Genomic DNA, 288,358 nt, shown 5'->3' on the forward strand with positions numbered 1-288,358 from the left:
ACACCAAATTATTATTATAATCTTATTTTATATAAATTAGTCTGTAAACTAAAGTGTAAAAGTAATTTCACAGGGAATTAAAATAATTTAATGCAATACTCAAAAAGAAAAACAACTGCTGTCAGCACAAACGCCTGCAGGTTCAATGAGAGTCACTGAATATTTTTTCCCGTTGTGTCTTTACGAAGGCACTGACCTTGTAAATTAAGTTCAATAAAACTGCCTCGAAAGAAAATAAACAGAAGTTGCATAAAACCATTTATTAAAAATACAGGCACCGAAGCCCCAGACTGTGCCACAAACAGACAGTTTGCATAATGAAATCCACTGTAATATAGCCAGCTCGATCATTTGATATCCCTAAATACATTCAGTGCGCTCATAAAACCTTCATATACATACAATTTCCTTCAGCATTCATATTTTTCTCCTTCATAAAATCCTAAAAATGATGGGACCACTGAACATATTAAATGCATATTAAAATGCATAAAACATCACAGAAAATTCAAATAACATTTCTTAATTTCCCATCAAGAATCTTTTCAACCCTGCAAAAGAATAAACTAAACACTAAAAACATAAATCTTTTTTTAAACAATCTGTTTTCTCCAGTTCACGTAAAAGATTCAATAAAATACTTTGACTTCATATCTTATAATGCAGTAGCACAGCATCATTGGTCCATATCAATTCATTAACGTGCCATCTGCAGAAATATAATTTGCTGCACAATTGCTTCGCCCCACTCTGGATTTAGTGTTCACATTATCCCATACAGGAACAAAAACATAAAAACATACCATAGTGTAACCAAAACATATAAGACATTCAAAAAGCACCTGGGTATTAGTTAATGCTATGATGCCAATGCGTTAGTTCACATAAACCTACTCAATACCTTCAATAATCGCAATATTACACAACTGACATAATGCATAGTGGCTACTCGATTGCAGCCTTGTAGGATTTGCAGTGTTGTTACGATCAACATCTCAGTACATCTGTACATGTAGTATAGCAATATACTGTATTTCTATAAATAATGGAAGTGTAAATAGCTGCATTGTTTGCAGTGGACCCGAATTCTCCCTTGAGAAAACACAGTCAGGGATAAAGTGTGAATGTCATGGGAGTCAGGCTGTCTACACAAACAAGAAGCGAGATTAGTGTTGAGTTATGGCATTCCAGGGAATTTCGAACCCTTCTGCATACCTTCACGTTGACCGAAACTCATTACTGCCATTCCTCCAGCCATCATCACCTTGACAATATCACCACGACCGTGGTAGGATGCCATATTTTCTCCGTTATCTAGAGGTCACTGTGAAATGTGTCTCCAGTACAGGAGGAATTTCTCAGTCAATGCAATAAGGAAGCAGTCCAGACTGCTAGACCCTTAGGTGCATAAAGCTTACTGATCCGAGGTCATTGTGCACTTGGTCATACTGGAGGTGACTATGACGTCTAAGCACAATATTTTGAATTTAAAGTCAGTGATGTGGTCGTAAAACAGTACTAGCATGTAGTAAACTATAATGCTGTGCTTAAAAAAAAAACGGGAAATGCTGTTCACTTTTGAAACAGCAAAGACAGCTTTGGAGGTATTACAGTATAGTATTGACTTTGGTTTCGGTTAATTGAATTTTCGTGTTTTTTTTACTACAGGTCCACAATATAAAGTACAATGCATTAAAGTGATTATGGTACTATGATTAAAAAAATAGTGATTTCATTATATGTATCATTTTATACAAAGTATAATCAGTGGTATTTTTCTATAAAGTAAAAAATATAAGAAATGTACAAAAGGTAAAGCAAGATAAAAAAGACGGATTCAAATAATTTTGAAAGCCTTGAAAACATCCTGATCTCACGAATTTCCGTGAATTACGTGTCAGTTTCACGTAATGGCCACTCAATTGTTTTTCCTATTTTTTTACCATTGTCGTGTGGGTTTGGAACCATTGTTGTTTTTGGCAGCCCTTTTAGTTTTAGTCTTAGTCTTTTGGACAAAAATGCTTTTTAGTGTTAGTCACATTTTAGTCACTTAACTTGATAGTTTTAGTCAATTTTTAGTCAACGAAAACACATAAAGGTTTTAGTCAAGTTTAGTAAAAAAAGTAGTCTTTAACAAATTAATTTAGGTTAAAAAGTGTGGTGTATTTAATACTATTAAAATGTGCATTAAGGTTGTCCCTGAGGGCTTGCCATTGTTTTAGTCATTGTGCCTTCTGCACATGTCGTCATAAAAAAGTTGAGCCTGATATACCCTCATGTTGAGTTTGTGTGTTACACTGTGACCTCGCTTATAAAGTTGAGAAACACGTGCTTTGCCTTGTTATTTAAATACACCACAAAAAGTATTGGAAATGGGCTTAGGTTTGACAAGTAGAGACATGTAAAACCTTAAAGGCGCTCTAAGCGAATTGAAGCGTTTTAGACCATAAAACATTTTTTGTTACATACCGGAAACATCTCACTATCTGCTTGCTGCCTGTCCGCTGATCAAACTGTAAAAAAACGCGATCTCTGTAGACAGCCCAGGCTTCACAAACGGCAATATCAACATAGTGGCCAAACCTAGCATCACAAAACAAAACAAAGTATTCCAGCCAATAAACGACAAAAAGGATTTGGGGGTGGGGGTTGGGCGCGTTCATGAAAGCACGGAAGGGAGGGGGAGGAGTTAGCTACGCTCCGTCTGTTTGAAAACAGTTTCAAACGTCAACAATAACTAACGTCTCGCAGATTCGCTTAGAGAGCCTTTAAGCTTACCATGAAATGTGTCACAAGCCGATTGTCGAGTAAAATTTAATGTATATGATATGTTAACAGCGTGACTTGTTAGTTAACTTTAAAAAAAGATTAGCGTGATGAGCCTTCAGGTGCCGCTTGAGGTTGGTGGTATTCTTTCCACCTAGTTTGTGGCCACATTTACCGTCGTCACCAAATATGCATTCCGTTTTTCTTTCTGATGGATTATACTGAAAGTATGTCCATAAATCATCTCGTCGTTTCCGTTTATTGGCGTCACCGCCAGGGTCCTTCGAACTCGCCACAGCCGCAGGTGTGTTGTTGTTGTGTGAAATCTGGTGCGCTTGCGCGGCATGGTGGCAGCTGGGTGGTGGGCGTACCCAAAACAAGAATAGGAAGCGGCAGCATTGCTGATACTTTTTAGCTAAAACCAGACAGATTTCACGCAAAATAGGCAGAAATTACATGCATTGTGGACGTCAGACTTATAATCATTTTCGTTCCGTCTCGTCTCGTCAACGAAAACTTGAAAGCGTCTCGTCATGTTTTCGTCATCTTAGAGCAATTTTTAGCTAGTCATGGTGGCATTATCGTCAAAAAAAGGTGCGTCAACGAAATCATTTTGTTATCGTCATCGTTGACGAAAACAACACTGGTTAGAACGACTTTCTGTTACATAAAATGATATCCTAACCCAAACCCAACTCTAACCCTAATATCAGGCGACAATTGTTTTAAAAATCTGGAAAAAAATAGTATAAAACAATAGTTAAAGTGACATCCTAACCCAAACCCAACTCTAACCCTAACGTCAGGCAACAATTGTTTTAAAATCTGGGGAAAAATTGTATAAACCAATAGTTAAAGTTACATCCTAACCCAAACCCCAGATCCAAACCCACGCGACAATGGTTTAAAAATAGGAAAAACAATTGAGCAACCAATACGCGAAACTGACACGGAAAAGCAAGTCCGTGGTGACAATGACACGGATAAATGAGCAAAATATTCCATGAATATACCACGCAACTTTGTGAGATCATGTTACTTGAAAATCACCCCGCTGTTTCAACCCATGGTTGCGAAAAAACATTATCTACGTTAACTTAACCCAATGCTTGTCCATATTTTACTCAACCATGGTTTAAAACCACCCAGTGTAAGATGATTCGCTTTAAAAGTGGAGTTTTGAGTAAAAGTAAAAGTTTCGAATGCTTTAAGCTGGTGAGGCTGGGAGACCAGTAGATCAAAAAGCATCAACCAGCTTTAAAAGGCTATGAGACCAAATAAACCAGCAGTCCACTATAGCCTGGTTTAGTTGTTTATAATTATTCAAATGAGAGCAGGTCAGGATGGGATTCTTCATTTTCCAAACTGAGGGTACGGTAATCCACTGCGCCGTTCCCCATCAGTTCCCCCTCACTGACGCTGATTCGGCAGCCCCCTTTTCCCGGACAAGGGGTGGAAGCCATTCTAGTTTCCGAACTGGCCAGTTTCTGTTTCGGGTCCAGATTGTCTTTATGAATGAGATCTGGAACTGAGAGCGATAGCTGTGACTGATCTTCACCTTCAGCAATTTTCTCTCTTAAGTCATCCTTCACCTCAGCCGCCGCCGGCTCATTATTTAGCTCTATACCGGGTTTCTTTTCCATCTGGCTGTCGCTGGGCTCCGAAGGTTTCTCCGGGCTGGACTCATCGGGGCGCAGGTCAGACTTAAGTTGTGCTTTATCTTTGGAGATGAGGGGGGTCTTGTCAGGTGAGGAGATGGAGGAGGACTCTGGAGAGGCTACCACAGGGTCAGAAGATATCATCATGTCCTGGGTGGTCTTGAGGGCACGTGGGAGGCGCTTTTTACCCGTGGGAGGTGGAGGGTCGAGCCGAGGGAAAGTATCCAGGGAGATGTGACTGTATGAAAGCAAACGTTTTTGATGAGTTATATTACAGCTATGACAGAAATGTGAAAAAAGTTTAAATCAAGCAAAACGTGATCAAGACATAGTGAATCATAAGATCAATTGTGCGGCAGAATTGAAAGGCAAAGATGTCAAGTGTATAACTCATAGTCCACCATCTTTTAAAACACTTTGATGGTATTTTCTGCTAAGGAATAGTTAAACGCAATGATGTCACTATGGGGTGTGTACACCAAAGTGTTTAAACACATCTGAATACGGCAGACAGACGCTGACTGTGGCCGCTTTCCAGCGTTTCTTTAGCTAAGCGCTTTGGTTTCTGAGATACTTTTGTTTGGTTTATCAGTTGTTGTACGATGCGTGGTTGGTTGTTGTTGTATTTGTCCCGCCCCTTCTTCACTGTTATTGGAAGTAACACTAGCTGCGTTTCTATTACCTTTTGCGCAAATTGACATTGCGAATTAAAAATGTGACCAATGGAAATTGACGCAATTCGCAATGTCAGTTTGCACAATTTGAAGGGTATCGGAAACACAGCTATTGACGAAATTTTTTATCTCTGGGTTCTCAGTGCTAAATGCGGAATACCGCAAAGAGCAAACAAAACCAGCCAGCGGCATATTTTAAAAGTGTGGCGCTTCCGTTGGAAACAATTGAAAACATATGCCGGTCGCAAGCGTAAAAGCCTTGGTGTACACGCCCCCTATCCCCTGAAATCAAACATCATAGGCCCTGTCCCAAATGACACACTCTGGACTTGTGGACCTCCTTGGAGTCCACACTTTGATGACATCATGTAGTGCAGACCTTAGGGAGCCTTGACGCGAGTCCAAGAGTGGGCAACGGAGTTGTATTTTGGGACAGACTCAAGCGTCACGCTGGAAATAGGAAGAGAAGTTGCCCATCAGTGTGAACTCCTCCCTTCCGTCGTCTGATTGGTCTGATTGCTCTTTCGCAAGGACTTTTGGGTTGGTAAAGTGCGCGAAGCCTGCTGCAGTGCGGGCTTCGCCGAAGACCGCATCAAGGGTGCTAAGGGGGCGCTGATGAGCACACTTCGGAGCGTAAAAATTACAGATGGGACACCCTACAGACTCGTAGACTAAGTAAGCATGCACAATTAAAAGCCACGAGAAGTCCACATTAAGTGCGCCATTTGGGACAGGGCCTATTGAGTGATGCTGAAAACGTAATGAAGAAATTAGAATAAAGTGAACCGTAAGGTCGACATAATAACTGCAGAATTCCCTCAAGAATGTCACATATATGTCTAATGATAATAGCCTTACTTGAGATGATAAGGAGCTGAGCTATTGTAAATGCACTTCATTTATTATTTTATGGCGGTGGAATTTGCACTCGGTCCGCTGAAGATATGAATATTGATGAGAGCCATAAAGAAAAGTGCTGCTAGGTCAGTTTAGTTCTTACACTTTAATGGCCATGTGGAGAAAGAGAGATAGCTGCTGTGCAATTGACTATATTCATAGTATAGTGCAGCTGTACCTTACTGCTTAAGTATCATTTATGTCTGTATCACACAAAATACAGAGTTGTGTGCTGAAGATTAATACACAAGGCTAGGGGTGTATTCAAATCCCTGATTTTAAGTATGAGTGACAATAAGTTACTTATACATGATGTAGCAAGCACCACTTGGCCTTATATCCATAAAATAATAGATAAAAGATGTTATGTAGCATAAATGTACACAATTGGCAACTGTCAGGATTCTGGACACTTTTGACACAAGTTTGCCTGACGTAGGGGTGGGTGATATGGCCAAAATATTATTTCATTATATGATATACTTTTATATCATGATAATGATATATATCACGACAGTTATTTTTGTCTTTCATTAAAGAATTAGTCTATTTTCTTTAAAAAATCCAGATAATTTACTCACTACCATGTCATCCATAATGTTGATGTCTTTCTTTGTTCAGTCGAGAAGAAATTGTTTTTTGAGGAAAACATTCCAGGATTTTTCTCATTTTAATGGACATGAATGGACCCCAATACTTAACAGTTTTAATGCAGTTTAAAATTGCAGTTTCAAAGGACTCTAAACGATCCCAAACGAGGCAGAAGGGTCTTATCTAGTGAAATGATTGTCATTTTTGGCAAGAAAATAATTTCTCGTCTTCCTCCGGCTGTGTGACGCCCCAGTGCGACCTCACGTAATACGTCATGACGTCAAGAGTTCACGGATGACGTATCGAAACTACGCCCCAGTGTTTACAAGTGTGGAGAAAAAGGACCGTTCTGACGTTGTTGTATGTTGAATGATACTAATTAATGTCTTTGTGTCAGTTTATTCTTTGAAATGGTCCGCACATATATAATTATAATTATATATATCACGAAAGTTATTTTTGTCTTTCATTAAAGATTTAGTATATTTTCTTAAAAAAAAATCCAGATAATTTATTCACTACCATGTCATCCATAATATTGATGTCTTTCTTTGTTCAGTCATGTTTTAAAACAGCGGTGCTTATAAATGTCTGCAAAGGTTTTGACTATGCGCAAAGCAACATGACATGAGTGCGTTACCTCGATAGAGACGATAGTCCAAAATCTCTACCGGCTGAAACATTTCTACCAGTTTAATGTACCTACTGGTATATTCCCCACCCCTTTGCACATAGGCGCTCTCTCTCTCTTTCACACATGCACGCACACACACACTCCCTTCAAGGCTTCTAATAATGATAGGAATTGGTGTGCATGGCTGGTGTGCTGTCAGAAAGGGTTTCTTTTGCTCTCAAAGACATGTCAATCAAATCTCAGCGGTAACTCATGGCTTTCACGCACAATAACCGAGTTCAAAGACATTTCTCTTGTCTTCACATTGACTGCTGAGAGGGATGATATGAACTGCCATGTTGAAATATGACCGGCTAGTATAGATGGGCTCTCAGGGGAGTGAACGAATAGATCCATACACATGTACCTGACTTTACCTTTATGTTTCCAATATCATTTTACATTTGTCTGAATAAACAAGTCTGATTATAATTCCAAAAATGATGAAATTGATGAGGAATACCTTACTTGAACGTGCGTGTTCATGGAAACAATTACTGCATGGCTCTTACATGTATCGTATAACAAATTAACTAAAATTTTAAGAATGCAGAGACTAGGCATGGGCAGGTTAGCGGTTTCAAGGTATATCAAGGTTTTAAAGAGTCAAGGTTTCAAAAGCACTAACAATTTCTGTGATACCGCTTCCAAGGATGAGCTGTGTTTACACAAAATGTTTTAAATGATTAAGTCATGTAATTGATTTGATGTTTACATATATATATTTTTTAAAAAGAATATTATAATTTAAAAGCTTTATTTTTATGTGGCATACATGTTGCTTAAAAAAATAAAATGTATTGTGTCCAGGTGAAAAGTTGCATATGCAGACTTTTGAAAATAACACATTTTAGTGATGCAATGGCAATACCGCAACACAGTGGTATTTTTGCTTAAGGTTATCATACCACCAAAGTCTCATACCGTCCCATTCCTAACCACAACCAATATATCCCAATATGCAGCTGTGTGTTTGAGTCGATGTGAAATCTTTACCTGCTTCCTGCTGTATTGTTGCCCATCGCGGCCAGACTGGACCACATTGCCTCTACATTCTTATTGACTTCCGTGACCCCGATGTCTCCAAGGCTGTTTGGATCTTTTCGGCGCAGCAGATCGTTGACCTTTGCCCCCACAGCTTTGCCTAAGTTTTTTAGATGCTGGCTGCCCCCTGTCTTTGACCCCGCCAGGGCAGATGTGTCCGTGGAGGCTGTTGGACTGACAGCGCTGCCCGTTGGACGGGAGTTCTGCTTCGACTGTTCCGAGGCGTTCGAGTTCTCAAACATGCTTTGGTCCACTAAAAAAGAGACAAAGTGAAATTTAACATTTTAAAATCAAATATTCATACTTAATGAACAAAGCATTTGTAAAGGCAACAAATGCAATAGCACATTGTCTTATATTTTTATAGTCTCAGATACATGCAACAAACTTTAGACGTCTTTGCATGACTGCAAAAAATTACTGATTCACTTAACTCTATGAAAAAGTAATATGCATAACATTTTTGTGCAATGTAAATCAAGCATTTTAAAGAGCGAATGATGAACAACGAACACATGCAGACAAAAAGGAAAAAATCACAATGATAATGAAATAAATAAGCATTCCTCAGGTCACGATTCTTACCTCAAAACCATTATTTCATGGGTAGCGTTCAAGTGACAAAGAAAGCATGTTTTATTGTATACATTTACACACATACAGAACCTAAAAGGAACACTCAGCCAAAATAAAACACTCCAAACCTGTGTGACTTTCTTCTAACTGTGTAGAACACAAAAAAAAAACAAGCAATTACAATGAAGTTTTCAAGCTTCAAAACCCATAAAAAACCATGAAAGATCACAAGCGTGTGTCTCCTGAAGCTATACAATAGCTATTGGTGAAGTAATCATTCAGACCAATAATCCAAATCAACTATTTATTGTAAAGATCTGACTTAAAGAATAATTTGATCATCAATCAGACCTAAGTGACACCTTGCCTGTGAAAACCAAGTTAAAGTCACCATTTGTGATTTACATAAAATCATCCATAATGTAAAAGAACATCCTATGAAAATATAACACTGATATCTTTAAAGAGCACCTATTGTCAGATTCACAATTTTACATTTCCTTTGGTGTGTAAGTGTGTATTAGTACATGTTATGTTAACGATATGCAAAAGGTACAAATCCCATGGTAAACGATGACGCGTGTTATCGTTTCCAACGTAAATCTCTTTTATGGGACTACAACAAACACACGGATTGTAGGCAAGATGTGAAACTCTGGCCTCCACAGAGTGCCGCAGGGATGATGTATTTTTGTAGGCCAACCCCAGAAGTTAGCGGGACACTGGTTCTCTCGCCAAAAAGCCCATTCATTTTTTTCTCATAGACTTCTGGACTATCGTAAAAAACAAGCCACGTGTTTAACAATAGTTTATGATATTTACACACTTTGTCCAACAATTTACAGTAATCTTCACAGATGAACACAACTTCCATCACTTTTCAAGTCCAAATGCGTCTACTAAAAAATAAAAAATAAACTAATTCAAACTTAAAAATTAACAAAAGTTGTGTTCAGCTGTGAAGATTATATTGTTGGACAAAATGTGGACAATGTAACTGCGTTCACACCAGCCGCGGAAGAGGCGTCAAAAGCGTGCTATTTGTGCGTAAATTGGACGTTACTCGCTAATTCTAGTTATTTGAGACAAACTTATTCACGCGGAAATTCGCGTCATGAGAAGGGCTTCTGCGACTCTGTAATCATGCCACAACTAGAGCAAGCTCCTGATTGGTTCACGCGGCGCGAATATCCGTCAAAGTTCCGATTTTTTAATTCACACGTTTCCCAATTCGAACCTTCCGCGTTCCGTGCCATTCGCGCATACCGTGCCGCAAAGTGCCTATTTGCGTCTTTGCATTGACTTAAACTTTTGTTAAGTTATTTTTTGTGATAATCCAAAAGTCCATGGGAAAAATTAATAGGCTTTTTACTTGTTGCACTCAAACGTGGACAACCACAGTACACGGCTTCATGTTCAAAGAAAAATACCTGGTTTTTACATTCATTGGTTCTTCCTAACCCAATAGCTGGAAGAAATCTAAAATGCAAGGCAAACCAAAGCTAGAGTCTTAGGAGATAAAACTATAACTTAAATTGTTAAAGGAATAGTATACTCATTTTCAATATTAAAATATGTTATTACCTTAACTAAGAATTGTTGATACATCCCTCTATCATCTGTGTGCGTGCACATAAGCACTGGAGCACGCTGCGACGCTTCGATAGCATTTAGCTTAGCCCCATTCATTAAATGGTACCAATCAGAGATAAAGTTAGAAGTGACCAAACACATCAACGTTTTTCCTATTTGGGACGAGTGGTTGTACGAGCAGGTTTGGTGGTACAAAATAAAACGTAGCGCTTTTTTCTAAGCGGATTCAAAAGAGAAACTATATTTTATGGCGTAATAGCACTTTTGGGAGTACTTCGACTCGCCTGAAAAGTCCGCTCCCCTTCTCCCTCTCATAATGGGAGAGGGAGGGTGTTACTGCGCCGAGTCGAAGCACTCCCAAAAGTGCCACCACGCCACACAACACAGTTCCTCCCCAAAATCGGCTTAGAAAAGCGCTACAGTATAACACTCGCTCACAAAAGAAAAAGATTAATTTGTTTCTAACAAGTTTTTAATGATGACAAACATAGTTTTCCGTGCCCTAAACAAGACCAGAGGCTTTTTAGCACCAACATTTGACAAAGGGAAGTTATTATAATGTTGACAATCTCTTGGCTCAGCATGCTATAGGAAACAGATGAATGAGGCAAATCTGAATGCCAAAAACTGCATCTTGTTGTCATGGTAATCAAACCCTCCCACAACTTACCAATTGTGACTGGTATGCTTTTCTTTTTCAGGCACACCGCTGGGAAACAAGACAGGCGTTACGCATTCACACGATTGATCTTCAACATGTGCGTCATCAGACTGAATTATTATGACTAAATTACTAGACACGTTAAACAAGCACAACACAATGTTATAGCGAATGCTTTAGAGAAAAATGAGAGGGAAGAAAGCTGTCAGTCGTATTGGATAATTGAACATATTGATTTGCAATAGTACTGTATGTCAATACGACCATCACACTGTAGCCAATTTATTATTAACCCCCTAAGACCCAAGCTTTAGTCTGTCTTTTTTCAGACCTCTTCCAGCCATTTGAGGGTTAGGAAGAGCCAACCAACATAACACCCAAATATTTTTCCTTGAACATAAAGCAGTGCAACTATCCACGCTTGTGTACAACAGGTTCCAGTTACACAGAATTAGGTATTAGGATGCAAACAATAAAAAATGCAGGTCTTGGTAGGTTAAAGATCATTGATGCTTCACCGACTGGAAAGTAGCTCAATTGGTAAAGTGTGGCACTAGCAGCATCAAGGTCATGGGTTTGCTTCCCAGGGAATGCTTTGGATGAAAGCATCTGGCAAATGCATAATTATAACCAATTGCTTATGAGTTATTGTAACCAATAACTCATAAACCATTCTTCAACACCCAGATTCACATGTGTGAGTAGTCTCAACTTTAGATGTACTTCCACAGACCACCCACTTTCTGAAGCACATTACACGCACAACTGAAAAGCACTTTCGATTTAAAGCATACCACCATTTAAAAAAGTTTCAGTCAAATTATTTATTTTTTTAGGCATAGGCGGTAAACAAGCAAATATTTAAAAGCACAATTGCATAATAATTTTGCTTTTAAAACTAAATTAATCAATAATTTACTTTTGTATGGACAACATACTGTACATTTGATGACAATTTAAATATAGTTTTGTCTAATTCCTTTGGTGTTTTCTTTACAATGTTTAGTGGAGATGACATATCAAATAGGGGTGTCACGATTCTCCAAATCCTCGATTCGATTACATTTTCGATTCTAAGGTCACTGTTCAATTTGATTCTCGTTTTTTTTGTTGAAAGAACAGGTTGCTATGCCATTTTTAGACTAGACTTTTATGAAATATATCATCTGACCTTGATGCCGGAGATGCCCTGCCATGTTAGTCGTGCTGCTAGTGGAAAAATATGGTACATGCACATACCTGATAAACATCTGTATTTTAAAAACGCACTTTTATTACCATCAGACGATATTGTGAGACTATACCCCAATGAGTAATGTTTAAATGCTGTTTACATAACTCTTAAGCAACTGAAATAAGTTGTTGTGAAACTTAAACAGATCTCGGTTCAGAGAAACGACCGGTCCTGTCACAGACGCCGCTCTGCTGTGCACGCGCGCTTGCTCTGATTTAGTTTAGCTGAAGGCGGAGGCACTTGCTGTTTTTTGTTTCCCATGTAAAAAGCAGCTCACGTGGTGTCTCCTGCATCTGCCATGCTATCTTTTAACTGGCTGTAGCTAGCGAAGTTAGAGGAGGTTGGCTCGCAGCATTCACACGTTTTTTCCACTTGGCAAGCCGACTGGACATGACATGGAAGCATCGACGATTCCATTTTTTAATACGAAGTTCGAGGTTGTGACTTAATTTCGACCGATTTCAATTTAGAATCGAAATCGTGACAGAAACCTTAATATCAAAATTAAGTTTTTCTTCTGGTCTATTATGGAGGTTTCATCAATTTCAGATTATACCATGGGGCTGTTGAATGCTTTATTCTGATTGGTTGAGAAATGTTTACGGGTATGCATACTTTTTTGATAAACGCACACCTGACATGTCAAATGTCTTTTAATAATCACCAGAGCAATGTCTGTGGTAACCGTGGTATAAACGGAATAACTGACTAAGTAATAAAAGTCGACGTGCCATTGAATTAAATGAAAATGACGACATCACGGGAGTGCATTATTTTCAAATAATTCAAAGGACCGTCACATATTCCGCTTATACCACAGTTACCACACACATTGCTCTAGTGGTTATTTTAAGACATTTGACGGTGTGTGTTTATCAAAAAATAATTCATACCTTTGGAACATTTCTAAACCAATCAGAATAAAGCTTTAGTCGGCTCTGTGGTATAATTTAAAATAACGCACTATTAATTTTTTACTACTTTTGTCTATTATTTAAGTCTTGGTCAGACTAAGTTTAAACCAAACCAGACTTTATGCAAGTCGAGAATCCTTATGCAAGTTCTACAAATGAAGATCCATAAGAGACATGCATATCAAATCCAAGTCCCAATTTTAGCCAAAAGCACTGATCATTAATTCTGATCCCTGGGTATTATCAGACATGTAGCTTCAGGCAGAAGTTTAAAATACCTCACTGAGCCTTCATCACAGTAGCAAACGTAAGCAGGGTATCTGACACGGTGCTATTCTGGGCCGGTTTATGAGCTTCTGCTTGATCCTGATGTCTCCCAGCAGACAGAGACCCACTGGATCAAATGGTGTCCAGCCAGCACATGGAGAACTCGCACAATTAAACTTTTTATGGGTAGTAAGATTGTTGGGAGAAAACGTGACTACCAGGCTGAAGTCTCAATCTAATTTTGAGATTAGGAGTTTGATTTCATTCATTCATTTCACTATGATTTCATTCTTTGACATGAACTTAGTCAATACTAAAGACATCAAGGTTATATTTACACAGCATGTTCTTTACATTATGTAGAATGAAAATAAGAGTAAATCACAAATCAATGACTTTGGTTGGGTTTTCACAGGCAGGATTACATATGTGAAGCAATGTATGAGTTTCTGATAAATAAACGAGATATTGAATAATTTAAATAGCAGGATAACTACCTTGACAAACAGCAAAAAAGATTGGTAAAAAGTAAATGGGGTGAAAAAACGTACAACGTGTACATCAGCTATAGACACCTAGTCGACAAATACAAGAGAGAGAAGATATTTATGTGGACTACAACGATAAAAACACAATGGGTAGCTTTAAATGGCACAGGGGAAATAAGTGCATTGATGCTGAACACCATATGATATCCTGTTATCCAGCTCTCCTGACGATATCAAAACAAGCAGGCTACTCTGTTTACAGGTCAATTAATATAACAGCTTCATACAGTACTTTTAGTGGTGAATGCGCTATACTTTTTCAATTTAACACCTTTAACACGTATCTGGGTTTATATCTTTATAGATGACTTTAATTCCCAGACAACACGGGTCGGGCAGATTAAACAATTTATCATGTTAAAACCAATAACAGAATAAAGTGTTAGGGACAATGTTATAGCAGCTCTATTTCAAGAATAGCTCAAAGCATCTTGCAGATCTTTATTGGATTAAACTTGTGAATTAATCTAAAGTCACCTATAGCATGACTATTAAACTGCAGTTCAGGAGGGCGACTGTTTTGTTGAGTTTAGTCATGTTGAATAGTCATGATCAATATATTACTTATTTCAATGGAGGACGAAAGGTTAAAGATTAACTAAGCAATGAATGTGCTGCAGATGCTGTGAAGAATGAATGCAGTTTGCATTTTCATGAGGAGAATTCATAATGGGAATGCTCGAGCAATAATCTATGGGATAATGTGAGTTTTGAAGGTTTTAAAGTGTCATGAATATAATAATTGAATCGTAAATAAGTCATGTTAATTTGGGCCAATAGTAAGGGTGTAAAACAACCCATGCATTGTAATGAAAATGCAATGATTACAGTGTTCAATCATTAAATGTGGTAATATCAAATGTATTATGTGTTCATTCATTATTTAAATCATGTTCTTGACCTATTTTCAGATTTTAAAAGCACTAAATCCAGATTCTCAATATACTTTTTGGAAGCTACGTTATCGGTTGGTCCTCTTTATTTATAATTAAACTATGAATTATAAATTCAGATTTGAAGATCCATTAAATTAAAACAAATCAAATCATTATTAAAGCAAATATTTGCACCCGCAGCCAAGAAAGCACCATATATGGAATACTTTAACAAACTGGATAATAAATAAATAATGAATAGGTAAAAAAATCTTAACCTATTATCTCCAATTCGGTTGACCTAGCAGATGTTCAGGTCAGCAGAAGATAGGTCAAATATCAATATTTCATTTGAACCCTCTTTCTGACATTAATCTTTTAAAGACGAGGGATGGGGGAATGGAAAATGAAGACACAGTAGTGATACATTTAATGAAATTTAGTTGGACTGTATAGAGGGGTGTCTTTAAAAACTAATGCATGTGATAGCTTCCTGCTATTAACCCTCTGGGGTCCGACCATTTTGGGCAAAGGTTGTGACATGATCTTACATTTGGTCTTTTTTCAGTTGCTTTAAAACATAATAATGGCAAGTGTCTCATAACACTGCGTTCAGCACAAACTGGGCTACAATATTATATGAGGTACAAGGCTTCATCCTTTAGCCTTCTAATACAATGTTTCCTAATGAACTGATAAGCATAAGGTTTATCTGAAACATTTATCTCTCTTGAAGAGCGGTGCTGGATCTTCCTAGCTTATGGAGTACTTGAGATTGGGTCGGGACACACCAAAGCTTTTTTAAGCATCTGAAAACGCCCGGCGAACGTTGACTACCAGCTTTCTTTAGCTGTGCGCTTTGGTTGCTGTGATATTTGTCCCGCCCCTCCTTCACTGTGATTGGACGGCAGTGTAAGAACTGAAATTGATGAGCTGAGCTTTTCACCCAAAGTTGCAGCCAGCGTACGTTTTCAATTGTTTCCAATGGAAGTGCAGCGTTTTTCAAATAAGCCAGCAGCTAGCGTTTTTTATTTTTGCTGAAACCTGCCGCTCGGCGGTATTTGGAAGTGGAAAGTTTCAACTTTGGGTGACACGCTCAAGTCAATATCAGTTCTCACACGGTCTTCCAATCACAGTGAAGAAGCGGCGGGACAAATATCAAAACAACCAATCGGCTCACAGCTCACGTATCATAGCTACCAAAGCGCTCAGCTGAAGAAAGCTGGTGCTCAGCTGAAAAAACAGCTGGCATTCGGCGTCCTCCAGGCGTTTTCAGCCTCGTAAAAACGTTTTGGTGTGCACACCCACCTAGTGCATAACCAGGGGAGAAAATTAAAGAAAAACCCACAATAGGAACACTACAGTACCAAATAGCTTGGTAAATAGCAATTCGTTAGCCTGGTCCAACCAGACTCTCGTACATTTATTTCATTTGTACAGAGTCTAGCCACGCTCCATTGCAAAGCGTTACTTCCGTTAAGGAGGGTCCTCTGTTGAAGTTTAAAACTATTGGATCTGCCCAGAGTCACTCTGAATCTGCCATAACCAATCGCTAACGTTTGGTCGTGATGTATATCATGCGCCGAAACCGGCCGGAAACAACAAGTCTGAATGATCAGACTACCAAAACTTAGCAAACATTGTTCTTGCTTTCGGCTTTAACTTCTGTATATTCGGCAGTTTTGCAAAAGCGGACCGAATAGCTTTTCTCACGTCTTTCTGAACTACAACTGCCATTACTGAACTACAACTGAAACTGAATTTCTACGCGGATTGCAAACACTGTGATTGGTCCACTATAACCGCTCCTGTCAGGTAAAAAAATCTGCGTCACATTTCCTTATATGGATTTCTACACAACAAGCTTCTTCTTCTTTTGTGTAATTGCAGGTCGACGCAAACTACAATGCAGAAGTACCGGCGGGTGACTTATGGCCCTGTCCCAAATGGCCCACTTCATGTGGACTTTTGGTCTCGCGGCCTTAAATTGCACGTGCTCGCTTAGTCTAGTAGGGTGATGCGGGCTTCGCGCACTCTACCAACCCAGAAGTCCTTGCAAAAGAGAAATCAGACCAATCAGACGACGGAAGGGAGGAGCTCACACTGATGGGCAACTTCTCTTCTTATGTCCAGCGTGACGCTCGAGTCTGTCCCAAAATACAACTTCAGTGCACCCTCTTGGACTCGCGTCAAGGGTCCCTAGGGTCTGCACTACATGATGTCATCAAAGTGTGGACTCTGAGGAGGTCCACAAGTCCAGAGTGTGCCATTTGGGACAGGGCCCTTGACGTCAGGGCTACACTGTAGGGCCTACGCAGTATACTGAGCACTTAAAAGAGACAACTGTGACAACAAATCTAAATAGCGGAGTACATAACATTACACTGCCATTAGAGAGAAAAATCTGACTTCAACCAACTGAAAATTGCTCAACTCAACTGGAGACAATGGCCTAATTTTTGCCCGACTTTGCATAAATTTTTAATCAAAGACTCCTCAACATTAATATCAAACAAGAACACGTTTGCAACGCATTTGCCTTTACGTTTACTTTTCTCCAATCATGTGTCTTGGAAGAATTCATTGGAACCTGACAAGTTCAACCGTGCATATTAGCATTTCTCCAAAACGTGTCTAATTAATTCATGTTTTTGCGTTTTCAATTTCATGGTGTGAAGCCCTTCTGGGACATAAAGGAGCTTGAATCGATGGAACTCTATTTGACTTTTGAATTGAACGGACCCTTTTTACATTTCCTGGTTCGGATCACCGAAGTACACTTTTAATAGAGGTTAATGGGAGAACGCATCAAAAATAACTTTTGCATTTCCGTTTGCACCAACAAAGAAAGGAAAAATCAATTAATGCGTTCCCATTACTTTTGAAAAGGAGAAAAAGAAAACAAAGAGGGATGGATTAAGGTAATCGGATTACAGTTATGTTTACTCTATCACTGGCAACAGTGTAAACCAGCTTTATCGAATTTAATATAATAGTAATACAAGGCAAAGTAATCTAAATCTTAGTCTACAAAAATTATTAAAAAATGTATTTTGCCTCTGTATTGACAAAAATTTTGTATTCCAATGACTTTACAATTCACTTCTTCTCATATATCATTATTAATGTCTTGTTTTGTTATCTTCACAACTTCTACTAAAGATCCATTCAAACACTTCAAAATCACAAAGTGCCTTGACAACTTCAAGAGAAAGAATTTTGCTCAAAGCGTTGTACTCAAAAGGATATATTTCCAGAGCAAGCGGGTGGGCTTGAGAATAAGCTTTTAATTCAGCTTCCAACAGCTTTTTCAGAAGTGGCAGCTGTACTAAAATGAGATGTGATATCCTTATGCAATTTCAATTACGCTGCAGGCAAAAGCCGTTCAACAGCCGCTTGTTTCCCTGTGTGAGCAGAGATGAGACAGCGAAGCTCCAGAGCATCCTTAAATTTCACAGCGGTCACGTGGTGTTCTTTGTGTTTGCTCTACGCATGTCTAGCGCTAATTTCTGTTTTCTGAAGCAGCCGGATGTGACAATTGGATTTAAAGTGTATTTCTTTCTCATAAAGTGAAGTGAATCAGTAATTGTATTTACATATACACAAGCACACAACTAAACAAGTGTATACTTAGGAGATCAATGCTGGCAACTACAGATGTTTGTGCAATTGTTCGTCACTCAAAAGCACCTTGATCTAGCAATTTAAGTGGCATCTGTCATTGATCAATCATGAGCATCCCCTGTCAAGCAGCACTGACGTCCCCTAGATCAACCATTTGCTCTGATAAGACTTACAAGTGAAAAGTGAGCAAGCAGTGAGAAGTGAAATCGGAAAGCTCTTAAAAATTACAGAACTAATTTTCTCCTTCAAATGATTTTCTCACTTTTCTTATTTTTCCACAAAATGAATCACATATTTGAAAGCCTGCAGTAAGATTTTCAATGAAAAACGTAAGATTTATTGTATTTGACGTCAAAGAAAATTTTATATGGTTGCCAGTTGCTATGTGGTTGCAAGGTCGTTGCTTGATTGTTTTGGGTAGTTGCTTAAGGGTGGTTCACATTTCGCACCTTTTTTGTGTGGAAATGTGTTATTTTGAATGTATACGGTAGGGGTGGAACGGTACACAGAAGTCCCGGTTCGGTTCGTACCTCGATTCGATTCACTTTCGGTACAATGGAGGGAAAAGGAAAACAAAAATGAAGAAGGCATTATTTTAGTACTTAAGATAATCTTAAAAACATAGGTGTCCTTATCAGTGTTATTTTGAGATGTCATGAATATGAACTGAAATGCATTTAACATACTATCTCGTATTTCAAAAATGTATACCACTTTAAGTAATCTTGTACTCATCTTTCATACAAATATGGGTTCAAATGTCAAGTGTTACCTAAATACATTTTAAAATAAAATTTTGGCCTTATTTCATATTAATGTACTAAAGAACAAAAAAAAAAAAGGCTTGTATGATGAATTAATAGGTGTGTACGACTTCACGAGGCGCTGCAAGAAACGACAAGTGGATGACGTCAGAGTAACGCGAGAGCGATTTGAAATCAGCCTCCTCCGCAAGATTTCTTGCGGTACTCTGACGCTGATGGCGCTGCGTAAAGTTGAGCACACTTTAAAAAAGCAGCTGAACTCGACAGTGAACTGCGCCTCGTCCATTAATTGTATATTAGCAGGACAATTTATCTCCTACTTCTCAGCATGAGAAATACAAAGTGTGGCGTGTGAGCGTGTGAACTGACTGAAATGCGTGTGTGTCAAGGTGAATGCGTGAGACTTGAGAGCCCCGATTAGATGTATTTCCACTCACCTACCTAACAACTGCTAAACAACGCCAACGCACAGTCCTCGTCTTTTCCACCACTCTCTCGCCTGTACTATTGTAACTGACTGGAAAACTGAAGTTTTGCCAAACTTGCGATCTTAAAGAGGCTGGCGGAGCGTCTAACTCTTGTGGAACACCACTTGCCATCCTCGCTATCGCTGCTCACTAACTGACTGGACCGGCGTCGACCTGACAAAAAACTGCAGAGTGCCAGAATGTAGACGGGCTCTGATAGAGCACATACATAGGCAGAGCTCGGCTGCATCGGCGCCAATCAGAGCTTCAGAGCTAAAGCGGGGCAACAGATTAGCTGTCCATAAAGAACCCGCGGATCTTCTGTGTTTAAATTCATGCACCGAACCGTGACCCCCGTACCGATTCGGTTCGAAACGAATACATGTACCGTTCCACCCCTAGTATACGGGCAACAAGTGCGCTCAAATTTAGAGCAAGGTGGTTGCGACACGCACGTGGTGCGACACACTCTTTTTTTCCAGGCACTTTAGTACTGCAGCCAATTCAACTTTTCCCATGTCGGAAGGGCGAGGGTCATATTTCGCACCTTTTGTGTGCGCAAATATGTTATTTTGTATCTATACGGTTGGCAACTGTGCTCAAATTGAAAGCGAGGTGGTCACGACATGCACGTGGTGCGACACACTCTTTTTCAGGCACTTTGGTGGCACAACCAATCAACTTTTCAGAATGCAGTGTCAGAAAGCGTGTTGGAAAAAAGGAGAAAAAGCTGTGTTTTTAGACGCAAAATGTGAACTGCTCCTAGGGCTGTCGCACAACGGGTAAGAAGCATCTCGCCGTGTCTACGCCAACTGACAGGTATTGCACACCGGATGCACGCATGGATGTGGGGGTGGGACGTGGACAGTGCTTGAGTGGTGACTGAAGGCGGTGACTACGGTTTTGTGAAAAATCACAGCTACTTCAAGCAGGCTGTGTGAATTTGACTGGAAAATGACTGTTTTGAAACTTAATAGCCCCTAGACCTCAGTAATCATGAAAAAAGCATTTCATGACATTTCAGATTTGACAATATGGGACCTTTAATGCGCTTTTTTCCATTCATTCCAAACAGATCAATGTATCTTGCAACCTAGGGTTTGTACATTGTTCAGTTTGTATATTAACGTTTATTTGGGACAAATATATTATTTAATGTTAAAGGGACACATTACTTTTTTGAAAATATGCTTATTTTCCAGCTCCTCTGGAGTTAAACACTTGATTTTTACAGTTTTGGAATCCATTCAATTGATCTCCAGTTCTGGCAATACCACTTTTAGCATAGCTTAGCCAGCCCTGCTGGTAACTTTCAATAGCAGGGGACTATTTTCGGGCACTGCATAATATCATTGCACCTGCTGCCCTTGATTATTATGCCGGAATGATAGTATAGTTCCTAGCCATATCGGCCTAGAAAATCGCAACCTTTATTTTTCCGTCGATCTTAGTACACGATGTTACTACAGAAGAGTCCAGTTTTAAGGCCAATTCGCAGTTTGAAAGCTCTGTTGGCAGTTGTTGGATCAAAGTAAATGAGACTTTAGAATGTGGGTGTCTGTTGGTGTCTGTTTGTTTCTGTTGGAGTTGGTAGTTGTCTGACCAGTGCAAATTGGCCTTAAAATAGGAAAAATATCAAAACTCTTTGGTTATTTTTGAGCGCAATGCTAATGGTCTAATCAGATTCAATGAATTATGCTAAGCTATGCTTAAAGTGGTACCGCCAGACCTGGAGATCCGCTGAATGGATTGCAAAACAGTAAAAATCAAATGTTTAAAGCCGAAAGTATACTAGGGACGTCCGCGTATGCGCGCCGTCCGCATGACGTCATTTTCGTCATCAAGAGGGTCCGCGGCCGGCCGCGCGGACCGTCCGCGTGCAGCCCAAAATTTGAGACCGCGCGGACAGTGCGCGTACAGTCCGCGTACAACAGCGCATGCGCGTGAAAATATTTAGAAGGGGAACACCACTATAAACAATTATACAAAGGAAATAGACAGCATTTGCACACACACTATCGTTTTTCTTCTTTAACTTGTACTTCTTCCAAGAACAGAAAGCTGTGGAGCATGTTTGTTTGATTTCTGTTCTTTGTTGTCTTATTGTTTGTTCTAAACTGTGTTTGCAATGGTGGATCAGTTACTTTTCTTCACCTATCCTAATGTTTTAATGTACTGTAAATGTCGGCAAATCAGTGCTGCCCTGACTAATAATTTGAATAAGAAATCATTTGTATTGCGTATAGTGTCGAACGTGGCCATCCGCGTGTAGCCGCGGGGACTATACTCGTAAGGCCCGGGTATACTTTTTTTCCGCGTCCGGCTCGCGCGCGCACGCGTCCGCGGAAAAAAGTATACCCGGGCCTTAACTCTAGGGGAGCTGGAAAATTTGCCTATTTTCAAAAAAAGTGTGTCCCTTTAAATTATGTAAGTGGTGCTCAGTGGCTCGTCAGGATTTTAAGCAGCATCCAGAGTCACAGCGGAGCGGCATGGACAGACCCTGAACGACCAACGCAATATCATGACAATTCGTACGTATTTCACGAGGTGACTAATTCATACTAATTTGTTTCTCTACTATTTGCTTTCCCCCCTGTGACGATGGGTTAGAGGTGGAGATTCATTTTTATCGTACGCTTCACTTCGTATGAATTCATACAAAAACGCCATCTCAAAAAATACATGCAAATTCCCGTGAGGTCAGGGCACCACCGGTTTGTGTACAATCATATAAAATAAAGTGATTGGATTGTAAAGATATTGGGCTACGCAACGTGTGGCTGCGCCTCTTATCCAGTGTGCGCCCCCTTTATTGTCCAACCCCTATTTCTCTATGATACATTGGTTGTGTTCTTTCATCTATCCAACAATTTTTATGCCACTGTTATCCACCAGGTGAAAACTCTTACGATCACTTAAGCTAGAAGTATAGTCCCATTTTTACACATACGCGAGGGTCCATGCAGAGTGCACAGGATGCAAATAACATAATCAGAATAGACACATTTTTGTAACCGCTCAGATTTTGTACATGTAGATCGTGCATGCATGTAAAGGAAAATGTATAATGTAGCCCAGGAGATGCCTTGCATTTAAGGACAAGTAAAATAAACTATGTTTTGTAAGGCTGTGTGATCAACCATGTGTGTGTGTTCGCGTACACATAAAAAACAAACTATACTCTGGAATAAAGTTTTTCACTTATAGAGAAAAAAATATCCACACAATTCAAGGTATAACTCATGGTACAAAAACAAGATGAGTTGCATACTTATGTAGTCATGGTAATGCTAATCTTAGCAAGCACCACAAATAAAAAAATGTTCTGTGTCCTTGAAAATGGTGAAGAAAAGAGAAAATGATTTACTGGTCTTCCTGTGTTCTGACATCAACACACTTTGTCTTAAGGGGATTTAGAAACAAAGCAACAAAGCTCACAGCGAGGCCTTGGCCTCAAGACCTGTTGCAAGACAACGACATTGGTCATGAATCCATCGTTAGAAACAACCTAAAAAACGAAGAAGATTTTTTTATAAGTGCCGTGGGAGATTTACTTCATTTCTTTGTTGAAAGAAAAATGGTTTCAGTGCATAAATGGTGGAAAATACAAATGTTTGAGAACAAACCCAAAACAGAGTGCTTTCAAAGTCCTGCGTGGGAAGATTTACTCACCACCCTATTATTACCAGTATAATTGTGGTCACTTGTCTGCTTTGAAATGACCCTGGGCGCACAAGGAGATACAGAGAGCGAGAGGAAAATGGGAAAATAAGAAGAGAGCGTTTAAAGAGGCCAGTAGTTTATCAGAGAGATACAGGACACAGAAATATATCACTTTTCAGAAGCACATAACAGTGAAGGCGAGAAAGCAAAGTGTACAAAACTCCATGTTTGATGTAGTTAGAGGTATTGTAGACACGACAAGCTCTTTCGTGCGTGAAAGGAATAAATAAAAGGTGTGGGTTTAAAAAAACTTTGACATGGCAAACTAATTGGAGTCCTCGTTGGTAAATATCTGACTGGTTAGACGCCTTGTACCCTTAGGGTATAATTAGCTTAGCATCCGCGGCCCAGTCATTCGATTAGAAGTCTTTTCTATCACACATGCTGATAACAAATGTAAGCTAGATCATTTTCTTCATTTGTAGCGCTTCAGATGAAAGGTGATCCGAATGCACATCAGTACGTGCATGCCCTGTACAAAACCGATGCGATAAATACAGAACCACAGGACAATGTATAAAATACTTTTCATTTTCTATAGATGTACTTTATCTTTAGTTAAAAACAATTACTTGCAACTACTTCATATAGTTTTAAAGGGACATTGACACATACAGTGATTTGCAATGACTGAAGAAGTGGTTTAAATAAATATTTTATGATGAGAATAGGGCTGCATAACAACTATTCGCAACTAACAGTTAGCATAATAAGAGGCGGTTCACATTTCGCTGGAAATCTGCGTGGAAAACGCAACCGTCGGTTGGTTCTTGTCACATGACCTGCGGGGTGCGCTTGCGGCATTCTAGATAGTTGAAATGTTTTTAATAGGGCTGTCAATAGATTAAAAAAATTAATCTAGATTAATCGCATGATTTCATGAGTTAACTCGCGATTAATCGCAAATTAATCGCACATTTTTATCTGTTCTAAATTTACCTAAATGTAACACTTTTCAAGTTTTTAATGCTCCAATCAGCATGGATTAGTAAACCATAGTTTTATATATGATTTTCCCTTTAGAAGACCTTGTACTTTCTCCATTCTGTTTGCTGCTGATCATTTGTGACATGCGCTGGCAAATTGAGTTGGGATGAGCAAATAAAAAAAAAATTAGTCATTTATATTTTAACTAGGGCTGTCAAAATAAACGCGTTAATAACGCGTTAACGCAAATTCATTTTAACGGCACTAATTTTATTAACGCACGATTAACCAACGCGCAACTCCCGCCTGACCCACAGCCGGATGAACTGAGACGCAGCAAGCGACCCGCGCCGCCCAGATGAGCCGAAGCTCCTCACAAAAACAAGAACATTAAGCTCTCGTCCAGCGAACCCAACGCTCCAAATGGTCACCAAACATCCAAAATGCACGTTTTCTGCACGTGCAGTTTTCTTTATCTACACGTTTTCTGTGAGGTGTACCGTCCCAAATCCATATAAAGCAAAGATGCGCCTTCTTTCACTTTTTAGTTTCGTTTTAAAAAGCATTCAGAAATTATAGAAAATAGACCGCAGGACTTTCTTGATGTTAAAATAATTATTAAGAGAGATAAAGTTCGGGATCGGATTGATGTTAAAAGAGTTATTAAGAGTGACAAGGCCCAAAAGCGATGTCCGACGCAGACGTCCGAAGCGCACGCACACAAACACGCGAGTGCGTGACCCCGATACATACAGACATCCCACGCAAAACCACCGGTCAAAAATATCCGTTTTGACAAGAATCCACGCAGGTACGACCCACAATCTGCTACATCCGAAGTAAATGCCTGGCCAACTGCTAAGGAAAAGTATCCGTTGTGTCACTACATTAAACCCTTGCATTATCCTACTTAAAGTCTTAAAGTGGTCTGTCTCAATGTCAAAACCAAACAATAAAAGAAAAACATATATGTACATTGATATTGTTTTTGCTCCGCATTAACAGGTATAGTTCTGTCATGCTTTGTCAGATTCCAACAATTGTTCCAATTGTTTTGAAGTTTTTTAATAGAGAATGTTAAAATATAAATGACACATTTTTGAAAATTTGCTCATCCCAACTCAATTTGCCAGCACAGGCCACAAATGATGCAGCAGCAAACAGAAATGGAGAAAGAACAAGGTCTTCTAAAGGAAAAAACATTTATAAAACTATGGCTGATGGTTCTGTTGAAAATGTAAACAGGCTGTTGTAGACATACATTTGCATATAGCATATATATTATCCAAATCCATGCTGATTAGAGCATTAAAAACTTAAAAAGTGTTACATTTAGGTCAATTTAGAACAGATAAAAATATGCGATTAATTTGCGATTAATCGCGAGTTAAATCATGAAATCATGCGATTAATCGCGATTAAATATTTTAATCTATTGACAGCCCTAATTTTAACATTGTCTATTAGATGTCTATATATATCGGGGTCGCGCGTTTGTATGCATGCGTTTCAGACGTCTGCGTCAGACATCGCTTTTGAATCTTGTCACTCTTAATAACTCTCTTAACATCAACAGGTCCCAAACTTTATCTCTCTTAATAATTATTTTAACATCAAGCAAGTCTTGCAGTCTATTTTCTATCATTTCTTAATGCTTTAAAAACTAAACCAAAAAGTAAACGACGACGCATCTTTGCTTTAGATTATGGATTTGGGACGGTACACCTCTCAGGAAACGTGCAGATAAATATCATTTTAGATATTTAATGACCATTTACAGCATTGGATTCTCTAGACAAGAAGAGCTTAATGTTCTTATTTTTATGAAAACCTCCGACTCATCTGGACAGCGCGGATCACTTGCTGCGCCACAATTCATCCAGCTGTGGGACAAACATAAACTATGTGTTGCGTTAATCGTGCGTAAATAAAATTAGTGCCGTTAAAATGAATTTGCGTTAACGCGTTAATTTTGACAGCCATAGTTTTTACCTTTGAAAGTTAAAAGCGACTTCCATTATGAGCGCGCACAATGCGCGCCTACATTTGAAAAAACAAACTTGAGTGCGCAAAAAATGCGAAATGTGAATCGCCTGTAAAAGTTTTTGTTTACGTCATATATGTGTGTGTGTATTGTGTATAATAATTATGTATATATATTAGGGCTGTAAAAAAATTATTACAATTAAGCGCATACAAAAAAAGTTAATTTTTGCATATATATATTTAGATTTTGATATATTCTATGTTATATATACATTTTAAAAAATATACATAAATAACTTAATTTATACATTTTGTATGCGATTAATCTTTTGATACATATATTATAAGTATACTAAGTAATTATATATACATAATTATTATACACAATACACACACATATATGACAATAACAAATCAAAAACTTTCATTCTGCAAACGATAAGTTGCATTTGTTGTTATGCAGCCCTAAATGAGAATGTGATGCGATGGCAACCAACAGGAGGTTCAGCCCATTGTTTCATGTAGTGCTGTAAACTTAAAACATTCTGCCTTATTTTAACCAATGATTGGGTAAAATATAGACAAACTGAACCTTTGCTGGGTTGTTTCGGTCCCTGGTTGAGACAATTATGGATATTTTCTAGGTTAATTTAACCCAATAATGGGGTTAAAGAGAAAAAATTGTGACACACTGAAATGTAAACTACTGTATTATGACATACAATATTTCTACTTTCTATATATTGTTTCTGGCCACTTGCAGATATATAATTAAAATCATGATGAAAAAATAATGTGTGCATTATATCCACTGCTACATGTAATGTGCACTTTCCTTGTCAAATCACAATGACCTCTTATTTGTACCTGCAAGCCATTTGTGATTAATTCTTGATATAGCCACCAATAACGTGCAGCAGGAACCAACGAACAATGAAAAGACAATCTCTGAACCCAGGCAGAAAGCTAAACAGATAAAATCGCTGTATGTGTCAGGGTCCTATTAGAGATCAGACAGCAACAAGCAGAACCTGACATCTGTTGTCCTTATAATTTAACGTTGAGACAAAAGCATTTACCCTGCGCTTTGGGACAGTTAAGATGTAGGAAACAGTGGTGGACAGTTTGACAATTTTGCTTAACTTAAACCTTTAAAGTACGGCATTAAGCATTTGCGTTTTGCTAAGCTGCAAAAAAAAATTCACACTAAACAGCAATTTCGTCCTCCAAGCAGTCAGGAGGTCCGTGCTTGTTCAGCACATTGAACAGGCGCAGGGTGCTCTCGTCTTGCTGTCCCCAGCTTTCATCGCTCTCGTCCGTGTTCGACTCAAACTCTGACTCGATTCCCGACTCACGGAACCTAAGCAGCTCCAGGCTGCCTAGGAGCTCGTCCCGCGATGAAGGCGACGCCTCTTGGGACGAAGGGTCGGGGCTCTGCTCCTGTTGGGGCGGTCCCGGTAGAAAGCGAAAACACTCAAACTTGACCAAGCACTGGTCCCTACCTATAGGACTGCCAAGTGGCAGGGACAGCTGCGTCCCATCGTTGAGCGGAGGAAGGATGCTGTGTTCTGGTCTCGGGGTGGTGGGGTCACACAGGACTGGGGGCACGTTGGCACGGAAGGTGATTTCCAGTAGACTGTCTTGAGATCCCACTGTTGAGAGAGTGGAAAGGACTGAGGATGAAGTACAGCATATAATGACATGGTCAAAAAAGATTTGCATGTGGCAGACACTTTAATCCACTCAGGTTATATATTTTATTAGTATGCTTGTTTCCTGGGAATCGAACCCTTGACCGTTAAGATGCTAATGCAATGCTATACAAACTGAGCTACACAAACAGTGTTTTTTTTTAGACTTTTAAAGAATTTTCACTTAAATACTAAATATCAGTTTAAATATTTTTTAATTGCACTTTTGTTATCTTTTTTATTTTTCTCTGGACATATTTGATAATCTTTGATTTACCCTATAATATATAAAGAGCTTAGATGCAACAGCCGCTAAACGAGATAATGATATTGACTGAATGCCCTTGGCACGTATTATATGCTCATCAAATAGTTCGCTTCAAATCTGCTTAAACCCGGCCTGAAACATTTTAGAAATAGTGCTTTGTTTGAGAATAGGTTAAATGCCACAATGATTTTTCAGCAAAATCCTCTAAGTGCACGGAAGAAGAACTGGATGAATGATGGCACGCATAAACTTTTTTACTCTGTTAAAGGTGGTTTACCAAATATATTAGGGAAACTGACCGAATTTTTGAGTCTTTACTATTATTCAAGTGACTGGAGACTTTCTCAGGAGACAAATCCCGGACGCATTTTCTGTGTATTTTCCGTAATGTCTATGTGAAAAGGGCTTAAGTTTAAGACCCCTGGCTTCACTGACTGAAGGCATGAAAATTGTGAATGTCATGGACGAGAGTTCTTTACAATGTCCTTTATAACTTGAGAGACATGTACAGGTGAGACATGAAAAAAAAAGATTTAAAATGGGCACAAAATGAACTGGAGTGTGATAGTGGCAAAAGCAAAGTGAAATGATATATGCCAGAGACAGACAGAAAAGACAGGAGGGTTTGACAGTGAGGGATGAATAAAAGGGAAATGATGAAACACTTAAGTTTTATTCAGAAATGCAGAGGTTCAGGTGCACTAAGAGTATTTTTATTAATAATGTGATCTAGCAGAACAGAAGAAAAATGAAGCAGAATTTTCATTATCCTGCAACCTGGTAAAATGTGACCCTGGACCACAAAACCAGTCATAAGTCGAACGGGTATATTTCTAGCAATAGCCAACGATGCATTAAATGGGATAAAATTATCATTTTTTCTTTTAGGCCAAAAATATTTAGGATAATAAGTAAAGATCAAATTCCATGAAAATATTTTGTAAATTTCATACCTTAAAAATATAAAAACTTAATTTTTGTGAGTGGATGCAACAAAATCTGTTTAACCCTCTGGGATCTAAGGGGTTTTTAGGGCCCTGGAGAAGACTGACATTTGTGCTTTTTTCAGTAATTCAACATAATAATGACAACAGTTTCAAAACACTGCATTCAGCACAAACTGGGCTACAATATATATATGATCAACATGTATGTACATGTTTGTATTTTTAAGAGAAAAATGTTTATGCGTGGTTTTTGAAAAAGCAAAAATTTTAAGTGACTGATATAAGTCCACAAACTCATTCTTAAAATGTTTTCCAAAGACTTTTCAAAACAGGATCTAGTAGTCTAGAGTTTTTTTTCTTTAAAATGATGTGAAAATCATTCTGCTTACTCATTCACATAAAACAATATATTGATTTACAATTTCAAAGTCACTTTTTGGTTAGGCTGGAAGCTCTTGAATAATCTGTGATTGACAGTTTAGGAAACAAAAGACTTGCATAATGAGCTGCATAATGAGCCTTTAAGCAGGAATGTAAGACGACGCCTTTATTGTTACGTGTTTGTTTGTAAAAGCAACACAAAAGTAATGCCTTCCCATGCGTGATCCTGCGTTAAATAAACTTACTGTGCAGAGATATACGTGAATAAACAAGGTTTTAGATGTGTTTAGATGCGTCTTAATACAAAGTGCGTCAAATATGAGGCATTGTGTGTGTGTTTATGTGTGCGTGTGGCGGTCGATCGCGTCACACTGTCTGACGGAAGCACAAAGAAAACATTAGAATCTGGAGATAACTCTTATTTACAGGCGTGAGTAAACAAGTAGATGTGATGTTTGCAATCGCATCTATTATAAGAATATCACAAAGCGCGTCAAATATGAGGCATCGTGTGTTTGTGTGTACGTTTGGCCATTGATCACGTCACACTGTCTGACGAAGCACACACACACTCGCATCTGGATATAACTTAATTTACAGGCGCGTGTAAACAAGTAGATGTGATGTTTGCAATCGCATCTTTTATAATGATACCACAAATATGAGGCATCGTGTGTTTGTGTGTGCGTTTGGCCGTCGATCGCGTCACACTGTCTGATGAAGCACACACACTTGCATCTGGAGATAACTTTAGTCGACCCCAGAGTGTTAAAGCTTAAAATATTTGCTTTCATTTGTTATTTACTCTCTTCAATGTCATTATAGCAGTAAGCCAGTAAATAGCACTAAACCAAAGCTGTTCTAATGACTTTATTTGCACAGTATTTATGGAGCACACATACTGATAAAACAATTTTTACTTGAATGCACTATAAATCGCTTTGGATAAAAGCATCTGCCAAATGCACAAATGTAAAATTCTACTTTTTTCATGAGAGCCTGCAGATAATATATGGCAGTATAACCATATAAACGGATGATATATATACCAACCTCCAAATAATCCCCAGATATAGCAGAAGTTCACTTTTAGATATCATCTTGTATTAAGATAGGGACTGTGGAATTGATGGTCCCAGAGAAAATCACAAAAAAGAAACAATGTCCTCTACAAAGAGCAAAACTGAAATGCTTTTTCCCGAGGAGCTATGAAGGAGTGGAACCAGAAAATGACATCCAGAGAGAAAAGGATGGGGTGAAGAGGGTAATATACGGCTGAAGAGAAAATCACACTCACTTGAGCCGTGTCCTGCCAGTTTGAGCTCCATCTCCTGAACCTGTTTGACCAGGAGAGAAATATGCTGCAGCAGGTCTTTATTCTGCAACAACAGCTGGTGAACCCGAGCCTGAGCTTCAATCCTCGCCGCAGCCTCTGCAGAAAGCTGATCTTTCAGCAGATGAACCTTAGAGAAACACATACACAGAGAACATTTTACATATAATGAAGCAAAAGCACCCATTAATCTATACATAATTAACTGTAAAATTAGCCTTTATATTAGCATATGTAAGGTTTTATATGAATATGCTGGATTTTCAAGAGTTCAAAGCTATAAAAATATTGAATTTTCCATTGTGGTTATAGAAACCGCAGTGGTAGTTAAGGTTGAACTCTTAAGTGTTTTTATAATTGCCTCATAATGCATGTTCAAAAACAAACATACAAGCTGTGTTCCAATTCAAAGGCTGCAACCTTCCAAGGACGTATTTTAAGACAGATTGCATCAAAGCAGCACGACTTGAGGCTAGTAAGGCCGACCCAATTCAAAGGATGCTTAGAATGAAGCCTCAAAATGCGTCCTTATTTCTCCACGCTGTTAAAGGAATAGTCTACTCATTTTCAATATTAAAATATGTTATTACCTTAACTAAGAATTGTTGATACATCCCTCTATCATCTGTGTGCGTGTACGTAAGCGCTGGAGCGCGCTGCGATGCTTCAATAGCATTTAGCTTAGCCCCATTCATTTTTTCTATTTAAGACGAGTAGTTATACGAGCAAGTTTGGTGGTACAAAATAAAACGTAGCACTTTTCTAAGCGGATTTAAAAGAGGAACTATATTTTATGGCGTAATAGCACTTTTGGGAGTACTTTGACTCGCCTGAAAAGTCCGCTCCCCTTCTCCATCTCATTATGGGAGAGGGAGGGTGTTACTGCGCCGAGTCGAAGTACTCCCATAAGTGCTATTACGCCATAAAATATAGTTCCTCTTTTAAATCCGCTTAGAAAAGTGCTACGTTTTATTTTGTACCACCAAACTTGCTCGTATAACTACTCGTCTTAAATAGGAAAAACGTTGATGTGTTTGGTCACTTCTAACTTTATCTCTAAATGGTACCATTGAATGAATGGGGCTAAGCTAAATGCTATCGAAGCGTCGCAGCGTGCTCCAGCGCTTACGTGCACGCACACAGATGATAGAGGGATGTATCAACAATTCTTAGTTAAGGTAATAACATATTTTAATATTGAAAATGAGTAGACTATTCCTTTAAGGATATAACGAATGTTTCCTTAACAGCCGAGGCTATCCCAAGATTCACCACGCGCCTGCAACGGCTGCATATAACGGCTGAATATTCTTAAATAAACAATAAAAACCTTTATTAAATAAATGTGTATTTATCAGAAAACATTTTTCTTGTCACTGTTTTAGGATTAAAAGTTATGTTTTGTGTAAATATTATTCTGTTTACGTTGCATATATTTTTAAGGTTGATTAATTTGATATACTGAATAGTTAAATCTACATCGACATGTCATATTTTCAATTTTTTTTTTATAATTTTCTGATTCCATATTTATTTTAATAAGTCAGAAACATATGTGTTCTGCTGACAGGTTCAGTGGGTGCATGCAGCAGGTGCCACAAATTATGGGTCCTTCGAAGACCGTCTCATTTCAGTTCTCTTTGCAGACTGCCACCTTGAAAGACCAAGTGCTCGCCTTTTAAGGTTTTATGCTTAGAAGGTCGTAGCCCTTGAATTTGGGTACAGCTGGGTGATTCTCACGAAACCATTGAAACACCACGGCACTAATGATTTTAGCTTTAAAATGTGTAATATAGTAACATTAAAAAGCATCAGAATTAACACTATACTGTGTTCTACCTTGCACAATGTGTGATTTCAACATAAGAATTTATAATTGTAAATTTTATCTAATTTTCTGCTGAAATTCTCATTACCGCAATGTGTCCGGCTGTGTTTGAACATGCGTTATGTTGTAATTTAATCAAATTAACACAAAAATATTAAGAAAAAAAATAAATGGATGTTTTGCTAGACTACTTTAGATGACAGAAAAAATATTTACTGAATATTCATGTATAATAATAATGAAGAAAAATTTGGAAAATTATGAGTCCATGCCTGATGTTCTCATCCTCCGCAACACTTTTTGAGAACAGTTTAAGCACACATACAGAATTTTAATAAAGTTTGATTTTGAGTGACCAAGCACATGGACCAGTTACTTCAAGATGGCTACCAGGTAAGATCATTTTTTTACAGTTAATTTGAAATATTGTCTTGTCAGAATGCTTACACGACATTTTGACTATCATTACCGCAACATATGCTTATTAAATGTTAATTTAATTAATAGAAGCATAATACTTTGATTTTAATCTCCAAATTATGTTCTTTCAGGTTTGTCATGTCATTTTGAAAATATGTCAGTGTTGATGTTTTCTGACTGTTGCGGTAATGAGATTTTTTAGGACTAATTTTTTATATTATGTTACAGTGTTAAAATGATAAGTAAAAGTTTTTAAATGAATGTTCCCATTTACTCCAGACTTTGTTTTTCAATGTCTGTGGGAAAAAAAGTAAATTTAAGGAATTTTTACATTTTCATGCTTGACATTTTTAAAACCAAGTTTTCGTGAGAATCACCCAGCTATAGTATGTATCTTAATCCACTTTCATCCAGAAAGCTTTACAAACAAAGAATCTTTCAGAGTAATGATGAACAGATCCAAAACTAACAACATCAGAATTAAAAATACCATTGATAAGAAAGCAATTACACATTTCAAATCACAGAGAGGCATTAACCTAACATCAATGCAGACAACACACAAAATTACTCAAGATGCTTTGCTTCATCAAATACCCATTCAACTACCCATTCACAGCTTCATGTCCAAGCAATTAAATTTGGTCAAACTAGATAAAAGACCAAAATGCTCTATAAAGCTCAGCACTACAATGTCAGGGTGATCTGGATGGTTGGTTGGATCTTTTTGGTCTCTAGATATTTACCGCATAATAAACATTTTAACAGAATAGCACTGTCTGCAGATAATAAAAATTTATAATTTACTCACAGTCATGCCATCCCAGATGAATATAACATACTGTACGTTCAGACTTGAGCTTCCAAAGTTACTGGAAGTCATTAATTTACAATGGAAGCTGGCTTCTTTCAGCTGCAAGGAGCGTCAAATCTATTGGCGTCACGCTTTAAGCGACCAGAGTGTCAATCAGAAAGTTTAAAAAAGCCCAACTTTATGGTAATGAGCTATGAAGCGGTTCAGCGGCAAAACGCCAGCAACCAATCGGAATATAGCCTAGACGTTCTTCGCTGGCTGATTCCGGAAAAACATACGATGTAAACTTCCCTTCTACCGAAACATTAGTTTCTAAAAAACAGACTTCAGAGCGGTCAAAGCGCGAACAAGCTTCCCTGTACTTTTTGACAAGCGTCCATGACCGGGCGCAAGCTCAAGTCTGCAGCGGTGTGAATGTACAGTTACTTTCTTTAGTTAAAGGTGCCAAAGAATGCATTGAATTAATATGTTAAATTGTTTTCTGATATCTACATGGAAGGTATGTGGTGTTATTAAGTGCAAAAATGATCCAGAGACAGTTGTCCATTTACAACCCTTGGATTTGTCTTTAGAATGAAATGGTGTATTATTACCTTATTTGAAAGGGTCATGAATAATAATGTTGAGCACTTCTCTGATTGGCTGTTTCACAGAGCAGCTACTTTAGTAGTAGCTCTCTGTGTGTGTGTGTAAACAGACCTTATGTTTGAGCCTGAATCAGACGAAGATACGAAATTTGAGGAATAATAAATAGTTTGGAGATTGTTAATGGGGGTTACTGAGTGATAAGTTTGTGGTTTTTTTTCGTATGGACCTGCAAAACGTAACTGTAACTGTAGAGGGTATGCACGTGACGTCACCTTCGGCGAAAATGACTGCGGTTACGCCCACTGAGTGGCAAAAGACAGAGCAGCAGCATTTGTGTGAAATCAGCGAAAACACGGGGAAAACGCGTCTAAATGGAACAGATTAACAAGAATTCGGAGCTATCATTTTACAGACTGCCAAAAACACAGAAAGGAGAAGAAAATAGATAGTTCATGCCAACGTCCACAGACCACAGGTGGGTTGACAAGTTGCTAGGGTCACTATCAAGCAGAGGTTTTACTTTCCACTTAAAATTATTTATAAAGCACAGATGCTTGGAATATGTATGTAACTAAGTATTGTCCACCTCTGGTATCGAGTCCAACTATATTCAATTTAAGCTGATAATAGTCAGTTTTACTGGCATTTTCGCAGCAGCCTCTATGAAAACCAGCCATTTTGTTGAACGTTTGCCACTCAACAGGGCATGCTCCGGCGTGGTCATGTGGAAAAGTGACGTCAATGCATACCCTCTATAGTATAGTATTAACTAGCATATAGCGCTAACTCACCAATCACAACTTTGTTTTGGCATAGCAACATCTCGACTGTAACGTCACAGTTATGTTGAGATTGGCCTGTTTTCCAGCAGTCTTTTGCATTTACAAGGTTTACATTAGAAGGAGGAAACAATCATGTTTGAGGCTCACGCTATGTCATTACCATGTACGCTTAAGATTCATTTATGCCTAGGTTATTCTTTTAACCCAAACCGAAATATAATGATTCATATATAGAGCTCAACATGGCGATGCTCCAAAAATACATTCATCTATCTATCAAGTAATCTAAATCAGTGTTTCTCAACCCTGGTGCTCAAGGACCCCCTTCCAGAATGTTTTAGATGTCTCCTTAATTAACACACCTGATTTAAATTATAAGCTTGTTAGGGAGACATTCTGGAAGGAGTCTGATGAGTTAGTTCAGGTGTTTTAAATGAGGAGACATCTAAAACTTTCTGGAAGGGGGTCCTTAAGGACCAGGGTTGAGAAACACTGATCTAAATGACTTCACTGGGTCAATATGTGTCTTGTGAAACAAAACAGTACATTTGTGAGCAGTGGTGTAGGCCTAACAAAAAAGTGGTGCACTATTAACCCCTCCCCAAATGACCCAAAAAAATCAAAAGTAAAAAAAAATGCATAAGTATGTTTTTCTATTAACATGACGGTTCTTACAGTTAATAATGATAATTTTATTTTAACAAAACTGTCAACATCAAAAAGTATTTCATTTTCAAAATTATAAAGTGGGTCGCACATCGGACGGGAAGTGCCACGCCTCATAGCATCGTGTCTACGACAACTCCGAGGTATCGTACACTGGACGTGCACATTAAATAGCGCAAGCTCAGATAGCATCTACTTCAAAATGCAAAATATACGTTAGCAGCCAATGTTAATCGCTAACGATTTGGGACAAATATGATGTTATTTAATGTTAAACTATGTGAGTGGTGCTCTGTGGCGCGACAGGGATTTGAGCAGCGTCTAGAGCAGGGTTCCCCAAATCTTACCCTGGAGGGCTGGAGCACTGCAGAGTTTAGCTCCAACCTTGATCAAACACACCCGAGCAAGCTAATCAAGGTCTTCATGATCACTAGAAAACCACAGGTGGGTAAGTTTGATTAAGGTTGGACCTAAACTCTGTAGTGCTCTGGCCCTCCAGGGTAAGATTTGGGGAACCCTGCTCTAGAGTCACAGCCGACAGCCGCCATCAGGCAATGTATCCTGTTTTTAGATTCATGGCACTACGTAGCGCTTCTCATCCGGTGTGTGACCCCCTTAAGACCCGAAATGACACTGAAAAACCTGAAAACACACCAAAAAAGATAGTCTGCCGCACACTCTGTTATGAAAAACTACTGGCTATGTCTCTACTGACAAATGACTGGCTACAAAGGTTTCTTAAATGATTAGGATGTCCTTCTGCATCCTTCACAAGAACCCTAAGATACTACCCAGTGATAGGTGAATATATTTCCACCAGTGGCTTATTGTGAACCGTCTGTCTGCTCCTAAAGGCACAGCGGCCTCCCTCCAAGGGTTCCTGGGTGATTTATGACCCAACTTAAACAGCACGCTTTCCCATGCTGCTCGTCCTTATGAACAATGCATTCCCCAACAGAGCCAATGAGCCGTCAGAGACGGGCCGTCAGGGAGCAGAGCAACAATAAATGAAAAAATTACCATACTGTAAATGTGGACTGAAAGCTTAGTTAGGGTTCAGCTGCTTTCCATCAGTTTTTGGGAGTACATGGGATGTGTGTATTTTCAGTCAAAGAGTGATTGTCTCGAGAAGATGAGTTTCCTACACATGACAGAAGATGCTGTTTTCAAACAGATAAAGGATGTAAATGCATACTAGCCTCATATTTCATACTGCCATTGTTTTATATCTCACTCAAGAGTGGGACACATTTGTCTGGTGAGCCCATGATTTTACAATCATTTGTCAAATGGCAAAAATATATTTCTTAATAGTATATACCTTTTGTATGTCAGCAGAAAACCACTAGTAAACAAATAAATCAAGCAAACAACACTTCATATCTTTCCTCTTACTTTTCACTGTACTGTAGTTATTACATGGTATTTGTGAATGTTATTTTCACTGTTGCTACTCTTGGCTCACGAATGCACATAGAAATGAAGGTGAAATCAGGTACTGTAAGATTTTCCTTTAGGCAACCAAATGAAAGCAGGCATGATAAAGTAGATGGAAATCAAACAGTGTTTTAAAGCAAGACACTTGTAAAAGTGATTCTCCTGCTGTTATGTTTGAAGCGGATGTGCATAAACTCTGTTCATGTTTTCTTTTTTCTACAAAGAAAAAATATTAAAATGCAGCAAACATAACAAGACTTCAATATAAGAGAAGTTACATTTGAGAGAAGTGCATGCACTCTCGGCATGCATTATTAGATGCCCGCCTGGCCATAATAACTTTGATTTAAAATGCATTTTTGTTCGACTCCACGGTTCCCACTTTAAGTCAAATGTCAAACTTTTTCCTGAACTTTAATGACTATGACTAAAAAGCAATGATATTCCTGATATTCCATGACTTGGTCAAAAATATGTTAAATTCCCTGTCTTTCAATGTCTGGAAAAGACCTTTTAAAATTCTATGTTATTCCATAAATTCCATGAAACCATGGACTTTCCTTTAAAACATGATGTTATGAGGATCTCACATGAAGGTCAATACATCTGGACATTGCAAAATGTATTTTCCAGATATCTGATTTGGACAATGCTGCCTGGAAATGGCAAGAGCTGTATAAAGCTAAGTATAGTTCAGTTTTTAAAGGAAAACAGCACCGTTTTTATTATTTTACTATGTTCTTACCTCAACTTAGACGAATTAATACATACATATCTATTTTCAATGCATGCACTTTTAATCTTTGTACAGCGCCTCATGAATGTGTTAGCATTTAGCCTAGCCCCATTCATTCCTATGGCTCCGAACAGGGATGAATTTAGAAGCCACCAAACACTTTCATGTTTTCCCTATTTTAAGACTGTTACATGTGTAGTTACGAGTAAGTATGGTGGGACAAAATAAAACTTTTGTTTGGATCCTAAGGAATAAATGGGGCTAGGCTAAATGCAAATACATTCACGAAGCGCTGTACAAAGATTAAAAGTGCACGCATTGAAAAAAGATAGGTATGTATTAACGCATTTCGTCATCAGAATAGTACGCATACACAGTACGTGCACCGCCTGATTTTTGTACGCATTGGACACACATACAGGTCCATTTTCAGGAGAATGTAGTATGTAGCACAGAAGATGCATTGCATTTTGTCGCAATGCGCATGCGTAGAACATCTGTGTACACCGGGTGTGCCTCATAAGTCTTGAAAAGTGAAGCCTCTGGCTCTTTGAAGCCCACTGGTGGCTGGCTGCAGTACAAAACATATACCCCGCCCTCTCCATTCAAACGAATGGGACTTTGCTCGAAATAAAAAAATTATTTACACTTCCAATAAAAGTTTCCGAAAGACGGTTTTGTCCTTTCAGGTTGTTATCACGCTGATATATGTTCAATTGTTCATTTTTGTGATAAGTTTCATTTTAGCTAGTAATTTGATGCTATAGAAACAGGGCGTGTCGTTATGATTGGCGTGGTTAAATTGGTCCCGCAAGGGTTTGGGCGGAAGTTTGATATTGCGGCACCGCCTCGATCTGGCTCCACGGACGATTCCTTCTGCGCATGCCTTGGCTCCAAACTGACGTTTTTACGTAACATGGTGGCGACCATGGTCGGACATTTTTGGCTTCAATTCATTACAATGGAGGGAGGTGACGACGCTTAGTCCATCTTTTTTTACAGTCTATGGTGTACACTTACGAGTGAAATAAACTATGTTTTGCAAGGCTGAGCAGTCGACCGTGCGTGTACGTTGGCCTACTTATAAAAAACAATCTCCGGGCTTAAGGAAAAAACCTTTGGGGTCGTAAAATTCGATTAAGCAAAATCCTAACGCCGTCAATAACAACAACAACAACTTTCTACAATAATATAATTAAAAGAAATGCTGCACAAAAACCTAGATTCTCCCTAAATAACTCACTCCGTCAATCCTAACATCAAAAAGCTTGCATGTCGTTTCATCTGCCGATAATTTTCCCTGAGGAAAAGAGCCACTGCAAAACAAATGAAGAAATGAATTAATAAACCAAGACTGACTTGCTTTTGCTGCTTTGATAGCATTCTTCAAAGCTCTTTTTCACTGACTGGAGACATAACACAGAAGCCACGGCTTGTTTCTCTGTGACGGTGTTGTTTTGCAAATTAGGATCTGTTTTGTGCTGGAAGGCCTTGCTTATCAGGGTACTGACAGCTTTGACCTGCCCGACTCTCCTCAATCTCACCTCAAATGCTTGATCCAACTCATATGCTTGTCCAACAGAGATGTGGATCAAAATATTGAAAAAACGGACAGCACTTGTGACCCCTGAGTAAAATGCTAAGTGCCTTTCAAGCAAAATAACAACATCATCTTATACTTACGAGAATAAGCGAGTCCTCTGGCTAACAGTATGCTTATTTAAAGAGCACCTATTGTCCGATTCACGTTTTTACATTTCCGTTGGTGTGTAAGTGTGTATTAGTACATGTTAACGATATGCAAAAGGTACATACCCCAAAGTAAACGATAACGCGATTTATCGTTTCCAACGTAAATCTCTTTTCTTGGACTACAACAAACACACAGATTGTAGGCAACAGTTTACTTCCTAGGATTGGTGATGTAGACAAGACCGACATTATTATCCTGTTAGCATTGCATTGTGAACGAATCTTTCAAACTTGGTAAGAGTGTCACATTTCCGGCTGACGTCAGAGGTATTCAGGCCAATCACAACAAACAGATTAGCTGGCCAATCAGGCACACAGAGCTTTTAAAATTCGTGTGATTCAGGAAGAGAGTGAAATATGGAGCTACAAAAATGTACGGTATGTGGAAAACAATGTGTTTTCTGAACCATAAACCACGCAAAGACATTTTATTATACCAAATACACAAAATAACCTTGTTTTTAGCAATGAAATATGTGCACTTTGAGAATCTGCTTTCTCTTGCCAAACACTCGGTAAACAACTGTGGCTAAATGTGCTAACAAGTCATGACGCACAAAACCTCTGACTGCATTCAGGCATCCACAAGCAGTTTTAAAGTTTTATGATCATGGGCTCAGATTAAGTTTGTAAGGTCTAGCCTGAGAAAAGACGACATCTAAAAAACATATCTATAAAGTGCTCCAGGAGACATATTATTTAGTTTCTTTAAAAAAAAGCTTTCCTGCACAAAATAGTTAGAACCATAAAACTCATTGACAAAAAATTGATGTGACAGTGTTGAAGTGTCTCCTTACCTTACCCTGACGGTAAGCTCATAATATAAATTTATAAGCTAAGCTGTAGAAAACGATTTTATGGGAAATATGTATCGCAAAATTAATTATGTCACAAGATTTCTCTTGGGGGTGAAATGTTGGTCATTTCTCAAACAAAAGGCTGCATCCTTTGAAGGTCGCATTTGTAGACTGCATACACAAAGACTTATTACAGAATGTTAACAATTATAAAGTTTACTATTATATTTAGTTTAGTAAATTGTTATAATATGCTTATGATTTGCAAATGTAATGCTCAGTTTACAGAAATAAACCAGGTTTAATAACTCAGCAGATTAAACCCTCACTCTGACTTGTTCTTGCTCAGGAATAACAGTGGCTGTATCATTTCTATTGTAAAGAATTGATTTCAAGATTTTGTCTAAAAGTAACCATCTAAAGTGAAAGTAACAGAAGCGGGTCCGTTCGCACCCACTGCAGGAATTTGTTATAATACATAATGCAGTTTTTTACAAAGTCTACATATTACTGTGATGTGTTTACTTGTTTTGATGCTTTATTTAAACCAATTATTATTGCATCGTCATTATTATATAATGTTAAAGATTATTGCTCATTTGGGTCTATTTGTATTAACAAAAAATGTCAAATTACTTAATTATCAAAAGAATTATTAGGGACAGTCCAATTTTCGTAAAAAAAAAAATCCAGATAATTTACTCACCACCATCTCATCCAAAATGTTGATGTCTTTCTTTGTTTAGTCAAGAAGAAATTATGTTTTTTGAGGAAAACATTCCAGGATTTTTCGTCATTTTAATGGACTTTAATGGACCCCAATACTTAACAGTTTTAATGCAGTTTAAAATTGCAGTTTCAGCGCAGCTTCAAAGGACTCTAAACGATCACAAACAAGGCAGCGAAACAAACAATTGTCCTTTTTGGCAATAAAAATAAAAAATATGTACTTATCCCACCCCTACTTTTAACCCACAACTTCTCTTCTTCTTCCGGCTGTGTGACGAGCCAGCGCGACCTCACGTAATTGCATAATGACGTCAAAAGGTCACGTGTTACATATATGAAACACACATTTGCGGACCATTTTAAACAATAAACTGACACAAAGACATTATTTAGTATCATTCCACATACAACAACGTCGGAACGGTCCTCTTTCTCCACACTTGTAAACACTGGAGTGTAGTTTCGATACGTCATCCGTGACCTCTTGACGTGATGACGTATTACGTGAGATCGCGCTGGCGCGTCACAGGACCGGAGGAAGACGAAAAGTTGTGGTTTAAAAGTACATATTTTTTATTTTTCTTTCCAAAAATGACAATCGTTTTGCTACATAAGACCCTTATGCCTCGTTTGAGATCGTTTAGATTCCTTTGAAACTGCGTTGAAACTGCAATTTTAAACTGCATTAAAACTGTTACGTGTTGGGGTCCATTAAAATGAGAAAAATCCTGGAATGTTTTCCCCAGATAACATAATTTCTTCTCAACTGAACAAAGAAAGACATCAAAATTTACATCTAATCCTTTAAAACATTTCAAAATAATGTGATTTCAGTGTCCCATTCATTTATTTTATCATTGAGGATTTCTTAATTTTTAAAAAAATCTTATCTCGTTCTCATGAACCCAATCTCGTGTCTCATCTCATGAATTAAGTGTCTCGTCACACCCCCACAAAATGCATATATTAAAGCCAACTTCAAAGACAACAGAAAAATTCATTATAAGACCAAATGATGCCTACCCACATAGTATTGGTTTATATGCCACATCTTGTGTGCACATTAAACAATGCGTTGTTGGTCCGACCACACAGCACTTCATATACAAACCTGTTTTCCTCAGTCTTCATTATTTATAGTTCCTTTCTTAAATCAAGTAAATAAATCATCCCTGATCCCTTAAAAATGTAATATATTCTCACACGACTCCATGTCAACACTACAACCGCAGCGCATTAATTGCACAACTGCAGGTGCATTAAATATCCATTCGCTCTCACCTGGGCGACGGCCACCTGTGTCTGCTGCTGCTGTTGTGTGAGCTGCTGCTGGAGAAGCTGAAGCTGGTGATGCACAGACAGGGGGGTGCTCGCTGGGAGCTGACTGCCTGAGGGAAGCAGCAGCTTGGGGGAAGCCAGCAGGATGTTGGGCTCCTCAGAGGGCTAGAAAAAGAAGGAGAGAGAAGTTGCTTATAAATAATCTACATATAGATTTATGCATTTGGCACACACTTTTATTCAAAGCATTCAGGGTATTTTTAATTAGTATGCGTGTTATCTAAAAATCGAACCAATTATTCCCTGTTTACCAGTTAAGCTACAGTTACTTTTGTATCAGAATTATGCAACTTATCCATAAGCAACTGTGCTGTATGTAGTTGTAGTGCTGAAGTATATTGGGGTCACATTTATGTGTTGTTTAAAATAAGGTTTTATTTCACCTATGGGAGATTCATGAACCGAACAGTTCCTTATTTCAGTTTAATAGCTTTAGATAAAAGTGTCCGTCTGGAGTAGGGGAGAGCCGGGGCGAAAGTATCATTTTTCAGAAAAATGTAATTTTAAAAGATAATGTTATTTACAGAGATATATTTTTGCTGTGGTCAATAACTCACAAGTGTGGTCCATCAATACAGGGTGAAATTTTGTAAAAATGTAAAACCACATCAGTATAATTTCACTTTAAACATAAGTAGTGAATTGTTACTTTTGACCCCACCTGCAGGGGACGAAAGTAACAAACAGGGTGAGTCAAAAGTAACAGAACAAAACAAGATCGATTTTTGTGTTACACATTTTTTATTAAATATACATGACTATGACCTTTTTAACATGTACACTCTTAAAACGAATGTGTTAAATTAACACATTTTGTGTCTAGTTAAGGACAACACACCTAGTGTGTTGCCCTTAATTTAACACATCTCTGTGTTATTTTTAGAACAACACACTTTGTGTTGTTTTAACACATCTTGTGTTGTCCCTTTTATTTATATGAACTCTTAACACACCCTGGATGTGTTAATTTTAACACATTGCTTTGTGTTAAACTATTTAACACATTATGTGTTGTTTTTAACACATTATGTGTCATTTCGTGCTGATTTAGAGTTCATATAAATAAAAGGGACAACACAAGATGTGTTAATTTAACACATTCGTTTTAAGAGTGTAACTGCAAACATATTTTATAATTTATCTTTGTAAAAAAATTATGAAATTACATTTTCCTTTAAAATTTCAGTTTTAGCAAGTGTTTCCCAAACAACAAACAGTACAAACTTAAATAGTTGAGAATAAAATATTTTTTCAACAGTTTGAACACTATGAAAATAAAATTAGAAAAATAAAAATTTTCAACATATACAACAGTATTAGCAGGGGAAAAAAAGTAACAAATGTCACTTTCGTCCCGACAGGATCTCCTCACATTTTAACACGATTTACTTTTATTTTAAAAAACTCTGTCAAACTTCAGGATGTGTTACAGCACTAAATAACCTGTAGATTGATCAGTATTGTAAGACATGAAACGAGAAACACAACGCGTTATAAGAAAAAAATGGCCGCTTTAGGAATTTACTTATCATGGTTGAAAACACCTTTCTGGATTTACGTGCAGAAAACTGTGAGTAAATAACGCAATATTTGTCAGGTCTGTCAAGGCTTTGTGTGCTAAAGATGCTGTCATAGTCTGGGATGTAGATGTTATCAGTGCTCGGAAAAAAACGCTTTGTTACTTTCGCCCCAATATAATACTGCCACATAAAATGTAAAAAAAATGTTTTTCCCAAAAATGAAAATCCACTGGCCTTGCTAAACCTCATGTTATTTGACATTAGTAATGCAAGATTACTAAAATCAAGTATATTTATATTATTGACATCAAATATTCAAATGTACCAGGGACCCTTATCATTTATAGACTTTTAAAGGGACATTCCACTTTTTCTGAAAATATGGTCATTTTCCAGCTCCCCTAGAGTTAAACATTTGATTTTTACCATTTTGGAATCCATTCAGCTGATCTCTGGGTCTGGCGCTACCACTTTTAGCATAGCTTAGCATAATCCATTGAATCTGATTAGACCATTAGCATCACACTAAAAAATAACCAGAGTTTCAATATTTTTCCTATTTAAAACTTGACTCTTCTGTAGTTACATCGTGTACTAAGACTGACGGAAAATTTAAAGTTGCGATTTTCTAGGCAGATATGGTTAGGACATTCTGGCATAATAATCAAGGACTTTGCTGCCGTAACATGGCTGCAGCAGGCGTAGTGATATTTCACACTGCCCGAAAATAGTCTCCTGCCATTGAAAGTAACCAAGGGGACTATTTTCGGCTACTGCGTAATATCACTACGCCTGCTGCAGCCATGTTACATCAGCAAAGTCCTTGATTATTACACCAGTTTGAGAGTACAGTTCTTAGCCATATCGGCCTAGAAAATCGCAGCTTTTAATTTTCTGTCGGTCTTAGTACACGATGTAACTACAGAAGAGTCAAGTTTTAAATAGGAAAAATACCGAAACTCTTTGGTAATTTTTTAGCGCGATGCTAATGGTCTAATAAGATTCAATGAATTGTGCTAAGCTCCGCTAAAAGTGCTAGCGCCAGACCCGGAGATCAGCTGAATGGATTTCAAAACTGTAAGAATCAAATGTTTAACTCTATTGGAGCTGGAAAATGAGCATATTTTCAAAAAAAGTGGAATGTCCCTTTAACTATTCGTATTAACTTTATTAAGCTTATCTATTCCATTTAATAACCCAAGTATTCACTACTTATTTTGTGAATTTAAAAATGTACAAGTGTTTCAGACAGATAAATAGCTCAATAGTATTTGAATCTTGTGTACCTCATTTAAGCCCTTCATCAAGGGAGTCATATAAAAAACAAACCAGTTTAGCAGTCAACAAAGCATGAAAAACTCTCTCGTGTCATGTTTTATACCTCAAAACATCCGCATTCTCCATGGTAAGCTTGCTATTAGGTTACCGCATGCCAGAGTGAACTCTATGGTCGGATGTGTCTCGTACTGAGACTCAGATATTAATTACAGAAGCGTTTGCAGTCTGTGTAGCTGTGGTGCAAACAAACACAGCACAGAGGGGTGTGAGCAGTCATCAGTGACAAATTGATATTTTTAACCTGAGCCAACTTATTTATATCCCAGCCGGGACGAAAAGATGGTAATGCCAGCTGTCAGATACTGACCTCCCACATAGAGAATTGAGAGAGTAAATATGAAGGCTTCAGCAGCGGTGGTCAGATAAAAAAAAACGATTGGTGCTGTGATTGATGTCCTGTGAATTCTTTCGAAATATTTTTGGCATTGCTTGGTGCCGACTCACTGAATAAAAGGCGAGGGACACAAATCTGGGATTTGAAAGGTAAATGTCATGCTCTATTGTTATAAACTTAAATTCAAGTGTGTCATCTTTCAAAGTTATTTTTTTAAAGTATTTTCTGGTATGCCACTGTAATGTACGACATCTATTACGCCTACAAAGCCAAAGCGCAGTAACTACACATTTGGACAAAGTTTAGTTAAGGCTTGAAATGGGCTTTATGACATCTGTTCTGTCTTATGACAAAGTCTCATGATCAATTTTGTCCCATTTCATAGAAATGATTGTGTCAAAACTGCAGTAAAATGTTTGACTGGCTGGTGTAAAAGCTTATCGATCTGAAAAACGTTGATTGGCCAGCAATTGATTGGACACCTCTGACATCAGCCAGAAATGTGACGCTTCTTACCATGTTTGAAAGATTCGCTCACAGTGCAATGCTAACAGGAGTTAACTGACAGGCTGTGAGTCCAAGTGAGAGGAATTATGATAATGTCGGTCTTGTCTACATCACCAATCCTAGGAAGTAAACTGTTGCCTACAATCCGTGTGTTTGTTGTAGTCCAAGAAAAGAGATTTACGTTGGAAACGTCACGCCATCGTTTACTTTGGGGTTTGTACCTTTTGCATATCGTTAACACGTACTAATACACAACAAAGGAAATGTAAAATCATGAATTCGTAGGTGCTCTTTTAGGGCATTTTTGGCATGTGTTTAAAGTGGGACAACATGGTAATGATGAAAAAAGGTAAAGATGGAAAAATATCTCTAAGGACTGTTTACACTGAAAAAAAATGATTCATTGAATACAATACTTTTTTCAAGGTAAGTGGTTGCAACCAATCCACTTAAGCTACATTCAAACAAAAGTTGTATATTTTATTTTACTTTACTAATCTTTTTTGTTTAAATGTAGCTTAAATAAATTGATTGCAACCACTTACCTAAAACCTTAAAATTTATTAAATTCAATGAATCATTTTTTTTTCAGTGTACACAATGTTTTTAATCATTAACTGGAAAGTTTTATGTGGTTTGGCGGTTCGTATACAAGAAATCTTTTGAGGACGGGTTTCTCCATGTAAATGATGTAACAAATCGGTGATAACTAATCTATGATAACAGTGACATCATGCGCATGTGTTACATCAGTCTATAGACATGGGCTTGTATAACCATAACAACAATAGCAGCCTACATGACTGTGTTGGCGCTGTTCAAGATACAGAGTTTATTAACGCATCTCAAACAAAGTTTACAAAATTCTTCCGCGTTATAGTCCGGGGTCACTTAAACTACTTTCTAATCCCTTTGTCCGTCTGAACAAAACTGCTCAATGCTTTTGCCGTTTTGATTGTTTGTATTTATTGGATACTATTTGCGGAGGCATGTAGTGTTTCTTACATTTCTTTATTGCAGTGTTGTGGTGTGTACGTAAAAGTTTTCAAAAACATAAAAAAAAAGTTTAAGTTTTTTCCTACATGGCTGTCATGTCAGCAGTATAGTTTTTTTTACGTGTACGCGAACATGTACATGTACACAGACTTTTGATGCATGCGCATTGCGACAAAAGGCAATGCATCTCCTGGGCTACATACTACATTCTCCTGTACGCGCATGTGTGCCCTACATGTACAGTGTTTCTCACAGGATTTTGAGAGACTTGTGGCAGTGGTGTCGTTTAATTAGCATATATGTGACGTCATTACGTGTTTGCGTTTGATCGAGTGTTGGGACCTGAAATATGTTTCACTTCTACTCTTTGATCAGTCACATTATATTGCATTTTAATACAACTGAATGCTATTTTTACATATTATCAGATCTGTTGTCAGACATAAAATGAGTAGACTATAAAGTAGTGACTAAACACAACCCAGTAACAGCTAGTTTAATCCAACTGCTGCTAAAATCCTGATTTATAAACGCGACATCGTCTGACAAAATCACCAAACATTTACATTGAGCCTTACTGCTGTTGCTCTTCTTATCAATGTCTTGTTATGAGCCCTTTTTTATTTTAAATGTGAATTTTATTGTCGCGTATAGCGTTGACAATTGGGTGCAAATTTAGAAATATGAGAGAATACACAGTAACTGTTACACAAAGTTACCACAAAACACGGGCGCATGCATACCACATTATAGGGCGCACTCACACTATCCCAACCAAACCGCGCTCGGGCGCGTATGACCCCCTAAGCCTGGTTTTGTTTGACTAGTTTGATCGCTCTGTTCCGCGCCCGGATTGGTTAATCACGCCGCGGCCGGGTTGCAGAGGTGGGCCGGAGCGCGGTTCACTTGGGCTCAGGCGCGGAAGGCTGTGGTGTGAGTGCAATCGTGCCAGAGCACGATTCAAAAGGTGAAGACGTCTGTTGCGCGACCACTCAAAAAACACAGACTTATCATTACGGTGGGTTCCAGTATTAAGAGAGAGCTTTACTTCCTGCTTTTTTCAAAACAATCGCATCTTAATGACGAAAGCGCGCACGGACTCGGATCGATAAAAAAGTACAGTGTGAGTGCGTGCACCTGGAAGAGTAGGTAGGGGTGACAATCGTGCTGGGGCATGGTTTGGTTTGGATAATGTGAGTGCGCCCATAGAGAGGGAGAGAATGTGTGTGTGTGTGTGTGTGTGGGAAACACTAATGCTAACCTTTCGTCAAGTCATGATAAACTTGATCAGCCGTCTTCTCTGTCAGTAAAATCTGTGACTGTTGACGTTTCCGCGAAAAAAAAAAAGAAGTATACGGAGGAGCGGATATTGAAAACACTGCCACCTTTTCACTGTTATGTGAGAGAGAGGCGGGCACGCTTGCACGCAACATTAGAGAAAGAGAGGGGACGCGTTGGGCGCTTGCAACAATGAATTAAGACGTTTTTAAACAGTAAAATATAAATGTAAATGCCAATCATGAAAAATCTATTCGTGGCGGCCAGTGTTGGTTCCGTGGCGGTGCGCCACGAGTAAATCAATGTATGGGAAACACTGATGTACATGTGTGGATACAGTGCACGAGTACTATTCTGATGACAACATCTGTATCATATGCACTGTATGTGGACCCTTGTGAAGGCGTAAAACTGAACTATACTTAATTTGCAAATACATTTGGCTCCATCAGTCGCATAAACACCTCATCTGTATTTATAAAAAAAATCAAAGAATTCTGCATTACACATTCCTAGAAACATCATATCCACACAAGACTTACTTGAGACAAAATTTTGGGCAAATACAGTAAGACTCTGTCAAATGTATTGGATACAAATATTTTCCATCAGCCCACCTTTGCAAATCATAGTTTTCATTTCGTACCCCGTTGGCAAGGCAAACATGGGTGAGTGGTGGTTCGGGTTGGATGAGCGCTGCTTTCTGTGTGTCTACTGACAGCTGTTTATTTGGGCAGTGCTGCAGAATGCCACATTGTAAACAACACCTGCTCTCACAGACGCCTTACAGAGAATCTACTTCTGACATCAGCTGAATTCGTAAGCGAAAAATCTGCATAGTACGTCTAGGGAAAATGTTCTGTGAATTATATTTTGGCCCATTTTCTGATATAAATTGAAAAACTGAAGGTAAGCACGACTCCCCTGATTAAATACTTGCTACCTTTGCGCTCCGTTAATTCAAGGCCACGAGATCAAGATGATAAATCATAGATTAAATCATTTATGCAATAAAGAGAATGTCAAGATCGCACATTGCACACTAAGCAAGTATCCCAAAAACAAGCACCAAAGGAAGCAATTTAACTGCACTTTTGCTAATGAATTAACATATTCTTAATGAATGATTTATAAATGAATATATTTTAGACAAAACGAGTCTAGATCCCCGAAGTGTGATACGGAGAAATAAACAAAAGCTGGACGCTTGTCAACAGAAGAATTTAGAAGTGGCTTGTTGTAAAACTTCGTCAATGAGGAGGGAAAGACCCTTCAGCATTTGTGATTTTTTGTCTAAAGCCACGTTCTAGATCCATTTGATATTATTTACATGATTTCCAGGTTGCACAGCAGCTAGATCCAAACTGCTCAGCTGGGACTGGGAGACAGCCAGCATTCATTTATGCAGGAGAAGTGGGTGATGGATGAACCAGTACAGAATGGAGCAATAAAGAAGTTGTTCAAAAGAAAAACAGAGGCTGACTGCAACACGGTCTGACTTTAAAACAGGTGGTTTGGCCTCTCAAAACCGCCGAGAAGAATGAACTAAAGTGTAACTAAAAGAGACATAGGAAACTACTAAGAAGACCTGCAATCCAAAGCATTAAAGGTTTTATGTCAGAAGCCAATTTGAGAGTGGAGTCCCTATAGACTTAAAGCAAAATCAATAAATGAACAAACATTCAAGGCTGTGACGATTGTCATAACCACCGCACCACTGCAGTGGTGAATTCCGACAAACTATGAAAAATCTAAAGTACAATCTCGCCCAGTGATATGTCTTCAAGTTCGTGTTTACGCAAACGACCAGCAGACTCAGAGTTAATGCCCTATCAACAAGCGATGGCCGGCTGACTTGAGAGCAAAACATTGAGAAATTGGTCGTTTCTCAATCCAAAGGCTGCATCTAAAACCACGTGCTTTCCTCCTCTTTAAACCGTATGGGCGCTCCAGATCATCTTTCACTACTAAGTAACTTAAAGGAATAGTCTACTCATTTTCAATATTAAACTATGTTATTACCTTAACTAAGAAGAGTTGATACATCCCTCTATCATCTGTGTGCGTGCATGTAAGCACTGGAGCGCGCTGCGACACTTCGATAGCATTTAGCTTAGCCCCATTCATTCAATGGTACCATTTAGAGATAAAGTTAGAAGTGACCAAACACAACAACGTTTTTCCTATTTAAGACGAGTAGTTATACGAGCAAGTTTGGTGGTACAAAATAAAACGTAGCGCTTTTCTAAACGGATTTAAAAGAGGAACTATATTTTATAGCGTAATAGCACTTTTGGGAGTAACACCCTCCCTCTCCCATTATGAGAGTGAGAAGGGGAGCGGACTTTTCAGGCGAGTCCAAGTGCTCCCAAAAGTGCTATTACGCCATAAAATATAGTTCCTCTTTTAAACCTGCTTAGAAAAGCGCTACGTTTTATTTTGTACCACCAAACTTGCTCGTTTTATTACTCGTCTTAAATAGGAAAAACGTTGATGTGTTTGGTCACTTCTGACTTTGTCTCTGATTGGTGCCATTGAGTGAATGGGGCTAAGCTAAATGCTATCAAAGTGTCGCAGCGTGCTCCGTCGCTTGCGTGCGCGCGCACGGATGGTGGAGGGATGTGTCAAAGATTCTTGGTTGAGGTAGTTGCATAGTTTAATGTTGAAAATGAGTAGACTATTCCTTTAAGCATTGCTTGATGCTGTGACGAGCACTCACCGCAGAAAAACAATTTGGCAACTTCGAACATGCACGTTTGCTAAGAACTGTATATCTGATCCTCGTTTACATTTTTATATTTCAAAATATATGTATGCATTATATACTGTATAAGACCTATGTGCATCAATGTGCATGCATGCAACCCCTCCACACACACACAATCTATAACCACTGCGGTGAATTGGTGCGTTACCATCACGGTGGTAAAAAAACACTGTCATATGCAACATCAATACAAACAAAATCTTTCAATGACAGACACTACTTAAATCTGTCTTTACTTCATACATCTGAGGAATATTTCTCTTTTCAAGGAAAAAATAACATTTGACACAGGAAATGAGGCACATTTTAGAACATTCAGATTTTTGTGATATCAATGAATTATTAGATTCATATGTGGCAGCACACTCAAATTCCTATTTCCAGGAACTGTATCAGTTATGCAAGGGCATGAACTTATACCATGCCTATGACAAGCAATACAGCTATATGACAAGGTCTTGATTTTGTACCTGAATTTTCATTTCGTTTCCTCATCTCAGTTCTGACAACACCAGTAATAAAAAGGTAAACAAGTCTCAGTGTCATACAATGACAATAGACTCCAGTGCTCGCAGTAAAATAAAAAACTGATTAAAGTTTCCGAAGTCAGAGAAGCAAACACAAGTGCAAAACCCCCCACCCGCCAAAAACATGACATTGCTGAAATATGATATGTATATTGTATTTTAACTCTTTCTCCGCCAGCATTTTTTATGATTTTCACAAAAGTCTCCCAGAAAATGCTCTTCTTTAAATACATAAACAATATTTTTTATAAAATAAAAATACAGTATATTAAATGAAAAAACAGACAGACCCCCTGCTTTCTAACAAAAAAAAAACAGTTCTCTTTTTATCACCTCTCAAATATGGGTAGTTTTCTTCAAAAACACCACATTTTAAGCAAAAAGCAGAGATAATTCAATTTAAAACTTCCTTCCTTATACCCCAAAAAAAACTTATTTGATCTGCATGACTCGGTTAGGTGGCATATTATGGATTTAAATTGAAAAATTGTCATTTAAAGTTAAGTATTAAAAGAATGTTCCATTTTCTTAAAAGAAAAATCCAAATAATTTACTCACCACCATGTCATCCAAAATGTTGATGTCTTTCTTTTTCAGTCGCGAAGAAATTATGTTTTTTGAGGAAAACATTGCAGGATTTTTCTAATTTTAATGGACTTTAATAGAGCCCACATTTAATACTTAAAGGGGCCGTGAATTGGTCGATTTTATTGCTTTATGACGTTGATTGATGTCTACTTATGCATTTCGCGTTGTTTTTACATTCAAAAACATCAAAAGCAATAAGTAATAGGCTATTTTGTAACATGGATTAGTGGCTGTCTTGAGAAATGGTTCGTTTGAAGGGGCGGGCCGCATTGAAGACCTGAACGTAAACACCCACTGCTATGATTGGACAGCTTCATTCCCCGTCATTACATGTAGGGAAATGTTTTAAAAACATTAATGTGATAAAAATAGCAGCCGAACACAAATATGTTTGAGACACAAAAGATTCTGGGTGCTAAACATGATACACATAAATGACAATACGTATATTAAAGTAGAAACAAAACTCGACGTGACTAAATTACCGTATAAAACACAGTAAGCGTGCATCCGAATCTAAACTGCGGCTAATAAATCCTTATCAATAACTTTGTATATTTCTATTGTGCTTGTGAGGTTGCTTTTACATTCACGTAATGTTAAATACCACAGTTATATGATAAAAAATAAGCTTTGTTGAGTGTTTGACCTTTCAAACGCAACATGCCTAAATTACCGTATACAACACAGTAAACGGGCATCAGAATCTAAACTGCGGTTGATAAATCCTTCCTTATAACTAACTTTGTATATTTCTACCTTTAAATTACAGTCATATTGTTAAGTGTTGTACCTTTATTAATCGTTTAATGTTTTTAGTAAATTAAAACAGTCAACAAACGTATTTAGACACGGATGTTACAACAGGACACATTAAGCAATCTCTTTTAACAAAGCAATAGTGAAACGCAGTAACTTAAATAAAGTAAAATGTCTTACTGTGAATTATACTGCTGTGTCATTGTTGTCAGATCCAATATAAGTGGTGCTTCTGACTGAGTCTCTCTGCAAATCCAGCATCGACTTCTTTACAAATGAATCCATGTCCACAACGTTAACAAACGCTCCCCACACGAGCTGGAACTTCTTCAAAAGCAAACTTTATCCAAGCATATTGCTAATGTTAAGTTCCAAGCCTCCGAATTGAAGTATTTAGCTTCTGTGTTGTTCCCATGGTTGTTCCCACGCGGTTCTTTCACAACCGAAAAAGCGTTTCCATGGTATCATAACAGATCACCGCGTCAAAATAAAAGTCTCTCAGAAAAAATGTATTTAAAAAGTCATTTTGGTTAAATTTGTCAATCTTTAAAGACATGTTTACTTACTGAGACACACGTGTCACGCGAAGCTGTGGGCGGGGCTACAAAAGTAGACTTCTCCTTTTGGTTATGGGGAGGTGTTTCAATTCTACTTTGACGTCATAGATTTCCGAATTTTAGACTGGAGTTTTTAGCTGGCTTGGTGCCAAAGACGGTTATATTTCAGTAGCACGGACGTTTTCAGTTCTGAAACTTGCAGGATGTTCATTTAAGTATGATGACCTCTTATATAACAAATTATCAAGTTAAAATTGAGTTTTTGATTCACCGCTCCTTTAACTCAACACTTAACAGTTTTTTTCAACGGAGTTTCAAAGGACTATAAACGATCCCAAACGAGGCATAAGGGTCTTATCTAGCGAAACGATTGTCATTTTTGACAAGAAAAATAAAAAATATCCACTTTTAAAGCACAACTCCTCGTCTAGATCCGGTCTAGCGCGACCTAACGTAAATGCGTAGTGACGTAGGGAGGTCACGTGTTACATATATAAAACGCACATTTGCGGACCATTGTAAACAATAAACTGACACAAAGACATTAATTAGTATCAGTTGACATACAACAACGTAGGAACGGTTCTCTTTTAACACATTTGTAAACACTGGGGCGGAGTTTCGCGTTCGTCCTCTATGACCTCTTGACGTCATTACGTATTGTGTGGGGTCACGCTGGGGCATCACGACCGGATTTAGACGAGAAGTTGTGGTTTAAAAGTGGATATTTTTTATTTTTCTTGTCAAAAATGACAATCGTTTCGCTAGATAAGACCCTTATGCTTCGTTTGGGATCGTTTATAGTCCTTTGAAACTCCGTTGAAAAAAACTGTTAAGTGTTGAGTTAAGTATTAAATGTTGGGCTCTATTAAAGTCCATTAAAATTAGAAAAATCCTCAAAAAACATAATTTCTTCTTGACTGAACAAAGAAAGACATCAACATTTTGGGTGACGTGATGGTGGGTAAATTGTCTGGATTTTTCTTTTAGGAAAATGGAATATTCCGTTAAGTAGCAGCCTCTGGTAAAAAGACTAAATGTGAGAGACTACAATTTCTCATCAAGGAATGGAATAAACTATAGCAATGTAGTGTGCTGTTACATTTAATTGCTATTATGGTACAAATTACATTATATTTTATCATTTTATTGCATTATTTTGCCATCCTACATATATAGGATGAATATATTGAATAGATGACTAAGAAGATACTTATTAAAATGCTTAAAATTACATGTAAAAAGTACTTAAAGTGGATGCAAAAATTATGCACTATAGTTTTAAGTAAATACAGCCTATTATTTTTAGTCCACTGCCTAGTAAAATTTAATGAAGTATATTTACTAAAATAATTCAAGTAGTTTCAACCAAAAAGTACATGGTTAAATCTAGTTGAATTCACTAAATAATGTGTTAATTTAGAATTACCTTGTTGTGTTATTTTTATTAAAATTTGGTTAAAAAACAAGAAAAAATTTTTTTAAATAGAATTTACTCATTTTATTTAATTAAATTTACTAAGCCACAAAATCATTTTTTACAGTGTAAACATGGATACAATTGCTTTTTTTTTTAAATGTCAAAGCCAAGGCATTTAGCAGATTGCAAGTATTTTCAAGTAACAGATTTTTTTTAAACAGCTGTTTTCAGTTCAGCCTATTCAATTTTTAAGACATCAAGGTCGAGAATAAGAAATGAATCAGAAAGGACAAGGTGTACTAAAGAGATCTGTGCCCACGGTCAGCTGAGTCTAATTTATCTGGTATTGAGGAATGTTTGTTTGTTTAATTATTCTTAACGCCATTCCAGCATCAATAGCTGTATTCATGGCGAGAACCAGTTAATCAATACACAAGTTAATTCATGTGCTGAATTGACAAGTTGACTGTTAGGGGCAATTTCGAATCTCCAATTAACCCACCCTGCACTGTGGGAGGAAACCGGAGTACCCCGAGTAAACCTGCAACATGCAAACTCCAGCTGAGGCACTCTGCCACCCCGTTTTGAGGAATGTTAAAGTTCACACAGTCTGACTGGGCATCTGTGAAAAATAATTGAAAACTTAAAATATACCAACCCAAATACCAACCCACTTAGCCATGAAGAATCTATCTGGCTGACATGTAAAGTGGCCAATTTAAATCATTTAATCAACAAAACCACTCACTGTATCAAACCTTTTAAAAAGTTTAAAGGTCAAAATGGCAAATGCTGACTTGTTGCAGAAACAAGCAAAATGGATTTGAACTGCCACGTTTAGGCCAGCTTTAGCCAATTGGTGTGCAACCGATGTAAGACTAGTAATATATCACCTATTATACAACAGTTCTCTCTGGTTCTCGAATCTGATTGGCTAAGAGCTATACGATATTGTACTGATAACGGCACTGTAGCCGCTTCACCTTTCGTATTATTCCGCCACCTAGTGAATGGAGGTCCTAAGCAGGCTCATCTCTGAATGGAAAAACACAGACGCGCTGTGTGAATCACTCTCCGTGTGTGTGTCTCATTAGTTTACTAGCTCATAAATCAGTCTGTGAATCCCCAATCAGAAGTATTATTCCGTCAAAGATCAGCGCTCTTGGATGTTACGTTACAGTTAATGGGAGAAATGTCTTGTCACATCGTGTGGACGCTTAACACTTGGAAAGAGGAATATAAACACTCGTTTTTTTCTGGAGCTATATCTTTTATCAGAACGCGAAAACACCGTGGAACTGCAGGTAAGCCCCGCAGCTTTTAAATGTGGGCATCGATCATTTACTTTATCGTGACGTGACTATTAAAACATGTTATGAGATATCGCCACTGGTATATTTATAAGCAGCATGCAAAAACATCTCTCTGACACTTATAAAAAAACGTTTTGTATAGTACTGACAAGAACAAAGTTTAATAATAATAATCGAGTGCTCGTATTGCGTTAAGAATACATGAGAAAGCAATAGTAACGTTTCACAAGTATAGTTTTATTAACTTTTACCTCGCGCCAAAACAATAACAACACAAAAGACACTAAATATGAATAAAAAAAACAAGTACAAGTTTGATCATGACACCAAATACTGCTGATTTGATCTCATTTTGACGATCATCATAAACAAACAAGGCCAACATGAGAGCCAGGGAATACCTTTCAGAAATGTAGCCCAGAGAGGGCGGTGGTCAGCGGGGCGAGTGAACACTGATGTCCGCTCATGCTTTGGTTCTCATTCGTACCGAATCTCACTAAGCAAACTTTCAAACAGGCGCTATCTTTACTAATCGACTGCAGATTTAAATATAATACAGATACATTCTCGACTGAACTAATCTTAAAACTACACTTTGTGACCAAGAAACAGTAATATAAAGAAACGGCTTTTCCGTCCATTGAGTTGTTATGAGCTTCAAAGCAGCCGAAAGTTTTACCTGTCATTCTGGCCGCCCTCAAATCCGTGGCGGAAGAAGTAGTTCTCAAACAAAAAGGCTTTTAAAATAACTCCGTTGTTGTTTTCTAGTTTTCGTTTTTCAAACGTGTGCCGTCGAACTGTTGTATAAAAGCAATATCGCTCTCGGAGTCGTGTGATATAGCTCTATATCCTCACGGCTGTGATTGCCTCCGGCACTCGGCCAGCGGCCTCGTGCCTCTGGCCTAATCACAGCCGTGATGATATAGAGCTATATCACACTCCTACTCGAGCGATATTGCTTAATTAAAAGTCATCGGAGTGGTTGACGTATTTGAAAAATACATGAAATGCCTATAGAAGCAGATGGGGGGCAAAACATACCATAACTCAACCCCATAGACTCGACTCTCTCCTGGACGTGTGCAACATGTCTGGGGTTCTGAATGCTAGTTTTACCAGAGTAGAGAGCCTTGGGTGCTTGGGGAAACACAAAGAGCAATATTTAGCTCACAGCTGGGCTGGATGAGATATGCTATTGGCCACACAAATGCCTCCATTGCTGTTTTTTTTGTCAGGGCATTCTGCCAAGCAGATGGCTGCCTACTTAAAACTGTTTATTAATTCTGGATGTTTCTCTAATTGTTCTTAACAGTGTTGCAGAGGTATATGAAATGCAAAGACTAATTGTCTGAAATAACATATAACACAGTGCTAGTTATTTTTGAATATTTTGATGCAAAAATCTGACATATTAAAACTTAAAATCAAGAACATGACATTTCACAGCACAAGAGATGAACCATTTTTTTCTCTTCCTCTTAGTTTGATTATACAGCATTTACCATTCATTGTGTGCTGCCATTGTTCACCACACCCACAATAACCCAACCACAAGGGCACAGTTTCCCTATTAACACTCTCTTATAAGCAAGAGGGTCAGAAAATAACAAATGGGTAATATATAGAGAGGTCTGGATAACTGATGAAAGATGAAGTGTAAGCACTGTGTAAACTATTCCTGTATAATAGTGTAGGAGCATGACATTGGGGATCGAAACACAATGGAAAAAGATCTTAACAACAGTAGCATTGAGCATGTAAACCAGCACCGTTTTTATCACTAGTGGGGTGGATTTGAGACAATACCGTCTGAAAAGTCACAATGGAAAAATGACAAAGGTAACACGCTGTTAGTTATGACACTGAAAGTCGCCCGAGGGTGACGGCACGCCCTGTATGCTTCATAAAAGCTCAGACAATAGACATAAGTCTATTGGAGCATGGATTTCCTCTATTGATTTTTCCGGATTCAAAGCGTCGTAGAGGATAATGGAGAGAAAGATCAAACAACTTTCAAGTAACTGCATTTTAAAGAAAAACATGCTTTTCAGTTCATTGCCTTGGAAAATATAAGTTAGCATTAAATTTCTCAAGCTGGCATAGTCAGAACCATTGTCTAATGAAAAGTCAAATCAGGTCTGAGCTATAAAATGTCTTAAGCAATGCGGATATGTTAAAGTTTGACCATAAAACATTTGGCTGATTTATTGACTTCCATGCGTTCACATTAATGTTAAATGTCATTGTAACCTATTAGCATGCGGATTGAAATGAATCAATCAATCGTTCATGCCATTGAAACACGCTTAAATTCTGTATGAATTACAAAGACAAAAGGGCTTTGTCATAATTTCTGAAAGATCACTGAAATGTCAAAGCCTCATCAGATTTTGACAAGACCATGCATCTATAGGTCATGGATTTAAAATTAATTTCAAGTTTGCTATATTTAGGCATCAGTTGTTATCTGACAAAGGTAATTTAACATCTGTCTCAATGGTTTGGTGCTTTCTTGCAGAAAGACCAAAGGTTGCTTTCTGCATGAATAGACAAAAAATAGTTTTGGGCATTCATTTTTCTCTGTTCATTTCTGCTTTCAATTCTTTGGTGTGGTTCATTGGAAAGGCTACTGACTACTTTCCTATTTCATTCTTGACACTGTGGCCTGTTTTCACATCTATTTTTCTTTAAAGAGACCCTAGTACATTGTTAAAAACATTATTTTATGTACCGTACTTTCCAGAATATAAGTCACACTTTTTTCATAGTTTGGCGGGTGCTGGAACTTATAGTCAGGTGCGACTTATACATCAAAATGATTTCATATGAACCAAGAGAAACCATTACCGTCTACAGCCGTGAGAGTCCGCTCTATGCTGCTCCTGTATTTATTTAATTTAATGGATTTAGTCATGTGGAATGACTTCGGGACCTTTTTGAACTTGATTTGGCTTGCCGTGTTAATTTAGCCTTTTCAGCCTCCCAGGTACGCTATTGTGTATCGTGTAAATGACTGTTTATGTTACTTTAACATGTATTGAGATCTATTAAGCCTGCTGTTCTGTGCTATTGTTTAGTTGAATAACTTGCCTTTCCAGATTAAATGTCTGTTCTTCGGCTTCGATTTTGTGAAATCATTTTCTAAATAAAACCAAAGTATAGTCCAGTGTGACTTATATACGTTTTTTCCTCTTCAAAGCGCATTTTTGACTGATGCGACTTATACTCCGGGACTTATAGTCCGAAAAATATGGTATTTGGTGCAACGCAATTTATTTGCGTGGTTTATGGTTAAAAAACATTATTTTCCACATAAAGTACATTATTGTTGCTCGTCTGAAACATGCAGATTTTGTACAAAGCTCACCGTACTAAAAGGTACAGTGTGCTCCGATTGGCCAGCTCTCCAGTGCATTGTTATTGGATTGAATGCTTCTAGCGTTAGCCGGAAACGTGACGCTCCTTACGACTCCGCTTCTCGTCATGCCGCATTACCACATTGGGTGTGCATTATTTTCGAAATAATTCAACGGGCCGTCGTCAATTATTCCTTACGTATCACAGTGAAAATCTAAACATCATATGATCACAATTCACATCCATTTACCATATTTTTGGACTATAAGTCGCAGTTTTTTCATAGTTTGGCTGGTCCTGCGACTTCTAGTCAGGTGCGACTTATATGTCAAAATGTATTCATATGAACCAAGAGACAACATTACTGTCTACAGCCGCAAGACTACGCTCTATGCTGCTCCTGTATTTATGTAATTCAATGGATTCAGTGATGTGGAATGACTTCGGGACCTTTTTGAACTTGATTTGGCTTGCCCTGTTAATTTAGCCTATTCAGCCTGCCAGGTATGTTCGATATGCTATTGTGTTTGGTGAATAAATGATAATGTTACATTAACATGTATGGACACCTATTCAACCTGCTGTTTTGTGCGCCATTGTTTAGTTTAAAAACTTGTCTGTTCTTGGGCTTGGATTTTGTGAAATAATTTTCTAAATAACCACGATGTATAGTCCAGTGCGACTTATATACGTTTTTTCCCTTTTCAAAATGCTTTTTTGACTGATGCAACTTATATTCGGTAGCTAAAATAAAGTTCAATGATTGCTGTTCAATACTGGGCAGTGTGAAAAGCCTCCCTGTAGTTTCTATGTAGGCCATATATAAGATCATCACCCAAAACTACAGTATATGCAAGACAAACACTGGAAATCAGAACCATAAATATTATTCTGGTCCAGGTACATGAGCACAGAAAAAGTAATATCCTGCTGGCTGCTTTAAAGTCTGGTGTAAATAGCAATCCGCCGGGCAGGATTTTCGGAAATTGAGTGCTGGGGCAAAATCCTAGCTACACTCTACACGGATAGAAGGGCTGTACTCAAGTCATCATAAATTACCCAGAGAAACTGCCATTACTTTGAATGACTTTTTGGCTTTGGGCGCCATCTAACATTTCAGGCCTGAAGGCTCTTGAGAGTACCACTATTCCCCAAAATCTCATCTCCAAATTCTTTTCACATGTACATCTTGATCTAGATAGACAAGACAATCCAAAGAAATAGCCTGATTATGTGTCTTAAGGTTAAGTATAAGTCTGTGATGTCCAGCTCTTTGGGGGTATGTCTAATTTTAGAAGTACATTTACTTTTTCCTGCATCCGGGAGATGAACATACCCTATTACTAAAGGTAGTGATTTTTGGGCAGCAACTTGGCTGTTTGCCTGGCGGCCACAGGCCGATAAAGATCAGAGGTGCACGGTAGCTGCACATCTCTATATTTGATATATGAAACTCCCACAGAGCATTGGATGTGCTTGTGTCTTCCTGACTGTGGTTATGAGGCAGGCTGACACTGGGTAAAGTTCAGCATAGTTGATGAGAAGGACTTGATACCCACCTATTATTCAGTTATTCAGTGGCTGTTGTGTGCCGAAACCCACTAAAGCTCTGTGCAGTCTCTCATAAAAATGAGATGCAGCCACTTGAATAAACCTAGAAAGTCCTATGGGCAACCAAAATAGCCAATCAAAATAATAAGGTGGGATAAAACAGAGATTTACAATCTAATAAACTTAAAGGAAAACCTTTAAGTTTTTCAATATTTTACTATGTTCTTACCTCAACTTACATGAATGAATACATACCTATCTTTTTCAATGCGTGCACTTTTAATCTTTGTACAGCGCCTCGTGAATATATAAGCATTTAGCCTATCCCCATAGTTACATACATAGTTACACGAGTAATGCTGCGTTCACACCAGCAGTGGTAGAGGCGTCAAGCGCGAGTGATTTCAATGTTAAGTCAATATAAAGACGCGTTGACATGCGTCTGGAGGTCGCGCGGCGGGAATGAGGCATTTAGCTCAATAGACGCGATTCCGCCTCATTTGCCCTTCTAGTTCGCTCGAATAGCGCAAATTGAGCGTTGCGACGGGAAACACTCGAGTTGAAAAATCTGAACTTTGGAGAAAAAACGCGCCACGTTAACCAATCAGGAGCTTGGTTTAGTAATGACGCGTGAATGTCTCGATGACTAGAATTTCACACGCGAATGAAGCGAGTAAATTCAAAATGTTCAAGCGTCCAACGACGTGCGGTAGATGCGAATTTGACGCCTCAAATGCGTCTGGTGTGAACCCACAGAAAGTATGGTGGCACAAAATAAAACTTTTGTTTGACCCATAGGAATGAATGGAGCTAGGCTAAATGCTAACACATTCAAGAAGTGCTGTACAAAGATTAAGTGCACGCATTGAAAAAGATAGGTATAAAATAATGGCGCAAATTGAGCGTTGCGACGGGAAACGCTTGAGTTGAAAAATCTGAACTTTGGAGAAAAAACACGCCACGTTAACCAATCAGGAGCTTGGTTTAGTAATGACGCGTGAATGTCTCGATGACTAGAATTTCACACGCGAATGAAGCGAGTAAATTCAAAATGTTCAAGCGTCCAACGACGTGCGGTAGATGCGAATTTGACGCCTCAAATGCGTCTGGTGTGAACCCACAGAAAGTATGGTGGCACAAAATAAAACTTTTGATTGACCCATAGGAATGAATGGAGCTAGGCTAAATGCTAACACATTCAAGAAGTGCTGTACAAAGATTAAGTGCACGCATTGAAAAAAGATAGGTATAAAATAATGGCGCAAATTGAGCGTTGCGACGGGAAACGCTTGAGTTGAAAAATCTGAACTTTGGAGAAAAAACGCGCCACGTTAACCAATCAGGAGCTTGGTTTAGTAATGACGCGTGAATGTCTCGATGACTAGAATTTCACACGCGAATGAAGCGAGTAAATTCAAAATGTTCAAGCGTCCAACGACGTGCGGTAGATGCGAATTTGACGCCTCAAACGCGTCTGGTGTGAACCCACAGAAAGTATGGTGGCACAAAATAAAACTTTTGTTTTACCCATAGGAATGAATGGAGCTAGGCTAAATGCTAACACATTCAAGAAGTGCTGTACAAAGATTAAGCGCACGCATTGAAAAAAGATAGGTATAAATTAATTCATCTAAGTTGAGGTAAGAACATAGCAAAATATTGAAAAACGGTGGTGATTTCCTTTAATGGTAGAAATACACAAAAAAATTTCAACTTGGCATAAAAAGTAAAGACACATAGCAAATTTTTTCCTCCAAACATGTTATTTGATTGACAATTTTAATGCACAATGTTAGCCAAATGGCATGGTGTTTAAATATTAAATCATCCTGCATGGTGCGACATAATGGTTTACTTGAAATGTAAAGCAGCATGTCTGCATATGATCTGCATGCATGCGTTTTATTTACGCACATGCAAAAATGTGTATCCTGAGAGTTTTAAATGACCTAAAGGCAAAAATCACGCTTTTTATTAAACTTATTAACAGTCAAACTTTGATTGTAAATTACTAAATAGAAAACACCCTAACCACCCTTACATAAGAAAAACAAATCAAAATAATTAAACAAATAAATCTTATTCCCAAACTAGATGCTGGAATGGCGTTAAGAATAAATACATAAATAAATACTCCCCAAACCATTTTTCTAAAGATTAACAGTGATTTCTAATTCAATCCCTGGACTCTGGTGTGTGGTTCACATGAATTACTAAAAAGCAGAGCACTATCCGATTTTGTTATTAAGAGTTTATTTATTTTCTTCTATTCAGGCAGGGTTGTTCATAACTTCAACTGTGGCTGTATGAATTGTATACAGGGTCAAATAAATCAGCATTCAACTCACTACCTTACATAGTCTCTATTAATGGATGACCTCTATGCGTTTTCTTATATTTGTTTAACTAATCAATTTCATAAATGAATCCCAAACTCAATTCAGGTGAAGGTGCTCTGTAAAGCATCAAGCATGCAGTGTCAGCAACTGTTAAAGAAGAGGTGTGGCCTAATAATTCTTCATTTCATACAATGTAATGCTTCTAGTGTTTCTGTTGTAAGACGCAAGGCACATAGCAATGGGTCACTTTAAGCATCAGACCAAAAAGAACGCTCTGGTCCACTAGCTTAACCAACAGCAGGTTAACAAATAAAACCTCTTGTACCCATCATAAAAACCGCTCCTACACAACCTGTCTATTTCTGCTTCAAAAGACTGCGGAAGAAAAGAAAAGAAAAGAGAGTCCCTGTTCAGTGATGTACAACAATTCAAGATGAACTGCTCATGTGGAGTATAAGAAATCTCTACCTTATACACGTGAAGACATCTGCCCAATGCTAAATTTAATCATGTGACATAAATCTTTTAAGATGTAAAATAAATCTTATGTGAAGTTCTAGCTCAAAATACAATATAGATACTTCATTATAACATGTTAAAATTTCCACTTTGTACTGCAGGTGTGAGCAAAAATGTGCCGTTTGTGTCCATTTAAAAGTGCAGTGTGTACATTTTAGAGCCATCTAGTGGTGAGGTTGTGAATTGCAACCAACGGCTCAGTCCACTGATCACCTCTTGCTTTTGAAACACACAGAGAAGCTACAGTAGCCGCCACCGGACAAAAATATCATCGTTGGAGACAACTTAGTAAAAAAAGTTTGTCTATTAAGGGCTTCTGTAGAAACATGGCTGCACAAAATGGCGGCTTCCATGTAAGGGGCCCCTTTGTGTATGTAGATAAAACGTCTCATTCTAAGGCAATAAACACATAACGGTTCATTATAAAAAGGTCTTTATACACCCCTGATAATATAGTTTTGTATATTATTCTGCATTTCTGTCAAGAGATCCTTCTAAAAATTACACACTGCACCTTTAAAGCAAATGAGCTGATCTCTGCACTAAATGGCAGTGCCGTGGTTGGATAGTGCAGATTAAGGGGCGGCATTATCCCTTCTGACATCACAAGGGAAGCCAAAATTCAATGACCGATCTTTTCACATGCTTGGGTTGTTCTTTTTTACATTTTCTAGGTTGAAACAAGCACTGGGGATCCAATAATAGCATTTAAACAAAGAAAAAGTCAGATTTTCATGATATGTCCTCTTTAAAGGAAAATGTGACCCGAACTAGTCTATTTTTTTTAATTAATACTATAGTATTCCTTGTTAGTTTTAATATTTCACCGATCCATATACCAACTTGCAGCAACAGCCTTTTCAGAGCAAGCTGCTCAAGGATGCGTTATTATCGAATTCTGGAAATGTGGATTGTTCTAAAACTAAAAAAAAATTTTTGCTATCACAAGCAGTATATAGAAGTGGAAGGTCATCGTAGCACATCCACTTTTAATGTTTTACTTTTCTACGAAGATGGATGGTTAACATATGTTAAAATTCCATTTATGTGGTTTAGAATTTGCTGAAAAGAATGGCGTTTAATTCTTTATATTAAATTTTTCTTTTATTAAAAATAAGGGTAACACTTTATTTTACGGTGTCTTTGTTACACATGCTACATGTAATTATTTTAGTAATTACAGTTAATTATGCATAATTACATGTTACTAACCCTAAACCAAACCCTAATCCTAACCCCAACCCTATAGTAAGTACATGTTGTTAATGATTATTACTTAGTACTTAAATGTATAATTACATTGTAACAGTGATACCGTAAAATAAAGTGTGACCAAAATAAGTACTGTAGACATATTTGCACTATGAGAAATACGCATCGTATTCATTAAATATTTCACTATAAGTCTAAAACTCTAAAGCATTACATACTGCCCTGTGCAGGGCTGTGACGGTGGTAGTTTTTTTACCACCACAACAGTAATGCCCCCAAATCACAGCAGTAGTTACAGAATGTGTGTGTGTGTGGGTGAGTATGCATGCATGTGTCTGTGGTGTGGCACGCATGTGTTTATAGGCCTATATTTAATGCATACATATATTTTGAAGTATGGAGATGTAGAGCGGGGATCAGATATTCATTTCTTAATGAACGTGCATGTTAATTATACACTCACCTAAAGGATTATTACGAACACTATACTAATACTGTGTCTGATGCCCTTTGGCCTTCAGAACTGCCTTAATTGTACGTGGCATTGATTCAACAAGGTGCTGAAAGCATTCTTTAGAAATGTTGGCCCATATTGATAGGATAGCATCTTGCAGTTGACGGAGATTTGGGTTCTAATGGGTTGAGATCTGATGACTTTGGGGGCCATTTTAACTCATAGTCATGTTTAAGAAACCAATTTAAAATGATCCGAGCTTTGTGACATGGTGCATTATCCTGCTGCAAGTAGCCATCAGATGATGGGTAAATGGTGGTCATAAAGGGATGGGCATGGCCAGAAACAATGCTCAGGTAGGCTGTGGCATTTAAACGATGCCCAATTGGCTAAAGGGCCTAAAGTGTGCCAAGAAAATATATCCCACACCATTACACCACCACCACCAGCCTGCAAAGTGGTAACAAGGCATGATGGATCCATGTTCTCATTCTGTTTATGCCAAATTCTGACTCTACCATCTGAATGTCTCAACAGAAATCGAGACTCATCAGACCAGGCAACATTTTTCCAGTCTTCAACTGTCCAATTTTGGTGAGGTTGTGTAAATTGTAAACTCTTTTCCTATTTTTAGTGGAGATGAGTGGTACCCAGTAAGGTCTTCTGCTGTTATAGTCCATCCGCCTGAAGGTTGTGCCTTCACAAATGCTTTGCTGCATACCTCGGTTGTAACGAGTGGTTATTTCAGTCAAAGTTGCTCTTCTATCAGCTTGAATCAGTGGGCTCATTCTCCTCTGACCTTTAGCATCAACAAGACATTTTCACTCACAGGACTGCTGCATACTGGATGTTTTTCCCTTTTGACACCATTCTTTGTAAACCCTAGAAATGATTGTGCTCGAAAATCCCAGTAACTGAGCAGATTGTGAAATTCTCAGACCAGCCCGTCTGGCACCAACAACCATGCCATGCTCAACATTGCTTAAAACAGCTTTCTTTCCCATTCTGGCATTCAGTTTGGAGTTCAGGAGATTCTCTTGACCAGGACCACACCCCTAAATGCATTGAAGCAACTGCCATGTGATTGGTTGATTAGATAATTGCATTAATGAGAATAGGAACAGGTGTTCCTAATAATCCTTTAGGTGAGTGTATATGTTAGAGCTGATCTGCACTTAAAATAATACGCTGAACGTATGCTGCTTTTAAATTAACATTTAATTGTTGAACAAAAGTTCTTCTTAGGCCAAATTTTAATACAATTTCTTAATAGCATAAACATAAGCTTTACTCACTTCAAACTTTAACTATAATGTCAGTGTTTCCATCACTGCAACTTCCCAAACACGCACACACATGCACACGAGCACGCGCACACACAATACATACGTTGCATGTTTATTACATACCCTGTAATTCATCTTCGTTCTTTAACCATGTCGCTAAAATGCTCACATGGCGCTGCAGCACCGCAGAGGTGTGGTGGTCACGACACCATCACAACCCCATGTGTGCATTTCTCACTCCTTTCTGAGTTATAGTGAAATGCAGAGATTTCAATTTGGGTCAAAAACTATTTGAAATAAAATGAAACAAGGACATGGTACGGTACCTTTGAGGCTTGCACAAATGCTTTCTGCGCAGCACCTGGCACAGCGCAAAAGACTTTCTGACTGGCTTATAAATCATGGAACAATCATCTGACACAACCCAAACATTTCTGACATTGTAATTTCCTGAGGAGACGAGTGTCTTATCAGTCTCCGACATAATTCCAGCCTCATCACCTCAGACACCCATGCACCAAACCCACAATATTAAGCCTGAGGGAAAGATAAACAGCCTTCGGCGAGGTAAAGCACATAAGTTGTGTGTTTACCATATTAAAAAAAGGGACTTACATTCAATATGCCAAATTCTGATAATGCTTTTTTGGTGGACACAAATCCAAAGTCCAGTTCTTTCAGAATCTGTTATCGTTTAATACTTGACATTTGTCAAATCTAGTGGGGGCAAAATATTCACAGTATAATTATGCATCCAAATTTGACATGGTGAAAACCAAAGCTGATGTGTAGGTGGGTTGCCAAGGTATCATTACAAAAATCTGATGTTGCATCCTAAAAATACAACTCTAATTGTTCGAGCACTTGGCTATTAAATTAAAATCTCTCTGTATGTGTACATAAACCAACATTATAAAACTGTTAAAGGGACACTCCACTCTTCTTGAAAATATGCTCATTTTCGAGCTCCCCGAGTTAAACATTTGATTTTTACCGTTTTGGAATCCATTCAGCTGATCTCTGGGACTGGCGGTACCGTTAGCATAGCTTAGCATAATCCATTCAATCTGATTAGACCACTAGCATCGCGCCAAAAACAACCAGAGTTTCGATATTTTTCCTATCCAAAACTTGACTCTTCTGCAGTTACATCGTGTACTAAGACCGACAAAAAATTAAAAGTTGCGATTTTCTAGGCAGATATGGTTAGGAACTATACTCTCATTCTGACGTAATAATCAAGGACATGGCTGCAGCAGGCGTAGTGATATTACACACTGCCGGAAAATAGTCCCTTTGGTTACTTTCAATAGCTCTTAACTCTTTGGTTACTTTTTAGCGCAATGCTAATTGTCTAATCAGATTCAATGGATTATGCTAAGCTATGCTAAAAGTGGTAGCGCCAGACCCAGAGATGGGCTGAATGGATTCCAAAACGGTGAGAATCACATGTTTAACCCTAGAGGAGCTGGAAAATTAGCATATTTTAAAAAAAAGTGGAGTGTCCCTTTAATAATCTATAGAAGTTTAATAAATACACAGACAGATGTTTAAAACATGTGCACCATAAGTCTTAAAAAAGTTATTCTCTTGACATTTAATGTATATGATTGTAATACAGATGTATTTAGAAACCAACTTTTGTGAGATTGCCAGCATGCTAATAAAACTATGCAATGTCAGTGCAAAAAAACCCTTTCAGTGATGTTGTTTTTCAATTCATCTCCCTTTAAATCACTGCCCAATTACAATCCACTTACTATATCATCAGCCTAAATCAACCCATTATCGACCTATATGCCAGTACCTAATGACATTTGCATTTCATTGGACAAAGTTTTACAATTATTTGCTTTTTCATTTTCTTCCAAATACAAAGCTGTCACTAACACATAACCATTTTCTAAAAGAATGTCTCTGCAAGCCGAGTTCACAGTATCGTTACATAACTCTTTGCAGCACGGCGGCTCAAAGATTGTGCTAATGGATTTATAACCGAATCTTAACCCCGGGCTGAACGTAATACACCCCTAATCTGCAATACAATGAAAACGCGCTGAATAACCTTCCCTCGATTACTAAAGTTAATTGGAAAAAGCAGCGCAGAGGACGCACGTGTAAAAACTGATATGGGGTGAATATGTAAACTGTTTTCGGAGCTAAAATGCTGTCATTGAGTAATTAAATTGATCAGCTTCGGGTGATACCTTTTTGTCCTTTGTTAAATCTTCCTCTTTCTTGGCGGCATCCAGGTCGGTGACCCCACGACTGAACTCGTCCATTGTGCTGTCGGGGAGGGGCAGTTCCTCTGCATCAATGTCCGTTTCCTCTGCGGTTGGCTTTTCGGCCCCTGTCAGTTCCCGCTCTGCAGATAGAAACAACTTGTCTTGCTAAATGAAAATTACACAGTCAGAGTGGATCGAACTTTCATTGATATAGAGCCAGTTATGTAACAAAATTGAACCAGAACCACAACAAGCTATGTGTTTTGGATGAATTGCCCTGCAGCAGGCCTTTGGCATGCTCACACAGGTAAGCAGGAACCCTAGGCATATTCCTTCTAGTGTTTTTAGAGTAGAAATATCCTAAGTTATTGGAAATGTGACCTTAGTTGCTCACTGTCGATAAACTTTAGGTGTCTTAAAGGATTAGTCCATTTTCTTAAAAGCAAAATCCAGATAATTAACTCACCACCATGTTATCCAAAATGTTGATGTCTTTCTTTGTTCAGTCGAGAAGAAATTATGTTTTTTGAGGAAAACATTGCAGGATTTTTCTCATTTTAATGGACTTTAATAGAGCCCAACATTTAATACTTAATTCAACACTTAACAGTTTTTTTCAACGGAGTTTCAAAGGACTATAAACGATCCCAAACGAGGCATAAGGGTCTTATCTAGCAAAACAATTGTCATTTTTGACAATAAAAATAACAAATATGCACTTTTAAAGCACATGTGCGTTTTATATATGTAACACGTGACCTCCCTACGTCACTACGCATTTACATTAGGTCGCGCTGGACCGGACCTAGACGAAAAGTTGTGGTTTAAAAGTACACATTTTTTATTTCTCTTGTCAAAAATGACAATCGTTTGCTAGATAAGACCCTTATGCCTCGTTTGGGATTGTTTGTGGTCCTTTGAAACTCCGTTGAAAAAAAAGCTCTTTAGTGTTGAGTTAAGTATTAAATGTTGGGCTCTACTAAAGTCCATTAAAACTAGAAAAATCGTGCAATGTTTTCCTCAAAAAACATAACTTCCTCCCGACCGAACAAAGAAAGACACCAACATTTTGGATGACATGGTGGTGAGTAAATTATCTGGATTTTTCTTTTAAGAAAATTAACTAATCCTTTAAGGACCACTTCACTGGTACATGTAATGTACATTAACCTCTTGGTTATTACCAATCTTTTTTTTAAAGGTCCTACTCAAACTAAAATAGATACAGTTCATGAAGCCTTTGCTCTAAAAACATAAGTTTGATCTTGAACGTTTATTGTAAAGACAGTAAACTTTACAAAATACATTTTATATATATTTATGATAATATAATTGAAATTGGCCTTAAATAAATCTAGAAATGCACTGCAGCTGAAGCCAGAGGTCAGACCATGTTCTGTTTCAAATCTGAATATCATACCTCTTCATGTGAATTTATTTAGAGAAAACAGCTATTATTTGAGAAATGAGAAATGAGCATGAGAAAACATTGTTTAAATCATTTTTCAATAGATCTGTAAAGTTTTTTTTGGGATCTGACAACATTTTCTTTAAAATCCCACATTCTAAAAAAGGGATGTTTCCTTTTTTGCAGAGTTAAAAAAATGGATGTGTGTCTATGATCTTACACCATACATTTTGCTAATGTTATATGTCAACATAACTTTATCCATAGGCTTACATAGACACGTTTGTCAAAATTGTGAAAATTAAATGTTGCTGTTCCTGGTGTCTGGGAAACATCAGCTAGAAAATGATCTGTTTTGCAGTGCAGACCATGGTTTTCCAGTAAAAGTTATGAACTGGCAAGTTGCATCATTGAATATTCTCAAGACATTATTGTTAAATATGCAAAAATATGTATGTTTATGTATATGTATAATATGCATATCTATATTTTTTCAAATATACAACAGCTTAATAAAAGTACAGATATAATTTTCAAATAGCATATACAAATTTTATGATATCTTAAACATTTATTTTTTTGGTGGCAGGGCCATTTACATGCAGGGTTCCTACGCCTTAGTTAACTTCAAATTCAAGGACCTTTCAAGGACTTTCCAGGTCCAATACCCTCAAATTCAAGGACTAAATGTGCGGACTCATTTCAAGAAAGACCAAGGTTTCATCGTGTTACCTTTAAGCTACATTCTTACAGTTCCCTTTTGAGGGAACTCGTGCTGCGTCACTGCGGTGACACTTTGGGGATGCCTCCAGTGGTAAGTGCGTCTGAATGCACTGTAAAAAGTGTTTCTGTGCCTTAGTAGATTTAAAAAAAATAAATTGAGTAAACTGTATTAAAAAAAAATTAATTCTTGTTTTTTTAATCAAAATATGAGTTAAAATAAAATAAAAATTGGAATAAATTGATTAATTCTAAATGAGCACATTATTGAGTAAATTCAACTTAATTTTATTATCTATAATCGATTTAAATTTGTAAGAAAGAAATTAACTTATTAATTTTGTGTTAAAACCACATGAATTATTTTAGTAAACACAACTAACTAGGCAGTGGACTTGCAGTTCCCAGCATGCTTTGCATGGGACTGCATTTGGAGAGTGAAATTTGAATTGAAACTTTTTTGTTTTGTTTTTAACTAAAAAGAAAGACTTGTTAGTGTTTAATGTTCATTTATCTTCGATATTTGAAAGAGTTTCTGTTTCTTCTTTGAGTTTTGTAGTTACCATTGTTCAGAAGACTGGTGCTTGTGCATAGACTGCATACTGAAGTATGTCGCGCTTTACAGCTGCCCAAAATGAAACTGAGTGGGTGTGTTGTTTGAATAAACGTTCTATTTCATCCCTACTGACCGCCAGAGGCAGTGCTTAAAGGGAAATTCCGCCCTAAAACGGAATTTAGGGTGTTTTTTCGTTGTTAACGAGTCAAACTTTTATTTAAAAGCATATTTATGACTAAAGAGCAACATTTAAGATATTTAAGATGTTCGTTTTCTGGTAAACTGGCCTTTGAATGGGAGTGAATAGGGCATGTCGCATGAGCGCACAAAATCTCTATTTTTACAACACTAAGAAGGCTCGACACAACGTGATACTTTACTCGAAGTATCACGTGGGTCTCTACACATGAACGCGAGCATTGAGAACATTGTTTGTGTACACAGATTTTAGTAAAAGCGAAAAGTTTGGAACAACTTACCGTGCTGTTAAACTGCGTCCCGCCGCCATCTTGCCAGTCATGAGCAATCGATCTCAGAATGCGACATAAGGAGGAAGGAGAGTAAAGATGGATAGCTCCTAAAGCATAGTTCCATATAAATGCACGGATAATTTGTTGTTTTGTCTCAAGTGAAAAACAATATTGACCCTGTAGTTGAAAAAGTAGCGTCCTATGGAGTCCATTCAATCGCATTCTGAAATCGATTGCTCATGACTGGCAATATGGCGGCGGGACGCAGTTTAACAGCACGGTAAGTTGTTCCAAACTTTTCGCTTTTACTAAAATCTGTGTACACAAACAATGTTCTCAATGCTCGCGTTCATGTGTAGAGACTTCGAGTAAAGTATCACGTTGTGTCGAGCCTTCTTGGTGTTGTGGAAGTGGAGACTTTGTGCGCTCATGCGACGTGCCCTATTCACTCCCATTCAAAGGCCAGTTTACCAGAAAACGAACATCTTAAATATCTTAAATGTTGCTCTTTAGTCATAAATATGCTTTTAAATGAAAGTTTGACTCGTTAACAACGAAAAAACACCCTAAATTCCGTTTTAGGGCGGAATTTCCCTTTAAGCACTGAATGATCCATCTCGCGCATGCGCAGGTCGAGTGTTTGTGCCGGCGGAGTCGCCCGTGGCCCCTGATGCCTGCGGAGAGTCTGTGGCTTCCGGTGACATCAGAGGATCTGTTCCTTTTCATCTTCTCGCTTCGCAGGTTGTTTTTTCCACGCTAGCAAAAGACTACTACGATATTGTGTTTCATTCTTTGCTGGTGGCCTTGTGACATTTTATTGTCGGAGCAGCGAGTTGCTCGCCCTCCAAAGGCCGCAACGGAATCCACCTACAGGTGAGTTACAACTTTTTATATAACTGCTCGTTTGGTGCATTTGTTGGTGACGGCTGTGGTTTCCCTCCCTCTCCCGACATTTGTAATCTAACGTTAACAGTAACCTTTATATTATTGATTCATCTGCGATTTATTGTTGTAACACGGACGCGTTTTTTGGTTGATTGTTCAACTGCGCTCGTGTAGTTACTTTGTGCCAACTCGGTTGTGCCGGTTTATTTTGTTAAACGTCTTTTTGCGCTTAACTGCACTTTTTGTATTTAGTACCAACTCGGTTGTGTCGGTTTTTTGTTAAACGTTCGGCGCTTAACTGCGCTTGTGTATTCGTGCCAACTCGGTTGTGCCAGCTTTTTGTTAATCGTTCGGCGCTTTACTGCGCTTTGTGTATTTTGCAACAACTCGGTTGTGCCAGTTTTTTGTTAATCGTTTCGGCGCTTAACGGCGCTTTGTGTATTCGTGCCAACTCGGTTGTGCCGTTTTTTGTTAATAGCGCTTACCCTTAACTGGCTTCACAACGTTTGCGGTGACGGTTGTGCTTTCGCTCCCGGCACCGGTACTGCGTTTAGTGTCTTATTTTTTCGTTACCCTAAGCTGGTGAAGGCAGTGCTTTCGCTCCCGTTCCCAGCATATTTGTACCTCAGTGACTAGATTGGTGGCAGTGTTCCCGCTGAAGCTAATCTTTTTTCTTTTTTGCTACATTTGTTGGTGAAGGTTGTGCTTTCGCTCCCTCTCCCGGCATCTGTACTGCATTCTGTGTCTATTTTTTTGTTGGGATAGTTTACCCTTAGCTGATGAAGGTAGTGTTTTCGCTCCCGCTCCCAGCATAGGTGTGCCCCTGTGACTAATTGGTGGCAGCGTTTCTGCCGAGGCTACCTTTTTTCTCAGTTGCCAGCATGGTTGGCAACCACTCCTGCTCGGCCTGTATGGCTCCTCTGCAGCTTGAGGATGGCCATGATTTATGTCCCTCATGTCTTGGCTTCGAACATTTAAAGGAGGGTCTTTCTGACGACCCCTGCATGAACTGCGGTATCATGCCTCGGGCAGTGAGGGCAGCTAGACTGGCTGAGGTGGAGCAACTGTTGGGCTCTACTTTGTCGATTGGACATTTGACCCCAGCCCAGCGACTGGTTCTAGATCAGTCTGGGCAGTCTAAACGTCAGGCTGCTGAGGCTGCAGGCCCCACTCCTGCAAAAAAGGCTAAGGGACCCCGGCTTGCCTCTAAAGTGGACCAACTAACAGCGGAGCTCAATACTATGAAGTCCCTCTTCCTGGCTTTCCAGTCCGGTACTGGAGCAGAGCCGCCAGATGATTTTGTCCCCTCGGCAGCCTCCTTAGAGTCGGAGGACGATGTGCTTTCCATGGCAGCGTCAGCTGGCCAGTTTAATGAATATGAGCCAGAGGTACTTCCACAGATGGGAGCCTCCCAACCTTCTGGGGCCTGCTCCCGTTCTTCAACCCATAGCTCTACTGGTGGTGTTGAGGACTGCTCTATGGGAGCCATCATTCGTATGGCTCTTGCTCGTCTCCAGTTGGACGTCCCGCAAACTCAGCCGGCTCCGGCCAGTGCTTTTTTCAGGCGTGTCCCAGCCTCCGTCAGCTTTACTGCGCCCCCATCGGAGGAGTATTTGAGGGAGTTGCAGGCATGTTGGAGGGATTCTAGGGCCCTCTCTCATGCAACGTCCGATGGCCGGACCCTGGCAGCCATGCAGGATGCACAGAAGTTCGGATTGGACCGCATGCCAGCAGTTGAGCCGACAATAGCGGCTCTTATCATCTCACCTGATGAGGCTTTGAGGCCGGATGCTAGGTGCCCTCTTCCCCAGTGCCGGGTTACAGATGACCTGCTCTGTAAGGCCTATGATGCAGCGGCCCGCATGGGACGCATCGGTAACTCCATGTCCCACCTGATGCTCGCTTTGTCAACTTCCCTGCAGGAGACTGAGTTGGATGCCTCTGTCCACAATTTTAGCGATGCTTCACTACAGGCATTCGCATTGATGTCTAGGGAATTGGGGCGGTTGATGTCTACTCTTGTGCAGGCTCGCCGCCAGGTATGGTTGGCACAATCTCCTCTCACTGAGGCCTGTAGGAGAACCCTCCGCAGTGTTCCGGTGGAACCAGGGGAGCTGTTTGGTTCCGCAGCTCTGGAAGCGCTTGAGCGCACGGTCCAAGCCGGACGGACTCGACAGCAGCTGTCCGGGCTTCAAAGAAGCGTTCCGCCTCCTAGCAGGCCTAGAGGTCCTCCAGCTGCCCCACAGCGCAGCTCTCGTCCACAGGCTCACCCCAGGGGCTACCTAAGGTCTCTGCGCCCACGTCCACAGCCTGCTCAGCAGCAGGCACCGACCTTTTGGGTGCCTGACCTGCTGCCCTCCTTTCCAACCCGTCGTGCCTCTGGAACCTTTAGAGGCCGGGGACCCCGGCGCTGAAGCCCGGGGGTCGGCCGTCGGCTGTTTTTCCCAGCAGCAGCTCAGCTATTGGGCTGCTTCCATCAGGGACCCATGGGTGCTCTCAACCTTAACCCACGGGTACAAACTTCAGTTCCGACGCCGGCCCCCAGCCCATGGCCGGGTCAAGATGACCATCATAAGCGACCCGGCAAAAGCCCAAGCCCTCACCCAGGAGTTGTCCGCCCTCCTGGAAAAGGGCGCCATCGAGCCAGTAGATCCCCTATTGCACCCCGGGGGGTTCTACTCAACTTACTTTCTGGTAGCAAAGAAAGATGGCGGACTCCGTCCTATCCTCGACCTAAGGGGTCTCAACAGGTTCCTGAAGGTTCTGAGGTTCCACATGCTGACCACTGCAGAGGTTCTACGTACAATTGCCAAAGGAGAGTGGTTTACGTCAGTAGACCTGAAGGATGCCTACTTCCACATCCCTATAGCTCCACACCATCGGCAGTTTCTGCGGTTTGCCTTTCATGGGCGTCATTTCCAGTTCCGAGTGCTCCCATTCGGTCTCTCCCTTTCCCCTCGGGTGTTCACCAGGTGTGTGAGGGCATCCCTCTCGCACTTGCAGTCGCGGGGCATGAAGATTCTCCCAAATCTGGACGACTGGCTCATCTGGGCGCCATCACAGTTTCAGGTGGCACTGGACACGTCGTGTCTTCTCTCTCATGTGGCCCGCCTGGGCCTCCGGGTGAATTTTACAAAGAGTTGCCTGGTTCCATCGCAGGGCACACTTTTTCTCGGGATGACTCTCGATGCAATCACCATGAAGGCTCGCCCATCACCACAGCGGGTGGACGACATCCTCCGCCGCCTCCTCCTGTTTCGGGGGGGGCAGGCAGTTATGCTATGTGGAGTTTTTGTGCCTCCTAGGGAAACTCACAGCTGCCGCTACCGTGATTCCTCTAGGACTGCTGTCGCTGCGTCCCCTCCAGAGGTGGTTGCACGGCTTTCATCTAGATGTCAAGTGGCACCGGCACAGGAAACTCAAGGTGTCACGTCGTTGCCTTCTTGCTCTGGCCCCATGGAGAGTAAGGTCATTTCTCCTGCAGGGCATGCCCTTGGGTTCCATCGCATCTCGTCGGGAAATCCTCACAACAGATGCTTCCCTCTTGGGATGGGGTGCTGTGTGGCAGAATCGAACAGCTCAGGGGCTGTGGTCTGTGCAGGAGCGCTCACAGCACATCAATGTCCTGGAACTGCGGGCTGTGCACAAGGCATTGCAGGTTTTCCTTCCCTTCCTGGGAGGCCGGCATGTGCTTGTGCGATCAGACAATGTCTCGACTGTGTCTCACATAAACCACCAAGGAGGCACCAAGTCTGCACCACTGCTGCAGGCATCCCAGGATCTCCTGCTGTGGGCAGGGCCACACCTGGCCAGCCTGAGGGCGATGTATTTGCCTGGGGAGCAGAATCAGGCGGCAGACTTACTCTCCCGTTGCAAGCCTCTGCCGGGGGAGTGGCGGCTTCATCCGGATGTGGTCCTCAGCATCTGGGACATCTTCGGCAGGGCAGGGGTGGATCTCTTTGCCTCAGAGGAATCGACCCATTGCCCCCTTTGGTTCTCCTGGACGGAGAAGAGCAGCCCTCTGGGCCAGGATGCTCTCGCACACGATTGGCCAGAGGTTCTCCTCTATGCTTTTCCACCAATCCCTCTGATTCTTCCAACACTGCAGAGAGTTCTCCAACACGGTCACAGGCTACTGTTGGTAGCCCCCTTCTGGCCGGGAAGAACATGGTTTCCACTGTTGTACAGTCTCTGCAACGGTTCACCGTGGCGCCTCCCAGACAGGAGGGATCTCCTGTCTCAGTTACGGGGCCAAATCTGGCATCCCGATCCTCACCGCCTGCAGCTGTGGGTCTGGTCACTGCAGGGCCCGACCCGCTGCTGACTGAGTGTTCAGATGGCGTCTGCAATACCATATTGAATGCAAGGGCGCCTTCTACCCGGGCGCAGTATGAGAACAGGTGGCGGCTGTTTACTACATGGTGCTCAGACAGGAATGTGGACCCTGTGCACTGTTCAGTTCCAAAGATTCTAGAGTTTCTCCAGTCACTCTTGGATGGCGGCTGGTCCCCGGCTACCTTGAGGGTATATGTGGCAGCCATTTCCTCTCGACATGCTCGGGTGGACAACGACACGGTGGGGTGTCACAGATTGGTGTCCCTTTTTCTGAAGGGTGCATGGCGGTTACGCCCCCCACGAGCACAACGCGCTCCAGCCTGGGATCTACACTTGGTGCTCGATTCCCTATGTTCACCTCCCTTTGAACCCCTGGCTCAGGCAGAGCTGAAGTGGGTCTCTATTAAGACTGCCTTTCTCCTTGCTATCACGTCAGCGAAACGTGTTGGGGAACTTCATGCGCTCTCTGTGAGTGACTCATGTTTGAGGTGGAACTCCGATGGCTCGGGGGTTACCCTGTGGCCGAATTCAGCTTTTCTTCCGAAGGTTTTGTCATCAACCAACCTTAACCAACCTATCCACCTGGCACAATTTACTCCCCCAGAAGGGGAGGACAGATTACAGCTGCTGTGTCCCGTACGGGCTCTCAGAGCCTACGTTGTCGCGACTGCGAGTATAAGGCAGTCAGACCAGCTCTTCCTCTGCTATGGTGGTCCTAGGAGGGGCTGTGCTCTCTCCAAACAGCGTTTGTCTCATTGGGTGGTGGATGTAATCACCCAGGCATAGAAACGAGGTGGTCACCCCCTGCCATCCGGGGTGAGGTGCCACTCTACCAGGGCAGTCTCAACTTCATGGGCGGCCCTGCGCGGCGTGCCCCTGGAGCGCATCTGTGAGGCGGCATCATGGGCATCCCCGAGTACCTTCTCCAGGTTCTACCGGGTGAATGTCGCAACCCCCCATCCACTGGAGGTGGTCCTGTTGCCAGACTCTGCGCTGTCCTCTCAATAAGGTACGTGCTAAATTCCTCGTGACTTTTCTGGTATGTGTCATCCAGTGCTTAAGCACCGCCTCTGGCGGTCAGTAGGGATGAAATAGAACGAGAGTTACGTATGTAACTACGGTTCTATGAATCCCGGATGACCGCCAGAGCGTTCTGTCACTCAGAATTCCCGTGTACTCGCGAAGTTATAGACTCTCCGTAGGCATCAGGGGTCACGGGTGACTTTGTTGGTATAAACACTCGACCTGCGCATGCGCGAGATGGATCATTCAGTGCTTAAGCACCGCCTCTGGCGGTCATCCGGGATTCATAGAACCGTAGTTACATACTTAACTCTCGTTTCTAGCCCTTATCTGACGGCATAAAAAACAACAACTAACCATAAATATGCTACCTGTACCAAGAAAAGAAGGTTTATCTAACTGAGTAATACTAGCACAATTAGTTAACTCAACTCAATTTTATTGCATTCATATTAAGTAATGTTAGTGTGTTCAATATACTTAAAAAAGTTTGAAAGTTGACTCAACCTAAAACTTCCCATGCAGTCACTTGCCTCACTTTTTATAAGTTAGATCTAGGTATTACTTTTTACAGTGTGTGTATATCAAATTCAACCAATGGTGAGGCTTAACAACAAAGACAGGGTGACGCAGGGGCCAGGAACTATATTGCTATCTGAAATATGGTTTTCAAAGTGCAAGTTTTTGATAAAAATGCCTTAGTTGTCTCTGTGTAAACTACTTAAACGTGAATCTGTAATAACAGTGATGTCATTAGCAATGTGTGAATTCAGTTTATAGACGGTTTCATTGGAAGCACACGCATTGTTGCGGTTACAGGCCTGGGCCAAAGTTAACTTCCAGTCTGTGTTTGTTACAGTGGTTCCCAAACTGGGGGCCGTGGCCACGAAATGGGGCCAGGGGGCCCCAGTTTTATGACATTTTATAAAATATATTAATTTAACATGAATTCTGTGTAATTAAACCTACAACAAATAAGGCTACTAACCAACAGCACTACTTTCTATAATTTACTATGTTTTGTTTAATTACAATGTTACATTTAAGAAAAAAATCATACATTTTCTTTTGGGGGGGGGGGCAGCGATGGAATGCACTGTACACAAGGGGGGCCATTGAGTGGTTCTCAATATTATTTTCTGGGATGTTTCTGATTTGTAAATCTATAACTTGATAAGATTGTTTAATTCAATAACATAATATTAGCCTAGTTTGGGATTATGAGGTGCGCTTTGTGTTTGTTTATTCTTAATTCACGAGTATGTGTGCATATATACAGTGTTTGTTTCATTGCACATTTGGGAGGTGGCAAAGCTGCATTAGTCCAGGGCCCCACAAAGGCTTAACACGGCACTGGCTGGAGCCATTTACTTCCAGTCTTTGTGCTAAGCTAGGCTAGCAGTGGGTGCGTCAGACAGAGTTATGGGATGCATGGAGAAGAAAAGGGTATGTAAGGACTTATCTAACTCTGGGGGATAAGGTGAATAAGCTAAAGTCCCAAAAAGTCGGCGTGTTCCTTTAACATTTTATACATTATTTTTACACAGTTACGTTTGCTCAGTTTAGTAACTAATACCCTTCAGCTATGATTTGAACTATGGTCATTTACTTGTTATTTATTTTGCTTGTAATAGAAATAATCTTCTCTACAGGGACCAACAACCGTTTGCTTTATGTTGTTAATGTTAAAATACTGCTCTATATGCCATTTACTGGCTTAGCAGACGTTAAACAGTAGATTTAGTTGTCTTCTCAACTTTGTTTTTGACAGCATTGTTGTGTGTACATTTATTATAAACGCTTTTAAGGTTTTCAATATATCACTGTTGGGTAAGCATAGCCTAAGAATCTAAATTAATGACTCAAGCAAACAGAAAGCAATGTTTGGACCACTGAAGACTGAAGGAACTACGCTTTTTTTCTAGCATATGCATGGATGCTTACAGATCATTTCAGTTCAGAGGGATATTAAACACATCTTTCTTATCCACCAAGTATGTATACAAATAAAGGTATTATGACTAAACATCAGTGTTTTCTTAGTGAACTGTTGATCCCTGTGAGGAGCTACTGATATGAATCCAGACACATGACATTACTGATTTAGATCAAGAAGACACATTTTTTTAAAAATTGTACAGCAGATCTGTATTTCTGGAAACATCAGCTGACATGTAATGCCAAGCAGTGACAGTGGTATGCTATACCTGACCTATGACTATTTTAAACAACATATTTCTTCTGATTCTTGCATAATTATTAGGCATGCAATTTTTATGTCCACATACCAAGTTGGACTACAGTAGATTATACTGCAAAAATATTAAAGTCAACCATCAAAAACAATTATAAAGTGCTTTAAAAGCATGACACAAATAGCTCTCTATGACATTTTATGAAATATTTTATCAAATATTTCCCAGTGAGACATGCCCCAAATATAATCTTACTGCTCCAATAAATACCCAAATCTCCACCTTTATGTAAATATTTATTTTATAACCGGTTGACTAGCCTTACTGTCACCAATTTGGAAAGCTTATCTTAGGATAGCAATTTGACCCAGATCACAAACACCTGTATGCATAGTACTGAATTACAGGAAGTAAAAACAGGAAGCAGTTCCACTTCATACATGTAATAGGACACTGTCCTTATGACAATCCACAACATCTCTATGGCTGCGTCCGAAAACTCTAAATTGCTGCCTTCTGAGGCAGCTTTCCAAGGCAAGAAAGCATCAAGGCATGTCCGAATTCAATGTTAGGTTTACTTCATGTCTCCTGAGATACCTATGCATGGGCGTACAATAAGAATGTGATTGGTCGAGCCTGGTCGAGTTCGAAAAAATAAAATGGCGGCCAAAGAATCGACTGGAGCACAAATTTAGTGTAAATAAAGGTATATTTTCACTTTTTACACCTTTTAATTGCATTTCTAGCGAGAAATTAGTATTGTAGTTTTCAAATATGTGATTAGTTTTCACAAAGGCGCTCTCACGCTGCCTTTGATGTGTGTCCGAAAGTCTTTCTCTGAGCTGCCTTCATGCCTCCGAAGTCATTTCCTCATGAGGCAGCGAGGCAACATGTCACTGCCTTGAGTTTTCGGACGCAGCCTATAAGTCTCAGTCAAGGTTTGTCAGTGATAAGTCACTTACAACTTCTCTGCACTAACATTGGGCCTGTAATGAAGCTTCTGGGTTAGTTAGTCCTGTCCATGCGACACAGTAGTGATATCCTGCATGGATTATAAGCAGTGCGTGGGCAACCGGGACTCATCTGCATTTAAAAGCAAATCCAATCCAGAGGGAACTAAACGAGTGTAGAAGGAAGATCAGGCTGAACCCTGTGGCCTGTGCACCGTGAGATCTGGCCCGAAGACGGTTGCGATCAAGGGCGTTGTTCCACGCCGCCCATCAAAGACCCGGCATACAAAGACTTCAACTAACTCTTTGTGGCAAATTGAAGGAAATCGCCTCTAACAACTCCACTGATTTATCCTTCATTAAATCAATGCATGGCAAAATCCCGCAGTGACATGACTTATCTATAATTTCATCGCAACCATGTGAGGGGCACAAAGAGATGACCACTAACAGGAGGCTAAAAGACTACATTGAATAGAGACAGGACTTTGTTTCTGTACCTGGTACTTCGGAGTCTGTGCAGGTCTTGTCACCGTCACCATCCTCCTGGCCATCTGCGTTTTGCTGGGTGTGCTGGAGGCTGAGTTTGTGGCAAACCTCAAAAGCCTGACCCACCGTTCTGACTATCCGCATAGCTTGGCTCTAAATAGAAATATATGAAATACAGCTCATATGTAACACAAACAAAGACATTTTGTTGCACCCACTGACTTTTATAGTAGGATAAACAAATACTATGGAAGTCAATGGGTAGGGGAGAGAGGGGCACAACCTAACGCTTTTTGGTTTTGGCTTAATCATTCAAAAAATATTTGAGTTTGATTAATTATATTTTTACACAAGCAACACACACATCTCTGCTACAAATGAACATTTGAAATTTGTTTCTAGTACTTACTATTCTTGGACAATTACACCAAACGTGACAGAAGTGAAAACGTTACAACTTACCCCATAGGTGGGGTTAATTGTAACAGGCAGGGGGTTAGTTGTAACACTTGCTAAAAATTACGTTTTCAAGCAAATAATTTAATACTATTTTGTCTATACTTGAAGTGGATATTGTTTATATATCTATCTATAATAGACAAGTATCCACACTGTATTCATTCATCCAGCCCTTTTCTAACAATAGATCAATTATAAATGGATGCAAATGTCAAAATATGTGAGAAAAAGCAGAACAATTATGACAAAACTTTTTTTATATGTGACCCTGTCTGTAATAACCATACTACAGTTTCAAAAATCTAATTCAGAGATAATGAGCATCAAAGTCTGATTTTAGCCATTAATTTCATTATGATTTCAATCTTTGACGTGACCTTATTTAATCAATATTAAAGATATGAACAAAAATAAATTTGCACATTTCTTTTGTTGGCAGCCAGCAATCATTCTTGCCTATTTAAAACAACGGCAAGAATTACGCTAATGTTAGCTTTCTTCATATCGTAAGTCCTGAGGGGTTTATGGTAACACAGCATTACAATTAACAATTAAAAAATGGCTTGTTCTGGTTCTTCATTCTGATTGTTTGAAACGCGTTCTAAGCCATGATAAAATACCCCAGTAACCCCACGGTTCAGAGCGCTTTACAGAAGTATCACTGCGCCACTGTTGCTACATACTGATTTATGAAAATAAACACCACAGTCTTTAATAATTTTTTAATTTTCTACATTTGCACAATTATGGTAATATCCAGATAAATGTCAATAAATATTGTTGAGTCATTCCGTCAATAAAGAGAAAACGTTCTCTGAGTTGTTTTTGTCTTAAATTTTATGGCTCTTATTTGTGTTTTATTTTATGAAATCCTGCTGTATATGAAGTAACCATTTTATAAAAGCAATAAGTCCCGCGAAGGAGTGGGGTTACAGTGCATTTTATAACAGCTAAGGGGGTTTTTGGCACTCCGCTTCGTGGGTAACAACGCCCCTTAGCTGTTATAAAATGCACTGGTAACCCACTGCTTCTTGAGGCATATTGCTTTATTACATGCCACCAAAACACTCGTTCATCAATAACTCTCTGGAAAAACAATATACTTTTCAATAATTTGCGGGAGATCGTCTTTTGGCAGCGTGAAAAAAACAAAGGAAAAACAAAACGCTCAACCTTGTGCAACAATGTAAACAGTCCGTGTTACAACTAACCTCGCTTTAACCCCTACTGTCAACTGTGTGTTAACATCATTTATTAAACATTTATATTTGTGTGTTTTACAAATAAACTCATACAGGAACAACATGAGGGTGAGTAAATGTTAGCAGAATTTTCATTGTTGGGTAAATATTTCTTTAAAGACAACTGTAATTAAATGATTCCTGCCTGCAGTTTTGCCCATTTTGGCTGTCTGCTTTTGTTGCACGCTGTAGTTCAAATATCTTTGGCCTAATTTTACGATTTTACACTTCAGAACTGACTTAGCACATCAGTATTGCATTTCAAGACCAGCTCTACACCACTAAATCCCCCAAATCAGGAACACTTCAGGAACAAATCCTGTTAAGGTTGTTAGTATGGTAGGTTCAAAAGCAAACCCCCATATTATCAGCACACTGCAGAGATATTCACTTCATTGTGGCATTTAGCTCAGAATGTCAGGTGAGGACCACAGATAATATGTCAGAACCACAGAGGAGGTTTAATGGCTCTGGGTGTCTAGAGGAATTCAGGCTGTTAAACATCATCTTGCCACTTTTTCGCACAATTACTTCACTGCAGTGTTTTTTGGATGGTTTGCAAGGTTGCATATCAATCTGTGTGGCACTTTAGGGGGTTTTAATTAAACAACTCGTTATGGCTTAAAGCCAGAAAAACACAGGAAGCAAAAACAAGGTAAAAAATGTTGTTGGAACTTTATTTAGGTCGTCATAGTCGGAAAACTAAATCAAAGGAAATCAAACAAAGATGTTTTTTTATATGACTCACGCCTGTTCTGTAATGAACAATGACTGTATTTGATTATCTTCCCACTCTCTTAATTTTGAAACATATTTTAGCAAGATAATGGAAAATACAGAGAGGCTTCCAAAGACGTGAGAGACAAAAGGCTTTTTGATATAAAACTAGGGATTTCGGAGTCTAAGACTTTATTACAGTGTGAATTTGTTTACAGATAATGTAAATGCTCAGAAGCTTAAAAGGTCTTGGGTACATTGTAAAAAGATATGTTTCAGTCTACATTCTGCTGGGTTATTTTTAACCCAATGCTTGGTTATTAACTCTGTCCAGCGATTGACGAGTTAAATTGTCAATTAAGAGAAAACGCTTCCCTGCCAATGACAAGTTTTCCGGTAATCTGTATTTCCGCTATTATAAACCAGATGGCGCTCTTACCCAACTTATAAAACCCTTAGGGCAAACAGTTCAAACTCAGTGTATGTTTTGAAGATCGCTCTGAATCTGAATCTGAGCTCTATCAAAATTTATTTCACACAAATGAACTTATTTCAGCTTTTTGCTAAAAATTTTGCATTTTTGAAGAAACCTACCCATATTTGAGAGGTAATAAAAAGAGAACAAATGAAGGTAGGGTGAATTTTTTTTTTTTTGAAAGCAGAGTCTCTTTTTTATGAAAATATATTGTACATTATGTTTATATATTTAAAGAAGAACATTTTCTGGAAGGCATTAAACTTTTGTGAAAATCATAAAAAATGCTGCTGCTGCTGGCAACTTTTTTTTAAATGCTGGCAGGGAAAGAGTTAAATAAACCTAAGCAACCACCTGTGAGTTAAACCATATACTGTAAAAAAAGATGGACGACGCGACGTCGCTTCCATCCATTGTAAAGAATTTAAGCCAAAAATGTCAAGACTATGGGCGCTGCCATGTTACGTAAAATTGTCAGTTTGGAGCCAGTGCATGCGCAGAAGGAATCTGTGGAGCCAGAGCGGTATCAAACTTCCTCCCAAACGCTCGCGTGTCCAATTCAACTGGGCCAATCATAACGACACGCCCTGTTTCTATAGCATCAAATTACTAGCTATAATGAAACTTATCACAAAAATGAACCATTGAACATATATCAGCATGATAACAATTACCTTAAAGCAGTGGTTTTCAATTCCAGTCCTCGGGCCCCCCCCTCCCAGAACATTTTAGATGTCTCCCTATTAGGGGTGGGCGATAAACTGGTAGACATAATTAACCGGTAGAAATTTGTCAACCGGTAGAGATTTTGGACTATCGCTTCTATCGAGGTTACGTGCCCACGTCACGCTCCTGTGCGCGTGGTCGCGAAAACGTAACGTTTGTACACGTATTTAAGCACTGCAGTTTTAAAACAAGTTATTTTAAGCCATTGAAACACAGACAACAGATCTGTATGCGTGCGTTCTTTCTGTGTGTCAGGAGCGGACAAGTCGCGCAGCCGCTGCTTTTTCTGTCTGTGAGGAACGCGCAAGTCGCGCGACTGCTGCTCATTAAGCTCGCGAGCATTTTTCCCGCTTTATTGGCCTTAAATACATATATGCGTCAAAATTCCCGTCTTTGCAAGCATCCTCATAAACACGACCAGTCAGGTCTTAAGAGAAAGTAAACAGCTAAAACAGAAAGCGCATGTGTGACAGTGTATTGGATCTGGACGTTGGTCTTAAAGGGGAAGTTACCTAATTTTGCTCCCGTTGTCACTCGTGTTAATCAAACAGCGTTGAGAGAAAATCTCTCACTGCTCCTGATTAAATCACTTTTCTACCTTAAATAAAAATATGTATAGGCTTATACATACATGCATAATTATTTATTATCATTCTTATATGACTGTTTATCTTCAGAGAGCTTGAGTTTTGTTTGCTTTTTATCTTCTTTCTATGCTTGTATATGTTTTTTTGTGAGAAGTATGAACATTTCTATGGTATTAAAGATTTAAACCTTATTAAAACATAAAAAACCTCCACCGTGATACATATCGTTATCATGATATAAAATTAATCCTATCGTGATAGAAGATTTTGGTCATATCGCCCACCCCTACTCCCTATATAAAAACACCTGATTCCGATCATCAGGTTGTTAGTGTGTTAATTAAGGAGCCGATGAGTGAAATCAGGTGTTTCATATAAGGAGAGATCTAAAACATTCTGGGAGGGGGGGCCCGAGGACTGGAATTGAAAACCACTGCCTTAAAGGACCAAAACCATCTTTCCAGAAAATTTTATTGGAAGTGTAAATATTTTTATTTATTTATTTAGAGACTCGTTCGTTTGCATGGAGAGGGCGGGGTTTATGACTTGTACTGCAGCCAGCCACCAGCTGCTTCACTTTCAAGATGTTTGAGGCACACCCAGTTAAAGGTAGGGTAGGCAGGAATTATCTAAAAAAACTTTTTTACAAATTTGTTTAAACTGTCTTTATATACAAATACATAATTAAAATGTAAGTACTCCGAAAAAGAGAGTATAAAACTCGAGTGTCTGTAGACCTCTCACGACTGTTTTAAACACAGCTAATTATTTCCATTCGGGACGAAATAAATGATTGGCTTGCGCGATTATTACTCTCTCTCGCAACCATGGCACCACCCCTGTTGCTACGGGATCTGCCCACACATGCGCACACTTGATTGATTTGAACGTGCACGAGACACTCTAGGAAGAGCAAAAGTATGGCAGAGAAAGTGCATTCAGAACTCACAGAAAGTGCATATCCAGTCAGCGAAGGCAAACAAGGCAAAAAAAGGAATAAACGAATCAATCAAACGAGAGTAAATATCACATGGCTTTTCCTTGAGTCGATGATGCAGTAGCGGTATTGTCTCCGGAGTGTAGTCCTCATCAGAGTCAACAATGCTTTCATCACGGAAACTCTTCCATGCAAAACACTGGCTTAATAGTGAGTACTAAAAGGCATCCTATCTGTTTATATTCATAGTGATAAAGTTAGGTGTATTATTACATGTGATTGTGACTTGATGTTATTACATGTACTGCGCTCCTTCCTCTCTGCTTGTCTGAGGTAAATCCTTCTCCCAGCAAAGCTGTCGGTGTCGCGCGTTCATGTGTTTTGGGGGCGTGGCTTTAGAAGAAACCCAGAAGGGAGGGGTGGAGTGAATGGAAAAATGAGCTGTGTTTAAAACAGTGGTGAGAGGTCTACAGACACTCGATTTTTATACTCTCTTTTTCAGAGTACTTACATTTGACTTATGTATTGATATATAAAGACAGTTTAAACATATTTGTAAAAAAGTTTTTTTAGATAATTCCTGCCTATCCTGCCTTTAATACAACCCAGCATTGCATTGAAACCGGCCAGTATTGGCGCTTTTCCATTGCATAGTACCCCACGGTTTAGTTTAGTTTGGGTCGGGTCAGCTCACCTCACTTTGGCGTGGTTAGCTTTCCATCTAGTTTAGTATCACTTCAGAGTGGGATGGATTATAGGTGTGTCGTTATATTTGCGCTGCCTACTGCTGTGACATCATACAAAAGAGAGAGTGTTGTTGTTGTATATTCCCATACATTTATTTATTTCTCAGTCCGTCACAAAATTAAAATTGACCACCACAAATAGATGTTGTACATTGTGTTTATCACTACCTCTGTCTCACATGACAGTTTCTGTTCAAACACCCATGGCGTCAGTCGAAGGCGCTCTGCTGAGCCTCATTGAAGTTGCATTTAAGCATATATAATGCTGACGTGCTCGTCGCGATTGTTCCGCTACAAACTGCAAGTCCCTGCAAATCAGAGACTGTGGATGTTTTATATCGCTAAAAGGGAGTTTGGGAACTTACAGCAGAGCACAGATGACAACATGTTTGCTCGCGACAGCGCAAGCTAGCACTATAGGTAAAGCTAATCTTTTACATTATAGCGATGATGCTGGTAGTGACGATTCTCTCAGACCAATCAGTGATCGACAGTGTTTTCGCAATGTTGCAATCATGGAATAAAAGTTAGTACTATGGATGGAATTTAAATTCATTTAATTTAATAGAGTTGCACGTGCTGTTTGTAGTTTCTATGATCACAAATGCAGACACGGTTTTATGTTTAAGTATGGGAAAGTTACTTTTAAAAGTAATGCATTACAATATTAACTTACAAAAAAGTAACTCATTGCGTTACTTAGTTACTTTTCATGAAAAGTAATGCTTACGTTACTTTTTAGTTACCTTTGCATTACTTTTTCTTGGCTGAGGCTTGATCTCTTTCAGGCCTTGCAGGTGTTTTTTATGACTGAAAAGTTCTGCATTCAGAAATTCCATATTTCATCACAAAAATGTTGAGCTCTGGCCTGCCATCTCAGTTTCTGACTCAAAACTGTTCCCACACAGGCGTGTACGCATAGAGTGCATAATGTGACAATGCTTAGTTTAATTCAGTACATAATTTTTTTATCGAATTAATTAAACTAAAAAGTAACTTGCATTACTTTTTTGAAAAAGTAACTTAAATATTAATGTGTACATTTAAAAAGTAATGCGTTACTTAACTAGTTACTTCAGAAAAGTAATATTTTTACGTAATGCGCATTACTTGTAATGCATTACCCCCAACAGTGCTTACTGATACATTTTCTGGGTCAGATTCAGTCTCATATTGATAAGGTAGTAAAGACGATATTATCTCCTTTCAGTAATGCCTTAGGAGCTGATTTTCCACATCAGCATGGTAAGGTGCGTCACATTTCCGTTTACACACTTGAGGTATTCGGCCAATCACAATGCACTGGATAGAAAGCCAACCGGATCACACCGCTCTTTCCCAAAACGATGAGCTTTGTATGAATCGATGCATTACAAAACGCGGGGCATAGAGGAGTTACAATAATGTAAGGTATGTGGAAAATAATGCGTTTTTAAACAATAAACCAAGCAAACACATTACATTACACAAAATAATGTTCTTTTTAGCAAAAGAATATTGGACCTTCAATGAATAATACAAACAAAAAGAAAATAAATCAATCTCTATCTGGTAGTATTTTTCATCTAACATTAATGGAACATATTTTTAGACCCACTGACAGTCACTGCAGGGTTTGGAGTTGTGACCATTCATTACGTCTTTCAATGTCAATCAATGCACATTAAAAACAGCATGCACCCCTGAGGTCTGCCTACTGCCTACTAAACAAGACAAAACAGCAAATGCCACAAAATAATGTAAAGAAAAATGTAACCAGGTTTTCAATGTTTTCAAACCAAAGTAGAAAGAGACGCAAAATATACAAAACTTAATTTTGGATTTAAAGCCTTGTCTATAAGTGTGCACCATATTAATGTATTTGTAAAATTTGTTACAATGCCTACATTGCAATGTCATTTAAATACGACTAAAATTAATTTTACTTGCAGGATTATTTTAGTTCAGGAAAGACAATGAAACATTTAACTTTAGATTATTATCTTCAGTTTTGAAAAAAGCAAATTTTTAGCTAATCTTCCTTTTTGCTCCAACGAAAATTAGTTTAAAATGAAAAAATAATTGGCAGATCTCCTGCTGTACCGTCTCGGCCTCCCAGCGTTAACCCAATTAAATATTTTGACGGATCTTTGTGAAAATAAATCAATGACATCATTATGTCGAATAAAAGGTTTCGGAGGCTGTAGACAGGGGAAGGAAAAATGATCGGTACAGATGTATTGCAGTTTATTGAGGGCACACTTGAGCAATTGTGCCTGCGCTGTACAATTACTCTGAGCAGCTCTGAATGTCTCTGTCTGTAATGAACAGAGATGCCAGGGAAAAATGGGCCAAGTGGTGCTTTTAACTCAAATGAAAAACTTCTTTTCAAGAATCTGCGCTGGAGAAAAGAATACTTCTTGCCTGATTGCCTCTCTCCACTTTCACACTTCTTCTGTATAACCAAGAGCTACTGTAGAAATCTCTAATTGATCTTGATGAGAGGAACATGGATAACATCCAGTCCATGTGTTAGACCATCATAATTACTTTCTTCTGTGCTACTTAGCTTTGCATTTGCCACGCATTTACTTTCCACAGTGCTAAATTGCTAAATGTAAACCCAGCTGAAGTACAGGATATGAGCCAAAAGAACACAATATGAAATGTTTGAAGACTACTGTAAAGTCTTAGTCAGCATGTAAGTGGTTCCAGATTCTCTCCCAGAGAGACATGAAAAACCTTGCTTAATATTTTACAAAACAGTGAAATGGCAAGATCTAATATTATGCTTATTTATTTATTTACGTTTATTTTAGTAGGGACAGATACAAAGAAGAGACATAAATACACTGTAAACAGTCATTTGATGTATGTATCATAGTGTTTTTAGCCGAAGGTAGTTTACAACACTTGTCCCTAGAGGGGCTTTTAGTTAAAAGAGAAGAAAAAAGAGAGGAGAAAAAAAAGAAATACAGACAAACATTATTAAAAGTGAAGTAAAAACCAGTTTAAATACAAAAAGAGCAGTATAAAAACTAAATATGAGAGCAATTTTGTTCATGAATTAGCCACAATTTAGTATGTTTTTTAAAAGTGAAAAATGTTGGAATACATTTCAAGTGGCCTGGCAGAGAATTCCATAATTTCACCCCTTTTATTGAAAAGGCAGTTTGGGCAAATAATTTAAGTTTAGGTCTTAACTTCACTGCTGTACTGTTTTTCTTACTGTTTTAATTACCCAACCATTTGTGCTACATTTGTATGTCCGTAAAAGAAACAGCTGTTTCACTGTTTTAAAGGGCTGGTCAAAAAAAAAAAAGATTTTCCGATTATTTTTTTACGTGGTTAATTCAAAATCGATTCTCAAAGACCATGAATCGATTTTTTTTTAAATGAAATAACCTGATCCTGTTTGATCAAGGAATGCGACTGTTCTGACTTTGTTCAGCATACATTTTTCATCTTGCAACAAAATTGTATTGTATTTAACATAATTGTATGCATTTGAAAACTAGAGATGGGTTCTGTTTTAATGTACCCAAGTGTACCTAAAATAAAAGAGTTTAGTATAGACGGTTTCATCGGACGCACGTGATACACGTCTGGTTCCGAACCTTACTTCCGGTTTCGTTTTTTTAATGGTCTGACTAGTTGCTAAACTGATCTCTTGAACAAATGCCTTGTCGAAAATAACAAATGTTTTGGTTTCCTAGGTAATCTATGTGTTGTTTTTTTGCTTGTTATATAAATAAACTATGTTTAAAGAACTTTGTTGTTATTTATTCTTAACGGAGTTTACCGGAAGTTACGTGCGGACCGCGACAGCCGCATGTTTAGGTTGTTACTGTTGAAACGGTCTATACAGGTTTTTGGCTATTAATTTATTTCATTCACTGTACTTTTTTATATATATAGTATTTGTATTTAATCTAAATTCATTGAGTTGCACCAAGAATCGAGTATAAAAATCGGCCCGAGAATCGGAATCGTAAATCGAACCGAGAATCGAAATTGAATCGATTTGATAGCTTGTGAATCGAAATCAAATCGATCTGGAACATCTAGAATCGATACTAGGGGTGCAACGGATCACAAAACTCACGGTTCGGATCACATTACGGTTTTTGAGGCACGGATCGGATTATTTTTCAGATCAGCAAAAAAAAAGTATTGGAAAATTCTAATAACAAATCAAGAAATTACAAACATTTATAAAAAAAAAGTTGCACATTAAGTAAGATCTTAAATCATTAGGTACAGAAATCAAATGAATAATAACACTGCATTAATTGTATTCATTAAATGTAATTATTATTTTTTAAATCTGCAGAAGTGATTTTCTCTTTTGGGTTGTTTGATTAACATTTATGACACAGACTTAAGTAGGTCAATTGAGGTTACTGTCTCTTTAAGACCAAATATGCACAGACTGCATATCTCTCCATGTGTGCACTACTGAGTCCCCTTAAACGAGCGCACAAATGGGGCAGCATAACAGTCGTTCCACATAAATACTTAACGTTGTTTTCATTGCTCTATTAGCCAAATGTATTTTAATACACCACAGTGTGAGAGAGAGAGTAGAGCAACTCTCTGAAGTTTACACATCAAGAGTTCTGATGATTACGTCTGACTCAAGCTGGACCGGACGCATTCAACCGCACGTGCGTTTGTGTGCAAAGTAAACTGCTCACTTTAGCGCCTTTTTGCAGTTAAACTGTTTAAAATCACTTGAATGTTAACATTTGCAAACCTTAGAAACACTTACAAATGATAAACTTTCCCTATTTAAATTTGCGTATTAATCCGCAAATCACATGCGAGCCGAACTGTGGGTCGTGATCCGTACAGATCACGGATCAACTGCGATCCGTTATACCACTAATCGATACCCAGCCCTACAAAACACTGTAACATTCAAAATAAAAAAGGTTTGTTAATTCAACTTAAAAATATTAGTTGATTTAAAAATATTGTGTGAACTAATATTTGTAACTTTTTCTCCGACATTGACGAGTTATCTCGATATTTATTTGATATATTGCATGTTTATATATTTAAAGGAAAAAAATGGTTATAGCATGACCTGCATGTTGCTTGCTTATTTTGTTCAAAAACATGATCAATGACTACTATACTGTAAAAAATACTTTGCGGTCTTACATTTTTTTTGTTGAATCAACTCGGATTTACAAGTCATTTCAACTTACTATTATTTATCTTGACTAGAGATGAGTTGTTATAACTACATGTGAGTTATTATAACTAAAAAAATGTATTTGACTTTTCTCAACTATATTTTATACGTTGTGACAACTCATCTCTGTTGACATGACTTGTAAATCTGAGTTGATTTAACAAAAAATTTTAAGGCAGCAAAGTATTTTTACAGTGTAGGAACTATGCTTCTAACCACAGCTCAACAGCTGTAGTTACCACCATACAAGTTTGCGATGCATTTTGCGAATGTGCGCTGGAGCAATGGTTTCGGAAAACACTCAAATCTTTAAACTATGCTGAAACGATGAAACTTACAACAGTATTTGGCTTACGATGCTTTTGGGAAATGCACTCCTGTAAAGTATCTGTATTTTTTTCGAAATACTTGATATGTTATTTTGTATTGTAAACACCCTAGTACAGTCTGTTTCTGAAAGCCGCTGGCACTATGAGATTCTTAAAAAAAATCTGTAATACAATAATGTGACGTGTCACTGTGAGACACATAGCCTACCGTCTAGTGCCTTTTCCTCTTTACATTTATAGACTGTATTGACATTGCTTAGGAATTTTTTCTTCCCCTTCCCCAAAGCATTTTTCTAATTTTGCTTCTCGTGAGGAAACCAGTTGACTGCAAAGTAGGGCTGAACGATTTGAACTAAAACCAAAACCTCGGTTAATTTAACATTTGACATTGATTACGATTAATGAGCGATTATTATTATTTTTTGCCTCATAGTTCACTGGAAAGGTTTGTATTTTAAATATGCTCAGATATTAAAGGTGGGATATATTTTTCTATTGAAAGGGCATTTGTTGTTATCTTTGTGATTTTAAAAGAATTAAGTGAAGAGAAAAGTATTAGTTGTTAAGGTTATTTATTAAACATTTTGACTTCAACTGAAATCAAAGCACACATTGCTTGAAATGAAAACAGTCACATTTTAGTTTACTGTATACTGCAAGTTTCCTAAAAAAAGTAGAAAATAAATAACTTAATTTTTTAAGAAGTCTAGTAATTCAGGGCTCCAGACTTACTTTTTATGTTATTAGGAGCACTGTACCCCCTGACTGAAAATTTTAGGAGCACAAGCAGAAAATTTAGGGCACACCTTAAATCCCGGGCTGCATAGACTCATCGGTAAATTCAACTGAGCGCAAAGTGACATAAAACTTTTACGCGTCATGCAAATTTGCAGTAAAAACCCGATTATGTTTTCCGTAGTTTTATCACGGGGGCCCGCACATGCGCGACTACTTCGTTTTTCTTTGGCACTAGATGATCTGCTCAGTTAACACAGTGTTTGAGTTCTCCTCCATGTGTCTCTATGCTACTGACTGGACGGGGCGGAGCCATGTAACCTCACGGTTAACGTTTCCGAATTTCGGTTATTTTTCAATTAATCGTGCAGCCCTACTGCAAAGATTCAAAATCTTTGAGAAATGGTGATAGTCATCAAACAGCTATTTAGCAAATACAAAATATTTTTAAATAAGCCTTTGATCCATATTCACACCTGGTTTTTGAAGCTTACAATGGACTTTTGCCATTTTGATAGCTTTAAGAACTAACAGCATGCTCTCTCAGTATATCGTCTGCATGTCCGAGAGCCGAATCATTGTACTTGTCTGCATGCTAGACTGACTGAGAAGAAAAATATAGCTATTCTAAAAAGTTCATTTTAGTTAAATTGCTGGGGTCCACTGTTTCATTTTCATGATTCCTTTTACTAGAGAGGAATGTCAGTACCTTTATTCGCTTAAAAATAAAACTTCAATGACAGGATCCTGTTATCCATGGAAATGACAGGCACTCAAATCTTAGAAGCATCACTCAAGAATCACGACCCACCTTTTTCTTTGATTTGAAGACGTTGCATCTGAACACATTGCTCTGTCCGTCTCTAGCTATGTAACTGAAGATCTTCAGATCTTGAGAGTCATGCGATACGTAGAATATCCTGTAAATAAAAACAAAAAGGGTTAGAATAGTCATTGTTTAAAACAACTTGGGTAAAAAGAACCCAACTTATAGTTTAATTATTTAATTATAAAGTATATTTAAAGGGACAGTTCATGCCAAAATGAAAATGCTGTCATCATTTACTCGCGCTCGTATTGTTCTAAACCTGTATGATTTTCTTTATTCTGTTAAATGCAAAAAAAGATATTTTTATAAATGATGTAAGCACACAGCTGATGGCACTTTTACCTACTATGGCAGTAAGTGGGTATTATCATCAATTGTGTGTTTACCATCATTTATTAAAATACCTTATTTTGTATTTAACAGAAGAATGAAATTCATACAGGTTTAGAACAACACGAGGGTAAGTAAATGATGACAGCATTTTTATTTTTGGGCAAACTCCCTAAGATCAACTGAAGGACTAAACACTAAATGCCAAAAGGACATTTAGAATTGGCCAGTGGTTGTGCGTTTTCGTAGTGCATCTAAGAATGGTGCTGTAGGCACACAGCATACTTCATACAGAACGTGAAGCACTTAAGTGATTGATATGCAGTATTGCTTGGTCACAAATGCAGAGTGTAAAATGTTAAATAAAATATAATAAAAAAACGAAATAACTGACATCAAGAAAATAAAAAAACATATTGTAACCTTGTCATACATTATTATTTTAAAAATATTTAATCAACAAATTTCATTTTAATTAATTAAAAACAAATGAAAAACAATTTAGAAATTTTCTTTTAAAAAGGCCTTAAAAATCTCATTACCAGAACCATTTGAAAATGATTTGCTAAAATAATACCCATAATGCCCAAGTTTATATTAATCATACATAATGAGACATTAATGAATTACATTTTAATACAAAGTTATAAATGTAAAAAAAAAATTAAATGTGGAAAACTACCTAATCGGTAATGAGCATCAAAGTGTAACAAGAGAATATTAATCTTTCGCTAGAAAAATATACAGGGTTCCCACACCTTAGTTAACTACAAATTCAAGGACCTTTCAAGGACAAACTAGGTTTGGGACTCGAGCTGGACGCATAACCCCCCAATCCACCCATGAAGAGGTCTCAGTATGCCTGTTTCACTGGGAAATTACTGGAAAGAAGTCTTTCAGCATGCATCCATCTGCAGATACTCCTTCAGTTTAAACCCAAACATTAACTTGTGTCTCATATTTATTTGCTGTATTTCTTTTTAGTGATCATTCAAAAATGCATCTCTCTCTCCAGACTGGAGCTTTAGTCTGCTTGTGTTGTTATTTATTTATTCTGTCTGGTTATGGATGATGAAAGAAAGAGGTTTGCACAAAAATCTTGTCATACTTGGCGTTATGTTGTAGTCCAAAACCCTCAAATTCAAGAACTACATGTGGGGACACATTTCAAGTGAGAGCTAAGTTACATCGTGTTACCTTTTAAGATACATTGTTACAGTTTCTTTTCAAGGGAACTCGCGCTGCGTCACTGCAGTGACACTTTGGGGACGCCTCCAGGGGTAAGTGCGTCTGAATGTGTATATCAAATTCAACCAATAGTGAGGCTTAACGACAAAGACAAATTTATGTCATTGGTGTTACCCTACCCAAAGTACTTTTATTTTGAAACAATGCATCAGCTCTTTGAAGTTTTTCATGGGTCAAGAGGTCAGTGGAAGAAGTGCAGTGGAGGAAGGCAAAATGTTTGTGAGATGTCTTACCTTATTTGTCTAAAATATCATGATATATCTAAGAATTTTGAGATAAGATTTTTTGGATGTCATTAGTGTTACTCTATTTTATAGCTGGGAGCGTTAAGATCGTTACATAAAAATACATTATACTGAATAAGTATGTGATTGTTACATCTCTGATGAAATAGCACATGGCTAATGGCAGCCATTTTGTTAAAATATTAGTTTTTTTCTGTAAATTGTCATTGGTGTTACTTCTCTAATGAGTACTTCCTAATCACTATTCCTTTAACTGACCAACATAAAAGCATAAAAACAAAACAAGATGGAACATTTTTTAAGTTTTATCACATCCATTATCTATTATTATATTCTAATTTTGTCATTGGTGTTACATTGTGTCATTGGTGTTATTAATGTATTTTCTTGTACTTTCTAGTAAAATTTTGTTGTTGATATGGGATGAAAGACATTGTTGATATTTTAGTCTTTGCATCAAAGCCTTTTTGGTTGAATATTTTTGTTTTTGTTGGTTTTAAAGAAAAAAATTCAAATTGAGAATCAAATAATTTCATACAATGCTGGGTAAAGATGAAGAATTTAATTTAAAAAATATTAATAATCAATTGTTTGTCTTGCTTTTATCATTCCTCTACTCAACCTTTAACTAAATACACAAGCTGTAATTAAAAAAAATATTTTACATCAACATTAATGTTGTTTAAATCACTGGTAACACTAATGACAAATAAATGGATTCTTTATTAAAATGTATCAAAAAGTTAAAAATAGATTAAACTCCCCGTTTTGCGGATTCATAGATTTGACAACTTAATTAATGGCATTAAAGAAGTTTTGGGTATGTTAAAAGAAGTTCATTTAAGCAGATTTCCATCACCTGAACTCCACCTCTTCTGTAGATTGACCCATATGCTTTGGAAGTGTTTTATTTCCGACATCAAAATTTAGCTGTTAAAGTTGCACCTCTCTTCCTAATCTATCTCAAATGCTCGGTTTCTTCCAGACTGAAACTTCGTGTGCTCTGATTGGTCAAGCTGACCCCCAGTCTGTTGATGAATGGCCCAGTCAATTGCTTGGAGCATGTATCAGAAATGTTCCGCCCCTTACCTCTTACTCGGCTGTAAACAATGGCATTATTTATGCTAATTCACCTTTAAGAGTCCTGTCCGGAGCGTTGAACTTTGCAAATACTACCATAAGCATTCAGTCAGCGGGCACACAACTAAACAGACTGTAAGGCATCACTAAAAAAACAGCAAGTGCAGTTTGACTTCATGAGATACATATCGTCATTTACTAAGTATTTTTGGGCCACTGCAACCTTGATATGGATCAGAACTATATTAAACTCAAAGTCAAGCCTGCATTATGAAGGATGTCAGCACAATACTGTATATGTAACAGTATGCTGGTGCTTGATTTCAAAGCAATCTAAGGGAACCGAATCAACCTTGATGAAAAGATGTACCTAGAGTAGACAACAATCATCTCAACTCTATTACCTGCCAGAATGCTCAGGGATATGTTGCAACGCCGGCCCTGGGCAGATGGGAAAAAAGCTAAGAGAAAGTTGACTCATTAATTGAATTCTCTTTCCTGTTGACAGTTTGGGGAGGTTTGCCACATCAGCGATTTCTGCGGATGACACATGCTGTTTAAGAGCATTTTCCATGCCACTTTAATTTATCAAGTCGAAAGCAAAACGAGGAGCTAAAATATCTGCTGAGTGTATGTATCACAGACGGCACTTTACCCATCATAATAAAAGACTGATATTACACCAGACCAATACTTAATCATTACCTTATTATATTGGTTATTCTGCTTTATAAATATAGGATTAAGCATATAATGAGCATTTTAAACTTAACAGCAAAGTGGTGCTTTGTGGTCTCCAGACTATGATATGATATGATTTGCCAATGACATAGTAATGGAATTTCTAGAGTATCCATTTAACACTAGTAGGATGGGATAGACTGATAATACATTTGCATTATCTCAATGTACTGATATAGTCAACCCAAGTTCACGTGCGCACATTTCTGCATAACCTAAAACACGTTTGCCTCAGGCACATATCGCTGCATCTTTCAATGGAATTGTCCACTGGAAGCTTTTGGTTTTTCTTCATTTTGATGCAGGTTTATTAAAAGTTATGAAGCAAATTCTAATCTGCTCGTCTTTTGTTAAGTACACTGAAAAAATGATTAACTGCCTTGAATTTTTTAGTTCAGTCAACAAATATTTACAAATCATGTCAACTTACTATAATTTATCTTGACAAGAGATGAGTTGCTACAAATACACATCAGCTGGTAGAGCAAAGAACCGTTAAGATGGCGCCAAATAATTATGAGGCCAAATTAAAACTTAATTATTTAACATCTTGCAGGCAGACATTTATTTGGGTAAAACATGATGAAAGGAATTATGGTAAATGGACTGCATTTATATAACGCTTTTATAGACCAATGGCCATCCAAAGCGCTACACCGATGGCGGTGTCAGCCATGCAAGGCGCCATCCAGCTCGTCGGGAGCAGCTGGGGTTAGGTGTCTGCTCAAGGACACCTCGACACTTGGTCAGGTGGAGCCGGGTCTTGAACCACCAACCTTCCGATTTGTAGACAATCTACATGAACCACTCAACCACTGCCGCCCCAATGGCAAAATGCAAAATGTTTTGCACAGTTTGTCGTCAGTTCTTGAGAAAGGTGGACAGCACATAGTGTGCAGGGGTTGCCGATAACCCTTAATCTGGTCCACTGAACTTAATGGCAAGATGTATGAATGATGATAATTTTAAGCGCATCAAGAGACATACCAACAAAACATATTAATAGCACTGTTTTATTAATATTGGTTCATTATCTTCCTGACAACAAGATTCCTTTGATCCGAGTTCAGTTCTGTGCACAGTTAATCTGATATACCTGGAACTATAACATACACACCAATAAGTATTTTCTTCTTTGTAACCTTCAACCCAAATCAAAACGGAGAAAACAATTACTCCAATCTATAGTGGACACCCCAACCTACCTGCATGGACCAATCTATTTCAGGCTATTTACCACTGAAAAAAAAATGTGTTGGTTCAACGTAAAAGTGTAAGTGACCTGGCTGGCTGCCTTAAAATTTTGAGGTAATTCAATTCAATTCAATTCACTTTATTCTCCACAAAAAGTGGAAATTTATCTCTGACTCCACAGGTGGATTTCTAAAACAGATACAAAATGGATAGACAATAAATACAACAAACAAATAGCATAATCACCCTTACCAACAACAATAGAGAACACCTTCAACACACTGGTATCAAAAAGATGATATTCAACTTAAAAAAATATTATCTCAAATAAGTTGTGTAAAATGTTGTGTCAACTCATATTTATAAGTTGAATTGACTCAAAAATAAGGCAACCAGGTAACTTATATCATATATCACATATAATATTGACAGAACATTTAAGTATACAAGTTGAGTCATAATAAATAAAGTGAAATGACACAGGGAATAAGTATTGAACACACTTTATTTAATACTTTGAAGAGAAGCCTTTGTTGGTGATTACAGCTTCTAGATGCCTCTTGTATGGAGAGACCAGTCATCTGCATTGTTCATGTGTTCAATACTTATTCCATGTGTCATTTCACTTTATTTATTATAGTGAAATACTATTTATTATACAACTTGTATACTTAAATGTTCCGATTTCTTTAAATTAATTCAATATATTTGGCTTGATGGTTACATCTGATGGAAATTTTGGGTCAATAGCGTACTTAGAAATCCCCTTACAGATAAAAATGCTGATGTGTCAAATACTTATTTTCCCCGCTGTATGTGATTCTGAAATGAGTAGTTAATTGAGCACTTGGAAAGATTTCGATTTTGCTTTGTCAAACCTAAAGTTTTTTTCTTTTGCAAGTCGTACGTTCTCATTGAAATTTGGAAATGCGAGTCTTGTTTAGAAATGGTCTTCGCAAGTGATTTCATACTTGCTGCTAGTATTTCACAATACAAAGATTAAACAAAGTTTGGTTAAATGTCTCATTTGGATTTCATCTAAAAATAAATTGCCTTGGGGTCTTTTCAGAGGCAGGTTCTCTATGATTTCCTATGATTAGAAATGTCAAAGCTGGCGTGCAAATAGGATTGGGTGTTTAATAAAGAGAGAGAGAAATCTATTGGTGTGCCTGTTTTTCTCTAATTAAACTAATTGTTTTAGTTGGTTGGTAAATCAATGCAATAACAGCCTTTAATCATATTAATGATAATTCAGAATGATATGCAGTATAATCATATTCAAAATAAATCTATTTCTGGGTTGAATTCATTTGCAAAACGTAAAATCTATTTTAACTTACAATACAAAAATAAAACTATAATCAGAGTAATTTCTTATATATATATATATATATATATATATATATATATATAATGTTTTAATTGTGTCTATTGCTACATCATTTAAAACTCCAATGCCATGTCGTGATAACAGCAGATGTCTCCATAAGAGCCGGTATACAGGACCTGAGATTTCTGTACACATCACTGCTACTACTACAAAAAATGAATTATTCATCTTTCTTATCATATTCCTGGTAATAACACCAGGTGAGCTTTCCCTACCCTGGTGGCAAGATTCTGCTTTAGGTGGCAATAACACACTGAAATGTCACTATTGCATTTCAGACAACCTTTTTTATTTCAGAGCTGACCCCATTCCCATAATCTAAAGAGTCCTCATACACATGTGAAATAGTCTCTTCAGACTGCAATCACACTAACTTGCAGAAGCTATCAAAAGCATCCTGGGGTAGATACAGTACTTCTTGTTTAGCAGGCTGCTGGAGTGGAAAACGATGATGATGATCAGTTAACTGTTCAAGCAATTATATACTCAAGATCCATCTTCACAGTATCACAGAAACGATTTAGGATGTGACGACTGGTCTGATATAAAACACTGGAACAACGTCCCCGTCAAAGAAACGTGTCCTGAACTCTACCCATAGCTCACAAGGAAATGATAGGTTTATAGGAATGCTACCCTAGTCTTAAACCTAACATTGACCCTAAACCTAATCACGCAATCTGATTGGTTGATAAAGATGATGTTGATCCAGGAACACAGCCTACTTGGTGAAATCACATTTTCCACAAATCTGCTGTACTCCATAGATCTATCCCTCTCCGGTCCAATTCAAGTCAGACTAATGTGTTTCAAATTTAACACCTCCATTCAAGAGTAAAGTGGGCCAATGGGCTCCAATCCTTTACTGGACTCATTCCTTCCAGATAAAAATAAATAAAGCCTTGACATGTCATCCAGCTCATCCAATGAGTCAGAGGATTGTATGGACACGTTGCCAGGTTCGACCAGCATATTTCAGTGAAGATGATAAATGTGTTTTGATTAGGCTTGCAAAGGGACTGAAGTAGCACTGTATGTGCAAAGGACACAGAAGACAAAACCAAACAAAGTGGGTTTAAAGGCACGCTTCCATAGTTACAGGGTTCCCACACCTTAGTTAACTTCAAATTCAAGAACCTTTCAAAGACTTTTCAGGTCCAATACCCTCAAATTCAAGGACTAAATGTGGGGACACATTTCAAGTGAGAGCAAGGTTACATTGTTTTACCTTTAAAGATACATTGTTATAGTTCCCTTTCGAGGGAACATGCGCTGCGTCACTGCGGTGACCCTTTGGGGACGCCTCCAAGGGTAAGTGCGTCTGAATGTGTATATCAAATTCAACTAATGGTGAGGCTTAACCACAAAGACAGGGTGACGCGGGAGCCAGGAAGTATATCGCTATCTGAAGTATGGCAAGGAAGACGCAGTGTCTCGTTCCCTTCTCGGGGAACAACAGCTACATACAAAACCCGAGACGTTTTCATTTGTCAAACACAACTATGCAAAAAAAGCATTTTGGTATGAATCAACATTCACATACAGAAGATATAAGCATTTAAAGCAAACAGTTTGCTTAAAAAGTCTAGAATTTTTATGATATTATCCTACACTACACAGGGAATAATATAGATTTTTTTCCCCAGAAAACTTCTTGCATAAAATAGATTCAAGCACTTTCAATGACATGTATCTATGAATGTATATTTTCAAAAACTTCCCAGGGCCTAGAATTTCCCCCCCAGATTCACAAACTTTTAAGTAATTTAAGGACCCATGGGAACCCTGTAGTTACCTTCAACACCTCACATAACTTTGCCAAGTACATTGCATTTTCTCTTGTAGGTTATCGGGTACTGTTTTGATTTCCATAATATATTTGCATTTCCTCCAGAAATACATTTCACCAGCTTCATTTCAAATTTTCCAGTAATCAACTGGATGATAGCCTTTTATCATAAATGCACCCCTGAGTCACAAATTGACCGGCTTACTGGCCCTTTAAACAATCTAAATTACAGGGCCCCCAAATTGTATATTCACGTCATGGTTTGGGAGGCTAAACACTCACTATTATCTCTAAATGAAAATGTCACCATGCTTATGCAAATATAAGGTACACGTTGGGTCTACTGCCTAATTCCTGTGATTGGATAAAAGGAGCTCATGAATACAAAACTGCTCACTTAGTGGGTTAGAATATTTAAAGATCAAGTGGGGGCATTTCTTAATTTCTAGAGAGATTGTTTCATCAGCAGCATGGTGTGAAGACACATGATTATCATAAATATGAATAATAATTCCAATTGTAATGGAAATGTTTTTGTTGAACAACAACATTCTTATCACATCTATGCCACAGAAGTCTAATAGTCCCAATACTATAATACAATACAATAATTTAGGTTGAAACACTGGTTTATACTCCAATAGACTGCATAAATAAGAAGTTAAATCTCACACTTGGCATGTAAACAAGACTTTGACAACCCAACTGGCAGTGTCAAATCCAAAGACCAAATTTGACCCAAATCCAAAATCCCTTATTATTTTCTCTCCAAGTTGAGTTGACAAACTCACATATTTTTGCAACCTTGAGTGTGTGCATAACAGCACAAATCAAATTTCATAAAAACTTTTTAAAAGTTACACAAACTCGACACAGATGTAAAGTTATATAACGAAAAAAGAAACAGTCACCCAATTGACCTCATACCCAAACCACATGGTAAAACAAGTGGTCAAAGCAGCTTAGAACAATAAAGACTCATTAGCCTTTTGACAGGGAAATGGGAGAAGTTAAAACAGATAGACATTTATGACAGTGTAGGAGGAAAGAGGCCTTGTGCTGACAGAGCCATTCAAACTTTTCATCAGCAAACCACAACAGTCCCCCGAGCCAAAAAACAGCTGACTTTCCCTTTAACTCCTGCTTCATTCCAGCAGACTTTAAAAGTGTGCCTGCATTTGGAGCAAACTATCACTTTTTTATAAAAAAAATAAATAAATACATGAGATGGACCGAAATGTGAAGAAAAACAATATAACATGTGTCCAGCGTGCACAAGCATTCTTTAAATATTGTATCCTTTATATAAGTACAGTATGGCACTTCTTTTGAAAGAGACTTTTTAGGGGTGTGGCTTAGTTATAACATATGCTCTGACCTGTGTGGGCAATACATTTAGTACTGGGTTTATAAATGAGCATTGCGCTGTTTAATGCTTTATACTGATTGGATAAAATATGTTCTATGGGCATGCATGTATTTTTTATAAACACACACCTGACCTGTCAAATGTCTTAAAACAACCACCAGAGCAATGTCTGTGGTAATCGTGGTATAAGGGTCAATGACGTGACGTTAATTATTTTGTGTCTGTATGTTTCAATTTAAAGTAAAAGGGTTAAAAAAATTTGCAGATTACTTGCATACATTCTCTTTTTTGAGGACCAATTCTAAAATTTCTGGTTTTATTTCATTTAGAAAGAATATTTGGGGGATAATTGCAAAAATGTCAATGTGGCGTAACCGGTCTTTGTCAATTGGTGTTACTAGTATCTTTTTTTTATGAAAATATAAATATATTCATAAAAAATGTTAAATAAAATATAATCATCAAGTTTAATGTAATATGATTTTTACATACATTTTAACACCATTTTCAGCATATGTCAGGACAAATATTACAAAAACACATTCAAATTTACATTTAGAAATAACTAATAAAATTATATTACAAAATGATTTTTTATGATTACACTTACATGCCATCAAGGTGGATAAAATATTTAATATTTCTCATTCTTTGTTACACCATTTGACATTTTCAGGTCCATTCAGTCTTAACTTTCATAAAAATGGTGCAAATGTATTTTTTTATTGCATAAAATCAACATAAATACTCTCTGTGCATTGAAATAAACCTGATGCATGCTTTTAAAACAAGTTTTTTTAAAAGAGTTTTTAATTTCTAATCTTGCCAAACCGTTTTTGTCACTGACCCATAAGTGGATTTGCACAATTAGCACTTTGGGTGTGCATTATTTTTAAATAATTCATCGGCCCGTTGTTAATTATTCCTTACATATAGAACATCATTTTACTGCCTGTCATATTGTCTCACAAACATGTCAAAGCATTCAAGCCTTTCCGAGTATAGTCCATTGATCATGGGTTCATGATCAATGACAAATTTATGCTACAAGATCTGTGCATAAACTCATTGACAGGTATCAACAAAATCAGCCACAATCGCCTGAATCAAACACACGCACACACGCGCACACACACGCGCGCACACACACGCATGCACGCACACACACACATTTCACCTTAAGATTCCCATTCTTTAACAAGAACAGATAAGTTGGTACAGTAATCACTTGTCTTTCTTTCAGGAGCTCTTAAAGAATGTGTCTGGTACGGAGTGACAGGGCAGTAAAACGTGGAGGAAGCAAGATGAATCTTAATCTCTGTGTCGGAAGCTGCCAAGAGGGTCAATAATTAAGAGTCATTTGTCCATTCCTATGAGCCCTCACTGACATAACCAACGAGACCTTTATCTGGCGTCTCCTCTTCTAGAAATCTGCAAGCGCACACAACTGTCTCCAACCAAAGACAGATGGCATCTCTCATTTCAAGCTTGTCAGTTTAAATGTCACAAATGACATATGCATATCAAATAATTACAAGAGAGTCTGGGGAATGGTCTACTTTTCCTGTAACATTGGGATCATCAATGGTATCAGTAGCTAATCCACACAGCTCCAAAGTGCAACTATGGTCCGATTTATGATTTAAAATTTCCTTTGGTGTGTGGGTGTGTGTTGGTACATGTTGGTGATATGCAGAAGGTACAAACCCCAAGGTAATCTGTACATTGTGACTGGCCTGAATACCTCTGACGCTCCTTACCATGTTTGAAAGATTTGGTCACAATGCAATGCTACCAGGAGTTAACTTACAGGCTGTGAGTCCAAGCGGGAGGAATTATGATAATGTCGGTCTTCTCTACGTCACCAATCCCAGTAAGTAAATCGTTGCCTACAATCCGTGTGTTCGTTGGATTTCTCAAAAAGAAATTTACGTTGGAGACGATAACTCGCATCATCGTTTACTTTGGGGTTTGTACCTTTTGCATGTCATTGGGATGTACTGGTGCACATTTCCGCACCAAAGAAAATGTCAAAATTTGAATCGGACAATAGGTGCTCTTTAAACATAATAGTCATAATGTTCTGCCATGTTTCTGAATCTGAAAACTGGATATTTAGGATTATTATTAAATTATCTCCTTTTACATTTTGAAGGAGAAACAAGGTCCTATGTGTTTCAGCCATGAGAGCGATTAAAAACGAAGGAACTAGAATAAAAAATGGCTAAATTCATAAAAACCTATACTGAAAAAACGTGATAAATAGGTCAACAATGCATTATCTGCTGAAGCAGGCTCAGTATCAAAACTCCACTCGCATCTTCACTCCGCTGTGCTGTTTTTTGCATGTGGTGTGCATGCCAAAGCGACTTGCCAAGCCTTTTGAAATAAAGTTTAACACTGAATGGAAGACTGAGACAATTCTTCTTTGCACCAAATGCTACCGAAAGAAAATCTGCATCTGCTTTTTCTTTAAGTTTTTGACTGTGATGGCACAAAGGAAGGAAACATGTTCTGTACAATTCATTAGCAACACCTCATGCCCTATGCATGGCCTCCAGTGGTTCATTTAAAAGACCAATGTGGTGGTCCTTTTATGTATTCATGGAATATTGGATGCGGGGCTACAAGCTAAATGCGCTCTGTAATGAAGTCTTGGCAAATGGGAGCACGGGTTCAGCGCTGAAGAACTCAGGTATCCATCTGCCAGATAAACGGATGGCGTTCATCTGTGATTTTCCTCAAGGAACACTTACAAAAACAACATCGGTCCTTTCCTTGCACATTAGTAGTAGTCAGTGGAAAATTTCCAAAAAGCCTTTTTATGCAAGAAGCAGAAGTGCTGAGCTCAAATTAGAAAGTATGTGATCAATTACAAACCAATTATATGTTGCTCCGAACCTGCGTACAACAGAATAATAGCTCTTTTACATAAAAACAAAGTTATTGTGAGTAAATGAAAAGTGTGCAGTAAACAAGGTCTTTAAAGTCAAACAGTAGCTTTAGTAAATATTGAAAGCTTCACGCCCTGGACTACAACATTGCATTTAGTTCTCTCGTTTCTTCTAACCAAAACCTCTTGACACCAAACCTGCGCTATAGGTGCATATTTGCTTTAAAAGTTGACAGAGAGCAAGATTTTTAGTGAGTAATAACTTTAAATCTGCTCCTTACATAAACCTATCATACTGATTGAAGACTTGGGATATAGAGTATAGACTTTTATGATTCGATTATGGCTCTTTTTCCTATTTCGGAACTTGCAGTTATAAATTATTATAAAATAACAACTCCGACATCTGCACAAGATTTCATTTTATGTTTCGGGAAGGTAAATAATACATGATTTGAACTGATATGAGAGTTATGTATATTTTTGAGATAACTATTCCTTTATAGGTGCTGTAGAATGTAAAACTGTATTTACCTAGGCAAAATGAATAATAAAGAGTTTTGTACATGGTAATGACATATCATGACCCTCAAACATTGTTTCCTCCTCCTTATTTAAACCTTGTTCATGCAAAAGATAGTTGGAAAACAGGCCAATCTCAACATACTGTAACACCAACTGAGTCGTCACAGCCGAGATTCCCCAACATTAAATTACACATTAAATAAATTACAATGTTGCTACAATGCTAAAACAAATTTGTGACTGCCGAGTTATATGCTAGCGTCTAGGCTGAAATTCTACTATTGATGTTACAGTTACGTTTTCAGGCCAAAAAAAACACAAACTTAACACACAGAAACGTCCAAATCTCAGTATGATTCATCCTCAAAATCTGTATCGTAATTTTATTTATATAGCGCTTTTCACAATTGGTAATTGTTTCAAAGCAGCTTTACATTAATAGAAGCAGGGGAAAACACAGAAAAATCGACAGACAATATAAGTAGCAAAATACAGCGGCTATAAATAAACTTTACAAGCGAGCGTATTAATAATGTAACGTATAGAAGAGCGTGCTAATTTAAGCCAGTGTCAGCTGACTCCCCGGCGTTGAAAAAACCCCTAGGAGAAAAACCTTCCGACTTTTTTTAGCCTAGGAGGAAAAAAAGTCCTAGGAGGGCTTTATATCATAAGGTCTGTTTGCACACACAGAGCTACGGAAATGAGCTGCTCTAAGAAACAGCCAATAAGAGAAAAGCTCAACATTATTATTCATGACCTTTTCAAATAGGGCATAAAAAAAAAAAAGTTTGGTTCCGGTTGGTTGTCAGTTTAGGTCATGGGTCGGTAGGGAATTTATTTTATTATTTTTTTTTTTTTTTTACAGTGGCAGCAAGGGATAGGTAGGAAATTGTTAAATATTTAAATTGAATAGCGGATATATTTGAGGTGACTTTGGCCATATTGCGTGTTTGTCTCACGCAGCGCAGAGCCACGGATCTCCACGGATTATCTCTTTTTAATTGTGTGTGTGTGAGAGAGAGAGAGAGAGCGAGAGAGAGAGAGAGAGAGAGAGCAGTAAATGCAGCTGAACGAATACACTGCGTGTTTTAAAGTAAAAAAAAAAAATAACGAAACGCAATATGTGGAGGCCGGTGTTGAATCTGTCTGTATGATATGAAAAATGAGCCTGTGGCTAAAGTATAAAAGTGGAACTCTTTGTAGCATAATCAGGGCTTGACATTAACTTTTTTGCTCACCAGCCAAAGTGGCTAGTTGTTTTTCAAAGGTACTAGCCAAAGTTAAATTGTATATGATTAAATTTGACTTTGGCATCCTAAAATGACTTTAATTCGAGCAAATTTACTTGCTAAATTAGATGCAGACTGAATTTCAAATGCAGTCTGACTACCCGAATTAAGACAACATTTATTAGCTGGTATATAGCTGGTATATCAGTATAGATCATATCATATATTTAGGTGCATGAAAAACATGCTAGTAAGTATGGCATAAATAGATTAGCTTTGAATGAATATATTAAAAGTAGAACGGGGTGTAGAAGAAACACTAATTCTAAACTGAAAAGATAAACACAAAACCCATCGACAACCACTTTAAATATTTATTAACAACAGCAGTAAATACTGTCAAGATATGTACATTAATTTTACTGTCATGCAGATGTATTTTATAAGCTAAATGGTTTCTGATAAAAGTGATTTAAGACTTTTAATGACAAATGTCGGGAGGGCATTATTGTTACATTAAAATGATGCGCGAACCTCTCGATGGCGGGTTTCTTTTGATTTCGTGTGCATTCAGGTACGCTGATTTTCTCTTCGCTCTTGCCCTGAGAGTTTGCACGCAATTTATATCTAATCAATCACTTCCATGCAATTGTTTTATCTTTCCCGAAGTGTGTATGCGCTCAGACTGCGTCCTCTTGTGCATTCGCAAATCCATCAGCTCTCGCGCGCTCTCTGGAAGGTGACGCTTTGGTCCGCAACGCCCCGCTGATCGCGTGCGCGTCTCTCAACAGATCTCTGTGCGTTGCTCTGGGTGCAGAATGCTCATGGAAGTTGTAGTTTTCCAGTGTCGCATTGCGTATTGTTTATCATTTCGCATAACTTTTAAGAAAACAGACTCGCCTTACGGCCGAAATCTTACCCGCGTTTGGCGGTGTTAATGTCAAGCCCAGGTCATAATACCATAAATTCAAATATTATAATTCACTTACTGCCAGCAAAAATGAGCCTTGGTTTGTGCTCTCTGGAAGAGAAAAGCCCACTTGCATATCGTTGTTCAGCTCGTCTTTTTTTGTCTGTAATTTACAACTTTCGGCGGGGCAAAAGATCACGTTGCTGTGCACGAAATAGTATCTCGAATGCACACCAAAAATTACCACTTTACCAGTGCCTTTGTAAGTGGCGACAACGATCTGTGAACTATTGTGTTAACGACTGTGTAGCTGCTTTGTTGCTGGAGGACGCGTGCTTTACAAAAACGGTGCTGTACTAAAAGGTAAATTATAGTTCGCCTCAAATTTTTTTTATTTGTGTATTTATTTAATGTGTATTATTTCTTCCCCAAGCTCATAAAATAAATTTGGGTCGCACATAAATTGGCAGGGTCGGTCGGAAACCGGAACCAAACAAATTTTTTTTTTAGGCCTAGGGTAATAAAAAGAATAATATTTTCCAAAATAACAAAACTGTTTTAAAGGAATAGTCTACTCATTTTCAATATTAAAATATGTTATTACCTTAACTAAGAATTGTTGATACATCCCTCTATCATCTGTGTGCGTGCACGTAAGCGCTGGAGCGCGCTGCGACGCTTCGATAGCATTTAGCTTAGCCCCATTCATTCAATTGAACCATTTAGAGATAAAGTTAGAAGTGACCAAACACATCAACGTTTTCCCTATTTAAGACGAGTACTTATACAAGCAAGTTTGGTGTTACAAAATAAAACGTAGCGCTTTTCTAAGCGGATTTAAAAGAGAAACTATATTTTATGGCGTAATAGCACTTTTGGGAGTACTTCGACTAGCCTGAAAAGTCCGCTCCCCTTCTCACTCTCATAATGGGAGAGGGAGGGTGTTACTGCGCCGAGTCGAAGTACTCCCAAAAGTGCTATTATGCCATAAAATATAGTTCCTCTTTTAAATCCGCTTAGAAAAGCGCTACGTTTTATTTTGTACCACCAAACTTGCTCGTATAACTACTCGTCTTAAATAGGAAAAACGTTGATGTGATTGGTCACTTCTAACTTTATCTCTAAATGGTACCATTGAATGAATGGGGCTAAGCTAAATGCTATCGAAGCGTCGCAGCGCCCTCCAGCGCTTACATGCACGCACACAGATGATAGAGGGATGTATCAACAATTCTTAGTTAAGGTAATAACATATTTTAATATTGAAAATGAGTAGACTATTCCTTTAAAGCCAGGCCACTTGCTTTAGCGGTTGAAAAAATATTGTGTGACAAAAGCTGTTAAACCTTCTATCACTGACTTTGCTGATGAAAAACTTCAGTGTTTTTAAAGAGCACTAATGTCATCCCACAATGACAAGGTCATTCAACAGTGTCTTAGTGACATTGAAAGGCAACTGCAATTTAAACCCAAGTATCTGAGTATCACATTTGCGAGGGTTCTGTAACCTAAATTTCGCAACACTGTGCTTCCAACCGTGTGTGTACGTTTGCGTACAGTTAAAAAAATATTCAGGGCTTTACACTGCAATAGGCTTTATTCCCAGCTGCACTACTTCCTGAACTTGAACTTGTTTCCTGTCTGCCATTATTGGACAAACTGATTAATCCAGGTGTGTCTGATTATTGTTGTTGTGACTACTGAGGTCAGGCACACCTGGATTAATCAGTTTGTTTGTGACTACTGAGGTCAGGCACACCTGGATTAATCAGTTTGTCCAATAATGGCAGACAGGAAACAAGGAGCTGGCTGAAGTTCAGGAAGTAGTGCAGCTGGGCATAAAACCTATTAAGCAAAAAAGCCATATTAAAATACAGCATAATGCTTACTGCATATAGAATCTGTATTTGTCTTGTGTTATTAAAATATTTAAACCATCAAGATCTGAGGCTAAATTGCTTTAGGTATTCTCTAATTATAAAGTTTTTGCACTGGCATTTTTTTCTTGTTATAAACATCTAATTTTTATTCTTCAAACAGCAACAATAATTGCCTTAATTTAAAACAAATTATCTAAAAAATGCTTTAAGGATAAATTTAACACAAGTAAATATATCCTATATTTTAAAGCAGTTTAAATGTTTCAACTAAAACAAGACTTTATGATTAATACAATCATAATTTGCTGTGTTTTCTGCCAGTTCACTAAACTGTGTGTGTGCGTGTGCGTGTATGAGTGCGAGTGTGAATTAACAAGTTAAATTATCAACTTTTTGTTGATTCAAAAACACACATAGCTAAATAAGTTCATCTGACATCAATGAAAAAAAAGGATTCATTGAATTTAATCCATTTTTTTAAGGTAAATGGTTGCAATCAATTTATTTAAGCTACATTTAAACAAATGTTTTATATTTTATTTTACGTTACTAATCTTTTTTGTTTAAATGTAGCTTAAATTAATTGATTGCAACCACTTACCTTAAAAAAATGGATTAAATTCAATGAATCATTTTTTTCAGTGTGTCTTTAACAAATCAATGAAACAACATAAAACAATGAAATACACCTAAAGCACTGACAAACCTGAATGCATATTACGGCTCCAACAAACATGTCTGTGAAAACCCAGCTGAAGTACATTTTTTTGTGATTTGCTTTATCTGCATAAAAGCATCCTGCAAAATGTAAAGAACTTTCTCTGAAAATATAACCTTGATCTTTAATATTGAATGAGTAAGACCATGACAAAGATTGAAATGAATGAAGTCAAATCAAAATGTAATGCTCTTAATCTCATAGATTGTAGCAGACAGGGTCACATATCTATCAGTTCTTCATTTGAAATGTTTTTATAAAAGTATGAAGTTATGTAAAGTTTGAAAAAGCAACTTTACTTCAGTTGTTTGTAAGATTACTTTCAGATGAAAATCTCCACTAGAATATGGAAAAGAGTAAGACTTCCCATAAAAACTAACAATCTTTTCTGCACACTTTACTGCCACAAGCTAGAGGGATTAAAAGAAAATCTGGGAAAAGAGAGTTTATAATAAAAATAAATAAAAGCTTCAGTAAATTCTACATTGCTGATTCATGACTGTATGCAGAATGAAAAAAAACAAAGCTGGCCCACAGTTTATGCAAGACTGCAGACCATCTGCACTTTGTAAATATGTACACTCCCTATGTACATATTTACTGGATTACTATAGAATTTGCCACAGAAACAAGATGTCGATATATGCAGGGCTATTAAAATGCCACTGGTTCATTGCAGCTCATAGACAGATGTATAAAATCAACAAATCTGCCAATCAGAATCTTGTATAAGTAAAGTAATAAGCCATCGAGGCTATATAAAAGCAATTTTACCATAGGTTAAAGTCTTGTTAAGCACAACACTGAACACAACACAAAAACTATAATGCATGGCTTGAACTACCTGTAGCTTTTATTATTTTATTAAGCTAATGTTTGATGAATATGTCAACTAAAATTATCAACAATAAACAAATAAATACAAATAAATGATTTTCTATGCCTAATAATGTTTATTAAATGACAAGCAAAGCATAAAGCAGAATTTAATTAAAAATATGCACTTGCACATACATTTTTTTATTATTTCAAACAAGGCTCATCCAATCAGCTTTCAAAGCCAAAGTTTTTACCGAGCGTACAATACAGGAAACAATTTGGATAATACTGTAACTGTTATCAGGGTGTGCTTAAGACAATAAACATTGGCAATGCCATTACACTAAAATCAAAGATGTCACAACCCATACTTAGCAAAATGACTGCTACACTCTAAGACATTTGTGTAAATGTGATAAAAATGTGTGTTATGCGACATTGTGTGTCATTTTGTGTTAAAACCCTACTGAAAAATCCAGCCAAAACCAGCACAAGCCGGTAGCTGGCCCTAGCTGGTTTAAGGTGGTTTACGCTGGCCCTACCAGCCTGACAAAGCTGGTCATGCTGGCGGGCCAGCTGGTATTCCAGCATGACCAGCTAAGTCCAGCTAGACCAGCTTAAAATGTGACCAAAACACAGCTAGACCAGCTTGCTACACCAGCAAAACCAGCTAAAACCAAGCTGGGGACCAGCTAAAATCAGCTCACGAGCTTATGCTGGTCTTAGCTGGATTTTTCAGTAGGGAAGTAACACTAAGGGACTGTTTACACTTTCTATTAAGATGTGTTTTATTTGATCGGATCACAAGTGGACGACGCAAAAGGCAGGTGTAAACGGTGTTCAAAACATTTTTGGCTCGTCCACTTTCGACCACATTCAATCAGAGGTATTGCTTTTGTGGTGTAATATTTGCGTGCATGTGGTTGAATGTTTTCAAACAGCCACACGAGACCGCCTATTATATGCCTATTTATCTAGTCTGAGGTACTGAGATGTTTAGTTTTTTGTTTTTGAGTTGTTGTATTTGATAAAGTTTTCTGTTAAATATTGCAGTGTCCTTCCTTTTGTACACTGGAATTTTAAGGAGTGAAATTTTACAGTAAACTTAGATTTTCTTTAATCCTGTTGCTCCATTACTTTAAACTCTCAGTTTTAAATCTCAATTAGGGATTAACTTTAAACTTGCATTTTTTTTTTCCAATTAACAATGTGTGGCTAATTCATCAAAATAGAAAAAGTGAGCATGGTGGCCGTATTCAAAGATGTGTTTATTATAACGTCTCAACAGAGTGAGTTTGGCGGCTCAAAAAGATTATTAACAGCACTGGTGACAGTGGAAACGATGATCGTATGCGCTTTTCCTCTGTAACACGCTCTCCAGTCAGGAACTGAAGGCAAATTCATCATGGCAGACAAAATGAAGATGAAGGGTTTAAAGGATTAGTCAATTTTCTTAAAAAAAAATCCAGATAATTTACTCACCACCATGTCATCCAAAATGTTAATGTCTTTCTTTGTTCAGTCGAGAAGAAATTATGTATTTTGAGGAAAACATTCCAGGATTTTTCTCATTTTGGACCCAACACTTTTTAATGCAGTTTAAAATTGCAGATTCAAAGGACTCTTAGCGATCTCAGACGTGGCATAAGGGTCTTATTTAGCGAAACGATTGTCATTTTTGGCAAGAAAAAAAAGCACTTTTAAACCACAACTTCTCTTCTTCCTCCGGCTGTGTGACGAGCAAGCGCGACCTCACGTAGTTGCGTAATGCCGTGGAAAGGTCACGTGTTACATATATGGAACGCACATTTTCGGACCATTTTAAACAATAAACTGACTTTAATTAGTATCATTCGACATACAAAAACGTCAGAACGGTCCTCTTTCTCCACACTTGTAAACACGGGGGCATAGTTTTGAAACGTCATACGTGACCTCTTGACGTATTACGTGAGGTCGCGCTGGTGCGTCACAGGACCGGAGGAAGACAAGAAGTTGTGGTTTAAAAGTGCACATTTTATATTTTTATTTTTATCGTTTCGCTAGACAATACCCTTATGCCGTTTGATCGTTTAGAGTCCCTTGAAACTGCAATTTTTAACTGCATTAAAACTGTTATGTGTTGGGGTCCATTAAAGTCTATTAAAATGAGAAAAATCTTGAAATGTTTTCCTCAAATAAACATAATTTCTTCTCGACTGAACAAAGAAAGACATCAACATTTTGGATGACATGGTGGTGAGTAAATTATCTGTATTTTTTTTTTAAGAAAATTGACTAATCCTTAAATACAGGTTAAAGTTTTAATCTAAGATTTGTTAATCTGAACTGAAAGAACTGAATGCTTATATTTCAATGTTTCACAGCACACTTGTGTAAAGCTATCCTTTTGGCTAACATATACATAAAATCCCAAAAGACTGATATCAAGGGATTTTATTTCATGTTTGAAGACTTTGATTTTGCGTTTTTCTTCATTACTTTGAAGAAAAACATTGATGTTATTCAAACATGCATGCACGACACTTCTATCACTTCTATTACATTTAAGGTCAAACAAGAACATAAACCCAATTAAGCAACATGTGGGGGACAACAATCAAATCAAAACAAAACTACAGCACCACGGTAAGATTCATTGGACGACAGAATAATATTTGTTTTATAACAAAAGCAGCAGTCAAGAAGTAAAGGTTTGGCCTACACTGTAAAACCTAACAGTTAACTTAACTCAAACCATTTAAGTAAACCGGTTGCATTAGGCCGTTGCCGTTTTAAAACACATAAATTTAAGTACTGTGAACTTGAGTCATGTGCAATTATGCACTTATATTTAAGTAGTGTGAACTTAAATATAAGTGCATAACTGCATATGACTCAATTTGTTTAAGTTCAAAGTTACTCAAATGTATGTGTTTTAAAACTAATGCAACCGGTTTACTTAAATGGTTTGAGTTGAGTTAACTTTTAGGTTTTACAGTGTAGGTGATAAGATTTTCTCTACCACTCACCTAATTATGGTCCACGACTACAGAATGTGAAAGAGAAGCTAATAAAGTGGATATTATCAAAGCATGAATAAGTAAACAAGCATTTTAAATAAGCTTTAATCCCTCACAATATGCCAATTTACTGCATTGAGAGCTACTTTGCCCATCCATATTCTGAAATAGCTCCCATTAAGGATGAGACCCCAACAAAAGAGGCTCAATGGGGTGTAAATATAGCCGCAAGATTATTTGTTGGGTTTACATTTTAGTGCTCTGTATGTTTGTAAAAACGTGTAAAAATGATGTTTAAATGGCCCCAAATAGAAAACAGCTCCCTGGATGGTCAGATTTAGTGTGTCGGCTGTATTTCACTTATTGTTGATGTACTATATATGCACTGTGTGCATGCTAGATGGAAAGCTTTACATTTATTGCAGCTACCTTTTCATTTTATGTTAATTTGATTTTATAGGGTTATATAACACTGCCCCATAATGCAACAGCATGGTAGAGTTAATGCACCTATAAACTCACCTCCTGTTCAATTCGGTTGTTCTTTGTCAGGCTGTTTATAACGCTACAGTGCATCCCCTTAAATAACCACGCATTTCCATTAGATGGGCTACATTAAAAGATATAATAGTGTTTCGCTTTATATTTTTGCTTGTCGGTTAAACACTTACAATAAGTGTATGCCATTTTACACTGGATGACAGACCCTCCCTCAAAAAAGATGCTGCACTGATCCTGTCAATCGGTAAAGAAGTAGCACTAAGGTAAACTGAAAGCTACTTTGATTCAGTGCAGCTCCCCAGAGGAATGGCAAATGTTAAACCCCGCCATTGAGCTGTCAGCTATACACGCAGTCCTGCAGTGTTTGCAGTACAAACAGCGAATGTAGTCTCTGAATGCGTTTTCTTGATCAGCCAGTTTCAAGGCATATTAACAATCAGGACGAGTGATCTGATTTATATGCTGGTCTCCGAGACAGCAATCAGCCACATGCACTTTATAGATTAGGTGTGAATTTCAAGGCAGTGGACACAGACACATTGATCAGATCCTGTTGGTGCTAAAAACAACAACAGGTCTTTATTTATTATATTGGGATAAGGCTTTCAACTGGGGCGTACTGTAATGTATTCCACTTCAGGTAAAGTATTTTTAGTAGCAGGGGCCACATGAGAAACAGAAAGAATTGTAAATTCATGTTATTGTAAAATCTGTAAAAGGTGATGCATTTGGCGAGCACACAGGAAGTTCAACATCAACACAGTGTTGCCTGCCAAATCTGAATGACTTGCCCAGCGTGAAGATTTCTGAACATGATCACGATCGAGTTTGTTTAATCATGAGTCATGTATTGTTGGCTGCTTGTGGTGGATACTCTATCAGAATTGTATTCATAAAACACCATTAATGGTGTGTGTGCCCCCGAACCCAAACAAATGCACACGTGTTCATAGGCGCACAGCCTTGAGCAAGGATGAGTTAGAAAGCTTTTCATATTCTAATGGAGATGCTGGGCTCACATGTTGCCTGGGAGATAAAGGATTCTGAGTCTTCTGCATCAGTGATGATGTAGATATTGGCTCATGCTTTGGATCAGTTCCAACACTATGGGCTCTATCATACACCTGGCGCAATGCAGCGCAATGCGCGACGCAAATGTCTTTCGCTAGTTTCCACCCTGCGCAATTATAATTTTCACGTTTAGCGCCTCGTTGTTTAAATAGCAAATGCATTTGTGCCCCCTTTTGCGCCCATGGGCGTTCTGGTCTGAAAACGAGGTGTGTTCAGGCGCATTGTTGGTGCGTTGCTATTTTGAGGCAACTAAAATAGACTACGCCATTGATCAACAAAAACCTGGTCTAAAGTCTAAAGTCAATAGCGCAATATGTTTTATGTTATTTAAAGAGCGCATTAGTAATATATATATATATTTATATATATATATATATTTGGTTGTGCATTCCAATTAATTTCAATTCAACTGCAGTTGGTTTGTTTTGATTAAAACCTTCATAACTTAAAAAATACAGCTAAGTAGCACCATAAAACAAAATAATAACTTGATAACATAATAATAAACATGTTTTGACAAAAATGTTAAAAAATGGAGTTATCTCGTTTTGCAACAAAACTTCATATATATATGCGCTCTTTAAATAACATAAAACATATTGCGCCATTGACTTAAATATATATATATTTTTCCCTTCATATACTTTTTGTTCCTCCCAGGCTAAAAAAGTCGGGAGGTTTTTCTCCTAGGGGGTTTTTCAACCCCGGGCAGTTAGCTGACATTGCCTTAACTACGCACCCTCTTGTATACGAGGCATTATTAATACGCTCGCCTGTAAAGTTTATTCATAGCCGCTGTGTTTTGCAACTTATATTTTCTGTCGATTTTTCGTCTTTCCCTTGCTTCTATTAATGTAAAGCTGCTTTGAAAAAATTACCAATTGTGAAAAGCGCTATATAAATAAAATTGAATTGAAATGAATTGAATAACATTTCTTCCTCACGGCTCCGAATAAAGCGAGTTTGTCAGTTAACGTAAATAAATGAAAACACACCTAAAAAGTAACACACCTATATGTGAGTTCATCATGCATGCTGTTAATTGGGATTTATGAATCATAACAACAATTATTAGCAAATAATGGGAAAAAATTGAGAAATCACATTAATAGTGTACATTTGATCACAAACTATACAGCTACAGCTCTGAAGAAGCATTTGCATATATTATTTTAAATGTAAAATGCACAATAAACAAAGATGAAACGAAACCCCATGAACTTTTCAGATATCCATGTGATAAACACAGATACGAGTCAGACTCGCCGAGCTCCCTTGAGACACGGAGATCAACTAAATCCTAGACAAATCCTATTGTAGGTGAGCCATGTTATTGTGGATACAAACAAAGGACTGTATCTCAGCCACTGGATCACAGGCTCCAACAAACTAGATTTGGATGCTGTCTTAAACTTTGTACAGTTCTGCAATAAACACTTAAAAGTAGGTTTCGAGCACACAGTTGTTCCTTGCCAGTTCTGGATCATCCAGCAGCCTTGATGGCTTTTAGCGCCAGCTAAATTAATACTGATGACTTAGTGTGCAAGTCATCTCGTTTTTCATTAAATCTGTCAGCGACCGGCAGATTGTGTGCCGCATCACCCTCTACAAAGCACAAAGGACGCAGGATGGGTGTGTATGTGTACTTGTGTGTAAACTGAGGGTTGATGGTAGAGAAAAGCTAAAGCAACAATCACCTTGCCTGCAGTTTAAGAGTGTGACATTGATGTCTGTTACTTTTTTTCTGACTAATCCAGAGATTTAAACTCCAACCACAACCTCTTATTATCCAGGTTTAAAGTACATAGCGGGCAAACATGCTGATCCACTCCACCAAGATTCTCCTTGAGTTTAAAGTACAGTTGGAAAATAAGTAGATGTACTTGTTCATTGATGTACAACGTGCATTGATCTTTCCAATCTGCAAAACAGATTGCATCATTTGCATAATCAAAAGCGAACTAATGAAATTATTAATTGTGACTCCCACTGCCTAATAACTTCAATATAAATGGAGCCTAATGAAATCTCAGTGTAATTGATTAAATTGTTCAGGCCGGTAACTGTAAATGTCTTTTCATGATTGCATAATTGCCGGCCATTTGTGACCATCTAAAACATTAACAGAGGTTAACTAACAACCAATTACAGAACAGCATTATATGGTGCTTGAGAAGGACTTTTGATGTGCCACATAGCATGAACCACATACAGTGGAGAATTGGGGAGTCCAGCAAGTAAACTCACGAAAAATACCACACTGGGTACATATATACACAATGTAGACGTAGTTGTCAGTCCACTTTAAAGGAAAACACAGTTTTTCAATATTTTACTATTTTCTTACCTTAACTTAGATTAATTAATACATACCTATCTTTTTTCAAAGCGTGCACTTTTAATCTTTGTACAGCGCTTCTTGAAAGTGTCGGCCGATACCGATACAAAATGTTTGTTGGTTTTAAAATCCGATTTTTTTTCCAGAAACGCGCAACAAAACATTAACAGATTTCCCTAACATTAGTTATTTGTAGTTATTTATGAGGTTTAACTAAAAAAAAAATGATAATGCATTTTAAAAAGAAACTTGTTTATTTTATTGTCACAACAGAAAAGACAAACATCAAAAATTATTGACAGTAATAATTACAAAAAATAATGATGACATTATTACTATCATCATCATTTATATTATCATTAAACAAGATAAAGGTCACTCTTAAATGTTTGTGTGTGTGTGTAATAATTAGTCCCTATATTGCCTTATAAGCTACCTTATAATTACCGTATATACCCGAATACAAGACGACCCCCCCATTTTCCAAACTTTTTTTGATTTTTTCACCAGAAAATAATTGTATTTAAAAAAATGTTTTATATCTCTCTGTCTCTCTCTCTGCATCTCACGCAATCACGTTTCTCTCTCTCTGCATCTCTGTGTTTCGTCCGTTTTTTTTTTAAATATTCATTTATCGGCCATTATGAATATATATTGGTCGGGCTCTAAAGTGCACACATTGAAAAAACATAGGTATGTATTAATTCGTCTAAGTACAGATAAGAACATAGGAAAATATTGAAAAACGGTGGTGTTTTCCTTTAAAGTGCTGAACAGAGGCATGTTCACACACATTTTGCGAATGAAGTGACAACCTGCAAATATAAAAGGTTGTCATCTGTAAGAAATCTAATTATTGTTACTTGTTACTTTAATTTTAAAGCAAAAAAGTGGATTTACTTTAGCTACCTGTCCAGATATACAGTTGAGTTTGTATTTACTGGACTATTTGAATCCCACTTGTTATTAAAGTAGCTGCCAATCACAAACACTGACTTTGTGAACATAGCCACTGTGATTCTGAATGTTATACATTAAGATGTACATTTCTGCCCTGATCGTTTATTCTTCATTTATAGCAAACATTGGAAAGCCTGCTACTGTAAATGAAGCTAAAATGAAGAAATATTGTATGAAGCTTTGCACCTGTAAATTGGATCCTGCATCACCATCATCTTGCTTTCATCCCAGGTCCACTCTTTTTTCTGCAAGAAATGAAAGGGATTATGTTTATAATACGTTGGAATACCTCACACCGTTTTTAATGTAGGCAGAAGATTTGCACCATCAGTATCCTAATTTTAGGTTCATGCTGCAAATCAGGCCAAGACTTAAAGCACCTGCTGCGTAAATCAATAATTTATGCTGGAATTAACATCACAAGGCAACCTATGATGCAGGAATTGCTTTGACTTTGAGGCAAGAGTCTTGCTTAAGGACAAAACAAACCCAAATAGCAGTTTACCTAAAATTTTTAATTCTGACATAATTTACATTTAGTTTATTTATACACAATACTGCATACTATTATAACTATATCCTTAAACAACACTAGGATGAAGCTTTTAAAGCGATACTCCAGCCAGATATATCAAAAATACCCCATGATTTACTCAACCTTAAGCAATTCGATATACACATGTCTATCATCTTTCAGAAGAGCACATTTGGAAGTATTTTAATAAATAGTAGAAAACAGGGATCAGGGAACAACTTCTGACTTTAAACCACAAAAGTGCATTCATCCTTCACAGAGGTAATTCACACGGCTCCAATGAATTAATAAAGGTCTTCTGCGGGTAATTGATGTAATTTTATAAGAAAAATATTCATTCCGAATTTGTTCCCTGATCCCTGTTTACTCATGTTATAAGCTTAAAAAAGCACAGACATTTACTAAAATAACTCCAAATGTGTTTGTCTGAAAGATGATGAGAGATGCTTAAAGGAATATTCAATTTTCTTAAAAAAAATCCAGATAATTTACTCACCACCATGTCATCCAAAATGTTGACGTCTTTTTTTGTTCAGTTGAGAAGAAATTATGTTTTTTTGAAGAAAACATTGCAGGATTTTTCTCATTTTAATGGACTTTAATAGAGCCCAACATTTAATACTGAACACTTAACAGTTTTTTTTCAATGGAGTTTCAAAGGACTATAAATGATCCCAAACGAGGCATAAGGGTCTTATCTAGCGAAACGATTGTCATTTTTGACAAGAAAAATAAAAAATATCCACTTTTAAACCACAACTTCTCATCTAGATCCAGTCGTGATGCGCCAGCTGACCTCACGCAATACGTCATGACGTCAAGAGGTCACAGAGGACGAATGCGAAACTCCGCCCCAGTGTTTACAAATGTGTTGAAAGAGGACCGTTCCAATGTTGTTGTATGTCAACTGATACCAATTAATGTCTTTGTGTCAGTTTATTGTTTACAATGGTCCGCAAATTTGCGTTTTATATATGTAACACGTGACCTCCCTACGTCACTACGCATTTAGGTTAGGTCGCGCATATTTTTTATTTTTCTTGTCAAAAATGACAATCGTTTCGCTAGATAAGACCCTTATGCCTCGTTTGGGATCGTTTATAGTCATTTGAAACTCCGTTAAAAAAAACTGTTAGGTGTTGAGTTAAGAATTAAATGTTGGACTCTATTAAAGTCCATTAAAATGAGAAAAATCCTGCAATGTTTTCCTCAAAAAAAACATAATTTCTTCTCGACTGAACAAAGAAAGACATCAACATTTTGGATGACATGGTGGTGTGAAAATAATCTGGATTTTTCTTTTAAGAAAATGGAATATTCCTTTAAGGGTGAGTAAATCATGAAGTCATTTTGATATTTGGCTGGAGTATGGCTTTAAATTAGCTGCCAGGGTTGAACCAGATTGCTATCATTATCCAAAATTTTGAACTGCAGTTGTTACTAAAAACTAAATCAAGTTTTTAACAGGTTAACGTTAACGAATACTGCTTAAAGTCTTCATGAAATTTAAATTGATTTTTTTTTAATATTGTGGTATTTATTTCTATAAATGACTTATTTGTGGTCTTCATTATTATTATTTTTTTACAAATGAATGTGCCCTCATAATATTTAAACAAAAATGCTAATCTTCTCCTCTTTTCGAAAATTTTTGAAACTATCACGCTTTACTTCTGGTCACAAGGAATGACTTGAGGACAGGGCCCAGAAAAAGATAGCAGCGATCAGCAATTAGCAACATGACCCAACTTTCAACGTCACAACAGGGAAAATAAGACAATCGATACTTCCGTTTCATGCTGACTTTAATTCTGCCAACTGATCACGTTTAAGTTCCTATTGGTGGTTAACATTTCTCAGTACTTTACTGATGAACAGCCTGTGTGCTCGAAACGTAACCTTGATGGCATGCACTAGTTTTAAACAATAAATATTTTTGATACTTTTGGAGCTTTGGTGTTGCCGACTTTGCATTGTTACACTATTAAGTTTTTATTCTCGAGCACCCAATTTAGATTGATGTGCGTGCTTTAGCCTGCTTATTGTCAGTACTTTACTGGTAAATATATATATTTTTTGGATCATCAAAGTTCCCTATAGGCAATGCAAAGGTTCTAGCTATTGAGAATATAGTGATGCATTCTTATTAATTAAATGTTTCAACGTATAAATACATACTTTTAGAACGCTAATTTATTGTTGTAATCTAAAGAATGTTGCATTAGTTTAGGCCAGGGGTGTTTCTTTTGAGCAAGGGCTACCACAATGAATAAATCTGAAGGGCTACTTTTTGTTGATTTAATTTTATTTGTTTATATGTTTTATCATTGTTAAAATGTTAACATACATGAAAGAAGCCAAGCTACTATAAAAATATGTAATAAACAAATAATAAATTGAGGGTATTAATAGAACATGCTTTGGCAGGCAACTCACAAACTCTTTGCGGGCAACCTGGTGCCCGCAGGCATATCTTTCATAAACAATGACAAATCAATATGGCAGTAACCTTTGGGAAGCTGATGGCAAAATATGAGTATTCAGAATGTGATCAGTAATGAAAATACAGCTGGCTCACTACTAGAGGCTTTAAACTGGTAAAATTATATGGTAAATGTTTTTTTTCCCACAAAAACCAAGTAAAACAATAATAAAAGCTCACCTTTTTCTTTTTCCGAAGCGCTACTCTTACCCCATCCACAGACACAATGATGTTGACTTTTTTCTTTTTGATATTTTTCACCTTAAATTCATACTGTAAGAGAGAAGAAAGATAAATATACAGCAGCTATTTTACAAACTTTAGAAAACATTTTTTAAATAAAATTCAATCTAAGGACAAAAAACAAGCTTTTTGCCCTCTGCGATCATCAATAACTTCACCTTTATTTTATTGGCAGATGAGTCCTTGTAGAAAACAAAACCAACTCAAATGCGATTAACATTTTGACAATTAAAATGTAAGACTTTAACTTCTAATCGAGCAGAGAGTGGCAAAAGAAACAGTTTAGCCTTTTAAGAACATCTGGGTAAAATGTCCAGTGGAAGGATTTGTCTATAGCCTTTTATTGTGAGAGCACGTACAGCTCTTCCACCAATCAGAGAGGCATTAGCATGTTCAGAGACTTATGGATGTGGGTGTTGGAACAAGCAGCTGTGAGCAAACATTAATAAACAAGTAAACAAGAGTCTCCGCAGGGAAAGCTGCCTGTCTTCATTTTAAATTCCTACTCATGCATTCAAGTTCATAAAAATCGATGTTAGTTGACTGAAATGCCCACATGACAATATCAGCATGTTTCATATTTATGAACTTAGTTTAGATGAGCTCATTTTTGTGACTGTGTCTGTGAGTGTTAGGGCACATATTAAAAATATAAATTATTAGAAAGATAAGACTTGTTTTGGGTCATTCTGACATAGAGATGGGTAACATGACAGGGAAAAGATGTAAACACCATGAAAATATAGATTTGTAAAGATATTAAAGGAGCATTTCACCCGTAGAGACAATAATCTTTATTGAAAGTGCGTCATATTTGTAGTCGAAATGTAACATACATGTAGAATTTGGTGCCTATTTGACCGAGAAAAGGGGTGTTTGTAGTCTCACCCTCTCAACAAAGATATTGGACTTCCTGCTTTCAATGATGCAAAATGATGATTTTTACATTATTGAAAGAAGGAAGTGCGACACTGAAATCTGTATTTCTCATGTCTCAGCGGAAACTGAGGAAATGATGCACGACCATTCAAAAACATGACTGGGGGGTTCACTATACAAAGCTTAATGCAAATGGGTGAAGTGTCCCTTTAAGCTTGTATATCTTGGGGTATACATATTTGCTCTGCAGTGTCTTAAAGGATTAGTCCATTTTCTTAAAAAAAATCCAGATAATTTACTTACCACCATGTCATCCAAAATGTTGATGTCTTTCTTTGTTCAGTTGAGAAAAATTCTGTTTTTTGAGAAAAACAATCGACAATTTTTCTCATTGTAATGGACTTTAATAGACCCCAACGTCGGAATGGTCCTCTTTCTCCACACTTGTTAATAATGGGGCGGTAGTTTTGCATACGTCATTCGTGACCTCTTGACATGATGACACATTACTTGAGGTCGCGCTAGCGCGTCACACGACCAGAGGAAAATGGAAAACGTTTCGCTAGATACCTCGTTTGAGATCGTTTAGAGTCCTTTGAAACTGCAATTTTAAACTGCGTTAAGTGTTGGGGTCCATTAAAGTCAATTAAAATGAGAAAAATCCTGGAATGTTTTCCTCAAAAAACATAATTTCTTCTCGACTGAACAAAGAAAGACATCAACATTTTGGATGACATGGTGGTGAGTAAATTATCTGGATTTTTTTTAAGAAAATGCACTAATCCTTTAAAGAGAGGTTGCCATTCTCATACAGCATTAAACAAATATATTGGGCGATAAAGGCTGTCTCTAAAACCTTTCTTTCCCTTTTCTCCTCCCCTAAAGTCCTTCATTATGCAATATTTGGCAGTCAATATTCATTATACTCTAAGGTCCAGCATAGTAAAGTCAAGTCATGAGCATCTAGTATCTACCAACCAGGTGACGGCTCGTGCTTTCTTTTCTATTTCCGCCCCCTGTCTGCAGTAATGCCTTCCTGTTGTTTCCCTTTCTAATTGAGTTTCTATAAGCCACCTGCACCCCATTTCATGTCTCTCAGCAGATGATGAGTGAAATTTCATCTAGTACTGACTCACAGGGGTCATTGAAGATACAGCCGCCGCTGTCTGCGAGAAACGTATAAAATAAGGAGGATTAAACCAGAAGATAGAGCACTTCACAAGGCCCTGGAGCACTTGTCTTAATAGTACAAATGTAAGAATACTATCATAAGATGTGTGACTGAAGTGTGACACTGGCTTGAAAATGACACACATACATAAAGTATCATGGGATATGTTCTGTATATCTGCAGATATATGGACATATATATTCTCTATCTCTCTCATTATGAGCCCTGAGCCCGAACAAAACATTACACCGGTGTTGAAATATGAATAAAGTTGAAACCTGCACACTCTCTTGAGTCAGACAATGAGGAGCATTGTGCTTATCTTGAATTCTTCTCTGAGCTTATCCTACAAGGTCAAAGCACAGTTCAAACATGTCCCTGTTCCCACTTCCAAGGACAAAACCCAGCAAAAAACTATGCGCAACGGTGGTTTTGAAATGAATTTCGAGTCAAAGCACAGTTTCACACAATAATAGGCAGAGGTGATGCAATACAGCATTGTTTTCTGTATAGCTATTCAGGTAAATATTATAAAATGCACATCAAAAATACACAATATGTACACACAAAAACAAAATAAAAAGTGTGAATGTGAGTTTAATATAGTGGGGTTTTTTTTGTAGCTGGAAGTGCCTGATGCTTCCTACGCCAAGGTCATAATCTTAGAAAAGACACATATGCCTATTAATAATATGCATACTATAATGCACTACTTTTAAGTTAATGTAAACTGTTAATGAATCAAATCGACTGGTAAATTTGGCTGAGCTAAACACTGAAATCTGCCGACTGAGAAATTGTCTGAATCAGACGACTTGCTTTTTTGGAATCGGCTTGCTTACTGAACCACAGGCGTCCGCCTTCTGGCTCCTGTGGTAATAAACAATATCCTGTAGGAGACACTGTAATTTAGTACCATACTTTGGTCATAATACTATACCTATAAACTTGAAGTAGCCAATGTTCAATGTACCTACAGTAGTTTATAGCTGCGGCAGCGGGCAGCATGGATACAGCTTCACCAGCTTTACCAAAGTCATGTTGACAGCTGCTATGCAAATTAGGTGATTATTTATTTATATTATTACATACAAACCTAACAGTAGCGGCTATTTAATGAAATCAAAACCATTGAAAACGCATTCCTTCAAACTGGAGATAAAAATATTTTAATATGCATCATCTGATATCAGTCTATTTCTGAACGGTGTTGTGATTATGCCCAAGAAAGAGCACAGGCGCCTTTTATTTTATCTACATCTCTCAAATGTCAAGCTCATTTGGCTCATTACAAAGGCATTCACAAAATGTAGCGCGGGTCACCTTTGAAAAATGGCATCTTTCAACAGAGTGACATTCACACACTGAGATCAGGAATTAAGTAACCCTCTTGGTTTCAAGAACTCCAGTTGGGTACACAGTGCCTAATGCCAGAAACCTACAAATTGAATCCTGGGTCACTCGTGACAGCTACATGTAGCAAAACAAGGGAAGGGAAATGACTTCCATTAAACTACACAGTCTTAACATGTGAGAGAAAAGGGGTACATTAATCAACGAAAAAAACAGGTTAGGTAATCCATTATAAAGACGTTTAAACAACATTACTTGGATGCCAGACTTCATATTCTAAGCATGGATGTGTGTAAGATTGCAAGTAGTGCTGGGCGATAATTCGATAACGATAATTTAGCAGATATAAATTTCCCTGATAAAACGATAACGACAGTTCGATAAGTGATCGATAATATTTATGCACTGTGCGTAATGTTGCGCAAGCACTTCCGGATGCGGCATGCGCTCTTGGTTTACAGTCACAGTGTCTTGAAGGAGTGGAGTAAGATGAGGCAAGTTATTCATTTATTAGTAGAGCCCTATGATTTTCATGAGGAAATTCGCGTCATGGGACGGGCTTCTGCATCCTGTAATCACGTCACTACTAGAGCAAGCTCCTGATTGGTTAACGCGGAACGTTTTTCCGGCAAAGTTCACATTTTTCAACTCGTGCGTTTGCCACGGCAACGCTCAATTCGCAAACTGGATGCGCGAATGAGGCGGAATCGCTTCTACCGCGCTGCGCTAAACATCTCATTCGCACCACGAGACCTCCAGATGTGCGTCAATGCGTCTTCACATTGACTTAACATTGAAAGCACTCGCGCTTGACGCCTCTAAAAAAAGTGACGTAGCCTGCTGCTTTCTGTGTCAGACATTAGTGTTGTGGTAAATGTGGCCACAAACTAGGTGGGAAGAATACCACCAACCTCAAGCGGCACCTGAAGGCTCATCACGCTAATATTTTTTAAAGGTAACTAACAAGTCACGCTGTTAACATAACATATATACATTTAATTTTACTCGACATTCGGCTTCTAACACATTTCAAAGTAAGCTTAAGGTTTTCATGTAACTACTTGTCAAACCTAAGCCCATTTCCAATACTTTTTGTGGTGTATTTAAATAAGGCAAGGCACGCGTTTCTCAACTTTATAAGCGAGGTCTCAGCGTAACACACAAACTTAACATGAGGGTATATCAGGCTCAACTTTTTTCTTCATAACTTTTTGTTATGACATGCGCAGAAGGCACACCGACTAAAACAACGGCAAGCCCTAAGGGACAACCTTAATGCAATTTTTAATTGTATTAAATACACCACTCAAATTCATTGGTTAAAAAATACTTTTTTTACTAAAACTGACTTAAACTTGACTAAAACCTTTTTGTGTTTTCATTGACTAAAACTTGACTAAAACTATAAATTTTATAAGTGACTAAAATGTGACTAAAACTAAAAGCATTTTCGTCCAAAAGACTAAGACTAAAACTAAAAGGGCTGCCAAAAACAACACTGTCAGACATGTGTTGATTTCATAACAAATATATTTACATTTAATACAGATGCCTGAACATTAAAACAAGATTGTAGTATTTGTATTTGTCATGTTCTGAATAAAAAGTAGTTTAAAACCATTATTAACTGTCTGGCTTTATCAATTTTCATTCAGGAGCAAAAATATGCCTTTAAATTTGACAGGAATAAAGATTTTTGGCCATATCGCCGCTTCGAAGTCCCTTACAAACAGCATGCAATTCATATTTTAAGCACACAATATTTGTTTTAACTCGATTATCTTGTTTTTGTAATTGCTTGAATAAAAAATTTACATTGAAAATCAAAAAACGTTTTATTGCACAGCCCTACAGTCATCTGATTGGATGAGAAATAATGCGTCAACTCTACACGGACCACAAGCATTGCGATTGGTCCGCTAGAACCCCTCCCCTCTCAGGTAAAACAAATCTGCGTTGAATTTCCTCATACGCATTTGCTTGTGACGGTAAAAACAAAGATAGGCCAAGTTGAGGGGCTATATTTAACAACTCAAAAATCGCTGCCTGTTTACCTCCAGCAATGCTGATGCTTGTCCAACAACATCCATAACAAGCTGTTTCTACCTTGCTTTTGTATGCCTGTGCCATGTATGTGCAAGTGCATGTCGATGCGAACAATGACACAAATGTCTACAGCGTAGAGAAGTCTAGAAGATGCCTTGTGTATAAACAACTTTTTTTCCACACATTTGTCTTTTTGTGGTTTGACAACTTGATTAAAGATATAGCGACATACTGAGAAATCGAAACAGATATCACACTAGCAAATCATTCAGCAGCCGTTTCTCAATGTCAAGGAAGGATCCTCGGAAGCCAGAATTTCGAGGATGCTAAGTCATCGACGTCCGTGGAAGGACTGTTCCAATGTCGAGGATCCTCGAAAGTTCAGCCAAGGACTGAGTCCTTCGTTCGAGAAATATCCCATATACAGGAAAGGATGCATATGTGTGTCCTTCGCGCTCTTCACGCGCTGAAATCACCCACAATCCTATGCGCGCAGCACCGTGACTTGTAAGGATTAGTCCTGCCAAGGAAGTATCCTTGACATTGAGAAACAGCTAGTGTATGCTGCTGCAGCACTTCGCACACAAATCAATGATTAAACACATAAGCTGGGTTTCCATCCAAATGTAAAGCGAATCTTTTTGAAATTCGCAAAAAAAGTAAAACAAAGAAATGCGAATTAGGTGCGTTTCCAACAAGTTGTTAGAGTAAATGATGGTGGTATTGGTAACCTAGTAACCAACAGTAAACAAAACAATGTACGCGTGGAAAATGAGACAGGACTGTATGTAGTCACAATGGGGCAAGTTATTAATGTATATGCCGGGCAGCTTGTAATTGTCAAAATGAATGCTGTGCATAGAAGGAAGGCAGACTTTTTATGATATGTACGGGTGAAGGCAAGGACATTGCGACAACGTCGAGGCCCATATATGGTAACTACAAATCCAGCGGAAACAGCTAGACGGTCAGTCCCGTGGGTGTAATGTTTGCTACGTCAGAATTAATTCAGTTAATGCGTTTGCATCTCAAAAACAACCTCAAGCGAGCGTAAAAACGTTTTTTGCGAATCAATGGATTTTTTATCAAAATTTGCCTTTCCATCACTCGTTTTCAATGCTTCAAAATGCGCATAAAAACATGACATGCTAGTGACTTCATCAAAAATGTTGCGTTCTTATGTGCACAGCTTTCAGTTTGGCAATTACAAGCTGCACGGTTAATAAATTAATAACTTTTGTGACTACATCAGTCCTGTCTCCATTTCCCAGGCGTACCTTGTTTTGTTTACTCTTGGTTACTAGGTAACCAATACCACAAATATTTTATTTTTTGCAAATTTTGAAAAGGCTTGCTTCACGTTTGGATGGACACTGACAGCGGATACAGTTAGACGCTAAGTCAAGTTGGTTTAATGTTCGCTACGTCAGAATTAAATTGGCAAATGCGTTTCCATCTCCCATTATTCGCATTTACTCTTTTTCGCATGAATCAAAAAACACCTCAAGCAAGTTTATTATTATTACAAGTTTATTATTTGCATGCGTTTTGAAGTATTGACAGTTTTAAATTTCGTTTTCCTCACAGCAGCTCTTGCCTGCGTACACCCAACGCACGCGGACACACAGACAGCCTGTCATCAGCGCACGAGAGCGATCTCTCTCAAGTCTTAAAACTACAGTAGCAAACATAATTCTTTTCAAAATTTGCAAAAAAAACAAAACAAAGAGATGCGTATTATGTGCGTTTTCATAAAGTTGTTTGAGCGAATGACGGTGTTATTGGGTAACCTAGTAACCAATTCTAAACAACAAAAGGTACGCGTGGAAAATGAAGACAGGACTGCATGTAGTCACGATGGGGCAAGTTATTAATGTATTTGCCGCGCAGCTTGTACTTGCCAAACTGAATACTGCATAGAAGAAGGAATGCAGACTTTTTATGAAGGCACTAGCAGCAAGGAAAATTGCGACGACGTCGAGCCCCATATATGGTAAAGACAACTCCAGCGGAAACAGCTAGACGGTCAGTCCCGTAGGTTTAATGTTCACTACGTCAGCATTTATTCTGCAAAAACGTTTCCATTTCCCTTTTTTTTTTTTTTTGCATAAATCAAAAACAACCTCAAGCGAGTGTAAAAACTTTTTTGCGAATCAAGGGATTTCTAATCAAAATGTGGCGCTTCCATCACTTGTTTTCGATGGTATACTTCAAAATGCGCATAAAATCATGATGGAAACATGCTAGTGCCTTCATCAAAAATGCTGCCATCTTCTGTGCACAGCTTTCAGTTTGGCAATTACAAGCTGCATGGTTAACTAGATAGAAAAGTTTGTTGACAAACTTTATGTTGGCTTGCCAAAGCGTAGCCTGTACGTTTAAAAAGGTTTGACAGATGTATAGTTTAGTAGGCTATCTGGCTGTTAGTATGTTTAAGTATGAAGCTAGCCTGATTTAGCATGAAGCTAGCATGATTAGCCTGAAGCTAGCATGAAGCTAACATGGTTAACATGAAGCTAGCATCAAGTTAGCATGATTAGCATGAAGATAGCATGATGCTAACATGAAATAGCATGAAGCTAACATGATGCTAACATGAATAAGCATGAAGCTAACATGATGCTAACATGAATTAGCATGAAGCTAGCATGATGCTAACATGAATTAGCATGAAGCTAGCATGATGCTAACATGAATGAACATGAAGCTAGCATGATGCTAACATGAATTAGCATGAAGCTAACATGAATTAGCATGAAGCTAGCATGATGCTAACATGAATTAGCATGAAGCTAGCATGATGCTAACATGAATTAGCATGAAGCTAGCATGATGCTAATATGAATTAGCATGAAGCTAGCATGATGCTAGCATGATGCTAACATGAATTAGCATGAAGCTAGCATGATGCTAACATGAATTAGCATGAAGCTAGCATGATGCTAACATGAATTAGCATGAAGCTAGCATGATGCTAATATGAATTAGCATGAAGCTAGCATGATGCTAACATGAATTATCATGAAGCTAGCATGATGCTAACATGATTTAGCATGAAGCTAGCATGATGCTAACATGAATTAGCATGAAGTTAGCATGAAGCTAGCATGATGCTAACATGAATTAGCATGAAGCTAGCTTGATGCTAACATGAATTAGCATGATGTTAACATGAATTAGCATGAAGCTAGCATGATGCTAATATGAATTAACATGAAGCTAACATGATGCTAACATGAATTAGCATGAAGCTAGCATGATGCTAACATGAATTAACATGAAGCTAACGTGATGCTAACATGAAGCTAACATGATGTTAACATGAATTAGCATGAAGCTAGCATGATGTTAACATGAATTAGCATGAAGCTAACGTGAATTAGCATGAAGCTAGCATGATGCTAACATGAATTAGCATGAAGTTGGCATGTTGCTAACATTAATTAGCATGAAGCTAACATGATGCTAACATGAATTAGCATTAAGCTAGCATGATGCTAACATAAATTAGCATGAAGCTAGCATGATGCTAACATGAATTAGCATGAAGTTAGCATGATGCTAACATGAATTTGCATGAAGCTAACATGATGCTAACATGAATAAGCATGAAGTTAGCAAGATTTATTATGAAATTAGCATGAAGCTAGCATGAAACTAGCATGAAGCTAGTATGACTTAGCATGAAACTAGCATAAGGCTAACATGACCAAAAGACCCAACCCCCATGTCTCTATGATGTTCGGATCCAGAGATATAAGGCTTTGTTTATTATGTTGCTAGGGTGCTCATATTTGGTTGCTAGGGGCGTGGCTTAATACCTCAATAAGAATCCTTAGAGACTGATTGGATGCCTGAGTAAAATGAGCCCACCCCCATGTCTCTGTGACACTGTGCTGCAAAGATATCCATCTGGGCATTTTATAATGGCAGTCTATGGGAGATGTTGCTAGGGTACCCAAAAATGGTTGCTAGGGGCGTGGCTTAACAGCTATGAGACGATCCAGAGAGACTGATTGGATGCCTGAGTAAAATGAGCCCACCCCCATGTCTCTACGACACTCTAAAGTGAAGATATTCCATCTGGGACGCTTTTATTCCCTTATATGGGCACGTTCCTTGCCCCATTATAAGTCAATGGGGAAATTTGGGTGCCTCTTACACCCCAGGGGTGAGACTTACACCCCAATGTGATGTATGTTCTTACAGAGCCTGCCAGCCTCTTCAAATGTGGTAACCCACAAGTTTCTACAAATTTCTCGCTTGCAGCTATGACCCGTCAAAGTTTGTCGCAATGTTAAGTCAATGGAAAATTTGGGGTGTTTGAGCGCCCCGTTTAGGAATTCGGTAGGTCCCATCAGTTAGAAAAGATATAGCATAAATCTACGTACCAGTCTTAAAAGTTTTGTAAAGTTTTGTGGGTGTAGCTTGAAAGCTCTAGGAGGAGTTACTGTTAGAAAAAGTGTGGACCAGAAGAATAATAATAACTAGATAGAAAAGTTTGTTGACAAACTTTATGTTGGCTTGACAAAGCCTGGCCTGAACGTTAAAAACGGTTTGACAGAAGTTTAGTTTAGTAGGCTATCTGGCTGTTAGTATGTTTAAGTATGAAGCTAGCCTGATTTAACATAAAGTTAGCATGATTAGCCTGAAGCTAGCATGAAGCTAACATGATTAGCATGAAGCTAACATGATTAGCATGAAGCTAGCATCAAGTTAACATGATTAGCATGAAGCTAGCATGATGCTAACATGAAATAGCATGAAGCTAGCATGATGTTAACATGAATTAGCATGAAGCTAGCATGAAGCTAACATGATTATCATGAAGCTAGCATCAAGTTAGCATGATTAGCATGAAGCTAGCATGATGCTAACATGAATTAGCATGAAGTTAGCATGATGCTAACATGAATTAGCATGAAGCTAGCATGATGCTAACATGAATTAGCATGAAGCTAGCATGATGCTAACATGAATTAACATGAAGCTAGCATGATGCTAACATGAATTAGCATGAAGCTAGCATGATGCTAACATGAATTAGCATGAAGCTAGCATGATGCTAACATGAATTAGCATGAAGCTAGCATGATGCTAACATGAATTAGCATGAAGTTAGCATGAAGCTAGCATGATGCTAACATGAATTAGCATGAAGCTAGTATGATGCTAACATGAATTATCATGAAGCTAGCATGATGCTAACATGAATTAGCATGAAGCTAGCATGATGCTAACATGAATTAGCATGAAGCTAGCATGGTGCTAACATGAATTAGCATGAAGCTAGCATTAAGCTAACATGAATTAGCATGAAGCTAGCATGATGCTAACATGAATTAGCATGAAGCTAGCATGATGCTAACATGAATTAACATGAAGCTAGCATGATGCTAACATGAATTAGCATGAAGCTAGCATGATGCTAACATGAATTAGCATGAAGTTAGCATGAAGCTAGCATGATGCTAACATGAATTAGCATGAAGCTAGCATGATGCTAACATGAATTAGCATGAAGCTAGCATGATGCAAACATGAATTAGCATGAAGCTAGCATGATGCTAACATGAATTAACATGAAGCTAGCATGATGCTAACATGAATTAGCATGAAGCTAGCATGATGCTAACATGAATTAGCATGAAGCTAGCATGATGCTAACATGAATTAGCATGAAGTTAGCATGAAGCTAGCATGATGCTAACATGAATTAACATGAAGCTAGCATGATGCTAACATGAATTAGCATGAAGCTAGCATGATGCTAACCTGAATTAGCATGATGCTAACATGAATTACCATAAAGCTAGCATGATGCTAACATGAATTAGCATGAAGCTAGCATGAAGCTAACATGAATCAGCATGAAGCTAGCATGATGCTAACATGAATTAGCATGAAGCTAGCATGATGCTAACATGAATTAGCATGAAGCTAGCATGATGCTAACATGAATTAGCATGAAGCTAGCATGATGTTCACATGAATTAGCATGAAGCTAGCATGATGCTAACATGAATAAGCATGAAGTTAGCAAGATTTATTATGAAATTAGCATAAAGCTAGCATGAAACTAGCATGAAGCTAGTATGACTTAGCTTGAAGCTAGCATGAAGCTAACATGACCAAAAGACCCAACCCCCATGTCTCTATGATGTTCGGATCCAGAGATATAAGGCTTTGTTTATTATGTTGCTAGGGTGCTCATATTTGGTTGCTAGGGGCGTGGCTTAATAGCTTAATAAGAATCCTTAGAGACTGATTGGATGCCTGAGTAAAATGAGCCCACCCCTATGTCTTTATGACACTGTGCTGCAAAGATATCCATCTGGGCATTTTATAATGGCAGTCTATGGGAGATGTTGCTAGGGTGCCCAAAAATGGTTGCTAGGGGCGTGACTTAATTGCTATGGGATGATCCAGAGAGACTGATTGGATGCCTGAGTAAAATGAGCCCACCCCCATGTCTCTATGACACTGTAAAGCGAAGATATTCCATCTGGAACGTTTTTATTCCCTTATATGGGCGTGTTTCCTGCCCCGTTATAAGTCAATGGGGAATTTTGGGGGCCTCCTACACCCCAGGGGTGAAACTTACACCCCAATGTGAGGTATGTTCTCACAGTGCCTGTCAGCCTCCTTAAATATGGTAAGCCACAAGTTTCTACAAATTTCTCACTCGGAGCTATGACCTGTCAAGGTTTGTCGCAATGTTAAGTAAATGGGACTTTTCGGAAGTTTTATGTCCCGTTTTAGGAATTCTGTAAGTCGGATCCCGTCAAAAAGATATCGCACACTTCTTTAGACCAGTCAGAATGTCCGTGGAAAATTTCGTGGATGTAGCTTGAAAGCTGTCGGACGAGTTAGCCGCAGAAATTTTAGTCTCAGAAGAAGAAGAAGAAGAAGAAGAAGAAGAAGAAGAATAATAATAATAAGATTAAATACAATATCAGTATGTTGGCTTTGTCAAGCCAACATAATAATAATAAGTTTAAGTGCAACAACAGTATGTAGGCTTTCTCAAGACAACATAATAATAACTAGATAGAAAAGTTTGTTGACAAACTTTATGTTGGCTTGACAAAGCCTGGCCTGAACGTTAAAAACGGTTTGACAGAAGTTTAGTTTAGTAGGCTATCTGGCTGTTAGTATGTTTAAGTATGAAGCTAGCCTGATTTAACATAAAGTTAGCATGATTAGCCTGAAGCTAGCATGAAGCTAACATGATTAGCATGAAGCTAACATGATTAGCATGAAGCTAGCATCAAGTTAGCATGATTAGCATGAAGCTAGCATGATGCTAACATGAAATAGCATGAAGCTAGCATGATGCTAACATGAATTAGCATGAAGCTAGCATGAAGCTAACATGATTAGCATGAAGCTAGCATGAAGCTAACATGAATTAGCATGAAGCTAGCATCAAGGTAGCATGATTAGCATGAAGCTAGCATGATGCTAACATGAATTAGCATGAAGCTAGCATGATGCTAACATGAATTAGCATGAAGCTAGCATGATGCTAACACGAATTAGCATGAAGCTAGCATGATGCTAACACGAATTAGCATGAAGCTAGCATGATGCTAACATGAATTAACATGAAGCTAGCATGATGCTAACATGAATTAGCATGAAGCTAGCATGATGCTAACATGAATTAACATGAAGCTAGCATGATGCTAACATGAATTAGCATGAAGCTAGCATGATGCTAACATGAATTAGCATGAAGCTAGCATGATGCTAACATGAATTAACATGAAGCTAGCATGATGCTAACATGAATTAGCATGAAGTTAGCATGAAGCTAGCATGATGCTAACATGAATTAGCATGAAGCTAGCATGATGCTAACATAAATTAGCATGAAGTTAGCATGAAGCTAGCATGATGCTAACATGAATTAGCATGAAGCTAGCATGATGCTAACATGAATTAGCATGAAGCTAGCATGATGCTAACATGAATTAGCATGAAGCTAGCATGATGCTAACATGAATTAGCATGAAGCTAGCATGATGCTAACATGAATTAGCATGATGCTAACATGAATTAGCATGAAGCTAGCATGATGTTAACATGAATTAGCATGAAGCTAGCATGATGCTAACATGAATTAGCATGATGCTAACATGAATTAGCATGAAGCTAGCATGATGTTAACATGAATTAGCATGAAGCTAGCATGATGCTAACATGAATTAGCATGAAGCTAGCATGATGCTAACTTGAATTAGCATGAAGCTAGCATGATGCTAGCATGATGCTAACATGAATAAGCATGAAGTTAGCAAGATTTATTATGAAATTAGCATAAAGCTAGCATGAAACTAGCATGAAGCTAGTATGACTTAGCATGAAGCTAGCATAAGGCTAACATGACCAAAAGACCCAACCCCCATGTCTCTATGATGTTCGGATCCAGAGATATAAGGCTTTGTTTATTATGTTGCTAGGGTGCTCATATTTGGTTGCTAGGGGCGTGGCTTAATACCTCAATAAGAATCCTTAGAGACTGATTGGATGCCTGAGTAAAATGAGCCCACCCCCATGTCTCTGTGACACTGTGCTGCAAAGATATCCATCTGGGCATTTTATAATGGCAGTCTATGGGAGATGTTGCTAGGGTACCCAAAAATGGTTGCTAGGGGCGTGGCTTAATAGCTATGGGACGATCCAGAGAGACTGATTGGATGCCTGAGTAAAATGAGCCCACCCCCATGTCTCTATGACACTGTAAAGCGAAGATATTCCATCTGGAACGTTTTTATTCCCTTATATGGGCGTGTTTCCTGCCCCGTTATAAGTCAATGGGGAATTTTGGGGGCCTCTTACACCCCAGGGGTGAAACTTACACCCCAATGTGAGGTATGTTCTCACAGTGCCTGCCAGCCTCTTCAAACGTAGTAACCCACAAGTTTCTACAAATTTCTCGCTTGCAGCTATGACCTGTCAAAGTTTGTCGCAATGTTAAGTAAATGGGACTTTTCGGAAGTTTTCTGTCCCGTTTTAGGAATTCTGTAAGTCGGATCCCGTCAAAAAGATATAGCACACTTCTTTAGACCAGTCAGAATGTCCGTGGAAAATTTCGTGGATGTAGCTTGAAAGCTGTCGGACGAGTTAGCCGCAGAAATTTTAGTCTCAGAAGAAGAAGAAGAAGAAGAAGAAGAAGAATAACTAGATAGGTACATTTCCTGAAGAAAATGTGAGTGGTGCTTGCCGTGGCAAAATTCTCGGGACAATATATGATTATACTCCAACCCAAAAGTAAAACGATCCAACCCCGTGTCTCTACGATGTTCTGATGCAGAGATATAAGGCTTTGTTTATCCGGTTGCTAGGGTACTGTATTTGGTTGCTAGGGAAAAAATTGGCATCCACTAGTGATTACACTCCGAGTCACGAGTCAAACGGTCCAACCCCCGTGTCTCTATGATGTTCTGATGCGGAGATATAAGGCTTTGTTTACTCTGTTGCTAGGGTACTGTATTTGGTTGCTAGGGGAAAAATTGGCATCCACTAGTGATTACACTCTGAGTCACGAGTCAAACGGTCCAACCCCCGTGTCTCTACGATGTTCTGGTGCGGAGATATAAGGCTTTGTTTACTCTGTTGCTAGGGTACTGTATTTGGTTGCTAGGGAAAAAATTGGCATCCACTATTGATTACACTCCGAGTCAAGAGTCAAACGGTCCAACCCCCGTGTCTCTACGATGTTCTGATGCGGAGATATAAGGCTTTGTTTACTCTGTTGCTAGGGTACTGTATTTGGTTGCTAGGGAAAAAATTGGCATCCCATAATGATTACACTCTGAGTCACGAGTCAAACGGTCCAACCCCCGTGTCTCTACGATGTTCTGGTGCGGAGATATAAGGCTTTGTTTACTCTGTTGCTAGGGTACTGTATTTGGTTGCTAGGGAAAAAAGTTGGCATCCCATAGTGATTGCACGCCGAGTCACAAGTCAAACGGTCCAACCCCCGTGTCTCTACGATGTTCTGATGCGGAGATATAAGGCTTTGTTTACTCTGTTGCTAGGGTACTGTATTTGGTTGCTAGGGGAAAAATTGGCATCCCATAATGATTACACTCCGAGTCACAAGTCAAACGGTCCAACCCCCGTGTCTCTACGATGTTCTGGTGCGGAGATATAAGGCTTTGTTTATTCTGTTGCTAGGGTGCCCATTTTGGTTGCTAGGGGCGTGGCTTGGGAGTGATTAATGATGTGGCCACTGATTACACTCCGAGTCACAAGTAAAACGGTCCAACCCCCGTGTCTCTACGATGTTCTGATGCGGAGATATAAGGGTTTGTTTATTATGTTGCTAGGGTGCGCATTTTGGTTGCTAGGGGCGTGGCTTGGGAGTGACCAATGATGTGGCTGCTGATTACACTCTGAGTCACAAGTCAAACGGTCCAACCCCCGTGTCTCTACGATGTTCTGATGCGGAGATATAAGGCTTTGTTTATTATGTTGCTAGGGTGCTCATTTTGGTTGCTAGGGGCGTGGCTTGGGAGTGACCAATGATGTGGCCACTGATTACACTCTGAGTCACAAGTAAAACGGTCCAACCCCCGTGTCTCTACGATGTTCTGATGCCGAGATATAACTGTTTGAATTTTATGTTGCTAGGGTGCTCAAAAGTGGTTGCTAGGGGCGTGGCTTAATAGCTCCGATACTATCCTGAGAGACTAATTGGATGTCTGAGTAAAATGAGCCCACCCCCATGTCTCTATGACACTGTGCTGCAAAGATATCCATCTGGGCATTTTATAATGGCAGTCTATGGGAGATGTTGCTAGGGTGCCCAAAATTGTTGCTAGGGGCGTGGCTTAATAGCTCTGGGATGTTCCTGAGAGACTGATTGGATGCCCGAGTAAAATGAGCCCACCCACTTATCTGTACGACACTGTAAAGCAAAGATATCCCATCTGGAACTGTTTTATTCCCTTATATGGGCATGTTTCCTGCCCCATTATAAGTCAATGGGAATTTTCGGGTGCCTCTTACACCCCAGGGGTACAACTTACACCCCATTGTGATCTATGTTCTTACAGAGCCTACCACCCTCTTCAAATGTTGTAACCCACATGTTTCTACAAAATCCTCGAGCGGAGCTATGACCCGTCAAAGTTGGGCGCAATGTTAAGTCAATGGGATTTTTCGGGTGGTTTTTCGCCCCCCTTTCAGAAATCCTGCACCCGATCCCTTATAAAAGTCATAGCACACCTCTCCGCAATAATCCGGTCGATTTGAGCCCTCTTTTGTGGGACTACGTTAAACCGTGCGGGACGAGTTACGCGCCGAAAAAGTGTCCAGAAAAAGAAGAATAATAATTATAAATAATAAGTATGACGAATAGTAATAGTGATGCCTTGCATAAATGCAAGCACCACTAATAACTAGATAGGTACATTTCCTGAAGAAAATGTGAGTGGTGCTTGCCGTGGCAAAATTCTGGGGACAATATATGATTATACTCCAAGCCAAAAGTAAAACGGTCCAACCCCCGTGTCTCTACGATGTTCTGATGCGGAGATATAAGGCTTTGTTTACTCTGTTGCTAGGGTACTGTATTTGGTTGCTAGGGAAAAAAATGGCATCCCATAATGATTACACTCTGAGTCATGAGTCAAACGGTCCAACCCCAATGTCTCTACGATGTTCTGATGCGGAGATATAAGGCTTTGTTTATTCGGTTGCTAGGGTACTGTATTTGGTTGCTAGGGAAAAAATTGACATCCACTAGTGATTACTCTCCGAGTCACAAGTCAAACGGTCCAACCCCCGTGTCTCTACGATGTTCTGATGCGGAGATATAAGGCTTTGTTTACTCTGTTGCTAGGGTACTATATTTGGTTGCTAGGGAAAAAATTGGCATCCCATAATGATTACACTCTGAGTCACGAGTCAAACGGTCCAACCCCCATGTCTCTACGATGTTCTGATGCGGAGATATAAGGCTTTGTTTACTCTGTTGCTAGGGTACTGTATTTGGTTGCTAGGGAAAATTTTGACATCCCATAGTGATTACCCTCCGAGTCACGAGTCAAACGGTCCAACCCCCGTGTCTCTACGATGTTCTGATGCGGAGATATAAGGCTTTGTTTACTCTGTTGCTAGGGTACTGTATTTGGTTGCTAGGGAAAAAATTGGCATCCCATAATGATTACCCTTCGAGTCACGAGTCAAACGGTCCAACCCCCGTGTCTCTACGATGTTCTGATGCGGAGATATAAGGCTTTGTTTACTCTGTTGCTAGGGTGCTCAAATTTGGTTGCTAGGGGCGTGGCTTGGGAGTGGCCATTGATGTGCCCAATTGTTACACCCCTAGTCACAAGTAAAACGGTCCAACCCCCATGTCTCTACGATGTTCTGATGCCGAGATATAACTGTTTGAATTTTATGTTGCTAGGGTGCTCAAAAGTGGTTGCTAGGGGCGTGGCTTAGTACGTATTTAAGGATCCTGAGAGACTGATTGGATGCCTGAGTAAAATGAGCCCACCCCCATGTCTCTGTGACACTGTGATGCAAAGATATCCATCTAGGCATTTTATAATGGCAGTCTATGGGATAGGTTGCTAGGGTGCCCAAAATGGTTGCTAGGGTAACCTTACACCCCCTTGTGGGGGACGTCCTGACAGAGTCTAGCACCCTCTTCAAATTTAGTAACCCACATGTATCTATGAAATCCTCACTCGTACCTATGACCCGTCAAAATGTTTGCAATGGTAAGTCTATGGGATTTTGCCCCATTGACTTTTCATTGGGCATTTTTGGGCACCTCTTACACCCCAGGGGTACAACTTACACCCCATTGTGATCCATGTTCTTACAGAGCCTACCACCCTCTTCAAATGTTGTAACCCACATGTTTCTACAAAATCCTCGAGCGGAGCTATGACTCGTCAAAGTTGGGCGCAATGTTAAGTCAATGGGATTTTTCGGGTGGTTTTTCGCCCCCCTTTCGGAAATTCTTCACCCGACCGCTTATAAAAGTCATAGCCACCATCTCTTCAATAAACCGGTCGATTTGAGCCCTCTTTCATGGGACTACGGCAAACCGTGCGGGACGAGTTACGCGCCGAAAAAACGTGCAGACATAAGAATAATAATAATAATAACTAGATAGGTACATTTCCTGAAGAAAATGTGAAGTGGTGCTTGCCGTGGCAAAATTCTGGGGGCAATGTATGATTATACTCCGAGTCACGAGTCAAACGGTCCAACCCCCGTGTCTCTACGATGTTCTGATGTGGAGATATAAGGTAATAAATTAATAACTTTTGTGACTACATGCAGTCCTGTCTCCATTATCCACATGTAACTTGTTTTGTTTACTGGTTACTAGGTTACCAATGCCACCGTCATTTGCTCAAACAACTTGATGGAACCGCACCTAATTCACTTTAGTTTTTAAATTTGGAAAAGATTTGCTTCAAGTTTGGATGGAATCCCAGCGACTGAGGACTGAGAGCTGATACAGTTAGACGCTCAGTCAAGTGGGTTTAATATTCGCTACGTCAGAATTAATTCTCCAAATGCATTCCATCTACCTTTATTCGCATTTACTCTTTTTTTGCATGAATCAAAACCCACCTCAAGCAAGCGTAAAAACTTTTTTGCGAATCAAGGGATTTTTAATCAGAATTTGACGTTTCACTCACTTTCGATGCCATACTTCAAAATGCGCATAAAATCATGGTGATAGAAACATGGCTATTGTTGTAGACTGACTTGTACTCTCATCCAAATAAACGCATCTTATTCGCAATACCTGTGGCGCTTTTGTCATTTACTGCATGATTTATCCTAGCCATATTACATATTACTGAGCTGTTTGGTGAACTGCCAAGAGACACTTCCAAATCTCCATCAAGGGTTTTGGTAAAATCCAAATGTCCTGTATGTTCCAGACTATCAGAAGTCACTTTGTTCTATCTCATAATCTTTCAGCACATCTCTTTTGATAAAATTTTGCATTCAAGGCAGCAAGTGAGTCACAAGGCTGGCCGTATCTCTACAGCTCTCGAGTAGCACAATGGGACAGAAAATGTGTCAGTATAAATCATCAAGCACGGTGGATCTTGGTGACAAAAGCTGCTGCTTATCAAAAAGTTGCATCTTCTGAAAAGTAAGTATGTCTTCATCTATGTAGTGAGGCATCTGTCTTATAAGTATGTGTAGACAACAGAATACGTACAGATCAATATCCAGATGATAAATGACATCTACATTTCACCGTCACAGCAGAAAGAAAACTACTTTAGTAAGTCATGATTTCAGAAATTCTTAAAATAATCAAGAATGATGGCACTCTGGAACAGCATTTAGATATGTTCAGTGTCCATGGCTACAGAAGAAACTATCAAGAAAGGTGTTCCCATAGCAACCAATAAAGATATCCTCGAGGTGTCCAGGAGGAGAGCAAATTGTAGAAAATAAATTGACAAATGTATGGGTTCATTTCACCTGTTAAATGACTAGCAAATAATCTTGAAATGTTATTGTAGTGACATCAACCTTAAGTCCAGAACATTCAAGTTATGAGAAACACAATGAGTTTATTTAATCAATTTTAAGCAGACATGGCTTTGACAAACAATACTGAATATTTACGAAGAGGGTTTAAATTATATGAGCCTGCCGTTGATTTTATATGTCACCATAAAATAGAAAATGTATAATATCTGTAAAATGAAAACTAGAAAGTGAACTATAAATCAAGATTAACGTTTGAACGTTTGATTTAAAATGTATGATATATAATTGTATATGTTTGGAAGAAAAATTTTGGTTTAAAATCCAATGTCACAAAAAGGTAACCAATCACATCAACACAGTTGAACGCGTGGATCAGTAGATCGAGTAATAGATATTATGCATGGATGCCTTGTAAACCCTGTGCTGAAAGGATTGCAGCACAGCTGCTTGCGGAGCTTATGTGACATATAAAACCGGTATAAATAAGATGATGGACAAAGATGAGTTTTAACTGGTACTTGAGGCTTTAATTAATGAAAATGCTAATATTGGGTATATCAAAACAAAGATTTACAAAGATAAATGTACTGGTATACAGGAACACAAAAAAAACTAGCCTATAAATAAAGAAAGAGCATGGCAGAAAAGTTATGCAAAAATATTGATAATACATATTTGTGGTTTAGCCTATATGGATGAAACACAATAAGATATATAGCATAAAATAAATACCTTATCAGACATGCAGTAATGTCTATTTTATTATCCTTCCAATGGGTTAATGAATGGAAATAAATGAGGACCCTTTAAAAACAAAAACACTGGCTCAGTTTATCTGTATCTGATTTTCCCTGAAAAAAAGGAAAAGGTCTCTCCACAATGGGTCTGAAAGTTATAATTAGGCTGGCCAGTGAAGAGCCTCTCGGTGTAAAAGGACAGTGGAGACCACATTCATACTTTCCCTCCTCTCCTCCTTTTCTCTAGGTCTGACAGAAAAAAAGATGATGACAGTCTAATGGAAATACAGCAACTTCTTGGGATGTGTTCCTGCTTGTACACAGATTAAAAACAGAATTGTTGGATTTACGTAATTCAATTATGAACACTGGTTCAACATCATTTAAATAAGTTATCTTAAAATTAAATTAACATGTATCCGTCGAGGTAAAATGTTAAGTTTATTTCAAGAAACCTTATTTCAATTATGTTGAACCAGTGTCTATAATTAATTTACGTAAATCCAATAAGGGTGTGCAAAAAAATCGATTCACATTTGAATCGCGATTCAAGCATTGCCGATTCAGAATCGATTAATAGAATTCCAAAAATCGATTCATATATATATTTTTTCACGCTGTGTTACTATCGTCCTGAAATGAGTTTATCTCAGTATTCCCATAGATGTCGCGTCGAAGTCACACTGACGCCTGCACACTCTTGTCACAGTGTTTCCCCACACATTGCTGTGCAGCGCTGCCCAGGTTAACAAGTGCCCAAGTAAATCTGGCATCAAATTTTGTTTTTGTTTTTCCGTGATGATGACACTCTTTAATAATGACATTTTGTGTGCAACATAATGAGTTCGGTGTGCGTTCATGTGCTCTGTTTCTCAATGAATTGGGATGCGACGCGAACAAGCTCGTGTCACATTGTATCCTTCATGTTTCTGAACTTGAGCAAAGTTTTACCATTAGAGGACTTCACGGAGCACCCGCGGCCCATATGGTTCCGGGTTTGTATTTAAAAATGGTTAGTCGGGTCCGAGTCAGTCATAGTTAATTACTCCGGGTCCCGATTCTTATTAATATTGTGTGTAAAACCCGAGTCGAACTGAGAGTGGCCGTGAGCGCTACTGCTCTAAAGCTAGCTCTTTTCTATTATTATTAATAAACCATATATTTTCTAAAACCTATTGCAATGAACAAGCAAAGCTCAAGCTGACTCAGGATTTACAAAACGCAAAGCTGTAATGTAAAGTCCCCTGTCACTGGGACAGCAAGTAGACTTTTGAATCTGAACACCAGTCACATTTATAATCTATAGACCTGCACTGTCTATAATTTATATGCTATATTATTGTATTTAATAGAGTTTGATAAAAGGGGTCATCTAATTGCTTCATATCAGTTTTTATTTTTGCATAAACACAAAGTAATATCATTACTTTAAACTACATTTAATTTGTTGTGTTTATTTTCTTCAAAATTGTATATCTACTACAACCCCAAAACAGAAAAAGTTGGGACACAGTAGAAATTGTGCGTAAAAAAGGAATGGAATAATTTACAAATCTCATAAACTTATATTTTATTCACAGTAGAATATAGATAACAAATCAAATGTTGAAAGTGATACATTTTGAAATGTCATGCCAAATATTGGCTCATTTTGGATTTCATGAGAGCTACACATTCCAAAAAAAGTTGGGACAGGTAACAATAAGAGGCCAGAAAAGTTAAATGTACATATAAAGGAACAGCTGGAGGAGGACCAATGTTTAGGAATAAGAATGTTGTCCCATTCTTGTCTAAAACAGGCTTCTAGTTGCTCAACTGTCTTAGGTCTTCTTTGTCACATCTTCCTCTTTATGATCCGCCGAATGTTTTCTGTGGGTGACAGATCTGGACGGCAGGCTGGCCATTTCAGTACTCAGATCCTTCTTCTACGCAGTCTTGACATTGTAATTGATGCAGTATGTGGTCTGGGATTGTCATGTTGGAAAATGCAAGGTCTTCCCTGAAAGAGACGACGTCTGAATGGGATCATATGTATCTAGAACTTGGATAAACCTTTCAGCATTGATGGTGCCTTTCCAGATGTGTAAGCTGCCCATGTCACACGTACTCATGCAACCCCAAACCATCAGAGATGCAGGCTTCTGAAAAGAGCGCTAATAACAACTTGGGTTGTCATTGTCCTCTTAAGTCCGGATGAAATGGCGTCCCAGTTTTTCAAAAAGAACTTCAAATTTTAATTCGTTGGACCACAGAACAGTTTTCCACTTTGCCAAAGTCCATTTTAAATGAGCGTTGCCCAGGGAAAATGCCTGTGCTTCTGGATCATGTTTAGATATGGCTTATTTTTTGACCTACAGAGTTTAGCTGGCAACAGCGAATGACACGGTGGATTGTGTTCACTGACAATGTTTTCTGGAAGTATTCCTGAGCCCATGTTATGATTTCCATTACAGTAGCATTCCTGTATGTGATGCAGTGCTGTCTTAGGGCCCGAAGATCACGGGCATCCAGTATGGTTTTCCGGCCTTGACCCTTTCGCACAGAGATTGTTCCAGATTCTCTGTATCTTTGGATGATATCATGCACTGTAGATGATGATAACTTCAAAATCTTTGCAATTTTTCTTTGAGAAACTCAGAAAACTATTTTTCGCCGCAGCATTGGGGGAATTGGTGATTCTCTGCCCATCTTGACCTCTGAGAGACACTGCCATTCTGAGAGGCTCTTTTTATACCCAATCATGTTGCCAATTGACCTAATAAGTTGCAAATTGGTCTTTCAGCTGTTCCTTATATGTACATTTGACTTTTCTGGCCTCTTGTTGCTACCTGTCCCGGCTGTTTTTGGAGTGTGTGGCTCTCATGGAGTCCAAAATGAGCCAATATTTGGCATGACATTTCAAAATGTATCACTTTCAACATTTGATTTGTTATCTATATTCTACTGTGAATAAAATATAAGTTTATGAGATTTGTAAATTATTCCATTCCATTTTTAACCACAATTTCTACAATGTCCCAACTTTTTCTGTTTTGGGGTTGTACAATCAGTCACATAGGAAAAAGTAAACTACATTTACATACTGTGAATCGTTTTTGAATCGAAAATCGATTCTGAATCGAATCTTGAGCCTAAAAATCGGAATCGAATCGTGAAATTTTCTGAATCCTGCACCCCTAAAATCCAACAATTCTTTTTTCAGTGTAGTTTTAAGTTTCAGGTAAAAGCTTGTTTCATTACAGAAGCACTCACAGGCTGATCTACAAACATAACTTTACCTCTATCCTCACTGAGTTGCCTATATCGTCACTTTGATCATCAGAAACAGGATTAAAGGATCACTCCACTTTCTTAAAACAAAAAATCTTGATAATTTACTTACCCCCTTGTCATCCAAAATGTGAATGTCTTTCTTTGTTTAGTCGAGAAGAAATCAAGTTTTTTAAGAAGAAACATTCCAGGATTTTTCTCAATTTAATAGACTTTATTGGACCTTAACAGTTTTAATACAGTTTAAAATTGCCGCTTAAATGCAGCTTCAAAGGGCTCTAAACTATCCCAAACAAGGCAAAGGGTCTTATCTAGCAAAACGATATAAAAAAATATGTACTTTTGGACCGCGGCTTCTCGTCTTGCGCTGGCCGTGTGGGGCGCCGGCGCGACCTCACATAATGTGTCATCAAGGGCGCACTAACATTATTCAAACCAAACCATTCCCCAGTGCGATTGTCACCCCTCCCTACTCCCCCAGATGCATGCACTCACACTGTCCTTTTATCGATCCGAGTCCGGCCGCGCTTTCGTCATTAAGATGCGATTGTTTTGAAAAAAGCACGAAGTAAAACTCTTTCCTAACACTGGAACCCACCGTAATGATAACTCTGTGTTTTTTATTCGGATTCATTTTGTGCGCGATTAGAGACAGCCCTCTCACATGTCATCATATTGCTTAGTTGATCTGTCACGTGTGCAGCTCGGACATTCACGTTACCCCGCTGCTCGCATCAAAAGGTTTTTTTTTGAGTGGTCACGCAACTGATGTCCTCACACCACAGCCTTCCGCCTGAGCCCAAATGAACCGCGCTCCGGCCCACCTATGCAAACCCGGCCGCGGCGCGATTAACCAATCCGCACCCGGGCGCGGTACAGGGCAATCACACTAGTCAAACAAACCAGGCTTTGTGGGTCAAACACGCCCAAGCGCGGTTTGGTTTGGATAGTGTGAGTGCGCCCCAATTCGAAAGGTCACGCATGACGATGCGAAACTACCATCCCAATGTTTACAAGTGTGGAGAAAGAGGACCGCTCCGACGTTGTTGTATGTGGAATGATACTAATTAATGTCTTTGTGTCAATTATGGTTTAAAATGATCCGCAAATGTGTGTTTCAAATATGTAACACGTGACCTTTTGACGTCATTACTCATTGGGTGAGGTCGCGCTGGAGCGTCGCGCGGTCGGTGCGGGATGGGAGGTTGTGCTTTAAAAGTGTACATTTTAAATTTTTCTTGCCAAAAATGACAATTATTTTGCTAGAAAAGACCCCTATGCCTCATTTGGGATGGTTTGGATCCTTTTGAGCTGCGTTGAATATGCTGTTTTGGGCTGCATTTGGGCTGTTGGGGTCCGTTAGGGTCTATTAAATTGAGAAAAATCCTGGAATGTTTTCCTCAAAAAACTTAATCACTTCTCAATTGAACAAAGAAAGAAAATTTTGGATGACATGGGGGTGAGTAAATTATCAGGATTTTTTTTTTTAAAGTGGAGTAATCCTTTAAAGATGTGAGCTAAGTGGCAAAATGTAATCATAGAAATGATTTTGCCTTTATATATTAATTAAATGTAGGTTTTAAGACCCACTGAAGAGCCTTGAAATGCACAGCTTTGATCAATGCATTTAAAATAGCCAATAGCGTTTCGTTTATGAGAAATACTATTAATCTGTTCTGTGAAAAGAAAGCTTTAAATGTTCATACTGTGCCCTCTAAATGCAAGTTTTGTTAGTGTTTTGGAGCACGCTACAGTAATTTATAGATATCCTCATGTTCACATATTCATACCGAAAACCAAAACACTTCAATTTTATTTTCATGGGAAGTTAATGTGAAAATATATTACTTTAGAATTTACATTTCTTATGAATAAACATACAGATCTCAGTTTTATAAAAAAATGCTTGTTATAGCACGTGGTTAATGTGGCCATTCAGCTACTCGCAAGAATTTTAATCCTTGGTTTAACTGTACTCAGTGAATCATGCAGTCGTGGGCATTTGTTTAAATGAAGTGAGTCAGCTGAGGAAAAAATGAAATACAGAAAACACAAACAGTATGCGCATATTTGCATGGTGTGTTTGTTATTGAGAGTAAACAAGTCTCTTAAATATCTCAGGCTGAAAGTAAACACTAACTATCAGTGTGTTACACAAATATTTTGGCACGGTGAGGGTTTTGCAATTACTTCAACAAGCAGAAAACACACAGAAGCATCAATTTTACAAATTCCAGAAGCATGTGCTAATAAATTAAATCTGAATGCTATGAAAGCATGGTTCACCTAAAAATCTTGTTCCAGTCTTACAGCAAAAGAATGCTTACAGTCATTACACACCCTCAGAAATAAAAGTACACAAGTTGTCACTAGGACAGTACCCCTTCAAAAAGGTACACTTTTGTACCCAAAGAGTGCATATTAGTACTTCAAAGGGTACATATTGGTAGTTCAAAGATACATATACATAAATGGTACATAATAGGAGCTTTTTTAAAGGGTACTGCCCCAGTGACAGCTTTGTACTAGGGATGCATATCAATTAATCGCGATTAATCTATAGCAGAATAAAAGTTTTTGTTTACATCATATATGTGTGTGAACTGTGTATAATAATTATGTATATATAAATATGCACACATGCATGTATAATTTTAAGAAAAAAATATATTTATATATTAAATATTTATATTTATATATAATATAAATTATACATAAATATACAAATGTATATACACATGTAAACATTGCTTAAATATATACATGCATGTGTGTGCATTTAACTATACAAAGTTATTATACACAGTACACACACATATATGATGTAAACAAAAACTTTTATTCTGCTATAGATTAGGGATGCACCGATACCACTTTTTCCATCTCCGATCCGATTCCGATACCCGAATTCTGAGTATCGGCCGATTCCGATACCTGCCGATCCGATACTACTGTATTTTTCTTGAGCAATTTAAATTACACACAGACACACACACAGACACACGCACACAGACACACACACACACACACACACACACACACACACAGACATACACTATATAAATGTCTAAATCTAGCATAATATAATTATATTATATATAATTATACTTTTAAATTAAAAACCAATAATTTAAAATGATTTACAAGTTACAAGAAAATTAGTAATTATTAACCATGGCAGTGTTTAGGAGAAAATAAAATAGGCACGTTTGATCAAATAAGTATGCTAAATATATTTTCCTTAATTGCGCAAAAATTCACAGTAAAAAAGCTTTAGTGTGCAGATGGTTATTTTGGGAATTATGCACTTAACCGGACCTTTTATGCACATTTCGGGTGCAGAATTGATGCGCCTAAATCATATTGAGTGCGCATTCTGCGCAATACTGTGCAGCATTGATGCTCTAGAAGCGTCCTCACACTCGCATGGGAATCCTCGCTCCACAATGGAAAGCTAAGTTCATAACTATTAAAACACAAAAAGATTTGATGCATCGTGTGCTCAGCACATACTGAATTGCATCAATCCAACAACTTACTGAGACTTTATAAAATCAGATCTTTAAAACAGCCTACAGTTATTGAGTGTTCGTGTGTTGAATGACGCGTTTCATCCGTCCGCTTCACCTGTGAATCCTCAGCACATAGTGAATTGCATCCATCCAACAGCTTACTGAGACTTTATGAAATCAGATCTTTAATAAAGCCTTACGTTACAGTTATTGTGTGTGTTATTGTGTGTGTGCCTGTGTTGAATGACGCGTTTTTATCCGTCCGCTTCTCATCAGTGGATTAACTCAGTTTGCAAGTAAGTTACAGTGTTTCTGTGAACATGAATATTTTTAAATGTGCGTTTGTTCCTTCACATGAAGCTATTGAGTGTAAGATGACTTTGATTATAGTGCATAAAAACGTTTATGGTGCTTTTATAATACTTTGACGTTTTAATCACTTGTAAGTGACAACATGGGTAATGCGCAGTATCGGAATTGGATCGGTCCTGTTAGTCCGATATCCGATCCAGCAAAAAATGCCGGATCGGCCCCGATACCGATCCAGAATATCGGATCGGTGCATCCCTACTATAGATTAATCGCGATTAATTGATATGCATCCCTACTTTGTACCTTTATTTTTGACAGTACAGTTAGTGCAGAAAACAAAAGCTGGTATGCCTCTCAAAACTGTTTTGAAATGGCTTTCATGCGAGAAAATCTCTACCTGGTGAAATAAAATATCACGCCAAAAGCTCATCAAAACTCAAGTGAGAAAAGAATCTCCCTATCCACATTATGCATTTGGCAGACACATTTATCCAAAGCAGCTTATGCTGCAGTTGCAGTATGCTTGTTTTATCAGTTTATCAGAGTGTGCCCTGGGCTTAAGACCCCAGGACCCAGCACTCGCACCTCCTCATTTAAGGAAATTCAGAGAACTAGACCGCCCTTGACATCTATGTAGAAAAGATACTTAGCTGCATTGCTGAAAAACACTTCTTCAGCAAGAAAAACGAGATAAATCTCCTGAACCCACAAGAAACTGAAATAACTATAATGAGGTATAACTGAGTCAAGTTCCTCATGAATCCATGAATCAGAATATGTCAACACTCCAAAACACATAAGAGGGTCTTAAAATTGGATTGTTTTGGAAAGCGATGTGATCACAGAAAAGAATAACACCTAGATTTTGTGGCCTTTGCCTACGCAAAGCTTTCCAAACTGGGCCATTAGGGTTTTGCTACATTTTGTATATAAATAAAACTTGATTTTAGTTGGATCCGTTTTTCTGTCTTTATTTTTGCTACATGTATGAATTATAATGTTAGGCTAGTAATGTCATAGTTGCATCTACTGGTATGTTAACATCAGGCACCCAGCCTGGCTCTGTTGGTACTATTATCCACGCAACAACTCCTTGGCATTTTGACTTACAGACACCGCTACTAGCCTACAACACAATGCACGTCTCTTATTTCTGCCTCTCGGTTGCATGTGCGAGCAGTTATGATGTCGTCGAGCAACCCATCTATCGGGGTTTTAAAGTGATAGTTCACCCAAAAATGAAAATTCTGTCATCATTTATGCCCACGTTATAGTCATGCGTAAGGTTATCCGTAGCCTGACGTGCACATTGCAAAATGTTTAGCAGCACGTCAGTTCTACGTGGACCACAAGCTCTGTGATTTTCTAGGCTGATGTGGCTAGGAACTATACTCTCATTCTGGCGTAATAATCAAAAACTTTACGCACTGTCCGAAAATAGTACTTTCAATAGCAGGGGCCTATTTTCAGGCGCTGCGTAATATCATGTTACATATCTGTTTTACAGCAGCAAAGTCCTTGATTATTATGCCAGAATGAAAGTATAGTTCCTAACTTTTAATTTTCCGTCGGTCTTAGTACATGATGTAACTACAGAAGAGTCAAATTTTAAATGGTAAAATAATACATTTTTACATTTAAATTTTGAGCATGATGCTAATGGTCTAATCGGATTTAATGGATTATGCTAAGCTATGCTAAAAGTGGTACCGTAACCGCCAGACCCGGAGATCGGCTGAATGGTATCCAAAAAGGTAAGAATCAAATGTGAGCTGGAAAATGAGCATATTTTTAAAAAGTGGAGTGTCCCTTTAAAATATCTTATTTTGTATTCAGCAGAATTCTGAACTGCAGGTTTAAAAAAACATGAGGGGAAGTAAATAAATGAAACATTTTAATTTTTGGGTGAACTGTTCAGTTACTATGGTAATCTGGGTGGTTGTCCAGAAACATCACTGGTGCTTACCATGTGAATAATCTCACTCTTATGTTATGGGTCATTGCCTAATTCTGAACCTAATGCAAGTAAAAGGTACTGGTAAATAGTAAACGCGAGTAATGGTACTGATCATTTATATCCATTTTGCATGAGACCCTTTCAGAATAATATCCCTCCTATAAATGACTCCCATCCAATATAGCTTATATAGGCTATAGATCAGCATATCCAACCTTCTGTTGGATATTATTAAAAGTAAAAAAGTAAAGCAGCTTGTATGATATAAGGATTTCTCATTGTGTGGATGTTTTATTGCTTACCAGATTTTTACTGGGGTTGTTCAAGTACAATTGTGCTTTAAGCCTAATATATTTTAATGCTTTTTCCCCATGAGGAAATAAAATTGCACAACCTTCCTTTGACCTTACCGGCCTTCTCGTATAAAAGAGTTCTCATTGTAAGCCACTACGCATATTAAGCAGACTTTATTTCTCCTGTATGACAAATGAAAAGTTATTTGAGGGACAAAGCACACCAATGCAATTTCATGGCAATTGGTATGTATTTCAATAGGTGGCTAATTCATATTAATTCATACACCTATTTGTACAACTTGCTTTCGCTCCAGTGACATTTTTTACAATTCACTTAAAGGGATAGTTCACCCAAAAATGAAAATAATGTCATTAATGACTCACCCTCATGTCGTTCAAACTCGACCTCAAAAGACCTCCGTTCATCTTTGGAAACACATTTTAAGATGTTTTATATTTAGTCCAAGAGCTTGTTGACCCTTCATTGAAAATCTACTTACGTTATACTGTCCATGTCCAGAAAGGTAATAAAAACATATTGAAAAACAAAGCATTGAAAATACATTTGGTCAAAAAATAACAAAAATTACGACTTTATTCAGCACGGTCTTCTCTTTTGCATCTTTTGTGAAGCGCATGCGCGAGACTAAAGTCACGTGACTGCAGTGACGCAGATGACGTGTTATCCTCAGTAGTGTTGGGCGATATGCCCCATTTTGAGATCGTCCTATCGTAAGCCTGTGAGATCGGCGATACACGATAGTAGCGGGGGGCGGGGCAGTATTTACTCATTTATTTATTTGTTCATTTTTTACTCATTATGACAAGCCACTTGATTGGTGGACAAAATCCGCGTGCACATACAAACAATTCAATGCATTTGTTTAGTGCTGTTGCAAAAGACGTGTCAAGCAGTGGTGCTCTCAGAGGTGCCTTTTTAAACGCATCGGTCCAGCGAACGCGTTCATTTTTTAAACACGAGGGATGAATTGCTACAACTCCTTGAAATGCATAAACAGGATTACTACCTAGTGATCTGACTTCGGACAGATCGCAGCTCTCTGCAGCAGGTTATATTTACATATATAACCACATATGTAAATACATAAGGATTACTACTTTAGTTTATGTTTAAACTTCGGATAGATGCGAGAGCGCGTGCACGTGAGACAGAGAGAAGCACAGTTGCTCATGACGCACTGGATTTATTTTAGTAACCAGAGACGCGCGCATTAAGTCCATTGTGTCTGAAGATCGTCCATACACGATACTATCGTCTATCGGCACAACCCTAATCCTTAGACATGCTTGCAAAGTTTTTTTTCAAACGTACAGCGTGCGTCTCCCTTAGACTGTAAACGTAGCCCATGCGTACAAAAAAATATAACACGTCAGCCGTGTCACTGCAGTTACGTGACTTTAGTCTCGCGCATGCACTTCACAATAAACGCGGAAGAGAAGACAATGCTAAATATAATCGTAATTTTTGTTATTTTTGGACCAAAATGTATTTTCGATGCTTCAACACATTCTAACTGACCCACTGATGTCACATGGACTACTTTGACGATGTTTTAATTACCTTTCTGGACATGGACAATATACAGTACGTACATTCTCAATGAAGGGTCAACAAGCTCTCGAACTAAATATAAAAAATCTTAAACTGTGTTCCGAAGATGAATGGAGGTCTTACAAGTTTGGAACGACATGAGGGTGAGTTATTAATGACATTATTTTCATTTATGGGTAACCCATCCCTTTAATACAAGTTCATATGAATTACAATAAACACTAATTACCCTGAGATCACAGGGTTTCTGCATTATAGTCCACATGTTAAAACTGATATTTATTGTCAAAGTGAACATCATTTTATGAGTTGCCCAGCATCTAAATAATCATTTAGATGCATAATCAAAATTAAGTTAAATTGAATTGAAGTTGTCAAAGCTAAATCATGGAATAAAAAGCTTACACACCACGCCAACTAATATCACCAAGCTACACTTTGAAAAAAAATTGTTCAGCAATCTACTATTTGGAATTTAAATGAAATAAATGAAATCTATCATACATTGCTTTTCTCTTTAAACTGCCAACATGGTGGCTGAATGGAAAAGGAGGCAACATTAATAAATTAGCCCTTCAAAACAAAGATTTTATGTGGAGTCTTTATTAGCTTGTAGTCTGGGGGAGTACTAAAATCTGCTTACTTAAAATAATAGGGTAATGATGGACCCTTTAAGCATGCAGCTCCACATTTCTGCTGTAAAGTGAAATCCAAAGCTCAAAAAAAAAAAAAAAAAAACAGGGATTTGCTGTGGGAAACGAAATGATGACCAAAGCGCTCCTTGTTCCTTTGGGATTAGAGAAACTGGCATTTACATTACCAAGGTTGAAAAGGCTTGCTAGCGAGCTTATCTCTCAGTGATATAGAAAAGTGCCCCAGAGAAAACAGAATGAAAGCAAGCCACAATCCCAGGTGAATTCTCCTTCTCTTGTGTTATGGGGTTTGCAGCTAAATATCTAAATAATACCTGGATCAAACAGACATCCAAAACAAGCAAAAAGCCATAATACATAGCAATAGTAGCCTGAACTTCTATGATTTCCTATTTTCAGCTGTCAAAGATGTGTGAAAACCACAGGAAGACTCTTATCTTATGTCTGTCAAGCATAGTGAATAAAAGAACAGCTTAGCAACCATTTTGAAGAGTGCATAAGTTGGGCAGCATATGAATTTGTTCAAGTTTGTCTTTATCCAAAATAAATCTCTAATTTATCAGAAAACCAGAAAATCTAATCTATACAAATAAACACACTATGCCACTTGAAAGATGAAACACTATCCTTAAAATGTTATTCCTTTTTTATTTTATGATGAATGTATTACCAAAAACGTCAAAATCGCATTACTTTCCTTTATATTAATTTTTTGGTCAAACGTTATTAAACTTTTCTGTGAAGAGAGATTTTTCATGATTCAAAAAAATCACACAGCTCTCGCGACTCTTTCAGTTGACAATCAAAATGTGTCATTTAGAACAGATTGAAAGTGTTTTTTGATAAAGCGCCTGGTTAAATATTTTAGTGAAAAGGCATCTGCCAAGGTGGAAAATTAGAGGTTTTGCTTTTATGTCAAAAAGTAGCCCTATTCTGTTCACTACACAGATGATTGTTACAATAATGTTATTTCCCTGCATGAAATTGCTAAGTGGTTCAACATTGCAATCGCATTTGCTCTCCTCGCCTTTTTAAATCCGTGTTTACAGGCAGGTATCAGAAAAGCAAATTTAACAAATTCAGTTTAACTTGCATTCAACTGAACCAGGGTTACTAAACTGTAAAGTCAATTCAGACAGGCAATAAATGCGTCTGAATCTAAACTGTTTACTTTCGAGTTATATTATGTTAAGTGGGGATTTCCATGAGAAGCTTTAAACATTATTTTTCTGCTTATTTTTATTGCAGTTTGCAATTTTACTGCCACAATCCATTGCCAAACAGCTGAAACCCCACAGCATTGGGCTAATCAACAGAATGGACTTATTACAGACAAATTATAGATTAATATTATGCTTAAAGCATTTGATCCATCTGAGTGCCTTAAATCATTTCACTTGACCGCCTCACACTATGGAAAAGCCTGACTTTAGCATTTTTATGGGTCATTGGTTGGCTTTCCAGGGAATGCATATAGCGTACTGATAAAATGTTAAGCCTGAATCTACTGAAAGATGCTTGGGGAAAGAAGGGATCTGCCAAATTTATAAATGTAAATGACTTATTGCACAGCACGTATGTAAAATTATTATATTGCAAAATTGACTTTAAAACACTGTTTGCACCTTCATCTACTTTCTACTATATCCCGCTTTCCATCTCTTACCTTTACACAACCTCGGCGCAGCACTACAGAAGCATGATGGTAGCTATGCAAGCCTTTAAATGAGACGCATAATTGGAGCACTTTTCAAAGCTCCTGTCACTGTAAGTAAGCAATGCATCAAAAAAGTCAACAGGCAGGATTTATACTGCTGCTCTTGACACCGAGTGTTGGGATCATAGACTTTTAAAAAAGACGGACGATGCGACCCTGCTTCCTTCGATTGTAATGAATTGAATCAAAAAAATCTGACCATGGCTGCTGCCATGTTATGTAGAAACATCAGTTTGGAGTAAGGGCATGCGCAGAAGGAATCGTCCGTTGAGCCAGAGGCGGAGCTGCGGCATCAAACTTCCGCCCAAACGCTTGCACGCCCAATTCAACCAAGCCAATTATAACAACACGGCCCATTTCTATAGAAATTTTATTGGAAGTGTAAATATTTTTTTATTTAGAGCCGAGTCACGTTTGTTTGGATGGAAAGGGCGGGGTTTATGACTTGTACTGCAGCCAGCCACCAGGGGGCTTCACTTTTCAAGATGTATGAGGCACACCCAGTTTGCTATGCATGGACATCTGCATGTTAAATATAAGCAGTATTTCCCGCAGCACTTTTCAGTTCCGGTGGCCCGCCTAAGCTGGGAGACCCTACCGCCTTAAAAATTTGCTGCAAAAAAGGCCGTCAAGTGCATCTCGGAGAATAGCGCGGACGCTCTTCACACCGGGAGCAGGCGGGCACGCGCGCCACACAGCTGAAATGAGAAAGACGTTTTGTTGTTTGAGCAACCTGCTAGCTAGGTTTCACGTGCCTGTTGATTAGATATAATTGTTGGGCACTCTGCTCACGTTATTTATGTGCATTATTTACAGGCTACAGTAGTTACACTCCTGTAAGATAATGTAATTAATAGTGGGAACTAATCAGTTTGTACAATTTTTATCTATTATCGTTCGCCAGACGTTCTACAACATCTGCTTTAGATTGTGTTTAACCCTTTAGTTTTACTTCATCACGCAGCTATTCACGTTAGAGGTAAAAACATTTCATTCATTAATAATCTAGTATGTGTTCATTTTCTGTCATAGTTTCTTTAAAATTAAGTGTTATTTGAGTGTTTTAAATAAAAATATTTTAATTTTCATCATAACATGTACGCCCCCCACCCAACCCTACCATCTTAACTTACACATTTTCTGTCACGCAACCCAAACACGCCCCCCACCCAACCCTAGCACCTTAACTTACACATTTTCTGCGGGAATCCTGGTGCACTTTTTTTATAACAGTCAACTTAAAATTTAAGTTTTGAATGATTTAATATTGGTCAAAGATTAACAACTGATGGGAAATTTCTTAAGAGTTTTACACTCTTTGAAGGATTTTTTATGTTTTTTTTTTTTGTAAATTATAGTTTTTTTGTGAAGTCACCGTTCAGGTGATCAATGTTTCCTTTGTTATGCATGCACCACATTCAACTTATTGTATTTCTCTCCACTATAATGAAGATACATGTGAATAGTGCAGTTTGTGCTTCTGTGGAGAATTAAGTTACAGAGTCAGTCCTGAATACCTTTCATTACACCTTGTTATATAAAGTTAATTAACAATTTAAATTCAGTCTTTATGAACACCAAGTGACCTTAATTGTTTAGGTGCACTGTGCACTGGTGAATTAAACAATTTAAGTTCAGTCTATGTGGCCAAAAAGTAAATATATTAGTTTTTAGGAAACCTATTACTTAATAAAATTGAGGAAATAAATTTACTCAATCAAATTAGTTCAATCAACTTTACTTTTCAGTGTATGGTTATTTTCATGGCAAGAACTGGCTAATTCATACACAAGTTGATCACACAAGTTAATCCATACGCAGGTTGGGGAAGGGGCAATTTGGTATCTCCAATTCACCTAACTTGCATGTTTTTGGCCTGTTGAACAAAACCGGAGTACCCATAGTAATTCAAACTCCACACAGAAAGGCCACCTGACCAAGCTCAATACCTTGACTCAATACCCTGACTTTTCTGGAAAAGAAAGGGTTTGACATACTAGTGTTGCATAATACCATGTTTAAATGATTTGCTGTCCTCCTGCATTTGTCGTTTACAGCATATTTACAGCAAAAAGCAGTAGAAAGACTGAAGTGCGTGAATATACTGTATATGTGTCAATCAAATTTATTCTTTAATTTTATTGCTTTATGTTGTGATTCTGAAAAACGGGTACACTCTAAAAAACGATTTGTTGGCTGAACAACCATAACTTATGAAAGTAATTGGATTAAACACAAAAAACTTAGTATTTATAACTTTTCAACCTCTACTTACCATATTTAGTATGTGTAACACAAAAATTTAAGTTACCAGGTGAAATTAAATGTATCCAAAAATAAAATGAAAAAACATAAGTAATGCTAACTACTATAACAATTGCATCAAAATTAAGTAAATTTAGCATAACATTTTAAGTAACTATAGAGCCACGTGTTTCCCATGATGCCTTTCCAGACAAAAATGATGACATCTGCTGTAGCCATTTTGTGAAGCACATGCCCTGTAAAAAAATCCAACTTCAAAATGTTCTTTTAACAAAAAACAAAGTTTTTCTTGTTGAAGGGCATCAGTTCATTAATTTGTGTTCACTGAATGAAATAAGCATAATCATCCTGCTAACAAATATCATTTGTTGACTGGAGTTTTAAGTTTTTGTCCAATTTGTTTACCCAACTTGCCAAATTAAGTAATCTGAACAAGCAATTTAAAAAAAAAAACAACGGTCTGAATAGTTCCCAGCATGCATTGCGACATGTTTACTTCTTTGGTTAATATTTCCTAAAAAAGATGACTGTTTTAATGTTTGCTGGGTTTATTCATGTTGATATGTTGTTAATGTTAGTTATATGTTGTATTTAGAGTTATTTTGAAAAAAATTATGTTTGTTCATTGTTACCATGATTGAGAAGTGTGTGCTCAGTGTAGAGGGCAACACAGTGGGTTAGCGCGCATCATTGTTTCCTCACAGCAAAAAGGTCTCTGATTCTAGCAAGAGCTAAGTCAGACAAAGACTTTGTTCAGGAGACCTTTCTGTGTACACTCCCACAGGCCAAAACATGCAGGTTAGCTGAACTGGGTATACTAAATTGCTCCAACTTCACTCTAAAATATATGTTGGATTTACTTAAAAAGTGTGATGCAAAAATGGTGCATATATATTTTAAGTAATCCCAACTTGGAATAATTTTACTTAAAATAAACAAGAAAATATGTGTTATATGAACTTAAATATTTGAGTTCATCATCATTCTTTACTTAAAATTTTAAGTAAATAAAACACAGGTTTTCTTGTAAATTTTAAGTAAAACTATCAAAGTTGGGAATACTTAAAAAGTGTGATGCAAAAATGGTGCATATATATTTTAAGTAAATCCTTTTTTAGAGTGTAGACAGACATGCAGAAAAAGTTTTTTAATCATCTGTGTACATGTGTAAGAAAATTTTTTTTTTTAAGTGTTGGCAGGTTTACTATTCACAGCATAGACAGAGAAGTGCAAAGATATAAGAGACTATCCAACTGAAACCCACTTGGTCACAAATCCGACAGAGGCTCAGCAGGAGCTGGAAATCAACTGCTAAAATGGCCCGAGTCCAAAACAGACTTCTAAGCAACATTGCATTTGAGAATAACATGAAAAGAACAAAAAGACAGTGTAATAACAGAAACACAGACAAGGTTAGCTATGACGACACTGTATAGCTTTAACTGAAATGCAAAACGCATCATCAGTGACCGAAAATTCATTTCATTTGGATACAGAAATGATCTTAGGGCTGGGCGATTTGGCAAAAAATGAAATTAGATTCACGATTCAATTTTCGATTTTTCTACTAGTCAATTTAAAACATAACTACAACAATACTGCAGTAACATTCTCTTTCCAATAACACTTTTTTTATAAGATCCAACAACATCTGGTTAAAGAAACTAAAGTCTAATCTAAGTGCACTAAAGGATCAACATAGTATAAATATAAAATGTATTCACTTTTTTAAAACTTCCATGCAGAAATTAGACATTGTTTAGAAATATAATGGTAGCATAAATGTGAAAACTAGACCTAAAACTGATGTTCAGGCATTTTTCAACTATTATGTCTCTTTTAACTATTCATAATATTCACCATTGATTTGTTTTCAATTTAAATTAGATTTATCATTAATAATTTAGTCAATAATGTGGATAATGTATGCTATGATTGACTTATTTGTACCAGTTTTTAAATTATATTCAAATGGTAAATGTTCAAATAAGTCAATACTAGTTTGCGAATCATACATTTCTGGTAGCGCTGTTCACCTTGCCAACAAGGACATCACAAACTTTTTGTATAAGTTATTTACTGTATTGTTTGCTCGAACCGCATTGCATTTCATTTAGACGAGCACTTTCTGTGCAGACCCAACACATCATCTGCACTAAAAAAGATGCAGTCTGCGCAGCCAGACATGTTTTTATATGCAGCTAAAATTCAGCAGGTACACCTGAGGTTTAGGTCGTGGTATCAGTCATCTGTACTTTTGTTTGTTGCTTTAAAAGAATAGAGCTGAGGGACAGAGCGCGAACGCGGGAGGGAAAGTACGAAGAGTGAGAATGGATTGCGCTCTTTATTACTTCTCCCACAGCGTAACACAGGAACAAAAGTGCATAAAATAATACAGCCTAATTGGTTTAATTTACAATGCTGTATAACCCTGCTGTGTAATCAGATGATGTCTGCACTGAACTTCCCTGATTTAAATAAAATTAAAATTGCTTCAAAATGTACATTCAAATTAATCGAAAAAATCTGGAAAATCACCCAGCCATACATGAGCTATAATGATTCCCCATGACAAGATTGCTATTCTACTTGCATGTGTTTTCCAACAAAATAAGTGAATTATGAAACAGTATGAAAGTGAAGATTAGAGGCAGAAAATAAAGTGGCGGCAAAGAGATGTCACAGGCTGACATAAACAAGTTTCTGCTGTCAGCCCTGCAAGCCCCAAACAGAGATTTATCTGTCAGCATCAGTAGGAACATACACTGCCTTTAACTTTTCCCAAGAGATGCAAATTAGCAGGAATACTTTTTGCTGCAAATGGTTTTCATTTAATCAACAGTGTTTCAGTGTTTCCCATATATTGATTTATTTGTGGTGGCCCACCACAGAATCAACACTGGCCCCCACAAATAGAATTTTCATGATTCCCATTTACATTTTTATTTTACTATTTAAAACAGCTTAATTCGGCTTAAAATATAATTTGATATATAATACAGATCAAATACAGATACAGATCAAAGAGTAAAAGTGAAACATATTTCAGGTGCCAACACTAGATCAAATGCAAACACGACATGATGACGTCACATATATGCTAATTAGCGGGTGACGTCATTACCACCCCAGTCTCTCAAAATCCTGTGGGAAACACTGTGTTTACATGGCTTGGAGATCTGGTTATAGACATCTGAGACACCTTTGAAGTAATCTAGTAGTGTCTAGTAAGGAAGACGGTGTATTTTATACATTTGCCTTAAGGCCCGGGTATACTTTTTTCCGCGTCCGCGTCCGCGTCCGCGTCCGGCTCGCGCGCGCACGCGTCCGCGTCCGCGTCCGGCTCGCGCGCGCACGCGTCCGCGAAGCTTACCGAGTATACTCCGCGCGGCCACACGCGGATGGCCGCGTTCGACACTATACGCAATACAAATGATTTCTTATTCAAATTATTAGTCTAACAGGCTGTCAGGACAGCACTGATTTGGCGACATTTACAGTACATTAAAACATTAGGATAGGTGAAGAAAAGTAACATATCCACCATTGCAAACAGAGTTTAGAACAAACAATAAGACAACAAAGAACAGGAATCAAACAAACATGCTCCAGTGCTTTCTCTTCTTGGAAGAAGTAAAAGTTAAAGAAGAAAAACGATAGTGTGTGTGCAAAATGCTGTCTATTTCCTTTGTATAATTGTTTATAGTGGAGTGTCCTGTCTAAATATTTTAACGCGCATGCGCTGTTGTACGCGGACTGTACGCGCACTGTCCGCGCGGTCTCAAATTCTGGGCTGCACGCGGACGGTCCGCGCGGCCGGCCGCGGACCCTCTTGATGACGAAAATGACGTCAAGCGGACGGCGCGCATACGCGGACGTCCCTAGTATACTTTCGGCTTTAAGCTGTGGTTCACTGATTTTATTGCTATTCCCATGCAGTCCGGTGTAGGGAAACTCTAAATAATTGTGAGTAAATGGGGTTATCAGGACAGAAAGCATATATATAGAGAAATCGTATATAGGAATAAAGAGAAATTAACAAATTACCATAGTGAGAAGTGAACCATAAGTTACTCTGCTATTGTCCACTATTAACTAACCTAAGGGTCAATGTTGAACTCCAAGTTCGAATCGCTGTAATAATTGTGGCCTCACTAAGAAATTATACCAAATGGTTCTGTGGCTAAGTACCTTTCATTGGTGCATCCTATAAATTAGCATTTGGGGGATACCAGAAGGCATGTATAAGTCTGCATCTGCCATAGTCATAAAAGAGCCTATGAGGCGTGTGCTCATTTACTTATATTGCTTGCAACAACTGCCTTTCTTTCATCTCTTTGATTATATGGAAATTAAAATTAAGCCATAAAAGACCAATAACATCAAGTAATTTACTGAAAACTAAAACTGAATATATTAAAGGGATAGTTCGGCCAAAAACGATATTAAACCCATGATTTACTCACCCCCAAGCTGTCCGAGTTGCATATGTCCATCGTTTTTCAGACAAACACATTTTTGGATATTTTAGAAAATATTTTAGATCTTTCTGTTGATTAAATGTAATGTTACGGGGTCCAGCCATAGTCCACGACCTTCAAGTCCAAAAAAAGTGCATCCATCCTTCACAAATTAAATCCAAACGGCTCCAGGATGATAAACAAAGGTCTTCTGAGGGTAATCCGTGCGGTGTTGTTGTAGAAATATCCTTATTTAAAATGTTATTAACGTAATTAACTATCTTGCGGTAGCGCCGCCATCTTAGTATCATCTGAATTCAGGATGAGCGCTTACGCAGCGTACAGAGGTTTCTCTGCTGCTGCTCTGTCCCCCCGCCCTCCGAATTTGTCATACATCACTAAGAAAAGTGCGTACACTACGCTCATACTCTCTCCTGAGTCTAAGATGGCTTTTACGTTAATACAATTTTAAATATGGATATTTCTACAACAACACCGCACGGATTTACCCTCAGAAGACCTTTGTTTATCATCCTGGAGCCGTTTGGATTTAATTTGTGAAGGATGGACGCACTTTTTTTGGACTTGAAGGTCGTGGACTATTGCTGGACCCCGTAACATTACATTTAATCAACAGAAAGATCTAAAATATTTTCTAAAATATCCGAAAATGTGTTTGTCTGAAAAACGATGGACATATGCAACTCGGACAGCTTGGGGGTGAGTAAATCATGGGTTTAATATCGTTTTTGGCCGAACTATCCCTTTAATAACCTAAGGTACATTTATACGACAATTATGTACTAAAATCTGAAATGTTTCCCTTTTTTTTTTCAAATACAGACACAATGTTGTCAAAACAATCCCTCATCACAAAGATCCACAAAAACGCCAAAAAAATTATGCATTGCATGCAAGGCCAATACTTGGCGATTTCACACAATATACACATTTTACAGATGCACATAAAGTCACAGTTTTTACAAAGTTTTTAAAGAGCACCCTATTATCCGATTCACGTTTTACATTTCCTTTGGTGTTTAAGTGTGTGTTAGTACAGTAATTTCCGGACTATAAGTCGCACTTTTTCTCATAGTTTGGCTGGTCCTGCGACTTATAATCAGGTGCGACTTAATGTCAAAATTAATTCATACTGACTAACATGAACCAAAAGAAAACATTACCGTCTACAGCCACGAGGGGGCGCTATACGTTGTTCCTGTAGCCTACCCCTGAAAAAAACTGTTGATGGGAACATTAACTTAAAGACAATGGAGAAAGACTTAACAAACAAAATGCCCCCCAAAAGAATAATAATTTTCTAAATAAATGCGACTTATAATCCAGTGCTACTTATATATGTATTTTTCCTCTTCATGACGCATTTTTCGACTTATAGTCTGGAAAATACGGTACACGTTAACAATATGCAAAGGTACAAATTAGGGCTGCACGATAAATCGCATGCGATTGTCACGCGCATCTCGTCAGTAAAGCCGGTTTCTTGTAGTAAAAAAGAAATCGCCATCAGCTGCTTTCAGATGGAACGGCATTTATTACACACAGCCGTAGTTCACTGAAAAGCTAGGCAATCTTGCATTCATAATCGCAGGCGATCACGGAATCGCGGACGGAATCGCGGAATTGGCCAATTAACACGGAATCTAGTATAAACGCGGAATTTTGCGGAATTTTACATATTTTGAAAAAAATTATGTTTTTGTGTGGGAGACGAACGTATGTCTGGGGGAAATGCAGACCGGGGAAGTAAATCTGGGCGACACGCCCCCTCCCGTCGTTTCCTCCAAAACACTGAAACCATGGCGAAGCAGCTCTCCACGGCTCTGCTTTCGTCAGCGAAAAAATTAAGAAATTCGACGCTAAACACTTAGTTCCAAGCAGGTCTCACATGACTTTTATGTGACTGGAGAACTGCTATTTTGGAAGTTCTCAACACTCTGTTCACGGTGAGCGCAAAGATACATGCACTCTCTCATCCTCGTCTGACTCACTGTACCTCTCTCACGTGCACGCGCTCACGCATCTGTCCGAAGTGCGAACACAAATCCTCATGTATTTGTTCAGTTTTATGCATTTCAAGCGAGCTGAGGCAAACTAACTATCCCTCGCATTTAAAATATAATCATCTGCATCATGGCGCCGCTCTGTCTCTCTTTCGCTTGCACGTGCAAAGAGCTGCGTGCTCATGCTGTCTGAAGTCAGATCACTATCCTGTGTATGTTTGTAAAGTTATATGCTTTTCAAGCGATTGTGTATAAAATATAGGGATGCACCGATCCGATATTCTGGATCGGTATCGGGGCCGATCCGGCATTTTTTGCTGGATCGGATATCGGACTAACAGGACCGATCCAATTCCGAAGCTGCACGTTACCCATGGTTGTCACTGACAAGCGATTAAAACGTCAAAGTATTATAAAAGCACCATAAACGTTTTTATGCACTATAATCAAAGTCATCTTACACTCAATAGCTTCATGTGAAGGAACAAACGCACATTTAAAAATATTCATGTTCACAGAAACACTATTACTTACTTGCAAACTGAGTTAATCCACTGATGAGAAGCGGACGGATGAAAACGCGTCATTCAACACGCACACACACAATAACTGTAATGTTAGGCTTTATTAAAGATCTGATTTCATAAAGTCTCAGTGAGCTGTTGGATGGATGCAATTCACTATGTGCTGAGTTAATTCACAGGTGAAGCGGACGGATGAAACGCGTCATTCAACACACGAACACTCAATAACTACAGGCTGTTTTAAAGATCTTATTTTATAAAGTCTCAGTAAGTTGTTGGATGGATGCAATTCAGTATGTGCTGAGCACACGATGCATCAAATCTCTTTGTGTTTTAATAGTTATGAACTTAACTTTCCATTGCGGAGCAAGGATTCCCATGTGAGTGTGAGTACGCTTCTAGAGCATCAATGCTGCACAGTATTGCGCAGAATGCGCACTCAATATGATTTAGGCGCATCAATTCTGCACCCGAAATGTGCATAAAAGGTCCGGTTAAGTGCATAATTCCCAAAATAAATCTGCACACTAAAGCTTTTTTACTGTGACTTTCTGCGCAATTAAGGAAAATATATTTAGCATACTTATTTGATCAAACGTGCCTATTTTATTTTCTCCTAAACACTGCCATGGTTAATAATTACTAATGTTCTTGTAACTTGTAAATAATTTTAAATGATTGGTTTTTAATTTAAAAGTATAATTAAATATAATATAATTATATTATGCTAGATTTAGACATTTATATATTGTGTGTGTGTGTGTGTGTGTGTGTGTGTGTGTGTGTGTGTGTGTGTGTGTGTGTGTGTGTGTGTGTGTGTGTGTGTCTGTGTGTAATTTCAATTGCTCAAGAAAAATACAGTAGTATCGGATCGGCAGGTATCGGAATCGGCCGATACTCAGAATTCGGGTATAGGAATCGGATCGGAGATGGAAAAAGTGGTATCGGTGCATCCCTAATAAAATATGGATCGCGTTCCGCTGGATTGATGTGTTTAAGGCACTTCTGAAGGCACCACTGCTTTGACACCTTGTTGTAGCCTCCTGCAACAACACTAAACAATGCATTGAGTTGTGTGTGTGGGTGTGTAAATGCATCTTTTATAGTCATTAAGTAATCCTGTTATCCAATTTTTCCCCAAATCATTTAAATTTTAATCATTAACATTAAAGGCACACTCTTTTTATGACTAAATTTAAAGTAAAGGGTAAAAAATATAATTGCCAAAAATTAAAACGGATAAAACGGAATTTGCAAAAATTAAAACGGAGAAAACGGAATTTGGGAAAAAATAAAACGGAATTTGGGAAAAAATAAAACGGATTTTATAGGGCCCTAACATTGTATTAAACCAAATACACAAAATAACGTTGTTTTAAGCAATGGTAATTGGTGCTTTTTAATAATTTTTTGTAGTGTAGGCCTACATGAAAATGATAAAAGTTAAGTTTTTAAAATATTGCACTTTGAAATACATATTTTTTGTAGGCCACCAGACACTGATTTTATGTAAATGAAAGGAATTATGATGCATAAAATGTTTTCTTTCTTTAAGGCGGGCGTACACGGTGCGATTTTTGCTGTCGTAGGAGCTCGCATGCGATTTTTTTTCTCGGGACCAAATCGTTCATGCTCGTATGGTCGCGGCTCGCACCGTGTGAGAGGAATTACGAGCCGAGCCGAGCAGGTTACGAGCACCTTACGACCTCCCGATAATTTTTAAACATGTCAAAAAAGTTCGGGAGCTGTCGGTATAAATTCGTAGTGTTGGTGCGGGTGAACGAGACGATCTGGCAAAGCACTTGAAGTTGACCAATCAGAATGTACAAAACACAGAAGAAGAAAGACAAATGTGGCACTGCTACCCCAAATCTGGACGACAACTCTATAGCTGGCTATATGCTCCGGTGACCGGACATCATGACAAATATGACAGGTCCTTTCAGTGACGACCTCTTGATCAGCTTCTTTGCCTGAAAAACCTGTCATACGTGTTTTTGTGATGTCCGGTCACAGCCTTGGATGTGTGCGGAAACAGGAGAGAGTGTAGATTAAGCTATAAAACGAGGGCTACTTTTTGATATTAAAACTTTTTTGTTTTACTTTGTAATACTGTTGATTTTTCTTTACTTGTTAATATGTTTATCATTATTTACAATCTTAACATAAAATAAGCCAACTAAAATATGTAATAAATAAATATAAAAATTATTAGACTCCGTGCAGAGACCACTGGTTTAAACAGTATAGGATGGACAAAGAATGTCGCAATTTTGTGTAATCCAAGCTGTCGCTGTAGTACAGTTTCATAAATGAATGGATATTAAAAGGGCTGGCGTGACAGAGAATAAAAAGCAACGGAATGTCCATGTTTAATAGGCTATAAGATATGCATTTATTGTTTTACACTTTTTACTCATATAATAACAATGAATGAACAAGAGACTATATTAAACATGATGATCATACGCGGAGACGACGTTTTCCAGATTATTATGGAGCTTAGCTTAAACGTTTTTGTTCGGTGTTTTTTACCCATATTTATATTTTTTACATATTTTCGACCAAAGGAACACATGATATAGCCAAATGTACGTTGTTATGGTAGCCTAAGCTTGTTCTGAAATGATGAGAATATTTAAATGACTAAAAATGTAGGCTATCTCTGAAACTTTATTTAAATAATGATTCATTTGTTTTCATACTATATTGGTATTGCTATGTATTAATTTACATAGGCCTACTGAGAAAATGCCATATATTAATATGCAATGCCTTCTGTATGGCATTTATTTTGTACATTTACATGAGCACAAATGCTGCGTGCTCACTTTTACTTCAAGACCCCGCATTGACCGAGGGTCCGCGTACATTTGCACTAGACAATGCAAACAAGCCTAGACAATGTGCTTAATATTACATTAAATGATTTTCGTTTTACAAATTAATATTTGGCTGTAGATGTATTGTCTAAATAATTTAATCATAAAGGGAAAGACGTGTTACGTTATCTTACCTTGCGTTTTACCTCAATTGCTCCTCATTCTGCATTTACAAATAAATAAATATGCCCACTGAATTTGTTTTTAAACGGTCATATTTATAAAAAAGCAACAATATATGTAACATTAATAATACCAATATAGATATTTACTTGGCACTACAATCATGATATATTAAGAAGATAAAACCGCATATGCGCTAGCAAGAAAAACCACTGCCAGAGAAATTCCTTCACCGCCCCAGCACTCAGTGGCGGTTCTACACGGAGGCCAAGGGTGGCTCGTGCCTCTGTAGACAAGTCCCTGGCCACCCCTGTGGCCACCCCGTGCTGACTAAATAAAAAAGTATACATTTATTTTGATTTTACACGCGAGCGCCAAAAGCGGAACTAATCCGACGCATAACGTTCTAAACGTGCAAATTAGAGCGGCGCACCCAACCACTGTAGCTGGCTGCGGCTGCTGGGTGCTGCTCAGCGAGTGTCTCAATTCGTTCTCAATTTTCCGCAGTGTTGCCAACTATTTTCAATGGAAAGTAGCTAAAGCTTGCTTGGAAAGTCGCTAAATGTCGCTAGATTACGTCATTGCGTCATTTGCGTAACAGTGACGTCATCACGTCGCATTTGCATTTTTCTACATTGGCTTACTACATTATTTCACGCTTCTCTTTCTCTCTGAACTGTCAAAAATGTTATTTTAATACACATGAATGCTTGAAAATGTTTTCTTTGTTTATCTGCTTATGTTCTCATAAAACGAAATGTGTGTATGTTCATGTTTATATGGCCAAACAGTCTAGTTTCAAAACATACAATGATAAATGATAGGAAACGTTGTTTTGTAGGTAAATAGCCCATTAACGCGTCAGCTCCGTACAGTTTGTCTGTTCTAAATGTGCTGCTGCTGCTGCTCAGCTCCCTCAAGTACATTTATTTTATGTATAGTGATTCATTTTATTCAAAGACCATTTTACATTTACATCTCGCCATTAATGTAAGCCATCGCGGGATCCACCTGCTCCGGCTTCCCGCATGCACGATTATGCCGTCTGGACGCGGATAGATAACCACTTCTCCTGCCCTGACTGCAGCTGGTAGAGACTCTGCTCTGCTGCGCGAGGACTAGACCGCCTGTGAATGCTTTGGGACGGGGGTGGAGCCCACAGAAGCAGCGGTAGCTGCTCATTGAGAAGAATGAATGTCACGTAAAAAGTCTCCAAAAGTCTCCAACAACGCCAGAAAAAGTCGCTAGATTTGTCGCTAGTCGCTTTTTTGAAAATAAGTCGCTAAAGGGGTCTGAAAAGTCGCTAAATCTAGCGACAAAGTCGCCAAGTTGGCAACACTGATTTTTCGATGTTGAGAATGTGTATGCAGGTTTGGGCACTGGTAAGGACTCTAGCTCACTTGACATTGGGACACTGTTCACTTGTTCTCTTGTGACGTGGCTGCTTAAGCGCGGTGATCATTCACAGCTGTTACTCATCAACAACCGGCAAAACCAACATCTCGCTAACTTTTTAAAGTTTACACATTGTAAAAAGCGCTGTAATTATGCTCTTACATATACGTGCATAAAATTGGAGGAATATAATTAAAGTGTCATATAAAAATGTTTACAATTTAAAATAAATATTATTTTAAATACTGATTAGATTGTGGTCCCTAACTGTCTAGCAATGTGTGTTTATATGTAACGTAAACTAAAACAAACGTTTGTCTTTATAAAAATGTGCATTTCATAAAGTTTATTGAGTAGGCTCGCATGATTTTCGGTTGGGGGGCTTTAGAAAAGAGCCAAGCTCCCCTTTTGCACCTGCACTCACTCTTGTATTAAATAAAGATTTATATGATTGTAAAGTAAGATAAAGTTTATGGGGAATAAAGTTTCCCGGAAAGGGATTAGACTAGTCCTAGACTAAAATAAATGTAAGAGCTGTCCAAACTGAAAACAACTTGCAATGCCATATTTTAAAATACACCAGTGCCCTTTGTTTTGCTTCAAAATGCACACAAGTAATGTATTTAGTAAGGCATGTTTGTTAAAACTAGTTATATTTCCTAATTAAACTAAGGCCTAGTCCTGTCTTAAACTAATTCCTGTAACCCCCCTTATAATCTTTAAATATAATTTCTTGCCGTTTTTTTAATGTGCCCCTCTGGTAAAACACTGGCCCCTCCTTGGCCCCCCTAGTGAAATTTGTCTAGAACCGCCACTGCCAGCACTAGACCTATATTGCAATTTCGGAATGCATAAACAGAAATACAAAAAAACAGAAACAGTTTTCTGCACAAAAGCCAATATCTTTGCCGTATTCTTCTTGTTTTATTTTTTGTACATTCTGCCACTCACAGGTGCGAAATTGCTTACGTCAGAATTCCTCAAGTCCTACAGTAAAATCTTGTCGTGTGTGACTGCGTACGAATTATTTTCGCATAAACTCACTCGTGTCGTGTGCGAGAGCTCACGACGTTCCGACCGTCAGAATTCGCACCGTGTACGCCCAGCTTTAGTTGAAACAGTGTTGTGTAAACATACCCTTACATAAAGCTACTGCATGGCTTCAGAAGACTTCTATAACAAGTTATTTAAATGCAGTATTTTAATGACGCCTTTTAGAAGTTTGGAATCAACAGCACATAAAAATCAACATTTTTGTTTTATAGACAAAACAGCTTTGACATTTTGCCTTGCCTCTACTTTCATGTTTCAAAGTAATAAGAGAATGTGAGAACCTCCGATTTCTTTTTTCTTCTTTTTTGTGAACGTTCTAATAAAGTTTTGCAAATGACCCCAATTACTGCCCGCCCAGTGCACCAGTGCGACAAAACTGAAGAGTTTCAAATCATTAAAATGTACGGGACAAGTTGTGATATTTCTGGAGCTAGCAAAGTAGACTATAATTTCCTAGACTGCTGAGATGTTTAAATTCCGACACATGCCCTGAAGGTTCAGCAAGGCTGCCTACCTTCCTAGATGACATGCAATGAGTCCTGGCAGGACAGTAAACCCTCATTTCAACCAATTGTGCAGAGAGGGCAAATTGTTTCAGGATCAGTGACCACTTCACTATATATATGTGCTACAGTCTCAGTTCATAACAGAGGAAAGAAATACACTTAGAAATGACTGGAATATAAATATATTACAGAATTAAATATGGCACCAGTAATACAATATCTACATTATAATCTTCAAGTGTAGCTCATAAAGCACTTTCTTTGCCCTGACAGTTGTCATAGGTGTGGTCATCCCTACAAACAAAACCATTGTTGGTGTATCCAAGCAAAAGCTTGGACCAGGCAAACTTTAGTGAAGTCCCCTATCCACTTCCTTCCTTCCTGGCAGGCCTGATGTTTAAGGCAAATCGCTGATAACATCCCAAGTCACCGCTCGACGTACATGTACACCCCATCCCTCAAACTAGGTGCCGTTTGTCTCATTGTTCTTTAGCTTCCTTTCCCCTTTCAAACTTCCCTGCAATGGCTCGTGTATCCTAGCCCTTAAACAGTGCAGCTTGAGCATATGGTTTGGGGGCTGGGTGGTGTGATTGGAAAGTGGTTACCGTTTCATGCCTCCTCTATGTGTTAAATCACAGAGCATCTGCCAATGTCATTATCTCTTTAAACACAAAGGGGCGTTCATAATACCATTCTAGTGTAAACAAAGTTATTATTCATGGCTTATTAATGGGATGGACACAGCACCTCAATTACATTACTGTGCATTGTGGAGTGTTAACTACTAGTCTTATAAACTGTACAGTTTCATGGATATAGCTCTATAAAGTTCTACAGCTACCATATAAAAATGTCTGTCCATTCATCATCGTTTCTGTGCTGCATCTTCTCGAACAATATTCATACTGGTACATAAAAGTATATCTGTTGCACCTGCAGTTGACACCCACTTCCAGTGTATTTGCCAACAGAGAAACACAAACCGCAGATTTATGAAAACAACAAATTTGACAACAGCTCTGTGTGACTTTGACAATACTTATTAGAGCCCGACCGATAGATCGGCAGGCCGATATTATCGGCTGATTATCATTTTCCAAACTATCGGTATCGGCATTCATAATGGCGATAAATGAATATAAAAAAAAACCCTGACGAAAGAGCCTTCAACCATGTCATGAGTGTTGCCGTTGTATAGTTTGGTCCACCAGAGGGCACTCTACAACCTCCCTGTTGGCAACACTCGTGTATAAGGCGCCACACATCCTGCAACCTGCTGATCCAGCTAGAGTCGGGCAGAGAGAACAACGATTAAGTGTGTTCATGGTGAGTTGGTCACGAGACAATAAAAGAAACAAGTTATCATATTATTTTAGTTAAAACTCATAAATAACTACAAATAACTAATGTTAGGGAAATCTGTTAATGTTTTGTTTCGCGTTTTTGAAAAAAATAAATAAATATATCTATCGGATTTTAAAACCAACAAACATTTGTATCGGTATCGCCCTTCAAAAACCTTTATTGGTCGGGCTCTAATACTTATCGACTGTTTTATATAATAGTACAATCCATTTTATTTGATTAATTGAATTTAGATTAAAAAGACTTTACACATTACAGTATTCATTAAGTACGCTACCCCAAAGATACAGGACATGACAAGATTGAGCATAAACAATTTGTTTTACAAGGTGGTTAATTCACATTAATTCATACAACCACATTCAGACATTTTTGTACGATTTGCTTTTGCCCCTGTGATTTTGTGGTTATTGGTGGGGTTTCCTTATTGGATTGTTTTATGATAATGTTTTTGTACGATTCACTTCGTACGAATTCATACAAATTAGCCAACTCATAAAATGCACACGAATTCACGTGATATCAGGCTGGCTTACATACAAACTTCACATTAGTTAGCAGCAACAAAAGCAAAATTGCTATTCAGATTTTGAATAGTTTAAACAACAAAAAAATTGAACAATGCAATAATAGAAGACTTTTAATCTTAATCTAACTTTTAATCATAGAAGCATTCACTGTGACTTTATTGATGCCTAGAGGTTCAGCACAAGCTCACAGATGTCTGGTAGAGCAAAGTGCAAACATCTTCAAGGTCATGGGTTAGAATCATGGGTTAGAAACATGCACAAGATTGCTAAACTTCACACATTCAAACCATTCTAATATAAGTCTCTCTAATTTTACAAACTAATTTAATTCAATCATCCACTTGTGACATAAGCTAGCCAACAGTGACGTCATTTAAACATGGCATTCAACAAACATGATCAACTGGTGGATGAAGTATGCCGAGTTGTGTTTTTGCTGTGTGTCATGGGTTTCATGACAATGGAGATAGAAAGTAGACGTATACATTAAGTGACAAAATGTGTGTTTACATGTTTTTCGCAAAAAGGCTTTGTACAGTAGAGCTGAGTACGCGTTCAACCAATCAATGTACACTGGCAGTTCTTATTGAGTCAGATCCTATTCTAACAGGAGGTAATTTAGTCCTCAAAAGAAGCCATTTCTGTAACTAAAATCTTTCTTCATTCCTGCAATGCGCACACGCCAAAAAATGGGTACTTACGCAAATAGTTATAGGAACTTTCCTCTATAGGAATGTTCCTCCAGTGCAAAAGGTCCTACAGACCAAATTGAAAGCCATTGATTCCCAATAGACCTTTCTCACAGTAACCGGAAATACGTAATTGTCGTGAAAGCGGAGTTCCTGTCAAGTGTCAACACACTAGAAAAACATAAACCCGGGCAAGTTTAAAATGGATCAAAGAGTCTACACAGCTTCGTTAATGGATTTGCCAAATATTACATTTGCTGATGTGACACAACTAATGGAGGAAAACTTTTTCCATGAAGAATTTGTCCATAAATTTCTAGGTAAGTAGAGAGCGAGTCTAACTGTTACTGAACTGTTAACTAAAACGACACATTATTAACGTGTCACTGTCCACTTACACATAATGTATGTATAGTAGATGATATAGACTACCTATCAGTTAACATTTTTGTCTGGTAATGTCTGTGATCGTATGTTTGTTTGTCGGGGTGAACTCGTTCCAAGAAAAATGGGTAGAGACAGTATTTGGTTGCAAGCGGCGACCAGTGAGCCCTAAAATGTAGTCGTCTTTAGTGAACTGTCTGCTGCATACATAAGTGCTCCCCTTTCTTATGGTGAAGTTAGGTCCTTAATCTCGCCGGATAGCCTGAATTCATTTCTGTTTAACTTCACCATCAACAGGGAATTAATGGAACAGATACAGCTTTTTACATTGCCTTGACTGCGGAGTAAGGTAGATTTCCGCGACGATTGCGTATTTCCGGTCATAAATACGGAAGTTGTGAGAAAGGTCTATCGCTTTAATGCGCACAATGAAAATTTTTGTTCAAATATCCGACCACTGCAACCTTTGTTGTAATGTGAGTATAATGTTGCAATGAACACTTTTCATGACGTTTAATAGTATGCCATAATCTTATTTTTTATCTATGTATTGTGCAGCCATATAATAGTTGAGATCCTATTCTTACAAGGTGAAATTAATTTTGAAGCAAATTTGCTCAAAACAAAACTGGCACAAATAATGCAAACCAGCAGCTGTTATTTAAGTCCATAACATCAGAATAAGCTGCTTGCCAACTAGGCATGGGCCGGTTACCGGTTTTAAGGTATACCGAGGTTTTAAAGAGTCAAGGTTTGAAACCACTAAAATTTTATGTGATACCGTTTTCAAAGTATAAGCTGTGTTTACACAAAATTTAGTTACATTTTAAGTCATGTAATTGATTTGATGTTTACATTAAATAGTATTGATATTAATACATTTTAATTGTATAATTTTTATATATTTTTTAACGAATATTATATTTAAGGCCTTATGTTTGCCTGGCATACATGTTGTATGTTGGATAAAAATAAAATGTATTGTGTCCAGTTGAAAAGTAGTTGTTTGTGTATACAGACGTTTAAAAAAACACATTTTAGTGTTGCAATGGCAATACTGCAACACCATGAAACCGTGGTGTTTTTGCTTAAGGTGATCATGCTGCCAAAATCTCATAGCGGCCCATGCCTATTGCCAATCACAGCATTAACTGCCCATTTAAACGTAATAGGTATTATAACTGCTGGTGATCAACCATCAAATCTTCTGGCTAAGTTTATCCATTACAAATTAAAAGCTTCAAAGGGTTCAAGAATGCTTTTCATTAAAAAAGGAAAATGAACAGTGATTTTTGATCCTAATGAGGTGTTCTTTGATAGTGTTTGTAAAAATAGGAGAACAAATTATAGATGATACAGTTATGACTGAAGCTTTAAATGTGGAAGGAAGAACTGCTCAGCTGAACCTAAATAAAATCGTTTAAAGAACAAAACAAGAAAAATATCAATCTATTGTAGAGGCTTCTATAAGGCGTTGATGACTATAAAAGGAAGTGCAAAATAAATTACATGCCTTGAGAAACAGTTTGATATGACAGGTCTGGAAAGACTTTAGACAGAAGATAATTTGCGCTGCGATTATGGTTATATATGTATATAATTACTGTAAAAGCATTAAACAAGCTTTGGCATGCCAATACTTATCTTAAGGCAGAGTAAATGACACTAATGAATACTTAACCTATACTGTAACCATATGCGTTTCATTGTCATATATCACATACTAAATTTATTGCTTTATTAAAATATTAGCTTGCTTTTATGTCATACTTACAGACAGAAATGTATTTAATTTTATTTTGCCTAAAAACTGCCCTTAAAATTGCATTCTTTAAGCTACACATTGTACCCTAAAAATTTATATTATAAAGCAGCTTTGATTTACTGAGAAAATGAATGTAATCGTAGAGGTATTTGTAACTGCTGGCCCATTGACAGCTTACTGACATGAACTCTATACTGCCCATTCGCTCAATAATTCACACAGCAAAACAGCCTGGCAGATTGATTTTGGATAATGACACAGAGATTTTCATTCTACATTTTGTTGCATTTAGACCTAATCCAAGGCAGCACATAGATTCCAAAAGCAATTGCAGGTAATTATGACAGAAAATATATTTATACAGTAGAATACTGTCAACGACAATAAAATGATTCAAAAGAAACACCTTCAAATAATAATTGTAACAGTCAGAAAGTAGAAACAGTGGAATAAAGGGCCGTTCACATTATAATGATAATAGGGATGCACCAAATGTTCGGCAACCAAACTTATTCGGCCGAAAATATAAAAAAACCCCTAATATTCTGTGTTCGGCTTAACAGATGAAAATGCTGAATAAATTTTACCGAACAATGAGGTCTTTGAAGACGCAATCAAATAGTCCCCAGCTCAGAGAAGAGACATACAAATGCAGCAAACATGTTGGTAAAAGCATTTTAAAGTGTCTGAGAAAGACGCGAAAACATACAGAACTACAAGTTTCATTTTTATTTTTTTAAATTAAGACACCCTGAACACCATGAAGCTTAAGAGAAAGACACAGCGGCGATCCTGGGTAACATATTTTTCTGCTGAATGCACAAGCACAGAGAATAAAAGACTTTAGCTCTTCGTCTCATGTCATAGTACGACGAAGAGTGTCAGCAGTATGTAATAAAAACTTCCTAGAACAAGTTAAAGGAATAGTCTACTCATTTTCAATATTAAAATATGTTATTACCTTAAAACCACACTATGTAGTTTTTCAACCTTTAAATAATGTCTCTAAAATTATTTCAGTGATAGAACAACTTTTAACTGGACAAATTCTACTGCTGCTGCAACCTGAGCAGCCTCCTAGCTGCTACAAGCACACTCTGAAAGTCGAGGTGGAGGGTAGAGCACACAGCCCCGCCCCTCCCCCTGCCTGTAGAAGAGTGTCTGATACCAGGCACTGTTGCACTTTTCAACCACATGGGGGAGACGTAAGTCAATTTTACATGAAAACTACATAGTGTTGCTTTAACTAAGAACTGTTGATACATCCCTCTATCATCTGTGTGCGTGCACGTAAGCGCTGGAGCGCGCTGCGACGCTTCAATAGCATTTAGCTTAGCCCCATTCATTTAATTGTACCATTTAGAGATAAAGTTAGAAGTGACCAAACACATCAATGTTTTTCCTATTTAAGACAAGTAGTTATACGAGCAAGTTTGGTGGTACAAAATAAAACGTAGCGCTTTTCTAAGCGGATTTAAAAGAGGAACTATATTTTATGGCGTAATAGCACTTTTGGGAGTACTTCGACTCGGCGCAGTAACACCCTCCCTCTCCCATTATGAGAGTGAGAAGGGGAGCGGACTTTTCAGGCGAGTCGAAGTACTCCCAAAATCCTGTCAATCTTGCGGAAGTCTCTCTCTCCCTTTGCTGATAAATAAGCGTTGTTGCAAGTTTCTTAAGGCAGAGTAATGAATAGGTTATTTGCATTTTGCACGGGAATAGAAGATCGAATTAATATCCGTTTAGCAAAGACTCATTTATGTGTTTGAATAAAAATGGAACCGTTTTAACAGTCTATCTATAGCTGATCAGAGAAGTGACCAGGTGTAAAAGGCCCTATAATGACTGCTGAAATATTAATTTTTTTTTACTGTTAAATAATGTAAAGTAAATATAGTAAAAAGGACAATCTGAAAATGTAACTTGTGCATTGGTGAGAAAATCCGCAAAATAATTTGAAAAATGAAAAACAAAATCATTTTATTCGGCTTTGGCCAAGAATTTTCCTTTCGGTGCATCCCTAAATGATAACTATAATGTTAGCAATAACTATATTAGCAACCACACCATCGGACGATAACGATAACTTTATACTAAATAGCTTGCAAGGCGCAGTACTCATATCTAATATTGCATATTGTCTTTAATAAAAACGTTTGAAATTTTTGAAAAAAAGTCGCAGCACAGAACGGCACAGAAACACTCTGTAACACGCCCAACTGCTTTTTTGACACTTTGCCTACGTTTAGCATGAGGAAACAACTCTATAACGGTAAATTCACACGGGGCGTAAGCGTTAACGCTTAACGGAAGGCTTGTCTGAAGCGTGGCCAATGGGGTTGCTGCAGTGACAGAATTTTCCCACCGGTTAATCAGCGCGTGAAAAACCCGGTGCTACCGGTGTCACCGTGTGGGAGGGGCTTATAAATTAGAATGCAGACATACGCTTTTTACTTTCACTTTTGAATACGCGACTGTTTAAATGCAGCGCTTGCGTACGCTGCGTTAATCGCGTATGAATTTGCGTGCAATGCGAGTGCAACAGCTGGTTTAATTAAGTGATTGAGTCAATGTGCGCATTTAATTCTCACAGAAACCGCAGATCAACTGGCTACTTCTCCATAAAGCGCTGCTTGAATGCCATCGTCTGGTCAGTCAGCTCACCTCGCACAATCTGAAAGGAATAAATTAAATCTGACACCTGCTGCTATGTGACGTGACGCGTGTTCAGCTCCGCTGAATTCAGGCAGCAGACACATTCAGTTAGTGTTTGCTCTCTCTAACGAAACTAATGATTTAATTACAAGAAAATATCAAAACGAAGGTGAAAGACGGTGTCGCGGTGGGCAAGTGATCTATGTTTCACCGACTATTGCGACAAGCCTAGTGGCCAACAGCCACTCACAGTGGCCGGTACACATGCTCCAGTCTTCCATAAACGTAATTGGCTGGCTCTGCCTAGGTTATTTGCATAAGGCGATCTGATTGACTGACGCACGCGTTGCCGCTTTAAAAGTTGAGAAATGTTCTACTTTTGCCGTGAGCAACGGCACTGATGGGGCGCCGACGGAACCACAATTCAGTTTGGCAATGCATGACGTCACACATTAAAAGTGAATGGGAAGCGTCAACGCTTACGCCCCGTGTGAATGTACCATAACTGTGTTAATAACTCAGAATGCATGAAATACAATTGAACCACCCCTTTAAACTATTTTTTTTTATAGTTGTCGTTATAATGTTAACACCCCTTTAGTGTTGAAATTATTAAATATGGCAAGCATAAAGACAAAAAAAAGAAAATGTTAGAAAAAAATATAACAGACCATATAGGCACATTACAATGAAAGTTAAAAAGTATTTCTGGAACATACATACACTGTGAAAAGTAAAAGTGGGATAAACTTTTTACTTCAATTGGTAACACCTAAAAATTAGACGTTTTTTCTTAACTTAACTTACATTTTCTCAGTTTAAAGTGAAATTGTTTAAATATGTTAGGTGTTATCAGGTAAGTAGAGCATCTTTCACTTTTAACAGTGTAGCAAATAAAAAAGAAAAAGATTCTTACACTAAAATCACACTTTTTTGGTAATATATGCTAAATACCCATACAAAAATGTCAGGTTTTGTGCGTTGATGACCAATCCCATTTCTTTACTCTGAAAACAAAGACCACACCGGACCTAATAAACATTCAAAGAAACACACCAAGACAGTAAATCACCCCAGGGCATCAAGTGGGCTGAACGCTAAGACTAGAAACAGAGTTATAAAGAGCCTCAAAGAAACAGAGACCATGCCACAACACTAAATCACCGTCCAATCTCCATTGACTACAACTACATCAGAGGAAAAGTCATCACTAAATAGGACCTGAAGTGTTAAACAACCTGCATTCAAAAACCTGAAAACTAGGGTTAAGTAATATAAAATCACAGATCTCTAAATTAAATGAGCCATGAATCAATCAACAGGTGAGGGATTTATTGATGGGGTAGAATGTACATGAAGATGCCGCATCAAGTGGAGATGTTGTCTTACACCGTTTTAATTTATTTCTTGGCTTAGAACACATTATTAACCAAGGCCGTCCTTGGTACATTCAATACCCAACAGAGCCTGCTTTCTGAATTTATCTCTGAGGCGATCAGTCCTTTCACCCTCAGAGAAACAAAAAAATAATATAAAAAACAAGAGCAGGATTATACCTTTTTGCCACTGAAGATGTTAATGAAAAGAACAGATCAAATTAGACCAGAATTTTCATTAGTTAAAGTAAAAGGTCTCACAATAAAGAATGTGTGGTGCTCAAGGTGAAATCTGGCTTTGTGGTTACAATGAAAATACACTCAAGGGGTAAGAAAGAGAGTTATGAGTCAATTTACTGTTCTCCGTTACTATGGTAAAGCAAGGGACGGGCTCGAGTATCCTCCGGCTTTGTTGTTAAGCCACTGGTCGGTGCGACATAGAAGATGTTAGGCAGGGAGGATGAAGAGACCTTTTTGAAATTTCAAAGAGGCCCTTTGGAGGCAAAATGGAGCATGTCAACACAATGGATCCCAGCCAACAATTCCAGGGCTTGATCTCAAGAGGCATCGCTGTCCTACTCTAAAATGAAACATCATCTATTTTGTGACGTAACAAATAACCCTGGCAAACAACAGCAAATATTTTTTGAGTTTTCAATTTTTACAAATTCTGTTATCGTGGGAGAAAGGGGAATGGGTAAATATTTGTCTCATATATAACATAAAATACATTTTAAATTCTAGGAAACTTGTTATACAACAGACAACTTTGTTGTTTGAAGGTTCAGCCTGAGGCACAGTTAAAATAAGCTGTAGGAGGGACATGGAAAATCAATAACGAGTCATTAGCAAGCTGTTCTTGACCTTTTTGCTTTCATATACGTTATGTTGGTTATGACAATTTTAACACAATACTTTAAGGAATACTGCAATATCAACATACGATTAGAGACTGGCAATTTGTTCGATATTATTGATTAATCTTTATAATAGGTTATAGGTAGGGGTGGAACGGTACACACAAGTCCCGGTTCGGTTCGTACCTCGGTTCAGGCTTCACGGTTCGATTCACTTTCGGTACAATGGAGGAAAAAAGCAAAACAAAAACGAAGAAGGCATTTTTTTTTTAAGCTAATCTTAAAAACATAGGTGTCCTTATCAGTGTTATTTTGAGATGTCATGAATATGAACTGAAATGCATTTAACATACTATCTCGTATTTCAAAAATATATACCACTTTAAGTAATCTTGTACTCATCTTTCATACAAATAGGGGTTCAAATGTATTACAAGTGTTACCTAAATACATTTTAAAATTACATTTTATTTCATATCAATGTACTAAAGAACAAAAAATAGGCTTGTAGGATGAATTAATAGGTGTGTACGACTTCACGAGGCGCTGCAAGAAACGACAAGTGGATGACGTCAGAGTAACGCGAGAGCGATTTGAAATCAGCCTCCTCCGCAAGATTTCTCGCGGTACTCTGACGCTGATGGCGCTGCGTAAAGTTTAGCACACTTAAAAAACTGAAAGCAGCTGAACTGGACAGAACTGCCCTGCGTATGCCTGTTGTATATAGCAGGACTATTTATCTCCTACTTTTCAGCGTGAGAAATACAAAGTGTGAGATTTGAACTGACTGAAATGCGTGTTTGTCAAGGTGAATGCGTGAGACTTGAAAACCCTGATTAGATGTATTTCCACTCACATACCTAACAACTGCTGAACAACGCCGACGCACTGTCCTCGTCTTTTCCACCACTCCCTCGCCTGTACTATTGTAACTGACTGGAAAACTGAAGTTTTGCCAAACTTGCGATCTTAAAGGGGCCGGCGGATCCTCACCACCATTTGCCATACTCGCTGTCGCTGCTATTTCACTCACTGGACCGTGAACCTGACAAAAAACTGCAGAGTGCCAGAATGTAGGAGTTGGGTATAAACGGAGGTCGGAGCCAGCTGCAAATGGGTGGGTTAGCAGCAAGTGGGTGGAGCTTTACCCGCAAGTGGGCTGTACAAACTTCCAGAGGATTTTGATTGGTTTATTTATATCACCTGTAGCAGCTATTGGTTTATGCTCCACAGTTGGTGGCGCTAATGTGTAAGTTTTGTTGCGATCGATCAGAAAACAAAGAAGAAACCCGCTTTCACATGTTAGCGTGTCGTTGAAATGAAGGTGTAAGCTTGCTTTACAGTTTTTAGTTTTGTAAAAAAGCATTATAAGTTCTGAAGAAGACCATTTTATAATGGCGTTTGTACGCTGTTTTTAGTCTTGATGTATTAAAAAAGATAAGGGTAAAGTGTATCCAGATACATTTCTGTAGTTTTTTTATTAGCACACAAATTACAAAATCTGTAACGTGGATGACAAAATCTTTTCTGCATTCCATTTCTACAATTTGCTCTCCAGATTATGGATTCTGAAGACCATAATAATAAGGTATTGTGGTTGTGTAATTTTTGTACGTTTTAGGTCTGCATTGATTTTCAAATTGTAAACGTCTTAAACGTTTTATAAATGGATTTGATATTACAATAACGTTACAACTCCTAATTTAATTGTACAATGCATGCAATTCTTTTAAAACTTTTAATTTTTAAAAGTTTTCATTGTAGTTATGCTTTTTTTCTGCGTAATCCATAATGTTATGTAATGTAATGTAATGTAATGTAATTGAAACATTTGTTTTCATATCATAATTATTTTATAAAATGTATTACTCATAACCATCAGTGAAATAAATGTGAAACGCATGTTATTGTGTTTTAGGTTCACTTATCAGTAAAAGATATTTTTTGATGTTCCACATGACTATGATCACAGCTTCTGCTGTAATGTATAAAGTTCTTAATTTACAAGTTGTTGTGTGTTTATCACATCAATTAATAATTTATGGTGTGTCTGATTTCATTGCTAGGACAATGCAGGACAAAGGCTGTCAAATAACTGGAGTGTTTGTCTTGATGGCAAGTACGTACTGTAAATGAGGAACATCGAGATGAAATCAATTGCTGTTACCATTTAACTTTTTTTGGTGTGTCTTTCCATATTATAGTATGCACTGTATGTTATTCTGGGACAGAAGTTTGACTTCACTGAAGTAAGTATTTATTTTTGTAGCTTTATGCATTTTAATATAATTGAAAATTGTACTAATTCATTACTTTATGTACACAGCTAAACATGAAGAACATAGGAAAATGGTGGTGTGCCATCTTGCTTGAAAATTAAGTAAGTGTGAAAAATTAGCTGTACTTTTAACGTGGTGTTTTAAGAAACTCTTAAAGAAGTGAAGAAATCTTGTTCAGTCTGTAAACTGTTTTGGGAAGACATGGAACGGAATGACTTAGTGACTCGCTCATAACACTATTTCAGTAAAAATATATTCTGCAGACACTTTGAGTGAAAAGAGTGTTTCAGTGATGATAAAAATCAGCAGGTGTAAACACTACTTGCTCTATCAAACTCCTTTAATAGCTGTTCTTAATACTATTAGGGGTTGGCAAGATTTTGAAATGTTTTTGTATTCATTGGTGAATAATTTAAAATTGGACCATTAATTCGATTGTTTCTATATTTACAAAAGTCTTTACTGTAATTTGTAATCTATGTAATGCATCCTTGCATTTAATTAATTTTGATATTGAACTTGTTCTATTTCTTACTTTATTTGTTTTTGTTGCATGACAATCAAATTGTGGAAGACATGGGAGAAAGAGAAAATGAGCTGTTGTAGCTGGTATTGTCAGCTTTTTATATTTTGCTGATATTTTTGTCAAATAAAAAATTAATGGATAATTTTATCACGTTTTTATTCTAATTCTCTTTCAGAAGAAGAAGAAGAAGAAGAATGCTCTGCACTCCCTGAAACCTAGGGGAAGAAAAAAACTGAACTTGCATATGAAAGTAAGAACTTTGCTATAAAACAAAATACATATACTTTGCTGGGTTTCAAATTATGTAACTATAATTCATTTCAGCAGACCAAACCCCAGTTGTGCCCTCTGTTTTGCATAATCAATTGCAATGATGATTTAAAATGTGTATCATAGAACAATTTTAATCCACTTATATTTTTCTTTAAGGATGAACTGTTAAAAGATGATGACCGTCCATCATGCTTCATCTTCAAGGAAGTTCAATGTTATATAATGTGCTTTTTAAAAAAAATGTAACGGCCTGTGCTAACTTTTCAGTTATCAGGAGCGTTGCTGAAGAACATACTGCTTGAAGTTGTTCTTCAAGAAGAAGATGCTGCCTACACGACCCTGTCATTGGCTTGCTCAAGGTTCAGGGACATAGTTGGGGATGACAAGTTCAAGAATCAGGCACACTTCTTATGGCTAGAAAGTAAATATTGACATTAAAAAATAAAATGCATAACAAGAACATCATTGATAATGTTAAATGTTATGTGAATTTTTTCACCTCAGGTGTTACATGCTGGAAAAAAGTCATCTCACTACAAACAGCTCTTCTGGAAGATGTACTCATTCTCCACGTGTTTGCTGCACACCTGGTACTTTTTGTGTAAATTGGTGATGAATAAACTAGTTGTTAGTCTAAAGGAAAACTAAAAATCTAATTTACTTATATCATCCCTTGGAGTTTAAAAGTTCTGGACACCATTCACTTGCATGGCATGGACCTACAGAGCTGAGAAATTGTTCCTAATGTTTGTAAATGTTCACTGTCACATAGTTATAAACCCTAGTTCTTATTGTGCTTCTTGTGTATCCATCAGGTTATGCTGGGAAGGGAAAGCGAGGTGAACTCCAGGGCATTTATTCAAAAACCTTCCACCCTGGATTTTGCAGATTTGACTGCATGCAGATCAGTTCTAATGAGCTGATATAGTTTCCTTACAAAGACTAAAAATAATAAAATAAAACAAACACTTTTGCCAACAATTCTGAGTGACTTGTACATGATTTTATTCATTGAAAAAATAATTTAAATGTAATATATGTGTAATACGTTCAGAAAAACATTAGTCTGCTATTTAAAAAAAAACAAAATGCAGTAAATATGGATGGTAACTTTATTTTACATTAGCCACATGTTTTTCATGTATTTAGACATTCACTTCACTGTCCAGTTGCATCACATTTTAATATGTTCATTTACTTGATATTGATATATGGAGCTTCAGAAATGTGTTTGAATAAGGCCTACAGCCTGATGAATTTAAAACGCCATCACTTTAAGTTTAAAAAAAGGTGTAAAACGTGACCTCATCATTGACAGTGAGTGGTATTGGACACACACAATAATAACAAAGCTGTAAGAAATCAGACCATGATGAGGAGCGTGATATTTGATCGTTTATTTTCATTACTGTCGCTACTTCCTGTCATTCTCAATCACCGCCGTCCCATTTGCGGCGTAAACTCCTCCTACTTGCACATTTCTGAAATCCCTCCCACTTGCGGCGTTAGCTCCTCCCACCTGCGGCGTAAGCTCTTCCCACTTGCAGTCTCCGGGCTGCAGCGATACATACATGGAATGTAGACGGGCTCTGATAGAGCGCATACATAGGCGGAGCTCGGCTGCATCGGCGCCAATCAGAGCTTCAGAGCTAAAGCGGGGCAACAGATTAGCTGTCCATAAAGAACCCGCGGATCTAACAGTAGTTCCGCATTACATTAATTATTTTGCACGCAAGTTTTTTTTTATTTTCATACCGTGTATTCTCCGTTTAAATTCATGCACCGAACCGTGACCCCCGTACCGATTCGGTTCGAAACGAATACATGTATTGTTCCACCCCTAGTTATAGGTCAGAGAGATGCTGCTGTAGTGGGCAGTGCTTTGACACGCAGCGCAGACACGCTTTCGGTGACCCGAGTTCGAGACCCTGTTTGGCAGCTTTTGCCGGTCCTACTCCCCTCTCTCCACCCTTTAGTTTCCTGTCATCTCTATACAAAACACAAGTTTGTACTTTCTTTATGTTAACTACAATAAAAACAAAATTAATGCAACATACTTTTAATATTAATCTATAAAGAAATGCACTTCAGCTTCATAATCACCCAGGTAGCAATTCCTACTTCCACAATGTAGACTGAAAAAATATCCCATTCACAACATCACTTAACCAGTCAATTAATTCAAGTCAATTTCTAAGTGCAATGTGTCATCATTTCTGCAAGGAGTGCGCTTTGACCATCTTAAGGTTAACAGTATACATTGCAATAAATTTGAGACCCGGCAATAAGAGCAAAGTGCACCAGGCTATGCAAACGAGTCTGAAAGCTTTTACGAAAGCCAATGCAAGCCCATAAAATCTACTTTCCAAATATGACAGCAACATCTACTTAATGCTAATCATCTCCCTGAAAAATTTGTGACCGGGGTTTTGGTAACTGGGCGTCTGCTAGGCATCTCATAAATGTAATTCAAGAAAGCCAGAGTAAATGATTAGATAAGGCTATAATTTTACCCCACTAAATGGACTTGTCACACTCGTGCGTTAAACAAAACTCTACTGCTACTTAACTGAATTTCCAGAGTTACTGCTGGACAAAAAGATTACAAGAAGGGACTTAAAAAGTTATGGACAGCTTGAGGCTAAACAGGACAGATTTAATACCAACAGCATCATCTTGAAGTTCTGTAAAATTTAGTGCATCTTAAAAAGGCCGCATGTTTGGCAGACTAAATAATCAATCACTATAAAGCGTGTAACTAAATAAAAACCTCAAAACACATGGTGGTACCCTGTTTAAAGAAAATGTCTTTATGCAAATTTTGCTATTAGATAATTTAATGATAACAAACATTCTTTAGACCACATAAAACACAATTTTGCTATAAACATTTGTGACTACTGCTCATTATAGTGGTAAATAGAATTTGGGTGTGGTGAAAATTGCCAGTAATTGTTGGCTTCAAGCATTTTAATTCCCCAATGGACTCAAATCACCCTTTCCTGCACAGCAGTCTACTTACTAGCAGCTGTTATTTTTGCGAAAATATTGCCTTAAATCTGAACTAGTGGCCAGAATGTCTAAGCAGGGTTCCCACGGGTCCTTGAAATCCTTGAAAGTTTGTGAATCTGGAGGAAAAATTCAAGGCCCTGGGAAGTATTTGAAAATATACATACATTGTTACAGGTCATTGAAAGTGCTTGAATCTATTTTATGCGAGAAGTTTTCTGAAAAAAAAATCCATATTATTCCCTGTGTAGTGTAGGATAATATCATTACAATTCTAGACTTTTTAAGCACACATACTAAACTGTTTGCTTTAAATGCTTTTATCTTCTGTATGCAAATGTTGATTCATACCAAAATGCTTTTTTGCATAGTTGTGTTTGACACATGAAAACGTCTCGGGTTACGTATGTAACTGTTGTTCCCTGAGCAAGGAACGAGACGCTGCGTCTCCCTTGCCATACTTTCTGCGTCCCTGTAAAGCCGTCTTTGGCAATATTTCAGATAGCAATATACTTCCCGGCTCCCGCTTCACCCTGTCTTTGTCATCAAGTCTCACCATTGGTTGAATTTGATATACATATTCAGATGCTTTTACCCCTGGAGGCGTCCCCAAAGTGTCACCACAGTGACGCAGCACGAGTTCCCTCAAAAGGGAACTGTAGCAATGTATCTTAAAATGTAAGACGATGTAACCTTGCTCTGTCTTGAAATCTGTCCCCACATTTAGTCCTTGCATTTGAGGGTATTGGACCTGGAAAGTCCTTGAAAGGTCCTTAAATTTGAAGTTAACTAAGGTGTGGGAACCCTGTCTAAGGTAGCTGATCTCATCTATTACATTTTTCAGTCTGATACCTCAACAGGTACAGAATGGCACTAGCAACTTTAAAGTCACGGGTTAGATTCCTGCAGGAATGCAGCCACTAATAAAACGCATACCTCAAATGCACTGTATGTCACTTTGGATAAAAACATCAGCCGAATGCATCAATGTAATCTGATTGAAGTTTAACCAACTAATTTCTTCTTTCAAGACTTTCTGCAATCTATTTAGTCCATGTTCTTTCATCATGCTAAAAGCAATTAAGATCAAAAGGTAGACCAGAAATTATTTCCTAAAGCCAACAAAAAGCTTTCATGATTCAGCTCTTATAGCTCTTAGATACAGTGTGAAATGTCCACAGAACATGACGCATTAAAAAAAAGGAAGTGAAATTTTATTCTGCGACGCAATGAAACTAGATTACAGTCGGCTTTACACAATGCAGTATTTATTACTCTTATATATGCTTTCACATCACATTTCCAAAACTTTAAAGTAGCGCATTAAAAAATATGACAAATTAGGAGTCACATGTAGTTATGGAGATGTCCTTGATGTTACTACATGTTATAAAGTCTACTTTAATCATTTTGGAGAATTCAAAAAGAGCCTGTATGCTAAACTGCTTGTGAAATAATTTAAACAGGACCAAACAATTATGATATTTTTTTTCCGCCAACAGGATTTAGGTGCAAACCAATAAACACAATCCACATTCTGAAGAGCACAATTAAATATGGTTTAATAACAAAAAGCAATTACAATATACAGACTGAATGCATTGCAAGTTAACGCTATCATCACACAAACCTGAGGGAGGAAGAAAGGTACAGAACAATAGGTTTCCTGTCTGTAACCTTATATTTATCCATTTGGCAGATGCTTTTATCCAAAGTGCATTAGAAAATATACATCAGTATGTGTTCCCAAATTCCCTAGGATCAAACCCACCACCTTTTGCGCTACTAAAGCAGCGCTTTACCACTTAATCTTTAAATCACTGCCAGTATTTCCCTGTTTATAATGTGTATATGGAAGTCTCTCTACCAACAGCCGCTGACAAACTACTGCAGGGGTCCAGCAAACTGAAAAGGTTAATAGGTTCATTTGCACCTGAGGAGTGCTGCCAAGCTGGAATCCAGGATGTTGGAAAAAGAAAACCTTTCATTACTTTAAACCGCACACTTGCTATAGTACACTCAGGTCGAACAATGAAAAACTTTCAAATCAACAGCCAAAGGAAGTAGACACCTAGATTAAATACACCGGTAAAACAATCCCATATCAACAATAAAAGAGATTAATCATAGCTGTCATTTCTGTAGCCAACCAATAATATCAGCTTGATCTAATGAGAATTTCTACGCGAGTTGGCTATAATTCATATTCATTTGTACGAAATGAATTGTACAAAAACGTATGATTGTCATAAAACAATACCGGAATTCTGCCCCCAACTGTACGAATGTGGTCGAAATCATTTATACGAAGCAGCAACCTCATAAAATACGTACGAATCGTCATAAGATAGCTTTGATATTATCAGTCCGGCACACTCGGACTTGTACAACCAGTTAGGGGGAGGAAATTAAAACACAGTTTTTTGGAAAAGCATTCTTCCTGTATTGCACAAGTGGAGAGGAAGATTATAACCCATTTTTGAAAATGCTGTTGCACTGTATGTGAACATAAAATACATTATCATTAAATAAAACAGTATTACTACAAAAAAGTCAGCAAAAAAAAGCATGAATGAAAAGTAAAAACCACACATCTGTAAAAGTTAACTGCTATGTGTAAAAAATTTTGATAAACCAGCTCATTTAAAATGCAGCAATATTTTATACACGTCATCTACAAACAGTTGACAGAAACATATCTGTTGTCGGGGGTCTAGACACATAGGAAGCTAATGAATTTACATCCCAAATGACTGGTGGGCGCCAAAATGGGCCCTTTAAGTGCTTTCAACACAGGACCCTCACTTCAAAGACCCTCTCTGTTTACACACTCGAAATGGTCAAAGGTTTTGCTATGCCAACGACGATTTTAACAACAGGGCTTGCACGTGTATCACACAAACTTTGACAGGGTTATCGATATACATACAATCTTTCATTTTGTACGCAATTTGCTGCTTGTTCCGTCCCGCTTTTGTGTTTTGATTGTCGCCCGAGGCTTTTAAAGACCACCCGTGCGTAATATCAGGGGCTAACGTTAGGTCGCATAGCAACTCTTTCCAATTTCTGGGAATATAATTACTGAGACTTCATAATGACTTTAAGTTTAATCTTCTTCAGGAAGCACTAAAGTAAACAGGTACGATAAAACTCACCCTTATTCGCCTCATGGCCGCAACAATCTCCACACGGCTATTGGGTCTAGCCACATCCAGACTACCGATATACTGAAAATGAAAGACAGCATGGTTGCATTTATTACATTAATTGTGTGAAAACTGAGGTTAATAGACATTAATATGCTATTAAAATTCGCTTGTAACGTTACTCGCTCGCTCAATGGCAACGATACGGAATGTAAACAAGTGGTAAAATAACTTTAAATGTGGACACATGATTTGCAAAACATGCAGCATAAATTAGTTAGTTAATTCTTATTCTAGTTATTTATTATGTAGGATTTCTAACCAATAGTTAACAGCCACAACATACGTGTCTGATAAAGACATCTTAATATTAAAGGACATTTACCTTTGCCTCAAAATTAATCCCATGCTGGAATGCTTCCTCGTTGTGTAAAGGAATCCGTAAATCGTGTCCATCATCGACTAAATTATACTTTGTTTTGGCAGGCATGGTGACAGATCCGAGTTTCACCTCAGTTGAAAACAAAAAACAGCTCGAGGGGTGTCAGTACTCAATCTAACTCTTGCAATACATGCCTTTTCTCTCAGCCCGAGGTCACTCTTATTTCTCACAGACAGAGCAACTTTTGTTAAAACCACAATCGAAATCCGCCGTCGCGTGTATTTCCCCGTCGGAAAGGTGCGTGCGTTACAAAATCCGACTCATTCGCTGACTTGTTCCCACTCGAGCTGGTAGCCCGGAGCTTTAGCTTGTGTAGTAGTGTTAAAATCCTGCTTCCTGGGCTTGCCCGTTTCCAACAACTTCACAGCAGCGCCATAACCGAGCCCACACATCCCTGTCGCGAGGGCAGAGCGCCATTGGTTGAATGGGGGAATTCCACCTGCTCTCATTGGAAAACGGCTTCGGCGCAGGTTTTGGAGGAGGAGAAAAACCGCTTCATATTCGACTCCAAAAGGACAAAATGGAAAGCAACGGGTGGCACCTGGTGGAGAGCTTCGGTACTGTAAGGAAAGTTTTCAGGTGTGCTCGACTTCATGTGGCGCTGCGCAGATAGATCAAGGTTTGACATCAAAGTATCGCGAGATCAATTCGAAAGCTGCGCTGTGCAGTTTTGGGTAACTTCCATAGACTGTGAGGTAATGTTACACATGACCTTAAAACTTTTGATTTGATCTGATTAATACATTTATTAGGATTTAGATTTATTGTTTGTTAAAAAGTACATCGGATGATAGTTAATAAAAAGCCAAGAATACATGCTCCAAATTATAGGAGATAGGTGACTGCTTTGAAGATGCTAAAAATTTAACCGTTTTAATGTATTTTTGTTTGTATTTTTTTTTTAAACAAAATTCCTATAGTTGAATTTGTGTTTATTGTGTTGTTTGTGTTTTAATAGTGGCCCCAAATGTGAATAGTAGTGTGGGCCTTGTAGCCCTGTGGTTCTCAAATTTTTTTTGTGGGGCACCCACTCGTGCCCCCCCATTGGATGATAATTTATGACATAAGATAAATCATTCTTAAATTTTAATTAAACAAAACATATTAAATTATACAATGTAGTGCTGTTGGTTAACTTAGTAGCCTTATTTTTTAGGTGATAAATGATAAATTAATGAATTTTATAAATTTGTCATAAAACTGGGGCCCCTACTTTTCTCACTGTGTCAAATTTTCAAAGAATTAAGATAATAGAAATGTTAAATGTTTGCCTGTTTGACTCTTTACACTTAGGAGATCATGATGCCTTTTAAATGTATGATTTGAGGACATTTCTTTATTCAGTTTGTTAAATATTAGCCAAAGAAAATTAAAACGTTTTCTTTTTGTTGTGACCTGTTTAACCTTAAAATAATATATATAAAATAATAAACTCTAAAAATGCTGGGTTCTTTTCCCCTTAGGAAAAGTAACCTTTTTGGGGGGGGGGGGGGCATAAGTACATCCAAAAGGGACGAGCCCAGCAGCTGGGTTGAAATTTAGTTTGTCAGAAAATGTTTATATTTGACCCAACAATGGGTTGAAACAACCCAGCATTTTCGGTTGAAACAACCCAGCATGGGTTAAATTACAACCCACCAGGCTTGGCTCACACCTTTTTGACCTAATGCTGGGTTGAAAATAACCCAGCATTTTTAGACTATTGATTACTATTAGCAAAACCATGGTTTTACTACAGTAACCTTTTGTTTGTTTTAACTGTAGTAAAAGCATGGTTCATTTTTGTAAGAGTCAACCCACCATTGGGCTAAAAAGGGACAAACCTAACCCTTTGTTTGTAATTTAACCTATGCTGGGATGTTTTAGCCCAAAAGTCTGTGTTTTTTAACCCATTGTTGGGTCAAATATACATTTTCTGGGTTATTTTTAACCAAGTGACTGGGTTTGTCCCTTTTTGACACTTTGCTGTGTGGAAAAAAAATCGTCTTTTTTAAGAGTATATAAAATTATATTTTAAAGACAACAGAATTAAAACCAATGCTAATAACAGTAATTTAAGTAACTAAGAACTTTTAATGCATTAAAAGCTTTACATTAGCAGCAGAGTTTCCTCTGTAAAATAAGCCACAGAGGGGCGCTGCACTGCAATATATGAACTAAAAGTGGTCAAATTACAGTAGTTGTAATAGTTCAGTAGTTGTTGGCTTTATCATACTTGTCAATGTATATAAAAACATATTTGAGCTCCCTAGCAAAACTAAGAATAAAATTGTAATATTTTATAAGTACCACAATGAAGTTGTCAAAATGTAAATGACCCATATAGTAGTACCTCTTGAAATAGGTTCATATCACTGTGTACAGTATAAACAATATTTGTTTTATGTAACTTTGGTAATTATGTTTATGATAAAGAAAAATCAAAATAAGCCAAACAATGATATATTTTAGCATCATCAAAATAAAAGTATCACCCTTTGTCTAGATTTTTGTAAATGTAGCCTACTATTGACATTTTATTAACCAGCTTCTTAAGGTCTCAACCTGACATGCTTTTAAAACAGCATTGAAAGAGTTCCTATTATGGGCTGCTTTTCTTCATTGTTAAAAATCAAGTCAAACATTTAAAATAAATAATAATAAAATTTTATTTTTGTCTAATAAAATAAATGAATATGTTGGCAAAATTATATTTTTGCATACAAAAATCATTGAAAACATTTAAGCATACCCTGAGATTTTTAAGTAATGACAGACATTTCAGTCAAGTGACTCTAAACTGGTATAGTATATATTAAAACCACCAGATTGTATAATAAGGAGTCATTAAGTTTGTCCTAATATTTCATGATCTCATTACTGATAACAGTAGTCAGTAGTCTGAGGTCATTATAAAGCTTAATTTATGTTTATGACGTGAGGTGAATGGAATACTGTATTTTATAACAAGGCAAAAATAAAACTGTAAATCTCTGGTTGGACGCATGAAGGCTAATTTGGCCTGTAAACTATTATGAAGTGTCAAGTTCTGACACGTTGATATAAATGGTCCTTGCCTCTAAAGGCTCCTGCAAGCATTGAAGCAAAAAAGCATCCAAGGCAATGACATAGTATGGATGGCTTATCAACATGGCCTTAAAAACAGATGTTTTAAGTCTAGTCAAGAAGGCCAGGTGTCTAAATAGTCTTAGATTTACCATAGCTACGGGATCTAAATACCTAAACTGATACAACAAAGCTGCATTTATCTGCTTTGCCACAGCGTCACTAATGTTGTGTTTTTTACAATGTACTGTACATATTTATTTATTTAATATGTATATTATATTGTGAAAAGTGCCTTTAAAGTCTGAAATGAGGTTAAAGGTAATTCAATAAAAAATTATTTCTAGCACTTTTCAAAACTTTGCATTGTTGCTAAGCAGCTTCACAGAAAATATTACAGAACAAACAGTGGAGGCGTAAGATAAAAACTATAGGCATAGAAAATATGCTTTCAGTTGATGTCATAAATAATATCACTTTATTAATATGCGTCAATAGTGTGGATAGAATATGTTCTTGACAGAAACTGTGATATTAAGGTGGAGTAACAAAGTCCCTCAATGACATCATTTCCACAATATACTGTATCAACATCACTGAAAAAAATTATTCATTCAATTTATTGAATATTATTAAGGTAAGTGGTTGCAATCAATTTATTTAAGCTACATTTTAACAAAAGTTTTTTTTTATTTTGTTTTATGTTACTTTTTTTTTTTACTGTAGATTAAATAAATTGATTGCAACCACTTACCTTTAAAAATTGAGAAAATTGAATAAATAATTTTTTCAGTGTACTTGGAATGATGCCCTTATTGGTACAAAAGAGTGGAACGTTTTTCTTGGAATTTTGGTGGCTTAAGTTTATTTACATGAATACAGATGGTGCAAAAACAAAGCTGTTTGAGACGTGACCACACAGCATTGTGACATGCTTTGTGTTGGATTAATTTATCACTACCTACACGATGGTCCTTGTGGCTGCAATTTGTCTGTATTGACACTATAGGTGTTACTTACAGTATATACTGTAGCTTGTAATTCAATAAAAAAAACATATATGACAACTAGACCCAGCTGAGTTGACCTATGTGTGCTCTTTTCAACACTGTCTGCTTTAAGCATTAGGTTTAAGGGATGCATCAGTATTTCAGCCTATTATCAGTATCGGCAGATAAAAGCAATTTTTCCAGTATTGGACATCGACTGATAGTTTAAAAACAACAGAAGATCAGGGCAGATTATATTCTGGCAACCAAAAAATATTGGATCAATGCATCAGAACTCTGTGTGATTATTTTGAATAAGGGGATAATGACAACGGAATTGCAAACTCAAATCTATCAGTATCGGTGTCTGCAAATAAATTTTGGTCACACTTTATTTTGTGGTATCACTGTTACAGTGTAATTATACATTTAAGTACTAAGTAATAATCATTAACAACATGTACTTACTATAGGTTTGAGGTTAGGATTAGGGTTTGGTTTAGGGTTAGTTGTATGTAATAATGCATTATTAACTGTTATTACTATAATAATTACATGTAGCATGTGTAACAAAGGCACCGTAAAATAAAGTGTTACCGAAATTTTGGTAGCACTTTATTTTACAGTACATGTACTTACCTTGTACATATATTGGAAATATGTTTCACTTATACAGACAAATGTGTGATACTTACTTTTGCGTATCTACATGGTAATGAAGGGTATCATTACTGTACTTACCATTGGTACATACTTGGTAGTTATTATGTAACTCAAGGCAAGTACTGGGTAATACCAGACACATACTTACTTACAAATGAATTTACAATATAAGTATTTAGTACTTACAGCAAGTGTGTATTAATGACAGGTACTTACAGTGTACCTATATGATAACTTATAACAAACACCACTATACTTACAAATTGTATGTACATTGTAAGTTTATAGTACTTACAGGCCTGTGTAATTAATGGCAGGTACTTATAGTTTACGTATAAGATAACTAATAACAAACATTACTGATGTGCCATTTTGAACTCAGTATCTTTGTCCTTATACCCTTTAAACCCAACAATGCATCTTATTTTATGGTCTGACTAACTCACAGTGGCATATGCTTTATCTTAGGTGGTAGGTCCTGTGTAATATCTGTGTAAAATTCAACACTTTATTTTACAGTCCTGTTTTCATGCATTTACTATGGACGTACTACTGAATGTACCCAGTAGATAATGCGTACGATATTCATGCATATGCTTGGGTTTAAAGGGTATGATACAGGACAAAGATACGGCTTACAAAAAATGTTACTATAAGTATGTATCTGGTATTACCTAGTACTTACCTAGAGTTACATAATACTTACCAAGTATGTACTACTGTTAAGTACAGTAGTGATACCCTTTAATTACCATGTAGATACTCAAAAGTTAGTACCACACATTTGTCTGTACAACATATTTACCATATGTACAAGGTAAGTACATGTACTGTCAAATTAAGTGCAACCACATTTTTGTATACTGTAGGTGCATTGCTATTTTATACCCTATTCATATTGCTGTGATCTAGACTATTTATTTTATTTTTGACCTGATGGCAAACCCACCGAACTCTATGACAGCATGCCAGCATCACATTTTTGACGTATCCCATGACGTTTAGTATAGTATCTGTGTCATAAACCTGGATTACTGAAAACACACTGGTTGATGACCTGAGGCTATACTGTCTATTTGACATTTACAGGATGTTCATCTTGGTGTCATCTATGAGATTCATGATGTACTGTAAGCATTGCTCAGGCTTGGCGCCTCCAAGTGTGCTTTCCCATTCTGCACAGTTTAGGAATATTGGTGGACTAAATAACATGAAGAATATGACACGTAGCAGCAGTGATTATTCAAATAATAATTGTTCAATTAATTATTTAATTCAATTACTGTAAGGTTTTAGAATTGGTGGTTGGAGACTCTTAAATATTAGAGATTAAAATATAATAAATGCAACACAGATATGTTTGCCTATTTCAGTTAGTTACTAAATAAGAAATCTTGCAATACTGAAGTAATGTCTACAAGAACACTCCAATACCACAAGTGGCCTATAAAGAGTTGAAAACCGAATGCACTACACACTGTTTATTTTTCTCAGTGGAACTGGGCTGTTTGGACACTGATATCACTAGGGCACATCATGTCTGCCCTTTCACCTTTGTTAAAAGATCAGCCTATGTTGTTTTTAGATGGTGGTCCCTGGTTTGCTGTCAGCAGCATGGCTATACTGATCTACCAGCTAATAATGGTGCTAAATAGCAGTAAAAGTGGTTCACTGGCTTGTAATCATAGGGGAAATGTTTTTAGTGCTAAACAGCACTTGTGTGGCACCTGTGTAGAATAATTATGAGTTTTTTTATGAGACTTATAGCAAACTCAATGAACCAACCAAAACTAAGCATGGACCTTGGATCTCTTCAGCAGGTTAAACACATTCCTTTAAAAAACTTGAAGATAATTCGATTACACAGTCAATGATGAATCGCACTAACAAATTGAGGAGACAAAATGAAAACAGACTTATGTATAAATGGAGGACCTTGTCTGTCACAATATAATAGAATGTTATTTAATGCATCCGTTGCCATTTCAATTCATTTTTGCTAATAGCGCAGACTGGAACTGGCATGAAAGGACCACATTATCATCAAATGGAGACAGCTGCTGCCATGGGCCTGAAATATGATGCACTAAATTACATAACCCCCCAAAAACAAAGATTCTCTGATGCTTTCAAACCAGTAAATTAATTTGCACATTTGTAACCTTTTAGAAATGGACATAATTCAATGTGCCCTCAATAAAACATATATATCTTGTAAGTTTAGTAACTGAACAGATTTGTTCTTTGAATAAAAACGCAATAAATCAATTTTGACTAATTTCGATGTTTTCTATACCAAGAAAGTGACAAGATGAAAAACACTATTTTCATATAGCATCTATAGGTTATAATAATATAAAAAATTCAAATCCATAATTTGATTTCCAAATATTTATTATAAAAACTTTTTTTTTTTCCGCCAAATGCTTTAAATCCAGTTTTATTTCAAAATGCTATAAATCTATTGAATCAAAATATAAATGTGCATTCATCTTTGCCATGTTATATTCATTTAGTTGACTAGTGGTATACACTGATTAAAAGGTAAACATTAATCAGGGTTTCTGCAGGTTTCATTAAGTCTAATTTAAGACTTTTTAAGACCTTTTTAAGACCATAATGAATGAAATTTAAGGCCTATATCACGACAATGAAGTCCAATTTTATAGTCCAGTGTGAATGCATCCATGTGTTTTTTAGAACCTTTTATCTTTCATGACAAAAAACAAAATGTATTTTCTAGGGGTGTGACAAGACACTTGTTCCGCAAGATGAAATGAGACTGGGTTCACGAGAATAATATCAGCAAGATTTTTTATCTTTGCTGATAATACAAGTTTTTCACCTTAAACGTCATACAAAGTTTTAAGAAATCCCCAATGATAAAATATGTGAAGGAAAATAGCATTATAATGAACTAAAATCACATAATTTTAATGTTTTAACCAATCTAGGGGTTTCACTAACAATTATTTTGGTATGGATGATGATCAAGTAATTTGATACTTTTTGGTAATAAAAATAGAGCTAAATGGGCCAAAGCATTTACGATGACAATAATGACGAGACAATAATAATTGGTTCAAATAATGTATAACGTGCATAAAATAAACACATGGTTTTATGTAACAATAATGTTAAAATATTAGGTGTGGTTACCCAGATTTAGATTAAAAAAAGACCTAGTCCTGGATTATATTAGGACATTTAAGGAGGATTTTTTTAAATATAATTTACAAAATACATTACTGGTGTGCATCTTGAGACAAAACAATGGCAGTGAAATTTTTTATGGCAAAAATAGAACTAATTCAATTTATGAGACCAGGAGTAAGGGAAAGAGTGTAGTAGATCCACCTTCCGGAGCAGAGGGGGCGCTAATGCACCTATAAGCTAGATGCCAACCGCCATTAAAAGAGAAAAAGAAGACAGGCTTCGTTGGCAATGGACCCAAACGTTGATCGGATGTCTGATGTAGCAGAAGCCGCGGTGCTTAAAACCATAGATAGGAAGGCTAGATGGCTCAAGGCGGAGTCCCTAACGGCATCACCTGGCGGCCATCTTAGGACAGGGCGCTCGCTCACTCGTAGCATTGAGTTTAATGGTGCAGGTACTTTTAAATGACCATAACTTGCTCAATTTTCTACCGATTTTCAAACGGTTTGGGTTTTTACAAACGTTATTAACGTGGCTATAATTCTGGATGCTTTAACATGTTTCATGAATTTATTTTTTATTTTTAGTATAGGTATGCAGTGTCATAGGTACATCTTTGACGTTTATAACAAACCAAACCGTTTGAAAATCGGTAAAAAATTAAGCAAGTTATGGTCATTTAAAAGTACCTGCATCATTAAAACTCAATGCTACGAGTGAGCGAGCGCCCTGTCCTAAGATGGCCGCCAAAATGCGGACGTTGCACTCAATTGGCCAGCAGCGCGGACGAGCCATCTAGCCTTTATATCTATGCTTAAAACTGCTGATGCAGATTCGCATGGCGTGGTGGTCTTTAGGGCTAACGTTACTGCTGTAGGCACAACAGAACGGAGAAATGCCGGGTGTTTTTGACAGGTTTCTGCAGCAGCTTTATGTTTCTTACATTGCATGTGTGACACTAAAGCTTTGATGCCCATTGTTCCAAGTTTTAAAACTTTCTTGCAAAATAAACAACGGACCCCGTATGCTAACTGGTCTTTACCACGAAGCAAAATCAGAGTTGAGTAACCAGTTTTCATTAAATGTGCACTTCCCCATAGCTAAAACTCACACTTTTCTCCATTTGCTTATACCCGGTCTACGCACTTTAGCGAACTCCCCGCAAACTTGTGCTTTAGTAGATTCCACCTATTCAGTTTTGCCTGACACATGACGAACATGTATAAAACAGTTAGTGTTCTTGGCGGTGTTGGTTGAACAACATTTTAAGACCTTTGATCCGCGGATTTAAGACATTTTAATGCTTATTAAGGCCTTACTTTCATACTACAGAATTTAAGACGTTTTAAGACTTTTTAAGGATCCGCGGATACCCTGATTAATGGCATTAATCAAAACACTTACTTTATATATATATATATATATATATATATATATATATATATATATATATATATATATATATATATATATATATATATATATATAAAATATACATATGTGCTGAAGAATACTATACAGACTATTAAACATGAATTAATGTGATGGCGAAACATACGTTGAACTTTGAAACTTGGTCAGCAGCCCTTATCAGTCTGTCAGCAGCCCTAATCAGCCTCTGTATTGAACTGTGATGAATTTTAACAATGGCCGGATGTAATACGGAAACCTGGGGTTGGGCATGGCCCCTCCCACAAATGTCTAGCCAACCATTAAAAATGAATATATACAGTATACAAATCCAACAATTTTGTTTTATTATACTTTTATACTTATCTAATAAATATCTTGCATTCAATTAAGTCATAAAATAAAAAAATGATGCACAATGTTTAAAGTCTTTAACTAAAATGTTAATGGTAAGTTGAAAGGACTTATAAAGCCAAATTAATTGTACTTAACATTTTAAAAATAAACCTGAATATGATGTAGCCCACATAGTGGGGTGTTTTCTCGGACAGGACTTATCCCACACTAAAATGTATGTTTGAGCTGCCTTAATTTAAAAACATCTTGCACTGGCATATCTGAACATATATCAATGCTATTGTTTTGTCCTGAGATGCCCATCAGTATTATTTTTGTAAGGTATGTTTTTAAAACGACTTAAATGTCCTAATATAACTAAGACCTAGTCCTGGATTACTCTAAACCCTGTCAGGGAAACTGCCCCATTGTGTACATTAAGCTTGCATTTTATACATATATTCATTTTGTATATTGTCATATAAATGTATGCAGTGGCTTGTTTACCATTTTGGGGGCCCTAAGCAAAGTCAGAGAATCGGGGCCCCCCATGCCCCAGCATTGCCCAAGGTTTTCCATTCTTTAAAGTAAACTTGACCATCGAGTGAATGTTGTGCAGTTACGAGAGCACAGAGAGAGTCGAGCAAGCGCTCATTCCAGCACTTGTGTGGCTGCATTTGTGCACGCTGAGCAGAGGTGCGCTTTCCCGTAGAGTTTCACTCATGAAGTAGCCTATATGTGCAAATATTATTCTGCTTGCATACTCGCACATTTCTCGCTCGCGCGTGCTTTATCCGTACCTTAGATTTGGGTCTGAATAAACGTAACATACTTTCGCACACCTTGTGGCCAGCAGGGGGCCCCCCAACAATTGCGTGGTTTGTGTGGTGGGTAAACACACCACTGAATGTACGTACAGACTGTAAGAATAATAACGATTCAATTAAATTAAATCAATGAATGTCGTTTTCATGGTCAGAGTATAGGACAGTTTATTTTTCATGAATAAGGAACTACCCCCAAAAAGTACTGTCCAACAAAAATCTCTGATTGTACTCGCCCCACGTCCACGCACCGGTCTGGTCGTATCTTTCTCTTTGCTTTGAAGTGCCCCGAAGATGTTCTCATTTTAGGGAACGGTGTGTATGTTACTGGAACTCCTCTGTTTTTCAGTACAAGAAGCACGGTTTAAAGGGGAAAGCACGGCTTACAAACAAACACACATACACACACTCCAGGTCTAAGATGAAAGGAGGCAATGGGCCCTTAAGCACCATCTGGCCAAACATCTACCTCACTTTGTGTGCAGCCTGGCACGTAGCAGTACGTTTATTTATGTTACCGCTAACAGACATGGACACATTAATTTCCCACATATGCTCCCTCATATGGCTCAAAGACTTTCTCACTCTCTTGGACAGTTGAGGGACAAAAAAGTTAGTTAGTTTGTTTGTTTGCCGTTATTCAAATGCCTTACCGTAAGAGCCAATTGTGGTACACAAATTACAATAACAGTTCAATTTAGGATCGGAGAAAATCTATTTAATCCGTTTTTTAAAGAGCTTCATTAAAGAAAGCAATGCTAAATGGAGGTCACCTTCCCATCACCTTTAATATTCCAGTCATTTGGTCTTTTTCCATTCAGACAGTGGGTTGTAAATGGCAATAAATATGACATCATAGTAGGTGTGACACAGGAAATGCTCCATTCGCCTGCTGTTTTACAATAAGTTTATCTTCTCTCTTGAGTAAAGTCATCGGTCTCTGAAATACAAAAGATAAATAGCGATTCAAGTTGAACTTTAGACTCCGATACACTTTAGATGGGATCTTGGGGAGTTTTATTTTTATACTGCATTTTGCTTATAATGAAAGCGAAAGTTATAATGATATGAAACAATATAATACTTTAAACGTGCTGTAGTGATTATCGTTTTTGTTTTTAGCAAAACACATAGGAATGGGTTTTCCATTACAAGCAACTGCACTCACAACAAACATCACATGACATCCCTTCTTGTGTGTCTCTGTTTGTGATCATACAATGGATCATCTGCATGTGTAAAATTGTCTCGTAATATGAATGAGCATTTTTCCGAAGTAATTTTTGGAACAGTTGGTTCTGACCCATCGCAAGCCAAACACGTAGCTCGAAAAAATGGCGTAAACACAGGACAATCAGGAAAGCCAGAACATTGTAATTTGCTCATGACAACACATTGGCTCACTGTAATGCTTCATAGTCCTTTCTATTCAGCTGGCCAACTGACAGCCGAAGTCTGTTATTAACTTGTCTGGCCGTATAGCATCATTTTATCGAACTCTTAGTCGAAAGCTGATTGAGTGCGTACTGTTTTTCTCACTCAGGAACAGTGTTTATCTGGGCAAAGACAAGACTAAACCCCCGTATAGCACCTGTCTCTCATTCAAGCAGAAATGTACACAAGGCAGCATTTAAAGAGGTGTTGATGGGCTAACTCTAGCATAACAAAGGAGCACTTGATTTGCTGCATGTATTGCCTTAATGGCAAAAATACGAAAATTAAGCTTGCTTGTTTTAGCTCACGATGTACTAAAGGAACGGCACATATGCAGTTCCACATATTTTGAATATTTATGTGTGCAGTGTAAAATGCAGGTAACTCCTTACCCAACTCTACCCCAGTACTCCATTTAACATTTACATTAAGTCATTTGCCAGACGCTTTTATCCAAAGAGACTCACAAATGAGGTAAACAATAAAAGCAATTAGAACAACACAAGAACAGCAATACATAAGTGCACTAGAACTAGTCTCATCAAGTCTAACACAGCATACATAGGCAAGAAAAGATAAAGATAGAAACATAGAAATAGATAATAAACTCTGTATTAGTAAGTGAGGTGTTGGCGGAAGAGATGGGTTTTAAAGATGGCTACAGAATCAGATCTGTAACCGGCAGATCATTCCAAAGATGTGAAACAGATCCAAAGAAGGTACGTAATAGGGATTTAATTACCTTTCTTGTATGGCACCACAAGACGTCACTCGTTGGCAGAGTGCAGGGGTTTCCAAACTGTGGGTCGGGATCAACATGATCTCACAAAGTTCCGTAGGATAGTCACAGAATTTTTTGCTCATTTTTCCGTGGCATTCTCACGGATCTCCGCATATTTCTGTGGTCCTGCCACGGACTTTCTTTTCAGTGGCATTCTCACGAATTAGTTACTCAACTGCTTTTTCCTATTTTCAAACCATTGTCGCTTCGGTTTAGGGTTAGATTTGGTGTTTGTATGTCACTTTAAGTATTGTTTTATACTATTTTTTCTTAATCAGTCTTTTATATTTTCTAAACTTTAATCAATTGTCACCTGGTGTTGGGGTTAGAGTTGGGTTTGGGTAGGGATGTCATTTTATGTAAATCTGGCCCTAAACCGAAGCGACAATGGTGAGAGGGTGGGACGGAACAGTTGAGTAACCAATCCGTGAGAATGCCACGGAAAAGAAAGTCCGTGGCAGGACCACGGAAATATGCGGAGATCTGTGAGAATGCCACGAAAAAATGAGCAAAAAATTCCGTGACTATGCCACGGAAATTCGTGAGATCAGGTTGGTCGGGATTCACTAGTGAATCAACCGATAAGTTGGGTCGTGCGCAGTCACTTGGTTGTTGCAGTGAATGACACAAAACAATTTTGTCCAATTTATGACAATTAATGAATTTTTTTTTGATATCAGGTATCTTGGGATTGTACTTAAACGTATATTTAATTAATGCAATGAGAAAGAAAATATAAATGACATATTTTAATAAAAAATTATTTTGGTGGGTCCTGAGATAGGTTATACCTGTCTAACGGTACATTCACACGGGGGGTAAGCGTTAACGCTTCCTATTCACTTTTAATGGATGATGTCATGCGTTGCCAAACTGAATAGGCTTTATGCCCAGCTGCACTACTTCCTGAACTTTAGCCAGCTCCTTGTTTCCTGTCTGCCATTATTGGAAAAACTGATTAATCCAGGTGTGCCTGACATCAGTAGTCACAAGCAAACTGATTAAGCCAGGTGTACCTGACCTCAGTAGTCACAACAACAATAATCAGACACACCTGGATTAATCAGTTTGTCCAAAAATGGCAGAGAGGAAGCAAGGAGCTGGCTGAAGTTCAAGAAGTAGTGCAGCTGGGCATAAAGCCTATTGTGGATCCGTAGGCCCCGCGTCACTGCCGTTTCTCGCGGCAGAAGTTGAACATTTCTCAACTTTTCAAGTGGCAACGCGTGCCATCAGATTGCCTTATGCAATTGACCTAGGCAGAGGAAGCCAATTATGTTTATGGAAGACCAGAGCACGTGGTGCAGCCACTGTGATTGGCTGTTGGCCATGCTTTAGACAAACCTTCCGTCAAGCGTTAACGTTTTCGCCCCGTGTGAATGTACCGTAATGCTGGGTACACACCAAAAGATAATCAGGACTGATTTTGGTCCGATTTCCCCGCTTCTGACAATCCTAGCTATGTCCGAATTATCTTGATGGTTCTAAAGATTATCTTATCAGATTTTGTCTTGGTGTGAGGTGTGTTAAGAGTGTCCAAACCTGATTAGAAGAACGTCAAAGCCGATTGCGAATCCTGATGTGTGGGGGGAACCCCGAGGATAATTGCATGCACACTCTTGAGATAATCATGTGAAACGAAACAATATCCAATCAGAAAGCAAGATGATGGAAGACGGAAGTAGTCATGGCCCAGCACAAAGTAAACTTGTACAGACCATGTTCCCGCTTTCTCCATGACTTTACCCAATCCCTTTTCTTTTTGTGCCTTGAATTTTCTGTGAAAATCATTCCAAACACTATCAGTGAATTTTCTTTCTGCATATCGTCCACCATGCTTATTCTGAAGTCTCACAAGATTTTGCGAGATTTCCTGTGTTCACAGTCGATACCTCTGGTTGAAAATCATGAAAATCTGGTTTGTGTGTGGTGTGCTGTCTTTGACACATCATGGCACACCACACACTATAGTCTATAAATCTATGATTTTTTTATCCTCATGTTTGTGATCTATCACATTTTGATAATCTTAAAAGATGTAAAAATCTTTTGGTGTGGATCCAGGATAAGTGGGTTGTAAAATTATAAGTTTGGGATCCCATGATCTAGAGTGTGTGGGGGGGGGGCATTCCTGGTCCTGGAGGGCCACTGTCCTGCCAAGTTTAGCTCCAAACCTAATTTAACACACCTCAATGTCATTTCCACGTAATCCTGCTGATTTTTCGAGTGAAGGTGGTTTTAAAGGCCATGAGCAGAGCTTTGATTTTGATGCGAGCTACTATAGGAGCCGGTGCAAAAATAGAGGAGTGATGTGCGCCCTCTTCGGCTCATTAAAGACCACCCTTGCCGCTGCATTCTGGATCATCTGTTGGGGTTTGGTTATGCAGGCTGGGAGTCCGGCCAATAGCGCATTGCAATAGTCCAGTTTGGACAGGACAAGAGCCTGGACTTGGAATTGAGTAGCATGCTCAGATAGGAAAGGTTTGGATTTTCCTAATGTTGTAAAGGATGAATCTACATGAGCAGATGTTGCTGGTGATTTTATGCACGTTTATGACAACTGTCATTAAAAGTCATTTGTTCAATTATGTCTTTTTTGATGCAAAGATGACATTGTTTGAGATGTCTTTGTTATGACAATTGAACATAAACCAATAATACTTGTCATAAATCTGTTATGAACATGACATAACAAAATAATGATCAAACTTAACTTTAATTAATAAATTAAATGTAATTAACTGTTTTTGCAGCGATATGGACCCAACGCTGACCGTTGTACTGTTTTCATTTCATTTTAAGTAAATTTGTCTCCGAATGCAATAAAATATAATTGTATCAATTTTAATTAATAATATTTTTATTATTGAATAATTGATTTTATTTCAGTAACACCTGGAGGAAACTTAGAAAAACACTATGAACTGAAGAATTTGACAGAGTATTAACACTTAATGACATTTTAATGACAAATTATATTTGTACCACTGTAGTTGAGGTCAAGAAAAATATTAATGACAAGTCGCCAAGTTGGCATAACAAAGACATATCAAACAATGTCAACTTTTCTTTAAAAATTACATAACTGAACGAATGACACAAGGAATTGGTATAAAAGTCAATTATTCCCCTTATACCACAGTTACCACAAACATTGCTCTGGTGGCTATTCAGGGGAACACGCACACATTTTGGGAATTTAGCTCATTCGTTGTATCCCCCAGAGTTAGATAAGTCCATAAATACCTTTCTCATCTCCGTGCGTGCTGTTACTTTGTCTGACGCAGACCCTGCTAGCTTAGCTTAGCACAAAGTCTGGAAGTGAATGGCTTCAGCTAGCATATGCTCCCAATAAGTGACAAAATAACGCGAATATTTTCCTATTTATTTGTTGTGCTTTGTATAGTCACACCGCGTACAAATAACAAGGTCATATGAGACACATCCATCTTTTAACAGTATACATACAGGGAACTATATTACCTGAAGACGAAGCACTGCTACTTGGGCAGAGTGATTTCCTCGCAGCACCCGAGAAGCCCCTGGTGAGGAGCAGAGAGTTCGCTTAGAGTTGTGCAAATCACTCCGCCCAAGTAGCAGTGCTTCGTCTTCAGAGAATATAATTCCCAGTATGTATACTGTTAAAAGATGGCTGTGTCTCATATGACCTTGTTATTTGTACACGCTGTGAAGTGCTGGGTTGTTGGGTCAAATATGATCATTTTCTGGGTTAAAGGTGAATTTTGTAGCTTTAAGAAGGATCTCTTGACCGAAATGCAATATAATATACATTACTATATTATCAGTGGTGTATATAGACCATTCATAATGAATTGTATCGTTTTAATTACCTTAGAATGAGCCGTTTTTATCAACATATACCATGGGTCCCATTACATGGAAGTCGCCATTTTGTGCCGCCATGTAGCCCTAAACGGACAAACAGTTCTACAGTATGCTGTCTCAGACAATGACATGTTTGCCCTGTGTCAGCTACCATAGCTTCTCTATGCGTTTTGAAAGGGAGGGGTGAGCTGTGGACTGAGCCATTAGTTGCAATTCACACCACTAGAAACAACAAAAAATCTACACAATTCAACCCAAAAGTTGGGTTTGTCCCTTTTTGATCCAATGCTGGGTTGAAAATAACCCAGGGGTGCTAAATTAGTAAATGTTTTATTGGTCGTATTTATAGTAAATGACAACCAAACTTTATTGTCATAAGGTTTGGAGCATATGCTTGTTTAAGGCAAGTCTGTTTGACAAATATTTGCAATGTAAGAATCAAATTGATTTACTGTAAAAACGAATTGTTGTCAATTACCTTTATCACTTCCCCTTATGAGCATGATCCTCAATTTATGAACCATTTCCTGTTAAAAAATAACCAGGACAGACACTAGGTCAACATGACATTATATCCTGTGTAAGCAGCAAGATTTGATTCCATATGACGTTACTCTGGTGAACCATTCTTGTGTTTTCATCCCCGATGATTTGATAGAGATCTGAAATGACAGAACCGAAAGAGCTGATCTCACCTCAGCGGCTTGCTTCCAATCAGTCTGATACTTTGATCAAGTGAGGTATGAACTCAGGAGGGTTTATGAGGTCATGTACGACATATTGGGCTTAAAGTTACTTCATGTGAAATGAGCCTCAGTTTTGATGTTATTGGCTTGCTGTGACCTGAAGCCTATAATGTAAAAGTGAGTGTAAACATGGCTCACAATACGTGGACAGATTTTACTTAAGGCAGGAATCGGTGAGACACTGTGAAAACTAGACAGGCCTGCACAGCAACAAATCTCAGGAGAAACGATCAATATAGGGCAATGCTGGTTTCTTAGAGAAGATGGATGTTAGCATTTAATAGGCCTGTGCTAACACTCTGAGGTTACCATCAAGCAACAACAATTTCAAAAATTGACCTATTTTTCCTCTTGTACACTTTGTACCAGGCACAAACCCAGCTCTTAAAAATTGTATTCATGTGCATGCTAAAATCACTCAACGTTATACTGTTTCCAACATGCTAATCAAAGACAGAGCACTACTTATGTTTTGGCAGAGATTTAGAAGAAAAAGTCATAGGCTACGTCATGAAATAAATCAATAACAGTTAGATTTCTTTTGTGTGTGGAGATTTATTCAGCGTTATCCAGACTATTCATTTAGGCAAACAACAAAGGAAAAAAGCTGCAGACAAGAGAACATAACATTTTTATCAAGAACATATAAATCATCAGAATTTAATGAGGACACTGCATTAAATTATAGCTTTTGTAGATCCAGTATGATCTCTCGGGAATTAATACATCTTTTAGAGACTATCCTCCAAAAAATAACAACCTAATAGGCAAGCACCATAATACAACGTAAAGCTAACATACACTGTAAAAAGTTTCAACAACGTTTTTCAATATTTACTATTTTCTTACCTCAACTTAGATGAATTAATACATACCTATCTTTTTTCAATGCATGCACTTAATCTTTGTACAGCGCTTTTTGAATATGTTAGCATTTAGCCTAGCCCCATTTATTCCTATGGCTCCAAACAAAAGTTTTATTTTGTGCCACCATACTTACAGTGTAGGCTATGTTTACAATTGATCATCAGATTGTTTTAACATGTATCCTTATATATAATGTCTGTTTTATATTTATGTTTGAGTATTGTTGGGTTTGAATATTGTTGTAATGTTGTTTATGTTTTGTTTAAATTTAGTTAGCTTATTATGAAAGATAGACTGTAATTTTAAACGCCATATAGGGCGTTGTAAAGGCCATGAAGGGAGAATTGTAATGGATCAGAGATTATTTTAGAGTTTAATTTAAGTTTTGTTTGCTACTTTAAAATGAATTTTGTTTCATATAATTTGTTTCTTAATTTTAATTGATGTTTTGTTGATAAGTTTCGTGAATATAAATTAATAAAAACAATAAAATCAACGTCATATTAATGTTTAATGCTCGTTTAGCCGATTGCGCTTTTTGCTATATTAATATTTAATTCTATAGCCGGCCACGCCTTTTTGTCGGAGAACGCGTGTGAGGGAAAACACACACGCACTGAACAGCGACAGGTAAAGGAAGATAAGTTATTTGGTGTTTTTCTGAAGAATACAGTCAGTTCGTACGGAAATTTTCAAATGGACTATAAGATCATAAATATGAATTGCGAACAATGAACTATTATAAATATAACAGCGTGAAATGGCTGAAGAGGAACTCATACATTAAAGCAATCAGCATTTCTGTAGGCTAAAGCTATACTTCACCTCTTATGTTGCTTGATTAAAGTTTGCATTTGCTGAAATTTATTTTAGCTTCAAGTTTGCTACTGTTTAGTACTGTTCACTTGAATGCTTCCTTTTTAAATCAGACCTTTCTGTTTGGTTTATAACATCAACATTAACCTATTAATTAATATGTTGTAGGGGGGGAGCTAGAACAATATAAGACTTTCCCAAACACATTTTTATAAATTTTTGTCAATATTGCACACCCATAGGCTACATAAATGCGCAAAGGGTAAGCTATTATTAGAGTAATAAGTTATTTTACACTTTTATGCACATGCCCAGTTACGTGATTGGTCATGTTTCATGCGTTTATGGTCGAGTATAGTGTGGATGAAGATTTTTTTTAAATGCCAGTATAAACGAGGATCGTTTTCATTTTAAAACGTTGTTTTAAAACGCAAATGCTCTAATGTAAACAGGGCCTTACTTGTGTAACTTCTCATATAACAGCCTTTAAATAGGGAAAACATGGAAGTGTTTGGTGGCTTCTAAATTCATCCCTGCGAGCCATAGGAATGAATGGGGCTAGGCTAAATGCTAACACATTCACGAGGCACTGTATAAAGATTAAAAGTGCACGCATTGAAAAAAGATAGGTATGTATTCATTCGTCTAAGTTGAGGTACTGTAAGAACCAACCCATTCTCACCAAAAAAGCATACAAATGAAATGCAGTGTGATTATTGTACAATAGATACGCCAAATTCCGCTTTTGCGTGCATATGATACGCCAGTCCTTCCCATTCACTTATATGGCCAATCGTTTTGTGTCATTTTATTTATTGTTTTCTCATTTGTTTTCTGTTTTTTTACCATTGTCGCTTGGGTTTAGGGTTAGAACAACTTTTTGTTATATAAAAATGACATCCTAACCCAAACCCCATCTCTAACCCCAACTCCAAGCGACAATGGCTTAAATATAGACAAAAACATAAAGAAACCTGTATATTAAATAACCTGCTTAAACAAATCTGAAATCTAACCCTAGACCCAAGCGAAAAGGGTTTAAAAACAGAAAACAAATGAGAAACCAATAAATAAAACGGCACGAAAAGATTCGCCGTATAAGTGAATGGGAAGGACTGGCGTATCATATGCACCCAAAAGCGGAATTTGGCGTATCTATTGCGCGATAATCACACTGCGTGTCATTTGTACGCATCTTGGTTAGAATGGGTAGGTAAGAACATAGTAAAATATTGAAAAACTGTAGTAAACTGTATTAAAAATTTTGAATTAATCAAATAATTAATCAAAATGTGAGTTAAAATAACACGATTTTTAATCATTTGAGTAATTCTAAACGAACACATTATTGAGTAAATTCAAATTCATGTTATTCTGTATAATCCACTTGCATTTGTGAGAAGGAAATTAACTTTATAATTTTGTGTTGAAATTACATGAATGATTTTAATTAAACATGACTAGCAGTGGACTCGTAGTTCCATGGGACTGCATTTGGAGGGTAAAATTTGAATTTAAACTCTATTTTATGTGTTTAAACTAAAAAGAAAGAGTTGTTAGTGTTTAATGTTCATTTATTTTTCATTATTTGGAAGAGTTTCTGTTTCTTCTTTGAGTTTTGTAGTTACTATTGTTCAAAAGACTGGTGCTTGTGCATTGACTGCATGTTGCGCTTTACAGCTGCCCAAAACGAAACTGGGCGGGTGCGTTGATTAAATAAACGTTTCGTGCCCTCGTCTCACGGAATAAAACAACAACAACAACAAACCATAAATAAGTTACCTGTTCCAAGAAAAGTAATTCTGGGTACACACCAAAAGGTAATCGCCCCTTCCGACAATCCTAGCTATGTCCCGATTATCTTGATGGTTCTACAGATTATTTTATCCGATTTTCCCTCAGTGTGAGGTGTGTTAAGAGTGTCTGAACCTGATTGGAAGAACGTCGGAGCCTCCCCGATCGCAAATCATAAATATATTAAACATGTTTAATATTTACAATCAGAAGTCCTGATGTGTGGGGGAACACCGAGGACAAACGCACACACGCTCTTGAGAATATCACGTGAAACAAAACAATATCCAATCAGAAAGCAAGATGATGGAAGAGGAAACAGTCATTGCGCAGCACAAAGTGAAGTTGATGGAAAGTGAACTTGTACAGACCATGTTCCCGCTGTCTCCATGATTTCAAAATCCGTTTATTTTATTTCCTTGAATTTTCTGTGGAAATCATTCCAAACACTATAAATGAAATTTCTTCCTGTGTTCGCCATGCTTCTTCTGAAATCTTATAAAATGTAAAAAATCTTTTGGTGTGTACCCAGCATCAGTTAATCTAACTGAGTAATATTACTATTAGTTAACATGATTTTAATAACATTTATTAATAAATCAGGAAACATTAACTAGTATTTTTTCATTTAAATTTCACCTATTTAAACTAAGTCTTTGTATAAACTTTTTTACATTAATTGTACTTAATTTATTGGCTTTTTCTTAAAATGCTACTTAATATTTTCGCATTCACTGTAATCCATATTATAAAGTTGCCCTTACTCAAAATATCAGTAAGTTCAATAAACTTGCAGAAAGTAGTTGTAAAATGTTGTGTTAATTTTATTGAGTTAGATCCAAGTAAGAGTTTTTACAGTGGTGTAAGCGATTAGTGCCCACTAATGTTTTTGCTTTATACGCCAGATTAAAAGCATTTAATGTCCTGCATCTAAATGTAGAAATAGTTTCATAAACATTTATTGTCTTAAAGGGATAGTTCACCCCAAAATAAAAATTCTGTCATCATTTACTCGCTCTCACGTGGTTGCAAACCTGTATAAATTTCTTTGTTCTGATAAACACGAAGGAAGATATTTTGAGCGTGTGTTCGCCCAGAAGTCACTGATCGATGATGTAAAACTACAGACGCTTTTGTTTAGGTGCAACTGATTTTTCAAAGTCTTAAAACTCGTACGTTCTGACATTGATGGAAGCCTAGATCATACAGTGTGAAATGGCCTTGATCGCACAGTGTGGCAAGCAACAATCCTAAAAGACTATTTAAAATCGCACACTGTACATCGGGCTTAACATCACCCTTGCCCTAAACCCAACCAGTTATCCATATAAAACACAACACGCAGGTAAAGGACAGTCAGAGGTATTTATTGCATAAATTCACAAAAAAACAGTACAAATGTATTACAAGCAATTAGCATTGCAAAACTGAAGCCATACAATCACTTTATATGAAGAAATCCATGAATGCAATCTCATTAAGACATAAACTGGAACATTAGAGCATGACGCAATCGGTCACGACAGCCAATAGCACTTCACATTCTTAGCTGATGTAATGATGCAATCGGTCATGAGACCCACGAGAGCCAATGCTATTTCAGAATCAAAGATGACATATCATCACTTCTTCTATCGGCGGTTTTTGAACCAGTGTTCACTGGATCTGATATTTACATCGGATTGTCATCACATTTGTCAGACATTTTTTTCATACAAATCGATCGTTTGACACTTGAAATATGTTAAGTAGGCTACTTTTAGAAAAAAGTTGGGACTGTTGTGTATGCTGTGTTTTATACAGTATCATATAATAAATAAATCGATACGCTATTTGCCCTAAATACCTAGTGTAATGTGTAATAAAAATATAACAAATCCATGGCAGTTTAAAGTGAGAATATACATATACCAAATGCATGTCATTATAGCAAAATTAAACCCAAATATAGCTGCAAGCAGTGATACCAGGGTCAAGCCAAAAAGAGCACAGAATGAAGATTTGGTCATGATTTTAGATCTAAGTTTTCAGTAAGGCAAAATTGGCAATTTTTCAAATCTTGAGACCACAAGAGGTGGTGCTGTGCCGAAACAATGGACTTTGCCTCAGGTTATGCTTGTGATGACACCCACCAAATTTGGTATAAATACAATAAAGCGATCCTGAGATATACCCTCAAATCTCTTGACCACTATGGGGCATGACCAGTTTACAAGGGCTTTCAGAACATGTCGCTGATGAACCAAACCAAGTTTCATAGCGGGGTGATTCTCACAAAACCATTGAAACACCACGGCACTAATGATTTTAGCTTTAAAATGTGTAATATAGTAACATTAAAAAGCATGAGAATTAACACAATACTGTGTTCTACCTTGCACAATGTGTGATTTCAACATAAAAATTTATAATTGGAAATTTTATCTCATTTTCTGCTGAAATTCTCATTACCGCAATGTGTCCGGCTGTGTTTGAACATGCGTTATGTTGTAATTTAATCAAATTAAACCCAAAAATATTAAGAAAAAAATAAATGGATGTTTTGCTAGACTACTTTAGATGACAGAAAAAATATTTACTGAATATTCATGTATAATAATAATGAAGAAAAATTAGGAAAATGATGTGTCCATGCCTGATGTTCTCATCTTCCGCAACACTTTTTGAGAACAGTTTAAGCACACATACAGAATTTTAATAAAGTTTGATTTTGAGTGACCAAGCACATGGACCAGTTACTTCAAATGGCTACCAGGTAAGATCATTTTTTTACAGTTAATTTGAAATATTGTCTTGTCAGAATGCTTACACGACATTTGGATTACCGCAACAGATGCTTATTAAATGTTAATTTAATTAATAGAAGCATAATACTTTGATTTTAAATGCATGTGCAGAATCTCCAAATTATGTTCTTTCAGGTTTGTCATGTCATTTTGAAAATATGTCAGTGTTGATGTTTTCTGACTGTTGCGGTAATGAGATTTTTTAGGACTAATTTCTTAAATTATGTTACAAAAAGTGTTAAATGATAAGTAAAAGTTTTTAAATTAATGTTCCCATTTACTCCAGACTTTGTTTTTCAATGTCTGGTGAGAAAAAAAAGTAAATTTAAGCAATTTCTACATTTTCATGCTTGACATTTTTAAAACCAAGTTTTCGTGAGAATCACCCAGCGATACGCCATTGCGTTTGTGAAATGCTGAACTTAACAAGAAAATTCAAAATGGCCGACACCCAAAATGGCCGACCAAAAACCTTTTAGTATCGTTTGACTGGGCATACCTTAAGGAATCTAAAAAGACCACTTTCATGATTTTAGACTCTTTTTTGCAGTACTTATAAGCAAAAATAGCTAGGTGTCGCTGTGACGAAACGTTGCATGCACCCTTAGTTCATGACTGTTATGACATACCAAGTTTTATGTCAATACGTAAAAGTTTTGCGAAGATACGAATTAGCTACCTCGTATAACATGTATGAATTGCCATGAGATTGCATTGGTAGATCAGCTGCTAGAGCATTGGGTTATAGCACTGTAAAGTGCACACATTGATCAAATTTATTTTCACTTTGGATAAAAATGTCTGCCAAATGTATAATGAGAATGCCTAAATCAGAAACAGGAACTTCAATACCTACAGCTGCAATAGATAGCTGGTTGAAACCTAATGGAAAGCATGCTTTAAGTCACATCCCTGTATCTGGCACCAGGTAACTTATGATAAGCGAAAGATCTGCACTTAAATTGACCTCATGTAAACTTGGTCATCATAATCTGAATCTGTCCTTATCTACACTTTTGTAGATATTTTTGGAGTCCTTTATTGCGCTTTATATGGACTGTGCTGATACAGTTGAATGATCTGGAAATTATTGGCTGACTTCTGGCTTTCTGGATCTGATGACTCAGAGACAATGCATTTAGATTTCTGGAGGTTTGGATTAAGATGTGTGCGGGCAGCATTCGATGGGAATGGCTCAATAGTTTGCAAAGATACGTCAATAGTTTAAACTGGATAACATGAGAAGAGATGTGTTTTGCAAGCAAAGTTCCATCTGGTATGTAAAAATGTAAGATGTGACTTTCTTCTCCTTTGCTATGCATTAAAACCAATTAAATAATTCAAACGATAAATCCATGCAATATCACCATGTTTTTATTATTATTTAATTGTATACAGTATGTTTTTATTATAATTGTTACAGTGAATCCAGAGATTGTAAATATCTTCCTACGTCCAGGTCAATAGAGAAATTGACCTTCGCCTTATCCTGTAGACTATAGTTAAGTTCTTTGTCCATTGATGAGATTGTGTAACGTGTGAGTGGATTAGTTAAGGTAAAGGGAAGGATTTCTTAAGGCAAACATTTAGGATCTGAACAATCATCTACTTGCCTTGAGCGCAGATTTGTTTTCATTTGTTGGAGGTCTAATGTATAAAATTGATGCCTTGCCACAGGTTCATTTCTGTAGGGCATTTCTGGGGTGACCAATAAATTAAAGGGAGCACAGAGGCAACAAATGCAATATTTGACAGCTTAAAGAGTCTTGCTACATATGACCGCAGGAGCTCATTCAAGAGTTGATAAATATTTTGTTTTGTGATGTTTGTCCTGGCGAATAATCATGGCAATATTTTCATATTTGCTAAAATGGAAAACATGAGGCAATTTGCAGACTACAAGATTTGGAATAGATTCTTCTTTAACGGTTTGATCCGACTAACTAAACACAGAAAACCATTTCAGGTCTTGCATAATCTGTCTAAACACAGACTTTTTATGTTTATGCCTTTTGGTGTGCAGCAATTTACAATGCATTTAAAGTCCCTGTAAAGTGAATCTTGAAAATTTGTATTAAAATTATATATATATATATATATATATATATATATATATATATATATATATATATATATATATATATATATATATATATATATATATATATATATATATATATATATAAAGGATATATATATATATATATATATATATATATATATATATATATATATATATTGCCTCATGTTTTCCATATATATATATATACATGTGACCCAGTCTGTGAATATCCAGCTAAAGTAATTTTTGTGATTCATGATAAAACCATCCTACATAATGTAATGAACATTGTGCGACAAAATAACACTGATATCTTTAATATTGACTGAGTAAGCCCATGTCAAGATTAAAATCAAATCATTGATTAAACCAAACTTTAATGCACCTAATCTCATACATTACGAGACAAAGACGGAGTATGTTAACAAAACCCATTTTAACCAAAAGTCCTTTTTAATATGCATTTAGATTGGATCCAAGAAATTTACCCTTTAAAAATAACTTACACTAAAATAGTCTGTTTTGTACCATAAGAATAGGTATAATAATAAGACATGATGACTAAATAGTATTATTATATTGCAATATGCGTATATGCGTATTTGCTTTCTTTACTATTCAGAATTACATAACCGAGTTATGTAATTCTGAATAGTACAGAAGCAAATACGCCTATCAAAATTGCAGGAAAAGTATGACATTAAAAAACTCATCCATCAATAACCTATGACAATTATCTTGTTTTGCATGCCCTTTTGTTTAATCTCCTTTGTGATTGGCTGGCTCTCTTGTTGTGTGGGATGGGGCGGTATAAAAGAGGAACTGGAGGTGGAGACTGCATTGATATTGCCAGAATCTGCTTTGTGACACACAAACTCCTTTTCTCCTGTTGGATTTGTATTACGCACCAGCACAATGTGTAAAGGGCTCGCCGCCCTTCCAGCAACATGCTTGAAAAGGTATGAAATGCGATTTATTGATATTTTTAACAGTTACTGGTTCGATGTTCAAAACTAAATGCTTTTGGCTGTATACTTTGTAGTGGTTTAGGAGCACAGATTGTTTCGTAGCTAAGCTATAGTCTTAATGATTAGGTGCAGTCATATAAGAAATATTTAAATAAGAAATCATCATTAATGTTGTTTATATTTAATTTTGACACCATATTTCAGTCACCAATGCAAAGACTTATAATTGGAATTATATATTATTTTATATATTGTGTCCTAACAGCGCCAAAGATATAAAGCACAAGATCGGATTTCTGCTTCAAAAACCAGATCCACCCCAAGAACAAAAGCCTTTGAAGGAGAAACCAAAGGCAACGGTGAACAGGTAACAGTTAACAATATAACTTTTACACAAAAAGTTTAATAATAATAAAAAAATATTTACATATGTATTATTTTACATGAATAATTAATTAAACAATTAATTTAAATTATAATTAAAATATTAATTAATTTAATAAACTATTAATTTAAAGATACAAATATTTTATAATTTTTATTATAATCTAATAAAGATTATATATAATAAAAAAATCTCTCTCATTACAGAATCTCTCCTGTTGAAATTGAGAAGTGGAAAACATCTTTCAACAATCTGATCAAAAATGAAGGTGAGTGCAAAGATCACTCGCTTCTGAAAGAAAAACCAATGGTTCTGATCACGTCTTGTGTCAATAAGTTCGTGAGGAACAGACTGGAAAACATGAGGCATACTAATCATAAAATCTGGGACTTCTGAACTGACCCTTGTTTATGTGGCCTTGGATTCACTGTCAGAGCAATTGACCCCGCTATTTTTTTTTTCTCGATGTTATTGTAACTCTGACAGATCACGACCGTGTTTTCTCATGCTCCGAAGCGTGTGCTACGTGTCCGCAAACTGCAATGGGTGGCCCCTGAAGAACCTTAGCCTTCTGCTCTGTTGGGCTATAGGGGGTCATTAACCGCGTAGCCGCTCCTTAGAGAGATCTCCTTAGACTTAACATCGTAACCTCTTCATTCCAAAACCCGCAGCAACCCCCTTTCCCCACTTCCTGAATCCGTCATGAGTTTATCTGAATGACGCAAGATATTGCATACATCGATACAAGTCTATTGTGTCTGATTGAAATAAATCTTTTTTTTTCAGTTGGTCGAAAGGCTTTTACGATTTTCTTGCAGTCTGAGTACAGCCAGGAGAACATTGAATTCTGGGAAGCTTGTGAGGAGTTTAAAACGACATCGGTGGACAAAATGAACGCGAAAGCTAAAAAGATATATGAGGAGTATGTTGAAGCCGATTCTCCAAAAGAGGTGAGAGCGCAGATTCACACACTCTTAGAGATGCCCTTTGTAACAAAATTACACCTTTGTACCTAAAGGGTGCATATTAGTATGTCAATGGTACATATTAGGATTACTATCACAATGCTTTTGCACTCTAACCGTGATGTGTAAATGGGGCGAACCGACCTCCATATGAAGTACTCATAAATCTCATTTCTTTCAGGTGAATTTGGATTCAGCCACCAGGGAAAACACCAGAAAGAATCTGGAGAAATGTGACGCGTCTTGTTTCGATGAAGCACAAAGTAAGATCTTCACTCTCATGGAAAAGGATTCATTCAGACGCTTCCTGAAATCCAAACTGTTCATGGAGATGACCCAACCACCACTTGACAACAACAAACCCTGTGGCTTAGAAAAGAGAGGAAAGCGACACATCACTGACCAAACTCAATGTGTGCCCAGTTACGCCTAATCCAACCCATCTTCTGCTATAGATGAACAAACTATGTCACCATAATCTGACTTCCATTCATTTGGCTTTGGTTTGCAAAGCTTGTTCATGTCTAAGATGGAGTTTTGTGATGGAGATTAGCCTTCGTAGCAATGACGCTAAACTGTTGTTCGGCAATTGTGATTGTAAACATTTTTCTTATAGTGAAGAATTGTCACACAAAAGCTATTTCCCGGTTTTGTTATTGAAGCACGCGCGAAGCGTGACGGTCATCTTCAGAAAGGGGGCCGGCAATGTTTTCGTTCAAAACAAGGAAAGTCCATCAAATTGGCTTTTGCAAAAACAGCACACCAGTGACGTGGTTTACAACTAAATGACTGTTACAGATTTAAGAGAAAAGACAAAAATCTGATTTGTATTTATATGAGCTATGGTGAGAATATAACATCAGTAATATTTGACTTACTTTACTCTTGAAATTGTGTAATGCATTTATTCATGTATTTTTTGTCTACAGTATAAGCTCTCTTTTTCTCTGATCCATACAGGTGATGTAGATTCGTTGTTCTTCTTAACTGTGAACTTTCAGGCTTTTTTCCTATTGGCCACTGAAGTTGTACTTCAGAAATATAACAAGCTATGTAATACGAAAGACAATGAATGTGATCGATTTACATGTGCAACGTGTTACCTGTCACTGCCAATGATTAAAAATCTGTTTTTTGGTGAAGAGATGTCTTGACCTGATCGCGTATGTTTCCATTAGAATAAATGGTCAAATGTGAGTTGTTTACATATTTGTTTACTGGTGCCATATTTATTTTGTCATATTTATAAATAAAAAACATTATAACCTTCAATTGGCTTTTTGAAATACTTGCAGATCAAACAGATGATTGCTATAATTAAAATGTATAATTGTATTAATTAGTTTGATTAATTTTATTATTAATTATTAATTCTACTACCTCACTGAACTCTGTGTAATGAATAATATAATTATTAATATATGTTAAAATATCTTATGACATTATAAAAAGATTTTACAAGAATGATTTTGAAGCAGAGTCTTGAAAATGATCAAAAATGACCCAATTATGATGTAACAAATGGTCTCCGGTCAGTGACTGTTATTTCTCAAAATACATGATAACAAGCACCAACGTGACATGAGCATGACGTAATAAAGGATTGTTATACATTGAACACAGATGTTTATGACACTGAGCAAAGAGAACAGGAAGTTCTGTTATGTTACAGCAGAATTTGTCCAAATACAGGGATAGTGTGAATACTATGTACCAGGACACGATAACTATTATTTTATTTACCAGATCTCTTGGTTAGACTTTAAGGCATCAATTACCGTGTAATAATCGAGGGGCAACTTTTCGGTCTCACGGATGAAGCAATATGGACTTAAACTGCAATTCATCGACTGGCCGCTAGGTGCTGGCTTCAAAAGGGAGTCAATTCCCATCGACCTCCATGTTAAAATGCCCAACTTTACAGCAAAAATAATATGTTTACAGTCTGGTACAAAAAGTGTTTTTGGTCTTTATAGCTAATTTTGCCCTTCATGACAACTTTTTTATAACCCATACGTTTAAATTAAATTAAGCCTTAAAAATCTGTATAATTAAGGGCGTGGCCACTTGAGTGACAGGTGAACTGCTACTGCTGTCACTACCTTTGAGCTAGACGGGTGTGGTTTCAGCAACCAGCCACTTCAGCTTTACCCACGTCCCGCCTCTTTACCCATTTTCAGTTATCCACGAGTGATGCGCGGTGATGCGATGCCAAGATGGCGATGGCAGCCTATATTGGCTTCAAAAATGATCTTCACAAACCTATGAGTGACGTCACGGACACTACGTCCATATTTTTACAGTCCTTATACTTACTTGTAATTAACATCATGTACTTATATATGGTTATAGGGTTTGTTTTAGTTAAAGGTGGGGTGCATGATCTTTGAAAGCCAATGTTGACATTTGAAATCACGTAAACAAACATGCCCCTACCCCAATAGAATCTGGACCGTCTTTTGATAGACCCGCCTCACACATATGCAACCCAGGCAATGATGTCGGTTAGTAGACACGCCCCTTACTGCTGATTGGCTACAAGTGTGTTTTAGTACTTGGCCCGACTCCCTTTTCCAAAGTGTTTTTTTAATCATGCATCCCACCTTTACAGTTTTTCTCAATTGCTTTGGCTCAATTCTCAAATGAAAATTTTATTTTCCAAAACAATAAGATCAGATCTCTAACCAATTAGCTTATTGTTCACATCAGATTGGAATTTCTTATTGATTTGAGCAAATTGCAAATGCTTTGGCACATGTGTGCAAACAATAAGTACAATCGTCTGCAGTTTGCCCAACAACTAATTGCATATGGCTTGTTGATCAAAACTGATGAGTCAATTCTCACTTAAACTGTCAAACTCTTCACAACTTCTCAATCATTTGTCATCGTGTACGCCATCACATTCAAAACGATCCATTCACTTATCAAAAACTACTAAACATGCATGTACATTCCATAAATATCTGACATTGATATTGTTTGTAATGTCTGCTTCATTGGAGATTTTTTCCCTGGTGCATGGCAATGGAAAACATAAGATGTGATGTGGATGAAAATCTCAAGAGTGACAGGATGTCCAACAAGAGCGACATGATGTCCAACAAGAATAATTAGTTTTTCATTGAGGTTATTTTGTAGTTATTTTCTATTATATATATTTTTTGTAACATAGGAAATATGGAATGTACAGCAATTGGACAAGCAAGATTTCAGTTTAAATGTAATACACATACAAAAATAAATGAAGTGAATAAATAGAAATGTTCATTTACTTTTTTTCTATGTACTGTTGACTCTTCTCAATTATTACAATTTTTTTATGAAACCTTATTTTCTATGGTGGACTTTCATGGTGAAAAAACAACTAAACATTTTGACCAGTGGTGCTCACACGATGACAAAAATACTTTATATTTTGGTGCCCTTGGCCAAATTACTGACAAGATAACTAGGTTTTGAAGCATGAATAAAATGTTTTGGGTGTGTAACTTCATTTTGCAGACATGCAATTAAGTTCTAAAGTTCCAGCAAACAGTTGTGACATTTGCACTCACAGTTTAGAGAATAATAAGACTGTTGCGAAAAATGTGCCAAAGCAATTGAGAAAAACTGTAAAGGATTAGTCCATGCTGTAGATTGATGAAGAGGTGGATACTGTTAGATAGGATGGATGGATGGATGGATGGATGGACGGATAGATAGATAGATAGATAGATAGATAGATAGATAGATAGATAGATAGATAGATAGATAGATAGATAGATAGATAGATAGATAGATAGATAGATAGATAGACTGACAGACTGACTGACTGACTGACTGACTGACTGACTGACTGACTGACAGACATAAAATAAAATCAAGATAATTTACTCACCACTATGTCATCCAAAATGTTGATGTCTTTCTTTGTCCAGTCGAGAAGAAATTATGTTTTTTGAGGAAAACATTCCAGTATTTTTCTCATTTAAATGGACTTTAATGGACCCCAACATTTAACAGTTTTAATGCAGTTTAAAATTGCAGTTTCAAAGGACTCTAAATGATCCCAAACGAGGCAGAAGGGTCTTATCTAGCGAAATGATTGTCATTTTTGGCAAGAAAGAAATATATATACACTTTTAATCCACAGCTTCTCGTCTTCCTCCGGTCCTGTGACGTGCCAGCGCGACCTCACGTAATTGCGTAATGCAGTGGAAAGGTCACGTGTTACATATATGAAACTTACATTTGCGGACCATTTTAAACAATAAACTGACACAAAGACATTAATTAGTATCATTCCACAACAACACTGGGGCGTAGTTTCGCATATCATCTGTGACCTCTTGAAGTGATGACGTATTATGTGAGGTCGCGCTGGCGCATCAATCGTTTCACTGAATTAGACCCTTATGCGTCGTTTGGGATCTACATTAAAACTAATAAGTATTGGGGTCCATTGAAGTCCATTAAAATTAGAAAAATCCTGGAAGGTTTTCCTCAAAAAAAAAAAAACATAATTTCTTCTCTACTGAACGAAGAAAGACATCAACATGTTGGATGACATGGTGGTGAGTAATTTATCTGGATTTTTTTAAGAAAATGGACTAATCCTTTAAATGGTATTATTCATAATTTATTCATTATGTAACAGAAGGCATTGTAAAATAAGCTGCTTCCAATCTGTTTTAAAACCATTTCTTTGTTTTGGAGTTACAACAGCAACAACTTCTTTATATATATATTTTTTTTAACTAATTTTCTTATAGTAACAAATCGTTACTAGTTAGTTTAACAACTGGACACACAAAAACAACAAAACATTTTCTTAACAGGCAGTACTGGCAACGTGACATACAGCACACATGCAAACACATGATTGCAATCTGCAGTATTGTTTAGATATTGATGAAATACGAACATTCGCTTTTATCCATTCTCACTTCCTTTATAATGACAGCGACGAGAGATTTATCCAATCAATGAGCACAAAGAAACTACATTGGATGGAGTGTGTGCCTTGCAAGAAAACTGTTCAACGGGAACATTTAGTTCTGAATCCTTTGTGCTTTGATTCTGAAGTGGGAAGCACTAAAAAAAAGATTTCTTACACTTGGAAAGAAAAAATTAAATGCGACCCTGGACCACAAAACCAGTCATAAGTTGCACAGGTACAATACATTGTATTGATTTTCAATGCCAAAATGATGAGGATATTAACTAAAGATCATGTTCCACGTATTTATAAATATATAAAAAGTTATTTATCATTAGTAATATTTGTTGCTAAGGACTTAATTTGGACAACTTTAAAGTCAATTTTCTCGATAATTTTAATTTGTTGGACCCCTAGATTCCAGATTTTCAAATAGTTGGCCTAAAAACCACAAATCAATAGAAAGCTCTAAATTTAGATTTCAGATGATGTATAAATCTCAATAAAAAATAGACCCTTATGACTTGTTTTGTGGTCCAGGGTCACAAATATTGACCAACAATATATGACCATGTGAAATCCAGGCTAAAGTTTCTAATACTAATACTTATAATAATAATAATAATAATAATAATATAATTATGAGAAGCAGTGGCGGCGCAGTGGCGGTGCAGCAGGCACTTATTTTGACAAAACACGTGATGCACATAGTTTACATGATGCAACAAACACATATTTTGAAAACACAAGCAACACACATGACACTCCGAACAATTATTTTGAATTAGCGCCCCTCGGATGAGCAGTCACAAGCCACCACTGATGAGAAGCATCAAACTTGATATCGATCATATATTTCACTTTAATTTCTATGATGACATAAGGAGGATGATTTTATTCATATTGTATTACCAGCCCAGTCACACGAAATAACGTACCTATAGTCACTTAATTTTTTTATTCTTTTTCGTAATATAGTACGGAGCCCCTAAGGGGACATGGAGAAAAAATTAAATAAAGTTTAGTTTCGCGTGCGCACGTGAAACTATCTCGTGTACACGTGAAAGCAAAAGTTTCATGTGCGCATGCGAAAGTTTCAGGTGCACACGCAAAACTAAATTTAAAAAAAAAATCTGCACATGAAAGTTTTACGTGAGCACGCGAAAGTTTCACGTGAGCACGCGAAAGTTTCACGTGAGCACATGAAACTAAACTTTAGATTTTTTTTACTCCAATGTCACCTTAGGGGCTCGGTAATACTGTCACGAATTTCTGCGTTTTTTCATATCACAATTTTTTGTTTGTGTGTCATTGTCATTGTCATTGACCACCGGCAGAACCCGCTTAATCTCCGCTTAATCCCCGCTTAATCTCCTTATCCGTTTATATGTGTTTATATACATATATATCTCCCAAGGGTTTTTCCCTCCTAGGACTTTTTATTTTTTATTTCCTCGGCTAAACAACCCGGGGTTTTTGTTTTTTTTTCTCCTAGGGGGTTTTTTACCCCGGGGAGGTAGCCTGCTTGGGCTTAATTTAGCTTCTTCTCCTAGACGTTACATTAGTAATACGCTCGTTCATAATGTCGAGTCATAGCCTCAGCAAATTTGACAGCTTATGCTATTGTGTATTATGTTGTGCTATCTGTCATTTTTCTGTGCTTTTACTGCTTCTATTGGTGTGGAGCTGCTTTGAGGCAATTGGGTATTGTGAAAGGCGCTATATAAATAAAATTGAATTGAATTGAATTGAAAAAACATATTGGTTACTCAACTGTTTTGTCCTATTTTCTTACCATTTTACCATTCAAACCGAACGACAATGGTTTGAAAATAGGAAAAAGCAGTTGACCAGTACGTGAAAATGACACATAAACAGAAATTTGTGATATGATCACGAAAAAACGCGGAAAGTCGTGACAGTATCATGAAAAAGAATAAAAAAATTGCGTGACTATACCCATCAAGCAAAAACCGAGACATTGAAATGACGGCTAACTATAGACCCAATTCAGTCCGGCTATAAGTAACCCACTTCTACCCTAAATAAACTTGAACTTAGTTACATTCCATTTTTGCCAAAATAACTTGAAGATGTATGATATTCCAACATGTAAGCAAAGTCAACAGGTGTTCAGGTGTTTGCTTTCATTTGTTTTAAACGTATATGTATCGTCTATTCTTGGGCTATGGCAGACGTCTATTAGACTTTCACTGACAGCCCAAATTTAGCCTTGTTTTAGCCAAAATTGCTTGCTGGGTAGGTACATAATTTCGTGAGACTGGGTAGCAGCGTATTACACAGATCTGTATGCTTTCCACAAATTATACTGTAATCATTTTAGAGTAAACCAGCACAATTTTAAGTAAATGTTATATTAATGACCCTCAAAAATGGTGAGTAATATAATCTCCCCGAAAAAATGTGTGACTTTTCACTGCTCATCTATTGATATGACATTTAGTTGCTTTTGCCTGCAGTTGCAGGGTTCAGTAAATGAGGATCTGGTAGAACAGAGGACAGACTGTTTTTCTTGAACGGTTTATCTCTGCTCTGTTCTGTGTTTCGTGGCTGGATGTTGCTGTAGGACAGCAGGCTGCTCATTACGGCTCAGCACAGGGCTTGATGTAATTACACTCTGCTCTGGCGCTTCAGGTGCTGCAGTGTCTGTTTGATCATCCTTATTGGAGTGGGCAGCTTTTGAAACGCTGGACCATAGCGCACACACGCAAAACAGCAACGAACCTACCTGAACCAAACAAGAATTGACCAATTTTATGGTTTGCGTGATATCGGAAAATCCATTTAATCAGTTTGGGCCAATTCGACACCACTTTTGCAGACTGTTTTCCATTACAAAAGCCTGTGTCTTGCAATCCAGTTTATCCAGCAGCTATCCATGCTGGTATAGAATTACCTTTATTAAAATGAAGGCAAAGGTCGTTCTTTTAAACGCAATACCATCGATTTTGGCAGCAGGGATTTAATGATGATCAAATGATGGAGTGGAGCATTAAAACCGGGAACATGTCCAGAGGAAATGGGCAATGCAAATTGCATTCAGCAGTCATTTTTGGATAGATTTTGATAGCAGGCAGCATGCAAGCAGATAAATAAAGGCTATGGGCAGAATGTGTACAAATCACTCCCAGGTGCAAAAACCTTATTTGGTGACAAGGTGACAATGCTCAGTCAAAAACGTGTCCTTTATTGTCACATCCCTTATCTAAAATAGAAAACATGAGTATAGACTGATATTTTTCTGATGTCTGGACATATCATCAGGGGTTTCGGAAAATAGGAACAGATGGCTCAATATATTGGTAATGCATTCTCTGAGAATGCTTGACTGCAAATGTCACATCCATAATGCTGGAATTGCTCTATCTATCTGTCTGTCTGTCTGTCTGTCTGTCTGTCAGAAATGGCTAAGAAATGTTCACTGGAGTGGAACTCTTTTAAAAAGTACCCATCTACTCCTAAAGAGTTCATATACCTAAGAGGTATGGGTACCAAATCTATCTATCTATCTATCTATCTATCTATCTATCTATCTATCTATCTATCTATCTATCTATCTATCTATCTATCTATCTATCTATCTATCTATCTACAGTATCTATTTTTCTACCTGTCTGTCTGTCCATCTACAGCATCCATCCATCCATCCATCCATCCATCCATCCATCCATCCATCCATCCATCTATCTACAGTATCCATCCATCCATCCATCTATCTACAGTATCTATTTTTATATCTGTCTGTCTGTCTGTCTGTCTGTCTGTCCATCCATCCATCCATCCATCCATCCATCCATCCATCCATCCATCCATCCATCCATCCATCCATCCATCCATCTACAGTATTCGTTGGTCCATCCATCCATCCATCCATCCATCCATCCATCCATCCATCCATCCATCGTATCCATTCATTCATCCATCCATCCATCCATCCATCCATCCATCCATCCATCCATCCATCTACAGTATATATCTGTCTGTCTGTCTGTCTGTCTGTCTGTCTGTCTATCTATCTATCTATCTATCTATCTATCTATAGTATCCATCCATCCATCTATCTACAGTATGCGTCGGTCCATCCATCCATCATCCATCCATCCATCGTATCCATTCATCCATCCATCCATCCATCCATCCATCTATCTACAGTATATGTCTGCCTGTATGTCTGTCTGTCTGTCTGTCTGTCTGTCTGTCTGTCTGTCTGTCTATCTATCTATCTATCTATCTATCTATCTATCTATCTATCTATCTATCTATCTATCTATCTATCTATCTATCTATCTATCTATCTATCTATCTATCCATCTATCCGTCTATCTGTCCATCCGTCCATCCATCTATCTACAGTATCCATCTATTCATCCATCCATCCATCCATCCATCCATCTATGTCCATCCATCCATCCATCCATCCATCCATCCATCTACAGTACCCATCTATTCATCCATCTACAGTATATATCAATCCATCCATCTGTCTGTCTGTCTGTCCGTCCATCCACCTGCCTGCCTGCCCGTCCGTCCGTCCGTCCGTCTATCCATCCATCCATCTATCTGTCAGACAAATGGTTTATAAATAGTCCCTGGAGTGGTATCCTTTCATAAAATACACATCTGCTCATAGAGTTCATATAGATCCGTTAGAAGTTTGTAAACATTGCAACGTCTTCGGGTGGGCGGGGCTTAGCTGGAAGTATTAAACATGGATGCAGAAGAAGGTTCGGAACTGTCCAAATATGTACAGTCACTGATTCTGCGGGACCGTGACAGCTATTATAGGTTTTGGATATTTCCTAGACAACATATGAATTACTTTCGGGTGGTTTGAGGAATTTTGTCAAGGCTTATTTTCTAATGTAACCTATCACTGGGCTAACTATGATTAGCAATGTGGATTATTTTAAGAGACCATTCAAAGGATGGCACACACATCAGTCGCTGTATGTTTGTTTCACATTAAAGCTAGCTAGTGCGCTGAAGACTTTTCACCTATAAAACAGAAACTTGTTGATTTGTACTAAATAAAACCAACACACCAGTATATGCATAGATTATTTTACCTGATATGAAGTGTGCACTGCAAACACGAGCATTATTTATGATCGTCTCCGTCCAGTCTGTACGCCGTATTGCAATCAGCCACAATTGTCTTCTTGATTTCTGTGAAGGAATGTCTGCCGGGATCCAAAAACTTTAGTTTTGAACCAAAAGTGCTGTTCCTTCTAATCTGGCAGCCAAAAACACAACAAGATGACATTCTAAAGATCACGTTCTTCCTAATCCCATTTTTAAACCCTAGTTAGTGTGTAATGTTGCTGTAATAGCATAAATAATACCTGTAAAATGTTAAAGCTCAAAGTTCACTGCCAGGCGATATATTTTTTTAAAAGAATTCACCTTTCAAAGCCTACAGCGAACAGCCGGTTTGGACTACAGCCCTCTACTTCCTGCTTTAATGACGTCACTAGAACAGTTTTTTGACTAAACTCCGCCCACAGGAATACGTCAGTCGCCAGCTAAGCTAACAGCAAGCTAAGCTTCTGTCGAATCACAATACATTTAAACAAGCTACACGAGCAAAACTTGATACGTATTTCTGAAGATGGGACTTCATAAAACAAGGAAGACAACAGCCCGTTTTTACAGTGAAAACAGCGCTATACAGATAAGTAAATTGTGTGAAAAAAATCCACGTTTTTTTACACACGAAACATGAACACGTTATATTGTGTTCTTCAAATGTACACATATCTGCACCTAAACGGTACATATTGGGACCTCTTTAAAGGGTACGCCCTAGTAACAGCATTGGACCATTTTTCTTACAGTATATCTACCTACCTATCTATCATGCTGTATCTTGTATAATGCATGCATTAATTTGAGGAAAATTGCTCTGTTTTGTAATAACAATGTAATAAATGTTTGAGAGAAACAACATTTATTGTGCATAACGAGCTGAACTTTAATCAAATGTGTTATATAGATTTCCTAGAATAAGCTCTTTGTTAAAAATATCACAAAACCACCTTCCCCACAAAGAGAGAGTGGTCTGGTTTTTGCTACACAAATGATCATATTAAGTGAGTATTAGAAAGGCATTAACTTGCCTTCCATCTGAGAACAGTCGTTGTCTGGTTTCTGGTTTTGTTGTTATGTGTTTAAGCCACACTTGCTTCCATTTGTGTGCACAAATAACAGGCCAAGCATTATCAGGCCATTAGTATCGCAGCCTACACACGCACACACATAGACTAAATCATTAACAAGTGGATTGTTCTTCACTTCCTGTAGTTGGTAGAGCAATGCGTTGGCAGCGCAAAAGGTCACGGGCTTGTTCCTAGGGAACACACAGATATACACCTTAAAATGCTCTGTACGTCACTCTGGATAAATCACCTGGATGACGCTTTAGGTTTTTTCCTGCTGTGTATTTTCTTATAATGTATATGAGTGCTTATTAAACCATAACAAATTCTTTTAGTCTACACGCACACATGGTCAATAAAGCCAATCTGGCTCTGATTCTGACCTTGATTCACACCACATTTGTGTGTGCTTGTTGAATATTTTATTTATTATGGGACCCATCTTTTTTGCTGCTTTAATAGCTTCCAGGAAGTCTTTCCATCTATTCTAGGGCTTTGGTGAGGTCAGTTGACGTTAGTTGATGGGGCCCTGGCTTGCAGTCACCATTCCAGGAAAATGATATGTTGCCACACAGTATGTGAAAATGTCGTATCTGGTGAACTTCAAAAAATCATCAAGAGCATGGAAAAAAAGTGATTTGTAGTTTTTTTATGTATTATAGACCGTTTCAGCAGTAACAAGATAAACAAGCGGCTGCACGTAGCTTCCGGTAAACTCCGCTAAGAATAAATAACAACAAAGTTCTTTAAACGTAGTTTATTTATATAACAAGCAAAAAAACAACACATAGAATACCTAGGAAACAAAAACATTTGTTATTTTCGACGAGGCATTTGTTCAAGAGATCAGTTTAGCAACTAGTCAGAGCATTAAAAAAACGAAACCGGAAGTAAGGTTCGGATCCAGACGTGTATCACGTGCTTCCAATGAAACCGTCTATAGGCCAAGTTTAGAGGTAACAACATACACTGTAAAAAACATTTGTTGCTTCAACTTAAAAAAGTAAGTTAACTGGTTAACTGGTTGCCTTAAAATTTTGAGTTAAAGGGGACATATCATGAAAATCCCTCTTTTTCAATGTTTGAGTGCTATAATTGGGTCCCCATTGCTTCTATCAACCTAGAAAATGTGAAAAAGATCAACCCAGTAACTTAGTTTAAGGAACCATTCTCTGCGAGCATGTGAAAAAATAGGTAAGTAAAATCACATCCCCCTTTGATGTCAGAAGGGGATAATACTGCCCCTTAATCTGCACCTTTCAACCACGACACTGCCATTTAGTGCAAAGATCACCTCATTTGGGTTATTATTAGCGAATAATCAAAATTAGTTGGGTAAAATTAGACTATTGAGGTGTCATGAAACATTTTGTTAAAATCAAAATAAGAAGCATACAGTTACAAACATCTCTTCATGTACTATTTTGCACATGATTTCAAATGACATCATACAAACCAATTTTGTTGTTTTTTCCACATTTAAGAAAAACATTTTCATTACCGCAATGTGTCCATGACTGGATTTGGGTTCTTTGACATGGAAATATTTATAATTAAAAAAATCTAAAAAATAAAAAGCTTCAGTTCATGTTATACAGGCACGTGCACACATAGACATCAAAGGGGGCTTGAGCACCTGCCCTTTTTATTCCTGGACAGAAAGTGCACTTTTTTCTGGGGTGTTTTAAAAAATATATATATATATATGATCTTTATTCATATAACAACTGATGTCTGTCTGTTTCTTGTGTTTTTTACTTGTTGCTTATTTAATTTAACATGAATTTATTCAGGAATCATTTAAATGAGATTTAAACTCTTATAACAAGAAAAATAGCGCTATTTGTGGCACACAAACGGTTAACAGATGAGTCCCGCCTCCAAAATTCACATCACTAATATGATTGGCTTTACCTTTCCTTAGTCCCGCCTCTCTAACTTACTTCGCTTTATGATTGGCTTGTCTACATTCGTGCTGCATCATTCGCGCTTTAAGCGCCAAAGCTCAGCCTGAACGAGACGCGATGTCCATGATAACGCAGGCAGCTACCGGTAAGTGTGTGAGTAAGAAAGCATTCTTATATTAACAGTTTTATGCACAAAATATGGGACACGTTGTTACACATAACGATTCAGGGACATTGTTTTCCATGGCAATCCTATATTAACCTGAAGAGTTGCAAACTTGTAACAGTGTGTAGTGTATGTAGTTTAAACAGACTGCTCAGAAAATAATAAAGCACAAACAATAAAATAATTGCTAACTGCAGTAGTAAGCTTTTTTGTTTGCGTTTTTTGTAATGTCTGTTAAATAAGTATAATGTGTTATACTGGAGTGCTGGAGTAGATTGGGAAGAAATCTGATTGTTCAGTATTTTACTTGCCCAGTCTGAATTTTCACTGACATCACAAAAAAGTAAAATATAAAATACAAATAAAATAGGCCTAATCTATAGTTGTTTCTGACATGTGTAACCCTAATAAATATGAAACCTAAAATTAAAGGTGCCATAGGATGTGTTGTCATAATATGTTAAATTGTTCTTTGACAATTACATAGAAGGTATGTTGCTTTATTAAGTGCAAACATTATCCAGAAACGTTTTTACATGTCTATTTACAACCCTAGAATTTGTCATTTAAATTAAATGGTCTATTTTTGCCCTATTTTAAAGGGTCATGAATAATAATGTTGAGCTCTGCTCTGAGGCTCATGCCAGAAGCTCACATTAGTAAACAGACCTTATACAGTATTTTGAGCCCTTATCAGACAAAAATACATTTTGAGTAACAACTAATCAGCTAAACGCTAGCATATGATATAGCATTTATTGGCATGTAGCGCTAACTCAGCAGTTACAACTTTGTTTTTAGCATTTTAACAAATTTGTAATTAATGTGTAATTTAATGTTTTCAAAACATGCACATTATGTAATGGCTTTTTTTGCTGCTCTGTAAACCTAGACTACTAAGGAGACCATGATGGACTGATTATTTTGTAGACATCTTTTGAAAATTAAACAATTGCGTGAGTTTGAGGAAGATAAAATTAATTAATTTAATTTTTTAAAAAAGGAAGTCAGAATTGTGTTACTATATATACTTTTTGTTTAAAAAAATGAAAAAATATACATAATTATGAAAGGTGCCCTTTATTTCACTTGAGCCCCTGCCCCTCAAAATGTCTGTGCACGTCCCTGATGTTATACTATAAACATTTACAGTAAAGAAACATGTGGTATTTGGTGATCATTGGTAAATGTAGAGACAATAATAAGGAATATAAATGTGTCCAAGAAAAATTTTCTCATCCTCTGCAACATATTCAAAAAAAAAAATTAGTTGGAAGGGATATAATTGACTGTGACACTCAAGACGGCTACCAGGTGCGCAGTTCTTATTTTTTCTCTCCAGATAAAAGTTGAAATTTTGTTTGTCATAGTAGACAACTTTTTAGTTCTCATTACCGAAACATGAGCTTGTAATTGCATATATTTAATGTAATGTCATGTTGCGGTAATGATAATTTTTGATAACGTAAAACATTTAAATAATTCTATAGGAAATATTTTTAAAATCCTCTAAAAATAATGGTTATAGTAAGTCCAGACCTTAATCTTAAATGTGCAACAAATGTGTTGAAAAAATCTTTTAAGTCTGGATTTCGTGAGATTCACTCATTTGCATTTAAAAGGACACACCCAAAACTGCACATTTTTGCTCATACCTACAAAGTGGCAATTTTAACTTGCTATAATAAATTATTTATATGGTATTTTGAGCTAAAACTTCACATACGTACTCTGGAGACACCAAAGATTTATTTCACATCTTAAAAAAAGTCTTGTAATAGTTCCCCTTTAATTCAACTTCAACTAAATTCAATAAAAAAACTTGTTTACTAAAAAATAAAGTTAAATCAAATGTAAAATTGTTGTGTCAACTAATATTTTAAGTTCAATTAACTTAAAATTACTTTTATAAAACGGCCAGTTCTGGTTCTTCATTCTGATTGGTTGAAACGCGTTCTCAGCTGTGATAAAACTCACCGGTAAACCCACGGCTCAAACCGTATTACATAGCTTGTATCACTGCGCCACTGTTGTTGTGTACTGTAGAAAATAACTGTCAAAATGTCGGATTTTGTTGTCAATTTTGATTTATTGGGTGGGCTAATTATATTATATTGTATTAATTATAATCCTCAACAATTGAACAATTAATGGCGATATCCAGATAAGTGTCAATAAATATTGTTGAGTTTTCTTGTTAATGCTTCCGTGAGGAGTAGTTGTACCGTATATTATCCACTGGGTGGCGATCACTGATCAGTGGTGGCGATCTTACACAACATAAACACTGATGCTTTCACTCAACACTTTAAAACTCAAGTGTATTTTTTGATCAGCGATCTGAATCGGATCTCTAACAAAAGTCATTCACAGAAATGGAATTATCCCAACATTTTGCTCAAAATTTGAGAGGATAAAAGAACAATTGAAGGTAGGGTGAAACGTTTTTATTTTGTTGTTTGAAAGCAGAGGGTCTGTTCTTTCATTTGATATATTGTATGTTTATATATCTAAAGAAGAACATTTTTCTGGAAGGCATTAATGTTTAACTAAAGCTGGGTGGCAACTCTTTTAAAAAACGCTGGCAGGGAAAGTGTTAAGCATGCTTCCAAGCATATTTGATCCACACGTCAACAGTTGCACGGTATAAATGTTAATGTATAAATTAGATGAATGTTGATTTATGAAAATAAACACCACAGTCTTAATGAATCATATTTTCATTGTGTCTTTGCTCCGTCTGTTTTGCTTGGGAACCGCTCTGTTGCAGACACACTTGAGTCTGAGGAACTACTTTGTTTGGCGGAAGACTAATATCTGTACTAATATAATTACAACTTATTTGCTGTGTTTTATTATATGAAATCCTGCTATACATAATTTGAAGCAACCGTTTTATAAACGCAGTGGGCCCCGCGAAGCGGTGGGTTGCCAGTGCATTTTATGGCGGCTAAGGGCTCAGTCACACCAAAAGCGTTTATGGCAGTTGCAGGCGCCTTTTTTGAATGATATTCTATGGGCAGGGCGCGTTTGCACGCTGTTTATGCGCGCCGAGCGCCTTGCGGTTTTCTGCCGCCTGTCGCGCACGCGTTTTTGAAGGAGCGCTGAGAGCGGAGAAAGCGCCTGGCGTCATTCGCGTCTTCCATTGTCCAATCGAATGAGGGGAGAGGCGGGCCTTACGTTGTGGTCAGTGAAGTTTACAGTTGCTTTGAAGAACCGGACTCCACTCGCTCACTCTCTCCTGCGTGTTTATGCATCTCTCACCCTCAAACAAGGTCAGAGCAAGCGTCCTCTTTTTAAAGTTTCTGCTAATATGACAGTTAACAGCAAAAGAGCGCTTACGCTTCAATATTTGATTGACAAGACAGCTGACTCGGTGGTTGCTTAGCAACATGAAAAGCCGCGCCGCACTGCTCTTTTTTTAAAAAAGGCAGTGCGTCGCGCCTTGCGTTTGCAAGCGTTTAAAGCGCTTTTGGTGTGACTGCGCCCTAAGGGGGTTTTAGGCACTCCGCTTCGCGTCGTGCCTAACAACGCCCCTTAGCCGTTATAAAATGCACTGGTAACCCACTGCTTCTTGGGGCTTATTGCTTTATTTTACAGTAAAGGAAAAATTTGTGAATGAATCAGACATATTTAAATATTTTCCTTTATTTAATCTTTTTTTTGTTTTATACACTTGAATTTAAATAATAATTATTTCTTGACATTTTTTATCACATCAGTTTAACCCTAAAGCCGTAATTTATCTTTTAATTATCCATTATTATATTTTTTTAATCAGAGATTAACTGGATGTTTTCATTCCTACTTAAATCAAATTAGTTTTTTTACCATTCCTAAAGCACTCCAAACAAAACAAATTAAGTGACGCATGACTTTGTTCAGACAGCAGGTCAGCTCAGCATCACCAAAGCAGAATGCAGATGCTCTTTTGGTTGGCATTTAGGAGCTACGTGTGGCATGATCGCAGTTGCAAGAATGTCTTTACAGCTCTGTTGATGCACATAGATCCTGACCCACACTGACGGGTACAACGTGTATTTCTAGGAAGGGAGACTGGTAATGAATGTGAACATCTTTGCCTCCGACACTTGTTTATTTTGGAAATGTCCCATTGCCCATCATCTGCTTCATCTCTCTCTCTCTCTCTCTCTCTCTCTCTCTCTCTCTCTCTCTCATATATTTAATCTTTAATTCCCCACACTGAGCTCCTCTGTGAATGAATCTGGTTGAGTGCTTTAGCATTTTAAAGATTCAAATATTGACCCAGTAATATAAATGCCATGCTTGTCAGAATGTCATCAATGTGTGAACAATCCCATCATGATTTATAACTTTGATCATGTTAAAGAAAACTTAATGCTCTTTTTTGTTCAAGTTATTGGCAAAGAAATTGACAAATTCACGGCGCACAATTTTCTCTTTTTTATATAAATAAGGACATGCTCTTCTTACTTTTTAACCAGGGGATCAAATAATCAACCAAGCATTCTTGAATAAATAAAAAATAGTTGTAAACAGTTGATATGTACAGTGCATATAGAAAATAAATTAATTTTCAGAACTTTAATGTGATTATGGAGTTTATATGATCAACTACAAACATACATGCATATAGTGTACTGTAGTCTTATGCAGATTTCTTGTAGAAGCAAGGTACCCTGTCAGTCCTTACTGACAATTTTGACATTTTCCAAAACTTTTACATACAGTATCAACTTTAATTTTATGGTTAAAAGTAAATGATGACCAAAACAAAAACATCCACTCTGGTTCTTATTCATATGGATTTATCAAAAAACGTACAAATCGTTTTTTTTTTGACAGTTCTATTGGTTATGTTAGTGATGTCCAATCATTGATCGCCGTATTAGTCTAATCCTGTCCTGCAGTGAACTACGAAAATTCGGTTTGTGGGCCATCAGTAAGGACATCGGGAGGCACCTACAACTGCTCACTTATGTTTAGTCACATACACATTATAATATAACTGTAAATAAACATGCAATGCTGTTTGTGTCTGGTGAAACATACTTTTAAAATCTGATATCATCAAAACATGCAATGTTATACTGATAAACCACACTCGTGACGTAAATATTTATAGTTTGTTATGGCATATGTTAACTTATGAATGCAATCTACTGTAATAGCTGCACATGCCTAAGGCAAAATAGTAAATGAGGAGCTCAGATGCAAAAGCCGCTAAACGCCACCCTTGTCAAAAATGAGATAGCGATAATAACTGAATTCTCTAGGCACGTATTATACGTTGATCAAATACTTTCACTTCAAATCCATTTAATCCCGGCCTCAGGCTATTCAGAAATACCACTTTGTTGGCAGAATCTGCAATGATTTTTAGCAAAGTCCTCTAAGTGCACAACAGATAAATTGCGCAAAACATCCATGGATCAGATTCATACGTGTGTCCCTTGTGAGTAGCCTACTTGAACCTGAATACAACCCAAATGTGGCCCTGCGTCCCAATCTGCATACTATCATCCTAAATAGTATTTATAATTAGAATAAGTATGTCCAAAATCATATTATGTTAAAATGAGTATCCTGGATGGTCTGTTTAAGGTGAAAATTTGAAGTGTAGATCCATGGAGTCTCAAATGCCTGATATTACCCAAATCTTTTAGTTGCGCTACCCAGAACTAACAAATTAAATAAATGATGCGTCACTGAATCAATAAATTAAACTACTGAGTAAACATTACATGATTCGTGACAAACAATGAATGAAAAAACGCCTGAATGCTAAGGATCACAGAGTCGTCCAGTTTTCACTTCCGTTTCGGGTTAGTATGTCCCAAACTGTATACTCTTTCGTTCTGCACTTAAAAGTAGGTACTTTCCAACACATACTATTAGCGCATAGGCGAATTGGGACGCAGCATGGCAGTGACATAGATTACAGCGCCCTCTAATGTGTGGTTCAGTTTTTTTTTAAATATTGACATTCATGCATTTAAAAATTATTTTAGTTGCATCTTTAGTGATTTTGCAATTATTTACTATGTCTTTATTTATTTTTAAAGTGGACGTTTTGCAAAAAAAACCTTGCTTGCGCTTAGAGGGTTCTGCAGTAAAATTTGACAGTGAAATAATGACATTTGTGACATTTCAATTATTGAGTAATATTCAATTCAATTTAATTATTGAGTAATAACCTTTGTATCTGCCATTAAAGTAAAATTTCTGAACCTAAACAAAAAATGCTCATTTACAAGATAACATGTCAGATGCACTTAGAGGGTTTTGCATCTGAACTCCTCAAATGTTAACTGCAATAAGACATTCAATAACAAGTATGATTTTTTGTTTAGACTATAATAGTTAATATCACTTATGAGGTGTATATATTATTATGATATTCCAACGCTATCTCACGAGAATTCGTACATATTTTACAAGTTGGATAATTCGTATTAATTCATCCGACCACATTTGTAAGTTTTGGTACGATTTGCCTTGACCCCTGTTCCTGGTTTCGTTGTTGTTGTTATTTCATGAGAATCGTGCGATTTTGCACGATTAACTTCGTATGAATTGATACAAATAAGCCAACTCTTAAAATATGTACGATTTCTCATGAGATCAGGCTGGTAAAATGGCGAAAATACGTGTTGGATTTCCATTATGTAATATAACTGCTTTTAAAAACAGGCATGGGAATAAACATTGTCTTTAGAATAAAAAGAAACTGAATATTTGCCCAGTGCTTTAAAGAGATTTCCCCCCACTTGATCTTCCCATCTTAGCAACTTTCAATAGCGGTAACCAAACAACAAGTTCCCAGACACTGCAGTATTCCAACATGTCACATTGACATATCGTTAAGCTTTCTATACTTAGTGGGTTATTTCTCAAGCTGTTTATCTTTCTGTTTACCATTTGGGCGTTTTAATATTAACACAGACATTTCCAAGAAAAAACCCACACTTTTCCTTTCCCATTCCTCAGCCCCTTCCCTCCATTTGAGATAAATATGGCACTTGTTTGGTTATACAAACTGGAACATCGTCATCAAAAGTATTCAAGGCACTTCTGCACTTTCCAGAAAATACATAAAAGTGGGGTATAGTCTTAAAGTTTTATTTAGTCTATAGGGATCAGTGGAGTAGGACTACACACGATAGGACATTTATACACAATTTTATGTCCTTATTATTATTATTTTTGCTAATGACAAATCACACAAATCATTTTTACGAGGAGTGACATGTATTGTCTCTTAATCCCGGATCATACGTTTCTTTTATTAAATTCGCTTTGACATTCAGAGCACTAGCAATTTATGTTAACATCTTTTCAAAGTCAGCTGCAGGGAGACTAATGCAACACTTAGCATTAGTTTCCAATTCGATCAAATAAATACTTATAGTAATGCTAACTGAAGTTCAGATAATTGCCATTTGTCTTAAATAACGTATTAAAGAATTAATGTTTGGTCTTCTCTTTGTGTCTCCCTGCAGCTGGTAAATCGGTTTACTTGATGAGTTCTTGATACTGTTCAGATCTCAGGAACCGACCAAAGGAGTCTTTCTCCATCAGGCTGTAGATTCGGCTCTGAGCCAGATCAAAGGTAGCAGGTGTAAGATCAACCAGGTTTCTCAGAGTCACGTCTTTGGTGAAATGGTCGATGTTCACCTGAAAATGATATTAGAAATGACATGTCATTCATCTTTTCTTTCTGTCTTTGAAAGGGCACAAATTGACTTTTACCTTTCCTACACACATTCTAAGTTTTCTGGGGATACAAATTGGACACCAAGTTTAATAAGTAACACATTTCGGCAGTGTCTGAGAGCTGTAGGTGGTCTGTGGAGAAGTCAATCTTTCAGAATACCTGCTGCTTCAACATGCATGAAGAAGAGTGATAAAGCCAATTAAACAAATGTCTCTCTCTCTCTCTCTCTTCTCTCTCTCTCTCTCTCTTCTGTGTTGCTTCAAAAGCAAAAATGTCTTTAATGCGTCAGTACAAAATTCCAGTGTAGATTTCCAAACATTCTTTATTTTTTAACTGTAAAAACATAGTCTGATCTTAATGAATGATGTTTTTTTATTGTCATCATTCATGATTGAGGTTTGTGTGTTGAGGTCATCGCACTGCATTGCTCCTATGTGTATTTATTACTAAGTTAACATGCATTAACGCCAAACTGTTTTAACTGTTTGTGTATTTATTACTAAGTTAAAATGCAATACGTCAAACTGTTTAAACAGTTGCTTGACCAATGTTTGGTTTCTCTATAAAACATGGCGCTACTATTTCAAATTTTATCTAGTGATGAGTTGCTATAGCTTAAATAAAAAAAGTTGAAATTGCTTAAAGGGACACTCCACTTTTTTAAAAAATACCCACATTTTCCACCTCCCCTTGAGTTAAACATTTGATTTTTACCAGTTTGGAACGTTAGCACTTTTAGCATAGCTTAGCATAATCCATTGAATCTGATTAGACCATGAGCATCGCGCTCAAAAAGTGGAAATTGCTTAAAGGGACACTCCACTTTTTTAAAAATACACACATTTTCCACCTCCCCTTGAGTTAAACATTTGATTTTTACCAGTTTGGAACGTTAGCCCTTTTAGCATAGCTTAGCATAATCCATTGAATCTGATTAGACCATGAGCATCGCGCTCAAAAAGTTGAAATTGCTTAAAGGGACACTCCACTTTTTTAAAAATACACAAATTTTCCACCTCCCCTTGAGTTAAACATTTGATTTTTACCAGTTTGGAACGTTAGCCCTTTTAGCATAGCTTAGCATAATCCATTGAATCTGATTAGACCATGAGCGTCGCGCTCAAAAATAACCAAAGAGTTTCTATATTTTTCCTATTTAAAACCTTTCCCGGAAATAGAGGGTTTGCATTGACGTCATTTTTCCATGTGACCAAGCGGGAACTCGCCCTGTTGAGTGGCAAACGTTCAACAAAATGGCTGGTTTTCATAGTGGCTGCTGCGAAAATGCCAGTAAAACTGACTACTATTATCAGCTTAAATTGAATTTAGTTGGACTTGATAGCAGAGGTGGACAATACTTAGTTGCATTAGTTACATTTTCCAAGCATCTGTGCTTTATTAGGGTGTTGCATTGGGAAAAAAATACTTTACTACATTCTAAAGCATAGAATCATACTGTGTATTCTTTTATATTGCATATTAAAATGTATTTAATACTTTATTACATTAAAATTGTGTACTTTTACTTGAGTAAAAGTATGTAAATGTACTTAAGTATTAAATGTAAAACAAAAACTTATGAATTTATGAAATGTAATAGAGTAAAAATTATGATAATATGCTTTGGAATGCATGTTTTCCAAAGAAAAACACGGATAAAATACAAATACTTGAAAAATACTTTTAAAGTAAAACCTCTGCTTGACCCGTACAGTAACTTGTCAACCCACCTGTGGTCTGTGGACGTTGGCATGAACGATCAATTTACTTCTCCTTTCTGTGTTTTTTTGGCAGTCTGTAAAATGATAGCTCTGAATTCTTGTTAATCTGTAAGTGCAGTCTATCGCACAACAGCTTTTTCCCATTTAGACACGTTTTTCCAGTGTTTCCGCTGATTTCACACTGTACTCAAATGCTGTCTTTTGCCACTCAGTGGGCGTAACCACAGTCAGTTTCGCCGAAGGTAACGTCTTGTGCATACCCTCTATAGTCCCCTGCTATTGAAAGTTACTAAGGTTACTAAAGGAACTATTTTCGGCTGCTGCGTAATTTCATTGCGCCTCCTGCAGCCATGTTACGGCAGCAGAGTCCTTGATTATTACGCAGGAATGAGGGTATAGTTCCTAACCATATCGGCCTAGAAAATCAAAACTTTTTATTTTCAGTCGGTCTTAGTACACAATGTAACTACAGAAGAGTCAAGTTTTAAATAGGAAAAAACTCTTTGGTTATTTTTGAGTGTGATACTAAATGGTCTAAATATATAGCAAAAAAATTGACTGCACGCTCACTTGCAAAATAATTGTTTTTAAAATTATTTTGCAAGTGAGCGTGCAGTCAATTTTTTTGCTATATATTTGGATATATTCTTTTTGACTTGCACCTCGGACGGAGTGCGTTTGTTTCATTTTTTGATTTGCTAAATGGTCTAAACAGATTCAATGGATTATGCTAAGCTATGCTAAAAGTGGTACCACCAGACCCGGAGATCAGCTGAATGGATTCCAAAACGGTAGAAATCGAATTTTTAACTCTAGGGGAGCTGGAAAATGAGCATATTTTCAAAAAAAGTGAAGTGTCCCTTTAACTTCATTTAAAGAGTTAAAGTAACATTAAAGGGCACCTATAATACAAAACCCACTTTTACAAGGTGTTTGGACAAAAACTTTTCTAAATGTGTTTATTAGCATGTTGTAACTCTATGTGGCTAAAGATACTAAGCTGAAAAACGCTGGCAAACACCCGCAGTCTGCGTTCGCCTGACGTTTTCAGCCACGTTTAAATACTTTGGTGTAACCGCTCCCTAAGAACTGTGACAATCTCCAAGATAATCCAGTAAAAACCCACTTGAAAACTAAGTTTCACATTCGTGACAAATTTGTGAAGAAATGCTCCAAAATAATGTCATGATTTTATTTATGTGAACTCTCTGATAACCTTTCACTATGTTTTGATGGTCATTGTGTTTGAATCAAAGTTCATTTCCCTTAAAACTCATAGTTATTCCATTACTGTTACAGTAAGTCTGTTTACAGCTCCTTGGGGAGCTTTAGAGGGGAAAACTGTGGACCTCAGCGTTTATACAAAGATCTAAACAAACGTTATTAAGTATATATTCACAGTTCATGAGTGGGAGGTTTGAGTGAGGACTGCGTCTGAAATGCTATTCTTCACTGTGTTTCGGGGAACTTGAGTACGATTACCACTTCAACATCTTTTAAAAAGCAAACAAACCTCTTTAGGCCCACCGGTCTGAATGAAGTCCTCATAAATCTTCTTAGCTTTGGCGGCCATTTTCAGAGGACTCTTGGTCTTTTTGAAATCCTCACAAGCCTCCCAGAACTCAATATTTTCATCGCTGAACTCGGATCTCAGGAAGCTCTTGAAGGTGGCCAGGCCATCTAAGGAATAAAAAAAGGGCGGAAAAGCCATTAGAGAGGCTGCGTGTACAGCTTTGTGTTTGAACTAGTGTGCAGACGACAAGCTTCCGCTGTAGACCCCTGCCCCACCAGCTCCTTATCCAAACATTAATGTTGTGCATGCCTAGGGCACGCAATCCTTAATGTAATCCTTCCACATTGTAGTCCACAATGCAGCTTACAATGCAGGATCAAACATTCAAGTGGCACCTGATTTAGCTCTGTGCATTACAAGGATCAATTTTTGTAATTATTGACTATTGAATATGGGTTATTTTCAACCCAGTGTTGGGTCAAAAAAATTATATAAATATAATTTAACCTTTTTGACCCAACACTGTGTTAAAAATGAGCCAGCATTTTTAGAGTGTATTCCAAATAAAACCCGCAATTAAGTGACTTAAAACCACTCAGTTATACAGGTGATGTTTTAGCATTAAAGCAACAGAGAGGTGCTTTATTTAAACTGAAGAACTGAATCATTGTGGGTTTGTGTGTATATACACAAATACATTGGAGTATTTGAACTTTTTGTGAAAATAGGCTCATTTTCCAGCTCCCCTAGACTTAAACATTTGATTTTTACAGTTTTGAAATCCATTCAGCCCATCTCTGGGTCTGGCGCTACCACTTTTAGCATAGCTTAGCATAATCCATTGAATCTGATTAGACCATTAGCATCGCGCTAAAAAAGAACGTAAGAGTTTTGAAAATTTTCCTATTTAAAACTTGACTCTTCTGTAGTTACATCGTATACTAAGACCAACAGAAAATTAAAAGTTGTGATTTTCTAGGCAGATATGGCTAGGAACTATAATCTCATTCCGGCGTAATAATCAAGGACTTTGCTGCCGTAACATGGCTGCAGCAGGTGTAATGATATGATATTACGCAGTGCTCGAAAATAGTCCCCTGCTTCTGAAAGTAACCAAGAGGACTATTTTCGGGCGTGGCGTAATATCACCTGGAAAATGAGCCTATTTTCCAAAAAAGTGGAGTGTCCTTTTAAAGTGGCAGACAGATCCAAAATCAAAAATTACCTGTATTGCAATGTGTCATGTAGCTGTCCATCGATGTAAACAATGTGCAAAGTAATTGAACCAAAAAGTGCACGATAAATAAAGTTATTTGCTCGACTCTGAAGTCCGTTTTCGAGTGATATTATCTTTTCAAATCTCCGCCTACAGTCTTGACCGCGGGAAACGGAAACCCTGACTTGCCTGCAGACACTTCCGCTAGTGTGTTAACATCATGTCGAGAAGACAATATTTTTTGAGCTGTAGGGACAAGTTTGTGTTGTTTTTACTACCAAAGGGTAAAGAATCAATGGTTAAAATTACTTTTTCAAGGTGGAATTTGCTAAACAGTTGTCTTTGAAAGATGGCTCAGTACCTCTACTTTATTTGGAACAACATGCGTCTCATAACCACAACCTGTAAGTATGATTGTTACGTTATTATGTTTATTTCCCCCCGAGTGTTCTGAATGTCTAGTTTACTCTAATGTCTTATCAGTAAGTTGCGCTAGCATCACATGTTGCTGTTGAACGTCTGTTTGCTGTTTAGCTGTGGCCCGGTTAGCTTACATACTTGCTTACATGAGTGTAAAAATGTGCCTGTCATCGTTTTTATTGCTTGTATTATTGACGAATGATGTGTATTGGTGTCGGTTTTCAAACTGTTAATGTCTTGACAGAAAGTTGTGCTAGCAGCTGGCTAACACATGTTGCAGTTACTGTTTTGCTATGGCTCAGTTAGCTTACATACTTGCTTAGCCTACACGAGTGTAAAAATGTTAGTGTCATTCGTCGTTTTATTACTTGGATATATGATGAATGATGTGTATTGATGTCACTAATGTCTTGTCATTAAGTCATGTTAGTACTAGGTCAATGCATGTTGCACTATTACATTGGACTGTGTGGAGACTGTATCAGTTGACCAATCAGAGCAAAGTAGGTTCCCGAAAGGTGGTAAAGGCAGACTGAATCCTTGAACGGCTTTGCATGATTCATGCAGGGAACTCGGAGAAATGGGGTAATATTAAATTTATATTTTGAGTGTTTTTTTTACCTTGCATGCATTTAAACTTGTTGTTGGGGACTCCTTAACCATATTAGGAAGCTTAGAAATTGGACCTGACTGGCACTTTAAAATTAAGTAATCATCTAAACAATTCCCAGTGGGGCGGTTTCCCAGACAGGGATTAGACAAGTCCAAGACTAAAATAAATTTAAGAGCTGTCCAAACTGAAAACAACTTGCACGGATATATATTAAAATACATCATCTTTGTTTTGCTTCAAAATGCACACAAGTAATGTTTGTTAAAACTAGTTATATTTCCTAATTAAACTAAGGCCTACTCATGGCTTATCTGTCCAGACTCTTTCCCCTCTAAAATGAAAAAATAAAAGACACAATCATTACTTTAATTAAGCATATCACTCTAGCTCAAAAACAAATAATTGAACAAATAATGTATTTTTCTTTATTCATTTTAATAAGGGTTTTCTGTGTACATTGTTAGACAAAATGTCAAAAGATTGTCTCAATCTATAACTGGGACAGTACCATTTCCAAAAGGTCCTAATATGTACCATTTAGGTTCATTATATATGTATTCATTTTGGTACCAATACTAACAATGAACTCTTTAGGTGTAAATGTGTACTTTTTGAAAGTGTACTGGCCCAATGCAACCCAGTATCACGAAATTACGTACGTATAGTCACGTAAATTTTTTAGTCTTTTCCAGGACGCTGACAAATTTTTCTGCCTTTTTGCGTGAAAATGTCACATATTTCTGTTTACGTGTCATTGTCACGTAACACTCAACTGTTTTGTCCTATTTTCTTACCATCGTTGTTTCGGTTTAGGGTTAGATTTACATAAAATTACATCCTTACCCAAACTCTAACCCTAATACCAGGCGACAATGGTTTAAAAATCATAAAATATAAAAATATATCATAAAATAAATCATGAAAAAAAGGCATAAACCAATACTTAAAATGACATCCTAACACAAACACCAAATCTAACCCTAAACTGAAGCATCAATGTTTTGAAAATAGGACAGAACAGTTAAGTAACAAATACGTGAAAGTTACACGTAAACAGAAATACGTGACATGTTGACGCAAAAAGGCGGAAAAACGCGTCAGTGTCACGGAAAAGACTCACAAATTTACGTGACTATAAGTACATAATTTCGTGATATACAGGGTTGCCCAGTGACAGCTAGGGACCATTTTATCTGATAGTGTAGAAAAAGCATCTTTTAAACCAATTTGTTTTTTTCTGCCTGATCACAAGAATTCATACATATTTTCTGAGTTGGCTAAGTCGTATAGTGAATACAATTATCATAAAAACAATAATGAAACCCCAGCCACAACGTCACAGGGGCAAATGCAAATTGTACAAAAATGTACGAATGTGGTAAATCGATTACCCACCTTGTAAAATATGTACAAAGTGCCATAAGATAGCGTTTGGCTTTTTCATATACTGTACTGTATTTGGGAAGAACCAGCAATGATATGTATTAATAAATAAGTTGATTAAATCTTGCAATGATAAGCAAATAAACATTTGTTAGTTCCAAAGCCAATTATAATAACCAATTATAATACTACTACAAATGTTTTATTATTATATTTTTATTAGGAATTGAAAAAAAATATTTTGTGATTTGTATCTGGGGTGTATTTATGTGTACAGATCTGGCTTTTACTGTAGTTGTGAGGGTTAACATTTTCTTCTGACTTTACAAACAGAGTGAAACATCATGAAAACATTGAAAACCAAATTAGGAGAAAACGGTGTCTTGTTATTTGAAATAAAAACTACTAAATCATTTAAACAGTGTTTTTTCTTTAAATCTACCAATGAGTGTTAGGTTTGGGGAACATCTGAGTAAATATTACTGTCTTGGTATGAAAACTATTGTATCTACAGTGTGAGAGGTCTTCAATAACAAAGCTTTTTGCGTGTGTCCCCACATTAGAACACACAGTTTATTTTAGGGCTTAGTACGAGGAATCCACTTCTTTTTATGGATCTAAACTACTGTTAGAAACATTCTGTCAGATATGCATCATCTGAAGGTTAGTCTGCCCGCTAAAGCACAAGCAGTTTACACATACCAAATCAAGTGCAACAGTGCACTTTCACAGATTTCTATGAGATTCCCAGCCAGCAGATATAAACAAAGTATTAAATTTGTTTTTACAGACCCGGCCGATCAACGGAGCCTTCCAATCAGCGGTCATGCCTGAAAGAACATTCAAGACGCAAAATGCAACCAAATGGCCATTAAGATTAACATCATATACTCACAGCTGTTGGAGAGGACCTTATCGAGGGACTCGCGCCACTGAGCCGCTTCTTCAGGTGCGGGTCTGATCAAAACAAACAGGGTTCTCCAATTAGCTTTCTTTTCCGATGCACCAGAGCCAACACGTTGTTTCCATGAAAAATCTTTGCTGTTGATTAGGACCTATTTTGAGTTTGGTGATCTCAGATTTTGGTTCAGTTTGGGATTTTAGCATCATTCAGAAATGTACTCTTAAAGGGACATTCCACTTGTTTTGAATGTGTGCTCATTTTCCAGCTCCCCTAGAGTTAAACGTTTGATTTTTGCCGTTTTGAAATACATTCAGCTGATCTCCGGGTCTGGCGGTACTACTTTTAGAATGGCTTAGCATGGTCCGTTGAATCTGATTGGACCATTAGCATCACGCTAAAAAATAACTAAAGAGTTTCAATATAACCAAAGAGCAATAATATTACACAGCAGCCGAAAATAGTCCTCTTAGTATCTTTCTGAAAATCACAACTTTTAATTTTCCGTCGGTCTTAGTACCCGATGTAACTAGAGAAGAGTCAAGTTTTAAATAGGAAAAATATCCAAACTCTTTGGTTATTTTGGAGCGCGATGCTAATGGTCTAATCAGATTCAATGGATTATGCTAAGCTATGCTAAAAGTGATACCGCCAGACCCGGAGATCAGCTGAATAGATTCCAAAACTTTAAAAATCAAATGTTTAACTCTAGGGGAGCTGGAAATAGAGCATTTTCAAAAAAGTGTCCCTTTCAGTCACAAGCTTGCACTGGATAGTGTTTTTAACACTTAAACAACACTTGACACAAAAATCACACATGATATATAACAAAATGTCATATTGATAACAAATGTATTCCTTGTAATGCACTGTAAGTTGCTTTGGATAAACGGTTAATTTCTAAATCACTTTTTCAGCTAATTCTAGTTCTTACAAAGGTTTCACAACTTAACTTTATATCTGATTTAAAGTCTGCTGTGTCTTATCCATCGAATGGACCCTTATCTTTAACAAGAGTGCTCTGATTCCCATAAAAGACTCTTGCATAAGACATTACGTAAGATAAAGTGAGCTGAAGTGGTCTGCAAATATTTTTATAGTCAATTTGGACACAACTTTTATTATACACACAATCCATTTGCACGTTCTATTGCATGATAAGATGACCTTTCTCAATTTCCATCCATCATTTCACTTCTTCTCCAATATATTTAGCTTTTTCAGTATGCACAGGATCCAAAGTAAGCTTTTTTCCAAACCTGGCAATAGGTTAACTGTATGTACGTCAATTGATTAATTTGCTATTTTTTCCATACATAATACAAAATACACGCAAGACACTCCCTTAACAGTAAACTATGATTATGCATTAGATTATGCGAGTATCTGGCCAACGCAAGAGTCTCTTTTATCATTAACCCTTTAGACGCGTCTGCAGCAGGCACTTATTTTGACAAGACACGTGATGCATATAGGATAACTTGACGCGCAGAACACATATTTTGAAATTACGAAGCACACACATGACGGGCTAATGTGTTGCCACATGCATCGGCATATTGCTTATAAGCTTCTGATGATAACATTTTTTGTGAGGTAATGTTTTTTGAATCATGCATGAGCAAAGGTCAGACTTTTGTTCTTACAGTTATATTTAAACCATGAATGTTGTGATTCCTCAAAAGTTAATGGTCATACTGTATGGCCAGCTGGTAAGTTTTATTCACTTGCCAAAGCTATTTTTACTCACAAAAAGCACTTGGCGAGTGTCTTATGACCTCTAAAACTATAGAGTTGAACTGAATTATTGCATTTGAATTAATGAACTGAATATTGATTAATTCAACTCAATATTATAAGTGTAGATAAGGAGTAGATACATGAAGATTCTTACATTATTGATATATGTGAATAAGATAACTATAAGATAATAGGTACAGATGCACCGATTGATCGGCCAAAGACCGGAATTGGCTGATTTTACGCATGATCAGCCGGACCGATAACCGGCTGGTCAGTCTCACGACATACTGATTTCGAGCTGGTCCTTTTGTTGCAAGTGGCGCAAGCAGTAACTTCACAACTACACGCACATTTGCAATGGAAGCAACACTCAAACATTATCCAACAGCAGCATTAATTTAATTCCGTAAGTTCAATGCGTTATCATCTCATATTTAAACATTAAATCAACTTGACTAAAAAGAGGTGAGAGCAGCTAATCGCTAAAATTATAGCAAAAGGCTTAAAGCTGATTTAATGTTATGAATCCTTGTGCTTTAACTGGACGTGTTATAAAGGGTGCCTTGATGATGGTGCGCATAATAGTATGGACCACATGCGCTTAACACTAAGCAGTCAGACCTTCCAAATGGCGCCATAACCACAATATTTATGTATTTATGTATTTTTTGGGGACCTACAAAACACTAGACCTTATTAGGCAGTGTCTCACTTTATTGCAAATCAACCTGTACAATACACGTAAACTGGATTTGCAAACAATAAAAAGTACACTCATAAAACATAAAACAAAGAAGCTACACAATGCTGTCGAAGAACAAATTTTGTCTGTATATTTTGCTCAATTTTCCATGTCATTGTCACGGATCTCCGGATTTTTTCGTGGCCGTACCACAGACTTTCTTTTCCATGTCATTGTTATTATTGAAACAACACATTTTGTGTTACTTTTAACACAAAATGACACATAGGGCCCTATCTTGCACCCAGCGCAATTGACTTTGTCTGTGACGCGTGTATCATTCGTATTTTGCACCGGCGCAGAGCGGGGTTTTCCCTCCACAGACGCACGTCGGCAAACTAGGGAATGAACTTGCGCTCCCTGGGCGGTTCAGTGCAAAAAAGGAGGCGTGTTCCCGCGCAAACCATCCCTGATGCTATTTTGCAGTTTCAAAAAACAATTGCGCCACTGACCAGGAAAAAACTAGTCTAAAGTTTGTTGTGTGGCTGTATTACGTTTATTTTATGTAAATAATAATTAAAATGTTTTCATAAGAAACCTTAATGTATGTGAACTTGATTTGTAAGTGTATTTTGGGGTTGGACTGCTTGCGTTTCTTGGCTTTCAGCGGTGAGGGTGGACGCAGCGATGTCCTCTGCTGGCGCCAGGTCGTGTGTAGAGGCACATCCACCTCCCGTTACACGGCGTGCCCGCTTTATGCTGGCAAGCTTGGGATTCCCCCGTCTCCTGACATCATTTTAGCACTTGCGGCGCAACGTCCTGGGGATGCCAGCTGATGAGACAATTGTGGCTATTTCCTCTCACGCCTGTTTAACCGACGCTGATTTGGGCGGGTTTCTCCCATCCCCATACAAAACAACTTCTCTGTCTTTGACTGCTCTTACAAGAACGTCGGTCTCCTCGGCTGTGAACCGCTCCTGGTGTGCGCCTGATAAATCCGTCATAATAACAGCAACCCGCCATGAAACTTGCGCACTTGCGTTTAAAGGGAATGTTAGATGACGTTCTGATTGGTTTATTTGACTAGGGCTGTGTTGAAAAAATCGATTCACCGATTCTGAATCGATTTTCATGTTAATTTCTAAAGATCAATCCGTAACTCAGAGGATCGATTTAATAAGTAATAACTTAAACTTGCCGCGTCATTGAATTCACGCATGCGCGCGAGGTGGAAGGAGCGGTTGTTTTGAAAACTCAACGCTCAAAGCTGCGATCTATATGTAAAATAATCAACTCATAACAAATGAACGAGTTATTTGTGTTATTTTTATAATAAGCGCCAGTGAATCCACCGCGGGTCTGGCAGCCAATCTCTCTCTCTCTCTCCCACTCTGTGCTCATGCATCCGGTCTCTGACGGGCAGAGGTTTCTTGAGTCGCACGCTAACGCGTCGCCAAATAAAGAGTTCTTCTTGCACATAATGCTTATAGTTGTAAAGTTTTCTGAACTTTAAGCAAGCTAAGACAGAACTCGCGTTTATATCAGTGACAGGTGCGCTGCTGAAGCGATGTAGTTTTACGCCTAATTCCCTTATAGAACAAACATCTTTGATCAGAAAGACGAGAAAGAGACGCAAATGTTAATATGTAATAGAAAGTAAAGAGCGTCAAGACCTTAAAACAGACTTCATCACATCATAGCACCCGTATTAATATCTATATCTAGAGCTCCGTCTCTCATATACAGGTATTTATCCTGTCTGTATGTTTGTCCATATTTTTATACCTGTTCATTTTACATACTGCCTATTTTTTATGTAATGTATGCATAAATACAAAATACAATGCATACTATAGCTTCAATAGTCTATAAAATTAATAACTCAATTAAAAACAAGATTCTGTCTATCAAGACTTAATCTGTTGTTATCCTCTGGGCATTTTCACTTTAACATTATTTACTTGAAATTGTCCATATTTTAAAACTGTGGTGAGCAGTTAAAAGCTATAGTGAGTGGCAAATAACTGCACATTTTTATAATCCAAAAACAATATAAACTGAAAAACATGTATACCATGAAATATACTGTTACCGTGAAATAAAATGACTCATTCTGTGGAATAGATGTTTGGTCATTCTGCCCACCCCTATCTGGCACCATTTCTAAATCAAAAATTTACCATCTAAATCTCGAAGATCGAATCAGATCGTATCGAATCGAACAATGATAATCGATTCAAGATCTTGAGAATCGGAATCGAATCCATTCTTGAAATTTGAATCGAAACCCAGCCCTATATTTGACGTTACGCCCAAACCACACCTATGAATAATGAACCTACTTCAGACCTACCCCTTATTGATTTGCGCCTGCCGCAAGAGTTATTTCTCCCGCCGGGAAAATAGCAACAGCGCCCAAGATCCGCCCACAAAGTCACTTGCGCTTTGCGCTTCGCACTTGCGTTCAGATCGTTAAAATAGGGCCCATAATGTGTTAAAAGCTTAACGCACAAAGATATATAAAACATTTCTAAGAGTGTAGTTGAGTAACCAAACCATGACAATGACATCGAGAAAAAGTCTGTGGTACGGTCACGGAAAAATTCGGAGATCGATTAAAACCGGAAAAAATATTGTGAGATCATGTTGAATTCTATTAAAAATTTTGAAGAATGTTTCACAAAAAGATCTTTGTATTGGAGAAAGGGTCTTTACACTTTTAAAGGTAATAAATAAAGTGGTTTAATTAGGAACCTTTGGCTGAATGGTTCTTTGCGGAACTAAAAAAGTTCTTCTATGGCATCGCTGTGAAGACCATTTTCTATCACCTTTATTTTTAAAAGTATAAAGGTTTATAAAAAATATGCATTTTTAAAACATATTAAACATAAGTATTCAAGCATCTCTTCAGTCTTGGATATGAGACAAGACACGTGCAGATCTGCAGTCATCAGTGAGAAAGATGGAGAGAGAAAAAAAATTAAAAAGAGAGCCAGAGGAAATTGAAGGAAGCCAAGAGGAACTCACTTTTGAAGCTTCTCTGGTTTCTTCTCAGGCTTTTCTTGGTAGGGGATGATAAGGTCGATGGAATTCTCTGGCTTCTGAAGCAGAGTTCCCAATTTAGTCTTGATCTCCTTAGCCCTGAAGAAAACAAGATTCAGATGGCCATGAATTTGCATCATAAATAAGCAATTGGGACATAACCACATATATAACCTTCACTGGATTGAACAACCATTTGGTTTATTTCATTTTGTCTTAATTTAAACTAAGGAAACATGTATTCTTCATTGACCAGCTTTGTTATGATCATAACTCTATTACAGTCTGGCATATGGGACAATGCAGGAACATTTTCGCCTCCCGTAGCCAAAGTAACCAAAGTCCGATCTAAGAACAAATCTAACAACATATGTTAAGTTTTGGGACAAAAATGCAAATTCCCAACAGATGACTGCGGGTTCAATGACGTAAGACCATCCGAAAAAAAACTTACTATGTAGACTACTACAGACTTCTCAGGAATTCTTAAGGTCTTGGGCAAGTCAACTGCATCTAAATCAAAATCATGGCCATAACAGTGATGAACATATGTTTCTGTTGTGAATCAGCCAACATCACAAAACCCAAGCAATGGCCTAAATATATGTCCTTAAAATGCACTTACAGCAATTCAACTCCCAATCGTATTATGAAAGCGAAGGAAACATAGCTTGTCTATTGGAAGACCTTTAATTTATTTAAGGTATTCAAGAAAAGACTTGGGAAAAATGTCATTCAGCCTCTACTGGGAAATAAGTATAATCTAAGTGGACAATAGAATAACAGAAAGAAAATGCTATTGTAAAATTACCATAGTTATACAACCATCTGTTTATTTATTTTTGTTATCAACTTTCTCTTTGGGTTGGCAAGGAAGCAAAACTCTGCAATGTCCAAAATAAAAAACGTTTCTGTTTTACACATGCAATGATCAATGATCTGTCATAGATTAGAGATAAACCTCATACTGTAAAATACATACAGTAGCAAAATTTGCAAATATACTCTAATGTATACACAACTAGCACATGCAAGCACTAAATTGTAAAGAAGCCATGCAAAAGTATAAAATAATTGACTGACAAACATTAATATAATGTAACAAGTATCCATGATGCCATCTTCCACACTGCTTACCTTTCCAGACATGTCTGGGGTAGGGCAGCTAATCCCTTACACATGTTCTTAGCAGTTCAGTATAGTTTTTCAGAGTTTGCAATTCACATGAGATGTTTCTTCCTCTCTCTTCTAGAGGTTGTCTTCCTGCACCCCTCTATTATATGGAGGAAGCCCGCTGGCCCAAAGCCAACAACTCAAGAGCCAATCGAGTTCCTCCTTGCAATTACAATGGAAGCAGAGAGAGCTCTGGAGAGGATCAACACCAGAAAAAAACACTTGAGACCTGGCAAAGCAAAGCAGCTGAGACATCACTGCACAGTGTTTAGATCCATATCTATTTAGTCGGAGAAATTAAATTACCGTTAGGACACCCGAGAAGCTGTTTTTGTCAATAAAGGCTGTTTAGTATAAACTCATATCATTTAGTATAAACTCATCAAAACTACGGAAAACACAAATGTAACAATTGGGAACTCAAATGTATATTTTCTTTTAGTAACTTCAAAGTAGTCACCCTTTCCCTAGAATTTGCAAACATCCAGTGTTGGCCTTTGATCAACCAGCTTATTGAAGTATTACCCTGGGGTGCTTTATAAACAGTAGAACTGTTTTGGGCTTTGACAATTGGCTTTGTTGTACAAATGTTTATAAAATGTTTGTATTTTTAAACATTCTGTGATATTGTAATAACATTTCATTTAAATCTACTTATTTTTGTATGAAATGTATTAGATTTTTAAAGAAGATTTTTATTTCATTGTGTTCTCAACTTAGACAAATCAATATATACCTATCTATTATCAATGTGTGCACTTAAAGGGACACTTCACCTATTTGCATTAAGCTTTAGAACCCCATTCATGTTTTTGAATGGTCGTGCATCATTTCCTCAGTTTCCGCTGAGACAGGAGAAATACAGATTTCAGTGTTGCACTTTCTTCTTTCAATGATGTAAAAATCCTAAATTTGCATCATTGAAAGCAGGAAGTCCAATATCTTTGTTGAGGGGGTGAGACTACAAACACCCCTTTTCTCTGTTAAATAGGCACCAAATTCGAAATGTATGTTACATTTCAACTACAAATATGACGCACTTTCAATAAAGATTAATGTTTCTGTGGGTGAAATGTTCCTTTAATCTTTGTACAGCGCGTCGTGAATGTGTTAGCATTTAGCCTAGCCCCATTCATTCCTTGGGATCCAAACAGGGATGAATTTAGAAGCCACCATGTTTTCTCTATTTAAAGACTGTTACATGAGTAGTTACACAAGTAAGTATGGTGGCACAAAATAAAACGTGGCGATTTATTAAATGGATAAAAAAATGAGAACAATATTGTATGCGGAAGAGCACTTAGTTTGCAGCACTTCGACCTGTGTGTGGCGCAGTAACATCATCACTCATGACTACCCCCCCTCTCGCTCAAAATTTCCGTCAATATAACTGCGTCTGAGGTCGAAGTGCTGCGAACTAAGTGCTCTTCCGCCATGCAATATAGTTTTCGTAACTACTCATGTAACAGTCTTTAAATGGGGAAAACATGGACGTGTTTGGTGGCTTCTACATTCATTCTTGTTTGGATCCCAAGGAACGAATGGGGCCAGGCCAAATGCCAACACATTCAGGATATGCTGTACAAAGATGAAGTGCACACATTGAAGAAAAAATAGGTATGTATTACTTTGTCTAATTTAAGGTAAGAACATAGTACAATATTAAAAAACAGTGTTGTTCTCCTTTAAATGGTATTTCAAAAACATTTTATCAAGTTTTATGTGATGTACAGGGAAAATAAGACAAATAAGAAACTAGAAACTAGAGATGCACCAATATTAAAATTTCCACAGATACCAATAATGCAGACATACCAATGTCAGTATCGATGATTATATTAACTTGCATTAGCCTAATAATAAAAAAAAACATTTTCTAAATGTTATTCATTCATATAATGACCATTAATATCGAACATTAATATTGTTTTTTACATATTGCATTTTCCTGTTCTCTCTTAATTAACAGGATAATCACTAAAATAACTTTATGTAAAATCTAATATGAATTTATGTGTACACAACATTCTGAATGTTTGAACAACTGCAAGAGATTATTATAAAACCTTATTCGTCATTGACCCATATAAAATAATACAGTATATTGTAAATTTTACTGCAATAAATCATATTTTCATATAGTTTTTACTGTTAAATGTAAGGTCTTACTCTGTAAAACAAATTCAATTCTAGGCTTATTACACATTTTGTGAAATACGGTTTTATTCTGTAGCATATACGGGATTTTACTGGTAATTTATGAAACCTTTACTAAAAATACCATAGAGTGAGCCAAAATATAAAAATATAGACAGTTTCATGGCACAAATGCGTGTTTTCGCAGTTACACCCCAAAACCGAAGTGAACTTCCTGTCTGTATTTATTTATGTGTCTAAACTGGTTACTGAAACAAAAACCTTTTTAATTGTTTTGATTTGCTTAAGACGAAGGAAGACGACGAGTATGGATCACAACTATGCGAAGTTGTTTGGCAACCAAATTCAAGGACCTGTAACTAACATTGTACCTTAATTTTACACAGTATTTTTAGCTCAGTGTAATAGTTCATACGCATTAGATATGATATATGAAAGAAAGGTTTTAACTTGTCATTTATTTCCCTTGTTATGAGAAATAAACTACTGTAAAATGACTCTGTTGTTATTGATTCTATGTGGAAATCTACTGGAAGTTGTGTTTAGTCTACAAAAACCGTTTGTTTACGTTGATGCTGCTGAAACCGCCTATAAGTTAAAATGCTTTAACAATTGTTAAGTAAACGTTGTGAAATGTAATTCATAAGCCTTGAATTTTTTTTAAATACAAAACAAACAAATAATAATACACTACTATTACTGTATATCAAAAAGTTTTGCTATTTAAAATCACCATCAGCAAAAATGATCTTACACATTCTTCTGCATTGATAGACCCCCTCCCCCCAATTACATTTAAGTAAACAACTGTCACTTTGGATAAAAGTGTATGCTAAATGTAAATGACATCCTGGTCTGTGAAATGTTTTTCGCTGATTGCCGAACAGAAAAATAATGGGAACATGCATGGAAAATGTAGACACAGTTTTGACTTTCTGCAGACAACAAAACAAACTTCCAATTATGTGGATTTCCTAGAACAGTCAAGGCTCAGTAAAAAAGTAATAATAATAAAAACAAGACGCAAAATGTTAAAAAACAACTCAATTCTAATCAAGGGTTGCCTCAAGATTTTCTTTCAAGTGTCGGCTATTGTTGTTATCTGGACTGTGGTGAAACATTTGTGGTGATTGTTGTTTTTTATAGACACAGAAGGTTTATGCTAATGTCAAACAATAACAAGCATGTGTAGGATAACTAACTGTCATTTAGGACAATGTTTTACCAGATTCTGTAAATATGTTGGACCACAGGGACATAACACGTGTTTGAATTCATGTTCTGCAATTTTTATTGCTTTAGGCCTTGTAAAACCAAACTATCATTATTTACTTAATTAATAAAACAAACCGCTGGATCTAAGGTATGGTAAGATTTTGCATTAAACATACATAAACTATATGCTATGAGCCATATTTCCAACTGAATAATGTATCTACTAATGTGTCTATTTTGCTTTATATTTTTTATATAAACAATTCCTTACAAGAAAATACATTATTTCATGTAATCACAGATAAATAATACACGTGCAAAAACACAAAAATGTGAAAATGTTATGGAATATTTGTATGTGAATATTTTTATGTTTTTTGAACATTACACATATGATCCAATAGGTTTCACATGGGATTCACACAAAAATCCAAATCGGCATGTTTCATGTTATCAAATTGTATATCAAATATGACATACAGATAGATATACATTTAAAATAAAATTTTTAATATATTTGCTATGCTGAATAATGCAAAGGTAGGGGTCACTATAGGTAAAAATGTGTTGGCAGCTGTATTTATATTGTAACATGGAGCAGTTTGTAGGGAAAGGGTTTGTATGCATAAGGTACAAATGTTAAGGAAAGAACTTGTGTTACACCCTTTCAAGTGTTGACAACACTTTCCACTGGCTGAGTGCATTGTACTTAGAAAATAAGTGTTTTGTACTCTGTCAGGCACTGGTGATGTAAAAAAAGGCCCTCTCTTCAGTCCCGGATGCAGAGGAAAGGTAAACCAAACTTCTGTTTTGTAGTGATAAACATGCTGGCCAATGTGATTTTCCCATCCACCTGTTTCTTGACGTAAATGCGGGCACCGCCATCTTTGAGCTTTCCGGTTTATGAATTCCGGTGAGCCACTAAAGCTAATGGTAGTCTTTTGCGAAGGACACAATGTGCCGTTTTGACCGGGTGTTTAATGTTTATTATGAAATCCAGGAACACCGTCATCATTTGTGCAGTAAGGGGTTGCCATAAATAGCTGATACAAACGCAGTAAATCTCTACAAAACATTTGTTTCAACCCCATGCACAAAAGCTGAATGTGTGTGTGGCGCACATGCACTCATGATCTGTATTTACAAATCAATCCAGTGAAACCTTTCATCGAAACTGCCAGTAAACAATAAATACAATAATTGTTTAAAAACAACTAATATTATTTTGATAAAAATATGCTTATTTATTTATTCTGCTACTATATATTATGACAAAAATGCGATTACAGTACAGAATATATACAACATAATCTGCTTAGTTAATGTTTATAATAGTTCATAATGTGTTTGAGCGTAATTTTGTTATGTTTTAAATCAAAAAGCAAATACTTTAAAAAGGAAGCAAATAATTTCATAAGCTCATGTCTCCATCTGCGTAAGAAGCGATGTAGTAATATTTTCATAAAACGAAAACAATACTCAATAAATGTAGTAGTTTAATATGTTTTTTATGGTTTGTTCAAATAATTTACAATGTGTTGAATAAGAAAGATACTGCTGACTGTGTCGGACCGTGTGAAGCTTAACATGTCGCCTTAAACAAGTCCATTAAAAATTGCCGTTTAAAAAACCTCACACTAGACGGACAGTTGTGACATTTTAAACCATCCCCTGAAAAGTTAAAAACACGAAGTCTTGGTAAAATCCATGTACAAACACTCGACTGACTTTCCCATTGTAAAGATACTGGTATGTCTCTGTGCTTTTATATTTGCGCATTGAAGACCCGTCACCTCCGATCAACAACACGAAATGATTGAATATATCTTCATATATCAAGTTACTTCTTAATTTCATCCTCATACTGGTTCATACATGACAGATATAGTAAATATTAACTGTTTAAATCATGTTTTATGCGTGCTCCCACTACACTGTTTTCTACCGGCTGGCTATTAAAACAGCAGTTTCGAACCGGAAAGGAAATACGTCACATCACTTACTTTTGCGTTCGAGAAACAGGTGGATAGGAAAATGTTACTCGCATTAATGCCAGATAAAAAGTACAGCAGAAGGATGGAAAGGAAAATCCACTTAGATAATGTTACTGCAGGGTGCACTGTTCAGATATTACAAACTAGTGTTTAAATATCTAAAATTACAATAAAAACGAGCAGGAAAATTAGGTTACACGCACTACAACATGTGTTACGGTACAGCACTGCAAGTTCATTGAGTACAATGTAATTATAAACATGCTGATATGTTATTTTGGTTGTTTAGAGCAATCTAAAACATCTGGGGTTTTAGAAAAAAACAGCTATTTTTTAGGTAATCATTTTACAGATCAAAACGCCATATACGGGCTCTGTCCTTGTTTGAAGCCCATATCAATGTATGTTCAGATACCATGTACGTCCAACAATTAGCCATGTTTATAACAATTACTCTGCATTCAGAAGAGTAAACCCATTTTAATATAATTGCTTGCCAAACAGTTGGCAGTTTACCCGGCACAAATTTAGCAAACCATTATCACCTAATCATGGTTTTTTGGCCAAATGTAAAAGTTTTGTTTAGACTTACAGATAATGCTCTGACAACTCTTTTCAAATGCAACAAGCGGAAGGGCTTTTGAAGAATTCACATGATTTTTATGTTACTTTTAAGGGACACTTCACCGATTTGCATTAAGCTTTGTATCGTTAGAACCCCAGTCATGTTTTTGATTGGTTGTGCACCATTCCCTTCAGTTTCTCCTGAGACGGGAGCAATACAGATTTCAGTGTTGCACTTCTCTCTTTCAATGACGTAAAAATCATCATTTTGCGTCATTGAAAGAAGGAACTGCTGTATCTTTGTCGAGGGTGAAAGACTACAGACACTCATTCCTCATTTTTCCAAGGTGGGGGCTATGGGTGGGACCCACTCACGCTATTGACCTATTACAGATCAGTGGGTGGGACTTACGAAAATATACGAACACAGACGAAATAAATGATCAGCCGCCGTCTTTATGCTAAGCTAAGCTAACAGACGTTGTGGAGCGAGCCAGACTTCATGTCACAATAATAGCGGAAGGTAATCGATATGATATGGAAGAGGGTGATTTCGCAAGCGTGATGCTCTAATCCGCTGTTCATGGCACCTTTATGAGCCACAATACAGCAAAGAACTGAAGCAGATGGAGGAACAGAAGCCCGAGGAGTAGGCCACAACCCTCGGCCTGGCTCGAGCTTGAATGGACTAGTAGTGGCTGTACTCTTGCTGTGTGCTTTCTGTATAAAATTTCCGCATCAGATCAGGATATGGACGTTTGTTTGGTGAATGTTCCCAGGCAAGAAAAGGGATTGGCGCGTGTTTATTTCACAGATGTGTTTCGGCTTACGAGCACAAGCGCTGAGGCAGCGCGTCTGTGGAGTACATATTGTGCGGTGGATGCGTTTGTGTGCAGGATGTGGCATTTTCTTCTTTGGGAATATACATGTTTGGCCAAGCACTCTCAAAAATAAATCAGAAACTGAATAAAGCTTGCTCTTACCCAAGCTTCGTACCGTATATGGACAGCGGCGTTCTGGATACATATTTTAGAATCCTAAACTGGAAGCGACAGTCAAATAAATGGATGTCTGACTATAAAGTGAGTGTTTTTTTTCTTTGTTATCCTAACGTGACATTTATGTACACAATAGCATATCTGAGTTGTGTTCCGATTAATGCGAGTGGCTTGCAGAGCTGTGCATTGTGGTGCTTTGTGGGAGTTTTAGTTTTCCATACAAATGTGCCCTAAAGTCACATTCTGTCTTTTCTCGGTCAAATAGGCACAAAATTTATGTTACATTTCAACTACAAATATGACCCACTTTCAATAAAGATGAATGTTTCTACCGATGAAATGTCCCTTTAAAGAGGACATAACATGAAAATCTGACTTTTTCCATGTTTAAGTGCTATAATTGGTTCCCCAGTGCTTCTATTAATCTAGAAAATGTGTAAAAAACAACAACCCAGTAACTTAGTTTTGGTAAACCATTTTTTGCAAGCATGTGAAAAATAGGTAATTGAAATTCGGCTCCCCTTGTGATGTCAGAAGGGGATAATACCGCCCCTTAAGGGCTCGTTATAGTTGTGCGTAGAGCCTACGGCGTAGCCGCGACAGCATATGTTCTGCGTCGGTTTTCATTTATACTTTTGCATCGTCGTCCGCGTTGACGTGCAAACACACGCGCAGACCGCTGGTAGGCAGTAACCACGCGTGTAACCACAGTAGCAGCGCGAACGTTAAAGAAGAAGAAGAAGCTTAGCAAGTTAACACACAAACGAAGAAGAAACAGCAACTTGTTGTGTTTAATTTGAGAAGATCAACAGTGATGGAAGTAAATAAACAACTTGGCTCATCTTTGTTTTCACCGTCACAAACGGAAATGCCTATAACACAGTTTTTTTCCCTGACGGGAGGTGTTCTGGTGGACCAATCACAGCGCTTGGGGTCTGTGTAGATCTGACGCGCTGTTAAAATTTTTGCGAGGTGCACGTCAGGCTACGCAGAGCTACGCACAGGCTACGGATAGCCTACCCCGAACTTACGCACGACTATAAATCAGACTTTAATCTGGACTATCCAACCATGGCACTGCCATTTAGTGCAGAGATCAGCTCATTTGCATTTTAAAGGACACACCCAAAAATGACATGTTTTTGCTCACACCTAAAAAGTGGCAATTTAAACATGTTATAATAAGTTATCCATTTGATATTTTGAGCTAGAACTTTACATATGTAGTCTGGAGACACGTAAAAATTATTTTACGTCTATTTTACAAAGTTGTTGATTGGTAAAACACAGTTGTTTTAACTTCATGCTGCATTTTTTTAAGAGTACTTTAAATGTGACCTGCATTTAACCCATCCCAGTAAGTGAACACACACACACACACACACACACACACACACACACACACACACACACACACACACACACACACAGGGAGCACACTTGTTTATTGAAATAAAGGTACAAAAGAAGTCACTAGGACATACCCTTTTAAAAGGTAAATCTTTGTACCTAAAGTGCATATAATGCAGTATACATACTTGTACCATGTATACTACAGTATACATACTGGGCAGCCATTCACTTCAGCATCTTTGGAAGCAACTAGGTTAAAGATGCCTTGCTCAAAGGGTCCTCAGTGAGAATCAAACCAGTGACCTTCAGGTTACAAGCCCAACTCTTTAACCATTATGCTACGATGGCATCAAAGGTAGTTCAAATGAGTTCAACACACAAGGTGTTAGACATCAGAGTTAAACTCATCTGAACTACCACTTATGAAGCCACAACACCCACTTCAGGTACAAAGGCATCACACATTCACATTGGAGTAGTAATACCTCGTGCATCTACAAAGAAAGGACCAACTTTAAACATAACTGAATTGAACTTTAAAAGGTCATATGGGGAGAATCAGACCCCCCTGATCTTTATAATAAAGAGCTTCCTACCCAATGAAAATAAAACATCATTTGTCACTCTGCATATTCTTCCAAAGGATCCCAATGAAAAAGAGCAGATGAAGTTTATTTTTTAACAAGGTTTCTGATTATTTCAGTCTTAAAGGATAATTTATTTGACAACAAAAATCTCTCTCATCTTTATGTCACCTGAGACTTTCCTTATGCCCGGAATACACTGCCGAATTTTTGCACTTCTTTAAGATCATTACCGTATCACACTGTGCGACATGGATCGTTTAAACTTGGGTACGACAAGCATGTAGACTATAGACGGTTTCATTGGACGCACGTGATACACGTCTGGATCCGAACCTTACTTCCGGTTTTGTTTTTTTAATGGTCTGACTAGTTGCTAAACTGATCTCTTGAACAAATGCCTCATCGAAAATAACAAATGTTTTGGTTTCCTATGTAATCTATGTTTTGCTTTTTTGCTTGTTATATAAATAAACTACGTTTAAAGAACTTTGTTGTTATTTATTCTTAGCGGAGTTTACCGGAAGTTACGTGCGGAGCGCGACAGCCGCTTGTTTATGTTGTTAATGCTGAAACGGTCTATACGTTAGCGCAACGTCACCAGCATGTGCTAGTGATAAACAAATACCGGTACGCAGATCATAGCAGCAAACACACTGTGTGTTGATCATGCTGAATTTCTGACACTGTCAGAAAACTATGGTAGGCTATCTTTGGATCAAGACTGGGAAAACTGCCGTCTTTGAACCTCTCTCACTGTACCGTCTCTAGGACCACCGATGAAGAGCCACGATCACAGAAATCGTGACGATTGTTTCACGATGGCAATTTTTTATCTGGGACAGCCAAAAATCGTGCAGTGTATCCTGGGCTTTATTCAAAGTGAAGACACAATGTTCTTCTGAACTATGGGTATAAGAAAAATAGTAACATTTTAAACTTACCTGATAAAAATCTGTACCTAGGCTAAACTTAAATCATGTATACACAACCTAAAACAAAGGTTTGGTTAATGGAATCATGACATATACACTCACCTAAAGGATTATTAGGAACACCATACTAATACTGTGTTTGACCCCCTTTCACCTTCAGAACTGCCTTAATTCTACGTGGCGTTGATACAACAAGGTGCTGAAAGCATTCTTTAGAAATGTTGGCCCATATTGATAGGATAGCATCTTGCAGTTGATGGAGATTTGTGGGATGCACATCCAGGGCATGAAGCTCCCGTTCCACCACATCCCAAAGATGCTCTATTGGGTTGAGATCTGGTGACTGTGGGGGCCATTTAAGTACAGTGAACTCATTCTCATGTTCAAGAAACCAATTTGAAATGATTCGAGCTTTGTGACATGATGCATTATCCTGCTGGAAGTAGCCATCAGAGGATGGGTACATGGTGGTCATAAGTCTTCAACTGTCAAATTCAAATGTCCAATTTTGGTGAGCCTGTGCAAATTGTAGCCTCTTTTTCCTATTTGTAGTGGAGATGAGTGGTACCTGGTGGGGTCTTCTGCTGTTGTAGCCCATCTGCCTCAAGGTTGTGTGTGTTGTGGCTTCACAAATACTTTGCTGCATACCTAGGTTGTAACGGGTGGTTATTTCAGTCAAAGTTGTTCTTCTATCAGCTTGAATCAGTCGGCCCATTCTCCTCTGACCTCTAACAAGGCATTTTCGCCCACAGGACTGCCGCATACTGGATGTTTTCCCCTTTTCACACCATTCTTTGTAAACCCTAGAAATGGTTGTGCGTGAAAATCCCAGTAACTGAGCAGATTGTGAAATACTCAGACCGGCCCATCAGGCACCAACAACCATGCCGCGCTAAAAATTGCTTAAATCACCTTTCTTTCCCATTCTGACATTTAGTTTGGAGTTCAGGGGATTGTCTTGACCACGAACACACCCCTAAATGCATTGAAGCAACTGCCATGTGATGGTTAATTAGATAATTGCATTAATGAGAAATTGAACAGGTGTTTCTAATAATCCTTCAGGTGAGTATATATATGAACGGATGTTGCAATCAAGAATAACGTTACAGTCATTTTATAATTTACACAAAACAACGTTAGCATTAGCATGTAGCTAACCTCCTGGTATTGTGTCAAAGTAACCCGACCCCTGACGCAATCGGTTCTTAATTCTAGACCAGCAATGTTTTGGTGCTAATTAAGAACTACTTTTTCTGGTTCAGAGTTGGTGCTTTGGGTGCCGAAAAAGAAAACACTGATTTGAAATTTTAGACTGGGTCTGAACCAGCACTCAAACTGCCTTGGTGGAAAAGGGGCATTAGGGACAGCATTATCATGACCATGCACTTATAATTTTTTTTTTTTTAAGGGGTCCTTAAATGGGTTAGTAGATTTCACAACAGCCCACATCCATTATCAGCTGTTTTGTAAAGCTGTCAGCCAATGCTCTGTGATGCTATTACAAAAGAACAGGACAATATGAAACAAAGCCATGTAATGAACACACATTTGTCACGCTGTGCAATTGCATAAGTGTACTTGGCTGCTAGCTAAGATTATAGGTGTTGAGTGTATCGTGAAAGCTTTATAGTGCTGAAAACAGAACAGAGGCAGATGTCAGACTGTGAATTATACACATGAATTCAGGTTATTATATAGAAAGCTGTGGGGGAAGCACATGCTTTACCTTACCTACAGAAATACACGGTAAATCAGGAGAGAGGTCATTGGGTACATTTATGCATTTTGCATACACTTTTCAAGATATACATCAACATAGAACATGAAATCAAACTATTGATATATCATTGACAATTATTACACCAGGTTTGTGTTGATTTTTTATTTAAAAGTTAAATGATGAGTTACAGTTTACACTTAATACAGCATTAAATGCATCATACATTATCAAAATTCATGTGAGGGTAAAAAAATTTGGCAGCGGTACCTTTTCAAAAAGTACAGTAAACTTTACTAAATAGTGCATGTACACATTGGTACCTTAGCGGTAACAAAAAAAATTACAATTTTGTTACCAATTGGCCTTAACAGTACCTAAACAGAAAAATATAAAAATAGGTGGCATTGCCCAACAATATATGTGGGATGTAAAAAGGAACATGCTGTGATCTTTATGGTAGGTTTCATCTTCATAAAGTTGACAGGGTGCAAGGCACAGGCAGCGTCTGGACGCCTACGGGAGATTTTCTCCACACCAGCATGATTCGCTTGAGAGGAAATTAAAATAACGTTCCCACAGCACCATAAATTGATTGACATTAAATGGTTTATTTGCAAAGGCTTTTCCGGAGGACCCTAGCATAATAAATGAAGAATTCGGTGCGTAAACGATTTGCTTTGAATGAATGTAAGCCATTGCATAACTGAATATTAAGTGGAAAATGGACAAATAACGCAGCCCTCGACCCCGTCCCCCTACTTAGAGAAACAAATGAATTACAACTGTGAAAGTAATGTAGAGGAGTCAATGTAACATGTGATTCCTGGAGGCAGCATGCCACACAGAGACGTTTATTTGGTGGGGTGGTTGCCATGAAACCGCTCTCTAAAAATAAATAGTTTGCTTGGATTTTCTGACTAGTCTTACATGCAATTTATTTAAAAACGAAAACAATGGAACTGATCCGTTTTTATTCCAATCAGTGCTGATACGCATCTGAATATAAATGCGATGCTTCTTCAGCACTTTGTACACAATGCAAATCAAGCAGATAATGTCCATCTGATGCAATGGGGGCAGTGAAAGCCTTATATTTGCAGAATGAAGAAATGCCAAACTAAACTGAATGTTGAAGCTTAGCTATCCATCATGGAAAATCTGTGCTGTCTGGTTTAACACTCCTTAGATCATCAAGTGATTGCCGGCAAACGGAAGGCTTATTTATGTTTGCACAACAACCTCACTGTGAGAACCATACATGTCTCCAACTCTATGGGCCTTGCTAATCTACAATCTGTGGCTGTGATTGGAAGGAAATGGGGAATAGATTGGGCACAACTACTATTTCTATTGTATAATGGAATTTATGGTAATTATATACAAACTGTGCATTCAGCAACATTACATTAATTACAATTCTATTAATTTAATACAACAAAGCATTTAAAGGTAAAGTATGCATTTTTTAAAACTTCCATGTTGTGCCGAGACATCTATCAGTAAGCCGTGTTGACTTCCTAAAAGAATGTAAACACTGTGGCGCTTTCAAACATTGCTCTGTTTGTTTATGCAGTCTAACATGTCAGTCTCTGTCTCAACCAATGGCGTGAGTTTGGGGCTACCTGTTTTCCCAAACAATGGAGGCCATTGCCAATGGTGCCAAGGTTGTTTTTTCAGCGGATTGGAAGTGTCCATTTTAAGCATTTTCCAAAACAGACCGTGTTTATGATTAGTACTATACTGATTTGGCAAGAAACAATGCGTTTAATGCATTGCAGTGACTGTAAAATACGTATTTCTAGTATGGGAGGGGCATATTTTGAGTTTAGGGTCGCTGGGCTAGTTGAACTAGTCTTGCGTAGCCAGACCTTCACACTGAAGGTCTGGAAACCATGGCTGCTTTGAATGGCCAATACCTGCCCAAGAGGCCATATGACATCGCTTTGTGCTGCCTTATGTTTAGGGGCGAGGAAATGTAACAGAGCGGTGTGCAACCAGTAAATTATTCATTCATAAACGTCTCTGAAGTTCATTACAACAATAGCAAACACGTTAAATTATCTCTTGTAGATTCCACTAATTGCTTCAAGCACAAATTATTGGACGCCTTTAAAGGGACACTCTACTTTTATTGAAAATATGCTAATTTTCCAGCTCCCCTAGAGTTAAACATTTGAAGAGTTTCATTGCAAAACGAGATAAATCCATTTTTTAACATTTTTGTCAAAACATGTTTACTATTATGTTATCATGTTATTGTTTTGTTTTATTGTGCTACTTAGCTGTATTTTTTAAGTTATGAAGGTTTAAATCAAAACAAACCAACTGCAGTTGAATTGATATTAATTGGAATGCACAAACAAAAAACAAGATTTCTGAACAATAAAAAAACCGGTGGTTATCTCGTTTTGCAACGAAACTCTTCATTTGATTCTTCATTTGAATCTATTCAGCTGATTTCTGGGTCTGGCGCTACCAATATTAGCTTAGCTTAGCTTAGCACAATCCATTGAATCTGATTAGACCATTAGCATTGAGCTAAAAAATAACCAAATTATATTAATGTATTTATTAATATCAATGATATTAATTCACGCATTGATATTATGTAGTGCCCCAAAAATAGTCCCCTGCTAAAGGTACTAAGAGGACTATTTTCGGCTGTTGCGTAATATCATTGTGCCTCCTGCAGCCATGTTACAAAGCAAAGTCCTTGATTATTACGCGATTATGAGAGTATAGTTTTAAATAGGAAAAATATCAAAACTCTTCGGTTATTTTTCAGCGCAATGCTAATGGTCTAATCAGATTCAATGGATTGTGCTAAGCTATGCTAAAAGTGGTACCGCCAGAACCGGAGATCGGCTGAATGGATTCCAAAACTGTAAAAATCAAATGTTTAACTCTAGGGGAGCTGGAAAATGAGCATATTTTCCAAAAAAGTGGAGTGTCCCTTTAAAGACTTTTCGGGGGGTAGTTGTAGCCTAGTTGTTAGTGGGCTGCCGAGAGCTGCCGGTTTGAGTCTCATGGCTGGCAGGTTGCAATCATAGTGTCCAAGAGCAAAGCACCTTAACCCCAATTGCTCCCCTGGTGCTGTAGGGATAGCTGCCCACTGCTCCAGATGTGTGTGTGTGTGTTCAAGACTCGCAGTGCGTGTGTTCACCACTCACTGGGATGGGTTAAATGCAGAAGTCACATTTCGAGTATGCGTTGCATTAATGCCGTGAACCTCGGAAACTTTTTGGCTTTGTGTTGTTTCCAGGCGGACTGTTAAAGGGATAGTTCACCCAAAAACGAAAATTCTTTCATCATTTACTCACCCTCATGTTGTTACAAACCTGTATAAATGTCTTTGTTCTGATGAACACAAAGAAAGATATTTTGAGGAATGTCTGTTACCAAACCGTTCGTGGACCCCATTCACTTCCATAGTAGGAAAAAGAATAATATGGAAGTGAATGGGGTAAACGAAGGGTTTGGTTACAAACATTTCTCAAAATATCTTTTTTTGTGTTCATCAGAACAAAGACATACAGGTTTGTAACAACATGAGAGTGAGTAAATGATGACAGAATTTTTTATTTTTGGGTGAACTATCCCTTTAGACAATGCAACAAACACGTCTCCCAGAAATCCAGAGGATGACTTTCGAAGCTGGAAGTGTTTCCAGAAAAATTTGCCATATGAATCAGACGTTCAGCCAATGGTCCATCTAAGACTAGTTCTGAACTGGCCATTGGGTGGGTTTTGTTATGCAGACCTGGCAACCCTGGCCATTGGGCAAATTGCACAGTAGGCATGGGCCTTTACCTGTTTCAAGGTATACCGAGGTTTTAAAAAGTCAAGGTTTCAAAACCACTAAAATCTTCTGTGATACCGTTTCTAAGGGGTGTTCACACAAAATTAATTAAATCATTAATTTGTGTAATCGATTTGATGTTTACATTCAATATACAGTATATTACAAAAATATATATTTTTTGAAAGAACATTATCATTTAAAGGCTTTATTTTTACCTGGCATACATGTTTGTATATATAGACATTGGAAATAAACACATTTTAACATTGTGATGGCAATACAGCAGCAACATGAAAGCGTACTGTTTTTGCTTAAGGTTATCATACCGCCAAAATCTCATATCAGGCCATGCCTACAGTGAATAAAAGCTTTATTGTAGCAAATTTTTGTGATTTTAAATTGAAACGTCTTCAATTATAACCCAGCACACTGATTATGTGAAGCATAATATTTCTTCTGTGTACGTGAATTTTTGTCCTGTGCTCATACAGCTCGGCATAAAAACACACAAGCGTTTCATCCTACTATTATAAGGCTGAAGCATTTAAGCCGTTGTTTTTCAAACAGCATGTGTTCTCAATTACGCTGTCGGAGGCCAAAACAGGTTGAACATTCCTCATCGTCAAACCGTTCTGATGAGCAGATCAGCCAACCTCTTTCCGCACAAATAGGCTTGATTTAATATTTAATAATGGCTATGTGACCAAGTGAGTATTTTTAGAAATATAAAAACACAATTGAGGTTATAAACATACAGTGCCAGCCTCAAGGGTGTCATAAGCAATGCAAAATGACATATCAATAAAAATAAAACCAAATAGCACCACATGAGTTCTTCTACCAACATCTTGAATGCATCTGCATTATGTTTCGCAAGTCTTTATTCGCCTTTAGGCATAATTTCCAAGGGCAGTATGAAATCAATCTGTACACAGAATTTGGGATGTCAAAATTTATCAATTTACTGTCCCCTGCTGTGGCTATGTAACTTTATGTGACTAACAACCCTGCTGAAAAGACCCATCTGACGCCTGCATACATTTCCATTTTGGGCCAGTTTGTTTCATACTGCTTTGATGCTGGTGGACCAGCCTAATCATGCTTTTTTTACCAGCAAAACGTGGTTGTTTAAATAACATGGCCTATTTTGATTGAGCTGGTCGACCAGTCTTGCTGATTTGTAAGACCTGGAACACACTGGATGTATTTAAATCTGAACCAATTTTAAATCCAACCAAAGACGTAAGGGGCCCTATTTTAACGATCTGAAACGCAAGTGCGAAGCGCAAAGCGCAAGTGACTTTGTGGGCGGATCTTGGGCGCTGTTGCTATTTTCCCGGCGGGAGAAATAACTCTTGCGCCAGGCGCAAATCAATAAGGGGTTGGTCTGAGTAGGTTCATTATTCATAGGTGTGGTTTGGGCGTAACGTCAAATAAACCAATCAGAACGCTATCCAACATTCCCTTCAAACGCAAGGGCGCAAGTTCCATGGCGTGTTGCTATTATTATGACGGATTTACCAGGCGCACTCCAGGAGCGGTTCACAGCTGAGGAGACACACGTTCTTGTAAGAGCAGTCAAAGACAGAGAAGTTGTTTTGTATGGGGATAGGAGAAACCCGCCCAAATCAGCGTTGGTTAAATAGGCGTGAGAGGAAATAGCCACAATTGTCTCATCAGCTGGCATCCCCATCAATGCGCCAAGCGCTACAATGATGTCAGAAGACGGGGGAATCCCAAGCTTGCCAGCCTAAATCGGGCACACTGTGTAACGGGAGGTGGATCTGCCTCTACACAGGACCTGACGCCAGCAGAGGACATCGCTGCATCCACCTTCACCGCTGAAAGGGTTTGGAGGCTTTGAAATCGGACCCAAGAAACGCAAGGAAGGTCCAACCCCAAAGTACACTTACAAATCAAGTTCATATACATTAAGGTTTCTTATGAAAACATTTTAATTATTATTTACATAAAATAAACGTAATACAGCCAATTTATGAAAATATTTTAATCGTTATTTGCATGAGAATTTTTTAACGCAGCCACACAATAAATAAAAACTATCACCACAATGCTCACCACTATGATTTCCCTTATCTCATGTGTTATTATTTTTTATTGTAACAATTTATGATTTGCAAAAATAACTGTTGCATCTGTGTAGATTAGATAAGCACAGTGTGCGCGCGTTGTGCACGCTATACATTATGGTCAAGCATGTGCCCTTAAAATAGCATAATGAACAACGCGCAACTGCACTGACTTTAGACTAGTTTTTTCTGGTCAGTGGCGCAATTGTTTATTGAAACTGCAAAATAGCATCAGGGATGGTTTGCGCCAGAACACGCCTCCTTTTTTGCGCTGAACCGCCCAGGGAGAGCAAGTTCATTCCCTAGTTTGCCGACGTGCGTCTGTGGAGGGAAAACCCCGCTGTGCGCCGGTGCAAAATACGAATGATATATGCGTCACTGTCAATTGCGCTGGATGCAAGATAGGGCCCCTGGACAGTTTGGAGCAATTTTAACAACAAAATCCTCAAAACGCACACAATTCGACCAGAGCACGAGACCACACACCTGATGACTGTAGTAATACTTGTGACGCGAGATGAAACGTGACTTGAGAAAAATAAATGTTGTGGTAGTTCTTGACATTATAAAAGCACTTGTACTGTTGCCATAGTTGTCCAAGTCGATATTTTTCCTGAATATTCATTTTTCATGTCATGTTTGTGGCTGTCTTGTTTCAGCTGTAAAAGCATGCAACATCTGGTTGAAACTTGCACACTCTCATTGGCTACTGCAGCTGTCAAATTGGACAAGACATATTTACGATTTGGGATCGGAAAGGCTCCAATGTAACCAGGAGCAGCAAAATAATCGCAATGACACACTGGAGTTCTTTTGGACAACACTAATCGCCCCCCTTTCGATCACCGATGGTGCAAATCCAGCTTAAATTTTACGTGTCTGTGGCCAGCCTTAGATAAAAAGGGTAGTGGTTCATTTCGATAGTCCACTGTAGACGTGCATTATTTTAAAGTGTAACCGTAACTTTGCAACTATATAGTAGACCAGTGGTTCCCAACCTTTTTAGCCCCAAGTACCCCCACAGCCCTATCAGTAAGGCTCAAGTACCCCTTCATTGAAACTAAACCAAAGTTGTGTTTTCAAGACAAATAATTAGTAATTTTAATTAATTAATTTTAAACATTAAAGTAAAAAGCACTGACTGATGAAGCATGTTTATTTCAACAACCACTACCATTGCGATCAGTGTTTGCATTTTATCAGCTCATTTGCATTTTAAAAAACACACTTAAAAACGGCACATTTTGCTCAGGCCTACAAAATGGCAATTTTGACATGCTATAATTAATTCTGGGAACGCCAAAGACTTTTACAAATTAAAAAAATTCATCATATGACCCCTTTAAGGGCCAGATTTACTAACAGCTTGCGCAAACCAATATTTTGGCGTTAAATAACGACTGAACTTACAAAAGACACGCAATAGATATATTTAGCTCTGAAAAGGTGTTATTTTTGCGACCTTATTGCATATGCATTTGTGGAAGTTTTCCTACATTAACATTAATGTGAGGAGATTATTACATTTTGCCAGAGGAGCTCTCACGTCCTTTTTAGTAAATGCCCTAAATTTACTAAAATTTAAGTTACTGATAATTAAAGTGTGCAAATAAGTTAAATTATTCTGTTCAATTATAAAGAGAAACAAAATGTTAAGACATTCTCTATAAATACAAAAGACATCATACGGGACAAAATATGTTAGCCAAAAACAATGCAAACGTTTTTTTTTTTTTTTGCATAATTTGAAAATGCAACGGCAGCGGGAATGAATATTATAACATTATTTGAACATTATACTTAATAAACTTTGTGTCTTTAGAAACTATTCAGGTTCATTAAAAATAGTCAGATCGTTCTTGAGTTGGACATCGCTTTTGCGTTTTGGATCATGCAGCGCGTTTACTCTTGACGGCTAATTATATTAATGATAAGATTAAAATTACAACGTCCTTTTTACAATGCTTTCCTCACAAAAATCAATCTTAGGTCAATGACTGGACAAACAAAATACATTTTTATTAAAAGTAAATGAGATCAAAGCAAAATGTAAATCTTTTCGCGTACCCCCTGGAAACTCTTCACGTACCCCCTGGGGTACACGTACCCCCGGTTGGGAATCACTGTAGTAGACTATTAAAATAAAGTGCAACCTTGAAAAATATTACGCAGTGGATCAACATACAGAATGCAGTTTTTTTAGTAAGGTACTCTTAGGGCCGAATCACACAGAATGCGTTTATGGCAGTTGCAGGGATCTTTTTTGAATGGTTTTCTATGGGCAGTGAGCGTTATGCGCGCCGTTGTCCAATCGAATGAGGATAGAGACGGGCCTTTCGTTATGGTGACACAAGTTTACAGTTGCAGCAGATTTGAGCAATGGAAACTTTAGCATAAACCTAACGTCAAGAGGTCACGCCCCAGTGTTTACAAGTGTGGAGAAAGAGGACCGTTCCGACGTTGTATGTGGAATGATACTAATTAATGTCTTTGTGTCAGTTTATTGTTTAAAATGGTCCGCAAATGTGTGTTTCATATATGTAACACGTGACCTAACCATGGCATTACGCAATTAGGTGAGGTTGCGCTGGCGCATCGCAGGACCGGAGATAGATGAGAAGTTGTGGTTTAAAAGTGCAAATTTTCTTATTTTTCTTGTCAAACATGACAATCGTTTCGCTAGATAAGACCCTTATGCCTCGTTTGGGATCGTTTAGAGTCCTTTGAAACTCCATTGAAACTACAATTTTAAACTGCATTAAAACTGTTACGTGTTGGAGCATCACATTTTCCTGACATCAGAGGTATTCAGACCAATCACAACGTACAGATTAGCTGGCAAATCAGGGAATCAGAACTTTTCAAATCCATGCGTTTCAGGAAGAGAGTGAAATCTGGAGCTACAAAAATTTACGATATGTGGGTAATAATGTGGTTTTTTAACAATAAACCACGCAAACATATTGTATTATACCAAATACACAAAATAACATTGTTTTGTAGCAATGAAATAGATACTCTTTAATTGACAGGATAGCAGCCTTGTGCTTGCCTAGCAAATTATAAGTCACTTATATAACAGGCAGTGCTGTCCGCATCACAATTTGGTGTGATCTGCCGCTTACTAAGCAATTTCTGAATAAAAGCATCTAAATATACAGGTTATTCTACAGAAAAGGTGGAATTCAGGTGATGGAAATCTGCTTAAATAAACTTCTTTCAACATACCCAAAACTTCTTTAATAGCATTAATTAACTTGTCAAATCTATGAATCCGCAAAACGGGGAGCTTAATCTAGGTTTAACTTTAATACATTTTAATAAAGAATCCATGACATTGTATCTTCAATACCTGACAAAATGAGAATATAATAAAATATAATGAATATGATAAAACTTATAAACTTAAACATTTTTCCATCTTGTTCTGTTTTTAATGCTTTTGTGTTGGTCAGTTAAAGGAATAGTGCTTAGGAACTACTCATTAGAGAAGTAACACTAATGACGGTAACACCAATGTCAATTTACAGAAAAAACTAATATTTTAACAAAATGGCTGCCATTAGCCATGTGCCATTTCATCAGAGATGTAACAATCACATACTTATTCAGTATAATGTATTTTTATGTAAAGATCTTTAACACTCCCAGCTATAAAAAGAGTAACACTAATGACATCCAAAAAATCTTCTCAAAATTCTTAGATAGATCATGATATTTTAGACAAATAAGGTAAGACATCTCACAAACCTTTTGCCTTCCTCCACTGCAATTCTTTCACTGACCTCTTGCCCCAAGACCCAAGAAAAACTTCAAAGAGCTGATGCATTGTTTCAAAATAAAGGTGCTTTGGGTAGGGACAAATATTTATTTTATACTATTCATAGTAATAGTGTATTTTTACCATTTCAGTGTTGTAGTACATTCATACAGGGTTAAAGGTAAATGTAAATTAGATTTGTTTTATAAAAAAAAACATGGTTTTAAATAATAAGTACACAGTTCAACTTCCATGTTTGATCAAAGGGACAGGGCAATTTTCAGGACCAGACATTTAAAAAAAAGTTTTAAAAAAGGAAAAAAAAGAAAATTTAATAAATAAACTCTCTCATCATTTTAAGGACAGTCTATATTTATTAAATATATATATATATATATATCATTATGGAATTATTAGGTCAAATAAAATGATTAAGGGGTCTGCAAAAGCAAGGGACAAGCATTTCCACCTTTTTTGTAGAATGACCCATACAATAGTGTAAGGCTATTTCGCGATACACACTATAATACCGGTCCAACGTCGATTCTGAATCGCAATGACGATATTATGCACAACTACTAAGTACTACGACTATTTAGAAAGTTCTTATCAATCTAAAATCACAGTTTGAGTCGTTTATAACACACTCGTCAAACATAATCATTATTAGTATTCTTTAATATCACGAAAATACCTGTAAATGTTTGAAGAACAGCAATATAAATATGCTTACACATTTGCATGGAGGTGCATGTGTAAATGGTACTTCTTCTACAGCGCATATTGAGTTTCTGCACATGAGCGCCCTCTGGCTTTTGGATGTAGCGGCATTTCACCATAATTCATTGAGAAGCATAGCAAGCAGAATCGCAAGATGTATCGTTACACCCCTATACAATCGGATTGCACATTATACAGTTTCAACATCGAGATCGCCCTGTCTACATCTGCTATAGTCACATTGCAAAAAATGCAGATCATTTTTTTATTCCAAAGGAAAACTATGTTGTATGCCTTTGTCAATGTTTGTTAGTATAGACCCCTTCACGGTTCACGTCACAGGCGGTTCCCACTGCGCATGTCGGGGTCAGAAAAGTCATTACAGCAGATTGAGTTGCGTATCAGTCAATATCGTCAAAAATGCCTACTTACATCGTGGGCTGTGAAAATCGCACGAGGTCTTCCGTTAAGTTTTCGCGATTCATGCAGAATCTCAAAAACAAAAAAAATAAAACATCTGCGGCTGCAAGCAACTAACGTGCACACTGGAACAATGCAAATATTAAAGAGGCTTGTGTTTGTAATGCTCACTTCATTTGAGGTAAGTCATCATTTTTCAGCCCCGTTAGATTAAATTATAAAGCCTGGATGGTATGAACAGTTTGACCCCATGCTGCGCGCGCACCCGATAGTCATTCAATGTTTACAAACCTTGAAGGGGTCTATACAAAAAAAAAAGGTTTCAAACGGCAATTCAATAACATTTCACTTCGCGAAAGACATAGTGGTACCAATTAATATATTTCCAAATAAGCAATTTCTGGAGAAAAACACATCTATAAGAAAATATACAATATGACTGCACATATTTTAGCATCGACATCGGCAATACTCACATTACACTAAACATGCATAGCATTTCTTTTCCAAAGAAAAAATATTTTGGATGCCTTTGGCAGTGTATTATTATACGAGAATAGTTCCAAACGGCAGAGATAAATCACAGATTCAATAACATTTCACCTCGCGATTAATACGCTTCCAAAGGTTTCATAACATTATTTGGTAGCTTGACAAGAGGTAATACTATTTTCCTCAAGTTGCCATCTCAGGGTTGTATGAGAAACCACAAATAAATGACTCTCAAATAGAGCTATTTAATCATTTGGGGAAGTCAGCTACATTCAATATTTCAGTCATATCTCATCTCAAATATATATCTAAAAAAATCTAATTATCGCAATGACAGCACCTCCACCCCCCTAGTATCATCCAGGCCTAATATACAGTATAATATGGTGAATAAACAATTTCATGTTTTTTTCTTGTTAAAAAATATTGCCAAAGCAATACTGAACACTCTGTAGGCCTACCCCCAATGATGACCTAACAGGAATGAGAAATGAAAGCTGATGTGCAGGGTTGACTGTGAAAGCTCCAATTCACAGGAGATGGAGGCTCCAAAGCCCAGAGGAACAAGGTCACTGGACAGAACACTGTTTGCTTTTCACAGGGGATCAGCAGAAAGCCTTTTCCCACGCTTGGAGTGGAAAGCAAAAAGCATAGTCTATTAGATTTGGACTTAATTGTGATATAATTGATAATAAATCAATTTAAATGTGGTTTGATAGCACTGAGTGCGTGCTTCGAAGTTTACAGTAACTAACGCAGGATAAGTTTGCTCAATATGAACAGGCCGGATATTACTGGCGGTATGCAAGTCAGGAGCGGAAACAGATGACTCAGAACCAGTGTCTGGAAGTCACAGAAAATTTGTCCTAAACAAACGTGACACGATGGGACAGACAGTGCCTGATTTGTAAAGTTTTCCTGGAATATTCATTTTTAACCGTGTCAGGGGAACGAGTTTCTCAGTGCGCTCAGTATGTTCCTCTGTATCACCACCATGGGTCAAATGAGGCTATATCAAAAGCACATTATTTTTTAAAGGGTTCATGGTTGTTTCAGCTGGCATCCTCAATCATTTTTTATGATTATCATTGGTTTATATATTTTTTTAGAATTACGAAACATCAACACGTAGGGGGAAACATGATAAAATTTTAAAATACCTTCAGCCCAGCTCCATGACCTCATTTTTTGAAATATACTGCCCTCTGCTGACACAGACATGTAAAATCAGATTATCACCTCTGTACAAACACATAAAAACAAAACTTTGTCATCACAGGACTGGTAAGTATTAAATATTCATATCTCCACAGTTTATTTGTTAGTTTATTATAGTTTTCTCGTTACCTCAGTGTTACAGGTACGGCTGTAGGTCAAACAAGGCTTTCCTCGTGCAGTTATTTATCATGTCTGTTTAACCGAATGCATGTTATACAGCAGTGATTCCCAACCGGGGGTACGTGTACCCCAGGGGGTACGTGAAGAGTTTCCAGGGGGTACGCGAAAAGATTTACATTTTGCTTTGATCTCATTTACTTTTAATAAAAATGTATTTTGTTTGTCCAGTCATTGACCTAAGATTGATTTTTGTGAGGAAAGCATTGTAAAAAGGACGTTGTAATTTTAATCTTATCATTAATATAATTAGCCGTCAAGAGTAAACGCGCTGCATGATCCAAAACGCAAAAGCGATGTCCAACTCAAGAACGATCTGACTATTTTTAATGAACCTGAATAGTTTCTAAAGACACAAAGTTTATTAAGTATAATGTTCAAATAATGTTATAATATTCATTCCCGCTGCCGTTGCATTTTCAAATTATGCAAAAAAAAAAAAAAAAACGTTTGCATTGTTTTTGGCTAACATATTTTGTCCCGTATGATGTCTTTTGTATTTATAGAGAATGTCTTAACATTTTGTTTCTCTTTATAATTGAACAGAATAATTTAACTTATTTGCACACTTTAATTATCAGTAACTTAAATTTTAGTAAATTTAGGGCATTTACTAAAAAGGACGTGAGAGCTCCTCTGGCAAAATGTAATAATCTCCTCACATTAATGTTAATGTAGGAAAACTTCCACAAATGCATATGCAATAAGGTCGCAAAAATAACACCTTTTCAGAGCTAAATATATCTATTGCGTGTCTTTTGTAAGTTCAGTCGTTATTTAACGCCAAAATATTGGTTTGCGCAAGCTGTTAGTAAATCTGGCCCTTAAAGGGGTCATATGATGAATTTTTTTAATTTGTAAAAGTCTTTGGCGTTCCCAGAATTAATTATAGCATGTCAAAATTGCCATTTTGTAGGCCTGAGCAAAATGTGCCGTTTTTAAGTGTGTTTTTTAAAATGCAAATGAGCTGATAAAATGCAAACACTGATCGCAATGGTAGTGGTTGTTGAAATAAACATGCTTCATCAGTCAGTGCTTTTTACTTTAATGTTTAAAATTAATTAATTAAAATTACTAATTATTTGTCTTGAAAACACAACTTTGGTTTAGTTTCAATGAAGGGGTACTTGAGCCTTACTGATAGGGCTGTGGGGGTACTTGGGGCTAAAAAGGTTGGGAACCACTGTTATACAGTAACGTTAACTGTTATTTAATCGGACCCTGTCAATTTTTGGTAACTTAAACTGTAGTAAATTTTTTTACTGGATTTATGTCACAAGATTTATTAACCTAATCAAAGTTTTACCACGTGTAATTGCTAGTGTAATTTAGCACTCAGCTTGCTCTGACGGTGAACACGTTTATCATCTGCACGTCCCAAACGACCGCATTACTGACCCACCCAGGTAAAAAAAAAATAACTATTTGTACTTGTGTTGTTTACCTTTTCATCCTCGTAGCAAAGGTATAGATCCTCCACGAGACGGGACTTTATGTAAACAAAGCAGGCAGGGACTTCGCTACTTTTAGGGGCCATTCCCAGTTATCTTTAAAGACTAGTCCCAGATTAAAATTCATTTTTGAGAAGCTTGCACCAACCTATTTTAAAATATATCAATGCCGCTGATTTGTCACCAGATGTACAGCAGAAATATTTTTTTTTGTAAGTTATGTTTGTAAAAGCAACTTAATTGTCCTAATATAAATGAGGCCTAGTCCTGGCCTAATCTAATCCACTTCTTAATCTTCATATTGTGGCAGGTAAATTACAGTCAGGGGCGTCATGCACAATTTTTTTAAGGGGTCACAGTGTGCACACATCATACTTTAATCATAATTATTAAAGGCCAAGTTCGGTATTTTACACTTAAAGCCCTGTTTTCAGATTGTTTATGATGAAATGGAACGGTTTTGACTGAGGTTTCGACATATGCGGCTGCCCCGGGAGTTCTCGGGTGTTTGTGTTTCGCCTCCCACCTCTACAGTGGGTTTATAGGTGCACTGGAACAATCCTTTCTAAAGTGCATTAAGCTTTCGTTTACAAAGACGTGAAACTCACCGAGTGGTCAGGGGTGTTCACTGATATGCTCACACAAAAATCGCTGCAAAAGATGCTTAAGATACTTTCAAAAAATATATGTTCCAGAACAGAATCATTTATTTTAAATAATGGTAACCGGTTAAACTTTGGGATAGTTCGGCCAAAAATGATATTAAACCCATGATTTACTCTCCCCCAAGCTGTCCGAGTTGCATATGTCCATCATTTTTCAGACAAACACATTTTTGGATATTTTAGAAAATGTTTAGATCTTTCAGTTAATTAAATGTGAAGTTACGGGGTCCACGACCTTCAAGTAAAAAAAAAGTGCGTCCATCCTTCACAAAAAATCCAAACGGCTCCAGGATGATAAACAAATGTCTTCTGAGGGTAATCCGTGCGGTGTTGTTGTAGAAATATCCATATTTAAAACTTTATTAACGAAAATAGCTACCTTCCGGTAGCACCGCCATCTTTGACTCCTCTGTATTCCTCTGGAGAGAGTATTAGCGTAGTGTACGCACTTTTCTCAGTGACGTATGACAAATTCGGGGGGCGGGGGCACAGAGCAGCAGCAGAGTAGCCTCCGTAAGCTGCGTAAAGCTATGATCTTGAATGCGGACGTGACTGAGGTTGTTTTCACATATGTTGGTGCGCACGGTGGTGCGGCCTCAGAGCGCACCAAAATACATTGTATCATTTTTCAGTTAGTGCGGTCCGTGTTCACATATATATATTTTTTACTTTACTCGAAATGCCGCACCGTACACCATGTGACAACGGTCAGCGCTGTCATTGGTCTCTGACAGCTCGAAATTGCGTAGCTGTTCTATTAAAGCTTTTCTCACAGAGCCGTTTGCTAAAAAGCCCGTAATGTCACTATTTGTGTGTGGAGGACAGCTATGCATTTATAAAATCATCAGCTCAAACGTAAAGGAGACAGCGAATCTCTATGCAGCGGACCAGGATTGGCTTGTTTGTTGTTAACCCACAATATAACACCCGGCTCACGTCACAACGGAAGCCCAGTGGCTCAAACATGTGGAGAACTTCCTGTATTTGGTTCGGCCCGAGGTCCAGCAGTGTTCACACCACAGGTGGGTCGCCCCAGAGTTCGGCAACAGCCGCTCCGAGACCACCTGTTTAGAGCGGTCTCGGAGCGGCCGTTTAGTGCGCACCCGAGTGCGGCTGTTGTGTTCACACTGACCCAAACGCACCGTACTCGGAGCGACACGTCATTTGGGCCGACCTAAACAGTGTATATGTGAAAACACCCTAAGATGGCGGCGCTACCGGAAGGTAATTATTTTCGTTAATAAAGTTTTAAGTTTGGATATTTCTACAACAGCACCGCGCGGATTGCCCTCGGGGGACCTTTGTTTGTCATCCTGGAGCCGTGTGGATTTGTTTTGTGTGGGATGGACGCACTTTTTTGGACTTGGGGGTCGTGGACCCCGTAACTTCACATTTAATTAACTGAAAGATCTAAGACATCTTTTAAAAATATCCGAAAATGTGTTTGTCTGAAGAAGCGATGGACATGTGCAGCTCGGACAGCTTGGGGGTGAGTGAATCATGGGTTTTGTATTATTTTTGGCCAAACTATCCCTTTAATACCATTATTTTTTATTGATCTTCGACAAGATTTCTGTGCAATACTCTGTGAAGATCACTTCACTTTCTGAGAAATGAGAAGCTTGCCACCAGCAAGTAGCCTACTCAAGCCCATGTCTCTAATGCCCAATCATAAGAGGTAAATATTGTAGGCTACCAAGTATCTCAAGATGTTTGTTTTTTAAATACTAATTAGTGGTGAATGGATCACAGTTGATCCCCACAGTTCAGCTTGCTTGCGATTCGTGGATTACTACGCAAATTTAAATAGGGTGAAAGTTGATCATTTGCACGTGTCAAAGGCTTGCAAATGTTAACACTTAAGTCATTTTTAACAATTTAACCACAAAAAGGTACTAAAGTGAGCAATTTTCTGTACGCACAGATGCACATGCGTTTGAATGTGATCAAACGTGATTATCCCTATGCCCTTCAAAGATCAGAACTCTTGATGTATAAATTTGAGAGAGAGTTGCGCTACTGTGTCTCATACTGTAGTCCATTAAAATACATTTGGCGAATAAAGAACTGAAAAACAAAGTAATTTTCACTTTATGCAGAGTGATTCTGCATGTCAGAATTACAGTTATGCGGCTTACATAATGTAGCCTTTTTTAATGTTTGATGACAAGATAGAGACTTAAGGAAAATTTTGCAGACTAATAATTTAAGTAGGGATGCACCGATAGGATTTTTGGGGTCCGATACCGATTTAAACAGACAACTTCTGGCCGATACCGATACCGATATTAAACACTTGTATACAATACTATACAGTTGGTCTATTAGCTAGTTTATTACTGCATCAAATTATTTTTACTGAACATGGATTGGATCTAATTAACATTCAACTGACCAACATAATAAGAGAGGCACAAATTAAGCTAAAACAAATATAATAAGACAACATGACAACCTTCAAAGGTGTTTTTTGCTATTCAGCATTAATTTTATTAACAACAGAAACTTATTTTTTACATATAATGGATTTCTTTATGCAGTTAATTAATAAACAATCGGCCTTTCTCGTGCTATTGCCGATATGCCGATGGTTTCAAATTGATCATAAATCATCATCGGTGCATCACTAAATTTAAGTTTAATGTCCTAATGATCAGCCTACTTATTTATGTCCCACAGCTGACATGGAACGTTATTAACCGGTTCGGGAACTTTATTTTTTTTTTGTTCTAACCGGTTCGGCAAAATCAGTTTTAGGATTGAACTGAAAACCGGAAACGTTAAAATACTGTTTCTGTTCGGAACAAACCAATTGGGAAAAAAATCGGGTTCAAAGCCCTGCACGTGATTCAAACAGCGAAAATCATATTTTGCCTATTAAACAAAGTAACAAGTGAAAAGATGCTTCGTTGATTTTGATGTTGCATTCAAAATATCTGCCCCTATGTGCACTGAATGAAGTTTATTTATCTAATTTCGGGAGGAGCATGGTCATGTGATCCAACTAATCAGTGCGAAGAGGTGCCTTTAAATAGCCGTCCCTCACCTCTCTCCCGTGACATCCCTCATCGGCTCTCCTGATTTTGCCAAGTGGTTGATGTCCTCAGGGCAACATTATGTTGACCCTGGGACAACATTTCAATCAACCAATCAGATTTCAGAAATAAGTTTACAGTTTGTCTTAAGTTTAAGCTTACAACCAGGATTAGCTGTTTCTAGACCATTGTTTTTCACTTATAATGTCCCTCTGATTTTAGGGTTTGGTTATGGTTAGGGTTGGGGTTTCGGATGGGTTTAGGTTTTATTTAGAAAAATGTTGTCCTTGGATCAACACAATATGTTGCCCTGAGGACATCAACCACTTGGCAAAATCAGTTCGACCATCCCTCATCACCTCACTCTCAGCAAGTTTCGTCTATCCCAAATAGAAAAAATATTGAAACTCTTTGGTCATTTTTGAGCGCAATGCTAATAATCTAATCAGATTTAATGGATTATGCTAAGCTATGCTAAAAGTGGTACTGCCAGACCCGGAGATCAGCTGAATGGATTTCAAAACGGTAGAAATCAAATGTTTCACTATAGGGGAGTTGGAAAATGAGCATATTTTCAAAAAAAAACAATTAATTCAGTTAATTACATATGTGACCCTGCACCAAAAAAAAAACAGCCATAAGAGTAAAGTTTTTGAAGGAAGGAAAATATTTGATACAACTATTTGAAAATCTGGAATCTAGGTGCAGTAGAATCAAAATTTTGAGAAAATCGTCTTTCTAATTTGTCCATATGAAGTCCTTTGCACTGCATCCACAACATCAGTTTTGATGATTTTCGTATACGACAATTTTGACACATTGTCGTTTTATTTTTTAGGCTTTTACTAAAAATATACCCGTGCTAGTTAGTTGTGTGGTCCAGGGTCACATTTTAGTAAAGGCAGATACAAAAACAATAATTAAGAATAACTTAAACTATTTTTTGCATAACAGATCAGTAAAGTATTGCACAGATATGTGCATATAAATATGTTTTAAAGAGAGCAGAAATAACTGAATAAAAACAGTAGATTTTTTATAACTTTAGTTTGCAGAGAATCCTCCTACATCAACTGATGATAGACGGCATGTGATAGAGATTTTAATTATTATTTTATATTTTTTATTTATTTATTTGACTGCTATGGTAACAATGCAGGGAAATTATCATGTGGCTGAGAGTGAGTCATATCTGCAGCTAGAACCTGTTGACTCATAGATGGCTATTTTCAGCTATATTGCGCCACCTACAGTACAAAAAATGTGTGCAGTTGAGTAGTGTGTCATAATCACTATCCATTAGCAATCCTATTCTTAGCCATTCACCTGCAACAGTTCTTCATTTGGACCCAGTTACTATCCAAAGAGTCCATATGCATTGCTGTATCCATACACATATGGTTGAATAATTGCTGAATAAAATCAAGAAACATGTGCACACAAATGCAACCATAAATAATTATTTCTGAAATTATTTAATTTATCTTTAATAATTTCAGTCATTTTCTCATAGACGTTTAATGATATCAAGAATGGAATGTCAATTTTTTATTTGCTAAAATTTCCCATAATAATCCTGTTATGTTGTGTTGTTGCGGATCAACCACTAGGAAGCATTGTTGCACAAAAACTTACAAGTGAGATTTAAGCAAGGCAGTTTCAAATTTCTGGAATGTGGGCACAGCTGTCTCTATCAAAGCGAAAAAATAATATTTGCAAATCAAGTTCAAGCATTAGTGTTTGTCATATTTGACCGTGTAAAAAATGCATTCACTAAAAATATGTAGGAACGCTTCATCAAGGTGAAATTTACAGTCACTCACGCGATCTTGTGCGTCAGTTCTTTACATAAAGGCCTATCATTGCTGAATCATTATTTATCAGTGTAGGCACTGGGTGTGAATGAGACTTGACCTTGATGTTATGACTCATGAGTACTGTTTTATTCAAGATTTCTGTAGACGTGGCCATCAGACATGACAGAATTTGCCTTAAGGAAGTCTGTCAATAGGCTATTTAGAGCTGGCTCTCACTTCTGATGAGCAAGGTTGGTTAGTATATCA

At 37.4% G+C, this 288,358-nt stretch overlaps 3 protein-coding genes across 3 annotated transcripts; 1 reads left to right on the top strand and 2 right to left on the bottom strand.

The window, feature by feature from the left end:
- Positions 1-245: 245 nt before the first annotated feature.
- On the bottom strand, positions 246-194,314 carry nos1apa (nitric oxide synthase 1 (neuronal) adaptor protein a). The gene is made up of 12 exons (XM_055214413.2): positions 193,740-194,314; positions 193,364-193,435; positions 125,237-125,329; positions 122,226-122,284; positions 95,790-95,898; positions 82,859-83,000; positions 69,799-69,956; positions 42,913-43,074; positions 31,047-31,212; positions 27,965-28,114; positions 8,256-8,556; positions 246-4,662 (listed from the first exon to the last, which is right to left on the bottom strand). The coding sequence occupies exons 1-12, from the start codon at positions 193,842-193,844 to the stop codon at positions 4,086-4,088; spliced, it is 2,094 nt and encodes a 697-aa protein (XP_055070388.2). The 5' UTR covers positions 193,845-194,314; the 3' UTR covers positions 246-4,085.
- Positions 194,315-220,156: 25,842 nt separating this feature from the next.
- rgs4 (regulator of G protein signaling 4) lies at positions 220,157-222,938 on the top strand. Its single transcript, XM_055214046.2, has 5 exons — positions 220,157-220,307; positions 220,582-220,683; positions 220,908-220,969; positions 221,488-221,651; positions 221,848-222,938. Exons 1-5 carry the CDS (start codon positions 220,264-220,266, stop codon positions 222,097-222,099), a joined length of 624 nt encoding a protein of 207 aa, XP_055070021.1. The 5' UTR covers positions 220,157-220,263; the 3' UTR covers positions 222,100-222,938.
- A 16,422-nt stretch (positions 222,939-239,360) lies between these two features.
- Positions 239,361-257,066, bottom strand: rgs5a (regulator of G protein signaling 5a). Its single transcript, XM_055213138.2, has 5 exons — positions 256,907-257,066; positions 255,755-255,868; positions 250,297-250,358; positions 245,770-245,936; positions 239,361-242,495 (listed from the first exon to the last, which is right to left on the bottom strand). Exons 1-5 carry the CDS (start codon positions 256,948-256,950, stop codon positions 242,334-242,336), a joined length of 549 nt encoding a protein of 182 aa, XP_055069113.1. The 5' UTR covers positions 256,951-257,066; the 3' UTR covers positions 239,361-242,333.
- Between the last annotated feature and the right edge of the window lie 31,292 nt (positions 257,067-288,358).

This window comes from Misgurnus anguillicaudatus, chromosome 8 (assembly GCF_027580225.2).
Source record: "Misgurnus anguillicaudatus chromosome 8, ASM2758022v2, whole genome shotgun sequence".
Taxonomy (NCBI): Eukaryota; Metazoa; Chordata; class Actinopteri; order Cypriniformes; family Cobitidae; genus Misgurnus; species Misgurnus anguillicaudatus.

Coding starts and splice junctions, on each gene's coding strand:
- rgs4 (XM_055214046.2), top strand. CDS start 220,264: ATGTGTAAAGGGCTCGCCGCCCTTCCAGCAACATGCTTGAAAAG. Junction 220,308..220,581: donor CCAGCAACATGCTTGAAAAG/GTATGAAATGCG, acceptor GTGTCCTAACAG/CGCCAAAGATATAAAGCACA. Junction 220,684..220,907: donor CCAAAGGCAACGGTGAACAG/GTAACAGTTAAC, acceptor CTCTCATTACAG/AATCTCTCCTGTTGAAATTG.
- rgs5a (XM_055213138.2), bottom strand. CDS start 256,950: ATGTGTAAGGGATTAGCTGCCCTACCCCAGACATGTCTGGAAAG. Junction 255,869..256,906: donor CCCCAGACATGTCTGGAAAG/GTAAGCAGTGTG, acceptor TGTTTTCTTCAG/GGCTAAGGAGATCAAGACTA. Junction 250,359..255,754: donor AAACCAGAGAAGCTTCAAAA/GTGAGTTCCTCT, acceptor TGTTTTGATCAG/ACCCGCACCTGAAGAAGCGG.
- nos1apa (XM_055214413.2), bottom strand. CDS start 193,844: ATGCCTGCCAAAACAAAGTATAATTTAGTCGATGATGGACACGATTTA. Junction 193,436..193,739: donor GGATTAATTTTGAGGCAAAG/GTAAATGTCCTT, acceptor TTTCATTTTCAG/TATATCGGTAGTCTGGATGT. Junction 28,115..31,046: donor ACTGGCAGGACACGGCTCAA/GTGAGTGTGATT, acceptor CTCTCTCAACAG/TGGGATCTCAAGACAGTCTA.